Source organism: Aphelocoma coerulescens, chromosome 8 (genome assembly GCF_041296385.1).
Source record: "Aphelocoma coerulescens isolate FSJ_1873_10779 chromosome 8, UR_Acoe_1.0, whole genome shotgun sequence".
Taxonomy (NCBI): domain Eukaryota; kingdom Metazoa; phylum Chordata; class Aves; order Passeriformes; family Corvidae; genus Aphelocoma; species Aphelocoma coerulescens.
In genome coordinates this window covers 29729747-29957300 of record NC_091022.1, presented here as the reverse complement: position 1 = coordinate 29957300, position 227554 = coordinate 29729747, and the positions used below count along the sequence as shown (strand labels likewise).

Genomic DNA, 227554 nt, shown 5'->3' with positions numbered 1-227554 from the left:
GTTTATTGCATCTCTGGGATAACATTCCACAAAAAGCAGTATGGAAGTTCCTAATCTCACCAGGCCCCAGCCAGAGGTTGCTTGTTGTACTGGGAGGCTGGATACAGGGGAAAAAAGGAAAATGTTCTTTATTGTGGAACTGTGTTGCTTTTCACACCTCTTGTGAGAAGAAACACAATAAGCCAAGGAAACAACCTCGACCCCTAAGTGTTTATAAATCTGCATTTACTGAGTGAGCAGCACAAAACAAATGGATTGAAAGAGACCCAGCAAGGAAAACCAGCCTGTACCATTATGTGGTTACCTTCTGATGCAGCTCCTGGCAGTACTGTGGTGGAAGTGTTACCATCCACTGTTGCATCCCGAACCTTCTAGTGAAGGTGCTTCTGGAATTCTTACCTGGAGAAGTCCTGCAGTCACCCTGGCAGGGAGGAGAACATGGCGTGGGATGAAAAGCAGACCTAGAGAGGGGCAGGCTGGACCCTTCAAATATCACTCAGATTTGAACTGCAGGATTTTAACTTGCCTCTAAAATTTCAAATCAGATTCCAGTGTAGAAAGCAGCTGGATTTTTCCCCAGGTATTGCCAAATCCAAACAGTTCACACTGGCTCTGCCCTTTCTTAAGGCTGGAATCTGAGCTGGCACAGAGAGTGCCAGGCAGTGGCACTGATGTAAAGATGAGGCTGAAGACACAGGCAGAGCCTCTTCCTGACAGGGTGTAGGATAATACCAAAGCACATCCTTCCTTTCCTGTCACATCCTGGGAGGGAGCTTAAAGAACTGGGGAGTCTCTTTCAATCTACAGACCAAACTAAGCCCTGCAGAGGGTAAAACAAATTTTTAACCCAACACCACAGCATTAATGAAGAGGAATAATCACTCAGTCCTACAGTTCCTGCCCACACCAGGGTGAGGCTCAAGGCCTCATTTCAAAGCATTTACAGCCTACACTCAAAGCCAGATTCTGAAGCCAGGCACACACCAGCGCAGCCATTAAGGCCCAGTTCCCAGAAGGATTCCATATCAAGCAGAATACTTTCTCTTCCAAGGGCTGGGGCAGCAGGGATCCCTTTTAGAAGGGTTCCTCTGGATACTGTACCATGATTGAACAGCGTAGGGGCATTTGGACAGCACAGAAAGGTTCTGCATTCAAGAGATTTCGATTTAAAAGTGCTTAAGAAACACATGGAACTGAAATGCACCAGAATACAAAATAACCAATCTCATGTGAACATTCAGTCTGCAGATTACCTGTATGAAAGGCTGTCATTCCTGCTCCTTGCCTTGTGAGGACTCTTCACCTGGATGGGTCTCAGGGATTTTTTTTTCCTTAGAGTTGCTCTTTGTTTCTTTGGAACCATCATATTTCTGTCTTCTCCATGTGAGTGAACTGGGCCTCTCTGCAGGACTCTTGGAGCAGCTGATAACACAGAGGTTGCTTCCCTTCTTTTAATGTGCATGATAAAAATCTGTCAGCAGATTGCACCTGAAGGGGTGAGGATGGCAAGGTCTGCAGCTCAGGGGCCTGACTGACCCTGGGGCCCTTGGCCAAACTTCCTCAAGCCACAATTGAGGCTTCTCTTGCACTGGGGCAGTGTGATGGGCTTGTCCCTGTGCTGCTGCCATGGGCTGAAGGACTCAGCAGTGCTTGGCATGGCCAAGGAGCTTGATGTGGAGCCCTCAGAGGGCAGTTTGAGGAGAATGCCTCATGCCACATCAGAGTTTAACATTACAGTGCCCACCGACCTGCAGCTGAAGAGCATTAGAACTCTTGAGCTTTAACATTTTACTTCTTGGCTCAATTTGAATTAGATTTTAATTTGAGGACTTGGCAAACTGAACAATTTGCTAAGTCTTGTATAACACAAGGATGGTCAGACAGTCTCACTGCAAAATCCTGCAGCAGTGTTTGTGTTATCACAGCTGATTGATTACTCAGCCACTGGGATACAGAGTTCTGACAGCTCTGGTTTTAAAATGGATAATATGAAACTGGCAGTAACACTGGCTTGGAACAAAAATGCAACTATAAAGTACAAGTGTGACAAGGGGAGAAAGGCACTAAAAGGCCATGCAGGAAATGTGAGCAAATCTCTGTAACTGTGTTGTGCAAGCCCATGCAAGGTACAGAGAGGCCTTGAACTCTGTGCATCTCCATTTTACACCAAGTCAGTGTGATTGCTTGCTCCCTTTCCAGACTCCCTACACCCTTTGTGCTAAGTCTTGGTACCAGTTCAGCCAGAGAAATCAAGGCCAGTTTGAGAATAATGATATAAATAGCAGGAAGTTTATGGAAACTTTGCTGAAGTTGTTTGTGTTGAGCTGCAAAGAGGTAAAAGTGTTGGTACAGTGCCAGCCAACCCTGCACATCTGTCCCTGTATAACCTGTACCTTTGGTATCCATTTGGAGTCTGTGGATTTCATTTTTACACACTACTTGCATATTAAAATAGACATATTAAAATTCATGAATATTTATTGGTTACAACACATTGGTCTCCAGTTGCTTTTTCCCACTCTGTCTTTTCAGCTGACAGATTTTATCTGCCCCTGAGTTGGGAGCTCTGACACCCCACTATGTCAGAGTCATTTTCTTGCTTGTTTCACTCTTTTTGTTATGATGTTTCTTCATTTTATTCCCATCAACTTTCATTGTTTTTAATTATGTCCCTGAACTTGTAAAGCTGTTTCTCCTAACAATGGGTACTTTGGAAATGGCAACAATTGCTTTTCCATGAACTACAAGGCAGGAAGTGCATTGTTTCTTTAAAAAAACTACCAGATGTTTTTCAGGGCTGACTACTAACATTAAAAAAAAGTCAGAAACTATTATTTTCTAAATAACCCAAGTCTAATTTTGTTATTGTGTGACTCCTGTTCGCATTTAACTGGGAATTGCAGCCTATGCCAATACTAAAGAAGGAATTTCTCTCAAGTTAAGTGTGCAAAGTCCATCTATGTGAACACTGCCTACATGAACTCAAGTCCATCTGAGTGTATCATGTTATTCCTTGTGCTGTTCTTGCCAGTCCAAGTGCTGGCACTGGGGTACCTGCAACTGCTTATCTTGTGTTCTCCAACTGGAACAAATGAATATTCCTTGTCCCTTCGTGCAGGGATTATTGACAGAAAATACGCAGCACTTCACAGCAAAGTGACTGCAATTTATTTCTCATTAAAAATTAAAATGTATACTTTAAATGATAAAAGTACATTTTTAACATAGACGGTACAGTAAGAAGAAATTACCCACATCACACATGCCTGGAAATTTGTTACCCGTGCTGTTCCCAGATCCCATGCCTCTGGATCACAAGCTGTTCATGATGGAGCGATACTCTCTCTGGTGTTCCACAAGCTTCAAAAATACTTCATATTTCTTGTCATAAAATCTGTGTAAGAAAGTTAATGTCAACAAAGCCTGAGATTTGAAGATTTAAATCCCCTGCAATATATATGTTTCCTTGTTTCTCTTAGCATTGAAGACACTTTGACTCTTTCCTAAGTACAGCTGCTGCCAGGATCAGAGCCCTCCCTGGGCACTTCTGGAGCAGTTCCCACCCAAACGAGTGATTCCCAGTTGCAATTCCATCTTTCATTTCCCTACAGCCAGCTTGGGTTCTCAGTTTCCCCCAGAGCTCTCTGCTGTGAAAATGAGGAGCCACTGGAGCTTCACAGAATTCATTCAGGTGGGAAAAGTCCTCCAAAACCAGAGTCCCACTGTTTCCCCAGCACTGCCAGGGCTGCCACTAACCCATGTCCCCAAGTGCCACATCCACACGGCTTTTAAATCCCTCCAGGGATGGGGATTCCACCCCTACAGCTGTGCCAGGGCTGGACAGGCCTTTCCATGAAGAAATTTCCCCAGTACCCACCCTGAGCCTCCCCTGGCCCAGCCTGAGGCCGTTCCCTCTCCTCCTGTCCCTGTTCCCTGGGAGCAGAGCCCGACCCCCCCGGCTGCCCCCTCCTGTCAGGGACTTGTGCAGAGCCACAAGGTCCCCCCTGAGCCTCCTTTGCTCCAGCCTGAGCCCCTTTCCAGCTCCCTCAGCCGCTCCCGGTGCTCCAGCCCCTCAGTGTGTGTCCGGGGCCTAGAACGGGACACGGGGCCTAGAACGGGACACGGGCCTAGGACGGGACACGGGGCCTAGAACGGGACATGGGGCCTAGGATGAGACACGGGCCTAGGACGGGACACGGGGCCTAGAACGGGACACGGGGCCTAGAACGGGACACGGGCCTAAGACGGGACACGGGCCTAGGACGGGACACGGGCCCTAGAACGGGACACGGGCCTAGAACGGGACACGGGCCTAGGACGGGACACGGGCCCTAGAACAGGACACGGGCCTAGAACGGGACACGGGCCTAGGACGGGACACGGGGCCTAGAACGGGACACGGGCCTAGGACGGGACACGGGGCCTAGGACGGGACACGGGCCTAGAACGGGACACGGGCCTAGGACGGGACACGGGCCTAGAACGGGACACCGGCCCCGTCGCGTCCCCTCAGCCCGAGCCCGGGAACCGGAGCCGCCCCCGCCGCCGCCAGGGGGCGCCCGCGCGCCGCCGCCCATGGAACGCGGAACCCGTGAAGCCGTAAGGTAAATGACCCTAAAATAGAATGTAACACGGTATAATCCCTAAAAACTGACACAAACAGCGCTTTGAAATGTAGTATTGGAAAGAATTAAAATATAAAATAGGTAATTAAGCCTTAAAAGGTAATAAAAATAATCCTCAGTAATACAGTAAGAACAATTCTTAAAAATTTAATATACTATGACTCTTAAGAGTATCTGTATGCTGAACACTACTGCACTCGAGGAGGGATGTAAAGAGGCCCACCCCAACCTCGTCTCCAGACCCCAACTTCATCTCCCTTGAACTGTCCCAGTGGAACACACCAAGGCCAGCATTACCTTTTATGCTCGTGGTTGGGCTGCACAACTCTCCCAATTTTCCCCATTTTCGCCATGGCCTCCTAGGAAAAGACAAACAGCAACTGAAAAAGCCTGTTTTGATTTAAAATACTTTTTGACAAGAACAAGATGTTTCAAAACCAATCGGAACATTAGTGATGTATTTTGTTTCGGCTGAACAGGCCAGATGGCAGCAAATATGTTCAATCCCATTATAAAGTAGTCAAGAGAACAAAGCACTGCAGACCCTCAGTAACCAAAATCTGGGAGTCCCAGGCGGAACAGATTTATCTTTTATTATTTACTCTAACCAAAGGAAATGTTAAACACTGCGTCCCCGGAGGGGAGGGTTCTCAAATAAAATGATAACTGTACTTGAGATCCCATAATCAGATTCTGAAAGTACCGGTTCGCTGTAGCAAGGGAGGGCTTGAGGGTGCTCCACAAGCTAAATGTAACCTGGGAAGGTCTGTTCTGGAGGTCACAGCTGCCCTCACATTCCAGCACAAAGGTGTAAGAGGCAAACTCTGATCCTGCTCTGCTTTTGGCCAAAATAAAGTCAGAGTTCACAGAATCCCCTGAAGAAGGAGTCTCTGGGACATTCATGTGTGGAGGGGAGAAGGACGAGTAGTTTGGTTCTTTTCCTGATCTCTGTGAGATTCTGATTTTCCGTGGATTTTCCCAAGCAATCCCCCTGGAATGAGAACCACTGAAGTTAAGAGAGGGCTGAGCTCTCAGGATACAGTGGGGGCAGCAGACACTCAGTGTTTCACAAAGAGAATCAAAGCAACAGCTTTTAGATGGGAGAATGTTAAAAACATTCTCAAGAATCAGTGTGTGACTAAATCAGGGTTCAGAGTTTCTAAGCAGGACCCTGAACTTGTTTTAATGCAGTGCCTAAGAATGAGGATAACCCTGGAGAACAGGCAGCCTGTGCTGCTGCTCTGGAACCTTCCAGCCAGCTGCTACAGCTGGATTTTTAAAAGGTTTGGATGATTTTACAGGCTGGAATACCTGCTCTAGTGAAATCTGTGCTTTCCACTAATCCAGCACTTGACAGCTGAGGATCTCACAGAACTTCACTGTGTGGATGAGCAATGTCAGTGCAGTGTCACCAGCCCAGGGCAGGCTCTATCAAAGGGAAAAGCATTGCCAGGTGTGCAGTCAGGACTTGACTCTGCTAAGGGTACTGATAAACCAGCAGGGAACATTTCTGTGCTCTCATATGCCCATTCTCCTTCATATGGGCAGAGGTTGATTGTACTTCGATTCCCCAAGAAACACCCTTGAAATAACACTTCCAGAGAGATAGTGTGTTCTTTTCCCTGGGACATGTGAGCCTGCTGGCACTGAGACTCTGCACACCAGCCAGATTAAAATACTGCCATGGAAAGGCTGATATCCTTCCCAGTAAGAGAATTGGGCATTTTCTTCCCTGTCCTTTAACAGGTGATACTGACAATGCCCAAGCATTGTCCCTGTTTACAATAGTCAGTCTCTTACAACTCCCTTGCATGGCCAGCTGGATTTACAGACTATCCAAAAAATGAATGAACATTCAGAAAAAAAAAAAACTAACAAACCTCAAAGTAAAAGCCAATTCCCTCTGGTACAATGGCTACTGCTTTTCCGTTGTGCCTTAGGGAAAACAAAGCCCCCTGAAGCACTCTCTCTCTAATGGAAGAATCACCTTCCTTTCTGCTCCCTGCTTTACACCTCCTTTTGAATTGCCCTGGAGACACTGCACAAAAATAAACCTACAAACCCAAAGTCTCTAAACAGGCAAATCCATTTTTTATCACAGGTGCAACAAAAATGAAAGGGAGGGCCAGACTTTGGATTCCCCTCCCCATGCACCCTCAGGACCAGGACACAGACAGCACCACTCCCAGGGTATGTTCTGCCTCTGACATGAGTGCTCCACACACTTGTGTTGTGCTTTACTCTTACAGCTTCCAGAGCAGAACACGTCTTGTTGCTCTTTGGGAAGTCAGCCAGCTTTGAGATAAACCTGTCTCCAGACAGGTTTTATTTTTATGCTGTTACTCAGGAACTCCAGGTCGCCTGGGCTGGTCCAAGAACAGCCCCCAGATCCCCCAGTGCCCCCTGTGCCCCCCATGCCTCCAGCTGGGCCCAGCTCTCACAGCTGGCACTCGGGAGCTGCCCTTCAAGGGCTCAAGCCAAGGCTGCCCAGAGCCTCCCACTCTCCCTGTGAGGTCTCCCCAACCTGAAAGCACCAGCACAGAGTCCCCATCAGGCAGCCAGAGAGGTGTCACCACTCCCATGGCGGTGGGAGCACGATGGGCTGGAGAGGTCCCAAAAGGAAAACTGGTCACTTAGGATCCGGTCTCAACTAGGAATCAGGGCCTGGCAGCTGCTTCTCTTCTGCTGGTCCTCCCATCATCCACCCTGAGCTAAGGAGGAAGATTCTCAAGTTTACCAGTCTTTCAGTTTATCAGCTAAAATACTTTGGTGTTTTTAAATCTACTGAAAATATGCAGACCTTTGAGAATCCACAGCATTAAAGTCTCACAGCAACTACCATGGGTCTGGGGAATAACATGGCAAAAAAATACACAGCCAGCAATTTTCAACAACTCACCCATTCTATGCTGCTCAAAATACACTAAATTAATTCCCTCTCTCAATTCACATTTTAGTTGTGTGTTCTTCTGTGTTTTAAAGTCAGTTTGGTCATTGTTAGCTTGAACAAAAAACTTTACTCCCAGAGGAGAGTCTTTTCAACAATTTTCTGGGGACAAAGAGGAACAGAACATTGAAAATATGAATTTATAATGAAATGGGGAAACAAAGGAACATTAGAATTGCATTACTGAATCGGATCAACCTTGTGGACTGCTCTGTCTCCAACAAAGCCTTAAATATAGCAAAGTGATAATACTGCTGTTCAGAAATAGTTTGTTTGAGGGTTGACATCCAAATCCATAATTCCAGTCACCAAGGATTTCACAATCTTAATTTGAATGACGCTCTATCTTCTTTGTTTGCCAGTCTAGACAGTACAATGAATACAGTGATTTAAAACACAATGAATTCTCTCTTAAAACAAAATATTTTGTAAAATTGCTTTTTAATCATTTCTTTTCTCTCTTTCCATAAAGGCTATGCTATAAATAAACCCTGAAAGTTCGCATTTGATCATCATTTCTAAAGGCTGGGCAAGAGGCAAGTGAAGGGTTTACACAGAAAAAAAAGAGAGGCACTGTGGAGAAGAAATAAAGGGATGCATTCATGATTTCTAACCTTTTGTTGGAGTGTCAACGCTGAGACAGATACAAGCCAGTAAACACTCTGCTCTCCATGGAGAGACCCAGTCCAGCAGGGTTATCCCTGCCCGGGAAGGGAGCAGGGAACCAAATTCCCCAAGGCCCACCAAGACCTCAGGACAAGGTGCCGTTTTGCTGCAGGGAAGGTCAGGAGCCACTCAAATCCACTTGGTCCTGGTGGCTGAATTCCAGTCTCCAGCATCATCTGGGGCATAGGATCCAACACTTGTCCAGTTGAGGAACCCAGGGCAGCCTCAGCAGGCAGTGGATGTCCAAGGGAAACCCTACTGGAACCCAGGCAAAATCCTACCTCCTAGGGAAGCACGACTTTGATACAGCATCTAGAAGCTGGAACTTTCCACTGCTGTCCCTTCAATAATGGGAAGGAAAAGGTTTTTAACCCTGTGTGGGAGGAGGCCCCAGGAGAAGCCCATCAGCCTGGCACAGGAGGTGCACACAGGGAATAGCTTCAGGCTGGGAGACCCATCTTCCCTGATTCCCTGCCCTTGGGATCCTCCAAGCGCGGCCTCACAAAACCCAGCATGATCCTGCTCATCCCACAAGGGGAGCTCATGTCCCTTGGGACTGCAGAGGGAGGTCAGTGAAGCCCACTTGTGAACAGAATCACAGAATCACAGAATCAACTGGGTTGGAAGAGACCTTGGAGATCATCAAGCCCAACCCAGAACAGCCCTCAAGTCTGATTTTCAGCAGTGACTCAAGGACTGATGAGGTTGAGTATTACTGAAAATTAATGGGATGTGAGCCCTTAAAGTACACAGCAGATGAGAAATCAGATTTAGGGACATCAGCCTTAGCTTAAAAAGTCAAGTAACAGAATCCCAATTGGGCTTTTTCTTTATTTTGAGACTTAAAAAATTATATCCAAAGTTAAATGGATACAGCATTTGAGCACAAATGCAATTTCCCAGCTCTGTTCTCCCCACTTAGTCATTTTGGTAATCCCAAGAAATGCTTGGACTTTTACCTAAGGTAGTTACTAACAATGAAACAATCACAGATCATTTGAAGTTTTCCTGTCCAATTTCAGTGGCTGAAAATTGGAACAGCAAAGCACCAAACTAGGGGGATCTGATGCTCACACTCAGGCCAGCCTCACCTCTCCAGTGTTTCTGTCCAGTTTTCCTGTCGCAGATCCAGCAGCAGGAGGAAAATAACATAAAAGTTGCCCCATTCTCAACAGGCTGAAATGTAGGAACATTCTTCCCACCAGATCTGTCCTGACTGCAGGACTCAGCAGGTGTTAAGAACCTTCAAACTATCAGAGAGACTTTCCTTACACTTCTAGTCCTCACAACAAATAAAGTAAATAATGGTCTATGTAATAATTTTAACTGTTCTGCATCAGTGAAGAACCTCTCACCCATTTTTACTCCACACATACAAGCTCAGCTAACAGATGTCTTTAGCATCATTTTAAGAAGTCCAGTCACAGATATATTTGGATTTGAGGGACATAAATAGATTTCTTGAAATGCTGATGTTGAATAAATACTTTTAAACTTTTATAAGAATTTTAAGCAAAGCTGCTATTTCCTTTTAGGCTTTTATTTAGGGATTGCTTGTTCCACAGCCCAGAGATGAAAAATTCATCTTATCCGTGTTTAGAGGAGTTACATATTTCTGTAACACAGGCCTAGCAGAACATTACTTTTTAGTGGTACATGACTGCATGAAGAAAGCATGTGATGGACCATATACAGTATTTTTCTAGTGGTTCCCCCCCCACCAAAATTTGTTTGAGTTATAGGGGCAGATCTTGGCAGCATGCACAAAGCCCAGAATCTGTAACTCAATTCTCTGTGGGTTTCTGGATGGAGCGAGCCAAGTTTTAAAACACATTATGGATAAGTATTAGAGCTGAGCAAAAATTTCACACCTAAGACCAAAGTGTGAAAATTTGGCTTTGATTCATTTCGTGAAAAGGTGGAAAATTTCACACAAGCTTGTATTTTCCTTTTGCTCTGATCCAACATCGATTTCTGTGTCTGCATCAAACCTCAGAGTTTTTGTCTGTCTGTGTGTGCACAGGCAGAGGAGGAGGGAGAACAGGATGGAAGGATGGAGGGCAGGCAAGCAGGACACCAGCTCAGGACCTGAACCCCAGTCTGTCTTCCAGGGAAAGTCACTGGCCTTTGGAATCTCTCTGTCCACAGGCTCAGAAACAGCACTGGCCCTCCTTGGAGGAGTATTTCATACATTTGTTTGTTACACTGAGGCAGCTCAGAAGCAGCCCAACGTTATTGTACCCTTCAGCCATCCAACTTGAGCTGACAGAGGCCAACTGGATGGATCCTGAGCACTGAGACAAGGTGGAATTCTGGTTCCAGCACTGAATCAGATTCCAGAAAGTTTCAAGAGATTCCTGGAGTTATCAGGGACATGTAATTTACTCTTTTATTTTTCAGTTAAAATTCTCTCTCTGCAATGGGCTGTGCCATTTCTCCAGTTCGGTTTGGCTGGGGCACAGCGTTTGCACACTCGAGGTGTGTCCCCAGTTTTGCACTTTGGGTGCCACATGGAACTCCCAGCCCTCCTGCACCTTCCATATCCCACTGAAGGATGGATCACCCAACCTGTCCTGCACCACCAGAGCAGCTTTTCACTCCTTAGAACCAGAACAAATTGAGAAGAGGTCTCACAGCAGCAGAGACAAGCACAGGTAAGGCCACGGGAGCACTTCTGCCTCCAGAGCACCAACTCTGCCTCTGCCTCTGTGGCTCCAGAGTGCCAGCCAGGCTATGGTCACCCAGTTTGGTGTCCCAGAGCCCAGCCAGGCTGGCCAGCCACAGGCACAGCCCTAAGAGGAGCAGCAGTGGCAGGGCAGCTGCTGGAAGGGTGCCTTGCCATGCCAGCCATGATATTAATTACTTATTCCACAGCCCAAATTTAGAATGGGATGAGGGTCAGCTCTGATTGTCACATCATCTATCAGCTGGAAACTATGTTAGGGTCTAAGCTCCAGCCACTCTGCTACTAAATATAGGTTGGTTAGCTGTTGATTTGAGTCTGCACTCCCCCAAGCTGCCTTTGACTATCAAAGAATTAAGCAGTTTGCTTTGTGAGGGCTCTGTTGTTGGCACCTCTTCGTGCCCAAAGCTGCTTGGACACAAACCTGACAGCTTAGCAGAGGTTTCAGCTTCCCTGGGCAATGGAAAGAGCCCAAGTGCTCACCTCCTGTTTCAGCTTCCCAGACTGCTGGCACTGGGTGCCATGAATCAATGGCACCATCCAAGCAGTCTGGGGCAGGGTTTAGCTGCTCTTCCCCTGACATGAGCCCGTGCAGCTTCTCTGGGAAGGGACTGTTCCCTTCAGTGGCTGCGTGTGAAGGTCCCAGCCCAGGCCATGGTGGTGATGCCACAGCTGGAACAGGTTCCTGACTCCAGCACCAACTGGCACTGGCAGCACATCTCCCTCACACCCTTCTGAGGTAGAATAACCACACACAGCATCGCTGTTATAATGGACTAAGAAGGTTTGTCCATAGAAGCCACATGAAAATATATTGATTTTGACAGTTTTTAGGCTTGGAAATGTCAAGCTGACAGGCAGCTGTGTTTAACAGAACACAAGCTCACCTGGGAGTCAGGACAGCAGATTCCTCCACCAGCTCCTGATGCAGGGCACTGCCCAATCAGCCCTCTCCCTACTCATCCCTCCTGGGGATGGGGCAAACTAATCCAGGGAATGCTCCTCTGCATAACTTACAACACATTCCTTTGCTTCTCCGGCTCCCTCCTCACCCTCTGCTTGCAGCATCTGTCCCAATGATTTTACCCTCAATTTTTGGTGGCAAGGCCTTTGGGGCATGCAGGGCAGGTGTGTGATTTCCACATGGACACTCACACCAAAAACCCAGCTGGGCACACAGAAATCCCTCCCTGCAAAGGTGGGAAAGCCCTGGCACAGGTTGCCCAGAGAAGCTGGGGCTGCCCCTGGATCCATGGAAGTGTCCAAAGCCAGGCTGGACACAGCCTGGAGCAGCCTGGGACAGTGGAAGGTGTCCTTGCCCAAACCATTCCACGATTCTGTGATTTGGACTGGGGAGGGTAAAACAGAGACACTGAAGACCCAGCACAGGAGATCCTGACACTCATCTGGGCACTTCATGCAATATTTAGCTGAACTGCACCATCTCCTCCAAGGTGCAAAATTCAGATTTATTCAGCTGATTTCTTTCCATGTCCATGCTGAACATTCAGCTTTCCTCACATTTAGTCACCCAGTTCAAACTTTTATTTGCCATCTGGCAACAGACTGGGCTTTACTGGGGGGAGGGGATAAGAAAGGGGCTTTTTTTTCCTTTTTTTTTTTTTTTTTGCATCTGTATTTGCTTTATGAGCTATGGCTAAGGCATCATTTACACATGGGGAACTGGATCAGGTTCTCTCAATTCATTCCATATGTTCACTTACGTTGTCAAAACATTTCTTCGATCTAATTAATCTGCACACATCTCTCTGTTCATTTCCCCACTTCGGGCAGTTTCAGCATTTTTGGGGTACCTAGCTGGGATTTTGTCATCAAACCAACTTCTGCCTATACTTTGTTTTAGGGTTACTCCATCAAGAAAGCAAAACTATTTGCAATATTTTACTCTTCATCTATTTATTCTTTCCCTGTATCCAGCACTGGCTGAGGAGACATTCCTTTCCTTTCCCCCTCATCTTTCAAATATATTCTTTGCCATGCTCCACTGTCTACCTGAGGTTAATGAGGAAAATCCCTGCTGTGAGTTTTGATTTGGGATTATTTTTATTGTGTTAATCTGATGTGTGGTTTACTATTAAAAAACCCCCAAAACTATACCTCAGAAATATGCTTACATTTTACCCAATCTGGACTGGATTTGGGAAATTACCCTGGACAGGGGCTCATAAAAAACAAGAGATCTTTAGAAACAGTCTTTCACTACTGTAAACCAGTAGAAGGTTGAGATGTTAAAACAGAGAGTAAACTGCATTAAAATATAGAGCCTTTTAGAAACCTTACAGATATGCCATGTCCAACAAGAAAAAAAAATATTTAAGAGATACAGAGATATCCAATGAGTGGTGAACAGAGAACAAATCCTAGAAGAAATGAGGAATCTGTTGAGAGTTTATCCTGGACTGCACAGCCCTTTCTCCCTGGGAAGCACAGCACAGAGAAGGCAGCTGTCCATGGCACAAGGCGTTTGGTTTCCATGCTACAAACAAGGGGTCAACAACCTTTTCCAGCACACTGCTCCAGAAAGTATTTTTCTTTCCTAAATTAAAGGCTACCCGTGACTGAACTGAGTGAAGCTGAAGCAAAGGACACTCATCATTGCAAGGGGGTGGACTAGATGACCTTTAAAGGTCTCTTCCAACCCAAATTATTCTATGATTCTGTGATTAGCTGATGATACTGTCCTGTCCTAAAAACTGAGCATCCTTTCTTCTCCAGATCTGAAAATCAGCCAGGGATGAGAAGCGACTGCTCTCATTTGTCTTCTGCCACTAGAACTGCCCTCCAAGAGTGCTCTTTCTAAAAAAGGCACTTTAAATGCTGGATACATATTGCTGAACAATTTTATTTTGGGAAGGATTCCTTAAAAACCTGGGAAGCCTGGTCTTATGGATGGGATTGCCAGTCAGTTGCCAAATATGCTCTAATAGCAGCAAGGGAGAATCTCAGCCTGAGCTGTGGAACTCCCATGGACAGAGAATTCAGAGAGTTTTATATGAGGAAACTGCAATAGTCACATCAGAATAGGTGTTCTGCTCCCTTTGCTACTGAAAACTTTGGCTTGTATCTCTTTTGGAGACCACTGAGAAATGGTAAATACAGTTCCCTTTAGCACTAAAACTTCTCTGTCAGCAGGAACCTCTTTATGTGCACAATATCTGTGTACTGCAATCACATTTATTGCACAGAAAACCTGTAGGCACCAACTTGAACAAATTAATTTGGAAGAAACTATCCTTGTTGGCAAATGTCAGATTACCCTTATCACCACTCTGGCTGACATTTTTCTATACAAAACCAAACCCAAGGGCTACTTATTCCCACCTGTCCCAGAGCCATAAAGAGCCTCTGATTACAGTAATATCCCATAACCTCTGTTACTGAGCAAATCCAAACCTGTCACCCAGCACTGCCAGCAGGAGTTTTTAAAGGTATCTCAGGCATCTTTTTCCTGAGCAGATGTTCTCAGGAAGCATTTGTATTCATTTGGCAAATAGAAAAAGAGCACATTTTCTAATTGCCCGTGCCCAAAACAAAGGCTGGTTCTGTCTGCAAACATCCCAGTTGGAATTAGAAGTGCATTTGCTGTAGGAGCAAGGCACCAGTGGCACCAGAGCTGGGCTGGTCACAGCCTGAGGTCCAACACAGCATCATCCTGCCCAGGGCTCCTCTGAATGCTGAGCTCCTGAGAGAGTCTCCACCTTCCCACCTCCAAGTTTTGGCCAGGTGGGAAGCTTGGGGAGCTTGTTTATAAGCTGTCCTTTTTATCTTCAGGAAAGGCAAACAACACCAAATCATTCCAGAGGGATGTTCTCACCTTCCAACACCCAGCCAGTCACCATTCCTCCTTTTACTTTGCTATCCCATCCTATTTTCCCAGCTTTTTAAGAAGCCCTCAGTGAGCTGCACCTTGTGGCTCCTGCTTCCAAGCAAACCTTGCCCCTTCAATCACTTCAGTGAGAAATTCCTAAGCCACAGCTCCTGAAGTGCTTATGAGGAAAAGCTCTTCCCAGCACACCTTCCATAACTATTCACTGGATTCATTGGCTCTGGAATTTTAACCCTGGACAAGTCACACAAGCCCTGAGATCAGCTCAGCTGGTCAGAACATGGTGCTGATAATCCCAAGGGTGTGGGTTTGATTCCCATATGAGCCCTTCACTTAAGAGAGGGACTTGATCATCCTTGTGGGTCCATCCAACTCGGAATATTCTGTGATCCTGTGGAGCTTCTGCACCTCAGTTCCTCATGTATTCCACGAGAATCACTAACACCACTAGATTAATACCAAATACTCAAGAGGAAAATCTGGCCAGTGTGGGACACAACTGAAGAAAAACCACTTTGTGCTTCATGATTCAGCTGATCCTAAGAACTGAGCCAATTCCTGCTGCCGAGGATCTGTCCTTTTATTTAAAGACAGCAAGCTGGGAAAAGAGATGAATAGCAGAGGCCCAAATGGCTCATGCAGCTTTTCACTTGTAGGTCACTGAGCAGAACCTCAGCGAGGTCAGTGAGTGTTGAGAGCTATGGTGGGATGCCAGCTTTTTATTGTGCCCTCTGCAAAGGGGATTTACTGGTTTCAAATTAATTTCTATCGTATGCAGCTTTCCCAACACGAAATGCTCCACTGTCACAGCTCAGTCACTGATAACACTTTGCAAAAGCTCACAGGAGAAACTGCTGCCACCACCTGAACACTTCCTTTTAAAATCACACTTGGAGAAGTGTCCTGACTGTGAACTGAGGCTGGAGGAGCTCAAAGAGCCTTCCCCAGCCTGGGTGGGGGCACAGCCCTGTGAGGAGAGTGGCAATGCAGCTGCACATTCTGTTCCTCACTGGAGCAGAGCTGGGGAAAGGCAGAGCCCAGCTCTGGGGTTGTCCTTTGCTCCCCACAGCAGCTGCTCCACAAGGGAGGTGAGTGTGTGCTGGCAGCACCACAGACCTGTTCTTTGCAGAAAGTACTTTCTGAAAGGGAAAAAAAAACAGAACAGAAGAAGCAAAAATGAACAACTCTATCATTATCTGATGTGCTGAGATCTCGGCAGAGATCAGCTCAAAGATCCATATTGTTTACAGCAGCTGATGAGTCTCACAAGTGCTGAAGCTGTGCTCTCGCTTAAAGTGCTAACATATTTACAGTTTTCAGTCCTGTCCTTAGCACTTATCTGTCATTTCAAGATGAATGCTCCTTTTGTACAGCCTAATCACTTGCACGAACACTCCACTAGCTCAAAATCCCAGATTTGTTTAGCTTTTCCATTAGCAGCAATTCTGTACTTTGGAAATTGCTTAATGCAGCAAATCTGAAAAAAACCAACTAGTTTTTGTTCAAAGGAATTTCTTTGGCCGTGACAAGTCTAGAATGGAGGGAAAGATATTAAATTTCTTTTATCTGATCTAAGTCTGACTTTTACTGCACACCTTTCTAAACACACTTATCCATTGTTCTGCTCTGGCTTGGTTATTGACATTGGAATAATTAGTTAAAATCTATATAAGATCAGACTGAATCAGCAACATATCTAACTAAACCCCTCGTAAGAAGCCATTTTCTCATGCTCAACAATCTTTTCTCTATTTATAATATTTAAAACATTTGGTAGGATCCCATCCTGCCCCCTCCTCTCCCAACAAACAGTAGGAGCATGTGCAATGAAAAGCCGTCAGTCATTTCGTTTTTACAGGAATAAAGGAATGTGGATCATTCTACAATGCAGTAACTTAATTTAAAAAAATGCAACCCAGGCATGCAAGAAAAAGGATACAGTTCTAAGGAGGAGGTCTTACCCTGCTGGATGTTTTACATTACACTCATTGGGTTACTGGCCTGCCACAAATCAGTTTCAGATGCACCTCAGAAAATGCTCAGCAATGCAAGATGCATCTGTTGTTTCTGCTAATCCTGGTCCCACTGCAGTTAAAAAAGGACAACATCTGATTTTCAGAAGTCTCCAGAAATGTCTACAACTGCAGTTTAGAAGGCTCCATACTTGAGCAAAAAGAGCACCTCAGTTATGTGTTGGGCACAGCACTGGTTATCTAAAGCTTCAGGCTGGGAATGAAAATGTCAATCTGGAATAAGCCTTTGCTGTTCCTAAGGAATTGCCAATCCAAACCCTGAGTGAATTTGTGCTTTAAAGGATGTGGTCTCCCATTCTGGCCCAAATATTCTTTAAAAACAAGAATTCTGCATATGAAATGCATTTTTGTGCAGATGAACAACACAATCTTTAAATGTCCTGAATGCTGTAAATACTAAAAACCAATATAAACATCAGAACTGTAACCATGCCATGGTGTACAGGCCATCTTCCATATCATAGCAATGAAAATTTACACAATAATAAACTGCAGTTCTAAGATAAGATTCAGAAGTCAAAAGATGTTCCAATTATGTGTAACTGCATTGTTAATCTACAACCTTTCCATTCTGACTTATTTTAATCCACCAGAGAAACACCTTTAGCATCATCATAGATTTTCTTTGCATCTTTTGTTCTGTCACTTTAATACAACCATGAACCCCTCCTCTGAGGTTTGTAAACATCACCAGATCTGCTTCACAAATCAGGAGGATGAAGAACAAAGTTACACAACTTGGCCGAAGTCACAGACAAAGTCAGTAGCTGAGGTGGGAATAAAGTCTATGGACTCTGCCTCTCAAGTTAGGTAACACAGATTGTTCTCTCATTGCAAAATTCTGCTTTTATTTATACTCAGAAGAACTTGATGCTGCAGTAGCTCGTGTCAATTTGAACTAGCACAGAGTATGTCCCATTGCCAGGCTGTTAGTAAGAACTCCTTTGGCACACACAGATTTTGTCCTGTGTCCCTAGGAAATACTACACTACATTTTACATGGTATGTGTTTGATCTGCGAAGCCAGGCAACTCACTCCTTATCTCCAGACATGAAACAAGCCTGGGATTTGAGGTGTCCAGCAGTTCTGGACATCCATATCTGGTCAGACTTAAGGAATTACAAGAAGAGCAGGGGTGCTGATAAACCAAGAAAAACCCTTTTTCCTTAACCCTTCCTGGTAACACTGCAGAAAAATTGTGCATGGGTGGAATATGAGCAAAAACTTCTCCAGCCCTAAACCCTCCTGCTGGGTTTTATCTATCCACGGGAGAGTTCCCAGCTTTCTGAAGGCACAATCCAAAGAAGGGCAAATGCCATCATTTGGAGGAACTGAGACAGTTACAAAACATTTTTAAAAAACTGTGGATGGGAGGAAAATTGGGCAGGGAAGCAGGAAGGCAATGGAATGACACTCTGGTGTGAGAGATGCTGTGTAATTAGCCACTAGAGGGAACAAGAGTCATGCTCTTAATTAAGGTGCAGCTTCTTTTAGCAGGGGGGCCTGAGGGTTATCCTTGCCCAGGGAAGCTGGATGCCGGGTTGAACCCTTTCTCTGTAAACTCTTTTCTGTGTTTCATTCTCCCCTTTCAAGTCTCTATAGGCCTTGGCACAAGCAGGGAACAAGACTTGAATTCATACACCTTTCACATCTCCTACCTGCAATTAACTATTTTTTGCACCTGGTAAAAATGTTTAAACAAAAACCTGGGATCAGAAGGGATGAGACAAAGGAGGGAATGAAAAAATAAGAAAAATTGTAAAGGAGACAAAGCTATATTTTGCAGACAGGGTACACTTTGGTGTTGGCTCTTTTGAAGGAGAAGGGAAGAAAAATCACATTCAGCTCATTGCAAATGGTGTGAAAAATGTGGAGTGATGCTCTGCTGGCATCAACAGACTGAGACAGTGCTTGGGAGGGACCTGCATCCTCCTCCTGCCTGACTGAAGGTGCATGAGAAAAATGAATGAGGCAAAAAGCAAAAGCCCCTCTTTTCCTCTGCTGCTGCTGAAGGACACAGACCTATTCAACAGCACGGCAAGGACTGAATCACAGACAAACAATCTTTTTATTACCATAAAATGACAAATAAGTAACAGTTACAGCCTGTAAACACAAGACTCAAATTAAATAGAGTTCTAAGTGGTACAGTGTAAGTGGAAGCAGGATCCCACTCCTATTAGAGCCGGCTCAGCCTAAAGAGTATCAGATGTTACCCAGGCCTTAGAAGGCCTGGGACATAAACTATGTGTGTAAGAGAAAAAGAAGTCAAATGACTCATGACAGAGTTTGTTTTAATATAAATGACTTCTTCTGACTCTCTGCTTTTAAAGCCTTGCCACGTTCAGATCCTGAACAGCTAACCTGGGCAGCTGGCTCCCTCAGCCCTGTCCTTCAGTTTGTGTATAAAATGCTGGCATTTACAAACTCCTATTCCTCTGGCTGAGGGAGGGCAGTTTATTTTAGCACTGTGATCAGTGCCATAATAAATCTCCCCTCTTCCAGTCCAAGAACACTGGCACAGCCCAGTCAGTGCTCTGTGCATATGCTGTGCCCATAAAACAGAGGACATGCCACAAGGCTTTACTGATGTCCTACAAGCCTCGAGAGGGGACCAGAGGTGAGGGATCAGCACTGAATGAGCCACAGTCCATCCCTTACTCTTTGCTTTTCATTATCTGAGAACATGGGTAAGGAACTGAGATGTGGAAGAGAGAGACAGAACGAGGAGAGGAGAGGAGAGGAGAGGAGAGGAGAGGAGAGGAGAGCAGAGCAGAGCAGAGCAGAGCAGAGCAGAGCAGAGCAGAGGAGAAGCACAAATGACAGGCAAAAGTACAAGAGAAAAAAATAAACAACATCAGAGGGGAGATGGTGGCTTTTGGGGATTTAGTGCTGAAAGAGAAAAGCCCCATTCTCTGCCACACCTATCTTTATTCTCTTTCCATGCCTGGTTTCCCTCTGGGATGAGTGTCCATGTCCAGAAAGCCACAGGTTTGACATTTTGTGTCTTATGGCAAACATGCTGAATATCTACAGGGCAAAGTTACACAAAGCAAACAAAAAAGTGAATCTTGCTTAGTCTCCCTTTCGTGCAATGCAAGAATCATCCCTTAGATGGGACTATTGCAAAATTAAACAACCTTGCAACCACAACCAGTAAATAATGAGTAATGTGCTTGTATGTTCAAAGCTTTTATGCCAACCAATCCAGGAACGTGAGGAGAGCTCATCACAAAAAGGCCCCATTTATCAGAAGGGCTTCACACAGCTTAGCATCTTTAGGGCCATTACTCACCTCCCACACCTAAGCTAAGTGCCAGGTCCCAACCTAGAGCCTAACACACATCCCATTTATCTGCTGGAAGACACATGAGCTGCTTCCCTCGGTCTTGTCTAAAGATACAGCATTCAATACCTAAACAACTTAAAGTTCACAGAAATGAGTGATTTCACAGCAACATAGAGAAAGCCACCAATCTGGGAAAATCAGGCAAAAAGCAAGTCTTACCAGACACTTTGAAAGCAAAGGGAGTCTGAAGGCTACAAAACTCAGCAGTATTTTGCTGAATATATCCAAGGTGTTTGTGCTACAGGGCTGGGCAATGAAGGCACCTTCCACATGTGATGTGTTATCATCATCCACCCCAGAGTTTTGGGAAGGAGAGGGTGGGCTGGATGATGGTACAGCACTCCTATATATGCCTCTCATGCAGACACTCTTCAAAGGAAAAAATATTGATTAGAAGTTGGTTTATTTTCCAGAGTGTTCTCCCTTGAGGGTCCCTGTGCTTCCCAAACTCCCAAAGAAGTGACAGGGTTAGATCTGAACATCCCTCATTACAGAGGGCTCCACTGCCACATCACTTTACTCTGCTCCTTGCCCAAAAATTGTGCTCCCCCCAGAGCTCCCACACCCACACTCTTCCCTAAAACCTCTACCTGGCAAAGGACTCTCTGGAAGCTGCGTGGCAAACAGCAGGTGCTCACACAAACAGGCCCTGCATGGGTCAGGAGGTATTTCTGTACTGAGGGTCAGTGATGCTCAGGGGAATGCAGCTCCCAGGAATGCTACACATTGAGTACATGCCCCATAAATCATTCCTAAGACAACAACCCCACTTGCTTTTGCTGTGCACTTATAAGGCACAGCAAGAGATGGACACAGCAGTTCTCCCCGTTTGTGCTCTCCCAATGTTTTTCAAGCCTCATCTGGAGGAATATCTTTGTGCAAAAATCTGCAAGTCAGGCTTTTCCATGCCCACTTGGTGGTCAGGCTTTCTGCCTCTATTTCCCTCAAGAGTGACAATTATGGTCTTGCTACTCATTATGTGGACACTTGTCCCAATAAAAACAAAACAGAGCCATGAAGAAATTTCATGTGGATTCTCTATATCTCACTGCCCAACTTCAAACTGTGCCTCAGAAATTTTAAGCACAGGACACGTGAAAAGTTGCTTCAAAACAAGAAGGAAAGGGTTGGGAACGGTTGTTATATGTCTGTATCTAAGAAACCAAGGAAACAAGAACATATGATTGAACAAAAAAAAGAGAATGAAAATAGGATTCCAATTCTGAGGAAAGACAGTAAGTGTAAAAAGCAGCTGCTGTCTAATAAATGTTAGGGGATCTCTCCTTCACCATTTCAGATCCATGATTATATGAAAGGGAATAAAGAAAAATGTCTTTACTGTTAACCACAATAAAATGTACTGGGCACTCTGAGATAGTAAACAGTCCTGTTAAACAATACCGAGAGAGAAAATGTTAAGAAACAAACCCCCCTAGACATCTTTAGGATCAAGGATAACACAGTATATGTAACTTTTTCAAATATAGGGTAGCAAAAGTATGTCCTAGTGGTCTGAACTAGTTGCACCAAATCCCACAACTAAGTGATCATAATGTCCTTCAAAAACTTTAGTGTGAAAAACATTCAAGCATTTCAGACAGTGCTGTGACTCCACATGCTCGTGCTTTGCCACGGAACAGCCTGATCCCTGTGCTGACATAGCAAGAGTGCAAATCCCAGATGGAAAATTAATCTCACAATGTAGCCAGATTGAGTTTCCAATTCTCCAGTGCATAACTTGAAGGTTTTTCTCCTCAGCTACTGAAGAGGTGAGGGCAGAGAGACTTTAACTTGTTTGACATCCCAAACATCATTTAAGCAAGACACACTCTGAAAAGGACCTTCTTGGCTACTGACAGTTGCAAAAGATCCATGGTACCCTCCTTTGTCCTCATCCTTCCTATAAAATATTGCTATCACACTTTTCCCTGCTTAAATGGCCTGGACAGAAGGGGAGTCCAAGGTCCAAATGACTTCAGCTGTGTGTCTGAGCACATGGGTAAAACTGGCCCTTAAAATAGAAAGGAGAAGGATCAGAGTACACTTTTAAGAAAGTATCTATCTACTATAAAGACACATTTATGGTTTCCTCATATTTATGGTTTTCCTCAAGAAAAGACAGGGTCAGCAAGCTGGAAAAACTGTAAGGCTGTGATATTATTAAACTTCTACAAGCTGATCTTAATCTTACTCTTCTTGAAAAGAAAAAAAAAAAATCAACTAATTGTACATCTCCTTAGAAAAACTCCACTGTGGTCATTTCATGGTTTGTTACAAAAATACGCAGCAGCAGAAGCTGAACTATTCCAGGCAGCATTTTTTCTCCTGCTTGCCAGGTCCAGGGCTTACTGACAGATGAGAAAAATACCACTGGTTTAATAAGAGTCTCAACTTGTGCAGACTAACAAAACACTACATCTTATTCTTTGCCAGCATCAGCTGATGTGAGTTTTTAAAAAGATGAAAGACATGACAATGTAAGTGTTAATCCTACAGACAGAGGAGGTTATATTCACATACATGTGGTTGTTTCTAACACAGTAATTCAGGGTGTGAAAGACCCAGAACTTGAGAGAAGTCAGTGGAGCTGTGCCACTGTGCAAAGCCAGCTACACTTTCAGCATAAAGACAGATTAAATAGATTTCTTGTGTCGTGTTTCCCTCCAAGAGGTCTTCATTACCTTTTCAGTCCATCCTTGTAAATGTGAAAAATAGGTAATAAAATCTTTATCACCAGTCTCAGCCAGGATTAATAAACAGGGAAGTCACACTGATATCCCAACACACAGTGCCCCATATCCTTCCACCAATGCCCAAATGAAAGGCCATGTTTTATTTCATTAGTGTGGTATTTCATGCTCATTTCTGCTTTCAGAGCAATAACAAGGCCACATCCCTAAGTACTGGACTGCTGAGGTTGTTAGAAGAGCTGTGCCAAACACTCAGCTCCTGTAAATGGGCAGTTCTGTTATAGCTGATATATCACACGGACTCACTGCAGCTGCCTTTCCCTGTCATTAAAGAGTTACTGAGAAATTCCAAATCTGAGCATTTGTGTACTGTGTGACATTTCAAATGCAGCATGCTGAGCTTCCACAAAAAGGACAGCACTTAACAAAAGACACAGCCTTTGTATGCCATTACCTGTGGCATCCACAGCTTGTTCCTGAAGGGGTAATAACACAAACCAACTGCTCAAATCACTTTTATCATCTCAAGATGTGTCATCTCCCAGTGAACTGTGTCAGATTCCTGTTTGGGCCCTGATCCAGTAGGGTACTTCAGCACATGGGCAGTCCAGTTTGTCTTCAGCTGAACTTCTTGCCTACTTAAAAGTCAGGTGATGCACCCCAGTTCTTGACTGGATTGGGGTACTGGAGTAAACTGGTGTCACTGCTCCGAAATCCTGGAGCACCACTGATTTACACTGACTGGGAATGCTGCATTAGGATTGTGGACTAAGATCGTCTGTCATTGCAGCAGCTACATGACCTGCTATGACAAACTTTAATATTCACTTAGACAAGTTTTTACCTGTAATAATTTCAAGTGATATAAACCAACCACAAATCATCTGCTGTGACAATGAACTAAACACTACTGCACAGCATGTACTGATCTGATAATACATCAAATGCATGACAACATATAGCACTAGACATTGCACTCCCCCAAATACATTTCACAGCAACAGAATTATTTCTCTCCACTGCAGTATAAAAGGCAGCCAGCAGGATGATATCAAATGATGGCAGCTCTGCTTCTCATAAAAGGACCTTGGGGACTGAAGGAGATTTGTGTATCTGCACTTCAGCAGCACAGCAATGTGGAAATGTTAAAGTTAGTAAAGCAAACAGACCTCAAATGAGAAGGGCAACAGATGTCAACCAGTATCACATGTCAGTAAACAGCAACAAGGCAGAGGGTACTTTTCTAAGCACTTTTGTGAAAGCATCGTGTGAGCAGCTACAGCCACATCTCAGCTGTGTGATCTCTACAGGGTGGTGTTTGTGTGTGTGATTTAACTCCCAGCAAGAGAGGAACTCCAGCCACATGGAAATGCTGTCCACTGGAGTCAGCTGAAAGAAAGTAGAAAGGTTTCTATATATTTATTGTGGTTTGGAAAGTGAAAAAAGTCACACTCTCAAACTGATTGAAAGCTCATTCTGTGCTTGGCAGAGACAAACCAACATTTCTATTTCTCAGCTTTAATACAGAAGGATCATCCTTAGGGCAAAAGAGTAGTAGTGATTCATCTGCTTTTTACCCTCACTGCAAAGACTTCTGACAGTAAGGCCAAAATATGCTAACTAAAAAGGCACTCTTTGTACCATAAACACTAGGCCACAAGGAACTGGACAGTGGCCATCAAATCATTGCCTTTTCATTTCTCTCTCTCATCTATATTTCTCTCAAGATTTCTGGTAAGGAGGCAGCTGACTCTATACAAAAGCCAGAGGCATTGCCAGTATCTTGGTGGTTTCATGCATGCCATATTGAATCTAACTTTATTACACAAGGAAAAAAAAACACTCTCAGCTAGGGAAAGCCATATTTCAGTGTCAAAACACCAAGGAAAGAGGTAAAGGGATTCAGTTCTACTGCCAAGTCACTGCCCTGAGCCAGGCCTGGTTAGATGTAAATATTCTCCACAGCCATTGAACATCTTACATGACAAAGTTTGGTTCTCAAAGTCACTTAGAAGAAGAGGCCACACCAGCCAACGCCTACCCAGGAAAGCAAAAGCTTTTTATTTTTTGCTCGAGGATGGTCTCCACTAAACCTTGGGCTCAAACTCTATGTGCCCAGATTTGGAGCTCTTGAAGGAAAGGAAGGCAAGGTCACAGCACCTTAACACACTCCTTGTGTACATCGTGGTGCCTAAGAAAAACCATCTCCTTCCTCTGCCTTTCCAAAATCCTCTGATTATGGGAATGGGAGAAAAAAAACCAAAATGGCAGGAAGGCCTTTGCTAAAAGGTGCATTAATTAGGTAAGGCAAGCCAACAAAATGATTAATTTGCTGTTCTCCTTCAATATTATGTTTACACAAGTTGATTATAGCACTTAATTACTAATTCACCCTGCTCAAAAACAAGAGTGCTTTAAATTTTTAATGAGATGAGGGAAGGCAACATTCCCGAACCCAACAGGGAGAAGTCATTTTATTTCCTCTTTTGATTTCCCAAGTTATTACCATTTCTAAGGAAAAACTTATCCCTTCCCTGATCTTCCACTCAGTCCTTGCTTTTGAAAATATGGAAATCACGAGACGCTTGTATGAATTTCAATCCATGGCCTGACAGGTAATGCTTTGGAAGAGGAATAGAGGATCAGATCATCAACTGCAGTGCATCCACTGAAATAAGTGGAACAAAATTACACCAGAAATGGCCTGATCCAGAAATGGAAATGGCCTAACCCCCTCCAGTTCTGTCAGCACAAAAGCTGAATATGTCCCAGTACTATTTATGGCTGTTCTTATGAAATGCTGTCTCTTCCCCATTGCCAGTTGGTCCATCACCAAGGTTGTTGACTAATTGTACTCAGGAACTTCTTTACATTCACGACTGTCTGTAACACTTTAATTGTTACAAGGCAAACACACCATGTATCATATGTTCTTCCTGGCTGATCTTCAGAAAACTTGTGCTATCTGTGGGGTTTGTTATTTGATTTTTCCCTCTGTGCTCTACCACCCAACATCATCCTGAGACAACTGAAAGAAGATACCTGTTAAATGAAGCAAAACCCAGCAGTGCACAAACAAAACTCCTCCAGGCTCCTTTAGTACAGAGTTGTGAGTGAATTATTTCCCTGCACCACCTTAACTTCAACTCCCACCTGCAACACAGTCCACAGACTCCAAGCCAGGGGACCACGATCCTGACGGCTCCTGGGGCTGCTTCCAGGGGTGCAGGCTGGACCCAGGAGTCCTTCGCCTGCTCAACTGCTACTGCTGCTAAAGAGTCCAGCTAATCCACATGAAATAATTACCTAACACCTCTTCCTATAGAATCCAGCTCATTTTACACACCTCTTTTGTAGAAACAATGAAATAATGAAAAAGCTTTTCCCTATCTTTTTGCAGGATATACCAACAACTTGCATAACAACCCACACCAACAAAGGAAAGAATAAACCTCCCTTAAAAGTCAATTTGATACCCGAAAAATCTTGTAGTCATGTAGATTCTAAATTCCACCTCAGTGTTTCACAGCAAAAATGTTCATAGAAAGCTGGTTACAGAGTGCCCAACAAAATGCATTCCAGAAAATCAGAGTTTCTTCTCTCCCTTGCTGGCCAGTAACAATGTCCCACATGAATGCAGCATATCCAAAATAAATCTGGTAATCTGGTTCCATACAGGTAATTTTATTAATTGCTTTAATACGCAATTAAGGAATAGTCAGTGGGCTGCAGGGTTTTATAAGGCAATAATCCTGTTCCCTGGTGTACAGCTTTGTCCCAAAGAGTGGGCTATCCAACAAAAAAAATTAGCTGGATGACTGCCAAATCAAACAGCACCTTCTTCCCATTTTCAATTACGTACGAGTGGGGCAGAGTAATGAGGATATACTGGAAACTTTGACATTTATTTATTGAACATTTTTACTGAGAAGGAATTGCTGGCTGGCTAAACCGGAAACTATAATTTTACTATAGAAACAATCCCATAGAAAAGCAGGATCCTGCTGCTCAGCATGAAAGGAATGGCTAGAACCAATAAATTGACCCATCTAAGCTAGCAATGTTAAGGTTATTTCATTCAATGCAGCACGTATTTCAAAAATCCAACCCCCAAAAATACAGTCTATATTTCAAAAATCTTTATGCCACACTGTTTTACACAGCACTGTCTGCTGGGGCCCAGCCAGGCTGTGTTAGAGCTCCCACAAAACCACTCAGAGAAAAAGTGTGCAGCATTTGTAGGGGCAAATTAAAAGATAAACCAAGAAGGAATTCAGAGGATTTTCTCCCCTTTCTGGAGTTTCTAGAGACTAAATAACCAAGAGATGAAATGGGGAAGAACTCACCACACTGAATGTTTTTTTTTCTTTTTGGATAGACCAATTGTTTTACCACAGCAGAGAAAAATGCAGGGAGAGTAAATGAAGAGGAAAATAGGGAAGTCAACATTCTTTGAAGCAACAACATATGGTGACCAGGCCTGAGAGATGGAGGTTATAAATCTTCCCTTGATAGAATTACCTAAAGATGAAATTGCAGCTTCAAGGGGCTTGAACTTTTCAATCCACACTAGGAGCTTGCAAATTAACCTGTCTGGTCACAGCTTTTGTGTTAACCTTCATTACCAAGGCTTCTCCATAAAGGCTCAGCACACTGAGAATTTTGGTGCTAATACATATGTATTCAGCAGAAAGCATGGGAAAACTTGCACCAATCACTTGAAATATGAAGAAAAATACGTGAAAGTTGAGGATTAGAGCAAAATGCTGAATTGTTCAAAGAGCTGTAGTATGGGAAGGGAGAAGAGACAGGAGGCATGTTGCTGCTTGTTTCTTTGAGAATAAACTTGAGAGAATAAAGGACAAGCTCTTTAGTGTTCCAGCCACTATGACCCACTGCCCAAGACAGGTCAGGGTGAGGCTCCTGCTGTCCCATGTGTGCTTCTGGCTGGAAGCATCACCAGCCACGTGTGGTGAGTGACTGCCTGTCCTTGGAAAAACCATCCTCTGAAGCAGGTGCTTCCCCATCTGCAAGCCCCAACGATGGGACACCACAGGACTAAGCACCAGGACTGTGCAGGAGGATGAGAGTACAGCAACCACCACAGCCACAGCCCTACCCCAGGAAATACCACCCAGTTCCAAGGCATTTCTTACCTGTTAAGTTAAATAAAGCCTAACTCTGATTACTCCATAAGGTTACCATAGAGTTGGCTCTTCCCTAGATGACCCATCTTGTCTTTCCTCTGCTGAACAGGATGTCCTGGTAGAGTTTGAGGATCTTGCCTTTGCGTCCAGATTCTGAGCAAGGCAGCTGCTCTGACCTGGCTGCCCCATGCCCCAAATCCCTACAGGATGCACATTCCCTCAGATTCAGCATCCCTGGGTGGGTTTCACTGTCTGGCAGCAGCCAATGCTCCTGTCAGCAGAGCATGGTAAAGCTGGACTAAGAGTGGCAAAAGTGATTTTGAAGGATCCAGATTTGGGTGCTACTTCCAAGCTGTCCTAAAACTGCTTGAGTTTTAGAAAGTGGAGAACAGCCAACCCATAAAAACCAGGGAGCTTTTAAACATTCTGATTCTGACACTGAGTGGAAATGTCCAAAAATTGTTCTGAGAAATGTGACCAGCGACTGGGAAAAATACAGTAAAAAATCCCCTCAAAAACCCATAGACATAAGGAGAGAGGTTGTAAAAAACCCACAGTTTTCTCCTTTACTATTACACTGAGCAAACAAAGAGCTTTGGAAAGCACTGTAATTAAGCACAAACCATCTATTAGAGGAGAGGTAATAACCTGTATTTGCAAAGTCTACAAAGATGCTGAATGTTTGCAGCATCACCTCTAAGAAAAGGTTGTTTTGGAAGATGTGCTACAAAAATAAATGTCAGGGAGGTTATTGAACTGCAATGGTAGATACACATTTACACTTCCCTGTCCCTAAAATAAATGTATTCAGTCTCTCCTTTGTGATCTCATGTAGCTAAATTATTTTTAAAATATTCATATCTGTTCTGAAATTACTGGATATTCCTCTGAAATATTTTTATATAACAGGGCAGGGTTAAAAACTAAAGGTAAGTGAATACACAAAAATTGAATAAAATGCAACACAGAAAACTTCACAGCATTAGCTTTTTCTAATGTTGATAAAAACAGACTTAATAAAATCAGTTTTGAGACCTTCAGTTACTGTACAGCAGTGGAAAACATCCTAGACTTGGAATGAAATATGTGTTTGAAGGCAGAAGATTAACAGAAGAGTAAGAATTAAATATGAAGTCCTGTCACCGAAAGCTGCTACTGAAATTCCACTTATCAGAGCAAGGTCTCCTTACAAGCACTGGAACTACTACACACAGACATACATGTTGCAGTCTGTATTTGCTGCAATGGGATTCATTTTAATGGAAACATTCTTATGAAAGGAAACTGCTCTTCCTGCTAACCTACATAGCACTGTAGAATATTCCCATTTGGAGAAGTGCCAAGCACAGCCCAGCTCCTCGGCTTATGTTGAGCTGTTTATTGATTCCAGTGGAACTGCACCAATTTAATCAGGTCAGGGAGCTGACCTCCCTATTCACAAAGTATGTTCAGATCAGCTTTTGTGCAAAAATTCATCTACAAAAATCTGTGCTCGATGTTATAAAGAAAAATGAAACAAATGTATTAGGGACCATCCTGATAAATCATTCTGTCCAACTGCATTGTGCTCTTCAGTGTCCTTGTGCAGCATGAGGAGAGGACATGGCTTATGGGATTGCCAGGTGGGAAAACAGGCAAGATTTGGGACAATCAGACCCTTCTTTGGGTTTCTGATGCCACTGTTGTTTGTATAAATGCAGCTAAGTCATGCTTTGACTGATCCACTGAAAAGAAAAGCCTCACTGCTACTTTTGCAGCTGTTAATGGACTGAAATAACATGAATGAACATGAAATTCCATCCTCATTATTAACTCTGCATTCACTGGAAGCAAGACAAGAGCTAAGAAGTGTTATTTTTTACTGCATAAATAATGCTATGGTGCTTCTTATGTTTAACATTCCTCAATATGAAGGAAGGAAAGTAGGACAAATGTAACTGAGATGAAAGTGTGACCCTCATGCAGGATCAGAGCCTTGCCAAATTCCCTGTTCTGTCTGTAAAATTACTGGGCTAACTTCATACACAGCAGCTTCTACACATGTCCCCATAGTCCAAAGACAAATTAATCCTCAGTGCACCTAAGTAACATCTGGAGTTACACAGAGGGTGGAGAGAAAGCAATGCTGGCTCTTGTCTGGCTCTGCAGAAGGGACAAACTTTTCCACTTGGATTAAGGTCTGTGCGTGGTGCCAAAAGTCAAGGTGTAAAACACATTAAAACTGAACAAAAAACATTAAAATTGAACAAAAAATGACATAAAATCAGGTACTGCATACCTGGATAGATGCAAAATCCCCAGAAGCACAAGCTCCAAGAATAGCAGCACCCACCAAAACAGACTCCACTTCTTTGGACAGCACAACAGGCTTGCCTGCAAAGGTAAGAGCCAGGCCTCTGTTAGGGAACACAGCAGCTCCATAAATAATTAAAACCAAAAAAGACAAACAAAAAAGGAATCAAAAAGGGCTTGAAAACCATTCCTCAAAACCCCATTCAGAGCTACATCCTGCTGTAGATTAATGTAAATCTCTCTGCTCTGTGGTTCCAGGCTCCAAGAAAAATGCAGCATTTAAATAAAATCATTTTAGCAAAATATTAATGCAGAACATAAAGCACACAAAAAACCCCAACCCCCCAGATCTTTGACACTGGCTTTTTATCTCACTCAAAGGGCTTGGTATAAACCTGTTACCCACACCCTCCAAACCCACGTGCCTATTAAAAGTTGACCTGGAGGGGAAAACAAGGCGGTCTCCTTTTTATTTCTTTTGCAACAAACAAAAAAAGATTGTTTGTGTTTGGTTTTAAACATACAGCCAACAAAGCCAGCCTGGTTTTGCTGGAAGACATGAAAATATGAGTAGTAAACTTTCTCAAGCTATGTATGAAATAATAAGAGAAATCTTGTCTTCCAAATTGTGCAAGATACTCGAAAACCAAATTAAAACACTGGAAGAACAAGCAAACAATATATATTCTGAAGTAGAATTAAAAATTAGCGTTTCATCACCCAGGGGTACTATAGTGAACATACTTTCCCTTGGTTTATGCAGAATTTTCTAAGACCTGTTTCACTACTGTAAAGAAAGGCAGGAAAAGGCTAAAAAAAACTAATAAAAATCAGCCTGCTTTCTTAATTCTCCTGAAAAATCTAAACCAACAGCATAAATAAATACTTTTCTAGCTGCACTTCAGATGCTTATCCTCACTAAGCTGAAAAATTAAATATTCCTGCAGTATTGGGCATGTGTCTCCATTTCCAGCACTGAGATAATGTCATTCAGTGAACGATGATGCAAACACAGGGGTGGGAGCACACATTCCTGCTCAGAACAGTCTCCAGGATATTATGCCCCAAAAAATGCTGCTCCTGAGAGCCAGCTGTAAGATTAGGAGGAGCTGAAATTTGGGTGAAGACCTAAAGTGAGCCATAAACAACTCCTATAGAGGAAAAAGGCAAATGCACACTTTGCAAAATGAGAAATGAAATTATTAATATAAAAAGTAATTACTGACACAAAGCCAATTCCCCTCACACCAGGCATCCAGTTACATGATGCAAAGTTTGCTCTGTCACCTGAGCATTCCTCCAGTTCAGCTGAAGCACAGTTCAGGACTTGGGTCAGCTTGGAACAGCAAATCTTAAGCTGAAGCTCAAAGCTCCATGGCTCTTTGCCAGGCGTCAGTGAGCAATTTTCAGTGTGCTCTAAAATTTACTGCCCATTTCCCGCATCGTCAGAATGAATACGGAATTCTTACCAGGCAAACAAAAAGATCAAGATACTTTTTAAGTGGCCTGTGGAATTATCTATTGGATGTCTGCATGGCTGAGTCATGGGCATTTGTAGCTAACAATAATATATTCAGATTTTTTTCTTTTCAGGAAAGAATGGGGGATTGATCCTGGAATGTTAGTTATTTTATCTGATAGGCTCTAATGAGTTCAACACAACCAAGAGCATTTCAGTCAGATGAACTCTGACATCCCTTGTCAGTCACTGATTTTACAAATGGGGGAGAACTCCAGACTGCAAAAAGGCCTTTTTGTACTGAATTATACTTGGCCATTAGTTACAGTCAAAGAACTTGTGATTACATTTTAATCAGAATACCTTTTCACAGATCTTTTCTTTTACACATCACAACCCAGCAGCCCAACTCTACATGTAGCTGAAATTCACCTAAAACATTTTGAGTTCTTGAAGGAAAGGCCAGGACTTAACATCATTTTTCACAAAGCATCACTTTGACTACAATATATTTAGTGAATTTTAAGGTCAACAGGCATTATACTTTTTGCTTGTCCATCTCTGTTTTCTTCTCAGAGAAGTACATAAAGCACATTTTCATGTTCCTTCCTGCATCAGGGTTATAAAGTGTGGTTTGATGTCAGAGCAAGTCAGATCTCCAGACCTAACACCCCAAATGTAGGCCTTAAACTTCATTCATGACAGCTTAACTGATCTTAATTTGAAATACACCCAAAACACACATCATTCAATGCTTCTCTGAAGGCCTTTACACTAAATTTTGTTGTTTTTTCCACATTCTTTGAAGTATATTCAACTGACTTGCAGGTGTGCTGAGATGTCCAACACACACAAGCTGAAGGGAGACCAAAAATACCATGGGGGCCTGAGAGCTCCTCTTGTAGTGCAACACACACCCAGGGCCTTCCACCCACCAGGAGCTGTACAAAACCAAGTGCAACACCTGGCAGGAGCAAGGATGCAGATGACGTCCCCTGAACCACATCAGTGACACAGACATGGAAGCAATTCAGGAAAGAATTGTTCTATAGAATGGATACAATGCCCAGCAGGAGCAGGAAGTGTCACAAGTCAAATAGGATGAAGCCAATAGAATATTTTATTGCACACTTTTTTGGCCATGCAGCAAAATACAGCTCTATATAAAGGAAGTCTTTATTCTTCCAAAGACAAAGGACTTAGACACTTAAAATAAAAGTATTTAGCCTCCTTTCCCTGCACTTCCCCAAGCTTACCAGTAATGTCAGCGTGCATCTGCACAAAGAGAGGGTTCTTGCTCAGCCCACCACACAGGAACAGCGTGGTGATGTCATGTCCTGCAGCCTGCATCACCTCCAAAATATGTCTTGTTCCTAACTTCAAAAAGAAGGGAAGAAACAGAACCAGATGAGCACAGGAGAGCAGCCACAGGAGCAGAACTACACCTGCATGGCAAAGACATCCCCACCAAAACCTTCTCTTTGCTTTGTGCAACAGCATCTGAAAATCCATCTCAGTAAAGAGGTTTCAGTTCTGAAGCCAAATAGCAAAACAGAACAAAAAGAGAACAGCAAATAAAAAACTGTGTTTTCTGTCTTTTCAGCAAAAAGGAAAACCTGAAGAATTTTGTATTGGCTTAACTATTTCTCTTGGCCTTTGCCCTATGCAAAAAAAAAAGTTCCACTTCATGGCTGGGTTAATTGAAATATCTTGAATGCAGGCATATTTTAAACTTTTCGTTTACAGTCTCCATTCTGAGAAACTCACATCAGAATGACAGAAGTAAATGCTTTGCCATTTCCAAAAAAAATCTTTTCTCTTTTTATTTGCTTTGCTTCCCTCCTCACTGAAGTCAACCTTCTCCCTATTTCCCTTTTGCAAGAATATTTTCTGTTTCTTTGACAAACTGTTTGACCAAAAATAATTCCTAGCTCTTTATGATACCTTGGAAGTTTGAAGCTCAGACTTGACAAAATGTCATATTCAAGGCAAAACGTTGCCCAGGCTGACTCTTTGTAGGCAGATTCCCCACAAAACTCAATCTGGTCAGAGTTTTCATGAACTGTTATTTAAGTTTTCTTTAGGCCATGCTCCAGTTCATTAAGAGGGCTGCAGCTGCAACAAACCCCTCTTCAAATAAAAGCTACCGAAAAATGGACTTGCACGATTCCACCAGGCTGAAGACATCCACAGTGAATGCCCAGCACTATTCTGGACATGCCTTCCAATGTATTTTGGTTTTTAGACAAGCAGTTCAGAGGAACCTGAGCAGCCCCAGCCCCAGCTGACTGAATCCATCGCTTCCCTATTGACACAGAGGGCTGATTTCCACATCGCACAGCCCCGATTTTCATTATGGAAAAATAAAGTGCTCCAAAAGGAGTCTGTCTGCTCAGAACAGGCTGGACAGCCACAATTACATCTCTGATCATGTTCTCATCCATCCAACTGTTGCACTGCATTTTGCAGTGAATAGTTAAAGGGAGATTCTCTTTCACTGCTTCTGAAATTCAAATTTATTAACAACTTCTCTCACAACATACACACGTCAAAGACCCTGAGAAAGAACATGCTGTGAAAATTATTTTGTGTTTACCTGCCTGGAAAATTGTATTCACACAGCAATTTAAATTAAAGCCAGACTTATTTCACTGTGGGTGGGGGGGAACTAATTTAATCCTGGATTGGAGAAAATGCAAATTGAGGGGCTTCAAATGCAAATTTTATATAAAAAGGAAAAAGCATCTCCTGCTGAAAAGAAAACTAGAGATTAACATTCTGTGGGCAGGCCTACACTTTGTACAAGATTTTTACATAGGTTTAAAGTTTATCTTGCACCCATTGAAGACAGCTAATGGTACAGGATTACTACAACTGTTTCCTTCAATAAAAGTGAAGCTAAAATTGGGAGTGAAAATTTAATTTCCTAGGTACCCCATTAGCTATTAGTAAATATATCTAGTCAAAACCAATGTTCTCTGTCTACTTTTTAGTTACTGTTTCAATAATGCTTTGGGGGAAAAAATAATTTCCCTTAATTTACAGTGAAAAGAAAACTACAATATGGCCTTTTTACATCAAATCAGCCCAATCAGCTCTCCAAAAGATATGCAGCTGCTGAATTTACTGTTCAAGACAGTATTTGTGTTTTACAATAAAGTTGGAGCTGTATCATATAATGAGATAATAGGTGACTTTCCCAGGATTTCCAGCAGAGAAGGTTTCCACTTCGTTAGCATGAGATAATCACAGGGCACCTGTTCCAGACTGGGAAGTTCCTTTCAGGGGCAGGATCAGTCCCTGGCATTGTTTAACCTCTCCTCCACATTCTTCTTTCAATGGTGGGATTATACTGAAGCATCAGGTATAACCCAGCTACATTCATCTGCAAAAGGCTCCAAACTCACAACAATGAATCCCAGGCTGGGGTTAAATTCTCGTTATTTGCTGAAGAGGGAGGGTTAACACATAAGATGTACAATTCCCAGTAAATTTACAGCAGCCGCCCACCCTCTCCATCCCAGATGGCTGACCCAGCCTAGAAAAGTTGTTGTTTAACCAGGAGAGGAGTTTGGAAGTTTTCCAGCTGAGCAGAGTTTTGTCAGGAAAACTCCCCAATTCATCAGACTGTTCATGTTTTGCAAAAACACCTCAAGTTCAACAAACTTAAAAAAAAATAAAAATAAAAAATTGACAGAAAGGATGCTAAAGAGATGAGGATTTTGGTCACGAGAGGGCTGGGGACAGCACGTCCCACTGGAAACACCCTGAGCCAGGCTTTCCAAACCACTCCTATGAGCCAGGGTTTCACCTCAAAACTTCTCAAGAACTGGAAATCCTGGGTTCGAGACAGGGCAGGAAGAAAGGCATTCCGATAAAATTCCCCATCTCCACGTGCTGGCAAACGGGAGGGACATTCCCAGCCTCCCTGCCCTGCCTGCTTATCCAACCAGGGCCACGGGCTGGGACTGCTCCCTTGGGGCAGGGACACGAGGGGGGAAGATCTGCCCTGGTGGGTCTGAACCACAGCCCCTCCCCTGCTCAGCCTGGCACAGAGCTCTGCCTCACCCACTGGGCAGGCAGGGCAAATCCATGGATATGGGAACAATCTGAAGCTGAGGCTTTTCAGGGCAGCGCAGGGTACCCTTTGTACAATTGCCACAGCTTTTCTCCCCCTCTCTCAGCCTCTCTCTAGACAGCTGGGATGTTAACACTGCTCCTTGTACTGTCAGCCTCCTCCCTCACATCTGCACCAGAGGCAAAAGCTCTGCTTACAGAATTGCCATAAGGACAAGATTTTTTAGGGGAACATCTTCCCCACAGTCTGTGGATTACCCACCAGTTGGGAGTGGTCACCAATGTGGGCAAACAGTATCTTGCACCTTTAAGAAGCTCATTAAGTGAACTCATGTATTATTAGAAATCTGGTTAGCAGAAGGGAACGATCAGTCTGCCACAGAACACGAGACAATTAATTTCTTCTTTTATGCACTAAAAATGTCTTACAGCAATGGCTTGGATCGTGGCCAAGTAGATAAGGGCAAGTTCATCCAGACCCCGAGACAATGTTAGTCCAACAACCTGTGCAAAGATCAAAAAGAAGATGTAAAAACCCAGTCAAAGTAAAACTCCATTATTTTCTATGGCTTCTTGTTGTAACAAGTTCTAAGTGCTAACTCCAAGCCTTACTCCTGTGAGCTGTACACATAATGTTATGTTAAACATGTTATTCCTGGTCTGGGGAAGAACCACATAAATTATCCTTGCCCCTTGTGAAGAAATAAAGAACAAACAGCATATTGTATGGGATTAGAGATAGATTAACTCTGACAGTTTTATGTTATGACTCAGATATTGCTCGTGAATGTATTTAATGTAATAATATGAAGATGCTATTACATAAAAATAACTTTTTAAAAGCATTTCTCCCCCTCCCTCTCAAGCACCCTAGCACTGAAACACAATTAATAATTAAATACTGTATCTTAACCTCCTTTGCTGTGACATAAATCAATACTGCACTGTAGTTACTCTGGATTAATATCAGGCAAGACCTGAACGCAGACATAATTGTGACAGAAAAAATGGGTTGCTATTACCAGTATTTGCATACAGCCATCATACCAAGGAAATTCTGATTCTGCTGCAGCATATAATTCTTTCATAAAATAATGGAGGTTTTATTAGGATCTAAAAATATATAGGTACTTTTTATGTTTCCCTCATTTGTGGCTTAAAACATGCTGCAGTGCTTATGCCTTTCTTGTCTCAGCCTTAAATACAGCAGATTTTGGTGCTGGTGAGTAGCTTGAGAGGCTCACTTGAAGGACAATTTGCCATTTTGAAGGAGATTTTTACATTAATCACCAGGTATTTTGGTATCACCAAATTATACCCTTACGATACCCTTCTGTTACAGTTCTGCACAGCCCTGGCTTGTGAGTGAGCTGATCTACCACTGTAAATTCCATGAAGAGGAACACCCAAACTCTGAAAGATGGGCTGAAAAGCTGTCTAAATCAACCACCTACCATCAGAGTAATTAATTCCTTTCCCAGACAGGTCTACCCAAATTTGTGTTGAAACTCATCGCAACAAATACGCAGAATTTGGTACACAGGTGAGATAACAACAGCAAGGGCTGTGAAATGTGATTCCTAGGAAAGGTACTGGGACACACACAGCATTCCTCGTGTTTTTAGAAAATTAATGGGGCTGTAGTAATATCTCAAGTACAGTGATCTCTGGTTTTCTACTGAAACATCAGCAATGCAGCAAGGAACCCAAATCCTTTGGGATAGTGTAAATAGCTAAGGAGGAGTACGCTCAAAATTGAAGAAAAGCTCCTTCCAAACTGCCTTTTTTTTTTTTTTTTACCCTGTATTGACCTTTTTGCAAAGACAGGCTGTTTCTTACCATGCCCTTTAGTGTCAGATCTGTTAAGGGAGATCTGTTACCATGGAAATCTGGCCAAACATGTAAATCAACAGTGAGGAAACCCACAGGCAAAGATTTCTTAATCAGATCCAGGTGACTGTTCAAGTATGTATATATACTGTGAGCACTGCAAGAAAAACAAGTTGGGAAAAGAGGGGGGAGGTTATTCATCAAACATAAAACATTTGTACTACCATCAAATGCAGGAACCCCATCAAAGCACAGCAAAATCCCACTGCCTGCCAAGGCCATGGCACTGCAGGGATGTCTCTGTGCCCGTGTGCTCAACAGGCCATCAGAATTCCTGAATTTCCCGGGATGAGGGGAGATAATGTGACCTTGAGTTTGTCCACTGACTCCTAAGGGTCCCCAGAGCTGTTTGAGATTTGGGGGCTGCTGCTGCTCCTCTCCCACAGCTGAGAGGGAGGAGTAGGAGGATTCCAGACAGAAATGAAAACCAAATTCCTGTGCAAATGTTTAAAAATTTCTCTGATTAATCAATAGTGCTGGATGTACAGCTTTCCTTTTTTAAGCCATAATTATTTCAATGTGTGTTATGATTAAAATGCAGCACTAAGGGTGGAGGAGAGAAAGTGAGTGGCTGCTATTTTAGGGAGGAGCTCAACATGGGCCTAAATATGACTGTATCTAAGTTCAGATGCTACACCCAACTCCACAATATCCAACAGACTTTTTTCCTGGACTTAGGACTAATGGTGAATTCTTCAGTGCCTTGGCTTGCAATGACTCTAGTGACATTCCATTTTAAAAATGTTGCAATTACACTCCGAATATTTTTTTTCAAACTCTCATCCTATCACAAACAAACCCATATATATTTTCCAACTCCTTGGAAATCTCCAAGTGGGGCATTTAATTCTAGACATGTGGGTCAATAATAGCATCTAACCCTAATTACAATTGATTAGTCATTGTCTCATCCACTGCAGACCCAAACACTGATATTCATTTAGCCTCTACATGTATATTCAATCATGCACTAATGAGATCCCTAAGGGAATTTGGCATATGCTTTACTAGTTTGACTTCTGACCCACTAGCAGCTGTATATTTATACTTTGCATTCAACCATTCAGCTGCATGTTTTTTCAATTATACCTTACCATGTGTACACTATCAGAGGGTATCATTCAAAATGAAGTACACTTGGAAGACATTAAAATAACTAATTTACATCCTTATTCACGTCCTTTAAAATGTACTTTATGTGTCTTCCTGGACCTGAATTATGATAATTTGGAGGTCACCATCACTTTCTTCCCGTTGTTGTAAAAGTGGCCCTGTTTTCTCCATCCCTAAAGACTCTACTACAGGCAGTACATGCTAAGGATAAAGTCATTTTAATTCCAGTCTCAGTCATGGCTTGACTGTTGGGAAGGATAAAAAAGGAAAGCTTCACTCAACCACAGACCCACCAGACATCCCAGCTTCTTTCTCATCTCTATCCTGGTTGATAGCTCTCACAAGGATTAGCCATTTGTGCAGCTCTGTCAGAACACAAGCACTGAACAAAAGGAGGCTGAAGTTGAGCCAAATACGCTTAAAATCCACATAACCTTGGAATTACACTTTTTTCCACACCTTTTCACCTTTTTTTTCCTAATATAGATAAAGGTTCAAGGCACTACATTTGGACTGAGTGACCAGCATAATCCTTCAAACACTTGCCAGTTCCTGGTTTACCACCTTTGGGTTTAACACAGTATTAACACCACCAGCTCCTGGAGCTTTTTGTCTTCAGTTCTATGAGAAGGTATCAGTGGCAGCTGCCTCTGACCTGCAGAGCTGAGCAGGAGCTGTTGCCATGAAAAAGGAACTGTGCTGAAAGCAGAGAATAAGAAATCAATGCAAGTCTGCTCAGAGTTATGTTCATACTTGGGACACGACTTCAGAAAGCAACCAGAGGATGGTGTTTAATCTGTTCAGGAATCATGGAAGATGCCATCAGATATCTTTCAGGGAAAAAAATCTAAAAATTCTAGATTTCTAAATTGAAAAAAAAAGGTTCTAAACCATCTAGAGTTACAGAAAACTGCCAAATATGATTATTATGTTCTGCTAGAAAGATCCCAGAATTGCTGATAGATCCCGTGTGTGTTAACTTCAATGCTTTCTTTTCAGGAGACCTCTCTTTAGATGGGGAAATGATATTGACATCTATAGGAAAGGGAATTCTGCCCTGAAACATCACTTCACCAAGTGCCAAAGGACATAGAAACTTTGCTGTCAGTTAGGCGCTTTTCTTCTCCAGAGATTAGAAATGGTCACTCTAGAAAACAGAATTATTTAAACTTAAAAGCAAAAATTATCATATTCTTTAATTTTTAAAAATTTTCTACTCTAATCTACCTGTACAGAATTTAACAGAGCAGTGATGACTAAATGTCAGATGTACACAAGGTGTAGGATGAAGAGCAAAAGTGATATATCACAGCAATTTCTGCTACTCACTGAATTGCCTGAAAAACCCCAAGTTTTGGTGCTCACAGATTTTGCCCATCAGATTGACCAAATGCTAAATTTAAATTGTCCAGAAAAATCCTCCTGTAATCCAACCCTCTCCACTTCCAGTAAAAGAAGGGTGAAAAAAGAACCCAGGAATAGGACTGGGAGGGTTGCACAAGCCTGGCCTTCAGCAGCAGTGGTCAGAGCTGGTTGTCTGAGCCTCTCATGCCCTAACGAGTCACCACAAATCTCTGCACCAGTGCTAAACACAGCTGCAAATCTGCTCTGGTGTGGGCAAAGGAGAGTTTGCACAGGGAAACTCCTGAGATCAGCTGCTCAGCAGGGACCTGCAGCTCCAAACCTGCTTCTTAGCAGCATCAGCAGAAAGGGAGGACAGGTTTGGGGAAGCAGAAGGAGTTGATAAGCAGCAGCAAGCAAGAGGCACGGATTTGTGACCTCTGATGTTCTTTTTTTAATGAGCTACACATGCATGTGCTTAACTCTTCACTGCACTGCACCTAGTATGGGAAGCAAAGGCAGCATGGAATTGCACACCAAAGTATGGAACTCTCATTTGGTTTCCTTTCTATGGCTATTTGGAATGGCTGAACAGGATTCAAATTCCTACACCCACACAGAGAATAATAAACCAAATTCTCTGAACTATTCTGCTGAGAATTCCAGTGAAATAATTTATCATCACCAATAGCCCTCCAAAACAAGATACCATGTTTGAAGGGAACCTACAAGAAAGATGGAGAGAGACAACTACAAGGGCCTGGAGACATAGGGAATGGCTTCAAACTGCCAGAGGGCAGGGCTAGATGGGATACTGGGAAGTAATTCCTCCCTGTGAGGGTGGGGAGGCCCTGGCACAGGGTGCCCAGAGAAGCTGTGGCTGCCCCTGGATCCCTGGAAGTGTCCAAAGCCAGGTTGGAGCAACCTGGGACAGTGGAAGGTGTCCCTGCCCATGGCAGGGGGTGGGACTGGATGGGCTCTCAGGTCCCTTCCAACCCAAACCAGTCTGGGATTCTGTGTATTAATTATATGACTTAATGGAAGTAAAACATTATCCAGAGTTTGGACCAATAGCAGCTGCTACTTGCACCTCTGATGAGGCTGAAGTTTGTGAACCATGTAAAAATAGGAAAAAATAAGGAGGAAAAATAAGTTCAAATTTCAAAGTTCTTGATTTTTGGTTGTTCAAATTAAATTCTTCAAATTTAACAAATATTTGAGAAGGACGGGGAGAAAGAGGATGAGAGAATTGATATGAGATTTGTTTCGTAAATTTATAGCTATACCAATGTTTCATTAGGAAAGTGATATCTGGAAAGCATTACAAAAATACCATTGAGCAAATTAACTTCATAAAATATTACCACTCTTTTTATAAAACATTACAACTCTTACTATCAGTGCTATTCTCCATTTTACTAACTGCAGGAGACTCAAATCCAAAGTTATGACACCATACCCTTGGATAATATGGAGTTCTACTCCCAATATTCTGTGTTTAGTGTCCTGTTCACATCACAGTCTCAGTTTTTGCACTGTGGCATTAGCTGTGGTCAGTCAGCTCAGCATCAGACCCAGAAGACACAAGTAGGCTACTCAAGAGGCATTTTTCCAGCACAAAAAAAAATGGTTTATCCTGGCATTACAGACTAAACTGTTTGTCTTATGTTTGTGCTTCAAATAGGGGCACTGGAAAAATGGCCTGAAAGCCAGAATTTTGAAAAGGACCCAGTTCAATCTTTATTCCAAACATACACAGATGCATTTATTTCCTGATTTCCTTTTGCAGAGAACAACAAAGAGAATTCTAGGAAGCATGAATCTGTTTCATATTGAATGAAGTCCAATACATTTCTGGGAATCCTGGTCAAGTTCTTAACAAACAAGCAAGGCAGTGGGCCCTGCAAGGCAAGGAAGGGTCATCCAGAGAAACCAGGTAGGGCTTTATCTCCCCGGGGAGGACTGAAACTAACTCTGTAACTACACGTGCTTAATCCATCTATCAAGACTGACCCTGCTCTCAGACCAAAGGGAGAAACTGAAGGGAAAATGCCAAGTTTGCTGTTTTTTTTCTTTAATCTAAGGAGGAAAAAGACATTAAAAGAGAATCACATTTTCATCCAACGTGCCCAGCTGTTCAGCTGAGACCTCTCTGGGAGTGATGTGAACCCTCTTAGCATGAATCCAAGCCAAAAAAGCTTGAGAAAGTCCAGGCCTGACAGAAGTGTCTGAACTGTCTTCATCCACTTCTAAAGCAGAACAAGCTCAAATTCCACATCACACACAGCCTCTGGTTCAAGGAATCCTGGAGTTACCTCCAAGTCACCCCTCCATTTTACATTTTGTCTGAAAATCCATCCTGGGTTTCTCTGTTCTATTTGTGCTGCCATGCAGGAGTTTCTCATACAGTGGCTATACTTCCTTTAGATGACTGTTTCAAAAATACTGAGTAATATATTCCTAATTAAGCCATATCTCCTCCTTAGACCTTAATTGTTTCACCTACAAATTAAGACACATTGTTAGCCCAAGGCATGGAGATCTGCTGAACAGGGCTGGTGCTATGGAATCAAGAAATACCCTGGCCTGGATAGAAAAGCTGAAAAGCAAAAAGTTAATATCATTACTTAGATATGCCAAAGGTATCTGAGGGGAGTTTAAACCTTTTTCTTTTTGAGCAATCACCTGGAAAGTCTTCATAAATACTTCCAGCCCACTACCAGACTGTTAATTCCCCTGATTCAGAATGAGGACACTACTGGGAATACAGTGTGCATCAGTTTGTAAGGCAGGGATGTGATAAAGGAAGAAAACAGTGACCTGGCTGCAGCTTTTGCCTCTAATTCCGGAAAGGCGACATGGCCTTGCACCACATGATCGATCTGAAAAAGAGAAAACCAACATTTTGGGGATGATTACATCTTAAAAATTCAGTCCTGGAAAAGGGAAAGGCAGTATCATAGCTCTAAAAGAGACAAAAGAGCTTCTAAATTACACATGAAGTGTTAAATCCTAGACGTAGAGAAGCCAATGGCAAAACTCCCACTGACATTCAGGATTTGGCATATGAACAGTAAGAAAAACAACCAACTTTGCACCAAACCCAGGCCAAAATCTAAGCATGCAGCTCCTCAGTCAGGAGAGCAAGGTGTAAGGATGACTTTTTTCCTGTCCACCACTCCCTGAGAGCATGTCCTCTTGTCTCTCCCATTCTGCATGGATATCCTCATTGGAATTCCACCAGAAGCATCTTCTTGGCCCAAATCCCTACATCTTTCTCTATCACACTGTTATGATAAAACACGAGGTGTGTTGTCATCCTGATAGATGCTTCATACATTCATTGCAGGAAACAAAATGTATACCCTGAGAAACAATTACTGCTATAAAAGAAGATCAATATAAGCTCTGCCTTATACTGAATTTATAAATCAGCTTGTCCTTCCACTCCAGAGTGGTTACCATTACTCACAAAACAAAGTATCAGATAGAATAATATGGGCTTTTAAGACAATAATTCAGCAGGTTTTGTGGCCTCTTGGTAATATCCCATCAGAGATGACAGTAAAAGCTAAGGAGGCAAAACTAGAGCTACTCAAGAGCACTGAGTGTATTTGGCAATACTTATTGGCAGCAAATCACATTAGTATTTAATCTTTAACAGCATGAACCATAGTCCTGAACCATAATGAAACATACACACATGGGAACATAGCAAAGAAAATAATTCCTGAGATTGGCATCGAAGACAGAGTTCAAACCAGAATGCACCAGAAACACAGCTCAGGCCTGAACTCTGCAATCCTGCATCATCTCTTCAGAACACAAGGGCAGCTCCTAAATTCAGAATTAAATCTGTAAATGAGTATCACATATAGGTGTGTGCTATGAAAACACTGTTACACAAAACTGCTACAGGAGTTATGAAGTTTGATACTTAAATGCCCTTAATTCAAGCCATGGCCACATGAGGGATGCATCTAGAAACCCTTTTCTGCTATTTTTTATTTCACAGTTTGTAATGATGTCATGCCATCCTTTGTCTCTGTTGTGCAGTATCTTTCTTTTTATAAATTTTGAAAATACAGTGTAAAACCCCATTGAATATACAGCTAAACAAGAATTTTCAGAATGAGGGACTTCTTAATTCTTCATTTGCACTCTATCTAAAACAGTTTTCAAAATCCAACTGATTTCTTTTGCAGCTGTATCAAAAAAAAAAAATAGAGCTTTTTAAAGGGAACTGTATCAGTTTTACTTTTAAGATGTTTGATCAGACTTCAAATTTTATGGAAAAAATTCACCTTGGGGCATTGATCAAGCAATGGAAACAATCCCTAAATGTGTCTTTATTTTTTGTTTGTTTTCAGAAAACTTTAGGTGTGAGGAAGCAGGAGCTTTGAAATGACAGAGATAATAAATGCAATGTACCCTGCACAGTGCACATGGCACTGTCTCCTCCCATGGCTCCCTGTGTGTTTTCTGTTCATAACACCTCAAGAAAATCACAAGGGATATTCCAGGAGTGCTTTAATAAGACACTTTCCCTGATATTCCTAACAGTACTTCAAACTGACTTTTGCTATGGGTCCTAACAAGACCATTCATTTTTTCCAGTGATTTCTTTAATGATTCAGAAATGTCTTGTTCTCTGGTACAAGAAAGGAAAGGATTTTAAAAATCATCTTTTTGAAAAGCCCTAACTCTCATTGTACATTTTAAGTGTGGAAGCACTGTGAACCAGCCAAGAAAAACTACTGACTGGCTGTATCCTGTCTGGAGCTTAGGTAAGTGTATTTACCTGCTTGGGATTCAGCACACAGAACCTTCCCTCTCAAAAGTGTTCTTGCAAAGCAACACACAAGATTTGCCATTTTGCTTGGAAAATAGTGGTGTTATGAGCATATGTTTATTATTTTATATAGATATTGTTTCATTTTATGTCTGGTTGTAGCAGTTATTTGTAAAATGGGACACTTTTTGGTTCTAGCCCAGTCTCAACTTGAAAAATTTAAAGCATACACATCCCATCTGCTGCAAAAGCAGTTTTTAGCCACAAGGCTAAGGATGGGCTGGAGGTGGGGTGGAAAGACAGGCTGCAGGAGGAGGAATGACTGTGCCACTGAAGCTGTGACACAGAGGAATGTCAGGTTGACGTGGCCAAGGAGGGAGCACAGAAGGGATCCCCATTCACAGCTCAGTTTGGGGTGTGTCCAGGCTTTCCCATCCAGGAGGATTTTGTGCCTCTCATTCAGTGACTGTTCCATATGGAATGTATAAATGCAGTGATGCCCCAATGCATTTCCTGGCCATGTACTCCCATCTCCAGGCTTTTAAAGAGGTGGGTGGTGCTGAGTCAGGGAGCGATTACAGCTGCAATTGGTGACAGACCAAACCCACCTGCACTTGGGACTTTCCAAGAGGACACCCACAGGCCTGGGCCTGTCTCCTGCAGCCTCTCCAGAGTCCCTGCAGTTCAGCCCTGAGAGCAGCCAGTGTTTCCACAGGTTGGGCCAGATGCCACAGGGAGCCCCAGAAGCTCCAGGGTTAAGCGGTTACTAAACTCTTGCTGACACCTTTGGACTCGAGCCTAAATACTGTTGTGTACCTGTAGCCTTTCTTTACATTTGATATCAGTGTTTTAGTTCTGACTGCCTTGCTGTAAACAAGAAAATTAATTCTTTAATGAACTTGGCTTTAATTTTTGTTGGCAAATTAGATTAACCTAGTAGTGTTAGACTCTTTGCAGGGAGGAGAGAACTGAGGTGATGGAATAATATGCTGCTGTATTACTATTCTGTCCATACATCTTTCATTTATGGTCATAAATGAACACAACTGATCTATATAATACAATATCTATTTCTTCATATTTCTTCATATATTTTTCTTCATCTCAAAGTCTGTTTCAGCCTCCTGCTAAAGTAAAGAATGAAGCCTATTTGCCTGTAAGATAATTACAATAACCATCACCACCACCACCATAAAAGGAAGACGTGCCCTGTATGTAATCCCCTATCTATATGCAAATTAACATTATGTAAGAGATGTAACACTCATCTAATTGTTAATTGCTTTCAGCAGCCTAGTACAACCCATGATCTTACAGAGGTGTTTCAGGTCTGAATTGCCAGTGATGGTATCCCAAGACCTGTTCCATGGCTCCAAACACTCACCAGTTTTCCTGTAGCACTTTGGCCTCCCTCATTCAACCACAATCCAGGTACCATTGCAGAGAAATATGGTCCCCAAACACCAGGCACAAAAATGGGGGTTTCACTGACCTGGAAAAGCAACAGAAAGCTCTGGTGAATCAAAGTGCTTGTCAAAGTAGGAACTTCGCAATTAAAGCTTGGAAGCTATCAGAGTCCAGTACTGAGACAATTCCTGCTCCTCCTCTGGAGTTACCAATGGAAGTGGAGATGTACAGGTAGAGATTTACTCTAAAAAAATGTGGAGAAATGTGTTCCCCCATTTACATGATTTTTTGCTGACAAGACATATCTGCCCCCACTCATCCCCACTGACAGAACAGCTGGACCTGGCCAAACAGAAAGTACAAAATTTCAGGAATAGGAGCTGTATTTTACAGGGAGAGGGAAACTGCCTCATTTCTCCAGAAAAAGGCCTTATTTAGAGTGACCAGTGGGATACAACACTCTGCTTGATTGTCAGCAGCAAACACAGCCAATGCAATTGCCAATAAGTTTCCAGAGCACCCATCCTGTACATTTGGAGAGTTCAGAATCAGGAGGGAATCCTGCTGACAGAGGACAGTGATGTCCCCTGAGGTCTGCCATCAGCTCCCAAGGCTGGGAGTGGAACCTCAAGTTCCAGTGCCCTCACAGCACTGCCAGGAGAGTTGGGTGCCTCGGGTAGAAGCTGCAAACCTGGGCTGGGATCTGCTTGGGTTCAACAGGAAACGTGCCTGGGCAAACACCAGATTCTGCCCCTTACTTAGGCTTAGCTTTCCACAAACCACTCCTTGCTTCACTCTTGTGAGGGCAGATCAGGCAGGTACCTGAGACTGGCTCCCAGGCACGGAGCAGGGCCGTGCTCTGCCACTTGCACACAAACAGCCCTGGCACAGTGACGGCCTGGCCCCTGCACTCCCTGCTTCAGTGGTTAGACCACTCAGGATGTGGGAGACACTGGTTCATTTCCTTTCTCTGCTTCAGAAGATGCAAATTACCAGTTTATAAGGGTGGAGGGCATTTTCCTTCCTCTTACAAAGTGGTTCCACTTTCAATAGACCAGACAGACTTTCTAGACTTCTTTCTGGTTCAGCAGAAAGTAACACTCTCCAGTCTAGCAAGTAAGGCCCAGCACACAGCAGAAACTGAGATGTGGAACTTGGGTCCCAGCGCTTGCTCCAAAGACTAATTGTGAATTCCCCACTGGTTGAACATGGAATTCTTGCAGCAGGGGCTGGAGGAGACAGGCCATCCATGCCCTGCCAGGCTACCTGCTTCTCTTGGAAGCAGGATCCATGTTTCCTCCTCTTCCAGGACCACCTATATATACCCAAGTTAGACACAGCCATGATTTCACTGGGAAAAGAGAACAGCAGTGCAGTCCTACACCATCCCATGATTTATGCTGCACTTCCCACTGATGATGGCTAAATCTGCAACTGTGTGTTCTAGAAAGTGGGAACTACTAGCAGAGAAGGATACAAGAGAATTAATTGCCTAACAAAATCAGTCTGTGTGTTTCCAATGCTGAAGAGCAAAACCAGAGGTCTTAGTCAATGGGACAATGGGGTTTTTTTGTATTTAGACCTCGCTCCTCAATAGCAAAATTCTAGACCCATTGAAGGATGCTCAAGGTTTGCTGTTGAATTCAATAAAGCCTGGACTTCACATCAAAATAGTTTTGAGAATAATTAAAAATTCAGGCCTGTTCCTGTTAAACTTGATGCACATTCTCTCTATATTTAAACAGGCTGAACTTTAAAGGCAGTTTTTACTAGCAACTAGGGAATATGCTCCAAGATGCAGTTTACTGGCATTTGTGCATCACACATGTTTAGTAAATACAGCAGCAGGGAGGTTGCTGCACAAACAATAGTCTGCTCAAGCCATAAACTTACAGTACAGCTGATTCTTGTCGGGAACTTAAGTAGGAAAACAAAACAACAAAAATTTGTTTTTCAAAATCCATCACCACAGTGTCAAGAAATGCTGGTTTCTCTCAGGAACATATCTAACAAATCTGGGAATCCTGCTTGGTTCTCCCGTGTCAGCTCTAATGCCCTGACTTACTCTCCCTACAGATGCATGTGCACACGTGTGTCTGTGTGTCTGTGCAAGATTTTGGCTGACTAAACCCATTAGAGCAAGAATAGCTGCACTGAATTTACAAAGGCATTTATGACTCCAAGTGGACGAAGCTACGTCAAAAACATTGCAAGGACATTTGGTTTTGTTTTGTTTTCTCTTAAAACTACAAATTAATACAGCTTTGAGTTTTCATCACCTCGATGGGGCAAGCCTTCTTTTACGATTTCAATAACAAAATGAAGTGCAACAAAAAGCAAATCCTAAAACAAGCTGATTTTTAGACCAATTCCACTTCACTGACCTTACTGAGAATGCAGCATGTGGTCAAAGTTACCAGTCAGTATCTGCTCTGAACTAGTGATGGAAGCATGGGGAGAACCCGAACATCCCAACTCATTCCCATCCTATAGCTATGGACACAGCACAGTGTCCCAGTAGGTGACAAAGAACAGGTAGGGCAGAAGGGGCCTGGGGTTTTGAAGTCTTATCTCAAAATATTTGTGATGCAGCAAACCTTGCAGTGTTCTGCAGCCTGCCAAAGGAAAAATCTGGTTATGCCAAAGGGATCAAGCTGAAAATCTGCTGTGTCTGAAAAAACCAAGTAGCCAAAAGACATTAAAGGCATCAAAACACTTTATGAAATCAGGGGAAAGTCTAAACATCGAGAAGGACAATAGAGTTTATAAAATAAAAAACAAAACCCACACCTTTTCTCTGCCATTAGTACACAATTTACCAAATTGTTCTGTAAGTCTGACAACACCAAAATGTTTAGATTAATTAAAAGACCAAATTCTCCCTGCAGCCAGTACTTCTGACCTAGTGTTTTGGACAGTCACAGGAATTTCGGACAGGATATTTCCATGCTGGCTCTTCTCACATTACACTGAGACCTTCCTATCCCCTTACTACTGAAGTACCATTTGTACACATTCCAGCAAACTTTCAACACATGAGCACAGCAAACGAGGGCGTTGGGAATTGCCACACTGATGAATAAAGCCAGCGGGGCACTTGGTTATCAGTTTTGTTGCTGTGGGAACTTTTAACTGGAATAAAGAACAAGGGCTGTCATGTTGGGCTTTCCTGATGATAGGGCATCATCAGATTTCCCATTTCCCCCTTTCACTTAAGGAGATTAATTCACATTTTGCAGAGTCTGGGCTTTGATGCACATGGAAAGGAGGAAACTGGGAATAACAAACTCCCCAAAAAAGACATACAATCTTTGAGAAGCAACAGGGTGAGCATCCTCCTGTAGCTATATGCATCAGAAACAGCAAATGGTTTCCATTTCCCCTCCTTGAAATATTTGGACGGTGATTAAATCTTTCAAGCCACGCAGCTGGCATTTGTATTTTCATAATAAAAAGTCCTAATTCTGTTTGAGTATACATCCCACCCAATCCCACTAAAACACACGACTAGACAGAGGCATAAGGTTGGAGAAACAGTGCAAAGTTTGCTGCAGAACCCAGAAGAAAAGAAAAGCACAATTTGCCAGATTCAGGGCTATTTTGGTTACACTAACACCACGTCTCTTTTACAGCTTTCAATTGCCTTCAGACATTCTTATGGCGGTATAGGAGGATCAATGTCATTATTTTTTTTTCCTTTAATGAGCTTAAGAAAATCCTTAATCTTTTTAGTAGAAAAACAACATGTGTTTCAGATTAATGGGCAATTGATTTTTGTTTTTAAAGCAAATAAGAGATGTCATCCTTCTCTGGAAGTTAAAATACAAATTCAAAGGGAGCCCGAGATTTTCTGCCTTCCATTTAACTGAAATTCTTCCTGTGACACACTCCCACTGTGAGACATAGTAACAGTTATTATCTTCTATATAGAGTGAAACTGAAACACAGAGAGGATATCCTCTGCTAGAGGTGAGAGTGATCTCTGCACAATTAATGCAGCAGGAATTTGAAGACAGAAGATGAGAGGAATCTGAACCTGTTCAGACTTTGAGTCATAAGCTGCATCTATAAATATTTCAGCTGAACGTGTTCACACAGAGACTGTTGCCCTCATGGGGGATGATGCCAACTTAGACAAGGATTACACCCAGACATGCAGTTCCACTTCACAGTTACTCTGTCTGGGCATGGGGGGGAATCCTTTAGTGCATGGAAATGTCACCTTTCCCTGTCTCCCCAACACACACATTCCTACTTGCTCAGCCCCATCATTTTGGGTGAAATGAGCACTCAGCAGTTCCAAGAGTCCTGCTCATTTGAAGGGGAAAAAAGAGTTCCACACCTTCTGAAAGGAAGAAGAAGGGAAATAAAGTTCTCTCTGGGTGGGTTTAACCTCAGCATGTGCCTTATAAAAGACCATACTAATATGTAAGATATGTAAACATTATAGAGCAATCAGAAACAAATGAAAGGATGAATTCAGTTTAACAATATTCAGCTGTGGTGCAACTGCCAGAAGGCACTTTTTGTTATGAATAGATCATTTGGATGAGTTACAGGCCAGACTTGAACCCTGGCGTGTGCTGGGAAAATCAATGTCAAACTACCTAAGATCACAAGGTATCAGCAGCACATCTGGCAGCCCACAGAAATGAGAAATGTTTTTAAAATATAAAAGGCTATATAGAACTAAGGTAAGGTAAGAAAGGACCTGCTTAAATGGCACTAATACGAGATCTGTAATGTATTTAATTTAGATTAGTCCTTCCCACTTGCCTCTCCCTTTAAAACGAAGGCAGGCAAAAAAATCCCCTTCTGTTAGAAAAGTCTACCTGGAAAAAAGCAGGAGAGGCCAATTCACAGCTCGTGTGAGTGAATCAGGGCAGCCAGAGCCTTTAACCCAAGTTCAGCTTTCAGGACTGTCCCCGAATCCAAGGAGAGGACAGAACACAGACCTTCACAGACAAGCATCACCTGGGCATCCAGCCACGCCATCAAATGAGCAAGTGGCACTGTGACATTTGTTTTACTTAGCTTTGTTTTCCTGGACCAGCCATAATGATCAGGCACATGCTTGTGTTTCCTCCTCAGCTTTATGTAAATGTTAGGGCAATCAGAGACAAGATAAAATAAAACACGCCATGCTGGAGAGAGCAGTTTTGTGGAAGCATGAATTTCAGCAGAATTTTCTTCCCTAGTTAACACCATCTGTTGCTGGTGTAGGCTTACTCAAACTCCTTCAGTAACACTGACAGAGAAATTGGAGAATTTGGCTATTACCTGGAAAGCAAGTCTTTATGTTAGAAAGATATACTGCTACACCCATCTTCTGCCATTTTAATTTCTGCTTCCTAATATCGAGCTTCTGATATGTGGCAGCATTCTGGTATCACTATCAGATTCTCTATTTACTTGCAATATGCCACAGACACAGGAAATCACATTTCTGTGGGACTGTTCTTGACTTACACTCACTCCCATGAAAGCAACTTTAATCCTTTATTCTACTTTTAGAGTCGAGTCACATTAGAGTCAAAACTTTTTAAGGTAATTATTTGTTAAGGAGAATCTAGGTCAGAAAATTTGTTTGAAAATCACCTCACTTATCAGCTTCTATAGCCAGAAATTCAGAATAACAGCTGCTTTTGTTAGGCTAAGACAGGTATGAAGAAAAGATCTAAGATATTAATGGAGAGAGCAGAGAAAGAAACAAGGAAAAGCACCGTATCAGTCACCAACTAATAAATGCTCTTTACAGTTCTGGACTTTGATCATTGACAAGTCAAATACTTTCATTAACTTTTCTGCTGACTTTTAACTTTCAAAGTTTCTGACTGACTGTGGATTGAGAATACTGACAGTCATTCAATTCAGAGGCTTTACACCAATGCATAAAATCCTGTATTAAGAAAACTCTTATCATTTTGCTTCTGCTGACAGATGGGTCTTAGAGAGCTACTCGACCCCAACTCTCTGACAAAGAATGAAAGAGATTCATAAAAAAAAAGGAAAGAACTCAAAGGGAAACCCAAGAATGTTTCATTTCTAGGTTTCTGGTTCAAACTTAGGTCATAGTAATAGCTACTGAATGTGTGATTTAATAACAGCACTTGCTGGTGGCATAATAGATATATATACATATATATAAACTGGGCAGAGCTGGGGCATGAAATTGTGTTTTCAGTGAACTGATGCCTACTCTAAAATTGCCATCCTGGCATTATTTCTCAAGCACTAAATGGGTTTAAAACTAAATCTTCCCCATAACTCTGGAGGCAATTTACTAAGTTAAATGTATGGTGCACCAAGTCAACTTCTTAAAATATATCTATTAGTAGTAGTAATTACATATTAAACACAAAACAGTATTCTACCTTTAGCCTGGTGTAAGATATATTTAAGAAAACAAGGTCTTGGAACATAAGAAATGCACTTCAGGACACAAAGGAAATTAAAATGTATTAATATTCCAATTCCTACAGGTCATATACTGCCAGAAATTTATTTGCTTATATTTTAAGCTCAGGTCCCCTGGCCATCACGGGTTTGCTATGCAGCTGCATAGCTTGTGGTGGGCAAGTCACCAGCTCTGCTCCACGTGACAGGCTGGCATCCCCTGAGCCATCCTCAGTGACAGATTTATTCTGCAATGATATTAAGACCAGACCACAAAAATCTTTGCACAGAGCTCACTTTATCCCACTGGAAGGATGGAAGTTACACAAGTGACAACAACAACAGAGAGGGAATGAGGACTTTGGGGTTCTGCCTGAGCACAGCCATTCATGGATTATTTTGTGACCTGTTTACAGGGAGCTGAAGAATTCTGGCTTAGGGGATACAAAACACTTCCATAAATGCCTCCCTGAGTACGCACCTCATCACTTATTGCCAAGGCTGTGCCACAGAGACCTGGGAAGTTCAATCCCCTTTGTAATTATTTCCCAGACAAAACTCTCAGTAAAACTAGGAGACACGAATTCCTAGAGACCACTGTTACCTCTTACTCCAAGTAGTAACCTGTGTGGGAAGGGCAGCAAAATGTGAATGACACACATGCAGAACTATTTCTAATTTTCTGAATTCTCCATAAAACATTAACTGGTCTACAAACTAGAGACCAAACCAGGTATGTGATTAATGTGCAGTAAAGAAACCACACTCCCATGGCAACTTGATTGCTACATCTCTGAAAATATTTCAGGTGAGTTATATATTGGGACTATATACTGCACAACCCAGCTTTATATCTAACAAGAACTAATAATTTCAGTAAAACTTCACTGAGTTTATTAAACATTTGCACAGTTAGATTTTTTTCAAGGCTAAATAAGGAAAGGTATTTGAAAAAAAATTAAAACTTACTATTTTTAATAAAAGAATAGGTGGACTCAGAATAATATTAGTCAACTTGTACTGAGCTTATATTTATTGGTATAAAGAGGAATTCATCTAGACCAGCAGAAGGGAAGGAGAAAGAAAAAGAGAAGAAGGAGGAGGAACAGAAGCAGGAGAAGAGGAAGAAGGTATTGGTTCTTAAAACAGTTAGAACACATCAATTAAAATGTTGTTTAAAACTGACTACAACAAAAAAAAATCACATTTAGCAAAAACCAAAACCACTTATGTTTTACTCAGCAGTATTTTAAAAATGCAACAGATCAGGCAGGGAATAAAGAGGTCACAGGCTGCGCTTGTATGAGCAGCTTTTCTGGAGATCTGCCACTAAAACCAGTTTGAAGCTACATTTCTGAGAAAAACTTCTGACAGTGGATGCTCTGGGGCTGAACCAACTCACTGCTGTCCTCAACAGAGCCCAGACCCCCTGCACCTCCTGAGGCTCATTTTCAGGCAGCAGCCAGGTCTAGCCTCTTCCTCTGGGCTGGCTGTGGGTATTTTTTCCAATAGGCTGCATCAATTTTCAGCCCAAGGTATGTTTGGTATTAGAATGTCTTAGGGTACAGCCACATGAATAAATTATTATGGGCAAAACTTGGAGGTCAGTTGCCCAGCAAAACCACCTCTACTCATCATCTCTCTGTGGTGTATGGTGTGACAGATCCCAGGGACCTGGCACATTCCACAGGAAACCAGGGCCAGGAGTGCTGCTGGGGAGTTGCTGACATGCTACAAATACTCACTATAGATTACTCAGTCCATTTCTTCAGCTGCCCCTACTCTTATTTCACAATCGCACAAAAGGATTTTAAAAACTTATTTTTGCCTTTTTTTTTAATACCAGTCTTATGAAAGAAGCTGGCAATGATATCAGCTTCAAACATCAACCAGTCAAGTTGGACAATTGATATCTGTTTTAAATAGAACAATACTTCTCACATTATTAAATCCTGCCATTTTCCCAAGGGGACAACAGAGTGCAAGACTGGTACCCACCTCTCCTACTGTAAACTTTTGACTTTCTCTCTTTGTACTCAAACCTCTAAATTCAAAAGCAGAATATAAAACCAGGAAAAAAATTAAAATTACACTGGAAGCAAAAAACACTCTTCATTTTGTTTGCATTACTAAGTAAAAATGGTGAGATGTTAATAAAACAGAAGCTGAGAGAGCCATGTCTGAATGTGTTCCTCAAGTCCTGTTCCAGTTCTTTGCTGAATTTCACCTGCTGTTTCCAGAAGACGGGAGCTGTAATGGGACATTAGCATTTGGAAGTTGGCTACTTAAAGCACAAGCTAGAAGAGGAGCATGGCTTAATGGTACCTGTATCAGGAGCATTAATTAACCACCCTACCAGGCCACCTGTAGCCCCTTTGAGAGAAACAACCAGAGAGGGGAAATACAGAAATCAATACTGTGGAATAGACACAAAGTTCTCAACCTTCTATGAGATCTTCTGCCAACGATCTCCCGACCATGACTTTCCTGAACCACTGTGAGCAGCAGCCTCTCAGGTTTCCATTCATGTGGGTGCAATTCACCCATGAAGCATCAAAAACCCCTGAATCATATCTGTGAATCAGGGTCACAAACCCCACACGTGATGGAAGAGAACAGCAGCTTGGGGTTAGGGAGCTCTGCCACCTTGGAAAGCTGAGACTCCTGTCAGAAAGAGGCAAGTCCTGGATCAGCTCGGGATCTAACAGATGATCTTCTAAAAAGTGTCATAACCTAAAAAGGGTCAGAGGTGTAGATGTGTGTGTTTCCTTTCTAGAGTAATGGTGCTGTTTGCTTTGTAGAACGAAAGGTGTCATGAGGCACTGTCAGATGGCTGAGAGACTGGACTCAAGAACAGGGAATCATTCCCAGAGAGGGGCTGGAGCAGGGGGATCAAGCAAGTTCTGTATCAGCACAAGGAGAGCCCAGGAGGGTCTAGGGAGCAGTGTCAGATTATCAGGTCACTCAGAGTCATTGACGAGAGGGGTCTCCAGGAGCACAGAAAAGTCTAAGCACAGCATCTGCCTCTGGAACTGTCCCTGGGTTTGCTGTCCCTGGACACAGGAAAAAACAACCCTGGTGTCCTCCACAGTAAGTCTGCACCCCTGTGAAGCTTTTCTTCCTTGTGTGTGAGGTTAACCTCCTGTGTTTATTCCAGGAAACAAACCTGGAATTAAGCCTGGGACAACTTGAGAGTTTCAGCTCTGGAAGAAGTTAAATGGGATTGAATTCAGGGGTAATCAGTCCAGACTCAGTCAACATCCACCATTTCCTTCTGCCTCAATCAGAGATGCAAGAACTTCAAAAGTCTTGTCAAGGACCCTGACTGAATGCTCAGCTTTGCAACAAACCCTTTAAATTAGATGAATTTTGACTGTTCCAAGCTTAAATGTTCACATCCATTTACTTCTGCTTTTTATCAGTATCCATTAACACTAAGCTTATTTATGTTTCAGCCTGGGAAAGTACACAATGGACACACAGTAGCCTATGATCCTTTTCTTTGTATTCCCAAAGGTCAAGGTTTCTTTCAGAAATTGGTAAAAAAAGACCTTTAATCTGTTAAATTTTGTTTTCAAAATCCAAAACAGAAAAAAAGCGCCCACATTTGTGATGGATTCAGATGCTTTTTGCTAAGCACTTAAGCACTAACAGTTCTGCATTGATTTATTTTATTGTTTTATTTAGTGAAATGTCTGGATACAGATATACACATTAACCTTTTTTTTTTTTTTCTTTTTTGCTCATATTTACTGTGTCGCCTTCCTTGAAATGGGAACTACAAGTGCTTTGATAAATGGACTGAAAGGTTGTCTGGTTACCCCATGGCTTCTCCTTGTGTCCTTGCTGAAATGCTATTCTGGACCCTTCTGCAGCAGTGCTGCTCCATGACTCACAGCAGTTACTTCTGTGCCTCTCAAAACAATAGTTCACTGGGGATCCAGGGCCTCAAATGAGCTACAACCATTTATTCCACCCATTTATTTTTACTTCTCCTCCAATGATAGATATTCACTGTCACGGAATGCCAGTTTGTGTGAAGATCATAAATCTTCCAGCACAGACAACTAATTGCAGGCCATTTTAACTATGCACTTGATAACACTACAATTTGCTGCTGTGGTAAGTTAAATCCCTTAAAGCTCATCACAGTATGAACTAACTTTTCTCGTGTTTAAAAAAAACAAAATCAAACCCCAAAAGCCACATAGTGCCTTCTAACCTGTTGTTAACAGTGGGCAGTAACAGGTGGCTTAGTGAAGATCACAGGAACACCGTGAACATACAATAATAACTCACACAAAAATGTCCTCCCAGCCTCCAGTGAGATGAAGTTCAAGCAAATTTCTGTTCTTACTTTCAACCAACACAAGAAACCAAGTCTTCAGAAGTGACTGGTACTGCAAACAAACCCCACTTCTCAGTTTTCACGAACAAAAGCTCCATTTGTGCACTAGAAAATAAATTTACTATAATGACAACTTAGAGACCAGTGCATGTCTTTTACAAGAACACTGGACTTTTTTAAGTGTCTCAGAATTATTCCTTTAGCTCAAAGCCCTTTAAACTTCAGTTCTGGTTCCTAAACAAACATCTTTTAGATACTTCTTGCAGAAGGATCTTATTTTAGGAGACTACCAAGACCTCATCCCAACCTTTCAGGTTGGGAACTGTGCACATGGAACAGCTGTGTCACAAATACCAAAACAAACTCTACCCCTAAATGGTACCTGAGAAAAGCCCTCCAGGACTCCCAGCCAAACTGAGGATTTCCAGGCAGGCCCAGTCCTTGTCACCATGGCTGGATGCCCTTCCCACATACCTTAAGGACTTTCTTACTTATTTATTGCATAATACAGTTCATTTTAGAGATTTTTCTTTTTCCCCATTATCTAAGTGTTCCTTCTACATCAGTGAAGGCCACTACCAACAACAGTACCATACCTACAGCTCAATAAATCCTCTGCAATACCCCTGGAGTTGGAAGCAGATTTACATTATATGGGATATGCATTCACACACTATTTAAAACATACTTTTAAACATTTGAATAACTAAATGGGTAAATCCTGAGGACCTTACCCAGTGTTTATTCAGCCCTTACTTACTGAGACAAATTCCCAAGGACAGAGTAAACAGTGAGAGAGGACCTCAGGCCTTTACCCACAGCTATAAACAATGAACTCAGCATAAACTGTGATTCCCAGCTGACACTGGGAGAAAAGCAGCAGTTAATGCTTCTCCCCAGTTTGCTTCCAGAGTGATTATATGAGAAGAGATTTACTTTCTCCCTAAAGAACTTGCCCCATCCAAGATATTGCCCCATCCACAGCTGGGATGAAGAACTACTGATTCATGAGACAATGAATAGAATTGGAAATGGAGGGGAAAACCCTTAGTAAGAGGCCTGATGCCCAAAGACTGATGGAATTTGTCTGTGTGGGGAAACTTTTGCTGTTAAGAGGAATAAACAGCACAGCATCTATACCCCCTTGACCATGGAGCCCTTAATACTCAGCACTCTGGTATCACACCTTGCATTGGAAAGATGTTTGTCTGCACAGCTTTGTGCTCATAGTGCAAGTAGAGGAACTAAAGAAAAGCAATCATCTGACAGAATCATAGAGCAAACCAACTCACTAAACAAAATATGGGATTTTGACCCCAGTTTTCACAACCCTCGTTGCAAATAAGGCAAATTCCAAAATTTTAAAACTAACAGAAAACTCTTAAGTCGCTTTTCATACAATTATTGTATTCCCTCGAAAATTCCATTTCGTTGTTCCAGGGCCCAGAAACAACCTAGGAGATGACCAAGAATATCCCTTCTCATATCTCATTTAATTTATATTTTAGTTGTTCTTTTACAGTTATTGTAAGAAAAGGAGCACAAAATTAAGTCCTTTTTGTTCTCCCTGAGATCCAGACACGCAGAGCAAGCAGCCTGTTCAGTAAACTCATGCCTACTGACAGAAACGAGAGACAAGGGATCTGGAAAGGTCATTCATTATACATACTTATGCTTGTGATCTGAGAAAAATCCCCTATCCAGCTCTCCTTGGAGCAGAACACTCCAGGAAGACACCTGGGGTTGCTCAAGACTTTGGGCTTCAGGCTAATCCATCCTTCTGGGTCTAGAGAGGAGTGATCAGATTTGGTTACTCTGCAGCCTTGATGGGGGTGTTGCACCTGTCAGATCTGATAGCGTCACTCTGAAGAATACAGGAAAGGAAAACCGAAAATCTTCTTACAGTGATAGGCTGCTGCTGCTGATGATGGACTTTTGTGAACAAAAATTAGAATATTGATACTTAAACAACAAACCAAAAGTAAGTTGCTTTGTCCTGTCCCCTACAATGGAGTGATGCTGTCATGTGAACATCAGTGAAGAACAACAAATTTATAACTTTCCCAGAATCACATAATCCAGAATACAACCTCCTTCCTACAACAAAAGCAGCAAAATGCCCCACATCCTATTAAAATATACAGCTGTTACAGTTAAGAAACAAGGGAGCAAGGTGGCTTGAGGGCTTGATCTAATAACAGGTAACCTTCAATCCCACACTGCTTTAAGCAGAGAGGCCCAAATTAGGCAGCCCAATATTCCCAGCAGCCAGACCAGCTAAATCTTTGTAGTGTCAGCATAGGAATGGAAGAAGCTCAGTCTCTCTTGCTCACTCTTTCTAAGGCAAAACATGGGGAAAGGAGTCAAGAACAGGAGAGGAGCCCTGCTAGCAGTCAGACCTGAAAAGCCCAACAGCAGACACTGCAGGAAGAACTGTGGAATCACAGAATGGTTTGGGTTGGAAGGGACCTTAAAGATCATCCAGTTCCACCTCCTGCCATTGGCAGGGACACCTTCCACTATCCCAGGTTGCTCCAAGCAACCCTGTCCAACCTGGTCTTGGACACTTCCAGGGATGGGGCAGCCAAAGCTTCTCTGGGCAAGTATTCCAAAGGCTCAGTACCCTAAAGCCAACACCCTGCTCCTCTGTGTCACACAGGGCAGTTTGCACTTAACCACAGCATGGAAAGCACCGAGTGTGTTGGAATTTTCAAAGTTTCCACTAATGCCAGTGAGTCGCCTCTTGAGTATCAGCCTTCATGGTTCTCCAAGCAGAGCATTTTTCAAAGCCTTCTCCCTGTCCACATCTGCTCTTTGAGTCTTTGAACTCAACTGATCTGTTCACCAAAGGCAAGGAGAGCTGAGTGTACAGTTTTGTGGGAATGTTACTAAGCATTATCTAGTTTATGTACAATAGAGATTAAATTGTTTTCAGAGACATTCCCCTGCACAGGTTGATTACCAGCAAAGCACTGGGGTACAAAACTTTGATGTCTCTGGACAGGTATATGCTAAATAGGAATGTCCCATTCTCCCCGTCACCAAGGCATAACTGAGCTTTGAATTATGCCAGGCCAGGAACAAAGGAATCTTGCTCATAACAAAAACTTTTAATAACTCACTGAGAAAGCCTCTCTTTCATCTCTGCCAAGCTTTAGGAAAGGCTGGGAGGCAAGCAGAAATAAACATTGTACAGACTCACCACTGCTGGCTCTAAAGTAAACTCTCCAACTTCCTATTTACATTTCAAGATCTTAAGCTTTGTGGTTTACTAGTTCTGCAAGTAAGTGCTTTGGGTTTTGGAGGCTGCCTGCACATGATCTCCCACCACTACTGAAGTCTTCCTAGCTTTTATTAATATAATAGGGAGGTCAGAAAAGCAACAATCTTTTATATGCCCTGCTAGCAGAAATATTTTACTTCTTGCTTTTCAAAAACAAAACAAAGCAAGCAAAGCATACAATGGCAAATTAATGCCAGCAAAGGGGATATTACAGTTGTGTTTGTTTCTTTTTGAAACCGAGGATGCTAGAACATGGAACGAGAGAGTTTCATTAAAAAGGGTGTGGAGGAGTTCTTTGAGGGACAAGTAAAAGAAGGTGGCAATTTTATGGATTTATAACCCTTCTAAGGCCATTGGCTGAAAAGGCACCTAAATAGGCTCTGTGACCTTTTCTACATAAGCCTAAATCTGTGTACACTAAGGACGGGCAACCTGCAACAACAGTTGTGAAGTAAATGTGGTTTTCATTTTATGCAGCCTTCCCTAAATGTAAAACATCTTCATTAGCTGGGAAGTCAGCACCGTGACTGCTGCCAAATGCAATATAGGAGGCAGCAGAACTGTGCCGAATGAGGACAGGGAGAGCGAGAGGCTCCTGTGACACTCAGTTCTTTCTCCCACTCCAAAGACTCTGGCTCTGTGGCTCATGTGCAGAACAGGCTTTACAGGAGAGAGGAATATTTAAAAAGCAAGAGGGCAAGCGCTTATCAATTTCATAAAGCTCACAAAGATAATTTCCCAAACTTGCCCAGGCTGCCCCAGCCTCACTAGGTCTGCTTTTGGTTTTATTTTTTCCCTCCTGCATTTCTGCCCCTTCTCCCGCTCGCCTGACCCTCCCAAACGCAGCGCCTTTCCCCTGGTCAGGAGAAGGACAAATTGCTGCCTTTGCTAAAGGCTGGGTCGCAGCCAGCTGGCAGGGGCTGTGCTGCCCTGGGCTCCTGCCCTGTCCCCCCGGGGACTGCACGTTCCGAGCCAGGGATGCCCGGGCGGCGGGGGCAGCGTGCGAGGCTCGCCCGCGGTGCCGTCCCACCGCACTGCCCGCAGCTGGCACAGCAGGCACCGCTCCCTGCGAGCTCTCCCCTCTTCACACATCGCTTCGAGCAGCTGAGGAGTCCCTGTGTGTGCAGTGATTACTCCAAAGGCTGCTGCTTTAACAACGTGGCATGTTCTGAAGAGGAGACTCTCGTATCAGAGCCAAAATATACTGAATCCACTTGCTGGTCTGGCTCCCACTGAGATTAGAGATCAGGCTCTGAGAACACTTTGAGCCAGCATGTCTCTGCTGTCTCCTCTCCAGGATGTACTGCAAAGGACACGTACTGTGCATGCTCTGGGGGTGGAAACGTGCTTTACACTCTATTTGTGTGAACAAAGCTGGCAGCTCGGGCGGATATTGTGGAGCAAAGAAGCTCTATTGTGTTTGCCAGTCATCACGAGAATCAAATGAACAAATTTAGAAAAAGCAAATTGGGCTGCAGTTCCTTTAGCAGAAAACACTCAAAGGCTGGTCAGGCTTAGTGAAAGAGAGAATGGGATATTTTTCCTGAAATAATCCATAGTAAACATTGGGACAGCAAAAAGATCTGCGCATTTTGCTGTTCATGTAGTTGCTCTTTTAGTTCATGTATTAAATCTGAAAAGGTAGGAGATAAATTACTTGTGCCTCTCCAATTTAAAAAATAAAAAAGTGACTAAATTATACAGTTCGAACCACATCCACATTATCACCCAGGGAAAAAAGAATTGTGCAGCAAGCCAGGTGAGTCCGTTCCTAATGCCAAGAGTCACAGAAGTAACAAAAACAGATGCAAAAGAAGATATTACATCTAAACTTGAAGAAACTCCTTGACAACCCCCAAAACGAGGTGTTGAGTACAGAGAACTGATAAAGAAGGAATGACTGAAGAAGAACACAGACCACATCACCAAATGAAGACAGAAAAAAAAATATCAGAGACTCTGGACATGAAGGAACAAAACCTTGTGCATCTGGGACTCAAAATGCCAGCCAATTCAGACTCCCCCCATCAATAAGCTGAAATTAGGCCAGAGAATGTTCCCATTGGAATCTGCTCTGGCTACTTTCTTCAGCTGGGAATCAAAAAAGGTGCTGGAGCAAGAACAACAAATATTTTCATGATGGTACAACTTTGCCCTGCAAAAGCATGCTTGTGTCCAAGACTGGGACATGGCAATACAGAAATCTCTGCCTGAAATCTTCCCGATCACATAAAGGTTTCAGAAGAAAAATAATTTTTGAAACCTTTAAAATACCCCATTAAAACCCTAAGACACTGGCAGGAAGACAGGCTTTTAGGGAAGCCAATTACCTTATTCCCAGAAGTTGGGGCATGTCTGTTAGACCCATGCAAACTGCAAGTTAGGAATAACAGGCAAGCTCCTGTTGTAGTGGCTCAAACCTGCTGTGATTTTGCTGGGAAAAACTACTCACACGTTTTGTGTAGCCACCATGGCTACACAGGGAAAGGCTCCTAAAAATTCGGAAGCCACGTGTGGGTGCTGGAGCTCAGAGCCTCTGCCTGCAAAGCACGATGGCAGTGGCAACCCACCAGGAAAGTCAGGGAACAGCCTTGGGCACAAGAGATCAAACCTGCAGGGATGAATCCCAGCCCCAAACAAAGGGACAATCCTTCACAAGTGAAAGAAGAGCTTATTTGCCATTCCAAATGCAAATTCTACCCATGACTTTTGCTAGGGCAAAGGAGGCAGCAAAGAATCATGTAAAATGCATAACTGTCCAAAAATATTCAGAAAACCATCTTTTCTTTTCTTTTTCCTCATGGATAATGGATGAGCCCTGAGGTGGCAGTGACTTTCAGCAACCAACAGCTCAGACCTGGGCTGGGGTCAATAACCTAACTACAACAGGCATTTTGCTGCTTTCATGAGCTATTCAACAGAAACACGAAAGTCTCTCTGTGTGTCTGATTACCCCAAACTGTCAGTGGTTAATTCCAAAAGTGTATCCTCACTTAAAAATGGTAGCTCCACCACAAATTATACTCTTATAGCCATGAGTAAAATTAGGTTCCACATTTGTACTTTCTAAAATATCAAAGGCATGATTAGCAAAGTCTTTTGTTTAAGATCTCTAGAGTCCTGGAGGTAATGAAAACTGGGTCGAGGAGCAGTTTCTCTGGAAGTTTAAAGTAAATGCTGTGTTCAAGCATTACCTGCTCCTGTGACTCATGGAGTACTTGGACTAGAGAATGGAACTACTGTACCAACACACATATACCAAGAGCTGTCCCTCTGCCCTGACCAGAGGAGGAGGAAGGGGTGGAAAAGAAAGGCAAAGATGATTTTGAACAGTTTCCTGTTACGGCCCCTTGAAAGAAACCCAGCCGTCCTTTCCCCCTGCTTTCTGTTTGCTGAATTTCTCCTGACAGTTGGCTCCTTCGTTTGCCAGAACCACAACAAAGGACGGCCTTGAGTTTCCACACAGGCCATTTTCTCCCTCTCTCGTCTCTGATCATCTCACAAAGGTATTATTGTTGCTGGCTCACTGGGGCTCAGTGCACCTGAGGCACATCAAAGGCACTTTTTAATGCCCGCCTGACCACACAGGTCTCTCTCCCACTGCATTAAATTAAACTCGATGATTAATCTCTGTAGCCCTCGGGGTCCCTCGGTGCACACAGAGAGAGAAAATATATATTTCTATCAAAACACAAGTATAATATACTTTCATTTTATAGCCCTAATTAAAAAAAGGAACAGCTAATTTCGGCCAAATGCAGCTGCATATAGGTCTCATTAAAACACAAATACAACTGCTCTGTGTGCTCCATGTTCACTTCATGCAGCCTGTGCAGGTAATAGATAAAAGAACAGAAAACTAAAATCCTTTCACAGATTAGATCCAGAGGAGTTTAGAATTTGCTCATTGTCTGCTGGCTAGAGATTGTTATACCCCTCCCTGTGCAGATGAGTGAAGGCAGGCAGTTAAGGAAATGATTATAAAATGCTGAGTAGGTAGATTTAAGCAGAAATCTACTTACATCTAGCAAAATCTGCACAAGCACCTATTCCTGAATTTGCACTGAAGTGATTAAAAGCCTTAAAAGGTTCTGCCTTGTGCAGTCTGCATCAGACTTTGGGGTTGCTTTGACGACAGAACATCAACATGGACTTTATCACATCCCGTTTGCCACATTAGCATATTTAATGGAGCCACGACTCTCATGGTTGTGGAGTGTGCACACAAAACGTGTTAATATTGATGTGCTGTGCTCTAGTTGGGAAGTCAAACAATCTACAGTTGTGAACTGAGCCTACGTTAGAACTTACCAATGTACAAATATTAAAAATTAATAAATAACCACACACATGTCCTCCTCCAGAGCTGGTTGTACTAAAGGAATGAGCCAGAGCCAGCTGGCCCACTGCCAGCTACCCAACATTGCCCTTAGACCTTTGGGGGAAGCTGCCTATGAGCTCTTCAGCTCACTGCAGTCCAGTACCATGTCTCTATTAACTCATTTTAACAATTTAAACTAACTCAGCTAAATGAAACAGGTTAGGAAGAGTTCACTCAAACAGCTTCTACTGAAAGGGCAGAAACCTCCATCAAAAAACCTGGAAATAACGAAAGCAGTGGCAGAGCTTGAAGGGTGACTTCTTCCCCCAGGGTGCCCCACCTGCCCTATCACAGACAGACAGGTACCAGGGGAATTTTTCAAAGACAGAGCAAGCCAAGAGTGATGGAGTTTGAAGCTTGAAACTTTTGTTTAGGAAGGAACCAAAATATATTCCAATTGGTCTACAGGATTTAAGCTCAATGTTGTGCCTCACAATAGTGGGATTATTCACGTCTTTAAATTCAATCATGTGCTAAAATGCTTTGCTGAACAACAATCCATGTGACAAGATCACCATTTGCATGTTCAAGATCACCATGGATTCATGCTGTTACTACAGAGACAACTTAACTTATTGTTAAGCCTGATGTTTTATTATCAGCCTCCTTTCTTTTTCTCTCCTGGAGCTTTCTCCATGAAGCATGTCAGTCCTCCAACACCTCTAGCACTCCCAGTGCCATTTGCACCTTTTGGAAAAATCCAAGTTCTAATCAGTCTAAATTTAAGACCAAAATGAGTTTTAAATAAAAAATGTGGCAGAAAAGGGTACTTATCTAAATGGAATGCTCTCAGACTCATGCATTTTAAAACAGTATAAATTTCAAAAGCAGACACTAAATTTTAATTGCAATCTCAGAAAAAGCTTTTGTATTAATTCACTGAGAAAAATTAGCAAAGTGAAAACTGCTTATGGGGGGGTTTTCTTTCTTTTTAGTCATGATATGTCTCATAATTCTATACACCATGGCAATTTGCAGAGGGAGAAGGATTTATATTGATTAAGGGAAGAGGTGGGGGAGCAGGGCTGTGCCTGAAAACGTGCCCTCCTTCTCCAAAGACGCTCTTCTGTAACACATTAGTGACAGGCTTGTCACAGATAACTCAGGCTCAGGCTTTGGCTCAGATTTCAGGCTGCTCTTTAAGCCACTCTGGCATCATGGATTTTACTTTCCATGTCATTTTTCAGTATTGATTTCTACTACTATTAAAGTTCTTGCTTAATAGCAAATGCACGGTAATTTATAATTAATATCCAAAGGTAAAGATAGAGTTACCAGAAAAAAATTCAAGGGAAAAAAGAACCGGGTGAGAAGGACAAAGGTCAATTTTCCCTTCAAAAACATAAGTTAGTAAATTCTGCACAAATTAGGATGACACATACAACCTACCCCCATGTGGCATGAAGATGTTCCACAGATCATAGCGACTCGGGATGTAATTGGCTGGTTCTCACATGGAAGGTTATGTCCTTTCACATCTGCTCCAATTACTCCTATTAAAGTAAAATTAAAATTCTCTCTTAAAGAAGAACAAGCCACCCCTCACCAAACAGACCTTTCCTGCACTCAAATAATTGCTGAGTATCTCACACCACTGCCACTAATCAAGAAAGTCTACTTAGCCAATAAAGAAAATAATTTTATCCATCAGATTAAAATATTTATTCCAGATATAAGAACCCAAGATGATTTCTTCTACGTTCATGTCTATCATCATAATTTTTAAGTGTTATTTTGCCTAGAACCTGACATTTATTCTCTTAGGTAGCTCACTGACATGCAGAATAAAAGTGCTCTGCTGTAGTGGCAGGCTGCAGATGTGTTTATTTGTTCACAGTTTATCATGAACATCCTGGATGATGTGCTTTGTCAGGGGATGAGTTGGAGAAAGGGGTAACTTGGCAGGAGACTGGAAGGCTGCCAGCTTTGTTGTCTTCACTGCTGTTGCTGTTGTGTCCATGTCAGGACCATCTAAAGGCAGATTATCCCTCCTCTTTGAGGAACTGAGCTTGGCTCTGTGTGCAGGATAGCACAGGATGCAGCACAAAGTCAGCAACACCCAGCCTGCAGCAGAAAATACACCCAGGAAGTGCCAGGGAAAGCCTCAGAACACATCCCATCCTGCTTGATTCACTTCAGGAGAGGCTACAGAGGGAATCCACCCCTCTCCTCCTCCTCTCCCAGGCTGCATCCTGGCATCACATTGTGCTGCACCCAGCAAAATGCAGCAGCCAACTAGTAACATTTTTATATTGGTCTTTTGTTTTCTTAAACATGGCTTTTCAGCTGGCAAACTGGTGACCAGACTGTGCATTTGCATCTGCAAAGCTCAATCTGGAGACCAGCTTGTCAATCCTGCTAAAAAACCCCCCTTTCTCCTCCCTGTAGAAGGATCAGGAAAACATTTGCTGGACATAGTGAAAGATGCCAAGTATTAGGGCTGGTTCATATCCTACATTTCATTAACACCCTCTTGTTTAGGCCACCACTGCAACATTCTGTTATCCAATCAGTCTGCTGGGGTTTGTCTTACTGGGATCATCGTGGTTATCCTGGTGTTACCACAGTTGGGAGTCATCTAAATAATCAGAAAATTAAGGGCTAAAATTTTAAACTCTTAAAAAATCCATCCTCATGTCCCTTTAACCAAACTGACTTGTAACTGTGAAGTAGCACAGCTGCCATAAAGAGAGTCAGGAACAACAAAAAGCTAAAAGTAAGGCTTCAACTCATGCTTTAGTTTTCACTGCTCCAACATGATGAGTGCATATTAAGAATTTTGGATAGGGCTGTCTACAAGGCAAATTCCTGTACTAAGCAACACTGTATTAGAATTTCTTGAGTTAAAAATACTGTTCACACTTGAGAGGGAAGAAATCTATTAAACTAAATAGTCAGCATATGTTGCAAATGCATTTTCATAAACAATATAAAACTGAAAAGATCTTTCTAATTGCTAAGAAAATATGCATTTTGCATAACAGGAATTATGGCCCTTTTTGGAATTTTAGTCAGTGGTTTCACCAGTGTTTAGAATTGTTAGAGTCTTTCTCTGTGACTAATTAAAGTCAGACAACAAAAAAGTCTGGCATATCAGCTAGAAGTTATATAATTGTTGTTATAAGTAACTTCCACCTTTAGCTTAGGTGGAATTTTTCATTGTCTGAGGCAGACTCAAAATCAGAGACTGGGAACAAGAAGTCTGTGCACCACACAGAATAGAGGAGAGATTTTTAGGAATGCAGGCAGTGCTTAGCAATGTGTACTTCTGGATCTCTTCCACAGTGCCACGGTATTTTAAACACTGCACCATAAATCATCTACTTTTGTTGAAACAATGCTGATGCCTTTTGAAAAGGTGCAATGTAAACAGTATTTTTATGAGGCCAGTCCCACAAGCCTGGCCTCCCATACTCAGAGTTTTATCTGTACACTCTTTGAAATTGGTACAGTAGGTCAAAATGTAAGACATCTTGGCTCTTAGATCTTCACTTTTCCATAAGAGGAATCAGATGGAGTGATCCAGGAGTCACACACGACCTCCTCAAACATACACATTAAATAATTCTTTATCTCTGCCTTATTGTACTCAAAACTTTGAAGCCTTCATAAACTTCAGGAACCTGCCCAGCCAAACCCACTTCACATCCAGCCAAAAGCAGATCTGAACTGCATCAAAAGTTACTAACACTGAAAACAAGATGTCCACCATGTCATTCTTGTTTAGCCTGCAGGATATTTTCTTTACGTATATTTGCACTTTTCAACTCTCCTTTTGCTCCTGCTATCACTTTTACTATCAAAATCTTTTCATTTTCACTGTCCTTTCTACTAAGTTTCCACATCATTTCCACACATTTATTACCCTTCCCAGATTCAAGAAGGATGAGTTTCACTGTAAATCCTCCTCTTGTCCCAGACTGCACTGAGCTACGGTGTGATTACCATGCAGGTTCTCCCACTGCCTTCCTGACTGCCCTCTGTAATTCCCCCTTCTCTCTAACGACAACCTGAATGTTGTTTTTCTCCTCCTGGCAATCATTTCAGGAGTCTGCTGGTGTTTGTGGTGCCATCTGGGAAAACATATACAGATTAGCCCACCTCTGAGGGATGCCAGTAGTTGAGTATTTCTAATGTCAGAGCTTCTTTACAGAAGCCTGTATCAAGGAACAGACAGTTACTCTCTATTCTTCTTGAAATTCACCTGATTGATTTTAGCACATGAAACTTAATGGACAAATTTTTTGTGCTCTGGATCCAGTATCACATAATGATGCCAGTTAAACAAGGACCCTCCACTGCCACTTTCACATGCACTGTGACAACCCAGTTTTGCAGCAAGTTCATTTTTTTGGGTCAGATTATTACTATATACTTTTCCAAGAACACAGAATTGCCAGGGCACACAGTTTTAAGCACAATTTTATGCAATCAGGATACTAACTGACACATATTTTTAAGTCAGTCACAACACACCTACAAATATGACACTGAAGCTCAGTCTTCCTTTTTGCAGACAGATCTACATCTAATCCTTCCCAGGTAGCAAGAAAAGCAATTTCCATGATTACTTAACCTTATCAGAAGCAAAGTAAAGGCATTTAAACATTTAAAAAGTTCCAGGCCACAGTTTCTAGAAGGACAAATGCAATTTAAAAAAGCACAAAACATTTGAAACTAAACTGGTCGTTTAGCAGCTCATCATATTTCAGTTAGATCTAGAAAAAAATCCTCTGATGAGCAATAGCTTTCCATTAAAGAGTACTGTTTCAATAACACAGAAACTTCCTGAGGTAAGACTGTTTTCTAAACCAGCAAACTAAAAAACCCTCAATTTCCTGCTGAAAAAGTTACACTGAATCTTTGTTATTGACTGTATTTAGATAAGGCCAAACAGCATAGTAAGAAAATGAACTTGCTGAGCCTCATCAAATGTATTTTGAAAAAGATGAACCAGGGCTGAACATCAGAATATTGTGCTGGAAAAGAGAAAAAGTCAAAGCACCAGGCCTTAAAGCTTTGAATCATGAATCACTTCTAAAATGAATACGAAGCCTAAATATGAACAAGCCTCAAACATGAGACCTCTCCCCCAGAATGTTGGTTTTTTTAAATTTTTCTTGTCTATCCCAGAAGTTTTGAGCAACAGAAGATGCAAACTCTCAGCATGTTGGCATTCCAACAGCATGGTGTTTCGGGCAAAAGTGGAACTAGCAGAAATTAACAAACAATTTGCAAATCCAGCTGAAAATACATGTAACAGTGATATATCCCCTTTCTAGAAACAGATTTGGAGTATTAGCAGTTATTGTGATGATTTTGGGGGGTTTTTTAAGAAAAGCATCAGAGCAAATGGCTGGATAAAAACCAACTCTGAGAAAAATGACTTTTTAAAATTAATTCAACAACTCCTGTCTCCAAGAATGGTAAATCCATGAGTGAGTACCTAGTCCTCCAGCATGGGCATCAATGAGAGCTGCTGCCACTGCAATCCCTTCGGGGAGACCGAGATCTTTCGCAGCTTCTGGCGTTAGACCTTTCCCAACAGCCTCTCCAGGAGACAAGACGTGGTTTCCTGGGCAGACACAAGCCAAACCAAACAGCTGTCAAATTTACTAAACAGAAAAACAAACGTGTGTGTTATTGCAGGAGCTCCCTTCCTCTCCCTCCAGTTAAGCCTGGTATCTATATAACAAAGAAGTGCATCAAAGAACTCTGTGTGATGAAGTATCTTTCATTATCTGTCTGCAGATTAAACACAACCGTGCCAAATCAGGCTGTCCCATGGCAATTTAGAAGTTCAAAAGCATTCAATGTCCTATCTAGCCACAGAGAAAGATTTCACCACAAGCAATTAAATTCTGCTTGGCATCCTTCCAGGGAATATGAAACACAGAAATCCCAGGTTCTCGTGGAAGGTGCTGCCTGCAGGCATTCTCTGGGCATGGAAGGAGATTCAGCTCAGTCCGTGCTCACAAATGAACACTGCACCTGTTGCACAAGGAATGAACAAGGAACTGGCCAGGTTTTTTTCCATTTCCATCCTTTCCAGCAGTTCTACTTGGAATAAAGTGGCTATAGCAACAGAAACTCTGAAAAAGAAACTGGCTTAAACAGAAAATTCCTCCTGTTGCAGTTGTATTTTCTCACAGACTTAAAGAATCCCTTTCTGAGCCTTCTCTGGCCTTGTGCAGCATGAAGAAGACAAGAACACAACCCTTCCCTCCCTGCCCCGTCACAGGGAGCCCAGGGGCAGATCCTGCCATAACACACACCCAGTTTTGTGTAAGCTTAGAAGAACAAATCTAGATTCTTTCAAGTACCAGAATTCAGGGACACCCCTGAGAGCCTCCTCTCAGCCTCTCACAGCTGAAGCAGTGAGACCAACAGCTCCTGGGACAGCACACACTTCCACATTTATCCAAAGGTTTGGGGGTGAGAGGCAGTGAAAGCTCAGTGGGAGCTCCCACAGACCTCCCTGCCAATGGCAGGGCTTTTAGTACCTACCTGGAGTGTTTACTAAATTCAGTACATCTGGGCAGAGTTGGCAAAACTCCTTTTTAAAATAAAACAAGAGTATTTTCACAGTCAATTTTATTGAGAATGTTACACCTAAAGCATGTTCTGACGTTTTGAAAGCACATAAAACATCCTCCACAATAGACATTAATTAAGAGGAATAGCATATCATAAAAATCAGGAATACACTAATGCCCATGAGCATAAACTTCTAAAAATGCAGTCATACAACTTTACTGTTTGATGAAACAAAGGCTATGATATTAAATTCACAGGTCTTCAATTTAGATATCACATCTTTGCTGCTAATTATGTTGGTTCTTCATTTTTAGAAGTTACAGTCTCCTTCTGCCCACTTTCTGATGGATGCAGTGCATGGAGCATTTTGGGATCAGCACACAGAACATCCCAGTGTTCATTTCTCCAAGAGCTTTTGTTCTATTGACAGCCACACATCACTGCCCCTGAAATTCCAGGCTGAACCTCACACTGGAAATTTAAAACAAGTCTGGGTAGCCAAAACTTCTGCACTTGACACTGGGTTTGTCTTCAATATTGGGGGCAGAGTAACCAAACCTCACCATTAAGCTTTATACAGAAGGATGTGATGACATTAAATCACCTCCTCACAGGAAAAAAAAATAATCTGTATTTTATTTTTTCTGTATTTTATTAGTGACTTATTGTAAAGTCAAAACATTGTGCTGGCTTTTTCAAGAGATGTATCTTTTGCATTTTTCCCCCATAAGCTGGAGTGCAAGATGTTTCTCTTTAAGAGATTTTTGCATTACATTTCTGGGTTTTGAAGACATTGCAGAAAAACACCCAAGCTGTCTGCTTCTCCTGACACTCAAAAACCCTGCAGGTGGAAGGAAGTTCAAAAGAGTCCATGCAGCTAAACCCACATCTTTTTCTTCAGAATCAATTGCCTGACCTGAAAGCACAAACACGGTGCATATACAGCATGAGATGAAATTAATCTGAAATAAAACCTTTTTCCAGGCATGCCATTCCATGGCTGGCTAGTTTACATCTGTCATACCAGTCAAACACTTTAGTGTGCAATTATTATGTAGTTATACTCCATTTTAGAGATCAGGGCTACTATCAGACAACATCTTTTCCTACCAGCTTCTCAATTACTGTATTTCTAGTTAACAAGCACTAAGGGAGCAATTCCAAAGATAAAGATAATCCCCTCCTCTACAGCAGCACAAAGAAATGGCCCTGTAATTCCTTTGGTACTGGTTATTTATCAGAATGACCAGCAGCACTGCCACCCCCACAGGCAGAAAGTGTGTGAGGACGTGCAGGGATGGGCCTCTTGTCATTTGGAGAAGCAGCATAATCATCCTGTATTTTAAACAAAATAATTAACAGTAGTCTGCCCCATATGTTTTAGAAGTCAAAACACGCCTGAACAAATATTCCTTGACAGAAAGCACTTCCCAACAACTGGGAAGGGGGAGCAGTCAGAAGTCACCCATGGCAGGGATTGCAGAGGGGAGTTCCTGGTCACCCAGCAGCCAGGGGGTGCAGGACAGAGGACCTGAGTGCACAAGGAGAGAATTCTTACTCTGCTCCTCTCCTTCACCCTCCCAGCTCTACAGATCCAGGAAAGCTCTGCCAGGCCCATAGGAAATGTTCCCAAGGAGCTCTGTGAAAGGGAAGGAGCAGGCCCTGCATGGGCACTCTCATTCTGTCATCATCCTCACCTACACAGGTGTAAGTCAGTGTGGAATGGACAGAGCCTTCCCTGAACCACACGGGCACAGACCTGGGGAGGGAATTATCATTCTCATTATCATTTCATCTTCATCAAAAAACTAGAAAACTCAGCTAAGCATCAGCATGCTTAGAATCTCTTAAGTGTAAATCTATTAAATGATAAAATAAAAAACACGAAAAGCAACCAGTAAGGAGACACAAACAGAGGTGAAGTGTTTGAACCAGATTGTATTCCAGGACTAGACTGGGAGGGAGCCGATTCTTACTTGAGCAAAACACAGCAGCTTTAGAAATCCAGGGGCAGCTACTCTAAACATAAAGGTGTTCTACAGCTACACATGAGCAATTCAGCAGCAGGTGCTGCCACCCTTAAATCCGACCTGTCAGGGGGAAAGAAGCTGTCAGAGGGGAGGGAGGGAAGGGAGAGCTGCCTGCACACAGGCGGGCAGTGAGAGCAGGACAGGCGCTGCATAAAGGAGGCAGTGAAAGGCCCGAGACTCCTCGAGGCTCCTGCCAAAGTAAATGTATCAAGCCTTTTGTTTACAGTAGTCTCCTGTGCAAGTCATTTACCTTTGCTATAATGACTTCCAAAATTAGACCTAACCAAACAAACCCATAATGGCTGAAGCTGGAGGACTTTCTGTTTCACATCGGTGCAGCTGTTTCACTAATGCAGTACCTTAATCCACAACCTTTCATTTGGGACGAGACAGGCTATTTCCAGCTATTTTTTCCCCTATAAAGTAGCAAGTTTACAAAAGGAAAAAGCTGTCTGAATCTCTTCCTCCTCTTTTATCCTTCTTCGAAGACTGATGTTAAGAGTTTGCTGTGACCAAGCTTTGTTTAAAGAATTTATGTGCTACCAAAGACCCTCTATCTTTTTAGGTGCTTCCCACAGGAACCAGCTATTTACCAGACACAACACACGAGGCAGACAATGCACCTTCAGTCAACTTTAGTGATCCAAATTCACTGTATTGGCTCACTAATATTTAAAAGAATGAGGTAGTTTAGGATGTAGTCCCTTTTCAAACAACAAAGCTGAGAGCAGCCGGGGCCCAGCTGACTCCAGCACAGCTTTCATCTATCATGCAGAACAGGGCTGCACTTTGTATATTTGGCTGTACAGGTGCATAAAAATATGAAAGGAAGAAAATCCAAAGGAGATGTCCCTTCACTGAGACCCAAACAATCTTGAATTTGGATATAACAATCCCTTGCTGAAATCCCAGCAGTCCAGAAACACAACCCAAGGGTACGTTCTGTCCCCATTTCATAGCCCCACCCACACTGAACAATTAAACTGCTTTCTGATTTAAAAGACAACATGGAAAACAGATATCCTGTTAAATAAGTGATGGAGAACACGCACTGAAGTTATCTCATTAAACAAAACAGTGCTGAATAGGCATCAAAGGAAACAGGACCTTAGTAAAAAAAAAAAGCACTGTCCATCTAAATGTAACAAGAAATATAAGGGGTTTTCCCCCTCCATGTTCATTACAAAGCATGCACACAATCTCCACTTTTGGTGTTTTATAATAATTCTCACAATGCCAAAAGACTGGGATATGCAAGGAATCTCAATAAATAATATACATTGTCCCAACCCCATCTCACACACAATACAATATCCCTCTCAATTACAGACAATACTCACATTTAACTGAGATATGTATGGCTGATTTTTCTACACTTTTTACCCCAGCTGAGTAGCCAAAATGGCACTAAGATCAGGAGGAAGCAGAATAATGATGCTGACTGTAAAATTAGAATACTAATATTTTTCTCAGGACTGAATGCACAGTGCTTAAAAGAAGTTAGAAACAGTGAGATTTGGGGCTTTTTCTGACCTCCAAATAACCTGCCTGGTCAGCAGTTAAAGACTTCAGAATTTTCATTGAGGAAAACCAAAACAAATTGTGATATTATACACCAGCTTATTTAAAAGTGAGGAAAATGGTTAAACAAAATCACTTTGGCTTTCTTCAGTTCAAAATTCATCTCTGTCTACACAAGCTGCCACAGTAGCTTGAGGCAAATCTAATTTGGGGCCTTTTCCATCCCACTCTCCCATAGAGCCTTTGGCTGAACTACATCTCAACTACCTAATGTGTAAATACTCCAGGCAGACATATTAGGCTGCTAAATACTGGCAAAATCAAATCAGGCAGATCCTGGTTCATTAAGCTGAGCAGCAAATTGCTCAGCAAACCATAGGTGCCTACTTCTACAAAGACTGCTTGGCCTGCTTGTCCCAAGGAATGAGAGCTACTCCATGTATAAATTATAAGCTTTCCTGGTGAAAGGTCAAAAGGAAAAAGAAATTCTGCATCATTGGATCAACAGGCACGTTATGATGGGCCTGACTGAGTTTTCTTTGCTAGACTGCAGTGAAACAGTGCAGAATGAACATGTCCTGCCATGTGTGATTCACTACTCTGAACTGCATCTGGGTACAAAACACATATAGTTGATGTTTTACTAAAGGTATAGAATGCAGTATCTTGATGCCTTACTAAGTAATTAGAGGGAATGCATTTACATCCAAACTCAAGATACCTGAGCTCAAATTTTCACTTGCAAACAATAATTTCACTATGCTGATAATTGACATTTCTGGCACTTTACAGCCCAATATTCCTCAAAGTCTCTCTCAATACAAAAATCAGTGCAGATGGCAGGACTATTGCTCTGCTTTCAGAGTTGCTCTGCTTTGGTTCAGTACATTGCTAAGACTGTAAAGGCAATTTAGCCTGTATTAATCATGGATTATTACTTAACAGATTTTTTTTTACAGGGTGTTTTTTAACAACTCACATGATAACAACTCCTCTTCGAAGAAATTTTCAGAACTGGAATAAGTGACAGCCCAAAACTAATCTCATCAGTTACTGAAAGGATGCTTTTAAATCTTTCAGCCAAGCTTATTCCCCACCATGTTCACACAGTATTCAGGTCTAATATCCATACTGAGAAGATACTGATGCTGTAAACAGTTCAGAAATGAGCCAGGAAACAATTACAAGGGTTCAGAAGTAGGACAGCTCACCCAAGAGTTTTGGGAGAAAACCTCAAGCAGCTCAGTGTCTTCCTTGATCATAGGAAATTTCAGTCTGTGCAGTTCAAGCGTGTCCCTACGGTCTGGCAGGCCAATAGGAAGTTAAATCAGATGAAAAATCAAGTGTGTTCTTTAATTAATTCATTAATTTTGAGACATGACAGCAACTAACAGTCAACAACCTTTAAGTCTGAAGTGGGGTCTCCATCACAGGAAATTATAAAATCAAGATTGGTTCTACGATACACTTTAAACTACTTAAACATTAATTTTAAGGAGTCCAACAGCCTCTGACTTGGAGGAAGCCAGCAAACTGTTTGAAATAGTCCTACTGATTTTGTGAATCCTGACTCATAAAGCAGACAGCATTCTTTTAAAAGTTATCTCAGCAGGAGGCTGAAGCCAAAAAAAAGAAGATGAATAACAAATTGAGACCAGTGAGAGAAAGAGTCAGGTAAAAAGAAGGAATGACGCAGAACAATTCTGAGAAACCTCTCTTTTTTCTTGTCTTTTTTTAGTACAGTATGAAAAACAAGAAAGGAGGATAATATCTCAGAAATTTAAATATTGAACAATCACAACGGGCCCAAATCTACTCAAAGTTTCTATGAAATTTAAAACCAGAAATTCAAAGAAAAAGCTCTTAGTTTTCATACTAGAAATTTCACAGGTCCCCAGTGTTGGCAGAGTAGAAGCAAATATGATCCCTCAGGCAGGCAGAGTCTAAGATCAGAACTGCATGAGGGGACAGTGGAATATTTCTTTATTACTATTTTTTAAGAGATCTGAACTTTTACAAGAGTTGTCTACGCTATGAGGGGTGGAGGGACAGCACACAGCACTCCTTGCAGCAGAGAGGAGGAGAAGTGGAAAGGAACCACCTGCCAGCAGGACTCAAGCTGATGATAAGCAGGGTGAATGATGGCTCCTTTCCTGGTGGAAGAGGAATGGAAAATGTCACCCAGGAAACATCCTGGAGAAACCTGAGCCACCCGAGTTCAGCTCAGCCTGTGGAAGAACAGTTACTGGAAAGAGGAAGAATATCTCAGACTAGACAGCAAGGAGAAGGCTTGGAGGTGGTGGGAGCAGATTTTATCCATGTGTTTATCAGTATGTGATGGGAGGGAGGGAGTAAAGATGAGAGAGCAAGACCCTTCTCACAGTGACACTACAAGAGGTGACAAGCACAAACTGAAATGCAGGAAATTATATTTAAACCAAATTAATGGTGTTTTTATTGGAGAAAAGTGGTCAAGACACTGGAACAGGCGGCCCAGGCAGATTTTGGAATCTCCACCTTTGGAAATACCTAAAACTCAACTGGACACAGCCCTGAACAACCTTCTGTAGGTGACCCTGCTCTGGTCATTTCAAGATGGCACTTCTAATCCCAATGATTTGTGTGATTCAGTGATCTCAAGATGGAAAAAGTATAAAATAAAACAGAAATCACAGAAGTGTGGAGCTTTTCTGAGGAAAAGCCCAACTTCTTCCTACTGAATCATGTATTCTGAAATAATGCCTTGAGCTCTCAGGAAGGAGACACCCAAAAACCTCTTTGCACTGTGCCAGGTTCAGCTCCTTTGCAGTTACTACAGCTCTTGGACAGACTGAAATGACAGGAAGCCAGAAAAATGTTAGCATATTTGGAACACTATTCACTTGTAAATTCCATGGATTTTGACAGCATGTAAGTGTAAATATCCTCTGATTCATCCTTTTAAATTCGTTTCAAATTGCAATGTGTTATAATTTATTGGGGATAGCAAAAGACCAGGGAAAGACAGATAAAGGCATCCCATACTTCAGAGAATCCCTTTACTTATTATCCTCTACCACTTGCAAAGTACAGTGTTTAAAGCTTGTTGCTGCAATCCAGCTTTACCAAGAACTGGCAGCTACAAGCTGACCTGAAAAAAAAAATGAAAATCATCATCCCTTTCTCTCAGCCTTCAAGGAAATCCCTCACATGCTCCAGAGCATCTGGCATCAAAGGCCTTGGAAGAGACAGGGAAAACTGGCAGAATGAATGGATTGACCATTCCCTTCACAGCTGCTGTAGCATTAAGTTAAAATTGACCATATTCTCCCACCTGAATCTCCCATTTTCAGCCTAAATATAAATAAAGAGAACATCCAAGTATTAGAGCTAACTACTGACGAAATAGAGAACCAAAGGAGACTCTATTTAAAGTGTAAAAAGGGAGATATTCAATGCCTTTATTAGCTTTGTATATGGAAGGATTCAGTGGCACATGCAAGAATGTAATTATTCATATGAATAACATGTTTTCTGTATTATCAATTTATTTATAAATATTTAAATGAAAGAGCAGTAGAAAAGAACATCCAGTCTTCCAATTATACAGATCCATCTTTTCAGGACATTCCAAAATGGCATATGCAAGTGCCCAGGTCCAGGAAAACATCAAGCCTGCAGTCCCCAAAGTCGTGGAATTAAGGAGAGAGTTAAAAATGGGGTTGCAAAGTGCTGGGGCTGTACACTGAAGCACAGGCAGAGTGTTGGAACAGAGAGGGTGGCACTGGCGAAATGATGAGGGGAGTAAAGACTGCTAAGCAGAAATGCACGTTAGAGTCAAATGAAACCCTTCATAACTCAAAACACAGTACCAACATTTAAAAAGAAAAAAATTAAAATTAAGAAGAAATTTTACTGGAGGAGGATAGGGGCAATCTGTGGAAAATGGGAAGCATTCTTTTAGAAGGTGGCTAAGAAGAATGAGTGGGGAAAGGTCCAAGAATGGGATTTAAGTAAAGAGATGTACAAGGAGCAAAGGCTGTTCTTCCTTAAGCCACCATCACCCCCAAAACCAAAATCACACAGGAAAGAATTCTGCCAGTCATACACTAAAGCAAATTAAGCAAAACTACAGCTACTACATTAATAGCAGTTTGCTGCTCCAGCACAGATGAAAGAAGGTGAAAAACTGCCCTTTACAAAAGCTACAAAACCTGTAAGATCAGTAGAACCTATTCTGAAATACCCACACTGCTCTCTCACACAAAGCCACCATCTTCAACCCAAAAAAGACCTGGTATGAAATATTACCATTCAATAAAAAAATCATTATTTGGTCCCTTAAGTAGGCCCTGAAGTAGAAAGTTGTGGTGGAAATTTATCAGGCGTTTTCCTCCAAATGGAATATACACTCCAATACCCTACGAGGTCCATAGTACATGAAATTTTAACGGAATTGTTAATGTCTTTGTAGGTTTTATCATACCACAAAGAGATGTGCTTTTACCACAGCAGATAAATGCTAATGCCTGTAGCACACAATACTTTCCCAGTGGTTTGAATAGGAGTCATCTTCCACTCTCTTGGTGAGCAAATTAATGGATCAATAAATTTTTCAGTATCTCCAGATAAGACTCTTTACCTTCACAAGCCTGATCAGTAAATTCACGATGTACAGAAGGGACCACAGACAACTTGTTATGTGGATTCCCTGAAAGGTTGGTCTGCTCTGAGAAACAGAAAATGTCAAAGGCCTGGGAGTTTTCAGATGTGAACCCACAGCCTGATGTGGGAAAGGTTTGTGGAAGATCCTAAAGGTCAGATGTGAGGGTCTCCCTTATCAACAAGGTCATATGTTAAGTTAAACTGAAACCAAGAGGAGTGTACTCCCTGGAACCACAGCACTCTGATTACAGTAAATGTATTTTTAAAGGGCAAGAAGTTTTAAAAGTGATGTCTAAAAGCGTATTTACCAGAATAAAGAAATATGTACATTAAAGAAGTTGTTCTCAGGTAATTTCCATAAGTATTTCCAGTGGCATGAAAGTTAAAACTACTTCCAAACAAACAAGCAATCAAATCTATTTGTAACTATTCCTTTATGGTTCCCTCTGATTGGAAACAATAATGATTTCGGTAGAGATTGACAAAAAAAAGTAAAACAAAACAAACATAACTTTTCTGCATATGTTGAACTGGTAAACTTTGTATTTACTTTTGTTACAGTAAGAAAATTTTGCTAATTTTATCTTGTGCCATTTTGCTTTGGTTAAAAGAAATGATGATTCAGAGCTAATCTTTTAGGAGAGATACATGAGAAAGAGGCCATTATTTCTCTTTACAAGGGGAACGTGCCAGTACTTAAATACATCCTTGTCTTTGAGCTAAACAAACCTTGAGCAGCCAGACATGGACTTAGAGAAGCTTGAGAACAGAAGAGGAAATTCCACCAGAATTACTTCAGCCCTGTCAGGTTTTTGGTTTTGTTTTCATTTCAGGAGGAGGTTTTGAGCATGTACAACCTCCCTTCAACCTCCTCCTACCTGGGTTATCTGACAAGTTCGAGCTCCTTAATCTGCAGGGCATCTCAGTGCCCTGCTTCCCATCCTTCCCTGTCAGCGGTGGCAGGCTCTGATGCTCCTCCTGGAAGCACACACTGTCCAGGGAGGTCCTTCCCTTGGGATAACAGGATCAGGATGCACTTCCAGCAGCTGAGGCTCTTCCCCTGTGGGCAGCACCCTGAAGCAATGTTGTAAATACAGCTTGAGCTGAGTTGGTGCAAGGTGTGATCCTATGGTATTTTTGGGCTCCTGGCAGGGATTGTGCCTTGCCACTGATGCTGACACCATGAGATGTGTAGGAAGGAATCTCCCACTAACCAAGACCACTCCAGCTGCAGTTTGCTTAGTGGCTGAATATCACCTTCCTGGTAGGTGGATCTACACTATCCTGATTAATTTGAGGAAAGCTGAGCTGATTCAGAGTGCTCCTCCTGAGTCCAGCAACACTGAACGCTCATTAAAACAAGCAAATCCCCCAACTCTCATTGGAACATTTTTCCCATTCCCATTTCCCCATGTTCAGGGACACTGGTAAGATTCAGGGTGGCAGAAAGCAAAGCACTTCCCCGGGACACAACACCACGGGGCAGTTCCTGGGCAGGGTGAAGAGCTTTGTTTTGTCTCCTTCTGAAGCTACGCCCTTCCAAGAGACTCCAAGAGGTGCAGAGCAGGAGAGAAACTCAAAGGAATGGAGTGGGGGCTATCTGGGTTCCACATTGGTGCAGTGAGCTCCTCACTCCCTCTGCACAGACAGAGGAATGAAGGACAGTCTCCTGCTTTTTGTGATGTTATCACACTGCTAAATATAACAAAAGCAACACCTTCCTTTTTAAAAAAGGCAAGGTTAGACAAGTGGTCAGGGAAATAAGCTCATATTCTCCCTGCGGCCAGGTTTCAGCATTATTATGCAAATAGAAATTGTCTTATGCTTTGGATTCACCTGAGGGAATCAGCCCCAGAGTCTAAATCCAAAGGATTTCTCAAGGTGAGCACAAGTTACAAGTTCTGGCCTACAGTTTGGTGCAGTTTTGGAGGTCAGACTGTGCTTGTCCAACTCCAGCCAAGACCTACCCAGGGATTCTATGGTTCATTTCTTTAAAAAAAAACAAACCAAAAAAACCCCCACAGTTTTCCATGGACTAGACACTTTCACCAGTAACTCACAGAAACACTTTTGCCTTGCAAGAAACATATCAGCAGAAGATAACTTACTGATTTATTTTGTAAATGTTGTGTTTTAACAAACATGGAAGCCTGATACTGGGAATTGATGATCTCTCTCTTAATGAATGTTAAACCATATATAGGCCAGTGTTATGAGGCTCCCATCACAACAAAAGGCCCCTTTTATTAATGGCTACTTTATCATTTAAAACATGCATGTTGTTACTTAAAATGGCAAATTGCTTTGCACTGTCCTTGAAGTGCATTGCATAAATATTGTATTCAAGCCTTAGCTTACACTTCATAAATAATTTATTTTTAAAATACCCTTCCACGAGACCACCAGCTGGCAAGATGTTCAATTTTCTGGTAAAAACATGTATTTATTGCAAGTCTTATTTTAACTTGTTGAAGATTTGCTAAAAGCCACATGTGACAGATGTTGTAAGAACTGTATTCAACCCAAAACCTCAGGAAGCTGAAAGCCTCATTCTCCTGGTAGGTTTTGTACCTCTGCATAAGCAGTTTCATTTGCAGGGGAAAAGCTGAAGTCTATTCAAGGAAGCTTTCAAGTACTATTTTCTGATAACCCAAAAATGACTGATAGCAGATTATGTGATGATCAAAAAAGTTTATAGATTTCATTACATTTCTTTTCACTACAATTCTTCCCCCATTTCCATTTCATGTTGCTGCATTTAAACTGCTGTACAAACTTGTTCAAAGTGCTTGACATTTAAAAAAAAAAAAATCAAAGGAAATTTCAGATAATTAACTTTGATGAATGAGCATATTTTAATTCATGTCTGGTAATATTCTCGTTAATGACATGTCTGCTTAGGACATCCATTAAAAGTCCATTAACTTAACAGGGAAAGTCTAATAAAGTTATCCTGGAAATTTTCTGGTATATTAATGTTATGGACTTTTAATGAATATCTGCTGTAGGAACTGCTATTAGAAAGGCTACTATTCTAATTAAACTTGGGCTCTGAAAGTGAAAAAAAATGTATAAGAGAACAACAAGCAGAAGTAGCACTTTTTTTGAAAATGACTGTAAGGGAGATTGGTACAGGTCACAAATCATGCTATCAGTAACAGCTATAAATTACTATATTGTAGCTTTTTTTTGTAGCCTGCCATCCAATATACCCATATTGAGTGTGTCCTTCATGTCATCAGTTGCTGGGGCTCCTTTTTACTCCCTTCTTGTTGAGACTGAGCAGTACAGAAAGGCCTTCCAGGCCTTTCTGAAGGGCAGGAGATGAAAAATTTAAACACAGTTTCTCACTAATGCAGAGTAAAGGAAGTCTGTTCCCTATGGGCATCCAGCCATCTCAGCAACCTATTTGAAGCTGCTGACATTCACAATAATACAGCAAAATATCTTTATATATGTATGTATCTTTTATTCATAGAATCAGAGAATGGGTTGGGTTGGGAGGGACCTTAAAACTCATCTCATTCCAACCCCCTGGCATGGGCAGGGACACCTTTCACTAGACCAGGATGCTCCAAGCCCCATTTCTCTCTATATATATATTTATATCTTTTATATATACACATAAAGCTTTTTACTAATATGAATATATTAAAAACCACCCTGATATACCTATTTTTTCATACTTATCCTTCACCAAATCTTCCAAACCAATCATTTTCCAGAAACTGTCATCCCAACCTCTATCTGACGTGTATGTCCACTTGCACACTACTGTACAGAGGGACCTAGAAAAGAGACAATATAGGCACAGAGTCAGGCAAATGAACACATTTGGGTTTAAACCTGTGACTAGAAACAAGCAAAAGGATCTCCTCTCCACTGGTCAAAAACTCCAGCAGAATGCTCACATTAAAAAAAATCTGGTTACTGTTTGGAGTGCACGTCTTGAGGACCTTAAAAGGACCTTGTGTTTAAGATTCTTCTCTGCTGAAACAACTCCTGGTCTGGCCACTTCACTGCATAAATCAGTCAAATAACAGGCTGTGCATGTGCCTGGGGGAGAGGAGGGCAGGAACACAACAGCTCTCTAGCAGGCAGCTCAGAGTGCTGCCTTTCCAGGCTAAATGGCTGCTTTGCACACAGTTTGTCCTTAGGAAAACGTTGTATTATTACTTCTGTTACAACTGAATTACAGTTTCCAGGAGGTCTGGATGATGGGGTCACATGCACAAATCTCATTCCAGAGAAGCTGATGTTAAACTCTGCTGTGCCAGGACAGCACCACAGGGCACAGGCAGGAGCAGAACATACACAGAGGACAAGAGCACTTGCAGGAAAGTCTGTCCTAACACACACAATGGTTTTTATCAACATCCCCAACCTCATTCCTCCCCAAAATATGAACTGTGTTCCTGATGATTTAGTATTACATAGACTGCTTTCTGTCTGAACACTAAGAATCATCTCAGAAGATCAGTATTAAACTGTGCTGGAAAAGTCAGTCAACTACAAGGCATTAAGAATGCTAAATACCACTGCAAACTGCAGCTCTGCATAGTCCTGGGAACACCACAGTGCCAGCAAGTGCAAGACAGCTCAGATGCATCTCAGGGAAACACAACATCCTAACTGTTCTCAAAGAGAAACCCTGCTCAGAGGTGGATTTTCTTTGATGTTTTACAAGACAGCTTATTTGTGACTCATGTTTAGCCAAGGTGAGCTTACACAGACATATTCTCTTTATTAGGATGGTACAATTTGAATGTGTATCTTCAAAGCCAACTCAATTTTACTGAAGCATTTGACTTTTTCTTGCAGTTTTGCATAAGTAAAACCCAAATAAAATTTCTCTCTGCAAAAATTATTTTTTGGAGTAAAAGGAAATCTTCCCTTTCCTCCAAGTCAACTACCCAGGGACTGAAATATGAATCACAGAATGGGTTGGGCTGGAAGGGGCCTTAAAGCTCATCTTGTTCCAACCCCCTACCCCATGGGCAGGGACACCTTCCATTAGCCCAGGTTGCTCCAAGCCCCATCAAACCTGGCTTGGAAAAGAAAAAGAAAAGCTATTTTTATTTCCTATCTGCCAAATCAAAGTTAGAGTTTATAGACACTGATACTGCAAACAGAGTAAAGGCAAACAAGAACATGAAGAGCCTTTCCACAGACCTGGAAAACTATCTGGGATTCATATTCCATGTTTTGGGGGTTTATAACAAGAAGCAACATTCTCTTATGTGACACTGAGCAGAAGATGGGATGATTACATGGACTCTCTGAACTTCCACTTTCTCATCTGGGACAGAAATGTGTATTTTAAATGCTTTACATTTCCTTCCATCCTGTTCTACTGGAGTGACCACATTTTTACAGCCAGAGGACAGGTGATGGTCAGTCACATCCCACTGGCTGTAAAGGTGTGTTGGTTGCTCTTTGCTACAAGAGAATAATTAACATTGCATATTTTGGGGAAAAACAAGACATTAGTTAACTATTTATATCCCTCTAAATAAAAACAGTAAATAAATTACGAGATTGTTTCAGGACTACTCTTAAAACAGTTCTGACATCCCCATCCCCTTTTTTTTTTCCTCTTAATAGTTTAAGAATAGATCACACAATCACAACTCAGTGTCTGGTTTGAAAACAGAAAGAGCACATGACCTGTAACTACAGCAAGGACAATGTTGATAGAATAAATTCCAATTTCCAAGGATTTAAAAGCCAGACACAGAAATCTAATTAGGACCTTTGACAAAAACTGGGTGAATAAATAAATTCTAGGCTGAAGAAAATACTGGGAAAAAATAAACATTTTCCCTAAATCAGTTCAAAACTCTAATTAAAAGGAAAAATAAAGACAGGGTATTTGAAATAAAAAGCATTTCATCACTTTAGGAAAAATTTAGACATAAAGAGAGAAACAATAATGCATCAAGTTTTCCCAAATATGGGAAACACCAAATCATAACAAATTATCATCAGAACCAAATATGTCTTTTTCTAATTAGACTGAAGCTCAGAACTAATGCCACACCCTGAAAAATGCTCCAAAGAGCATGTTTGAAACAGCAGCCTGTTGTCCCACACACCAGAGCACACACACAGGCCCAGGGAATCGCTGTGGATGGGGACACACCCACCCCTGCCATCCACAGAATTCCAGCAGATCGGAGCTCTCTGGCAGGATCTGGGTGGACTGAACAGACCCTGTAGGTTTATAAACGCAAAGTGCTTACAGAACAAGGATAAACAGAGGAGTTTTGGTTGAATTTTTAACACAGTATGGAAAAGGAGCTGGGAAGGACAACTCTTCCCAAATGAATTGACTGGCAGATCTTCTAAGGGGAAGGTTCTGGTATGAAAACCAACCTTAGATCTGAGCTAAAACACTAAATCATCATGTTGGCAGGTTTTGATTTTCATGGGCACAGCAAGAAACTCAAAAGGCTTCTTTTAAACATAGTCTGAGCATATACACTTCTCTGGGATTCAATCTCCTCCTTCCATGCTTGCTGCCTCTCAAAAAGTAGGTGTTTAATGAACAATATGGCTTTATACAACTCCTTAATACCAAAGAAAAAGTGTTACACTGCAGAAAGGCATTCTGCTCTCCTAGATAACAGTTCAAGAGGAAAGGATTTCTTTGTGATGGCCATGATGGATTAGCATCACCACATGCTTCAAAAGCACCTGGATGGGTTGAACTCAGACCCCTGCCCCTTACCTGATGAGGTGCTCACTTTGTATGTCCTAGGGAGCTCTATGCACACGTAGAGAGAGTTCATTCATGGCTTGTCACTGCTGAAGCCAATGGTATCGATGTATATTACATATATTATGGTTTTTTGGGGTTTTTTAAATATATACTAAATTATAGGAAATCACTCAGAAATTCTCCTCCAGAGAATTGCCATGAAAAAGGGATAGCACAACTTTTAACTTAGGAAAACTCTATCCAGAAAGACACTATGCTGAAGAACCACCTGAGGAACCAAATCTTTATACCTATGAAGAAAGCCTCAACTATGAGAAAATTTTATATTTCACAGAACTCCTAAGTTTGAGGAGATGAAGGGCAGACATTAAACAGAAACAGTACTGGTATCTGCTGTGGTATATTTCATTCTCCCTGTTTGGCAGCATCGCCTCAATTATTTGGCCATAAACACCAGACTTGTGCTAGCTGAAGCTGGATGAACTGGAAGGGTTGAAGCAAATGTTCCTCTTACTTTACTCCCAGGATCAGCTGGGTTCAAAGGTGCAGAGAACAGGCAATCCCAGAGGCAACAGTCCTCTCCCAGCTGCCTAACCCAACACAGGATTTGAGGAGCCACAGCATGGAACCCCTCAGCAGCATGAGCCCTGTTTAGCCAGGCTGAAACGCCATGAGTTTGGAGACTCTTTTCCTCAAGCATATTCCCAGCACAATGAAATGAAAGATTTCCTTTCTCTGTTCAGAACAACACGTTATGCTCAGAATATTCCTACTGAAAAAAAACCCCAACCGTCATGCATGGAAAATCTTTATTTTATTTAAACCAGATTTTCAACAGGAAAATTATTATGTTTAGAGTTCTTACAAGTTTCTTGCTAAAGACTGACTCGATGTGCTGAAGTCCTTCATGACCAGAATCTCAGTCTTAAAAACACAGAGAACCTGTGAACATGCACTTGTAATTCCCAAAATGCCATCTGGAAGCAACTAACCTGCAAAAGGATCTGGGGCAACTGGACTTGTGATCACTCAGGTGATCAAAGTTTGCTTCTCCATGGCTCTTCCCACATTATCCACCCATTCTGAGTATATTCTCTCACTCTGTTGTACTTCTTGGAGAGAAGTAAATCAGATACATTCACTGAAAATGGGAATTACTGCACGCTCTAAGTTATCTGCAGAAAAATGTAGCTAAAATATAGAAGTCCCAAAAAACTTCTCCACAACTATTTAAGAATCACCAGAGCTTCACACTTTGGCCCTTTCTTTGTTGGCACATCTCCCACGCTCCAAAAGGGATAAAGCAAGCATGGGCATGATTCCCAGTTCTGCAGAGATCCTGCCCTGCCTGGGAGAGCACCTGCTATGAAAATACTCCTGGGGTTACTCCTTAACTGCAGCTGTCTTGTGGAAGTCATCCCTATTTTGAGTATAGGTTGATAGGTAAGTCCTATCAGCTAAAAGTTACTAAAAGAAACATTTTTTCCCGAAAAGTGACCTCATAAGGCATTTCTACATGGCCTTCCATTCCAGAGGGTTGGTACAAGATTAGTTAGCCTGGAGAATGAGTCAGTCATCAGCCTGAAAGGCAGAGAACCACTGGCTGGGGCATCCTGAGGTGAATGGCAGCTTTGTTCTCAATTCCAAAGCAAAAGGATCTGCTTCATTCATCCCAACTGCTCAGAAATTAACCTAAACTCATGAACTTAATTAATTTTGTAGTCATCATTAACAGTGTAGCAGTTCAATCACTGGATCACTGAACTGAAGCCAGGTGCACCTGCTGAGGGCTGTGCCAAAGCTAAATCCTACAGAAGCAAGGAAAGGGTACAGTTAGATCCCAAAAGGAATAGCGTGCAGTAGGATAAAGTAACTCTCTGTGGTCTGTTGGGCAGATTTATTTAAAGCTACAAAGAATCAAAAGCTAAGAAAGTTTTATGACGTTGTGAACGCAAGAAGGAGACCTGAAACAATGGAGTGTGACTGTCCCAACATCAAATGCTTTTTCTTTTGTTGTGCAAACTTTAAATTTAAAACAGATTTTGAATTCAAATTGTAAATGGGGGCGTAGTTTCTGCTCAAGTGAATGTCTCCACACTCCACATATTGACATCTGCACCAGGCTGCCAATGTCCTCCCAAATTATGCACCCCACAGTCTCAAGGCTTTTCACAAAACTGAGCAATTTACAGCTCTAACACAGTCACAGATCTGGCTGCGGTTTGTGCAAAAATGTTCCAGGCAAAAAAAAATTTAATACCCAGCACACATACTCCCAGCATCCAAGAACAGAACTGGGCATGGGTGCTGCAAGAGCCTAAAATACAGTGGAGGTGATCACAGAGCAATAGGAAACATGTAATTATTCTCTGCTCTGTTATGGTAATGCCATATCCATTAATCCATGGCCTTTGAAACAGAACCAGATTATTGGATCCACATCCACCACTGGCATTTAGGAAAAATACCTCTGCCTGCTTGGTGTATTTGGCTGCTGGGGGGAAATAGGGAAAATTTGTCCTAAGGGAATACTTCTCAAGAAAGAGGAGAAGAAAAGTGACATCTGACCATTCAGTCTTGAAATATATGAAGTGTATGAGATGCTGCCCCTGTTGAGCATTTGCTGAAAGGAACCAGGGCAGTGGGTTGGGCTCAGGGTGGTGTAGGAAGAGCTGCCCCTGCTGTCCCTCAGCCCATCTCTGGGGCAGGTTGGTTGGAAAGTTCAGGGTGAGAGTGCCTGGGTGTGCCTCAGTTCACACCAGCTGCCTGCACTCCCCTCCTTTCACCTCTTCAACAGCTCCTTAATTGCAGGTACACACAGCAAAACCTGTCAGGGGCTGTTCCAGCCACCCAGCCATGCAAATCCCAAGTTCCTAACATTTACAACACATTATTGTGATTATTGCCTTTGACCCAAAGCCTATGAAATTCCTGCCTGCCCAAACCCATTGTCTCATCGAGCCCTGCAATTTGACTCTTGCCTGAAAAGGGTTTTCTTCTTCCAACAAAACATTCAACAGGCCAAACAAAGAAGACAGGTGGGGAAGCCTGTTTGGGACAAGTAGCAGACACATTCCAGTTGCACTCATGGGCCTCCACTTTCAGTCTTTGCATGTCTGAGGACTTAAACCTATTCAATAAAGGTAGCAAGGAAATGACTGTAATCAGCTGGTAGACCTGTTAGCAGGTCTACCAGCTTCAGTCTTCCTATGCTCTGGATAACACTTCAATTCATCATAAATAATTATAAGTAGTCTGGCTGCCATTTAGATTTTTTGAAGGAAGTTAAAAATCACAGCAGAAGCAAAGCTTTCCCCCCACTTTGAAATCTTCACTAAAGCTGCAGAGAAAAAAATATTAATACAAATAAGGATGATCCAATATCATGCTGAAAGGCCAGTATTTGTTCACACTAAGGTTAGTGGCAATTTTGTCATATTTCACAGGGGAAATAGGATTAAACTCCACATCTCAAACTTTAAAAGTTAATGTTCAAAAAATCACTTGGATTTTTTTCTTTTTCCTCACCATGAGGAAAACTGAGCATGAGAAAATTCCTCTTCAGTTTTAAACAAAACGGATTTAGTAGAAAAGATTCCTCTTTCCCATAAGTGTGCACGTTTGGTTGAAGACACCAATTCACAAAGCCACCAACCCAAAAGGCAGTGAACAGCCCATGACCTACAAGCTGCATACTTGAAGCTAACGATGATACTGATATTTGGCTATATAATACCTTTCCAAACCCTTTCGAGTTTGGGGGTTTTTTTTGTTGCTACAAAATAAATCATATCAAAGTACTACATATGGTGTGAAGATTTCACAGCTTTTCTTTCAAAGCTGTGGTTAAAACATAGGTTTAATGATATACTATCCCCCCCATTTTTTCCTGAACACTGCTGACTCAAGGAACTTGCAGAGTCCTACCAAACTCCTTCCCAACGAACAAGACTAAATTTGGGGTTAAAAATCTGTGAACTTGTAGTCAGCAGCTCTGCTGGCCTCACATGTGGAAAGTCAGAATTCTCACTGGATTGGTGGCACAGCTTTTATTTAAAAATATAAGCCAGGTCTCCCTCCCCCTGCCATAAATCTCCCTGCCACAGCAGAGCCCATGAAAGAGCAACACTCTCTTTTAGGTGAGAGAGAGGCCCTTAGGGAATGGCAGCTACATCAAGAGCCCCTGGGGGACTGGGATCCATCAAAACTCTCACCAACAGGCGTAGGCATTACACCAAGATTTCCAAACTCATCCAGACAGGACTTTTAGGTCTTTTGTTGGGATACAGGGTGTAGGAGCTGTGATTCCCCTGAGCTCACACCACCCTGTATGTGTGTGGAAGTCACTCAGCCCCCAGCAACAAGCAGTGAGCAGGAAACCAAGTCTTTCAATCAGCAAATCAAAAAGTTAAAACTCTTTCTGTAAAGGGAAGAAAGTATTAATTAACTCAAACCTTGCTCTAGTATTTGGTGTTCATGCTATAACAGAGGGTTTTGGCTGGCTTTTTAAATCACAGGATTTTCTAAGCAAGTCTTGCTTACTTAAAGGGACAGATTTTATTGTATGAAAAATACAATTCACATTTGCAATTTTCTACACCCACATCTATAATAATCTCCTCTGAATACAGCCACTCCCTGACGAGATTCCATGTTATATTTAAACTCTGGGTGCCACTTTGAAAGGAAAAAAATAAGAACAATAGGATCATTTTCAAAGCCTACATAGCAGCACAAGGTTTCAAAGCAATGAAGTGCTTTAAACTCTGGCATCAACCTTCTGACCACCCAACCAGAGCGAAGAGTGACCTCCAATTACCACCACAATAAGCACAGAAGTCTCTTGAGAAATGCAGAGTGTAGATGTTTCTTGTATTCCAAAGGAGGTGTGAGTCTGACGTTATATTACACAGATAAATCTCAAACTTAGTGAGAGATTATTGGGAAAACCCCTTTTGTGACACTCAGACTCTAAGGATTAATTCACTTAAAGAAAATACTTGTTGGATGAGGTTCCTTAAAATTTAATTTTTGCACATCTTGTTAGAGACATGGAAGTGTGCATTTGATACATAAGTATGGTAAGGAAACTGGCTTGTTTTATTTTTTCATAACTACACACACATGTTTGTATGTGTGTACACATGGAGATATTTACCTTGGATTGGGAGAATGTGCCTGTTTGTGTCTGCTGTAATCTATTTAAACCTGTCCTTTAAAAATACAAATAAATGCATCAAACACTGCAAATGTCAAAAAAGTCATCCAACAGAAGGTGAATCACACTGACCACAATGAGATTATTTTTCTTCTACTATTTGTAACAGAGTCCAGTTCTTTTTAGAAATGTGTTTCTATTTAGAAACAGGCTATCAAAAAATGGGAAGACTTAAAAGTCTTGAATTCAGTTTTCCTAGAATTTATGTCACCAAACCTGGAGGGAACCACCCACCTGAAGTGCAATTTATCAAGTCATTAATCCCTTGTGTGCATCTCATAATTTCAGTGGATGCACTTAAGTTAAACACGTTGAGTTGGACCAGAAAGTATAAAATAAGACCATTTTATCCACCCACATATGCCTCACCATGTCATGAGGCAAGGGGAGGCCAAGAGTCAGCAGATTGCTGAGTTTTTTATTAATTTCATTCTGTATTATGTTACAGACACCCAACCAAGATTCAAGCCCATTGTCTTCAGCATTGTTGAAAAACTCATAATGAGACACAGTCCTAGACAAAAAAATGTATTGTCTAGACAAATCAGACATAGCATGTGGGGCTGGAAATCTTAATCCATTCCCTTAAAAGATGGCAAACAGAGGCAAACAAAATTGAGGGATTTGGCTGAGGGTCAAAGAGTAAACTTCATTCAGACCCCTGAACTGAATCCTGAACTCCAGAGGCTTAGTCTAGAGACTGAGACCCAAACAGAAAGACACCATTAGACACTGATGCTGAACGTGTTAAAAATCTTTCTATGGACAACTATAGCATAAATCTTTAAATATGAGAGGAACAAAAAGTGTGCATATATAAAATTGAATCACTGTTTTAAGCAACCACTGTTTTAAATTTTATAAGCTTAATAAATGGAGGAGAGGTTATAAAAAAAAACATTATTCAAAAATGGCAAAGGAAATGAAAAGCAAAACTGGAAGTAGAGCCCACGTCTCCAGCCACTGCAGTCCAGCAGCCTTGGGACATTCCTCCTGCCTTCTGCAACATCAGCAATGTTTCAGTTCAATTTAATCACAAAAATATATTCTTTCAAGCTCAGTATTTCAAGCAAACCACTCTGCAATAGGAAGTCAAATCTTTATTTCAATTAAGAGCTTGTATTTAAAAAACACATTTTCTCCTGTTACCTTCTGGCAGTTAAAAATATGACACAATTAAAACTGGAAGTATTGGTACACAGAGCCAGTGAACAGCTTTCTCTGGAAGTCTGAGCTTGAGCAAATTTACCACAGCTCAAAGCTTCACCAAACACTCAAGGAAGCTGGTGAAGAAATTAAGCAAAGGCTACAAGTCACAGAGAAAAAGGAAGTTGGGTCTCAGCTCCCTCCCCTCTGCGTGGCTTTGGATGGAGTGAGATTATTCCTGTCAGCAGCATCAGCTTCTCCCAGTACAACAATGGCTGCACATCCACATGTGCATCACCCAGCACATCTGCCAGCCCCAGTCACTGCCCCTGCCACGGACACACGGCCACTGCACTATTCCAGACTTCCTTATTCCACAGGGAATAACATGGGCAGGCTACAGGAAGATTGCAGTTATTGCTTCATGACCCTGTATCATCCCTCTGGGTGAAAAGCAAACACAGGACATGCACATGGGAGCAGAAGGACCTGGGGAGTCTTTGGCTCTTCCAGCAGTTTGGGAAGGGTGGCAGATGCTGAGGGTGCTGCCTGGCCAGCACCATGTGCACACTGACACTCCAGACACCGACCAGGAACACAAATCTCCACAGGATCAGGGCTACACTTCATTATGTGGTTTCTGCTGTCTTCATATAATTGAGTAGAATTAGAGTGGTGTGAAAAAACCCCACCCTGACAGCCCTACCCGTGGCATTTTGAGAGAGAGAACTGTTAAGTCAGGAAATCTCTTCACACGTTCGCTATGAAGACACATTTTACTAATTCATGAGTAAATAATGTATATATTCCTAACATCAAACTGTTGATAGTCTAATTTAGCACAGTACTTGAACACATGTGTGAGTATAAAGTCCTGAAGAGCTGTCAGTGGGGTTAATGGGAGTTTTTACCAGCTTAGTCAGACTGTGCTGAACTGGAACCTCGGCTGTCATGCACTTGTGGCCAGACAAAGCCTAAGTGAAACCAGAACAGAAGCAGGGAAATTGCCAAGAGTACTGCAATAAAAGAAAGTCTTAATAACTGCATTTTGATGGAGGCTGATCCCCTTTCACATGCTAAACTCGAATATTGAACCCTCCTTTATTCAGGAAAACCACCTTCAAGTCTTAACTCTGGACGACAGGATACAGCTGCCACAGGCACCTGAATCAAAGATGCACACTACAGATTCCTACTCAGGCAATGAGCTGTGTTGGTACCTCCCACCACAAAAATCAGGTCAGTCAGCGTAAACTCTTAAAATCATAAAGTTATTCCTAAATACTTTAAATATTCAGTCAAAGTTTAGTCATTAGTATCAATTTTTGAAAACATGTTTTGTTAGATTTTAAGGTGATTTAAATCAAAGGAAAAGCAAGATGGCTCATTTCACATACATCATATATGTACAGTATGCTTGTATTTTAATATTTTAAATGACAGCAGCAGTGCATCTATTTCTAGAGCATCTTTAATTAATAATAATAATGGTTTGCATTTACAGCCCTTTGTAATTGTATTTATCTAAAAAAGAGGGTAATTTTTTAAGCAAATCTCAAAAAGCCAAGGCATCAACAGTAGTATTTGGACAGCTGCGGGATTTCAACAACCAGCCAAAGAAAACCCCACCAAGGAGTTCTGAAACAGGTAACAGAAGTGAGTAAATGAACACATAAATTTCCATAAAATAAGAATGAAAAAACCATTTCAGCTTCTTTACATCAGCAGGGAGAGGAATGGAGATCAATGCAGAAAATAAGGAATGCTACAGAGTAGATAAATCAGGTGTCATTATTCCTCAGAATGCAGCAATAAAGACATTCAAAGAAAAAAGGTACTGCTGGGACCAAGAGAAAATAAAAGAAAAACAAAAAAAGAGGCTACATTACATGGATACCTAGACTGTTTCCAGGCACAATAACAGAGAGAAATAACATAAAGGAATACAAGCTCATTAACTGAGCATGGTTTCAAAGCACTGTCCCCAGAAGGATGCTAACATGTTGTCAGTTCTAGGATTCCTCTCTCCCTTTGTTTCCTCTGAAAGCATCTCTGCTGCCACTGCCAAAGAGAAGGGACTGCACTAAATAAACTTCATTTGACCTGTTCTAACAACCAACCCATGGGCTCGTGGGAGAGTGGCTAAAAGAAAGCTGTTAATCTTTATTTTCAGATAAAATAAAGCTCCTCTAAATTTCAAATGCTTTAGCCTGTTACACAAGGAAGGTGAACATGATTGGTTTTTATATTCATTTAAATCTTAAAAACAACTTCACCTGGGAATGCACATCCCCAGCGCTCTCAGAGCCAGAGCTCAGCCTCCCAGGTACTGCCTGAGCTTGTCTCACACTGAGCACTGGGAAAGGTGAGGCTGAACCAGCAGGGTGGAGTTTACCACTGCTCTAAACTCTAATGAACCCTTTCATGCGGCCCTAACAACACTAAAATATTTGTCTTTCCCTTTCTTGGAACTTGAATTACACTGCACTGCTTGCAGAAAATACACTCACAAATGCTGCAAGTACAGAGAAGAATGGACTAAAAGTCAATTCAAAATCTCTGTGTTAGATGCCTTAAAAAAGGAATGCTTTATTCCCTCTTTAATGGTTTATATGTTTCTAATGAAACAAAAACCAAAAAGAATTTCCACATTTGCGTTTTACCAAATTAAATGATGGAATTAAAAAGATCACTGTTCACAGAGAGCCTCTGCATTTTTATTTGAGAGAAATAAAGAATTAAATTTCTAAAGGCCATTTTGTAAACTATTTATTTATGAGCTTGGTCCTAAAGAGACGTGGGTGTGAGTAACTTGACCTGAACAAAAAGTGTCTCTGACGTCAGCTGGGGCATTTCTGTAAGTCACGTGTCTGCATAAGCAACTGCAGGATTGTGCTTGGCTTATCCCATATGGATTTTCCTTGCTACCTCCACACTTAGGTCAGCAATATCAGGCTGCACATTCTGCCATTTTCATTGCTGCAAAGCAGTTTGCACCCTCACAAAGAAAAGCACAAAGAAAATCAACTCCCTGGTGTCCAAAAATGGCCCTAGAGGTGAAAGGCCAGCTTTCACTGCTGCAAGACCCAGAGAGAATTCCCAAGGTCTGAATTTAACTCAGTTCTCCTGTCCTGACTTGCCATGGATGGTGTGGGAATGATGAGGAGCGACAGCACAAGACTTGCTGGCCTGCAGAAATCAAAGATAGGCAACTCTGGACTGCAGCAGTGAAAACCAGAAAGAAATAAATAAACAAATCTGCATACAGATCAAAAAATAACAAGTGCCACCTAAAAGACAGCAGTTACTTAAGGAGAATTTTCTGGATACCGAATCCATAGTACTTGAACAGTCTGAAGATGCTTTTGTCGTATGACAAATGCTGCCAGCAAAACATTAGATGAAAACTCCTCTGGTTGGACTGACCTTGATTTTTCCAAATACACTGTTTCTTCATAATCAGTGCCAATTAATCAATAACCTGCTAGAGGTTTTCAAATGGTTTTCAAACACCATTTTCAAACCGTTCTCTGTGTCATACTGAAAGGACAAATTAAATCTTCTGGGCCATAGGTGGCCAAAAGGTTCAGAGAAGGAAAATGAGCAGTGTAAGAAGAACAGTTCCTCAAACATTCCTACAACCAACAGCCTGTTCATACCAACATGCTTGGACAGCAAATAAAGGACCCAGACCAGCAGAGCACTTAAGCACAGGCTTTAACTTTAAGCACGTGCCTAAGTGCTTTGCTGGAAAAGGGCCCAAAGACAAGAATGAGCACAGTTAACTGAAAAGCCCTTCAGAGCTGGCCTGACTGCTTTGTTTGTCCATTCCAGTTGCTAGTAAACACACCCACCTCACAAGAATAGTGAGCTGGTACAACCAATCTCTGCACTCAGGGAAGTTCCAGGAACTGGAAAGGCACTGCAAGACACACTTGGGATTTAGGCTACTTAAAAGGCACAAGTAGAAGTAGCATCTCCACATCTTGCAGGAAAATCCACAGGAGGGCCCAAACCATTGAATGCTCTTTTACCACACAAGCCTGGCTTGTCCTGACTCATCCACCAGCTTCACAGAACATATTTTGGAGATCTCATAAAGAGGGCACAAAATGCTGCCATAGGACCGGTGGCTCTTCTTCCTGTCTCCCACTTGTGAAGGAAATCCAAACCTGAGCAGATAATTTCTGACTCAGGGCCTTGGGAATGTGGCAGCCTTTTTTACTACCTCCACCTTGGTCCATTAATAACATTTTTATATGTATCAAATTTATCCCCAAAATTAAAATGAAAACAAAGTTCCCTAGAATATCTTCAGCAATGTGCCTAAGTTAAAAAAAGAACCGGAGTCCAAAAATGGAAAGATGATTAGGGAGGTAGGTGAAGTTTGAATGAAACAATAATAAAAAGCCCTAAGAACACATCATATATTCATAGTTCTTGAATCATTAAGGCTCTGCATGACAGCTCTCACAAGCACCAGTATGGCAAATTCACTGACTTTTAAGCAGGAGTGAAAGTGGTTAAGCCCTAGGACAAATAATTTGAAAATCTCAGCACAAGTCTGATCTCAGAGAGTTTAAAGGAATGCAGACTGCCCAAAAACACAGCAGCTGTTTGTTTTTTCTGCCACCTTTCCAAGGTTCATGTCTGGAGTGAGGATAAACAGTTCTGAAAAAAAGTTATGTGGAGTTCAGACTTTAAGAAAATAAAACATCAGACTAGTATTTCTTGCAGAAAGAATAAAAAAAAAAAATCCCAAACCTTAAATTATTCAGCCCTGAAAGTTTTCAGGTAGAGCTCTGAGGAGCAGAGGTAGATGGCTCGAGGCTTCAATATATTAAAATGCATTCTCTAAACCAGTCTGCATTTTCAAAACCTTGGCCTGATGTGGTTTTCTTGAGCAATATTCCTCCAAGCAGAGTTTCACATTTAATGAGGTAAAACTGTAGTCCCTATTTTATGCACATACACACAAATAGAGGCCCTTTCAGATAAACCAACAAGCAAATGAGATAGTGGATGAAGCCTGAATCAGCCCGAAGTGATTTCCATCAGCACAGCAGGTAACACAGTCACAAGGTTAATTTGTGCTAGTTTTGACATCATTCTTTATATTCTACCTCCTCCTTTCTCTGTTTGTGCCAAAGCAAATGAGCACCTACTTTAATTAATTAATACGTCTCTTGATAGGCTGGGCAATCAGAAATCTCTTAACATTTTAGTAGGTATAAGTTTCCTTTGATCCACATTTAAAGAGAGAACCTGAAAAAGAAAGAGCAGGAAATGTACTTGGGTAGATTACCAGTGGAGCTAACTGGGGTGAGTAAGGATTGTCTGTGTGGTTCCAGGCAGGTCAGAAATAGCAGGAAATAGCAGGCACCATGTTGAGATTCAACATCTGTTTATGAACTGTCCTTATACACAGAATGAAGAGCTGCTACAGGACAAAATATACAAACCCAGAAAGTCTTAAACAAACTGGAACCCTTCTGCAGAGCCTCCCTGTTAAGATTTACACCTGGTGCTACTGGGGCAACAGCATGAGGGATGGTGAGCACTGAAGAACTCGTCTTTGTGATACATACTCAAATTTTATATATCTATTTATATATCTATATTTATCTCATGGGCAGCATGCCCCAAGATGGCACATGAAAGAAGCCATTCGTGAAGGAGACTAAATCCAGACTGCACACGTGCCCACAGAGCTTGGGGGTGGAACAGAGGGCAAGAATGGCACGGGATGGGATGGATATGAAGAACAGGTGCCAACAGTGTATCATGCTCTTACACAGTCCCTGTTTTCCCTTCTTCATAGGGAGATGAAAGCATTATGGGTACTAACATCATGGACAGATGCTGTGTAAAAGGAATTCAGGACAACACCACACCTAGTTTTTCCATGAAGCCAGGAAGAACACTCAATTTCTTTCCTGAAAGTAAAATTACATCACAGTGATTCTTTTTCTCCAAGGAGTCTGTTTGAGGTATTTTATATACAATGACAAACCAGCATCAGAAACTCCCAAACAGTTTCATGGAGGGAAGCTCAGAAGATGGAAACCACAGGAAAAGAGTTTTCTTTGTATTTTGTGGCATGTTCTCCCCCTCTTTCAGTTTTAATTAAATATGAGAACACCTTATTGTGCAGATCCAGCTTCATTCCTCAGAAGAACAAGCTCACCTTGGAAAATGAGATTGGAAGGAGAGGAGAGTATCTAAATAGTTTCAAAACTGTTTCAAACTACAGTGAGTGAAAGTTGAAGTTATTTCCCTCATCCTAACTCCATGTACTATGTATGGATAAATGCAAGTGGGCTTTTGGGGTGGGGAGAGTTTTGGATATAACAGGCAAACCTCTCTGCACATCCTCAAACTCTTCCCAGCCACCTACAGCATGAAGAGTTTGTCTACTTTCTCTCCCACTTTGACAAAAATTCTTTGTGCATGGATACTAAAGGCAATAGCTGGGTCACCTCCCATTAATTCTCATCTACTCCAACACTGGCATATGGATTCTGGGAGTGACTCTGGGACAGCCCCAGCCTACCAGGGAACACAACGATGGGCTCTCTGAGGAATGCCTGTGCTTTCTAATCCACTCTCGAAAGAGTCCCAGGATACATCCACAATGCAGAACAGCAGCAAGCTCAGAACTCAGGCTGACAAGTCTGAGACAGAGCACTGGAAATAAAACAAAGTGGACAAACACGGGTTTTAACTGAGATTCCCAGCTCCAGTTTAAAGCTGAGTGTCAGCAAGCTGAACCAAATAGATATATAACCCAAATATTATCTGAAGTTACATAATAGTAAAATATAAAACATATAACTTCCAGAACTTCCCCTTCACTTTCAAATTAAACTAACAGCCATGGTGAAATCTGAAATTCCAACTCTCCTGTCCACAGGAGAATTAAGTTTCCTATGCATGCAGTGTCCAACAACCAAGAAGCCTAACTCCAGTATCCCTGCTGGATCACACTGCAAGCATTATTGTTTCATCTGTTTCTCTGAAGGCAGAAAGTCAGAATCCTACCATTGACATTTAATTAAAGAAGGTAGTGAGAAAATAAACAACCTTTCTTGGAATGTCTTTGATTCCATAAGTACATATACATTTCATCTACTGAAGACTGAATTACAACCTTTCATCTAATGAACAGCTTAATGGAATGGCACTGGAATAAAGAATGGGGGAAGGCAAAAACAAACCCTTGGTGATTTCATATAACACATTATATATTTATATAATATCGGGCTGGCTATCTGGCAGCATCAATTTGCAAGCTGCAGTGAAAGTGTTCATCACCTCAGTGCAAGCAAAAGGCAGAGCCAGGCACTTACACCGAATCAATAACCAGATCCTACTGAGAGTTAAGCAGCAGATGGTCTATCACAATGAAGAAATGACAGAACACATACATAGAAGTGTCTGCTTTCTTCAGACACATTCTTGAAAGCACTGTATCATTGATCTAAGATTATTTTTATAGGCAGATGACAGGTCAAGCATAAAAGTGCTCTGTTTTAAAGGTTACGGAGTTGGCAAGCTTGGTATCACTGCCATGGACAAAGACTCATTTTCTTTTGAAGTCTTCCTTGTCAGGTTATTTACACTTCACAGTTAAAAGGCTCCTCTCTGGAGAACATGAATTCTAAAACAAATAAGAGAAAAAGTCCTAGACGAGCTAATGCTACTTTAAAAAGATAATGTAAATCTACCCTGACACCATCAGTGTCATCCTAAAGCACGCCGAGAATTCCCAGTGAAAGTTACTAACATTAAGCAGATTTAGAGAGCCAGCCAAAAAAAATAAAGCAAACCTGTAGGTAAACTGCCCTCCAGGCCAAGACTGTTGTTACAGCCATGTATTACAGTGAGAGGGAGAGGAGGAACACTCCAGTGGTGAAAAGCATTTGTTTGGGAAGTCTGGAGGAAGAATTGGTCCAGAATAAATAATTTATAGTGTGATCTGTGAAAATGCCTATGGAATACGACATCTAATTCTCACTGCAAGTTAGACAGAAAGCTGGATGCCCAGCTTAACACTTAAAGAACGTTACCCTTCAAATTATATGGCTCTTTTCCCAGCTATAAAATAACAATGCCACTTTCTTGCTTAAGAGCACATTTAAGGGCTGAATTTATTAAGGTTCTTTCATATGCAAGGTATTACAGAGGAGTAAAGGTCTGGAGGTTTTTTTAAAAAGAAAAAAAAGAAGGAAAGACAAAAGAGCCCCTTATGGGATAATAAATTTCTGTGAGTTTTAATACTTCTGAGCACTGTATGTACACACACAATGCACAGACTTCATGCTACATAGCTTTCTTTCCCTTCCCTGGATGAGAATGCCCCTGGAATGTTATTGTTTTCAGGGGGGTGGTTTTTAAGAATTTACTGTGAATACATGCATTATATTTGTGCACACCAAAACACTGCTGGGGCTGTAAATGACCCAGGAGTCCATAAACATGGCTATTTTCTTATCTGGTTCAAATTTATGCAAGGAAGCAATTGTTACACAGCTCTGGCTGAACAGAGACCCAATCTCACAAGGGACAAGGGGGCTTTCCATGGGGTTTCACATAAGGAAGAGTTCAAAGGAGATGACAGATTGTTTATTACATCCCTTGTACCATGAGGGTCTGATCCCTCATGGTGTTCACAGGAGCTAATGCAAAAGAAACACCCTGAACACCCAGCCTGGATCTGAAGAGAACTGAAATGATTGTACAAAAAATGAGATCAAGAGAACTGAAAGACAACAAACTCCTCTGTGGTTTCTGTCTCATTTTTCCTCAGAATTTAAGGCTGTAATACCACAACTTCCTTCAACACTCCCCCCCCCAGCCCCAGTGAAGCACAGTTATCCAGTCCCACCGTTAGTGAGGATGTCAGCAAGAGGAATCTCAGACTCCCAGCCATCTCTTTATGAACTTTATTAAGGGGAGATTGTCATCTCAACCTCACAGAAGTTAATAATTACAGTGTTCTGCAGAAGTTAGTATCTACATTGCTTCTGCACAGGACCAACAATGAAATGGTTGTTTAAACACAGCTTCTTTGCTTCGATGGAAAACTGTGTGTGCACCACTCCTCAGCTCAAGTAAATGTTAATGACTATAATGGAAAAATAAAAGACATTTTCTGATACACACAGTACAGTTCTTTAGGAATCTTCTTAGGATGTCAGATAGGATTATCCTTCAGATAATCGTTTAACTGCATTTTGAGACTGAAGAAATAAGACCTTTAACAACAATGAATATATGAACTCTGATTTTTTTTTATTATGTTTTTTAAGTGCTGGAGAACGTTTTAACCATCACACACATACTCACATACACACACACACACTCTCAAACTACCACACTAGGCAAGATCAGAGCTTAACAGCCAACAAAACACACATTCAATCCCTGAGATCATTTTCCTGAAATAGAAAACTACATATGTTTCTCAAATTTCACATCAAGCCACTGCACAGCCCAAGCTGCAGGGGAGAAGGGAGCCAAGCCTGCCTTTGGGCTTGGGGGAGGAAGGACCTGAAACCAAGATGATTCCTTCCATATCACCACATTTCTTGTCCACAATCTCCACTTAACAAACACCCCCGTTTCACAGCATTTCTAGCTGGGCTTGCTTATCAAGCAGCCTTTGCTTTGTCAAATTAAGACACATTGCCTTGGATTAGTGAGACTCCCTGAGTTCACGATGACTTCATGGTTGGCTCAGTTCAGTGTCTCCGTGGCAAACTGCCAGGAATACATCCACTGCCCCCAATCCTTTCTATACTGACCTAGCTGGCTTTTGTTTTTTTGGTTTTGTTTTTTTTTTGTAGCAGCAAATGAACATAATAGAAAATGAAGGGCTAGATATTGTCACAGCTAATTAACAATCCTAACAACTTCAAAAAATAAAGCAGTAAATATTTGAAGATCTGAATGCAAGCCTCTGCAGTGCAGACCTCTCAATGTATGTCCGAAGTTGTTGGAAGGGGACAGTGCAGTTTTTCTTCGCTGGGCAGATACAGTGTGACACTCTGAAGGGCTCCTGTTCTTGTGGAAAACACATTAAGCTTCTTTTGCTAATATTTTGTAAAGGGCACTTGTACAATAACAATAGCTAAAGCTTCCTGTTTGCCTGTGTGCTTCCTGGCTAACATTAACGAGACCTGCTGACAATTTTCTCCTTTAGCACACAGAACTCTTTCAGATTGCTTGGTAGACTCAAGGACATATCGTTTTTAAGTTTTTAAAAAAATATCTAACAGTAATGGTCCACATTGCACCTGCCCTTCACAGTCCTGATAACTTTTCCAGCTACACATTTCCTATTTTCTGGATCAGTCTGTGTGTCACCAGTCTCCAAAGAACATGTTTTGAATTTATTAAAAGCCTGATAGCAGTAGAATTCTCTCATTTGGCAAACATACCATCACAGGGACACTTGCTTTTGGCTCTACAACAAGAAATTCGTGGTACTTTGTCCAATCCACAAAAACACCATCCCTCCCCTCCCAACCAGCCTTTCAAGATAATTCTCCCTTCTCCAGAGACTTCTCTAAACAAGTCTGCAAGTCTGAAGTCTTGGGTTTCATGTCATAAACAGGACACAACACCCGGGTGCAATTCAGGATACTGTCACTGCCCCATGGGCTCAGCACTAATCACAACAGCTTTCTGCAGTATTCCCTAGGCCCCTTCTTTCCAGAGACAGGCCTGATTTTTAGACTGGGCATCTTTTGAAGTAGGCACAAAATATCAACAAGAATCTAAATGCCAGATCCCAGCCAAAGGGTATCCATTAGTCACGGCAGGGCTAGGAAGGAAGGGAAGGGCAGCTGGCCCCAAAAAGTGGTGTCTGTGCTGCTGCAGTTACCACATCTCTCTGAAAGGATTGCCCAATCCTTCAAAAAGACACAGACATCCTTCAGATAATCGTTTAACTCGCACCAGTTTGTTTTTTCAAGAGTGCCTCTAAACATAAGCTCCTCTTCCAAACTCCCTCTCCCTTCTCAGAGTTTCCAGCCTGTTCTGGGTAAAATGCTTGGTGAGGGCTCCACTGACACAGCCCTGAGAGACCTCACAGCAGTAAAAGTAAGCAACCTCCTAAGAGTGTGTGGATGCATCAGTTTAACAGATGAAGAACAAACACAGGGATGAACAAACATCAAATCCTCAAATGTATTCAGCTGCCCCTACGCCTCCAAAGACACAGATTTAATTCACTTCTCCAAATCACACAAGGAACATCACAGGGTAGAGATCTGAATCCAGATTCTTGGATTCTAGAGCACCTCCCTGGCTTTATTATTCTACTACAAGCTTCCCTCACTACAATTCAACAAGGGACCAGACTCTACTCCTGTTCATCCCAGTGGACTCTGCATCAACTCTGACAACATCCAGGGAGTTCTCTGCAAGTCCAGCAGTTCAAGGGAGCCATCTCAAGCCCTAATTACAAGCAACTCAAAACAAGTTACAAATAAACTTTAAGGAATCAGTCACTGCTTAACATAAAGAGCCAGCTACTTAAATGTGCACAGGCCAAGGAACTCATAAATGAAAGAAAACAGTTTGTCAAGTATCTTCTTCTTGAAAATAAGACTGAATACTGAAGAGAGATCCCCCTCTCTCACAGAGATACAGACAAATATTACTTGTGTGCTTCCCAGAAATGCTTTTTATCAACTACAAGCATTTGCTTTTCTCTTTGCAGTCCATCACTACCATAAACAGTATGATTTTCTTTCTTATAAAACTGAGAAACTCATGATCCTGAGATCTGTTGGAAGGAGATCATTTAGAAAAGTGAAGTATATGAAACAGCTGTTCCACCCTTTCTTTCCCATGTCATGATGGCAAGCAGCTGAAGACTGACTGGACAAGTATTTTCACAAGAAAATTGTTTGGGTCAAATTCATAGCTGAGATGAAGTCTCTACTAGATAGCACATTACCTTCCCCAGATATTAACATATCTAGAGTATAAGATGAAAAAAATATCCTGCACAAATATTCAATTTGTTCCAACTTTTTTGGTAATTTTGAGAGGTGGCTTGTAGCACAGTGCTGGACACCCTCTATCTCAATAATGTCAGCCTGACATTATTCCTTATGTTTCCAAATCCTCTTTCACAGGTCTAATCTCTCTTTTGTTAGAATTCATCTTAAATTCCAGTACAGACTAGCTCATTTTGCAGTGATTGAGTTGCCTATGATTGGAAGTGGCCCTGAAGCAGCATTTAGGGTCTAAATACATATGACCTTGGAGAAATTTGTGTGTGGATTCCATCCAGTTCAACAGCTCAGCCCTATTTGTATCTGCAATGTAATCCTTCACAAGACTCCAGAAACACACTAAGATTACAGATGTGCATCTCTGGTAAGAATTCCCCATCCATAACACAGTAGCCTATAACTAAACCAGAGAGGAGTTTAGATTTTATTAAGACAGCTGTACCCAAAGTACCATATAAAGGAAAGGTTACCAGAAGTTGTGGATGGAGGAGGGAGAGCAGTGAGTCACACTCACCACGAGCAGAAGTGCTGAGCCTCTGAAAAGCACTGCTAAGAGTCTGTCACAGAACAGCTCCTCCTCTCCACCACTGCACTTCTGGGAGAAGACAACTGAGTATTCAAGTGGCAAAACCAACACTCATTGTTGCAGCATTGGGGAGCAAAGCTGAGAAGTTCCAGGTTTAAATTTTTTAACTGAAGAGCTGTCAGTAACTTTTTTTTTAATGCAGAATAGTCAGCATGACCATGCCTGGATCGCTCAGGACGAGTCAATGGTCAATCACCAGCCCAAAGCAGAAATAATAAAACATAACTGTATTAAATATGGAGCATTACAGGCAACAGCTTTCCAAGAACAATGGGAATCAACAATTTGGAACTCATCCTTTGCAACTGATGAGTGGATGTTGTTCAGTGAGATACAGAGCAATTTCAAAGCCAGGAGGTAAAAAATCCTAGAAGATGTTTGAGCCTCCACCCTGGAGGTAAGAAACATTTATTGTTTATTATAGGTCCACTGGAAAAAATACTTGGCAACAAGACAGTTCAAGCCAGCAGAATTAAAGGTGAAAGACAAAGGATTTCATACTTAGAAACACACATCAAGAACTGCTTTTTCAAACACGTCAAACTCTGATCTCACACACTACTCAACTTTGTGCACAGCAACCTCACTGAAGGCAAAAAGACTTTACATAATTTCTAAATGTCAAATACATACAAAATGTTTTAGAGAGCCCCTTAAAAATTTAATGAAGCAAGGTCTTTTCTATAAAAGTGCCTTCGGAATTGCATTTATTTTGGTAAAATCCTCCTCACCAAAACAATTTTTTTTTAAAAATAAATCCTTCTTTTATCAGGGCCAAGTTCTGTATGATTCACAGTGACTAACACTGTGTTTTGCCCTGTGAATAGACTCCTTTGTGCTCAAAGGGAGAAAGGGTGGTAAGAGGTAAGAATCTCATACTTGATAAATTCACACTTCCCTTGTGTTATGAGCATATGCAGGACAAATTACTTGACTTCACCAACCTACAAGAAAATTCTCAGAAAATGGGTGTGCATGGAGTAAAGCAGAGAAAGGGAAAAAAATTAGGTTTGATTCCAGCAAAATGCTTCTTGTCCCTCTTTTCCTGTCTTTTTCTTTCTCCTTTGTTACCCTACAAGACAATCCACTAGAATCAAAACAATAGGCCTAATTTTGGGGAGCACATTAAAGACAGCAATGAACAAGGAGCTATTTTATTCAAAATAGAAGACTCTCAGCCAAAGTGTGAGGGAAGACTTTATCCAGAGAGTCTTTTCCCAACATTCCTTTCTCCCTTACAACCTTCATCAATACAATTAAAAGATTTTGAATAATCACATTGTCATTGCTAAGGAAATTAACTTGCCTGTCTAAATTCAGGCATCTCAGCTTTTGAATATAATCCTCTGCAACTCTATTTTTTTAAGAGAGATTTTTTGCTTCACCCCCAGGACGTTGCAGCCAAGAACACGAAGCCAAAGCCAGGCAGGACCATGGAGCTGTCAGGATCACTGTGCCCTCCCTTTTCAGAGCCTCCTCCACCTCATGCCCTGACCAAAGGGTGCTAATGCTAAATCAAAGTCCTGAGTCCTTTCACAACATGCAGACCTTGGAATATCATCTGGGAGCCTGGGATTTATCCTCTTGAAGGTAGAGTTGGGTCAGGTGACAGGACTGTTTAGATTGCAAGATCTGTGGGGTGCAAGTTGTTCTTCTGTTTCATAACTCAGAGTTAGACAGCAAAATCTGACTGAAAGTCCAAAGGAGGAAGATTTAAGATACCATTTATCAATTATCATCTGGCAAGTCCTTGCACAACCCCTCTTCTTGACTTTTTAAAGTCAATCATAGCACTTCCCTGCTGTATAATGCAAGGAATATAGAATAGATAATGCTCTAACAATAGCTGTCAATCAGGAAGGCTAACTAGGGAGAAATAGAGCACTCAAATAAAAAGAACTGTATCTTATGGGAAGATATGTCATTTCCATAGAGACTAAAACTATCCTGTGGCCAGCTTTCATCTGAGACTACATTTTGCACAGATTCCACTCCACAAACTGCTATGGAAATAACTGTGAGCTGCACTGAACTGGGCATGATTTGAAATAAATAATACTGTCCCTCACTTCTCACAAGGATCTGCAAATGCTCTTCACCTGTGTTGGTCACTTTAATCCAGGTTTTTAAGGGGTTGTCTCAGAGGGTTTTGTTCAACTGCTCAGCAAGGATTCCAGGGTGCTTTTGGGGAGCAGCACAGCTGCCATGTTTTACAGTGAAGTGACCATTTTGAATTAAGATTTTTACCAGATCCCTCCCACATGGTAAAGAAGTGCACACTTCCAATTCTCAAAAAAGTCAGCAAATTTGTCAACAAAAACAGATTTCAAAGGCTTATTGGAAGTGTATTTAACAGAAACTCCAGCAATCATATTCATGCTCCAAAATGACATTTTGCAGCAACATACTGTATCTGTGAATTCCACTGCTCCCAGGAACAACTGTGTTCAGGAATGCACGATGGAGGCAGGAGATAGGTTCAAGATGTTTTGGGGCTGGCTGAATTACAGACAGATGTACATAACAGCAGGTCCAGTCAGAATGAATTAAAGCAGAAATGTACATAAGAAAAGAGACAAAAGCATACTGTTATAATTAACATACCTTGCAGTGACACCTGTGGCTTTCCAAGATAAGAAATCCGGAAGATCAAAGAAGTAGCCAACCTTCTCCCACGATTCTGGCAAGTTCTAATAAAAATATGTTTAGAAAGGCAGGTATTAGAGGTCAGGCTTGGTCATGTCCTTATTCTAATGTAATTAAAACCCTGATAGTTAGGTAAAAAGGACAATTTTTTAAACCCAGTGTTCTGATCATCCAGACAGCTCTACTCTCTGATTTACTGCCTGGAGAACTGAGCCTTTCCCCCACGACAGCCTGATCATAAGCAAAGTTCCCCATGAGGAGTCCACGGAGGCACAAGTTTCAGATCAATAACCTAGGGTGTCTCTGTTCCCCATCAGCTGCTCCGTGTCAGAGCAGTTTCAAAGTCAACAACTTTATCAAAAAACATTTGCCTGAAAAATGTTCTATTTTCTAAAATAAACCGTTTGAAAATATTTAAAATTTAAGATTTAAAATTTAATATTTGTTAATTATATGCATAGGAAGAAAACAAGGATCTCTGTGAGCACACAGACAAAGCCTGCAGATCACGTGGCTTTCCAAAAAGCTACACAACATTTCCAAACTCCTAAAAAAAATCTCTTCTACCAAAAAAAATCATTTACAAAAAGTTTCTACCACTGTTCTCTGCAGAGAGGTGATGGTCCAGAAAGCAAGAAGACAACACAGAAGGCTGATCTTACCACCTGGGCCAGGCTCTAGTCCTTGTTTTCATCTCCAAAGCTCAATCTAATTTTAGCTTATGTTAGCAATGCATATTCTCAAAACTACTTTTCCACAAACAATCTCCACACCATCCAGCTATCAGGCCATGATGAACGGGAAGAAAGTTTTCCCTGGAGTAAGGCTGTACTCCAGTGTGACAGACAGTGAGCATCACTGTCCTGCAAAGCAATCCCAACGGTCACCTCTCACCTCAGTAGATTAAAATAAGAATATCAAAACTAAATAAAAGCCCACAAGGGTCACAAATCAAACTTCCATGGGAAGACTGCTTGAAAAACCTCCACCAGCATTTTAAATAATTGAAAAGTGCAAATTTTTCTCACTTAAGATCAGCTCCTGCCTTAGAAACACAAGTCCTTGCTGGGGTTTTTCTGGAGCAAAAATTAATTCCATGCAGTGTCAAGAATGTACAGGCTGAACTAAAAGAGAACACGAGTCCATTTTAAGAAATATTTGGCTGTTGAAATTCCTCCCTGTGAGGGTGCTGAGGCCCTGGCACAGAGTGCCCAGAGAAGCTGTGGCTGCTCCATCCCTGGAAGTGTCCAAGGCCAGTTTGGATGGGGCTTGGAGCAACCTGGAAGAGTGGCAGGGGTTGGAATGAGATGGGCTTTGAGGTCCCTTCCAGCCTCATTCATTCTGTGATTCTATGATTCTGTAAATTCAGATTCTCTGATATCAACCCAAAATCTTACAAGTCCAGAAAGCTGCTGAAACGGAATCTATGATTTCGAGAAACTACAGTGCAACTGGGTAAGTACAAAAAAAGCAAAATTTTGGGTCATGCAAAGAATCTGTCTTAAAACTTGGAGTTTAGACCTTGAAAAGCTTCTAAAACTTACTGGGTTTCTATTGAGTTCTAAAAAGAAATGCTCTGATTACAATTTTTTAATATAGAACACACAACTTTTGGATGTCTGTTCCTGACCACTCAGGTTTAGGTCACCTCCCAGACACATGTGGTTGCTACTCACATAAATTTAACTTCCTAAGTGAACGCCAAGGTGCTCCACAGTTTAGCCCAAAGATCATTCAGCCAGATTATTTTGATAATAAAAGCCATTACATATTGTTAACACACCTGACAGCCTTCAAGAAGGAACAGGAGTAATCTGGCTGTTACTTTAATCAGGAAAGAAACTGGATTAAGAATAACTGTCTTCTTCAAACAAATCTGTTTCATCAAAGATACTCCTTGGATCCTTATTCTATTACTTCAAGAATTCCCAAAAGCCACATGTTAGTGACACTCAAAATACTTTGTTTCATGAACATCCAAATGATTCATTTTTTTGCCATCTTGATGCTGTGTCATCACTAATTAGTACAGACAAAAAAAAAAAAAATGTAGCACACTCTGATGCTTTTTCCAAACAAATTTAAAGTCTCCATGTTTTCGACACTCACTGAAGTTAATTCAGATTTATTTTCACCCAGTCAGGAGTCTGTGACCACATTAAAAGGATTGTGGAAAAGATCCAGGAACGTTCCCAATGCTGTGTTCACATCCTGCGACTCACCCTCCGAACTCACTTGCAAAGGAACTCACACAATCTTTCTGCTTTCCAGAGTTACTTATGGGGTACCCTTTCTTCATCTCTCTCTCTGATTGCTTTGGGTTATTTTAACAGCTACACCTCCACAGAGTGATTTTTTGAGATTTTTATAGATAATCCCAAACACCTGGGAACAAGAGTTTAAGAATTATGTAGAGCAATGTATTTTAATCTTCCCAGGCAAGAAGGGAAAATGAGGGATTTCTTAATTGGACTGAAAATACACACATAGGGTGTCTTTTTTCTAAATCACAGAAAACAAATGCACATTGTGTGAAAGGAAGAAAGGGAACAATGGAATACTTAATACACACACTCACAGGGATCTAAAAACTCATGTCCCATACCCTGCTCCAACTCAAAGCAAGGATTTACAGCTTGGATCTCCCACACTTCAGACTGGATGCCAAGCCATGTGATAGAGCTATTCCCACACACCCAAGATAGGCCATGAGCACAAATTCCATCCTTGCCAGAGCCATGGCTGCAAACTGATCAATTTTGACACAACTTGCACTCTAATTGGTAAAAGATTAACTGACTGAATTATCAGAGTCAGGAACTGGGGCAGGGGGGAGAGAAGGGGTTGGAAAGTAAGTTCTTGGAGTAAGGCTGCTGCTGAAGGGGGAGAAAACCGCCTGCACCACCGAGACACTGGTGCAAGTATCCTTAAATCCCTGAGGCATCCCAGGCATGGCACCACAGGCAGGCAAGCACCAGGGCCCAGGCCGGAAAGGGCTGCAGAGGCAGAGAGCAGGCACATGGAATCAGAGCTGGAGAAGCTGGAACAAGGCAGGAGGACAGTGTGTGCCTGCTGGGAGCCTTGTCCCACTGCAGAGGAGAGGAGAGACACGGAGGGCAGACAGACCAAGCAGGACCTGCTCAGAGGTGCAGGTGCTTCAAATCTCCCAGCTGTGAATGCTGTTTCTAAATGGCACTTCTGCCTGATTAGCAACTACAGTTAAAAGCCAAATCCAGGCTGAAGTACAACTTATGCATGTGTGTCTGTACTGTGTATAGATTGTGATAACACAGAGTGTTGAAACATTTATAAACAATTCTAAACAAGAGTTCAGTTCCAAACTCAACAGCCTGGAGTCATTCTCATTTAACACAGAATTTATTATTCATTTTAATGGAAAAATATTCAGTCACATTCAACAAGACAAAAAGCCAGCTGCAAGGGCAGCAAGCAGTGAAGAAGACATGCACCAGCAAAGGAGCTGCTGCCAAGCTAACATCACTGCATCCACTATCCTTCCCCCCACTGCCAGGGGAAGAGGTTTTAATTGTTTCTGCAAATGATCCCACTGGTAGCTGCAAGTCACAGGTGTACAGAAGGAAGAAGGATGATGGATCAAACAGCAGCTCTAACTGAGGATGTGAACTGTAACATACAGGAAGATCACTGACTGCCAGAAAAAAACAACTTCTCACAGACTATTGATTTTAGTTATTAATGGCAGAGGAACGATATGCTAAACAGTCACTACATGGTTTGGGTTTTTTTCCTGAAGGGAGGCTCTTCTTTGCTCTTAAACGTGACATTAAGAGCAGAGTTGTGAAAACTGAGTATAGAAGACTGCACTTCATTTGGAGGCAGTTACCAAGAAAATACTTACCCCAATCCAACATCCCCCACCCACTTAGAATAAACAAAAAACTTCAGCATCTCTGATTTAATAGGACTAGTATTTTTTAGAAATAGCTGGTTCGTAATGTCATTAGTATGAGGAAAACATAACATGCATCCTTTGGTTTTGGCACAAGCTACAATAACATTTTCAGCCAGAAATTAGTAAACAACGTTTTTTTCTTCTGCTATCTCTAGGAAAAAAAAAAATAACAGGCTACTTCTAGAGCTGGACACCCGTTCTCTGCAGTTTTTGCACTGCTGTGTTCGAGCTGTGTTCACACTGCTCAAACACTGCTTTGCCACCTCAGAGATATCTGTACAGTTGTGTTGTACTGACAAACACCTGCAGCAAAATAATTCCCATGGGAAGGAGTTCTGTAGCCCCACTTTCAAGTCACATGCAGGCATCTACCTCCCAGAACTACCTATGCATGCAGGCAATGAACACCCAATTTTTTCAGCCGAAGTCACCAAAAGTACAGAACCTGCTTATTAAACTGCACAAAAATTTACCTGCAACTACAGAAGTAAAAAACTATTGCAATAATGTTTTGTAAGAAAATTGTAAATTAAGAAATCTAAGGAAATAACAGCAAAACGAGTGAATTTAATTGGCTATTTTAAAAGAACCAGTAACGAGGAATTACTTTCCTTTTTAGTGAAGGTTATATTCAAACTTACCTTACTGGCTTCAGGAAGACTTTGTCAGAACAATCTTTCAGCTAGTTTCTAAATATTTGTCAAAGGATTCTTTATTTCACCTTCATTTACAGGTTATGTTCTTAATTCAGCTGACCACATTCAAAAATCAAATGTGGCTGTACCTACAGAAGTGAGCTTTATAAGAAATCATGTATTTGTTTTGTTTTGCATTTAACACTGGACTGTTTTGCATTTAACACTGGACTCTATCACCACACATGATCCACACAGGAAGAAAAATACAATGCTGCTCCTAAGTGAGCCACAGATGTGCACACTTTAACCAGACTGCCCCACAGGCCTCACAGTAGCTGCATTCAGCTGATCATTTACTGCCAACAGCTGTCCCCAACACACAAACTCCACCTGCAGGGATGGCTTTGCACCATAGGAACACCTATCTGCAATCACAAGCATCAAGAGCAAACAATTAACTTCATGGATGCTAACTAAGAGGTGCCAGAGGGTAAAATGATCCAGCTCAAATCAAACTGAACTGAATATAAGCAAATACAAATCAAACAGATCTCAAAAAGCCTATTATGGCCTTAAAAAATTTAGTTTTTCAATTCAAACTCGAAATGGAATAGAGATGAAGAGCTGGAAGAATACATGCTGAAGCCTCCAGTCTAGTTAAATCTCTATGCTGTGCAGGGAGATGAAATGTTAAAGAGAAAGCATTACATGGAAAATAAAGTTTAAAAGAAGCAGGTGACAATAACCTGTGATTTTGAAGAAAACCCGCAGCATCCCTCCGCAAATAAATACAAGGGGAGATGAAGAAGAAAGCCATAAGAAATAAAAACCAGTATCTACTTCTTGTACATTGGCGTCAGCTCATTCCTCACACTGACTGAGGTCATCTGCAGCTTCAATTCTAGGAACAAGGTGATGGAAATGGAAAAGCACAGTTAGGTCATTATTGAATCACAGACTGGTTTGGGTTGGAAGGGATCTTAAAGGCCATCCAGTCCCACCCCCTGCCATGGGCAGGGACACCTTCCACTATCCCAGGGTGCTTCAAGCCCCTCCTAGCCTTGGACACTTTCAGGGATGGGGCAGTCATAGCTTCTCTGGACAGCCTGTGCCAGGGCCTCCCCACCCTCACAGGGAAGAATTCCTTCCCAATATCCCATGTAACGCTGCCCTCTGACAGAGTCACTCCAGGCCCTTGTCCGAAGTCCTGCTCCAACTTTCTTCTAGGTCACCTTAGTCCTTCCTCCTTCTCCTTCCTCTTCATTACTTCCAACCAAGTCAGGGTAAATTTGCAAAGTCATATTTTAGCAATACTTTTAACTGCTTAGATGAAAACTCCTCAAGCCACAGAAATTCCACTGCTCTTTTGAGAGACACCCGAATCACTCACAATCTACCAGCACTGCTGATTTGACCCATGTCAGACCCTTCCTCACAGAAGTCAGGTTTGCAAATACTGTTGTTAGGAGAACGCAGGGCAAAACATGAGACAAGAGCATCTTGTCATCACACATGTCCTAACGTGGCCTTCCAGACTCAGGTGAGCACCACGGAAAGAGAGAGGGAGGCTTTAGTGACACTGTACACACAATTAACCTCCTGGTGTAACAGCAGACCACCAATCATTTAGTATCAGTACTTTAAATAACTTCCTTCCAAAAATGCATCTAGTTAAACTCATAAGTTTATCTTTTATTTAATCATTATTATTTAACTTCTATTTTATTATTTCACTTCAGACATAAAGCAGTACTTTTCCCCACTGCACCCTCTCTGCAAAACCCATACGAATGCAAGCAGCTGTGGAATGTGCACAGCACCAATCCCAGGCAAAGATGTACAGAGGGAAAACAGCAAAAATATTTAATAGCAGAAACATTAAATTCCTGGGGAGTTCAAAATAAGGTCCAGGGAATTCAAAGCAAAAGTCAACAGTGATTCTTCATATATTAGGGTGTACATGCTGACCTGGAGCATGATTGTGCAAAGTGTCTGGCTGCGGGTTTTGTTCTGCTTTGTTTTCTTTACAAACATCCCTGTGTTGAACGTGTTGCAGCCATGTCAAGCCTTCTGATGAAAAACTTTCCAGAAACATGATGCCAACCAAAGGGACAAAGGCTCAGAATAGCTTCTGGATACACCTTGGTTTAGCCAGTTTTGATTATGGTCAGACATACGAGAATGTGCCCAATCCACTGTTTTTGTCTTAACTTCGTGGGATACTGTCAGGTATATGACAACATTAGGGAGGAATATTGAGAAAGGAATAAGGAAGGAAAGGAAAAAAACAACCCATCTCACTACACTCAGTAGTCAGGAAAGCTGGAGACACCAAAGCCATGAGCACCAAAGCCAGGCACAGTGTGGGCAGACACTGTGCAAAACTTTCCCAGGCAGTAACCCAGGTCAAACCAGGTACAGTGCAGTCATTTACTGAATATGAGTTATCATAATTAAGTAGAAGCATGATGGGAATTTCAGTTTCAACTTTGCAAAGCTCTCAGATAGTCTCAGTTGAAAAGGATAGAATAAAATTAAAATGTGTCTTTCTACCTGCTAATCTTGCAATTCTCCCACGGGATTTGAAAACTAAGCTTCCTTTTTGTCAGCTTGTGCATTACCACTATCTGAAGAAATAATCCTGCAGTCAGAATAAATGACTGTATTTTTTCCCTGTGGTGTGTGAGCTAGATCAAAATCTCACCCTGCCATACATGGAAAATACACTTAACACAGAAAATAAAGATGATACAACTCAAAAAACAGGAAGGACACCATTAAATACCATTCTACAGGTAGTTTTCCTGACCATACCTTTAATACCTGTGTCACAGTTTATTGATTTATAAAATATTGATAACAAAGAATCTGAAGAGACTTAAGTAATTTATATTCGTAGCCCAGTTCAAGGCAGTCCACTGAGAAACAACAAATGTGCAAACTGCTCTTGTAGGTCTCATTTGACCAACCTGACATTCAAAGTTATTACAAGATTTGCCTTCTGGGGCAAAAGATGAGGACACTTGCATCACATGAGGCTGAGTTTGAGCTGTCAGAGCCCAACATGATCCTTCACTGACAGCCCTGATGTCAGGTAAGCCATGGATGCATTACTGTGCCTGGCACTGAAAATAAACCATCGCTCTTCATTTAATTCCTTTCCCCCTCCTACTTTGCCAGGAGTACAGAAGCAATAAAACCACTCAATCCTGCACCTCTCCAGAGCTAAAAGGTTTAACCAAATCTCAGCTGATTACAGCCCACTCCAGGATAACTGTTCCAGCTCCTCAGCAGCTGAGGTGTTGCTGTAGGTGTTGAGGTGCCCGAGCTAAGCAGGGCAAGCTTAAGCAGTTTAATAGTGAGTCATGCCCAGACCACTTAGGACGCAGGGAGTGTCGAGTGGGCAGCTCAGCAGGCAGACACTGAGGTAAAAAACCCTCTCTTAAGGACAATAATCTCCTTAGCTGGTATGTCAGCAGCTGAAAAGGGACATATGAACAAGCCCTGCTCTGTAGCACCCTTCTGCCAGGAAATCCCTGCTGCTGGCTGGCACCTGGGGTCAGGAGGATCCTGTGTCCCACCCACTGGCTTGTGGAAGGAACAAGCCCTGCAATGCGCTCCCCTTTACACCACAGGGCTTTGAGGTCACAGCAGACTCACACCTCCACGTGACCACATGTGGACACCCTATAATCTGGATTTCCTGAGCAGTCAGGTACTGATACCCCTTGCAATATAAAAATGTTTTAAATGCAAACGATTCATTTCATGTTTTTACGGCTTACATTTTATTATTTAAAAAATGACTGATGTATGATACTCATAGCTCGAGAAGGGAAGAACTAGTAGATAGATAATCATATTTCATGATCAACATTCATTACCCTCTAATGTCATTAATCTGTCAGTACCTGCTTCTGTGAATTAATTCCTTTGACTTTCCCCAATCCACACCTTGTTACAATATAATGTCTCATGTCTGCAAGGACAGGAGAATCTGGCTGCTTGAAACTGGCAGCAAGCAATTTATATTTGGGCTTTGTTAAAATGACAGTGAGCATCATTGAGGCCAAATGCAAAAAGCCAGGCTGGAGGAGGTTATAAAAATTTCAAGTGGCAAGTGTCTCTCTTTTTATCTGGCAGTAGTTATTAAGAGGCCATATGTCATTGTAACACACGAAATTTAAACACAGGAGACAGAGGCAGAGCTCCACATTACACACAGGACACCTTCCCTCTACACATGGTTTACTTCCTGCTGATGGGACAGAACTAAACTGAAGCTGGAAGTGGAGAGTTCCTCCACCAGCAGCCAAAGCCATCACACCCTGCACTGCTGGATGCCTCAAAAGCACTTCCTCTGGCACTCCAGGCTCCAGGAGCTGGAGCAGGAAATACACCTCTGTAACTAAATCCTAGGATACTTTGAGGACTCATTTATTACCTGCACCTCAATTTGTATGTATACCTAATCCTAGATAAGAAAGGCATTTGGAATGTTTCTATCAGGGAACACTCCACTTCAATAAAATCAAACATATTTATACAAAATTGAGAGGAAAAAACAACCTCAAAAGGTTTAAATCACAGCTTTAGCCTGGCCTTACTCTGCGCACCCTGGGGTTCAACACTAAGGCTGAAGACTTTTGTTTTAGAAATCTCATTCTCAGGAATTAAAAAGGGGCACTAATCACTAGTAAAAAATGCACCATGGTGTTAAATGTACTCACTTCCTTTATCCAGAGCAATTTAGGTGGCTGCATTTCCACAGACATGGCTCCCCCTACATAGTTCAGAACCCTGTGCTGGGTTGCATTGATGCGCTCGACTTGACTCGCTGCACGATGGTCCATCCACATGATCACATTCCTATGGTTCTGTCCTTGGGGGAAAACAGAAAAAAGAGATTATTTTAGCTCTGGTTTAGCCCCAGCTCAGTACTGCAAGTTACTAGGCTCTAAACTGCTTCACAGTTTCACTTCTGCACTGAAAACTCAAATTCTATTTGTGTTAATAATTCAGAGTGGATATCTAAAACCAAAATTTTAGCCCTCTGAGCCAACTTTAGGACATGCTGAGCACTGAGAATGCTGACTGAAACCAATCCGGCTTGTGAGCATCCAAGAGCTGTGAAACACCATGTTCTCTTGTATTTCATTCATTCTCTACAAAGTTCATGTATTTAGTTAAAAATAAAAAGGAACATTTTGGTGACCAAAAACTAAAAATGTGACAAAATCTGAACAATCATGTTGTGAACTGAAATTAACTCAATTGGCTACAGGGATTCTCTTTCCTCTTCTATGGTTATGAGAAGAACTACCCTAATTCCTTTCCGAAATACTGTTTCAAGGGGGATAATTCGCTGAGATGCTTTTATTTTGGATGTGCAAGGAGAAAGCATTTGGCAAGTCTGCATCAGACACGAATGAGAACAAGAAGCAAAGAACATTTTATCCAAATTAACCTCCAGAGGACCTGCCAGACAGAGGGAACAGTAATCCAGGTGACACTGCAGATTCCTCTCTGGCTAAGCACACTGCATTCTCCATGGCACAGCCACTCAAGCATCATCTCGAAAACACACTCTAAAACAAGGCAGAAGTATGAGGCACATCAGTATTTCTAAAATGGACTGAAATACAACTTAGAACTGTGAAACTCCCTGAAACCCCACCACTGCAAGACTCTTCACAGCATTACAGTATTGAGTGAATTCTTGTCTTGTTTAGCACCACCACTGTGTAAACTCAAAAGTTATTGGGGATATCAGAGCACATAAAATGAGAACTGAATTTGACTTGCTAGACCCAAAATAGCCCCAGATATCATTAGGCATTGAACAGATTGTAAGAGACTTTCAAACTGAAAAATAAATAATCTGATCTAAATTTAGAGAAGGACGTTTTGGGCGCAAAGCTGGTTTTTTGAGAAGGACAGGAGGAGATGAAAACACATCTGAGAATAGAAAGGGAACGTACACAGGATTACGATCACGTCTCTGTAACTACTGCTATAGCACACACCTAATCTTAAGCAGGATTCACTGGGGGGAAAGTGCAGCACAGATTTTTTGTGAATCGTCTGAATCATCTACCCAAAAACTAATAAACCCCCCCCCCCAGATTTTTAGGAAAAGGTCACAGACTGTTTCTGAAATTTAGCACTATCCTAGACAAAGACAGAACACCAGTGTAAGAAAATACACAAACTGAACCTCTTGCCTGCAGCTCCATGACAGAGCAAGCATTTAGACTACACTAACACTAACATTTTTAACATTCCTTTAACCAGTGTGGATGGGCATTTATACACACTATAAAAACCATGATCAGTACAGTCTGAAGAAGAAAATATGCAGAAAAGAAAAATGAGCATAGATTTCCCTAAGAAGCAATTTCTCAGAGTCAAGATGAATGAATGTGATCTTAGGATGCCAAATATTTAACCAAACAGTAAGTAATTCTCATCTCAAATTTAATTTTGCAGTAAAATTAAAACAGTAAACCCAGGGGAAAAAATCCCCTTGTAAAAAAAGTTTGTGTCATCTCCATCTCCAAGAGTCAGCCCCACCACTTGGGATCTGGATGACATGGAAAGTTCCCTCCCATCAGCAGTAAAACACACAGTAATGCCATGTTTTGTGTGGAGCCCTACCTTGACAGTTGACTGCCAAGGGCTGGAACTGTTTATCCACCACAACAAGGGAACAGGTAGCATCAAACCCCAGCCCTCGGATCTGGCTGGCATCCACTCCACAGACAACTTCCTGAAAATACACAAAACACACCAGAATACAAATATATCCATACATGTGCAAGTATCATGTGAATAGTGAGTACAGAAAATGAGTTACAAGTTAGCTCAAACTCTGAAATTTCCTAAATTCAGTATTCTTTAAAGCTTTGAAACATAAATACATCAAATTACCAGAAATTCTCTGGGTTTCAAATCTGATTCAGAGGTCTTTATCCACAGTCCTGGATAAAAGCAGGAAGCAGAAAAGTATCAATAAATCAAGGTAGCAGAAAACCTGTAATGTTGATTTTCTCTCTTTTCTAAGGTTGGAGCTGAGCTGCATGTGAAACATGGACACAGGACTAGGACCAAAGTGTTTCCATCAGTTACTTCACTGACTTCCTGCCCGTGGAAGCAACAACCTTCCAGAATTGCTTTGGTAATATTGTATTTGCCTCACAATACTGAAGGGTTCCAAAAATAAAGTCTGTCAAAATCTGTAGCCATGATAACACCTCTGCAATGCACACCTTTGCTCAGCTACCAAGAGTTTCAATAGCACACTTTTTGGAAGGTTTTCAAAAAAAAAAAAACCAAGCCAAACCATTGCCCCAAAATGCCTGAACTTCATGGCTCCCAGCAGCACTGGAAAAAAAAACAACACCCACAAGGATTAAGTGCCAAATGAGGTTGCAAGACACCTAAAATGTAGCACAGTAATAAATTGCCACTTCTCGGCAACAATAAAAATATCGTTATTTTAATTAGTACTATAAGGCAAGACTTTAAGTAGACTTGCACAGTGCCAGTCTCTTACTGGCTCTGTAAAACTGCAGTTTCTGAGACCATTTTATTGCTTAAATATAAGAGATTGCATTTAAAGAGGTCCAGAGCAAGAACAAAGCCACTCAGAGAAAAATCAAATAAACAGAGGAAGATTTGCTCTGCCTTAACATCAAGCTGTTCTTCCCTATCACTCCTGTCACTCCCTTCTTTTCCTTGCATCCCACTCACCTTCTCCATCTCAGGGCATTTCTGCAGAGCCAAGCTCATTAATGTTTGAAAAGGCTGATCAATAACAAGACAATGGGTGAACAGTCCATCTGCAAATTACCAAGTGTATCATGAATATTTAAAAAGCCAACCTTAGAACATGGAGCAGGCGGGGGCTTTAGTAAGGAAGATGAAATGGTCTCTGTGTGCACTGCAAGCAAGGTCTCTAATTTACCTTTATCTCCAGCATGTACAGGATCCCCTGGATCAGAGGATACAAATTTTCCCCTATAGTAAAGTCTGTTTCAATCTGGTTTTATGCTTGATACTATCAACAGACATTTATTATTTATTTTGGTCTTATAATACTGGATCCTCTTATAATGAGGATCACAAGCGTTACTTTAGGGGCCATCCACAAACCAGATTACAATTCCTCTACAATAAATTCTCCTTTGTGACTCCAGAACAGCCCAATGCACCTCTCTAGATATATGCACTGCCAGGTTCTGAACAACCTTGACTCCTCCAAGAACTGTCTCGTGGGTAGAGCGTACAGCTAAACAAAGCTCACAGATGTGACACCTGAAGGCAGTGAGTAAATCCTCCCCAGCAATAAGAGCACAAAGAAAGGCCTTTCATTCTACTTGCAGTTGTAGCATGAGTTTTTTTCACTCTGGCCTTCAGCTCCTCACCAATAAAACAGACATTGTGAGGCTGCATCAGCCTCAAGGTGCCTTTAATGCACAAGGGTGGTTACAAGTTACACAGCATGAACAGACCCGAGTGGAAGTGACAGGCACAGCGACTGCAGGACCGTGAACATTCCCACCTTGCAGAGCCACCTGCAACACAAATCCTTCATTTTGTCCTTGCCCACCTTTGTGACAGAGCAGCAGGCAGCCCAGATGTCTGCAGAGGATTGCTCATAGTGGTCTGGCCGGGGCTCCCAAACCTGGATGGGCTGCTCTGCGTGTGCCACCACCGTCCCAAACCCGTCCACCAGAGCCGCGCGAACGCTGGCTGAGCCCACATCAACTCCAACGTAGTATTTCACTGCAGTCTGCTTCTCCCTGGGCATTTTTAATAAAACCTGTTGAAGGAAAAGAAAAAAAAAAGGGGGGGGGGGGCTAAAAGCAGATAAAATGACTTGATGGAAAAGGTGCCAAGAGCTGCTGCCTCCAATCATGCCAAACATCCCACCTGTGGTGTGATGCTGGTAATTATAAAGTAACCACGTGACAATCAGGTACACGTTACCCAGAGGAAAAAAGGAATAAATAAAGTTAAGTTTCCAAGAGCTCTCCACCATCACTTCACACCACTTTAAAGACTCAGGCAATAATTTTCTGAAAATGTGTTGAGCCATGAGAGCATGGTGTGAAATATCTGCCTTTTCTTTGACATCCTACAAGAACAAAGTGAGGTTAAGTTAATTGATTTAATTATTCACAATGAGTTGCTTATTTCACTATATTAACTATTTGACATTTAATACAGTGACAAATTCACTGTTCTTAATTTCTCACAGTTTGTTCTTAATTAATAGTTAACATTTACATTTTAATCAAGCTGTGAGAATGCTAAGAAAGAGCTGATAGAAGTATTTGAAACGTCAGACAAGTGTTTAGCGCTTGCTTGAACCTATTACTTCTCTGAAACACATGAAACTCAGCTGACACACAGCTTCTGATACTCAGAAAATGAATGGATCAATTGGCATTTAATGAATACATGGTATTTACAGAGCATCAAAATGGCTCTACTTAAAAACAGCCCACTTCTCCCAAAGAAGTGACCTGGATAATTTCTGGATTTGGCAGATGGAGTGGTTAGAGGGAGGAGTATAGGCGAAGGGGGAAAAGATTTGAAAAGTCCTGATTATCAGAATATGATTATTCACATTTCAAATTATTTTTTTTTCCTTTTTTTTAATAGTAACATTGTGTACAGGTTAGGATCTATTGGCACAATGTAGGTGGCTGTTCACATCTATGGCTGGCTTGTAACCAGTGCTGCTGATGGATATCACAAATCTACAGTCACTGAGGGCTAGAGGCAGCAGGTGAACCAGAAAAGGAAAAAAAAGAGCCTCTTATTTCAGAAAACTGCAAGTATGATTCTGGATAATAATTTATTAGGACTAAGTTTCATTTGCACTGAAAATGGCGTAAAAACACCTTGGCTGAAGAAACCAACTGAGGCTTTCCCTCCTCCCACCCCTTAAACAGCTCATGGAAATGTGGTCAGTCTGTGGAGATCTGTAATCACACAATCATTTTTTCCTGCTTCAATCTGGCCCTTCATGCCCAGACCCCACTGCTGGGTCCAGGACCCATGTTTTTGTTCTGTGCTTGGCCAGCACGAGGGAGTTCTGTCCCTGCTACAGACCAAAGCAGCGACCGCACCACACTCTGCTCACACCGTGCAGGGTCACCAGAGTAGTTGTACAGATCAACAGCTTCTAATAATGTCACAAAGTAGAAAAAACTCCAAGCTATAGAGCATATTGTGGTCCTGCTGGAAATCCTGGCTCCTGCCTCCCAGCATGCTGGTTCTGCCCAGCAGATTAGGTGCAACACACACTAATCTCGTTAAGCAAGGTCATGTGTCCAAGCGATGAGCAATCAGCTAAAAATAATGGTGTGCCATGAGTCTAACACCTAGGAATATTGGCAAGAAAGCGTGCTTTATTTCTTGGCCCTGGCTCTGTGACCTGGTCAGAGGAACAAAAGCCAATTCCTCTGCCAGAGAGGACACCTCTGCTGCTATGGGTGATTAATACTGCATCTGTCACCCGGAGGGGGGACAGCACTCAGCTTCTCCCTCTCAGCCCTTGGCTGGAAAAGCAGTTTTAAGACATTCTTTTCAACGCAGGTTTTACTTCTTAATTTTGCACTCCATCTCCCCAAACCTCCAAAGGCTGGCTGCAGGTGCTGCAAGCTCCTTGTGAGAAATTTTACGACAAAGACGTTGCATAATACTGCTCCTGATACTATCTCACGAATTTCCCTATTTTTCCCCTATTTCAGCTCTGCCTTTAGCTGCTGACTCATAAAAAGTTGAGACTAAACCACAAGCTGCAAACCAGATCCTTTTTTTTTAAACATAGGCAAATCCTTCTTACTTGCTTTTCACAAAATACAAATAGCAAAAGGAGTATTTTATATCCTGCCTCCTGCTCACACACACAATATTACTCCAAATTTCTCTTCCTTGTATGGCAGCCTTGATTTTAGCTCATTAATGTGTTTTTGCTACTTAGAGAACAAGCTTAACAGATGTTAGAGAATTAAGCTCACAGCACCTCCTACTCAGCACTTAAAATTATGGCTTTGCATTGGATTCTTCCCACAAACATTTGAAACCTGGAACCCAATCTGCCCATGTAATGTTTACTTTCCTTTTTTTTCCTTACTAAGCAACCAGGATGTGCCTGTGTGAGTGACTGGGCAGGAAGCAGAGTTTGTTTATGTGCTTGAGCAGTGCATATCAGCCTTTGCACAACCACCAGTTTACTGCTGTCAATCAGAGGGAATAGGAAAGAGTTAAGTGACAGTACAAAACCAAGAACCCCAAACTTACTTTAACAGGTCTCTTTCTGAATAAAGCTCACCTAGACCCACAAAGGAGTGCTCAATATCTCATGAAAAAAACAGAAAGGCTAAAAGTAAATATTAATCCTTTTTCGAGCACAGCAAGCACTAAGTTACAGAGCCTGTTCAAAGTAAAGTGTCTCTGCAACAGGATCTGATCTGCTTGCAAAAACATAATTTGATGCCAAGGATTTTTTTGGAATACCAAACACTTGGTATGCCACCTACTTATCAACCCCATCCACAAAAAGCACTGTCATCTCTAGGTCATAAATGTCAGCAATTATGGACTCTGCCCAAGGGTATTTCTTGAGAACCTAAGAACTCTGCAGAGAAGTTGGTGGAAAATATTTAGCCAAAGTACAGTGATAAGAATTTTAAAGAGGAATGTTGTCATTCTGTTTTGTTTCCAGAAGATTCCTTTGGTACAAGAGGAAGCTCCAAATCAGAGATGAAGGAACTCTTTAATGGAATTCAGAGGTAGCAGAAGGTCCCAGCACAAGCTTCTTGCTTTGCAATTTGGACACCAGCATTCATTGCCATGTGAAAAGAAAACTGTTGTGCAAATAAAACGTTGGGTTTGAATTTTTTATCAGCTGGATTCCTAGCTTCTGCAGGCAGCACAATCATGAGGAAAACTGTGAACCAGAAAAATTACTGAAATAAAATGTCCTAAAAGTCCAGTCAGGTCAGTTCATCAAGCACAATATTCCAAACATGACACCAAAATATTTTATGCATGGATGATGCATGTTTATGGACCTCCAAGGCGTGCAAGGCAGTGGAGATAGTACCCTCTAAATCCCTGATATATCTAGCACAGGAAGCCTGGCTCCTTGAAGCCAAGAAAAAAGGCCTCCAGAACTTCAATACAGCCTTGTCTGTCCACTGCAGAATTAGGGCCTCACATTTTCAACTTATTATTTGAATTTGCAAACAGAATGAAAGGGGCAGAGAAAAAAACCAGAATTAAAAGACATGTCCAGCTTGACCATGTTAATCCATGACTGTAACTGCTAAGTCAGGACAAGAAGCCAAAACTCCCTCCAAGCACTAAACCAGCAATGGCCTCTTTCTCTGCAAATCACAGCAGGGACAGAATGGCTTTTCAAACAAGCATTTATGATCAAAAGGCCACAGCATATTATAAATATTTATATGGCCCATTAAATAATAGTCTGTATAAATATTATTCAAAATGTGCATGCTGGAAACCACAGACTTCCCAGTTTATCCTTATACAAATGTGTTAGTTTTCCCACATAGGCAATGAAGAAAGAAAAAGGAGGGGTGAAACTCAGTTGCAAAAATATTTCTTTAAAAAAAAAAAAAAAAGAAAATCCTTAACATTATTTACTTTAATTTAGAAGGAATGAATAAGTAACCAGAAGACTTTTTCATGAGCACTGTTAGACTCGTCTGTCCTACTTTACTTCACGGTTATCGAGCTGCCAGGACGTACCTTTCTGTGAAAGCCACGGTGCAGGAGGGCTGCACTCTCACATCAACACAGGCCCAAGCTCAGCACAAGCTTTCAGCAGCAGCAATTTAGGCTTTGTGCTGCTGTGTGCTTAAACACAAGGAATTAGGAAGGACTGGCATGTCTGTTTTAAACTTTGATCTTTGGAACACTGCGGGCTGCCCAGACCTGGCGATCGTGGATAAACAGTGTGTTTTCAGCAGTGCAGCTGTGCTTTTCCAGGGGTTACCAAGAAAAAGATTAACAGGCTCAAATTAGGCTTCATAAGTTTCATGTGAAAAGATCTAAATATGCTAAAGAAAAGCTGCTTTTTCAATTGTAGAAAGGAGATAAACCAAAACAAGCACTTTTGACATTATACTGGAAATTCAGCACTTTGTTGGCTTTCTAGAGTTAAGTAACCCATACAAGGGGTGGTGGTAGAGTGGCAATCTCTCCTTGAAGACAGTGAACTCCCTTTCCTCTTCCAGCTTCTGTAATTCCTACTTGAATGTGGAAAGAGAAAGAAGGCACATGTCTGTGTGGGAGAGCAGGAGCAGATGGGGAATTCTAACGCTATGCTGAAGGGCAGTACTAATATAGAGAATATCCTTAAATGCCCAAGGGACTGTGCTATAACTATCAACAAGCATTTATTTTTCAGCTACCCCACAGCAAACAAAACAAAAACAAGGAACAAAAGCACAGCTCAGCTCCCCTTTTCCCTTCCCCAAACAGAAACAGGTACATGCAGGATCTCTGCCTTAGGAATGGGAGGACTGTGTTAACAATAACAAAACTGGAATAAATAAAAATGGAGCTGGGGAAAACATGCTTCTTCACTGCAAACCAAACACTTCTAGATTCTTTCATCAATTCTCCAGTACATTCTGTGAAGGTGTCTTACATCTTACAAGGAAAAACAGCTTCAAATAGTGGAAGATTTCAGTAGTAGGATCTGACCCTGACTCCAGTCCCATAATATCTAGATTGTTCTATTAAAACCTTCCTAACTGTCCCCTTACCATTTAAATATTGTGTCAATTAATCCCAGCATAGGCAGGACTGAAAATATTCTACTATTTTCTAGTATCTCCTTTTCTCTCTATAAATAATTCACTATGTACTAATTTGCTGTAATGTCTCTCCAGATCTTTTTTCTTCCCCTTGCTTTCAGTGTCCAAGACAAAGTCATTACTTCATTGCTGCCCTCTGCCCTCTAATTCTATCTTTTGGGTTTTAAATACTTTCAGCCCAAACTACTTCCACCTGCTCTGACATAAAGCAAGGCATATTCGGGTTTATCCTGGTGTAACCAATAAGTGGAGAAGTGAAAATGACTAAATTATTCTAAGAAAGTAGGTCCAAAATTTATTTATTTTCAGCTTCCCCTGCCTACATAGATATCTCACTCAGGAACAGCAGAAGGATGTCAGCATGACCAGTGTCAGTAAATACCAAGCTCTTAAGTGTACAACAGAGTTGGTTTTCTCTATATTCTGCTCAAGAAGAGATTTGTACTAAACAGAAGAATTATCAGCTCTTCTTCCAGCTCCTGTCTTCAGCTCACACAGGCAGACACAGCCTGTGGTACTGATGATCAAACAGGAGCAATGGCATTCTGGCCCCTGATTAAAGAGCAGAGTATGGCTGTGCTGGGTCAGATGAAAGGTCTGATTAGCCCAGGATCCTCCACAAACAGCAGAAGCCGTAAGAAAAGCATATGCCTGCCCTTTTCATCCAGCAGCACTTCCCCAGGACACCTTTCCTCCTGCTATCTATAGTAGAGGCACTTCTTGAGCCAGAAATTTTATCTTTAGGATTAGCAGACCTTGAAGGCTTTTTCCTCTCTAAATTTGTTTGTGCTCTTTCTGAATCTAGGGAATCTTTCCTAACTGCAAACTACAGTGGTAACAAGTTATAAAGTTCTGTGTAAACAATGCAAGAAAAAGCCCTTTGGTTTGTTCTGAGCGTGCCACCTGCTAGCTTTGTTTGATGTGTCTGAGTTCCTGAGCTAGAGGAGACATTAAGCAATTGCTCTGTATTTACTTTCTCCATGCAGTTACGATTCCATCGCGTTCTACATCACCCCCAAAGGCCTCACTGCAGTTATCCACAGACCATGGGTGTTGAGCTGAACTCTCTACATGGTCAGGTAAGTCAAAAAGCATTTTCCTCCTCTCTGACTGCTCATGGATGTGGCAGTAACACAAGTACCATAACACACTGCAGTAGTCTGTACTAATAAACAGCAAGGAATGATACCAAGGCCACTTTGGGCAAGTGGAGATACTGCTCAGAGATGCTACAGTAGGAAAACAACATGCTGGAGTGTCGAAACTGATCGTGATGAGGGTGTGGGTTCGGTCGGGCCCGGCCGGAGATGGACGGCGACGAGAGATCTCTATAAGCAGGTCTTTGGAGCATGCAGTTTATTGCAGAGGGCGTGGGTACAGAGGCACTGCTTAGAGCTGCCAGCTGCAGCTCCAAGCAGGCCCAAGGTGTAAGAGAGGGAGAGAGAGTGAGCGAGAGAGCTAAGAGCTAAGAGAGTTACTAAGAGAGGTAAACTGAGAGAGAGAGAGAACTAAGAGGTAAGAGAGACGAATTAAGAGGAGAGCTGAATTAAGAGGAGCCGCGAGGTCCTTGTTACAATACAATAAATCATCTTCTGTAGTGAATATTCTAATTCTCACTAGCCAATCTAATACAAGGTACAAATCCTATAGCATTTACATACAGCCTATAAGAGTTCTTACATTACCACAGAGTGTTACATTTTAACTTCTAAAAACTACTCTTTGGACCCCTTCTGCTGAGCTAGTAGGGTCTGCTCTGACCCTTGGACCTGTCTGCAAGCAGAGGGTATTGTTCAATCAAGAGGGGATTACCTTCAGCCGGCTATACCATTGTTTTCTAGTTGTTCAGTAACTAAGACTCTATATCTCAAAGATGGCCTTCATTTCGATGTCGCTCACAGTTTTCATATTCCCAAAATCTTTTGTTAGGCAATCATATTTATAAGGCTTTCCTGTTTCATCTTCCCCAACACTGGAGTCAGCTGAGACGTGCTGCTTTGGAGCACAGCGGTGGCCAGGGATTTCCATCTTCAGGCAAGTCCCAAAACACTGGCCTCACAACAGAGGGATCCAGGAGCTCCTTCCAATGACATGTTGGAGAAGGCTTGGGGCTACTGCTCACGCTGGTTTTCCCTGGCCCTGCTGAGGTTGCCGCACGCCCCAATGGGCTCTGCATGGCAGCAGCACGAGGCCCACGCCGAGCACGCCCGGCTGCCCCCAGTGCTCCTCGCCTGTAACTCTGCCACACACAGGAAACAAGTGCAGCTCTCCCTGCTCCAGAGCTCGCTGAACCCCGGGAACAGCAGGAAACAGCTGCAGAGAAGAGCTCTCAGGAAAAAGGAAGGCTGAGAAAAGGGCGACGAGAACACACAACATCAGATGAGAAGGCACAGCCTACTGGGGCAAACCAACAGCTCCAGTTCCCTCCGGAGCTCTCTGGGCCCTGCTGGGACTGGGCCATCACTTCAAAAGCAAGGTCTGATCCTGCACCCATTAGTGGCAACCTCCCAGACATTATCAGGAGTTCAGGATTAAACCCCTGACGCTCATGAACACCACAGGTGCACTCACACAGCGGCAGGATTTTGAACACTTGCCATAACCTCCGAGTTGTTAAGCAGAGGAAATGCTGATCAGTTAATGCCAGGACACAATTCCCAGGCAGGAAAACCTAAGGAATAAGGGGGGTATATAACAGCACCCTTTCTTCTCCTCAGCCTGGCAACAGCAGTGGATACAACCCATGCACACCACGCTCCTGAGATCCATTCTCCCTGCGCTGATTCTGCAGCTGCACGCATCCCCAAAGGCTGTGCTAATGACCTGGCAGGCAGACGTGTCCCAAATGACACTGCAGAATGCCTGAAGCCCTGAAAGAAGACACTATCTTGTTTACATTGACTGAGGGGGAAAAAATGCCATCTAACTATTACATAAATTCTGGCTGTAGCAGCTTCATGACTAGTTGAAAAGAGGTAACAGGCTCCAAAATGACTGATAGACCCAAGTGTTTGGATCCACCGGCTTATCAGTCTAATGCTAAGGAAGATCTTTCATATCCCTGTGTCTCTATCACTTTAAGCTACCCATGACAGACAGAAAGAATAATCTCTGCTCTTTGCCTGTAAAACTGATTCATGTACTGTGACTTTTTTTTTTCATTCTATGCTATGATGAAAATGGAGAAACAAATAAAAAACCCCGAAAAACCAACAAACACATGCCAGAAAAAAGCAGCATGCAGTAAACACAGCCTAGCACAACAACGTGAATTTGCAAAATATCTGTTGAAGTTATAAAATGTAATTTGGAGGAGAATGCAATTCAAAAGGCACAATTACAGTTCACACAACAGTTTTAAAATGCATTCCTGCAGCAAACCAGTCTTGGCACCAGGAGCTTCTGTGCAGGCAGGAAAACCTCTGTGCAGGATACATGGGTAAATACAGCCATTATGCCACTGTGGATACCAAACTAGCCAACCTAGGGTAATGCTGATATTCTAACTTTAATCCCATCGTTAGATTCCGGTGCTACATCACGGCTGGATCTGGCACTAGCCCTGTGATTACATATCAGCAGATCAGTAGGAAAATAATTTGTTCTGAGTTCACAGTTTTATGAAATGATAAAACATCAAAATTAGCATTCTGGCTAAAATCCACTGCATTTCCCATCAAGGCTTACACATTTAAGCAACATCTGAACCAACTGCCTATAATTACTCCTGGCAGATACTGGAGCACTTAGGCCAGCAGTAGATGCAACAGTGAAATAAATTTTTAAAGACATGCTGCAAACCACTTCTTTCAAGATGCTCGGCCCAGAAGCAAACGTGTCCATAAGCCGAATCCACAGTTTATTATACAGGATTTGTTCACTCTTGCATAGTAAAAGCCTGAGAAGAATGGCAGCCCCAAGTAATCTGTCAGTTTAAAATTAAACATTTATTTGGGTTGCAATTCCAAAAACACTTGCCTGAAGTTCCTGTCACAACTACTTAAGAGGAAGTGGGATTGCATATTAGCTTAGGTTAAAAGAAACACTAATCCTGCAGAAGACCAGTTATTTATTTATTCAACAGAACCAACATTTTAAAATGATAATTGAACTGAGAAACACAGAATGGAGTAACAGGAGTGGCTAAGAATACATATAAAAACTTCCTGGCATAGAACTAGTTTATTTAGTCTCTCCTGACACTATAAATTTATTTCTGCCATGATTCTTATAGCTGGGAACAGCTGTCCCTTAAAGCAACCAATTCTCTCTGCATTTATCTTCCTATCCCACACACCCTTCCCAGGAAAAAAGAAATACCTCATTTTTTTTCCCTTATGCTCATACACATTCCTGAAGGAAAGGGACCATTAACATTACAGAGCCTTTAAAATGTCATTGTTTTTGCACTTAAGTACATTTAGAAAAAAGTTAACCTCAACTACTTAAGCAAATGGTCTTCCAGGATAAGAAAATACATGAGGATGAAAAACGAGACCACCTTCCCAACAACGTGTCTGCTTATTACTTTCTAAAAACCTCAGAGATGACCGAGCCCTCTCCTCTACTTCCCTGGAATTTGTTTCGTAAGTGTTCTCCAGAGAAGAGCACTGGCGCTAAGTTTATTAAACTTCCTAACAAATCCCAGGCACCTCAGCAGAGAAGGAATCTGCCAAGTCACCAGTTCCTCACCGGTGCAGAGCATGGCACCGGCGAGGAACACGGCCGTGTTGGAAGGTCTGGAGCCAAGCACGAGTAAATTCCAGCAGGTTCCTGGGATGTGCTCCGTGCCAGCCCAGGAGCCGTCAGGATCACAGGGGCATGACAAGGAGACAGGGCTGCAAAGCTGCCAGAAAGTGGAGCTGCAAGAGGACAAGGGAGGCAGAGGTGGAACCAAGACACCAGTGCCAGCAGCACCTGTGCCAGAGAGACGACACTGGAGACTACATTTATGGAAATCTCCCGGGGATATGGAGGATTAGGCCAGGGTGCAAGTGATGTGCATGCCCCACATGCCCAGGTCAGGTCACCTGAGCACTGCCCTTTCACAGAATCACAGAATAAGCTGAGTTGGGAAAGGATCCTCAAGGATCATCGAGTCCAACTCCTGGACCTGCACAGAACCCCAAGAGTCACACCATGTGCATGAGAGCATTTTCCAAATGCCCCTTTGAGCTCCAGCAGTTTTGGTTCTGTGACCCTTCCAGGGGAGCCTGTTCCAGCACCCAACCACCCTCTGGGGGAAAAACCCTTTTTCAGTATTCAACCTCAACCTCCCCTGACACAAGTTCAGACCATTCCCTCAGGTCCTGTCACTGGGTACCACGAAGAAACCAGTTTCTGTCCCTCCTCTTCCCCTCACCAGGAAGCTGTATGTGAAGCACACGGGAAGGCGGCTGGGATAAGGGTGATCCAATACCACAGGAGGCACTGGGAGGATCCGTGTGCCCACCCCAGCCCTGCGCAGCCTCAAGTGCCTCCCCTGGCACTGGGCACCCCCGGGCCGCCTGGTGCGTGTGAAGGGCAGTCCCTCTCCCAGCGAATGTAGGAGCTACATAGGGCCGTGCTGTAGAGAAATGTCAGGAGGAGACAACTTGGGACAGGCAGAAGGATATAAATCCCATCAGCTACGCGAAAAGCAGGCACAGAACTGATTTGGAGCGATGCGACCGCTCAGCCCACGCACAGCCGGGGCGCGCCGCACGGGGCCCGCGGCTGCGGCGAGGGGCTCCCTGGGGAAGGAGGCGGCGCTGGTGATTAAATAACAACACGAACGCGAGACCTCTTGTCAGTAGCAGGATCCGAGCCCTAACGGAGGAGGACGGATTCCTCCGGACGTCACGGCGGAGAAGGGGCAGGGACAGGGACAAGGGCCGGGGCGGGGGCAGCCGGCGCCGCCGCGCTGAGGCAGCGCGCGCTCCCCTCGCGGGCGGCCGCGCTGAGGGGCCGGGGGCCGCCGTGCCCTGGCGAGCGCCATCGCTTACTCGTGCACCCGTCACTTACTTGTGCCCCCGGCACTGCCCGGGCCGAGCACACCCCGGCGGGGACGTCCCTGAACCCGCCGCTGCCGGGAAACACGCCGGGCTCCCCCTTCCCGGGCGGGCCGCGCCTGCGCCGGGAAGGGGCGGGCAGGGAGGCGGCAGCGGCCGCGCCGAGGGCTGAGGGGCAGCGGCGGCTCGGGGGGGAATCGCCTTTCGCCGGGGTTTGAACCGGGAACAAGGCGGGGGCTTGCCGCGGTTTGGGAAACGGCTGGTAACTCCTGTTTCCCAGCGCCGCTGCCGAGCGCAAGACTGTAAAGTATCGGGGGATGCAGAAGCATTGGAGCGGTGCGAGAAGCCACGTGGAAAGCCCCGGGAAGAATGTACACAATATAGAGGAATAAATGCATAGAAATACGTAGGCAAGTAAATATAGTGAAGAATAAATAAGCAGGAATGAATGTCAGGGCTAAGGACATCCCCCACGCTGACCTGTAAATGTGTAACTGCTCCTTGAATAAGTAAAACAAGGCTGCAACCCATGAGTTTGTTTTCTGCGTTGGGTCGCTCTGAGCGCTTTACCTGAAAAGCTGGAGAATTGCTGATGTGAGAAAAAACCCCTATGTTTAGTTAAGGTTTGCTTAACAGAGAGGGAGCATGGGGCAGTGGGATGCTCTAAAATGCATGTCTGGAACAGAGAAATTACAGAAACACAGAATCAGTTTGGTTGGAAAAGACCTCTCAGATCATCACATCCAACCCATGGGACAGCCATGGCTGAGCGCTCCACGGTTTGGGACCGGATTCCACCACATCCCTCTGTGACCCTCCTCAGCCCACGCAGGGAGGAGCCGATGGCAGCCCTCACATCCCCATCATGTCCAAACACTTCTGGCCCCAGGGAGCCACCAGGGATTTTTCCCGTTACCCCCCCAAATACTCTACAACAGGAAATCTTGCAGCAAAAAAGCTCTCTTGCAACATTTCCAGAGTATTCCCACTCCGGCCCAGGCAGAAATGCTGCAGGAACAACCTTGCTCAGGGAAAGATGAGTGTTGTCTCGTGGTTAGAGCACAGGGCTCGTGGTCAGGAGCTGTGGGTTCTCATTCCAGCCTTGCCACTGAATCATTTCGAGAGCTTTGCTAGTCACTTTGTACTAGAACCAGTTAGTAATTTTCCGTTGGGATGCTTTTCTGATGGAAAACACTGCTTGTACCAAACTGAAATCTGGGTTAAAATCCATTTTTCTGGTGGGAATACCTTCTGTCTGGGCAGGGTCAGAAAGGATATTAGGCCCAAACTGAAATGTTGGGAGGTTTCTTGCATTAGTCCAAATGTTTTGCTTTGAATAGATAGGTTAAAAAATAAAATACCCTTTCCTGACTGTAATTGCAAGTCATATTATGGCATGGTGTGAGTGTGTGCTCTTAAGCTCTGCTTTGCTCCCCAGGAGGTCTGCAGTGTAGTGGGATTCAAATTTCTCTTTTCTGAGACGTGTACATCCCGATCTGAGTCAGACCTGGCCCGTGGGGACAAATTCTACCGTAGAGCCACCACTCTGACCAGGGAAGTGCTCTATGGAGAGAAAGTGTAGAGTTCAGAGACACAAACAAGCTGTTTCACATTAGCTTAGTGGCCTAAAACAAAGCACCGTGACTGGGGAGATACCCAAATGTTCTGTTTGACTGAAAAGCAGTAAAATGAAGCCCAGAGAAATCCACCTGATTCTCTTCCAGAATCCTATCCCTCTGTTCATTAAAAACAAATTTATTTCTGTCCTCCATACACTGACACTTTCTTTTAGTATAACACTTGTTCTTCTCCCACAATGTATTTGTAGACACCATTGAAGTCCCTTATTTGTTTTGCCAAGTTAAATATTAATCGTTTATTTTTTTTAATACCAGCAAGTTGTGGATTATCTAATGGTTTTCCCTGCACTTCTGCCAGTCAGAATTCATCTTTTCTGAGCATGAGTGATCAGAGCCTGACATATTGTGTAATGTTTAAAATGATGGCTTGCTAGAGACTTGTACAGTGGCAATAATAATTCCCCTTGCACTCTTTTAGTTACAGACAGGGATCAAATTTGCCTTTTTTATACCTTTATCACATTAGCACCTTGATTCACCCAGGTCTTTTTGCTCCAATAAATAACAAAAATAAGTACAGACAAATTTATTAACTTTTGCTAAATACATTTTTTCCATTTCATCTCACTTCTCTAGTACTCACATGGTTTCTTTCCAAGTGGGTGACAAATGAAGATATTTTCAAGAACAATTGTAAGATCGTCAGCTTCCAAAATTGAAGTCCTGAAAATGCTTTTTTTTTTTAATTAAAGAATCCAAGTTTAGATTATCACATATTCCCAAGCCCACATGAGGCTTAATTCATTGCTGCTCTGAAATATTTTGAAAGCTGAGGGTTAAGAGGTGTTATATTAGTGCAGAATAATGATGATTAATTTGTGCTTCATATCAAATGCAGGAGGAGCAGATACATGTGCAGTGAATCCTCTATAATTCCAAAATCTTTCTATAAAGTTGAGACTATTCTGTGGATGTATGTGCCTTAAATGGAACACAAGACCAATTTTTCCTGTTTAGCGTGTGGCTGTTGTAGTTTTCTTTCAAATAACCCCCCCTCCCCTTTTTCCAAGATTCTGGACAGATTCACTTAAAATACACCCGTTTGCCTTTTCATTACAGAGTAACTTATGAAAATTCCATTTTAAATGTGCTTTCTGGGAGACAGGGATGTTCTTTTTTTCGTGATTAACCAAAGGCTATATTTCAAGCAGCAGGGATACAGCTCCAGGTAGTGTAAATCAGCATTGCCCGAGATGGCCCTCAGTCCTCTCAACCCCACAGAACAATTTAGTGGGTTTAGATGACAGCTGGCATCTTTGAAATACTCTCTTTTGCAGAACTAGACTAGATGCGACACTTGCTGGAGAAGAAATCTTGCATAAATCTGTCGAAAAAGACTCAATCATATTACTTCACTAGCCATGGTAACCTTTGGAGGCCAAAGTCCAGACAGGTTGAGAAATGGAGCATGAGTCCATAAAGGTGACAATTCCATTAACTGCAATCAGAGAGAGAGGTGAATGGTGAGATAAAGACAAATGACTTCTTCTGTAAAGAAAAGAAAATATGTGTGTGGAGGGGAAAGAGGCAGAATGAACATTTTCCAGCCTCGTCGAGGAAATAAAGACCCAGCCTTGCTCTGTTGAGATCAACACAAAAATGTCTCTTGAGCTCAGTGGATGCAACTTTTGTCCCAACATCCCAACTTCCTGGTGAATGCCAAGCAGCAATGGACCTCTGAACACCCAAAAATTCCATTTAGATGTTTATTAGCATAACAATAAAAGGGAAAAAATATTTATAAAAGTTCCTGCTCACGTGTGCGCTTAGGCAGTTCATACAAGCACCTGAGGGTGGGTTGTAATCTCATTTGAAGAAGTATAGCACTTCTTCAAGTGTTGTAGGAAGGAGAAGCTGGGGAATACTCTGGATAAAATGCTTACTGGGCCATTAGACCAGGACTATTCATTCAAACAGGGAAATGGGGAAGTGAAACCAACTGAATTCTCTGCAACAAGAAGGGATTTTTGAGTGTACAATAGGAAAGAAAGGAAATTTCCTTAGGGGGAATTTTTCTGGTTTTAACAGAAATATTAGGTTACTCTTGGATACTAGAGCAGCCAAGAAGGGAAATCCCTGTTTTAAGGTCCTCTAAATATAGCTTATTTAGAGATATAAATAAGCTCTAAATATTCAGATTTTATCAATTTGTGACCCATTTCCTCACATTTTGGGCAGCTCACCTTTTGATACCAAAGTCAGAAACTGATACAAACAAGCATACAATATTTCAGGCTCCACCAAAATTCCAGTGTCTTACCCAGGGCCTGTTCCTGCTTGCCCACTTGGCTGGACACCAATATCCTTTATTCTCAGGGGAGTCAGCCTTCCAAAAAACCTCCTGGCACTCGAGTCAGGGCTGCTCTGTTTTCCTAACGTTCACAGCAGGCAGGATGTTTTCCGACTCTGGTACCCAACAGTTGAGCATTCCAGACAGCAAGGGGATTTTTCTTTTGAAACCACAGTAAGAATAAGTGAGGTTCTGTGACACCATGTGATCCTGTTGGGCAAATAGGATGACTTTGCTGTCACACAGCGATACACAAAGGGAAAAATGCACATGGCTCTTGCCACCTTTGTGAACTCTCCTTCTGTGGTGTGAATGCTGAAAAAATCCTGGCTTAAAGTCCTGTTTTCCTCAACTGGTTCCTCTCTGGGAAGATTGCCAGAAGGAGAAGACCCCCTCCCAAAATGCCTGGCCAGAAAAGCAGCCCACTGGTGCAGTGTGGCAGAGGGGTGCTCAGTAGTCTGTGCACACAGTGTTTTCAGCAAGTGAAAATGTTGTTTGCTCCCCAGAACACACAGTACAGATACCCCTGCTGCAACTTTTTTTGCCTATCCCTTTACACTCCTTAAATTTTACAAACATGACTTTATCATTAATATTTATATTCAAGTGATTCCTGAGCTCACTGATGTCAGGGCCAGCTCCAGCTGTGCAGCCTTGCCCTTGTGGAAGAGACACTGCACAGGGCAGGGCAGGCAGGTGACAGCTCAGCCAGGACTGGACTCTTCACTGACCAGGAGCAAACAGACTGTCCTGGGAGGCAGATTGCCAGAGACATCTCCCACCACAGCCCTGTGCCAAAATCCAGATGTGCAAAATCATGAAATCACAATCTGTCAAGCTGGAAATGAATTTCACAAGCCAAGCTGTGAAAATCTCCTTACATTTCACAATACCTTATATTTCCAGAGAAACAGCAAACAGAGGTTAGGCATTTTTTTCTGCAACACCCTTCCAAGACTTTTTCCATAGGATATGACCAGCTTGCAGGAAGTACTTTGTTAGGCTGGTGATATATCACACAGTGGTGCCAAACCCAGTCGGTGTGGGGAGGATTGAAAAGGCTCAGCCACCCTCCAGGCAGCGTGTCCTGATGCCATTCCTGGCACCTTCTACAAAAGGCAGATCCTATTTTGCCCTTTGAATTCCAGAACTGGTGAACACAGTCATGGGAGGCAATCAGTCAGGATCTGTTAATTTGTAAAAAATATAACTGTCTGTTCTCCAAGGGTAAGATTAACTGGGATCTGTACTTCCCAGATTATAAACAACACACAGCCTTTCTCCCTTAACTCATTGCAAAATGTACAAATGTTCCAACGCCAGCTCTGTAATCTTTTAAAATCTTAAACGGAACAGGGGCTCATTCCATTACATGAAAAGAAGTTTGTAGGATCATGTAGCTACCTGCACATCACACACAGATAAACCAAACAGCACGAAAAACGGGGATAAATTCACCTTTTATGTAGCTGTGAGATTGTCATGCTCTGTATACAACCCAAAACAAATTGTCTGTTTAGAATTAAAATATGATACTGTTTCCAAAAGTCTTGCCTCCAGGGAGATAATTTTATACCACAGGGCAGATTCAGCCCTGGTGTAGGATTTCTGATTTTCATGGAATTGCACCATAAAGGAATTTGGCCCAACATCTTGCCCACACTGATGCAATTCAACTTTTAAGGGACAGCTATGGGGTTTCCTCCTAAGCCAGGCCAAGTTTCTGGAACAAGGGAAGTCTGTAAAAGAAACCGTTGGAGGGATGTTTTAGTCTGGCATTTAGGAACATTCCCATGTTAGAAAACGTCACAGGATTTATTTTGATATCTTGCACGTTAGAATTTTGTGCTTTTTCTTTTTTCCTTACAGAGACATTGTCAGTAGGTGGTCACAGCAAAACTGGATAAACCCCAAAGAAATGTAATGAAATGATTATAGACAGAGTGAGTAGAAAGATGTTTGTGGATCCAGTTCATTCTGCCTCATCTTTGTTATATAAGCCTATTTTCCATACTTAATGTAGTGCCTGAGCTTGTAATATATGATTAACAGAACATCTGCACCACTCAGGACTCTGGAGAAAAATGTAAGATGTTAATTCTCCAACATTTTAGGTAACTTCAAATATTTTGGGCGTGACTGATCTCACGGAGTGCTCTGGATTTATTCTTTACATGACAGATGGAAATCTGAATACACACACTGATGCCCTCACTGATGTTGAAAACTTCTGTGCAGGAACAAAGAGCTGTAACACTTCCCTGCTCCTGGAGCTAACCTGGTATTTCCTAAAATCATGCAGCTCCACAGGTCATGGCCCAGCAAACAGGAGTTTCCCCAGCTCTTCCTGCCAGCGCTGCATGTACCGGGCACCGTGACAGGGTGGAAATGTGATGCTGTCAAGGGTCTGGGGGAGATTATTCCCTTCCCTCTGCAGTTGTTTGAGCTGCCCAGACAGCATGAAGCAGATGCTCAGGTTCTTAAGTCTTCCTGGGAAAATCAACACTGTTTCAAAACCGTACCAGAACCAAAACTATGGAAAGATTAATCGAGCTTGGGTCAAGAGGGAAGAAGGATGAAATAGCTTTTGACAGCAGTGAGCTGGTAAATGATGTGCCCAGTTCTGAGCTCTCTTACAAGTCAGAATATTCAGTGCCTCACATCAAAAACTCCTTTGGACTATTGACATAATATTTGAAAGAACATGGAGAAAGATAGGACAATCAAAGGTACATTTTAACTTTCCTACTTGCATTCTTACACTAATCTGACAAGCATAAAGCCTTAGTATAAATCAAATGGAGCAAATGCTCTCAGTAAATTAAAATATAGAGAGAAATATGTGTAGAATATGTTTTTATGTGTATACAAGAGTTACAAAAAACTTTGACACAGCTGCAGTTTGCACAAGCAGCAGAATGAACCTGCTTTGGGGCATTCTTCAAAATCCCATTCTGCTTTGCTACCCTTTGGATTTTACAGCTTGTTTTTCCAAAGCCATGAGAAAACCATCATAGCTTTAATCAACTTTTTGAATCATTGGCAGTCAGAAAAGCTGAAAGTGAAATAAAAAGCAAGACATGACAAAAATCAGAAATACTGGCCATATCTGCCATTTCTGTCAGTCACAGGTAGGAATGTTGTGATAAAGCAAGGTAAGAAATTAAGGAAGGAAGGAAGTGGTAACTGCATTCTTATTTTAGAGTATTTTATGTCTGATTGTTCCAAAATGAGGAGGAATATGTGACTGGGTACGTAACTCCACCTTCTCCAAGAATTGCTGGGATCATTGTTTGTGGGTGTATCCAAACATCAGAACAGTTTTCCTTACCTACAGTCTGTTGCAGTGATGGAAATGCCATGGGACACCTCGTCCCCGTGGTCACAGCATACACTGGGAAGTTGTCATCTTGGGACATATGGGACTGGAAAATTAGAATGGCAGATAATTATCCATATTTCCTTCCATGGAATCCTGGCCACCGAGGGTCAGCAGTTAAGGAGCAAATCCATGTGCAGGGCACAACTCCACTGTGGTGGGCACAGGACCTGATGTGTGGTTGCTGAGAGCACAACCTCATCCTTTTTGATCACCTATCACAGTCACCTTGAGTGCCAAGTGCCCTGCTTCAAGTTTACTCTGCTTATTTTTCCTCCTTACTTTATTGCTTTTAAATGAACTGGCAGCTCAAAGTTTCATCTAAAGCTGTTTCAAATGCTTTTCTGCTTTAAAAAAAGCCCATCTGAGGATTATATACTCAACATGAAGCTTTAGGAAATCACATTGATCTGGAATAAAAAAAAATCTGTTTGAGTTGTTTTGTTTTAATGTTAGTGAAGGAGACAAAATCCCAAATAGAGCTGTGGATGTGACTGTTTGCCATCCTTTGAGAAAATAAATGTTCTAAGGCAGCTCAGTGGTACTTGTGCAACTGAGTTTCTAATGTTGAAAATTGGCACCAATACCATGACCTGAATAACGTAAAATTTTGAACCAAGAGTCATGTCCCCCTGTAAAAGAAAGACCTCCCAAATTAAAACTCCAACTGCTCCATCTTGAGCTATAAAACTATTTTTCCAAGCTGCTGCCTGTATTGGGTTTCAAACCAAAACTGAGTGACTGCAGAGGAGGAAGCCTGATGTACAGCAGTTAAAATATATGGAGGCTTTTGGTCCATCAAACCCTTCAAAGTACAACATATTTGCAGTTTGGTGTTGCAGGCATTTCCCTTCCCACTGGAAGGTTAATCTGTCATGGAGGAATACATGGAGGAATATGTTGCTCTCAGACCATATCAAAGGCTGGTCATGTCCTTGCTACATTAACTTATTCTCAAGCAGAAGAAAATTAGTGTCACCTGTGGTGGGGGTGTCTTGGTTAGCTTGTTCTCTTTCATTTTACATGCTCCTGTTGAAGGGAACCAATTCAGAGGTTCAGAGTGGTATTTTTGGCCTTTTAAGCATGGCCTGTTCAAGGTAATCCATATTTTGGCAATGGCCCACATTGTTATCTTCATTTGTTACCTATTGCCAGATTTATTCCATAGAATTTTGCACAGATCCCAGGACCAGGGAGGCTTCTGACTGCAATTCCTCCTAGCCCAGCTCCCAGCAGCCCATCCCAGCCCTCTGCGGTGTCTTTAGCCTGCAAAACCCCATGTTGGGACTCTGGGTTGAGTAGCAATATTTGGGATGTCCTCAATGTCCTTAATATGGGGTGACAGGAAAGCAGGGGATGGAACAAGCCACTGCTTTTGGTTTGCAGGGTCCTGAAGCCCTGAGCTCTGGTTCTAGTGGATCTCTGCTCTTTGACAACACTTCCCACCATGTGTTCCAGCCAGGAAGATGGATGTACCTTAGCTAAAGTGAGTCATTCACTGAACCTGGGCCAAACTTTGAAGCAAATCTGGGCCAGTTTATTGCCTCAGGAGGAAACCTGGTTTTTGCATGAATTAGATGTGAAAATAAGCAGAGCCTGACTGACATCTCCTCCAAATTCCAACTGTAAGGGTAAAACCCAGAGGGCATGAGCCTCAGGCATGACAAAAATGAGGAGGGGAAAATGAGGCTTCCCGTCTCCCCTGCAAGAGCCAGAGAGACACATGTTACTCAGGATCTAAGGTAAATTGTTAATGATTTATACACTAATTAACTAATGTTTATAGAATGGCTTACATATGTAAATGGCTATAAAGATGCTTACGTTTTTCCTACACTCTCCAATTAAACCAACTTTCATTACAGAGCCAAACAATTCCATCCCAACTTGTTACACCAGTTCTTTAGCCAGGCAGCTGTGCAGCCACTGCTCCCATCTCAAACTGGGCTATTGTGTTTCTCTGAGGAAACTTCTGTGCTGGTTTGTAGTTGTTTCAATTCCATCACAGATCACATTCTGTTTAATGATAATTTGATTTTGCATTGCAAGACCCAGATGTACATTAGGAGGTCACAACCTTTCCATTTATCTCGTAAAGTAACTATTTTTTCCTGAGTTCCATCAGGTTAAAACAGTTAGCAATTTTTCTCCTTGAAGTGTCCCTTCAGCTTGGCCAAGATATATAATAGATCAGTGTAGCTACAAATGCATTACAACATTAGTCATCAATTAGTTTTAAACCATCGCTGTAATATATCATTTATCCAGCTTGCTGTAGCACTATTGTGAACATTTAATTTTTTAAAGGCATCTTGATTTTTTAACCTGACGGCTGCATCCCCCTTTTGTCTCCTGTACAGACATCTCCTTAAGGAACAATAAAAATTAGATTTGTTTGACCTGCACTCAGGGTTCGTTTAAGCGAGATGGATTTTAATTGCTCTGCCCAGTCTACCAGACAGCTTTTATGTAATATTCCAGACATTTACGCACTGTCTTTCCCCTTGCTGTAAGCAGGTGTGTGTGCTCACAAATGCCTGTAAAGCAGCTCTTACAATTCATTTCACATCTCTGACAATCCTCTGGGAAATTGCTTTCTCTGAGATACCTCTGGCATCAAATTAAGGGCTCCAGTCATTGCCACTTCTTCCCTCCTAATACCATTTCCTTCTTTCTTTAAGATTCACCTTTTTGTGTGGCTAATTCTAAAAGGACCTTGCTGAGAATTGTCTTCCTTGGGCTTGTGTTGTCATTATATGGCACAGGTGACTCACCCCTGCATCTCCCAGTAGTGAGACTGGCTACAGGGCCTTACCTGTCCCTCCCAAAATCCATGTTGTTCTTGCAATAAGATCTACAATTTGAAGATGTTTGGAGTGTAAGACAGCTCAGACTGGGAGCAGCAGGTCTGTGCCACAGTCACTCAGTATGTTTTAGGATCTCTAACTTCAAATAGGAAGTCACGCGAGGAAGTTCTCACAGCACTGACTCAGAGCCCAGAACACCCCAGCTGCTCTGCCAGCTCAGAGTGGAGGCACAATGAGCTCACATTTGCCCACGATGAACCTTATTTGCTCCAGCTGCTCCATCAGGGAGAGGAGAACCTCATGTGGAGAGCTCTCTCCCTGCTATCTCTCCCCTTCCACGGGTGATACAATCTGAAGATGAGGTCCTCTGTTTTTCCTCTTCTCCCCATTCCTAAAAAGGAAGATTTGGCTGTCCTGTGAGTTACCAAATCAGCACAGAAAAATGGGCCTCCTAAGCAGTTCTTTGTGCCTACAGCTGGTTCTGGTCTCCTCTCTGTTGGACACACACATGTACTTAATTCCCAGTTGTGCTGGATGCCTATTAAAAGAACAAATCTGCAAGTGAGAAGGGTCTCTTCTGCCGTGTCAATGGAAGTGAAATACGTCAATCTCCTGCACACTGAGGCAAATGAATGCTCTAAGTGCTTGGGAGAACAGCTGGGAAAGAGAATAAGCAGTTTTTATTCTGCTGCAAAGTGTCACTGATGCAACTCACTAAGCTGATCCTCATGTGGCACATTGTGCCTGCTCCATGATTCTGCCTACTGCTTCCAGAGGGGGTAATTCAAAGTGCTCAGCACTTCAGTCAGCACAGAAAAGGGGACAGACCTGCTTCTCCCACAGTGGAACAGCCAGCATGGTGCACAGCAGCAAGGGAGCACTGGAGGGGAAAGGACAATTCCAGTCAGGGGCCCTGTGAGGGAGTGGAGGTGGAGATCATGGTGAAAGCAGTGGAGGAGCAGGGGGATCTGCCTGTCTTGCCAGCCTGGGAAGCCAGAAGAGGGTTCAGAATAATCTTCCTCCGTGCCACTGCGTTTCTCCCTTTTTATCTGCCAGTGGTAAATCCCAATTGCTCAGGAGACATCCTGGAGTGAGACTGGTACATGATGATGGGTGAATCACAAAACATTTAGAGAAAATGAAGGGTTCTGTAGGAGACTGTGGAAGGAAATCCCATTTCCTTTCCCTGAAACTGAGCAGAATTGCACACTTGGCAAAACAACTGCACAGCTCAAGGAATTCACCTTCACCTGCTCTGCCTGGGCCAGCACCCCAGTCCCACCATAAACACATGGATGGCTTCCCTCTGGACAAGAGAGAGGAGCAGCAGAACATGTCCAATGTCAATTGTGACATCAGTGGAAGAAATTTAGATGAGGCATTCACTGAGAGAAGCCTTGGAAGACACTTACTTGATGCAGAATTTGTGAACACAGCAGTGACGTCAGGAAAGGGATGGGAGGTCCAGCACACTTACTTTGCATGTGGACACATAATTCTTAATTTCATATTCTGTGGGGTTTTTTTCCCTGGGGCTGTTACATCCATCCATAAGCCACACCAGTATTTTTTTACTTCCCTGACAGAAGCACTGAAAATCAGAACCCATTTATTTAGTACCGAACAAATGCAGAAATAAGAGCAGGCTGTAGCACTAAAATACACATTTGTAACCCTCTGAGGACCAGATGCAGCAGAGCTGGAGCACTCAGCAGCTGTAATGTGCACTGAGAAGTCACATTTGTTCAAGAAAAGCCACATTACTTATATTAATTGGATGTGTCCAGCTCATCCTGAGTCCACTTAAGCCTTGGCAAACCTCTAGCTCTGAGCACAACAAAGGTATTAATACTGATATTCCTTTATAGTATCCCATTTACATAACGACTCCCACCTTTGCAGCCTAATACTTATTCTTTGGAACACAGAGAACTATTGACTCATATCTGGACTAGGTTGCCAAAACCTCCTAAATTTAGAGATGTTTGGAACAAGAAAGGGAGTTTGGTTCAGGCCCATCCACAACAGCAAATTAAACACAAGTCATCATCTGTGCGTGCGACATTTTCGGTATGTCCAGAGCCTGACGGGAGCTGACATTCCTTCTCCCAGAAAGATTTGCAGAATCTGTGCATTGAAAAGCATTGAGGTAAACCTGGTCTGAGGGCCAAGTGCATAAATTAGACCTGTCCCCTCCCTTCAGTAAATTACAGATGTACACGCCGTAGGTTGGCTCGCTGTGCTCTTGGCAACTCCAACAACTCTGTGAGTGTGTGTTCACAGAAAGGGAGTTTGTGTCATACTCACACATTTACATTTTATTTCCTGAGATCTTGGTGCAAGGAATATGTTGTACATCATTTCTTCCCTCCATTCACATCAGATACTGGGTTAAACAGACTGAGAAAAAAGAGTAATATTAAAATGTTGGCACGCACTGCACTTTCTCAGCAGAAACTGTGTCGCTTGCACATCACTTTGGTTTAAATGATGTAGGTCAATGTTAGGTCAGCAAGAAGTGCTGGATTAGCATCTGCAGAGACTGAGGTCCTCTCCTCATTCACAGAACAAGTCCAGATCAAGAAATGGCATTAAAGCTTCATGCACAAAGCTGCCTTGGAAGACAGTGATATTTCCTCAGGCCAACCAAGGGCTCACCTGTTCCTCAAGCCCTTGGTTTATATGGAAACCAAACTGGCCATTTGGCAGAGTGACAGGGGTCTGACACTACCAAACTGCTTCTTCAAACACTGTCAAGGATTTTATGAGCTGCATATTTGCAGAAGTCCATGTACCTGTGAAATAACTGAATCACTGTCTTCCATGTGTCAAAATGATGCCATTTCTGGGCTGTTCCATCTTCCTCCCACAGACCTACCACGTTTTAGGTGGAATGCATGGCCTGAAAACCCAAATACGTGTGGCAGCTCAGACTGGCTCTAGAGGAGAAACACAGTGAATGGCACTGGGAACCCCACACAACATCCCAAAGGGATGCAGTTCACGCCAGGCTTTCAGCCTCCCAAACTGGATTATCTGTGTGGAGGTTTCCTCTATGACCTGAAGAACCAGTAGAATTTCATTGAAGGCTGAAAGCCTCATGTAATCAGACAACATGAGAATTCAGGTTTCTAAAAAAATAAACCCAGTATTCTGAGCATACTGCAGGAACTGCTGCTACAAAGTTATGCAAATTCCAGATCTTCTGTTTCTGTAAATAAAAATTTTCCAGGGGAGAACATACAGAGGAGACAGTCATATGCTCTAGCCTGAACAGGGATCAGGAAATTCAGGCTCTAGTCCAGCTCCACTGAGACACTTCGGCTCACTGGTTTCCACTTGCCATGGTAAGACCAAAACAATGGTAATAAAAATCACAATGAAAGCAATTGAAAAATATTTGCATAATTATTTAGCATGTGTTTGCATGCTTTGCATGTTAAATAAAGGATTGTTCCTCATCCCCCGCTCTCAGGACAGATAGGGAAGTAGAAAGTGTGGAGCCGAGTGGGAACAAAACCTGACGTTGTAGAAATAAATTCAGTTCTGTAGGAAAACAAGCTGAAATATGTATTCAAGAGAGACTAAATATTAAAAGATTCAGAGCCTGGTGGAAAAAATCAGGGAGTTTACCCAGGGAACAAAGGCTGAGACACAGAAGGAAGGATGGAAATAATTGTGGAAGAAGCTGACGAATGGGTGGGCCAGGCTGGAAATACAGGTAGAGCTGAAGGTGGTATTGTGACAGGTGAACAAAGGATGATGATGATGATGGTGATGATGATGGTGATGATGATGATGATGATGATGATGATGATGAAGAAAAAGAAGAATCCCTTTTCAGTTTGCACAGTGATGGAACACTAGTCCTGCTGACTCAGGGTGAAACCCAGATGGTGACTGGGAGATTCTGCTGCTGCAGGGCAAGGGCCACCTTGGAAACCTCAGTTACCTTGGATCTCAGCCACTTCCAAAGCACTGCTGAAGCCAAGCACCTGCCTGGGGAAGATATTGCTCCACAACCATTTGATATGGCACATTTACCAGCAGGTTCAACCAGTAATTCATTGAACAAAGCATTCAAGGCAGTGGGACAAACCCATGTGGGAATAAGCCTGAGTCACATCGTGCAGGAGTGGCATCCCTGAGCCGAGCCCATCCCAGAGCTGTTCCCTCTTCATCCACTCAGGCTCTGCCACAGATTGAGTTCTCTAACTGAAAAACCAAGCTCTGCCTCATCTGGGACAAATTTACTGCCTTGATCTTCAGACCCTACTTTATGTGGACATGCCAGATGAGGTTTCCTGAACACTCACCCAGGGAGATGGAAATATCAACAGGAATTAACACAGAGAGATGTCACCTTGGCACATTTAACTTACTGTATCCCCTCGGTGCTTTGCCAACTTTCAGCTGAGGCTGGTTGGATGATTTGTTGAACTAGATTAGGGAAAGGCTGATTTGAGAAGAGAAAAATGGAGCTGAAGAGGAGCTGGGGCTTCCATACTCAGGAAGTACAATGATAATCCCCTATCAAAAGACAAATACATGATACTCTGGCAGTAAAATTCATAAGAGCATCATGAGCTATAAATTTTAAAAAAAGGACAAAGATGTAAAGAAGAACAGAGTAATCCAACCATGGGAGAACAGCAAGAAAAGCAGCTGGTTCAGATATTCATATTGACAAAACTCTGGCTGGATATCAAATATATCCCTTCCCACCCCAAAATCCTGTGGGCTTCAAGGGAGCACAAACATCCCTTATCATTCTACATCATTAATTGCCAGTCCTATTCTGTCCAACTGTCAGAACATTGACCTCTGAATTCAGACATGAAGTGGTCCTTATCACCCTTTCCCCCACAGTACAGTCCTCTGGGTTCATCTGGGGAGAAGCATGACTTGCCATATGGAACATATCAGTCAAAGTAAAGTATTTTTATCTTATGTAGAGGGCCATTCACAGTCTCCCACTGGTGTTTGCCATAAAACCAAGACAAAGTGAGGTTGTTTCAGCACTGTCTGGTCTCAGGGACTGTGGATGGATGTCCATCCAGTTTTACTGCAGTCTGGAATAGAATTTCTTCATGCAAGGAGCACATTTAGCTGTCCGCAAATTCCAGAGATGTTTTTAGTAGAAGTGGAAGGTTGTGCTACCAAAGGAGAACATGAGCCAAAGATGTTCTATTATCCATATCCTACTAAAGGTCAGCCAGAGCTCTTACCTCAGTGCTATAATGTGACCAGAAACTTAATTGAAAATATACGAAAAGGTTATTAATGAAGAGATGAACCCGTAGTAAATTTAATATAGCCCACAGAAGGACTCTTGCTAGAAAGAGAAGGTTACATAGATAGATAGATAGGCCTTTAATTAAGGTGTATTGCTGGGTTAAGTGTAAATTTTCCAAGCAAAAATGAAGATAGAAAACTGGTAATTGCTTCCAATTTATATTATAAAAATCGGTCATATTCATTTTACTTCCTATGACAGCCTTACTTAATTCTAAGCTTCATTCACTTAATTGGAAGGGAGAATTCTTTGAGTAAAAACATAAGGAATTGAGGAAAGAGGCAGATTGCAAGAATTGAATGAACAGCACTTTAAATGAAATCATTAAAACCCCTCATCCAAGATTCTCAGTAGATTCATGTTTGCTGTCCTCAAGGGATATTTATTATCAAAGCTGAGTAGGAAAAGATTGGGAATTATATCAGAAAAAAAAGTCTTTAAGGGTTTCTTGAAAATTGAATCTGAAGAACTCCCTGTTTCTATTACTGTCATAATTTCTCCGTGTCTCAAAGTTAGTGTAGAGTAGAAACTCAGATATTTCTCTCGCTGACACCTCTTGCAGCTCTGGTGTCACATGTAACACAAAGGTTCACGTGCACAGGAGCTACATTTACCTCAACCAAATTCTCACTTTGTTCGCAACAGAGTTACAGGGGGGGTACGTTCAAGGAGGGCTTTGTTGTGAGTATTCACACAACTCTCTTTGCATAAACCAGCTTCAGAAAAGAAAAAAAAAAAGCCTTCCTGAAGCGGTGATTCTTTGTGGGTTTGGGAGTTAACTGATAGTGATAAGGAAACAATGCGTGGTGGCCGAGGTGGCAGATAAGAAGCAGGGATGTGAAGAGCTGACATTTAAAAGTAATAGTCCTGGAGAATACCAGTGATTCACAAGAGCAGATCTCAGAATCACTTGATGACTACTGTTGAATAATAAATCTACATCTCTTTCGCAGATAAAAAAGTCGTTTAACGAAGTCGTCTTAACGACGATTGAGTTCTGAGGGAGGTTTAGTTCTTCAGGGTGAACATTCACAGAGCTTCATGATCTGTAACTGCCCGCTCTCCTTCCCGTGACAAAGCCCAACACAGGACGGCTTTTCCACATTTATTATTCCTGGACAGGAGATAGAATTCTGTAATTAGAATCAACCAAGGTGCACGGAATTTTAGTCCCTCCATGCATAAATGAAAACCAGTGCATCACGAATGATTCCTGGCACGGGCAGTGGGTTCTGCCACAGGGAAATGCATCAGCAGCACCATTCCCAAGGCTGTCTGGGATCCATTTAAGCAACCATTTGAAAAGGATCCACAGCAGAAAGTGGGGAAAGCTGGGACAAGGAAGACACTAAATCTCTCCCTGTCAGAAGTCAAATGATGTTAGAGACATCACTCAATGGATGGTTTTGGTCTGCATCTCTGGTTTCTGGAGGGAAGTGACAAGGGACAGTGCTCCATCAGTGGATGTAAGAGAAGGTTAAAACATCCAGATGCCAATTGTTCAGAAATATAAAATAATCATGTTGCAAAAGTAATTAATACTTTCAGTTTTCAAAGGGCTGAGGAAGCTTTAACTAATTAAACAGCAAGGTTAGAGTAATTAAAACGCAGATGTTAGGTTGCTAAGGGGAACAGAATAATAGACTGAATTAATTATCTTAAAGAATTCAAGCCTAAAACACCAAAACATTCCTATGTTTACGTGAAAGGAATGAGATCTCAGTATGTCAAGAACATTGAAGGTAGCAACAATAAATTTTTATCTGTCAGCAGGAAGGGAAGATAGAGCTCCAGAAAGCCCAGGGAGGATTAGGGAGAACAGTAGACAATTGACAGTGAAACACAGACAAAGCTGGGAACATAACTATAAAGTGCTTGAGGAAATCCCTAAATCCGCTGGTATTAAAGCATTTACAGTGACTTTTCAATTTCATGGCAGCCTCACTATCAGAGAGTTCTGTCATTTCTGACAGTGGAAGCAGGCTCAGGTCTTCAAGTCAAAAAAACTTTTAGTGAGGTTTGAAGTTATTTCATGAAACAATTTTGGATGATTTCCCAAGATACAGCCATTAGCTACCAGCAAGCCTTAGCTGGGGATACAGAACCAAGTTTGAAAAAGGTAAGATACAGGGTGAAACTGAAGTATTTCAGCTGCTGGGCAGGGAGCACACACTGTGAGGGTTCAGTGATACCTTATCACAACAGCAAGGCTTTCCCCATCCTTTGCTTCTGCCTCTGAGCTACTTTTGCCACAATGTTTAATGACACTGAAATAATCAACGTTTTTTTTAAAAATGCAAATAAAAACCAGGGGGTTTGGCTGTTTTCTTTATCTCAGATTATGTCCATGATGTAATTTAAAGTACAGCTCCACACACAGCTGGACTGGCAACAAGAGGAGCCAGGAACCTGCAGCACGAGGGCAGAGATGAACTTCCAGGAGTAGAAGAATTTTATTATAATGGATTTAATGCTTTGCTTTTGTTTTCAGTAGACATAAAATAATCTGCCTTCAGGAAAAGAGAAGTGAGCTAACTTCCATTTTCCAAGGGGAAAATGAGCATCCAGGCAGTCACCACAAACCTGCTGAAATGTTGGGTGTTCACAGCCCACCTTCCCCTTCTCACTGACAGGCACAGAGCAAGCACATTACTTTGGCACTAGATGTCAGTTCTGATAAACATTTGTTAAGAAATAAGCCTTTAAAAGAACTTCTCAGATATGTGAATAGAGTAAGACGTGAAAACCCAGCAAAAACTGAAGAAATATAATGGAAACTCCCTTTGCTGTCAGTAAGAACAGGGTCTAGATAAGCATAAGAAGAAGGGAAAGGGGTTATTTTAGGGGAAAAATATCCCTGGTTCCTGCCTAGAGGGGCAGACCCAGCCATTCTTAACTGGAAGTACCTCCTGTCCCACTCTGTACCAGTTCCTCCAGCAAACTCAGAGTGGTTACACCACAGCTCTATCGTGCAGTGGTTCTGGCAGGACACAGCACGTGCAGGGAAATGAGGCTGTTCAGATGAACTCCTCACTGCCTTTCCTGCACGTGAGACCTCTCTTACTTGATCCTTTTGCCTGTTTGTTCTGACACAGCCATGAAGCTCTGGATCCCAATACTCAGCCAGGCCCAGGGGTTACTGCCCACCCAGCTGCTCCAGGCACCATTTCTCAGCATCCCTCACTTGTCCCCTCTCCTGCCACCTCTGCATCTTTGTGCCTTTTCATCTGGACCTTTCTCTTTCATTTTTAAACCTCTATTTCTTCCCATGTGCAGAGTCTTTACCAGCATGGTGGCACCTTCTCTGTCATGTTATAATAAGCTGGTAGGCAGAAATGATTTTTATTATCACCCTGTGCTCAGAGATGTACCATGTAAGTGGTCTGAGCTCTCATGGACAGCACACAGAGCAGGAGAGCAGAAGCCCGAGCTCATCCTGCCCCTGACAGCCAGCTCAACCTCAGTTCCACAGCCTAATCCCAGCCCTGCTGCAGTCGTCACAAAGGGATGTTGGATGTAACAGCACAGGATGAGCTCCTGCATCTCTCCTCTGCTGTTGTTTCAAGGTGTCTCTAGGGTGAAAGCGTGTGAAGTGTTTTCAGAGATTTAAAGTACTACAGTTGTCATCCCACAATTCTTATTCATCCCTGATAATTTCTGCCTGTGGGAGTAGGCCCATTGGCTCCATAGTCGTCATTATTTGTAACATTTCTTGTATTATTCACAACACATCTCCTTCTCTGACATAGTTTTATTAATTTTAGCAGTGGAACATTTTTAGCAGCAAGCTTTACATATTCAACAGATGCATGATATAATTAACCAAGAAATGTCGTAAGAAACACAAAGAAAACATTTTCATTATATTCAATACTTAATTGCTCACAGTTATTCTCAAGTCAAACCTTCTGCTGCTCAGAGAGAGTTGACACAGATCACTTACATTTCATGGGGGTTTTTTTAGTGAGCTTAAGAGCTCATTTTCTTAGTTTTAGACTTTTAATCTACCAAAATGAAAAAGCAAAATCACACCCTAGGTAAGGCTGTAGCATTAGTACTTTACCCTCAATTTTGCAAACACCCTGTAGGGATTTTTTTTTTTACTCCATCAAACAAAGGTTTGCAAGTCTTGTCCTGTATTGAATCTACCTGATGGAAATTTCAGCAGCCCCCTAATGATGCCAGGGTTTGTAGATCCTTCTCTCCATCCTTAAAGAGCAGTAAAGTGGGTGTAAAACACAAATACCATTTTAGTTCAAATTGCCAAAGTTTAATTTTATGACTGAGTGGCCCAATTTTTTCCCCTTCATTATCCTAAAAGTTGGAATTGCTCATTCTCTCTTCTTCTATCCATTCTGTGCTGTTGTTGTTACAGAATGAAGCAAATATCTTTTTCCTCTAGGAAAGAGACTTATAGGACAGAGATTCCCAAGGTGGTCTGTAGAGTAGTTGTCTCCCCTTTTTCTACCCCAAAAGGAATGGTAATGAGCCAAAAATCTGCTACAAATGCCACCTATAAAGGGGAAAAAAGTTGCCAAGACACTCTTAGTACATGGGCAGACTGGAACAAGGTTAGGTGAACCATTGCTGGCATCCATGGAGTCATGGAATCTATGATCCTATGGGCCTGTGGTCCCTGGCACATGGCAGTGGATCAATGTTAGCTTTATCTTACATATAACTTCAGCTGTCTAACATCAATAATCTGCCCCCTCCAGATTCTCTACATGTTTTGCTGAGTATTAGGAAGTGGTATTAGGAAGCAACTTCAAAGGACAACTCATTTCAGCCCAGCAGAACAAAGTGAGGGGGATGAGTCACCTCTGGTGCTTGTCCCCTCTGCCAACAGCTCAGGACTTGGGTGGCTTGTTTAGGCTGAATGCTTAACTTCAGATGGCTTGAGCTGGGTGAAGTGAACCACACTCAGATTTGTATTCAACATCAAATCCTGCTGCTTCCCACAACCTAAATTATTTTAGTCATCAGGTGCCTTACTCACTGCCTTTTGCTGTTTTGTTCAAGGAGCATTTATGGAGTAAAAAGCCTTTCCTAGAAATGAAAAGGAGAATGCTCCTTGCATTTTTAACTGTTTCTGGTAGCCCGGTGCTCCCTGCAGGAGGGGGAGGTGTGGGTGTGGTGGGCTCTGTGTGTTTAAGAGATGCCAGTGATGCTGCAGCCAGGGAGGAGGAGATATTTCCAAGAGCTTCCTGGCAAGCAGTTGGTCACCCAGGCATCAGGAGAACAGAAACACGGGATGATTTGGTAGCCAGAGCTGTGCTGGTTAGTGCACCAGAAATCAGCTCTTTCTACAATGGAAGCAGATATCCTGGTATCTCAGCAGCTGCTGGGGGTGTCTGCCTTACAGACCACTGAAAATCTCCATGCTGGATTTTAAAGAAGCAGCTAATGGATATCCCGGTGACTCAACATGAGTCAGTCCAATTAAGAACTGAATCAGGCTCTCCAAATATTCCCATGAAGCTCTTCCTCTGAAGATTTCAAAGTGAATTACAGAGATTCAAAGTGCTAACAAGGAGGATAATCCAATGATGATATCAGTTCTGGCATGACACAGTGCCCATGTGACCAGGGCCAAGTCCATTTAGAGACACACTTATTGCACATATTTAGAAGCCACACAGAGATTTGGACTGGAATATAATAAAGATTGCATCTTGACAATCTTCTCTGTGGAATTCTATAAACTGGTTGTAAAATTTTATAGATAGAGCATTCCACGAACTATGGCACTCTAGGGGCTTTCCTACAATAAATACCTGTCCTGCTCTATTTTGGAACATAAACTGAGCTTTACTGCTCAGCCAGATCTGTTGTCTGAACCATGAAGCCCCTGCTCCCAGCTTTCACAGAGGTTCTATCTATACTGCAAATCCAGAAGGAGAAGGGCACAGTTTTGACCCCTGATCTCCCAGGCTGTGTCACTGGTAGAACCCTCCCTGACATGGCACTGGCCTGTCCCAGCTACTGCTCTCCCAGACGATGCCTTGGAATACATCAAAGTCCAAGGATTGTTCCCTGCAGACTGTCTGGATGAGGCCACCTGCTTGGGCTGCAGGAATGGGGGGAAAGAGTTGAATCGTGTGGATGTGAGTCATGATACACGACTTTATGTTTGGGGTATTTTCTATAGCCATATTATTAGCTATAGCCAGAGAGACCAGGGAATGAATGGTCACTCTTCCTGAGGCACTGAACTACTCTTCCTGAAAAAGCTGCTCCCTGAGAAAAGCCCTTTGGTGAGTGTGCACAGAGAAAGCTGCTGGCTTGGGATGGGGTTTGTCCCTTGCCGTGGCTGAGCTGGGGACGGCCGTCTCCTGGGCTGCCATCCAGCTGGATTCGGCACCAACTCATTCACTGCAGAAAGCAGAAAAAGAAACAGGAAAAAACGATATGAGGTTTCCATGGCTACGGGACTGTTTACTTTCTTCTGACTGTTATCACAAATTTTGCCTTCCAAACAAGCAACAGATGTTGGAAATAACGTTTGGGTTTGGTGAGCGTTCATTTCAGATACGCCACAGGGACAGGTACTGACCTGGAGCCCAAGGAAGTGGCACAAATTCATCAGAGGGCAGAACATAAAGTACAGACATCCACACTTCTAAACACTGGGCTTGGAGCTCTTCCTCAGTAATGTTTCCCAATTTCATTGAATTTCTAGATTTCATGTTCTTTTGTGATGGTTGTTGAAACTAAAAGGTCAAGAGTAACCCCACATCAGGTTTTCTGGAGAAATAGCAAAAACTTCGATTTTAATATTCTAGAACAATGAAGAGAGAGCAGAAATCAAAGCCATGTAATCAGTTCCTGTTATCAATGATGCTGGAGTGCAGAACAGGCTATCCTGTATTCATTTATGATGTATTCCAGAGCAACAGGTGGAAGTACAAGTCGTGCTTCTTCTGTGTGTCTGGTCAGCTTATCATTATTATTCAGATAACAAAATGCAGCTTAAGTCGAAAAAATCTCAACAATTTTCATTAACCACTAACCAACCCTCTCCTTGCTTTCCTATGATTCTAGTTCATCCTATTTCCATAGTTCACCCTCCCCACTCTGGTGCAACACTTTTTGGAGCAACACCTGGATCCTGCCTTTGCTACAGAGCCTTTTTCCTTCACTCCCCTCTTTCAGATGAGTTCATTTCTTTAACATACCAGCAGCATTTATTGAAAGGTTCTATAGAGAATTTCATAGCTCTGCCCAAATTTCCAGCACGTCGTCTAAGGACCTTGCTAAACCACAATCTCAGTGCTGTTGATTTAGTTTTCTTGTAAATTAGACTTTTTTTCACAGTATAATAGATCAAAACCCCCAGCGAGTTTCCATAGATGTCTTTGCTGGCTAAGCAGGCTGCACAAACCACGAGCTACTCAACAGTTAATAATAAGCAGCTTCTCCCCCCAGCACTTGGTTTGAAAGGACTACAAGCTCTGAGTCATTGCACAGTTGATTTGAGCTTAACCCTAATAGCTCTGTTATGTCCTGGCTTATTCCTAAATCTTCTTGGAAGCAGGAGAGTGTCAACAATAAACTTGTAAGGTTTAACACTCTTAACACCAGGTAAACTGCTTTATCTCAATTAAAAATATCAGTAGTGTCCTACATCACGGAGTTTTAAAGTAACGCTGGAGCAAAAGCATGTGCCTGCTGGTATATGCCTGAAGAGGTTCTGGGAATTAATTCTGCTTTGCAGAACTATTCCAGTTATTCATGTGACTCAGCGGCGGAGACCGGGATCTTCCTGCACTCCAGGGTGACGTGCTGATTCAGGCTGGTTCAGCAGCCCGGCAGAGGAGACACCTTATCAAAAGAAAAGCCCTCTTTGGGGACAGGCTCTCCCAGCAGCTGGGAAGGAAATTTCCGCTGTGCTCCCCGCGCTGCTCCGGTGGGGTGAGATTAGCGAGTTATTATTAGAGCTGGGTGATTTTTCTTTATTGTGGGTGAAAAGGGAATCGTTCTTTTCAACCAATAAATTAGTTCTGTACACAGAAAGCTGCTGCTGCTGTGGTGTGTGTCCAGGTGTGATCCCAGGACTAAGGGCAGTGTCACAGGAAGACAGTGCTCTGCACCTCTGCTTTCAGTCATATCTGAGGGGATTTCAGCCACACTCGGTATTCAAGTTTTATTTATGTTTAGAAAGGATTAATACCTGGCTGACTCTTGTTACACACACCTGGCAGAGGGAACAGTAAATGGCAAGTCATTTATCACTACCCCCTAGACTTATTCAACTTGGTATGGAAAGACATGATCAAGATTATAATGGTTAATGGATTAACCCTTTATAAACCATTGCAAATAGTCTCTGGACCAACAGGGCACTCATCAGCCCCGTTATCTGATTGAATGAAGGCATCTGGGATGGAAACCTGAGCATCTCAGCCACTCTCTGTGGGCAACACAGTCAAGGGAGTGAGCTGAGTCCTCCCAAAGTAAACATCCAAAGTAGGTTTGTCAAGCAGTACCCAAAATTTTAACTGACCAGCCCAGGATCTCACAAAACAGACTGTGGCAGATCAAGACAACTCACATTTCCTAATTTCTGAGTTCTCAGTCCACCAGACCACAGCTGCCCTATAATCACATCATGATAGCTCTGCAGCTCTGCAGAGAAGCTGTGAATGCATTTAATCAAGGGTCCTAAATCTGCCAGCTCCAGAAAAACAGACTTCCTTCAATATTGTCCACAATCCAGTGTTTTTATAGGAGCAGCCAGTGTAGCCAAGCCAGCAACCATCCAAACATTACGGTACCCAGAAGTACCTGATGAGGAGCAGGGGTTACATCCCACACCTGTACTGTGGTTTCACACTTCACCCTGATACAAATAACAATTACAAAGTGTTTTTGAAACGTGTTGTGGCAATTCCAATACCAAAGTATTGCTTCCTGTACTCACTGTTCCTCCACAGCCTCCCTCCCCTGGCCTTAAAAATTGGATTTTCTCTTGCAGGAGACATTCTTTTCTGTCTGCTCTTCCACTCACCTCTCCCACAACAAATGGTACGTGAAAAATATAGGGGAAGCAGTAGATTTAACCCCTCCAATGGATAAAGGAATAAGTACAGCAGAATGTGATACATAAATTAATTTTAAAAATCCATCTGCTGACACAGGCTATAGTGGTATCAGTGGACTGGAGCAGAAGAGATACTCTCAGTAAAACTGAAAACAATGCTGTCCAAAACAGAAAGGAAAGGAAAAAAAATCTAAAACTATCTCAGGATGTTTTTCCTTTTCACCCTGAAGACCTGGAGGGTTTCTTCACGGCTAGCCAGACTACAACTGCTCCTTTAGGTACAGCCTCTCTCAACTGCCTCCAGTTCATAAAGCTGTAAATTCTTTCCAAAAAGAGAACTTCAACATTTTTATCTACATGAGAAACTTAACCAGCAGGTACTCAGAGGCATAAATCCATGTGGAATTTGAAGGTTAAAAAACAGAGGAAATCTGTAGCCTGGGAAAATAAGGGACTTTCCATTCCCGGTGTAATGAAACGACAGATTTAAAGTTCAGAGTGAGAAAAGTCACTGAAAAGAATTAGACTTGAAGTTTCCCGAGACATACAGGCTTTGTTTTTCAAGGCTATTGATAAATCTATCAGTCTCCCGATTGCTGTCCCCCTCACCCCCTGCAAAACCCTCTAAAAGAGGAATTTGCTGCCTTAATTGGAAGGGAAAGAGTTCAGAGAATATCCACTGTAAGGTCCCTCTGAAGAAGGAAAGTCCCCGGAGGCAAAACAATAATTGGTTTTGACCTTCCGCAGTTCAGGAGGCGTCGGTAAAGACGAGACTTAAACACAGCCTGACAACTGCGAGTTCCAATCGAACTCAGAAAGAGACGGAAATTGGATAAGCAAATTCCTTTTTGTTCATGACCCCGGTCCCGCTTTCCTTTCCCCCTGCAGCATGACACATCAGAATGTGTCCTGCGTGCCATAAATCCCTGGCAGGGCAGCCGCAGCCCTTGAATGGCCGTGCTGTGTGCGGCCGCTGCTGCTGCTGCGGGCGGCGTTCGCGGGGCCCGGGCCGGGCTCGGCGGGCCCGGCACAAAGCCTGGCTCGGGAGGAAGGAAGCCGGGTGATTTCATTGCTGTTTTCAGCGCGGTGTCAATTCCCTCGCTCGGCCTTTGGAAGGACTCTCCACAGCAGCACTAGGAGCCGCTTGCCAATTTAAGGAAATTTGGTTTTGAATGCAGAAGCCCACAATCCTCATTCTGTCAGAGGCTGCAGCTGACAAAATGCTTTCCTTTTTGTACATCTGAGCTCATAGAGGACACTCTTTGTCATTCCCTGCCACCGCTCCGGGAAACGTAATGTTTCCTGTGTCACCTTCCGCATGGCAAGTGCATCTTGTCTGGGTGTCCCTGCAAACTCCTGGCAGAGCTGCAGGCACCTCCATGCTTCCCACAGCTTGTCCCTGTCTGTGCCTGTCACCCCTGCTCCGCCTGCCACGCTCCTCATGTTATTTGTTACCTGCAGACCCCACACAGAACTCAAAACTCCTCTTTCTGCTTTAAGGACAACTTCAGTTAACAAAGCCTCCAAGGCCGGCAGAGGAAGGTTTTCCTTACAATGGACCTGAATGCCAACATACAATTAAATGCCTTTAAAAACTAAAAGAGAAATGGCAAAGACTCACCACAGCAAGGCCATGGACCAAATAAAAACCCATGAACTAATGGTGAATTTTTCCACCAGCCACTTCGAGATGGTCACCACTGAAACCCGAGCCATGTAATTTGCAGATATGACTCACAAGAGCTGGAGGTCCAAAAGCAATAAGAGCAAAGATTGCAGAGATATCAAGGCTTTGGAGACAAAAAAATTAGTTATTTTTAGAGTCTGATGAGACAGAGGTGAAAGTGTCAGTGGTCTACAGTAAGGTTAGTGTGATATCCAGGCATTTCCACAAAGTTGAAATAGTTTCAGTTTCTCCTGGAAAGGAGGTGAAAGCTGAAATGGCTTTGTACAGATAGGGTTACACGAGTTACGAGCAGTAGGACTGTCCCAGAGTGCCAGCTCCACGTGCTTTGACCTTTTCTCAAGTTTTGGGAAAAGTTGCTTCTCAGACATGTCTCCTTCAGCTGAACCTAAGCCCTGTTTCCATTAGCCATGGCTCTCCCAGCCTTTTCGGTGTCATGACAGCTGGCTCCTGCTGAGTCCATGGAAAGGGCTCTGTCCCAGCAGGGCTGCCTGGCTCTTTTAGGCCAGGAGTGCCCAAAGATCCAGTGTGACATTCCGAGCCTGACAGCCAAGCGGAATATCCCGACAGCATCCAAAGCCACAGTGCAGCTGCTGCAGTTCAGCAACGCTGGGACTCTGACCTGGCACCTCTCAGTGACCAGGGACTCTGGGTCCCAGCCAAGTCCCACCACCACAAAGCACCACCACCACCACTGGTCTTTGGAAAGGCCAGATTTGGAATACACTTCAGAATTCCAGATCTCTGCTGTCTGCATTCTCCAAGTCTTTGCTACCAAGATGCTTCCCCACCATGAATTCTACCTTGTCTCATTCCTATTTTAAAACTTTTGGTTAATTCACTTTGATATGAGGAATTCTAGCAACAGACAACTGCCCTTCTTGCTCTAAATTTCATTCCACAGACTGAGACTTCTATGATGCCCTGCTCCCAGTTTTTCCCTCCTGCTCTTAGGAAGTATTGCAGACTGTGAGCAGGAGAATGAATCCTTGCCTATAATGTTCAAGCTGTAGGTAGACAAGGGGAATTACTAAAACTGGAACAGGCTCAGCACTGGCACTTTATGTAGGACAATATGTACCTCCTGAGCTGGGAGTCCTTGCTGAAGTGACACCTCTGCAGAGAAAAGCTGACATTCCCAGGGATGTGTTGTGGTAGTGTAGAGGCTCCTGCAAACACCCAGCAGGGCAGGTTAGCTGGGAGCATATAAAAAAGATCTATAAATAACATTTTATAAACAAGGTTCCATAAAAAGACCTAAAAAAACCAAAAGGGCATTTTTTCAGTTGTTGGGGTTTGTAAAGTGATTTTATTTATTTTTGTTCTACTGAATGGGAATGAAGCTTTAGAGCCAGATAAGAAAAGAGAAAAACATTCATAAAGTGACACATGAATAAATTCAAACTGCAAGATGCTGTGTGCCTTTAGCGCCCCAAGAAATCAAACTGTGCTGAGTTCCCATCACAGTGGCACAATCTATCCCAAACCCATGGTCCTAACCCATCATTAAACCTTTACAGTCATCATTTGACACTTGCTCAGTGCTCAGAAGGAATGATCCTCGATTCCAAGAAGTCTTAATTTAAGTAGTAAGGAATACTTGCAACTTTTGTTCCTGCGTTTTGCTTTTCATTTTCGTGTTTTAACTTCCTCTGCTTAACATATCCTCCTTAACTTCCTCTGCACTTCATAGTGAACAGTAGGCTTCAGGCATCAATCTCAAAATGGTTCAAAAACACTCCTGCCTCATTTCAGAAGACAAAGCAGGGTAGTAGCACACTGAAGGAATTTACTCAAGCTCCCCAGGCAGGTCAGGAGCAGAAAGACTCCAGTCTCTGCAAAGTCACAGTGACTCCTCCATCTTCTATTTTCAATGCTGTGAGTGGCAAGAAGGAAAGCCCACGATGGCAGGGGTGGCATTAGGGCAGGGAATGAGCCAAAACAAGTGTCCTGAAGTTACTGCCTAACTCAGGAGCAGGGGAGGGTTTTCTATCAGAATCCTTTGGCTCTCCCCACTGAGGCTACAGAGGATTCTGTTAAGAAGAGGCCAGACAAGGACCCAAGACAGACAATTTTCACATTCTGTTCCAGTGCAAGGCTGCAGGAGAGAGCCCAGCAGAGCCTGCTGAAGGAGCCTCCTGTCTCAGACCTCAGTTATCCATACTCAGCTGTTGTGGAAGACACAGGATCCTGCTGGGCTGCGGCGCGTCCACAGAGTCACGCTGGAGACGCGGCCGCTCTCCTGACTTGGGGGGCACTTTGCCCCACAGACCATTTTGGGTCACCACATTTGTTTTCAAGGTCTGTTGAACCCCTCAAATGTACATTTTAAGGATCACCAAGGTAGAGGTTGCCATGCTTTCAGTGGCATCTCTGTCGAATCAGGCTCTCCTCAGAGAGGGGGCACCCAGCACTCCCAGACATCCGTGCTATGGGAATGACACACCAGTCACACTGTTCACACCAACTGTGGCAGTAAACTTGAGTTCAACTTTGACATTTAGTTCCTGCACAGTGACTCATGGCTGCCCATGGTGCTCCGTTTAGGGATGCAAGACTCCAAAGCCAATGCAGGAAAAAATCAGCAAGCTACAGAAATTGGAAAGAGGCATTTGCTGAAATGAGGTGCCTCATGATTTTTATATATTGCAGGGAAGAGATAATAGATGAGGGCAAGTCCCAGTTGCTGTCTCTTTTTGCAGTGAGATCTGGCCATTTATATTTAAAGTACTTTTCACTAAGTGTACTTTTACCTGGTCTATTTTTAATAAACATTTACCAGCCAATGGTGTCATTAAAACTGTTCAGTTTAATAAAACCATCATCTCTTCTGATTTCCAGAGTTTTAGAAAAAAATGGGATCACAAAGTTTGGAGTGAACTGAATAACACTGTGAACAACACTGCATGCATTGCTTATTATGTTCAAGTGTTTATAATCCTTGACTGACTTACAGCTCCTGAGAGTCACTGAGTGACCATTTGTGTCCCTTCTGGCCTGGTCTGAGGTCTCCCAGGGCAGGTGGAAGGTGAGAGCAACGAGCACATTCTGTTTCTGAAGGAACACTGAAGAATGTGGGAGCAGGGCTCCACTGTCATCCCAAGGAACCCACCATGGTGAAGCCAGGACATCAACCACAGCTGACCCAGACACAACCAAGTCTCCTCTGCCTGTCCCTTCTAATTTTACTAGCAATGTTCTGGAGCTATTTATGCAGCTGGTGCAGCGAGAGCACTAGGAAAAATAGTCATTTTAAAATACTAAATAACTGTATATATGGGTGTCTGGAATTACTTCACAAATACTAATTAGGACAAACATGGTTGTATGTAAATTAACAACTAGAGGTTGTTTTCCTAGGCTGAGTGAAGATATTCTGAAGACAAAGTAACACAATTCAGCATTTCCTTAAAATCTGCACTGTGTACAAACACATCTTACAAGATGTGCCCTCACTTTTTCAGGGGCTGAAAAGGTGCTCATTTGAAATGTTTCATTTCCCAAGGTGCAATTTTCTTGTACCTCCAACATCTCTATGAAACCCTGAACCCCACCTTAGAGATGGAGCTGAGCTGTGAGGTCTGTGATGACTTCATGAGCTGAAGCACAGCCCAGAGTGCCCAAATTTTCCTCACATTTCCACCTATAAGATGCATTACCAAACTCCTGTAGCAGAAAATCTGTAAACAGCTAAATGAAGGCATATGCACATCTGCTGCCTGGAAAATGTCCAAGGGAACGTGCTCAGAAACCCAGCTCCTTTCCCTCACCTACATCACAGAATCATTTATTTGCCTACAGCACTTTGAGGCAAGTAGTACATTCAAAGGTTGGTTTAAGACTTATTGACAGTGGTGGGGGGAGGAAAATTGCAGTGGAGGTCAATATGAGCATTTTTGGACTCGAGCAGTGCTCAGATTTAGGAACAGGGATGCTATTTCAAGGTTATGTTTGCTAATATTAGTAAGCAGTCAGACATACCAGAGTGCTGCTTTTATTTTTGTGTTTCTATTTTTCCTTAAAGTCAAAGTTTTGATTTAAGACAAAATACAGCCATGGCTGCAGGAGTGGCAGAAGGGATAACACATCACCATTCATCCAAGTCATTTGGATTAGTGGGTTTTGGAACAAAGAGGTTTCAGTATATTTAATTTACTTGTCTTAGATTTCTTAAGTTTGTTTCAAACCACTCAACCCTTAAAATCTCTCATGGGTCAATGTTTCTGACCCAAGACTTGCAGGAGATATTCTAAATGCACCTAAGTGGTTTAGGATCCTGTTAGGCTAGGGATGAATTTATACTCCCTGAAAGGTGCAAAATAAATAAGGAACTATTCTGCAGGACCTGAGTGCTTGTCAATGGGTATAGATAATCATTCACTGGTTCCAGACTCCCAGACTGGTTTGGGTGGGAAAGGACCTCAGAACTCATCACATTCCATGGGCAGGAGCACCTTCCACTACCCCAGGTTGCTCCAAGCCCTGTCCAACCTGGCCCTGGACAACTGCCAGGGATGGAGCAGCCACAGCTTCTCTGGGCACCCTTTGTGTGCTGTCTGCAGTCAGGGGTGACCTGCTGGTGACCAGAACACTCAGTTAACTCACACTGCTCCTCACACAGATTACATCACACAATCTGCTTGTTGCTCATTTGCTACCCAGCACTGGTCATTAAATAAACATTAATGTGACGGGCAGGCATCTTAACCAGGCACGCAAAAATAACACCAGCTGTAAAGAAACAACTTATTATACACACACAAGTAGGTAACACAGTCCAGGAAGGCACCAGGTAATACAGTCCAGGTGCCCTTTGGTAATCCCTTAAAAATAACCTCTTACATCTTTCACATAAGAACCTTTCCCCACTTAATTCCGTCTTATTACATTTTATAGAAAACTCAAATGATGAACCTTCAGTTTCTTCAACAACGCATTAGTGTGGTACAGATGCTCTGATTTGGGGTCAATTTCAGTTCTTAAAAAACAAATTACTCATAGTATGTGGGAGTGAGAAGTATTACTGTTTACCTACCTAACTGCTCTGAAACCAGCAGACTCCCCTCACTGCTGTACTACCTTTTTGCCATCATGATTCCAAGAAGATAACTGGCAAGTAACAGCCTCTGAGCAACTCTGCCAAGAGGTAAAATTCACAGTTAAATATTCCAGTGGCATTTATGTATGGATGGATGCATGACAAGGCATGGGGATGTATGCAAGGCTAAGCCCTGAATTTGGAATTCTAAACCTGGACTGGTTTATGTGAAATTCTCACTTTACTGACCTTAAATTCACTTTTTCTCCTTGGAGAGTGAGAAGCTATCACAAACAGAGTCTTCAAGGTGCTCAGCAGAGGACCCAAGTCATCTCTTTAACACTGGGAGATTCACCATCCAGAATCCCCATGGGTATTCTGGAGGATGAGCCCTTCAAGATTGTGCAGGAGTTTTGCTGTTAATGGCATTAAACCCCAAAAATGTTGTCCCCATTTTAGATCCCAAAATTTAACTCAAATGTAACATTTTCCTCTAACCTACTGCCATTATTTCCAACTTTCCATGAACGCCTCTGTGGTGAACACCTCTGGCAGCACCCAGAGAGGCTCTGTAGGGCAGGAGGAGCCTGTCCTGCTGTGGGTGCTGCAGATCCTGCTCCAGGTCTGGCTTTCAGAGCAGGAGCAGCAGCGTTTCCCACTTGGTGTTTGATGCCATTCCCCTTCCCACGCGCACACAGGGAATGTGTGGCCGTGGCAGGAGGTGAACACTGATCCCAGGGCAGCATCTCACATTTCACTGCCTTTTAGAGCCCAGACCAACACTGTGCTGTCACTGTTCTGCCTTTAAACAAGCCTTTCATTTTAGTGCCCTGTGCAGGGCTTTTTGTTTTGCCTTTGGGTTAAAATCCTTTTAACTTGGGATTCTTTTGTGAGAGTTTTCATCCCCCTTCTGGATGTCCCACCCACTCAGCATCACTTGAAATGAAAAGATTGGATGCCAACTGGTCTCCAAGTACAGAATGAAAGAGAACAACAAATTCTACCAAGGATCTCTCTCAGACTGCAAAAATAAAAGATGAGTTTGTATTGGCAAAGGCCTCTCTTGATCTGTTAATATCAAGGAAGACAAAATTATCTGTGTTCTTTGTGAAGCAGCAGTTGTTTTAGTGGGGAAGGAAGCCAAGACAGCTGTTAGATAGTTCAGTACAAAATACTGACAGCGACACACCAACAACAACACCAGCAGTGAGGGACTCGGCCAAACCGCCAAAACACCAAATATTATTGATGTTTCTGCTTTTCAAAGGTTTGACAAACTGATAATTGAGAATTTTCAGAGTGAAAGATGACTTCTGAGTTCATCTTGGCCTATTCTGCTTAAAGGATGCTGTGGAAAAAGCAGCAAAATCTCTCAGCTACAAAAGACCCCATTGAGACGAGGGAGGCAGGTCTTGGTCAGCACTCAAGATTCAGTGGGGAAGGAGCCATCCCTGTTTAGTTTGGATGCAGGACTTTACTCCTTTGAGGAATGAGAGGCCGTGAGATTTCAACAGCTTTTGAGGAGTCCTCAGGTCAAGCTACTTGAACAAATGGCTTTGTCCACATGACCTGCAGCATGCCCAACCCCATGAGAAAGGATTATGAAATCATTTCTTCCACTTCCCTCAGGCAGGATGAAATACGGGGTGCACTGAGGCCGGGAGCAGACCGGAGCTTCCTGGCTGGGACCTTGCTCTCACCCTGTCATCTCACTCGGGTGGCTTGACCTCTCCTGCACATCATTTCCTCCATTTCTAACTTCCCAGGAAGGGTTTATTTGCAGATCTCCAAGACTTTCAGATAGATCTAATATCTAAATACCAGGAATTTAACTCTGCTTTTGGTTGTCCCCTCATACACCCCACGAGGTCACACCTATACAGCTACAAAGTTAGATATTAAGCTCAGCAAGAGAGATAGGAGTTAGGGAACAAAATTTGGCCCATCAGCAGGAGCTCCAGCCACCAGTGCAATACAGGCTGCTAAAGACTGCAATAAATGTGCCCTCTGGCCTTTTCTGGAAGGTTTCACATCCAATTTCTCCCCTTCCAGGCCCCTGTGTCCTCTGGAAAAGCTTTCTTTTACTTAGCTACACCCTTCCAGAGGGCACTCTTCTTCCCTCTCCAGCTGTACCTTCTAAGCTTTACTAACTCAAATTACTGTCTAAATTGTACTTATGGGGGAAAAAAAGTCATTTTTTATGAGTGTAGAATTACACATTGGCTGTTTCCTTATAAATTTGGATCATAAAAGAACTTAGAGAAAAAAAAAACATATAAACTTACAGCCAGCTTGGCTGTAACAGCCTTTGTCCTGCATCAGTGGATGCAGTAGAGAACAGAATGTGATACATTTTTATAATAAGAAACAAGAAAGACCCCACAGCTCTGATGGAAATTGAAGTCCACCTCACCAACACAAAACTTCCACTGATGAACCTGTTCCAAAATGGAGCTCAGCCCTAGATCTCCCCACACACACTTACTGTGAAATTATAATGAACACCCTTTTCACAGCACCAGTGACTCCTGCAACCTTTTCCCCCTTCTCCCTTTTTATAAGGGATGCATCACATCCTAAATTCCATAACAGATGTTCTTTACAAGGCTAGAATCATTTACAATGAGTGTTGTGGGGGTAGGGAGCTCAGACTTTTCAAAATCCCTGGGTTTGCAGTGGACACATCTTGCCCGTAGCACGCACGGTCAAACTCAGTGAAAATTCCTGAGATCCTCTAACCTACATGTGGGAACTTTCCCAAACAGAAGTGGATTTGATAAGCCAGCAAGTAGAGGGAGAGAATTCTTAGAATTCAAAAGTCAGTAGAAATATTTAAATCTCCACAGCAAAATTCACTTTTGGTGTCTGTTATTTCCTATCTCGGTTTTCTGCTGTGGCTCAGCACGGTTTTCACTCAGGGAGCAGATCCTTTTGACTCACCAGACAGAAGATAACCTTGCCAAAAGGGAACTTTCAAGAAGCTGCCCACTGAATTCACAGGGGATGAAAGGAAAGTTGCACTTCTAACAGCAACATCACCTGACAAAGTCTTTGGCATTTTATACCTAAAAAAAAAAAAAATCTTTTCTGCAACTTCTCTTAGTGTTTTCAACAGCTGGATGTTTTACTGTATTCATAGGCAGGTCCAAATATAAATAGTAGTTTCTCTACTGACCCACATACTTGGCCTATATTCAGAGTCTTTTAAGATGTTTCCATTAGCTGCGGAACAGTGTCAGGTCTTTCTCCAGTGCAATTTTATTTATGAGGTCTTGTTTCCCAGCACAAAACAGGACTAGATCAGCTGGAGTTGGGCTCCTTGCTCGCAGCTGGAAGCCTGTTTTCCTCCTACCCTCCATGGACATATACCTTCATCTTCAGTATCTTTCATGGCTGCATTTTTAGATGTAATTTCCAGTGCTACATGAAGAAAGGAGACTGAAAGAGAGGATAAGCTATAGCTAGGGGGAAAACTGAGAAAATAGAAATCAAAGAAGGAGGCTAGTGAAAGCTGAGACACATGGCTTCACAATTACTATTTTTTAAATATTTTATAACTACATTTATACTCTTAACTCATCTGGCCTGTGAAGTCTCCACTCCAGAGAATCCAGAGTAACTGAATTAATCTAACTACAAAACCCATGGCTCAAATCCTCTGGCCTTTGTCTGGGGAAGTCTTTCATTGGAGCTTTCAGCTGGAAAGAGACTGCAGGAATTTGTGGCTGTGGAGCATGCAGTTACAAAAAATATATAATTCATCATGGAGAGGTTTGTTAAAACCGTTAGGAATAAAATAAATGTTCTTCTTTCCTATTGAAAAGAGATGTCAGTTTTTCTCTTATGATTACTAAAAGGGCCAGCCAGGGAGAATAAAGGCTTATTACAAGGGAAAGCATATAGAGCCCTTTTATGAACTCTGGCTGCAGCCCTTCTCTTTGCAAGACTCTTTGTTTCAGTTTGTTTTTCAGCAGCTGTATCTGATCTGTATCTCGCACACTTTCATCCTGTGGCAAAACACAGCTGCAAAGTGACTACAAGTTTCTCATCTGTCCATCTCTGTGCATTCTCACAGATGGGACAGGTATAAGAAGCACCAAACCCGGCTTTGGGGTGTTAAATCTGATTAATAATGGTACAGAGAGTCACGAGGGCTGGCTATCTCTTGGTTCATCTTTCTTGGAAGGATCAGTGATAGCACTGTATCACCAAAGACACTGAAGTTCACCAGTATGAAGTGAAGGCAATTACTGGCATAACAGAGTGCCTGGGGTTGCCATCCCTTAAACAGGGTTTTTAAGGACAGAAATATTTTGTTTTCAAATGCAGGATAAGAAAACTAATCACCACATGTTTAGTCTAAGCCTTCCACTCTGAAAAATCCTCGACACTCAAACACTAGTGCACAAGCACAACCAATGCACAACAGCCTCAAGCATCTCCCTGCCTGATTTTTGATGACTTAGTTAAAAATATTACAGGGTCCCATTGTACAAAATGTGCATGTTAATGCTTCGTTTAGACAAAGCTGCCTCGAGAGAAAAATATTGATTTTACCAGGAGGGTTGCAGTGAACTCAGTGCATCTTGGACACCAAAGAAGAGCCATGGATATCCTATAACTTCTAGACTTGCCATCTCCCCCTAAGTATTCCCTCTCCTGAAGTTTCCTGGTTTCTCAAAGCATATGCTCTGGAATGAGCTGCTCACCACAGATGGGTTACCCTATTCCAACCCTGCAAAAAGACCACTAGGAACACCCACTTCCCAAACACTCCCATGGAGCCCTGTCCTTCCTGCCCCATGTGCTGCTGAAGAAACCCACAGCTGCCAATTGTGATTTACAGAGAGGGGTAAGACACACTAATGACTGCGACTCTTACCAGTAATTACCACCTGTTCAGGCACTAATGGACTTCATTGGCCAATGCAAGTCAATGTAAAAGCCTTTGTAATTTGAAAAGAACGGCTTTAAGTTATTAAACATTGTGGGTCTCAGGCACTGGTAATGGTTCACATGCCCACATTTCTCTCCACAGTTAGAAAAAGGAATGTACAGCACCAGCACCTGCACTGCCTGAGTGGCCACGTTTGACCTGGGCTGCACTTACAGCTTTTACTGCTCTCCTTACTTCGAGTTTAAATGCAATCAACAAAAAGAGTAGACTGGCAAACAGAATCAGAAAGCCTCCAAAATCATCAAGGGACACCTTGATGGAAGGTGGACTTCCTCTCCAACCTGGCCTTGGACACTTCCAGGGATGGGGCAGCCACAGCTTCTCTGGGCACCCTGTATCAGGGCCTCAGCACCCTCACAGGGAAGAATTTCTTCCCAATATCCCATCTAACCCTGCTCTCTGTCAGTGGGAAGCCGTTCCCTGTGTCCTGTCACTACAAGCCCTTGTAAATATACTGTCTCCATCTTTCTTGTAGACTTTTCTTGTAACCAGAGAGAAAACCAAAATATCAAATATTCTGCAGGATGGAAACTCTGAGTTATTTTTAGTGAAAGGATCAAAATTAGTTCATTAAGAACTTCTGTCTGATAATGTCAGACCATTCATATCTATAATTAATCTTTATTATCACTGTAATTTTTAGAAGCTGAAAAGAGCTGAACTCTGAAACACGGAGTCAAAATGAAAGTTGCTTTTTCAATCTCAAGTAGTATCAGTGTTTCCATTGAAAACTTCATCAAGATCAACTTCCCCCAAAATTCTGATTTTGGTGCCAAAACAGCGTTTTCAAGAAGAAATTTATTCTGCTAGAATTAAAAATAAATTTTAACACCCCAACAAAACAAACCAAACAAAAACCCCAAAACACAAAACCTGGCTGCCTGGCAGCCTCCACCTCTCTAAAAATAACTGAGCCAAGTCAAATCCACCCACCTTTCCTCTCCATCACAAAGGCAACCTCTCACAGTTTGATTACAAACCTCAGGGCACGCTGTGGTTTCGCTTCCAGCTGTAGGTCCCGGAGTCGGGCTGATTACAGGAACACCCCATGACTTCCCACATGAGAAGGGATTTTCTCAGAAAGAATTGGCCCAGACAGCAATGCCAGTAGATCTGTCTTGGCAAACAGAACATTGGCTGTGATGAACATTGTAGTGCAGAATAAGCTCGTTCCCCACATGGGCAGGTCCAAGGTGGAAGCCCAATCCCATCACACATCTGGCAGCCCAGATGCTGCTCGGAGGGATGACCTTCCCACTCTCTGGATGGAGGCAGCTGTGCCAGTAGAGCTTTCCAGTGAACATCATCACACCCATTCAAGTGAGCAAAGGCTTCTCTCGCTTTCAGGACTGAATTTTAAACCTTAGCTAAGAATATTTTCAGATCTGAGCTCTGGATTTTTCATTTGTGGGGCTGAGAGATGTTTATTAAGAAACTGAATGAACTCAAATTTTAAAAAGAGCACCATTTCCAGAAACTGGTTTAAATACTCTTTTAGAAATCGTTAATTATGTATTGAAGTTTAACTTTTTACTTACTGAACACTTCTTTCCATTCCTACACACAAATCCCACTATTCTTCACATTTGGACAAACTGGTCTTGTGGAAGGTGCCCCTGCCCATGGCTTGGGGTTGGAACTGGATGAGTTTTAAGGTCCCTTCCAACCCAAACCAATCAGGGATTCCATGATTTAGAGTTGTGCAAAACCTTCAAAATTCTTTTGATTTGGTAGCTGTTACTTCCATTTTGCACACGCTTTCCATGGGTGTGATCGACTTTAGAACGAGGGAAAGCAGGGAGGAAAGGGAAATCCATGATCCACAGCAGGACAGGGAAGACAAGAAGAGCACACCCGTGTTTCTCAGCTGCTGTGCATTTACAGGCAGGAGGTCTAAGGAAGGAGAGAAATCAGGTACCCACTCTGGTGAAAACAAAGGTGTTTCCGGGTCACTAAAAATTCCAGAATTATTCCACATTTTCTCCAGTCTTCTTTTCCACTGCAAAGACCAAAACCTGCCCCGTCAGATGCCAACCAAGCTGTTACTTGTTTTGTTTTGCAGGTTGCTAAGGAACAGGGCTGTTTTTGCTTACTTGCCTCCCTTGGGCTATTTCACAACACTTTGTAATATACACTGCTCTTTTTTGCTGCACATCTGGTTTTGATTTTAGGTTTCAGAACCCCCTCTGAAAACTGAGATATTAGTTTTTCATATCTATCATCTAGACAAAGTGCATCAGCCTGTCAAACTGAGTGCACCGGTGAGACACATTTAACCCTCTCAAGTTACCCTCTCAAAAGCTATTTTCATTTGTTGTCGAGTTCAGACGGTGGAAGTAGCTCAAGTATTTTGTCTAATTTGCTGTGTGAAATTAGCTGCAACCACCATTAAATTTTAGGTATGAAATAAAAACTACCCATTCCTTCAAAACATGCCATTGGGTAGGAAACCCTTCTGCCTCACAAATACTAAAGGGCCGTGCCGTGGATTCATTGCTCTCCACCCCATCAGATGCTTGACAACTTCTCCCAGAGCTCCTAATCTTTCATTTTCCTTGGAAGCAGCTACTCCCAGAAAGCAGCTAACCAGCACGGAGAGGGGCTCTCCTGTGTCTTTGGAAAATGGTGTTGTGGGATGGCAGAACTGCCCAGTTTGTCCTTTGGGGCAGCAGCAAACACATCCTTCACCCCAGCACTGGAGCTGGCCACAGGATCACAGAGTCGCTGAGGTTGGGAAAGCCCTCTAAGATCATCGAGTCCAACCATCAACCCAGCACCACTAAACCATATCCTCAAGTGCCACATCCCCGTGTCTTCTGAACATTCCCAGGGATGGTGATTCCACCACCACCCTGGGCAGCCTGTTCCAATGCCTGACCATGCTTTCAGTGAAGAAACTTTTCCTAATATCCAATCTAAACCTTCTCTGATGCAACTTGAGGCCGTTTTCTCAACCATACAAACAAAGTGATGGGGATAACATGTATTCCTGCTCTGCTGCAACCCCTAAACCAAATGGCCCGGACCTAAGGCCTCTCCCAAAGCCTTTCTTCATACTCTGCAAGCAAAGCTCTGACAGAGAGGGGCTGGGCAGAGCTAACAGTGTTCCTTTAGTCTTCACCCATCTGGTCCCAGCGTCATTTAAAGTTGCAATTAAAATTTATATCAGTAGGCTAAGGTCACTGGGAAAACTTTTGCCAAGAACTACATATATTTGACACCCTGCAGAGAAAAGAAACTGCCTCTGCTTTATCCTGATAGTTTGCTTTTCCCAACACCGTGAGGGATTTGTCTCCATGCTCTTCTCAAGCCACTCTGATGACTATCTGATCCTATAAAATTGTATATGCCAGGGAATCCTCCTCTCTCTGCAGGACACGGGGTCCAGCAGGTTTCAGAGCCCTGGAGCAGGGCCAGGGTGATTCACTCTCTGGCCCCACAGGCTCTGGCCCCTGGGCCTGCCCAGCAGTGCCAGGGAAGTCCTGTAGCACAGCAGGTTTGAATGACACAAGTTTTTCTAAGAGTCACCATAACTATCTGGGATTATTTATTAAAAAATACCAGCCAGGAAAGGCAGGTCTGGCACCTGCACTTTGTGTTGGGTGAGGTGCAGGCTGCTGGGGCTACCAGGGCAGGATTCCCAGGTGGGAAGAGTGAAGTCTTCCACAGGGCATCCACCTTCTTCAGCAATACCAGACCAACCCTAAATCTGCAACTTTCATCTTCAAAACCTTAAGTGAATATAAAATTTGAAGGCTGATTTTCACCCTTCTCTTGAGACCTATCCCAGCAGTGTTAAACATTCCCTTTGAAAAAGTAATTGATGCCGTAGAGTTCATACTAGTAAAAAATAAACTCGGAGACTCCCAAATTTTTGTCTCACAGACAGACTACCCTTCCTAAACAGGAGGATGATACCAGATGACCACTCCACCATGGAGGGGATGTAGGTTTATAAGACTGCACAGATGCCAAATCTTGTGAATTTGAGACCTGCTGAGCTCTGGACACGATGCCAGTGGCTGCACCTCAAGGTGCTGTCCCAGTGCTACCCAGCTTCCTTCCTTACAGGGCACTGAATGCAGCTCAGCAGCCAAAGGGAGATGCTTGAAGGACAACTGGGCAGTGTGACACTAGATTTTCCTTACACCACCTTCTCCTGGACACAGCAGAAGTCAGCCAAGCATGGAGCTCTGTGTGGCAAACCCAGAGCCTGGCAGCCAGTCCCCCTCCTGTTTGGGACTCTCAGGAATGGGCCAGGGCTAATTGTTACAGGGTCTCTGTGATCCACACAACCACAGACACTGTGGTCCTGCAGTGCAGCAGAGCTTGAGAGCATATGGGACAAAAAGCCCTTGGAAAAATCTCAGGATAAAGCACAGTCGATGTCGTCATTACCCCGTCACAGCTTCTTAGCTGCTCTGGGGGCAAAAATTGAAACAAAGGTATTAAATGTGCTAAACCACATCTTTCCATCTCTTTGCATCAAATCTAAACCAACCCAACACTTGGAGCCCTCGTATCCAATTTCCCCCCCCACCCCTCTTCCCTTTGGTGTGGTCAGGCTTTCCCCTCCCACCAGGCCAGCCCTGGAACACTCAGGCAGCTCCCTCCACCCAGTGAGGGTCCTGCCCAAAAGCCGTCCTGTGGCGTGAGCTCACCGTGACCTTTCAGCAGAGCACAGCCCTGTGTCCCTCCCCTGTTTGGAGAGGCTGGTGGGGCCTCATCTGCAGCCCGGGTGCTTCACTCTTAACCAATTAATCTCTCTTCCCACGAGGCAAAGGCTGGGCTCTGTGCTGGCTTCAGGCAAGTGGTTCACCCTGATGGATGGGTGACAGGGCAGGAGAGGGTTAAGAATATCATGGAGCAGTGGGGGCATAGGAGAGCTTAATCTGGAAGCAGTTTAAGTAACCTAAGGAGAATCTGATACAGACCAAAGACACACAAGTACAGATGCATTTAATAGAAGCCTCTCTCTGCTCAAGATCTACAGCTGAGACTCCTGCAGCAAAATGTGCTGTTTGGAACATCCTGTGCTCCAACCACCATGGCTATGGGAGGAATTGGAGCCAGTATTATGTGCTGGTGCTCTGAAGGACTGAATGTTCACTTCAGACACACGTTTGGGGGATGTATATTTATGCATAGATTTTGGGATGCAGCACATCCCACTGTGAACTTGGACAGCAGCTCGCTCTTCCATCTAAGAACTCCTCTCTTAAGAAATCCCAGTGTTGTGTAAATAAGGGCACAGCCTGAGCTGTTCCAGCAGCAGCTGAGCCAGGTTAAGACATTTTCACCTCCAGCCTGCCCACAGCTGTGTATCCACTGCCCCCCATTAGGGGTTACCACCCTTTTCCATGAGCCTCATAACCACATCTGCGGACACTCCCAAATCTGGCTCTGTCAGAGTGATCCAGTTTAGCTTAAGTACTTTTTAGTAGGTTTATTGTGTGGGCTTTTTTTTTTTGCCTTTTTTTTTTTTTTGCCTTTTTTTTTTTTTTGAGCTAGCTCATCTTGAGATTGATAGTTTCTTGACTCAGTTCAGCTGCAACTGGAACAGCATCTCTGACCACACTCCAATAAAATGCTTGTAAAATTGCATCTGTCAGCTTCTTCAGTCAAAGCCTGTAAGAGTATTCTAAAGATAATACATTTAATATTAATCCCCTAAATATTCTTTTGTTGGCTATTTCAGTGTTTCCTAGGTATTACTGGAGATTTAAATACCTCACGCTGGACTGATCACTTTTGCATGCAGCAGTCGTTATTCTCCAGCACCTTATTTAAGGAGATCGAAAATTATCAACATTCTGAAGAAACCATCACAAAAAAAGCAAACCCAAAATCTCCAGTGCCTCCCTCTTCCAGAGAATTTATGTTTTTCCTTAGGTGCAAGAATCCAGTAAGTCACAGGGGAACGTGATCAGAGACTGTTGATGCATTTACACTCTTTGTATTATTACTCTATTTCATTTTCAGTTCTTGGCATATGGGACTGAGGAGAGTTGTGCAGCCAGGGCCTCTCCTGGCTGTGCCAGGAGGCAGGAAAGGTAGTTTGGGGAGACGCAAATATTTGCTTCGCTGACCTCTGTGTTTGGCTCCTAAGTAGGTTTGATTTGTATTCTGGGCCGTGCTTGTGCTCTCAGGGAACACACATAACTCAGGCCAATTCTATGAGATGGGAGTACAAAGAGGAGCCCAGCTCAGGCTCTGACATTTAACAAGCCAAGAGGTTTGAAAATGGAGCCAAGTCCATTGGCTGGCTTGGCTGTTCGAACCAAAACACAAGCCTCGCCACTGGAATTGATTATAGACACATGAAAAGAAAATACATAAAATGATACATAAGGTTCTTGTAACCTCCAGGAGCTGATGCCAGAATACTCTCGTTGGCTTGGTCCTGCCCTGGCTCGACACCACAAGTGAGTGCAGAGCTCAGCTGAGGCCGTGCTCAAGTTTTCATCAGATTAACTCTTCAGCCCAGGTCAAAGCAGCGCTTCTCGCCTGCTCCCAGATCTGAGCCTTCCTCCAGCCCCTGGGGAAAGGAGCTGAGTGTGTGAGTGCAGGATTTACAGCCCTTCAGCTGGTGCAAAAGGTGCTATAGCTGCCCACAGGAGGAAAGGAAATTGAATTAAAGGAGATTAGGAATCTATACAACAGAGTAGCCAGAAGGCTCTTTATGCTAAATGTAAAATACTCTGTGAGCCAGCCCTACATAAAGTGTATTCTTCCTCTGCTGCAGATCCCAGTTATCCCTCAACACAAACTGGGGGGCTTTGGCTGGCATTTCTTAGCTTAATTACAGCTCATAATTTAGTTAGCAAGCTTAACCCGTACAGACCACTGCACTGATTTAAACAACAAAACCCAGCAGGCACTGAAATGGTACGTTTCTTGGGAGAGTGTGAGTTATTAACAGTATTCTTTCAAATGCAAAGATTTGTGCCTTTCTGTAGAGTCTCACCATTCTCCAGAAAGACAGTTTTTTCTCAGTTTGAAGTATTTGATATGATAGCTTGAGATGATTAATGTGACACTTTCGGGAAGGGCTCGAAAGCAGACATTATAATTTTACTGCAATACCAGTGAGACTCAACATTTCCCTGGAAATGGGCAGAACGAAGATGATGTTAAGCATTTTCCAGTAACCCTTGTGCAAGGTGTTGGGATCTTTCTGAACTGACCACTGAAGGGATTGTCTGAAAAATTATTTAAGCCTTTATCCAAAAACCTCGAAATCTGAGTTACCACAAATAATTTGCTTGTGGACAAGCACCTTTCCCTTCTGAAACACCAAACCCAAGGGCTTGAAGCAAATAAAATATTCCTGGAAAAGGGCAATGAGATGATCTTTAAGGTCCCTTCCAAGCAAATCATGCTGTGATTCTATGAATACTGGAGTCCAATATTCAGGAATACCATATCTCCTAAGGAATGAGTAATTTACTACTGCTGCAGTTACTCCTACAGCAATTCCCCTTCAGATTTCAGAAACTCCTGTGTTCTGCTAACAGAAGGCAGGAGTTCAATAGTGCACTCAAACTCTCCCAATTTAACTTGAGGTTTAGTCTTTTCTAATTCAAAGACATTTCATTTGAAAGTGTTTTTGCTTTATAATAAACAGATAATAAACAGATTCTTGGTTTCCTACAATAAAAAGAGAAAAAGACTGTAAACTTCAAACTTTTAAAAGGGCACATGGGACTATTCTCTAATTTTACTCTTTGGCTGTGGAATCTATACTCATTAAGAGTGAAAAGTTGAGCTCTGATTACTATTTGTGCTTTAAAAGCTTGCATTTCTACCCCAAGTGAAAGGCAAAATGGGCTGATGTGCTTTCACTTTTTGGTTTTAGACTTTTTATTTTCCCTCCCTGTTGCAATATGGCACCAAAATGCAAAGTTTGGATTTCTTAGAGTGCACAGAAACAAACAACTAATGTAACACTCTTTTAAAAAATCTTTCTAAAAGAAAATATGTGTATTTAAAGGTCTAATATATTGAAAACATTTTACAGACTGAATTTTAGCTACTAAGTGATAGAAAGGGTCATGAAATGGCCCAACTCTTTCCTTGCTATGAATCATCCTGATGTGCTGATGATCCAAATATGTAATTCTTCCCTGTTTTGCTATATTTTTCTAAAGAAGCATAATAGATAAATACTAAAAATAATATAATTGAGTAGCAGACATAAATGGAGATTGGATTCCTGACAGCTAGCAGGAGATAAGACAATAATCTAACCTGATGGGAGAGAGCAAGGAACAAGAAAATGTTTCCATCTCCTCATTTTACTATTGGAAATGGAAATATGACATCACATAAAGTTCATATTTTGGAAGATGCTGAGCTTCTGTACATTCCGTTGTTGTACTATAGTAACAAGCTTTCTGAAAGCCTGGAAAATGGGATTTTATTTGAGGCTAGGGAAGGGGTGGCAGAGCCAGGACCCACATCCCAGGCTCATCCTGCTGTGGATGTGCAGCATCTCCCTGATGCAGCTGTGGCCCTGCCCAGGCCAGGCACACCCTGCTCCCCACGGGCTTTGCCAAATCCTGAATGTCGAGCTGGCTGCTCTCAGCAGAGCCCAACCAAGCCTTGTGCAAATCAACAGCACATGGAGGAGTTTTCCCCATGTTCCCCGTGGCTTTCCTTCAGTTTGGCTGGAGAGCTCGGAACATCCTGCACTTTAAAGGGTGTTTGGGAACCCTGCTTTCTCCTACAGCTTGGGAAAAAAACCTTAATTATTATTTCATTAAAACTGTTATTTCAAAACTTGTTTTCATTCCTAGATCAGAGCCGTAATGATCCAGCCAACACTCTCAATGCAAACATACTTAAAACAAAATGGTTTTTAGAACAAACCATTAATTTCAAGACTTCCTGGTAATATATATTGCTGTTAAAGCAAATATTTTTCCATCGGTTTTGAGTCTGTTATCAGGGTTGCAATAAATTCTGCTATTCCCACATAAAGTCATTAAAAATAGAAAGGAATTATGTGTCAACTAGATTATTTCCATTGGATCAAATGAATTAATCTCATCCTTATTTTCCAACCTTAATTCTAAACATTTCTTGAAGGAACTGAAAAATATGTAAATAGGAACAATCACTTGAAATAAAAATATGCAGGGCACGTTCTGAAAATATTGACATGAAGTGATTGACATTATCAGAGGATCTCTTTGCCTCGAGAGCTCTTGATAAAATTAAATTGTTTCTGACAAGTTCCCGAAGAAATGTTTCATTCAAATGAAACCATATTTTCAAAGAAAAACATTCTGGAGACAAATTTTGTTTCCCCCCTTTAGTGCAGAGTCCCTCACAACTCAGGAATAGAGGGGAACTGTTTGCCCTGATGGGACTTTGAGTCTGAATTTGCCTATTTTTAGTGCCCTGTGTCAGAACGCAGCAGCAACCTGGGGATTTTGCTTGCTTTTTTTGTTTGTTTTTTCTCACTATGAGTAAATTTGTGCTGTAGATTGATGTTGCTGCTGTTTGTAAACAGTGGGTTATGAGCTGTTCCTAAAAGCTAGAACGGGTTTTACCAGAAGGGAGCTCAGCCTTTCCTTTAGTTTTTCTTTCTCCTGTTCCCTGTGTGTTCAGCTACACACTCAATTCCACATATTCTTGTAAATGCAAGAGCAGAATAAATGTGGGAACCACAACACTTTCAGCTGCCCCACCTCATTCTCACCCCAGAGGTTTCTAAACTGCTCCTCACAGCCAACTTCTGCAGATATGCACGAGCAGCAAACCACGGCTGCCTCCGAGGCATGTCTTGTCTCCAGACTCATTTGCAGCATTTTTCTTGGGACAAGTCCCATGGGATGGATTGGGAGGCTGTTATTTATTTTTGCAACATGGCTGTACTGAAATGGGGAAAATTCAAAATAGGGCATGAGCAATAGAAACAGAAATGAAAAGACCAATGAGTTTCACACACAAACACTTTTTGGGTTGGGGTGTCCAACCCTCTCAGCCTGAGGGTTGGGGGTAGTTTTGGGAGCCCTTGTGGGTCCTGTGGATTAAGTTGTCCATGTGAATAAACCATCTGGCTGAATGTAGCTGGATTTCAACTTACAGACTTTTTAAGCTCTACTTTAAATATTCCCCCTCTTCTCCAAGACAAAATGTTGGTAAAATGATGGGAGAGGCCTTGTAATACTTCCAGAAGATCAGCTGTGCTGCGTGCTGAGGCTCTCTCGTGCTGTTTCAGCAGTTCAGGCTAGAAACTGGAAGCAAAAAGGCATCTTGCTGGAAGAACCCAGAATCAAGAAGTGTGGAGCCAGGTTGCAAAACCAGGAAAACAATCAGAGGGAAGTAGGTGACCAAAAAGGAGGAAGAAAATGTTTCTAAATGATGCCTGTACTTGTCTAGCTGGGCAGCAGAGTTACCAACTGACCAATGCAATAAAGGGAAATCTGCATTTTAATCCTGTTTCTTATGGCAATGTATGGAAACATTTCCTGCTGGAGTCATTGCTCACTTCTTGTCTCCCCAAAGGTATCCCTAAGAATGCTGTGGATTTCAGCTGGTGAATTTTTCGCAAATAAAGGAGAGAGCTGAAGAAATGCAACATTATTTTATAACAGTTTCTCAATAACAAGGTTTTTGATCTTCCTAACATTATCCAGAAATAAAACAGATATTTTCTGCTCAGCTGAACCCAGCTGGCTGTGTGGAAAACATTTCAAAATCTGCCACAAATCTTTGGGGTTTTTTCCTGATGTCTGTTAATTTAGTTAAAACAAATCAATTAAATGTCCTAATTACAACTGAAATATATAATTACATTGTGCACTCAGTTCAGTGCATGCTAATGAAGCAATCACCACCTTCTTATTAGTCACTCTGGAAAACTAAACCCAAGTGGGAGCTGAGAAATGTTTCTCTGTATCTTCATATGAGGCACTTAGTCCATTCTTTGCTTGTTTCTAAACTTGAAACATGGGCAAAACAGGCAGAAAAAGATACAGAATCACTATATTCTTTTTCTTTCCTTATAGCAAAAATTCAAGAGGAATTATCACTCCCTAATGTGGAACAGCTCAGAAATTAGAGCCTATTTTTAACACATATGTTAATATCTCGTCAAAAAGTTTTAGCAAATGAGTATAAATTTTAAAAGACAGTACACAGCTCTTTAAAAATTACTTTTCCATAATGCCTAACTCTGAATAAGCTTCTGAACAGGTAGGGCTTGATGTTAAAATGTTGGGAACACAATCTGCTGCTGCGTATTGACATCTGTTGGAGGTGGGAGTGCTCAAACTGCTGATCCCTGTCAATGCTGTTTCCTATCAAGAACAAGCAGCTCTGAACTCTTTACACCTTGGGTACATCCTCTGTTTTCCTTCATCCCAAATCTAATTCAGATAAGAAGTATTTTGGTGAATGTGCTTTGCCTGCCTAAACAGAAATATTAGAGCAGCTACTTAAATGGTAATTGATAAATGCATAAAATTACGACCATTCAAACTGCAAATCAGTTAGCAAAATTCAATGAAGGTTTAAACATTTCATTGCATTAATGATATAAATGCATAAATTTACAGAGTGCAACATCCAGCCACTTGGCAGCCTTCCACTGTATTTACTTAAAGGTGATAATGCATTTAAAAAGCACTTGAAGCAGAATATGTATTAAGCACTACTAAACTTGCAGAGATTTATTAGCACAAGCTTTTAGACTGTCTCTGCCCTGAAGCAAACTCATTTTTATTTCTGAAAATTAAAGAAATAGAGCAATACATCATTTTAAGAAACATCAGCGAGGTCGGTATGGGAGTTATCTTAAAATCCAGTATTTCTCCATGACAAGTGCAGGTCTGTAGCCTTTAGCTCATATGGGACTGACTGATAAGGCTGCCCCAGAAATGCTGATAATATCCACAGGATGTTCATTTACACATTAGTGAAAGAATGGAAGTTTGGAAAATTCTCTAGGATCTCCAGAGATTAATGATCTGGCACTTCCAGCACCTTAGAGTGCTCTGATTTTTCAGGCAGCACTGAAATCCTGTCCTGTCCAGAAAAAAATCAGGCACTGCCAATTCTTTGGAGAACTTCAGGTGATGAACACTATTAATTCTCACAGCAGATGTGAGCAAAGAGAGCAGGAAAATATTTGCAGGTTTTTAAAGGTATTTGCAAAAGTGTTCTATGAGCATTTTTAGGGTAGAGTGGATGCAAAAGGAAATATCCTAAATATTAAATACAGATCTCAGGATAAACCAGCTTGATACATGCCTGCACCACTCTCTTCAGTGAGCAGAGATCCACAGAGCTTGGAAAGTAAGTGGGAAGCAGGGCTTGGGACTTTGAGTTGGAATAAGACAACGTGATTGAGGTGGTTGGTCAAACAAATCTGGGCATTGTGTGTGTTGTGTGTCATGGATGGATCCCATCACTTCATTTCAGCAAACACTATTTGTGGCTGAAGAATCAAATCAGAGTAACTCACCCACTATGAAGAGTTCACCTGCTCCATTCTCACATGTTAAGGCTCCCAAATGCACCTGGACCTTAAACACAAAGGGCAGCACCTTCACTTCCATGTGGAGGACACGGAGGACATGGATGAAGGGTGGCATTTCTTGTCACCCAGCAGTAGCACATATCCCAAAAACTGTGTCAGGGCTCTTCTCTGAAGTCCACCACACCATCCTAATTAGTGCTTTTAGGAAGAAACAACATAAATTAGTGAAGATTTGCAGCAGGAACCTTCCCACTTCCCACCAAGGTCAGAGGTGCTGGAGGCATCTTGAAGCCAGCACCACTCCTGCAGACTGCCATGGTAAAATTCTGACTGTCTCACGCCTGGTATCATCAAGAACATGGACTGCATGTGTAAATACAGCCTGTCTGATCTGCTACACAGAGACACATCCTGCCCTTGGGTTTTTGAGTCTATACTGACAGGGCAGGCACCCTCCTCCTGGCTGGGGCATGTTCTGAATGGCTGAGCTGCAATGAGCAGATGACAGAGATTTCTCTCAATTTTAATGCTTTTCTGGCCAAAAATCCTCTCTAGAATTTAACTCAGCAAGATCTTTAAATACAACTGAGAGCAGAATTTGGCTCAGGGAATGTTTCCCCATTTTATTCCCTACAGCTTTTCATTGCCACCTTCTAAATCTGTAACGAAACCAGGAGTGTTTTTACGGTGCTCTGTATGAGAGAGTTGCTAATAAGTAGCTCCATTAAAAATAGTAAACATAAATCATTTATTCATTTTATGCATTTCTAAGTCCACTTGAGAATATTTTTGGCTGAGCCAAGGCACAAGTAAGGGTGTTAATTGTTATCTCACTAGAGCAATCAGTTAATAAGGCAGTTAGGAGAGATGTTTGTTAGGAGGTTCTGGGGTGCCCGGAGGCTACTGAAGTCATTGTCTGGGAGAGAACACGACCGCTGGAGCTCGCAGGAGTCTGGTGGCACCAACCCAAAGCCCTCGAGGCCTCTGTCTGCAAATTAGCTGAGAGGAGAGAGCAGACACCAGGTCTGAGCAGGGAGCTGTAAACAAGAGGTAGGAACTCCTGGCGCAGGCTCTCGGAGCAGAGCAGTGTCAGGGGCCCCCGCGAGGAGGCCAGAAGGGCTCAGTCAATGGGGTGGGGATGGGGAGGGAATTGGGTTCAGTTTCCTTCTCCCCCCAAACAGCAGCAGCCTTTTCTGGGCTCTGCTGTCTCCTCAGGCCAAGGAACAGGGCTCTGCACCACTTAAAAAGCTGAGCACCTCAGAGCAGCTGTGCTCTCCCTGCTGGCCTGTTCATCCCATGTGAGGACCCCAAATTTGCACTTTCAGTCTCCTCCAGGAGAGAAGAGCTCCTTTATTTACTGTCCTGGCCCACCAGAACTGGATGGACATCCAGCCCAGTGTGTACTGACCAAACCCATCAACTGAGCATGGCCAGATGGCCTTTGCTCCCACTGTACTTCCAGAGAGGTTGATCCCACTAAACCCACTCTGGTATGTGGGGCATCAATCCAGAGCCAAGGACAGAGTGAGTTTTCAGATTAAATGCTAAAGGTTCAAGGAGAGCAGCACATTGGGGCATCCTGCTCTTCTTCTGTCTGATCTCTCCCTGTTCACTGCTCTGTAACTTCTGTTCTCCAGTCACCGATGTGGCAGCGGGTGCCAGGAGCCAAACATCTCCATTAGTGACTTGCAGGAGGGAGGTTATCCCAGTCTCCTGAAACCGAAGGAAAACCACAGCTGTCTGCCCTCAGCCTAGGGTGTGTCAAGGAACCTGTCCACAAGGGAAGTGTTTCTGGTTAGGAATTATATGCTACAACATCCCCGTGACTCTATTAGGGATGCACTCCGAGGTGCTCCAGGGGAAGCCTGTTCTAGGAGCTAAATTCTGCCTGTGGGATGGAGGAAATATTAGAGGAATTGCCGGAGAAGGGAGGGGAAGAAGCCACTTTCTGATGTACTTCAAAGCCAAATAATCTGGCTCCTTCTGTCTGACATCTACGGGGGATGATCTTATGCAACTTCAAAACATTTAAACTGATTTGCAGCACAGAAATAATTCTAAAATGCTGCTCCTTTTACTTGTCCTCCCTAATCCAGTTAGCCCTCAAGATATGGCTGTAGGAGAGAGATCCCATTTCACTTACACATGGGAGACCCTCTTTACTTGAGACAAAACAACAAGTCCAAGAACATATCCCAGATCTATCCTACAGTTTGGGATAGTACCTAGGCAGAGGCCTGTTCCTTGTCAGTGAGGGAAATACTGTCATTCCCATTTTGCAGATGGGAAATTGAGAAAGAACGGGTTGAATAGCTAATCCAAGGACACAGGAAAATCCATAATCATGCTGAAAAGTGACCCAAGATCTCCTGACTTCATCCAGTGGGATTGCTGTTGGGCAGATTCTTTTTTCTTTCAGGAGATTCAGTAAAGCTTCCAACAAATCTAGCATGAACAGCCCAGAGCTGACACTGTCCCTGGGAGATCCCCCTCCAATGGGAGAATGTAGATGAAGAATAAATATTAGATACATTTAATTCATTATTTAATAATCTATTGGGGTTTTTTTGCTGGAATGGCTGGCTCAGGAGTACAACCTTGGCCAACCACTGCCCTGACAGAGCTCCAGCATCTCTCTGCCAGAGAAACCCCTCCTTCCCACAGACAGGGAGATATTTCAGAACCATCATTCTGTAGAGCTCAATTGACACTTCAGAAGACGACTTTGCTTTTAAAGAGATTAAGTTGATTCCTTCCCATAAATTCAGTAGCTAGCCCAACTATGCCTCATTGAGAAAACTTATTCTGACAAGAGTCATGAATTATAACCAGGATAAAATGTTTCATTAAAATACAGATAAGGGAACCTAGGAAGCAAGGGTTTTGTACGGGTAATACCAATTTTGCTGCAAAAGCAAATCCGCAGCCATTTTTCAGGTCAGTAAGTTGAAGTCTGGGTGTTATAAATCCATCATCAATGTTTTCTTACAGCTATAGTAGCTGACACATCTGAATCCCTGGGAGCTAAAAGCATGCCAGGAGAAATGAGCACCATCAAAACACATCAGAAGGAGACATACAGCAATGGCTGTAATGTACCTGACTGCTGACGGGACAATATTGGCTTCCCTTCCCCGAGAGTGCCCCTGAGTAACAGTTCATCATCAACCACTGCCTGTCCATGAAGGAATTGATTTAAAGGTATCAATTAAAAATTAGCCCCAGTATCACTAGAGGGATGGGTTTACGTATAATTAATGCAAAAAGCTTAACAGCATTCTTTTTGAGGTTCATTTGAGTACCCCTGATGATGGTGCATGTGCAGCATTCCCACTTCCAGGGGAGTGTAAATGACTGCCTCCTGCACTGATCCATTGAAGTAGTTGTAAAATCTTGATTATATCCATGTCAGATGGGGTTTGGTTCAGAATAGAACTGCCTAGAAAATTATTTCTCCCTCCCCCACAAAACATTACCAATTCATTAAAAAAATATGTTAATAATTAAGCAAACAATTGTGGATAAAATCATCTCCAAGTTTTTGTTTTTCTGGTGAAAAATGCGTGTGAAAAAAAAGCTTCTTCCTCACAGTGTTCAAAGGTCATGTTTATGTCTAGATTCAAGTAAACAACAAATTTGTCAGTAACATTTTGATCAAGAGCATAACATTTGATCAAAAGCATTGCCCTAGGTGATAATTCAAGTTAATTTACAAGCAAAATGGGGTCATAACTTTAATCTGTGAAGAAAGAAAGTCCTAGGGATTACTGCTGTGCCATCATTCAGTGTCGGGCACTTCTGCAAAAATCTGTGTCAGAGACAAGAGTTTCCAATGCATCTCGTCAGCTGAAATACCCTAAAATGGAGGTACCAAGGGTTTGAAACTGGGTTTGTCTCACACCCCCACAGTGCTGAGTGATTTTGTCCCTTTCTGCTCTGTCCCAGCACGCTGCCATCCACAGCGTGTGTGACTCAGGACAGGGAAGGGGAGAGCTTGGGGTCAGCTGTGGGGCACAACAATGATCCATCAGGATAACTCCCTGCCCAAGCCAAAGAAACTCCTAAGACAAAGCACAGCAAAACTGGGGGTGAGGAGGATCACTCTGGAATGTGGTATTTCAGGTATCTCTTACCTCTGTCCTGAAGAACCCCTTCTCCTCATTTTTTCCAGAATTTTATGAGCTGGCATGTAAATAATGAAGTCAGAAGAAGTTGTCTCAGTGACTTCTGTAAAAAAGACTCAAATTCAGTATTCTTTTTTTTTTTATCTAATCTGGACAAAACTGTAGGAACTTGGTGCTTTGAAATCTAAATTTTGCAAATGCTTTTGGAAGCCTTTGTATTTTAGAAGGCTATGTATAATATATTCTATTACGAGGACATTCCGCCACTCTCAATGCATTCATATTTTAGGTATGCAACACTACCACAGTTTCAAAAATAAACATCTGAGGAAAACTCTGGGGTTTTAAAAATAAGACATTTGTGGCTTAATGTTGTTTGAAGAAATCTGGAATGGTATTAATCATTTCAGTTACTCATTGATTTTAATACAAATGTACTGAGAGATGAATACGCATCTCCTGGTCATGTTAACCTGCCTTCACCAAAAAATAGTATTTCATGTAATACAACAAAATGCTACAAAAATGAATCATTACCTTCTAAATCTAAGATAAGACCTTTAAAAATTGAAATTATGGGTGATTTTTGAAAGTAATTTTTCCATATTTTTGCAATAATTTTGTCTCTATTTTTAATGCTTGATTTATCTATGCATTCAGAAATCTTTTTCTACAACCATTCAAAATAATACTGAAAAGTCAGTGCCTGGTTACTGAGTACTTCATGACCTGGGAGCTCAAAGGTCTGTGCAATGTCAGGGACTCTCACAGCATGAAGTAGGAGGGTGAATTTGCAGTGCTTTTGCTCAGTACCCTGGAACTAAACTCCTTTCAGGGACAGAGGATGAGGTGTGGGGCTGAGTTCCTCATTTCCACCTGGATCAGGAGCACCAGGAGGGATACAAAGGCATCCCCATGCTTTCAATATCTCCCTTGGTTGCTGCATCAGTTTGAAGAGCTGTGTTTTTAGGAGGAATAGGAAGCACCAATCTGCTTTGCAGCCACAGCTCCTACTTCTCATGTTCCACCCAATGCCATTATTTGGAGATTGACTTGTGCAATTCTCTATTTATTACTGGTTTGGTTTTCCTTTTATTGCAAGAATGGAGCTGACAGCTAAACACGTGTACCTACATTATGAAATCTTGCTTAACAAGGAAGAGCTAATTAAGCTGTTACACTGTTGGCCCATGCTCTGAACGCTGCCAGCAACGCCCCACGACTTCACTGCCCTGGGAGGGACAGGGATGTGACGCAGCACTCGGGGACTTGGGAATGGGAACATGCCAAGAGACACAAGTACCTTTCCAGCCATACATTGCAAGAGTCATCTTGGCATGGCCAGAAGAGAGGAGCCACCACTTCCTCTCTTCCCAAAATCAGTGTGCACACGATAGGGAGCACAGGAACTTCTCCCACAGTTTTTAAACAAAGCAACCCTGAGGGCACAGGGACAGAAATTCTGTGTGAAACTGCTTAAATCCAGCTGCTCACAGGGAAACCTTCCTTTGGAATTCTAGGCCTCAAAGTTTATGGTTTGATAGCCCAAGTCAATCTCCTCCACACCCTGGCTGGGATGACCACAGTCAGCAGCACTGAGCAGTGCCTTTTGCACGTTGCCAGCACTTCCCAGGAAGGTGTCTCAGCTGAAGGACTCAGAACGCACCACATTATTCCAAGAGGATTACATTATTCCTGATGTAGTAGGAATAAAAAACATTCTGTATTGTAAAACAAACACAGTGTAGCCTTTCTGCACAACAAAAGCCTCCAGCCACAACACCAGCAAGAATTAAAACCACACTTCCAAGATGTCCAGCTACAGTATGTATTTTACCATTATTCTGCAGACATATGTTCTGTGTGACTTGGTTCATTTATTTCCTTTTTGTTTTCAAAAGCTAACACATGGCCCTGAACAAAAATTACACTTAATTTTTTATTTGTTCAACTCAGTTAAAATCACAGCACTTGCTTTGTAGAGTTTTACATAACAATGTGCTGCTTTGTATGCCTTTTATGTAATTTAATTTCAGTAAACTAGCCTGAAATAATTTAGACAGTCTACAGAGAGTTTGTGTATTCAGTGTTAGGGACTTGCATTTTACACATTTATTCATGTCAGACTTAAAATTCGATTTGAGTGTGGGAGTTAGCAGCTTCCCTATCCCTACACAGAGATAAAATCCACAACAGGTGACAGGATTAATTCTTCCATTCTATCCGGGACTACAATGGAGGGCTGCTAAATTCTGGTGCTCATCTATTCAAATGGAGGACCACTGGAAAAAACCAAAAAAGATGATTCAGGAAAACCATTTTACAAGTTTAAAGAGCTGGGAACTGTCTTGTGGAAGGCTGGGATTGCCTGATAATGATGGCTGCCCGATGGACAGACTGGATGAAGGGGATAGTTGACAAATGAGATGATGACAGTCCCTCACTGAGCTGTCTGGAAAAAGAACAAAATGTCAGCAGGAATACAACAGACTGTATAAATCAGGGGAGAAGCCATGAACTGGAGGAAACCTGGACATCTCAAAGCTGCTGACCAAGACACACAATACACTGTGGAGCAGCCAGGAAATCGATGCAGGTTTCCTCAGTTATTGTTTTGTCCGGGTCTGTTGTTAATAGTTTAGACAGACCTAAAGGATCCCTTTGGAAGAGCTGCCCTCCTGCTGGACGAGGCTGGACTTCTGCGAGTGTGGCTGAACAGGGGGAAATGAAGGGATTAACAGCCTCTGAGGGTGAGATCCTGGTTTTGTGGAAGGGGAGCAGTCTGGCTGAACCAGCAGTTCCTAGTTCCTGAAAACCAGGGAAAATATCAGTGTGACCATAGTGGAGGGAGGCTGAGAGGGAGATGACCCTGAGCAATGGGGCCAAACACATACGGTCACGTTGGGGTTGAACTGAGGGAGCTTTTCCTGGCTCTGCTGTAGCAGGGAATCAGAAATGAGACAGGAGTGACTCACAAAGGATGAAAACATTCAGCACAGGCACCCAAGGTGTCAGGAGGAGAACCCCACCGTGGGTCTGACTGCAGCAGGACGTGCCCACATGGCATTAAGCAGTCGGTGCCAGATCACTTTTGAGAACAGCAGCTGATTCTTTCTGAAATTGCTTCCCCAGCACTGACTGTTTCTTCTGAGGAAGCCCATGGAAACCAAACGAGCCGTCAGACTTGTAACACCCGAGTCTGCATTTCTTGTCCTTCGTTTGCTTTCCTTCCTCTTTTCGTGCCTCTTCTGCTTTCGTCGGGACGGCGTGAGGAGCAGCGGGGCTCTGACATCAGAGCTGGGGGCGGCTGCGACACAGCGAAGGCCGACGAGCAGAGGAGGAGGAAGGAGGGCAGGAGAGAGGAGGAAGGAGGGCAGGAGAGAGGAGGAAGGAGGGCAGGAGAGGAGGAGGAAGGAGGGCAGGAGAGGAGGAGGAAGGAGGGCAGAAGAGGAGGAAGGAGGGCAGCAGAGGAGGAGGAAAGAGGGCAGCAGGGGAGGAGGAAGGACGGCAGAAGGGAGGAGGAAGGGCAGAGGAGGAGGAAGGAGGGCAGCAGAGGAGGAGGAAGGAGGGCAGGAGAGGAGGAGGAAGGAGAGCAGCAGGGAAGGAGAAGGAAGGAGGGCAGCAGTAGAGGAGGAGGAAGGAGGGCAGGAGAGGAGGAGGAAGGAGGGCAGCAGTAGAGGAGGAGGAAGGAGGGCAGGAGAGGAGGAGGAAGGAGGGCAGGAGAGGAGGAGGAAGGAGGGCAGCAGGGGAGGAGAAGGAAGGGCAGAGGAGGAGGAAGGAGGGCAGGAGAGGAGGAGGAAAGAGGGAAGAAGGGAGGAGGAAGGAGGGCAGCAGGGGAGGAGGAGGAAGGAGGGCAGCAGCAGACGTGAGCAGCTGTCATGTCCCCGGCCCTGCTGTCAGCTGGGACTGCGCACTGCGCTCCTCATCCCGTCACAGCTCCCACCAAGGACTGGGCTCCCTCCTTCTCCCTTCAGCTGGGGCGACGCTGCAGTTCCAAAGGCTCCAAAACGCTCCGCACGCATGCTTTAAATTACAGATAATTCATTTTGATACGCCTTTTCCTTGGATCCGTAGACGAAATCAAAGGCAGGTTTCCCTGGGAGATACACATCAAGCTCTGCCTGCAGCTCTGGAGTGTTGCAACGCAGCTCGTAGCAACCAGGGAGAAATCAGTTCTCCTTTCTACGGCAAGGGGTTGAAGAACAAAATAATTTCATTTTATCTTAGGAAAACCAGCTTTAGCAGATTGGTGAAGACCACTTCCTCTGTATTTTTGAGGCCTGACCAACATCAGGACCACAACTCCAGCACAGTCAAGATTAAGCCCATTGTCTAAAGAGATCATTATTACACTTAGATTCCTATGAAGGTTTCATGGTGCCAAGAGGGGGGGGTTGGGAGGCAAGTAATGAAATTACAGGCCTTTATTGTACAAAGGCAACTGGAGACTTTTTTTAGGATGCTATCTATCAGCCTGTCTGGCAAATGTCTGCCTAGTAATAATGTATCCGTCTGCTGAAACAAGCCTAAATAATGCATCATTATATCAATAATTAATAGGCACATGGGTCAACAAGTTCAAGATTGTTACAGGCAAAGGAGATGTGAAGGAAATGGCTCATTCCAGGCCCTGCCAGGCCTGACATGGCAAGCACAGCTCTGCAGGAAAAGTGGTGGAAGGAGTGTTGGCAGCCAAGTGCCAGAGCAGAATGTGCAGGGGACATGGCTTGTGTCTGCTCAGGCCCCACTTATTCACCCAAAACAGGAACCCACCAGGATAGAACTTCCCACAGAACAGAGGAAGAGAGGCAGGGAGAGTATCCCATGCTCTTGATTTGGGAACCCAACTTCTCTAACCACATTCAACAGCCCAGATGAAATGTGAGACAAGGAGGTATTGCTGATTTTAGTACAAGCTGAAGAGAGCAACAGCTGAGGTCACCTACTGACCAAAAAATCTGTGCCTGAAGTAACTTGAGGTATTTTAAAATGGAAAGAGAAAAGAATCAAAGTTACCATATGAAAATTAAATCAAAATCAGAGAGGAAGTCAACATAGAAATACAGAGGATATACTAATAATAACATCTTTTTTCCCAAGAAGAGTGCTGAAAATCAGAGTATTTTGGTAATTTTAGTTCCTCACTCTCAAACCAGGAGGGTGGGCTCCCATCCAAGAGAGAAGCCTCCTGATATTATTTGGGATCCAGCGACAGAAATGCAAAATTGAGGTTGCTATTTTTAAAACAAACAAAGAAAGGTGACAAACAACAATCGTGAAAACTTCATCCCCTGCAGGTTTGGTCAAGTATCCACATTTCACGTGTTCAAGCTGATCTGTGCACACACTCCCCGCACACAATGGGACCCCTTAACAATGAAAATGGTATTAAAAATCTCAACTTAGATGTGAATACAGTATCTTGGGGAAGCAATCATAGTGCCTATGTTAAACTTGTTTTAATAGTAGTAACTTAAATACTTGGGGAAAAGAACTAAGATTTTGGCTAGGTTGGGTTTTATGGTGGTCATTTGGTTTTTGGGGTTTTTGGGTTTGGTTTCTTGTTGGGTTTTTTGTTTGGGTTTGTTTTGTTGGGGTTTTTTTTTAACACAGGTCTTGTATAAGAAAACACAGCAAACATCACAGTTCCATTTTCAGAAAACCACAGCCTACTTACAACCAAGGCAGTACAGAAGGAAACTGAAAGTAGAAAAGAGAGTAACAAGTTGCAAAGGCAGTTCTAGTAACAAGTCATTTTAAAAAGCAGATGACCAAAATAGAAAAATCCCAAATTAATAGTTACAGTAAACTGTGCTTTCAAAGTTGTGTGATAAGTTAGTTACTGAAGATTCTGTCAAAGGGATTTTCTTCAGAATGAAGTCGGAGAGTCTATGGAGGCTGGTTTGTCCTCTGGCCCGTTTCTAACCAGCAAACTCTGATTCTGCTCACTCCAGGAATTCCACCAAGCTCAGAGGAGGGACACCAGCAGCGAGTGAGGACAATACATGATCTGTTCCTGAACTCAGGGGAATTAATAACAGAAACCTGTGTAGTCCCACGGTTCATACAGTCAAGGCTCTCAAGAATGCATTATGAAGCCAGAGCCCATGGCTTTGGGGTTCAAGTGTGCAAAAGCACCAGAAGACTTGTGCATCACCTCATACTCAAGAGACCCAAGCACTTGGGAGTAGATTCTAAAGAAATTAGAATGCTGAAGCTACTTTTTCTCTCTAACTTTTTCCCAGATAATGCTGTGCTGCTTTCTTGGGAGTTTCTGACCCACCAAGGAATCCACCCATGGAGGTGGCTGTGTGGGGCTGTATTCAGTCAGCACACCCCCACTGGGTTATGGAAATCTGCATTTAACCCTAGAACTGTAAACTTTGCCAGTAAATTCCAATGCCATTTATTTCCATACCTTGCCTCAGGACAGAGGTTCTCATTCCCTAAGGAGGACAGGCCTGGGAAGTGCAAGGGGCTCTGCATCGCTGGGCAGTGACACAGGAGCAGGAACACAACACCCTGCTTCTGGTAAGGGCAATGTCTCTGTCCCCTCCTCATCCCCTCCCACCTTCTATGGAAGGAAAACCAGCTGCTTCTGAGCCCCATCTATACATCTGAAATCCTATGGACAGGGCTAAAAAGTGGAATGTACCTCTAAGGGCATCTGTAAATGATTCCAAAATGCAAGACACTGAATAGGAAAAGGAAGTATGGCACCAAGACTTAGGTGGAGTGTAAATTTTCCAAATTAAAGACACTACAGTTCTACAGAAGAGATCAGATGAGAGGATGCCTGGCAAGAGGTGTGGAACATCATTTTATAAAGAGCCTTAGGGATTTAGATACCCAATACTCTTTCATTCCTAGTGGCTGATTCCCTTCTCCTTTGAACATCCATGTGGGCTGGTGTTAGGTTCCCTGCTTCTCTCCTAAGGATAAAACAATGAAGGCTTTTTTTTCCAACATATAGAATTGAATTTCCAAGGTTCACTTCTGGAGTAAGAGCAACCACTTCACATTCCAAAAGTACTTTATTGTAAAGACACAATTTCCTCAACTTAGTAGACCTGAAATCAGAAGGTACCTTTTATCAATACACATGGTCCTCACCATCTTCTGACTCTTGAGCTGTTGTTTCTCTAGCCTCTCTTTACACCAGCTCCATTTCTATTGTGCAAAGTTCCTCTGTTCTATTATGCAAAACACTTTTCATCCATTTAGACAAAAGAGCTGGACTTCAAGAGATCCTGTGTTCCCATAGCAGAAGTTTGGTAGTCAGCAAATTCATATGGTTCATTTTATATGTCCAGTTACTTGATCCCAACTCCTTTCTCACCCACATGATACGAAGGATTATTCTTCTATTCATGCCTCACAGTCTTTTAATGGATTTAGGGCACAGCTCTTAAAAATGTATAAGAGAGACAGGCATCACATGATTTTGCTATGGATATTTTATGAGCAAGTCTGGGTGCATGCTGTGTGCTTGAAACAAAAGACTGCACAATGTGCTACCAGGGCAGGAGCTGTGTCATTATGTCTTGCATTCAAGGCTTCTGGGAATCTTGGGCAAGAAAAACAACAAAACAAAGGCATGGGAGAGACACCAGGATCGAGTAAATGGGTCAAGACAGCACCGATACAATTTGTTGCTATTAAGACCTGTAATTCAGTCATCTGTCAGAGAACAAATCCGATTTAGGAAGCAGCAGCCGGGCCCCTCCTTTTTTATTGGCTGCTATTTAGGGGTTGCATTTGTTAGTTAATTAACTTAAACTACTACCTTGAAAAGACAATACTGGTTCCTACGTGCTTCTTGCTTCTGCACCTGTAACAGCCACCGTGAGATGTTTTGGTACCAAGAACCACTTCAGCCATTATTTATCACTGGAGTGATTAATTGACATCTGGAGCATAAACTTCCACTGCTACTGGCCTGATTAAAGGTGTTGGCTGACATTTTTCAGAGCATTCAACCACCAAAGAAGACATCAGTGATGTTCAGGCACTCGAATCTCTCAGATGTGTTTTCAAAGAATGTTCTTGCAATGCTTGATCTATTCCTTGAAAAAGATGGACACAGGATGGAAGTAGGGATACAGTTCACTATCCACTGCTCACCAACCTTTCCAAATCTACTTCTTTTACCACCACTGCAAACACCAAAAAAATGCTATTTCTATTTTCTTTATTCTCTTTGTATCATTTTCACTATTAGATAACTACAGACCAGCACACTCATGTGGTGCTTTACAACTGCAGAGCTGGAGGAAACTGTCCAGCTCAGTACCAGTAACAAATACCCAAATTCTAACTGCAAGCACATGCATATAAGGGCATCTACAGCTACAAATGTGGGTGTTTTTCTTGCAATCTTACTCAGAAATGAACTTTTAAAGAATCAGCTTTGCCAGAGATATTAGCTTCAGTCTTCAGTTTCACTGCAGCTTCCTCACCAGGGAGGGCATGAAGGAATTTTTATGCATTACTTTTACGTGTCACTCTTTTTCCTATTGGGAAATTTGAGTCTCCTAACAATATATTCCATGGATCCACAGCAACCCCATAATAAGACTTAGAACATACACTGTCTTTTGTAAATATTACCTTATTATACTAAATGTAACAACTTCAGTTTGCTATTTATGGGAATGCTCTTCCTCAAGATGCTTCATAGTAGAGAAATGTAAATACCTCTGAAGTGGTAGTTTCTATAGAGACTTATTTTTCCACTGAATTGTAGAATAAACAGCCCAATTTTCTACAAATCTGGAGCATCTCTCTAAAGTGGCAGATAATGATACTTTACCACTCTGTAACCATTTATGTCTTTGAAGCTTGCTGTAAATATGAACCACTTATGCCTTTGGGAGTATCCTTAGGTATTATCATTAGCCTCACTAAGAAAGGGAGGTAAAAAGAGCAGGTAAAAGACTTTACACAGAGTAGGGTGGCACTGCTCAGCAGCTTCATGTGCATCACACGTTTACTGCTGGCTCTGTGACAGTTCACCTTATCCCAGCCTCAGAAATGATCAGTTTCACTCCCAGCAAGATCAGGTCTCTCTCAGCAGTAGCTCTGGATTGAGGGCTGAACATGACCCCAAAACAGGCAGCAGGATTTTTTGGAAGCTCAGTCAGTTTTAGCCAATGGATGTGTGAGGAGTTAGCAAGTTCATCTCAGGTTTGGCAGTGAGGCTGCTTGGAACAGCCCTGGTCTGGGGCTGGTTTGTCTACAAGACTTGCAGCTTGCAAAAAAACTAGTACTGGGAATCCATTTTTCCTGGTGTCAACACAGCCTGAAGAAGCCTCCGTGACAGCAGCCATGAGGAATTTCTCTCCTCCCCTCAGCTCCTTAGGGAATGCTGTGCCCATCCTGTAAGTTGAGGGAAGAAGCTGAAACTCTCCTGGGCAGAACAACCACTCCTGGGTTTTTTGTTGCCCTTTTTTACAGGGAACAAACACAACAGCACTTAAAACACAGTGAGAGTGCAAAGCCCCGCTTGCCCATGTGTGTCCCCTGACCCCTTCCCTGTGCACTGGGGCTGTTCCTGCCCCCTCGGCTGCTGTGGAAAGGGGCCTGGGCACCATCATTCATCCCCCAAGGTGTTCAGCTGCCAGATCTCCCTGTGGCTGATTGTGCTGCACATCCCTGTCCCTGCCACCCCAGCCCCGCGCAGATGCCGCGCGTTAGTGCTGAGATCAGTGTGGGAGTCGTCCCTCCTCCACACACCAGATGGTTCTGCGTTTGTTTTTAGTGCTTACCTATCTGCTCCTCGACTCCTGAGAGTCATGTGAATCTGGGAAGGGAAAAAAAGAAAAGACTTCCCCAGCAGCTCACAGAAAAAATAATTATCAAGAAGTTTCCTTTTCACGTGTTATCTGAAAACAAAGAGAATGTACTCAAGAAACATTCAGAACTTTCTCAGAAAGGAGGGAAATCAAGAGAGGGGCAGATATGGAAAGTTCCTCGGTATCCAAACAGTGTGGACAGCTCAGGCAGTGTTCCCTCTGCTCCAGGGACAGATGAGACACCCTTCAGACCAGACTAGATTGGATTAGATTGTCCAGCAATCAGTGCTGGACTAGATTGTCCAACACTTTGGCTGCTTTCCAGTTGCACTGCATAATGAAGAGCAGGTATTTTCCACTTTAACCTTGTCCTTCCTAAACCAGCAGCATTCAAAAGATGGTGAATCTGCCTAAAATAACAACAACAATCCATCTGATTTCACTCTTTCACTTTTAAGAATGAATATGTTTTGATTTTATCGAAACAAAACAGGTCATACTTCTGCACTACCTGTGCAGTAAATGAACCTGTAAATATATAAATAAATAGAAACTAGTGCAAGTGAGGCGTTTCGTGTGTGATATTTCTTCTCTGGACTTTTCAACCCAGTACAGTCCTACTAACTGTTGTGATTTATTCTGAAAGTTGAACAAGATCCAGTTCCTGAGGGTATATAATTATGTCTAAAAATTTTTTCTCCAACTTGATTGCATGAAGAAGCCTTAAAGTGCGACCGACCCATCTGCGTTCTCAAGACTTAAAAACAGGAAGGGAAATGGGGAGATCTCCAAATGAATTTGTAAAAAAGCATCTGAGGAACACCTTGTAAAAGCCTGTCTAAGGTTTGCGGATACCTGACACAGACAAGTGTGGTAATGCTGACATGCTAAGATAGAAGTTAGGTCATTTTATCCCTGGAGCCTTGGATCCTGTCAGGATTGATGCTCCTTCCCTAGTAACCCTCACTTAGCATGATAAGCAGGCCAGGAGCAAATCCAAAACATGATGAGGTCAAAATTGCATCTTTTATGATCACATTGTTGTGAAGGGAAGCAATAGGAGGCAGCAGCTCAGCTCACAGCAAAGGAGACAATGGCAAAGTATAAAACCTAAAAATAGGGACCTCTGCAACAAAAACACCCTCACCCAACTACGCAAGCAGAGCCACTCTTCCCTGATCCTTCCTTTCCTTTTGTAGATCTCTCCCACCTCCTGCTTGGGCTTCTCAGCTTTACAATCAGAGCAATCACAGAGCACACAGAGGGGTGAAGTGTGCCAGGCACCAGAACTGGCTCCTGCTTCCTGCGGGGAACTGAAAGGGTGTCCAGCTACTCCTGGAGGTGATGGCACTGCTAAAACCACTGCTGGGGCCTGCATGGATTCAGCCAGAAGTGCAGCATCTCTTCCAGTGAGGGAGAACAGTTTTGGAAAGACAAGGGTCACCTCAAATCATCAGGCTGGGTATCCTCATGGAAAAAAACCAAGTTTTAGGTTCTTTTCCATCACTGTATTATCCTTCATTTTCTTCCCATGGCTAGGGCTTGATGAACACCCATTTTCCTTTCCCCACTGCCAGTGTCTGGTGCTCTTACATCCTGTCCCACTTCATCCATATCCCCCCATGCTGCAGAGCCCACTTCTCCCCAAAAGTGGTTTCATTTCCTCCCCCACTTCTCCCACCACCAGAAGCCCTCTTTCCTCCTATTCCCAGCAGAGAGTCCTTTGCTTCCCAGCTGATTTGAATTCCTCCCTCCTTCTGTGGGCGAAGAATCATTCAGAGCAGTGGCATTTCAAACTCTGCAGAGAAGGTAGGTAGACTCAATCCCAAGTGGGAGTGCATATCAAGTACAGTGGTAGTGGGTGCACCCAGCCCCAAGACCAGCAGTTCCCAAACTTTCCCGGTGTATAAACAGTGCCTAAGGGCTGGATGCTTCCTCCTGGACATTTGTGCTGATGGCAACTACCACAGCTAAAACCAGTGCCACGCTATATATATATATATAAATAAATATGTAACATTTAATCTGTAATCTTTGTACTGTGTATCATTATTATACCATATCATTACATTATACCATTATCATCGATCACAGAAGATTCAGAAAGAAGTTAGAAATATTATCTAGAAGAAAACACTGTTAAAAAAATGGGGAAAAGGTTTGCATTCCATTTTAACACCTGGGAGGACAGACTTCTTACCATTCAATGCTTCTATTTCATCAGTGGTGTCCTTTCTATGAAGAACCACTGAATGCAACATTTTTAAACTTGTGGCTTATCAACCAACTACTGTCTTTTCTGCTGAAAGTGGAGTTTAATTCTTGCCTTACCTCTGCAGAGGTGGTCTTGGTTCCTGCATCACCAACAGAGCCCCTTCTAGTTACAGGGTGATTGGAACCAGCAACCACAGAGTCTCACCACAGCACATCTCAGTGGTATTTTCATTCTGAGTCACCATTTGATTCAAGGCAAGAAATAAAATTGCCACTGGTGGAAGTTCTGCATAATTCTTTATCACCTGAGCACATGGAACAGAAAAGCAATAGAATGAATTAGTCTAGAACTTGGTGTGCTTAACAAATGTTGTTTAATGACTCTGTTCAGAACACCTACATGTTTTGTTCCTGTTACTTGTACAGCTCTTACATGTGACAAAGAGACTAATTTTTTAACAGAGGAGGGAGGAGAGAGAACAGCTATGGACTCTTTTTTTACTGAGTATAATAATAGTAATATGGGGCTCTATACCATCTATGTCTCAGTGACTTCTTTTAAACATGCTTAGCCTATAATTGAAGGATAATTTTTCTTATTGCCAACTCCATCAGCTCACACTGACATCAGAAAACCCAACAGTGTTCTGGCTAATGTTTCATCACCAATAAAGAATTTTGAAAACTGAATTTTCCTCTGTGTGCACGAGGACAATCCTTAAAATTATGGCTTTGGTTGTACCCAGCAAAGAGGCTGCAGCACATACGTGCCCCATCAGTGCCTTTATGCACTGGTGCATCCTGGACATGAATCCCAGAATCCCAGAAAGGTTTTGGTTGGAAGGGAACTTAAAGTTCATCTTGTTCCAGCCCCCTGCCATGGGCAGGGACACCTTCCACTATCCCAGGTTGCTCCAAGCCCCATCCAACCTGGCCATGGACACTGCCAGGGGACAGGGCAGCCACAGCTTCTCTGGGCTGCAAAAGAACCTTTGCAAACAGATGTCATGTTGCTTTTTCAGGAGAGCCACCTCTTAGATTGAAAAATCTACTTAAAACCAATAAAACTTTTGTTTTCCTTTGGTCATGCTTTTTCTGTGTCTGATCCTGCCACAGTTCAGATTCCCGTGGTGTAATTAAAGAGACCACAAGTGACAGAGAAAACAAAATATGTGCAAGTGTTACATATAAAAGTATTGAGGACAAAGGTTCTTTTAAAATCTCGGTTTGGAGCAAACTGACGTTGCAGTTTTTCTCACTTGGATTTCAGACAGAGGCTAGCAAAATTTACAGTAACAAACCCTTTAATTCTTACTCCATTCAGAGAATGACTCAGCACTGCAAGGAAAAGCAGCCTAAATGTTGTGAAGTTTTGACAAACCAGCCGAGGAATGAGCAAGCAGGAGTCCAATGTGGAAGCAGTCACAGAGTTTATATCTGAGGAAAACTTTGCTGATTACATTTTGGAGGTGGTTTGTCACAGGACGGCCTCACTGCAAAGTGAAATCCCACGTGTGCATTGAATCCAGTGCCAAAGAATTCCCTTCTGGGTATAAAACTGGTCAAAGAATTCCAGGAAGCCCTTCCTTACAGAGGAAGCTAATTCAAAGTCCCCAAATGCATACCAAAAAAATAACTTTCCTTCCACATTTCTCAATCTCAGGCACCTCTTTCTGCCTTCAGGGTGCCTCCACCACTATTTTCAGAGTTCTCTTCTTTCCCCCATCTCCACAGACAGCTCGTCCTGAGGAACTCACTGGCCCAGCCCCCACTTGTCTCCAGCTTGGGATGACTCGTGCTGCTCCCAGATACGTTTCTTGAGAGCAACCCTTTGATAAGCTGCACACTGAGATAACCCCGGGTTCCCTTCCTGCATCTCCTGACAGACCTGTCAATTTGCCCAGCTTCTGGAGGAGACACAGTGAGACCAGGAATGGAGGGGTCAGATGAGGGGTATCAGAGATAAGGAAGATGCCAGGATCTGGGGGAGGGCAGGGGGAAAGGGAAGAGGTTATGCAGGACCAGAGGCTGGAGCTGATCACTGTGGAAGATGCTCTGGGGTGAATTTGTAATGTGGCTGCAAACCTCTGTGACAGCACAGCTGGGAAATCTCAGTGCGAATCCCTTCAGTTTCTACACTTCACATACAAAAAGAGCATAAATATTTTTCTTCCTCTGGCTAATTCTTATGCAAATAGAGGGAAGTTACAAGTTTTAAGAAGTTGCTGCTCCACTGTCCAGGTTCACATCAAGTCTTTGCTTCACAGATACGAAAACATGAACACATCACGTCTGGGAAGAAAAGCTTCATTCCAGATCCAGGCTGGATCACAGACAAAAGCTGGCATAACCTCAAATCTCCAGGAGAAGCCATCAGGGGACACTAAGACTGATCTCTTCCTGTGCCTGTTGCAACACATCTGCTCGGGCTGGGATTCCGGGCCATCCCCTTTCTGACGAACATCAGCAAGCAGCGTGTGCTCCTGAAGGCTTTTACATCTGCGTCCGACTCACGCTCACTCCAGGGGTTCCTGTTTCATATCCGGCTCTGATGGCTCTGTGTGTATTGTGTACATTCATTTCAAGTACACACAGGGGGCACAAACAATTGTAGAAGGATTATAAAGTCTGAGAATTTGTTAGGGGCCAGCTTGGTGTTAAAACCACACTCCCAGTACACAAATGCACATGGACACTCTGCACCACAGCTTGTATTTGAGAGGAAAGCTAAAGCACAAAAATAAGAAATTTGGTTCCCAGCAACCTTCTAATGTGCACCTTCAGAGAATTCCTAATTTTCAGAATTGTTACCAATGTGACAAACTGGCTGCTGGAGCCAGCAGCTCTTCCCCATCCCAGTAAAGTGCATTGCTGTAAGTCCTTCAGAGGCAGTGATCTCTGTGAGAGGGGATCAGAGCAGTAACAGACACAAGTGTTGGCTCCAATGAATCTGAAGAGAAACATTTCTCTCAAACAGTTGAAGTGTGTTGCAGAACCTTGAAAATCTTGTGGTTTTCACTTTTCCTTTGGGAAAGAAATATTTTGGTTTCTAACAAACAGATCTTTGCATCTGAGGCCTGCATGGACACTGCTCTGACAGGGAACACGGCCCTTTTTGCCATCAGAGAGCTCCTGTGCTGCCTATTCCTGCAATTCCAGACAGCAGAGATGGGATTCCAGGCTGCTGTGGGGCATCCTCAGCTCACACCCACAGAGACTGAACACGCAATTCTCTGCCGACATGATTTTTCCTACATCTACCCCTGTGCTGGGCACTAATCCAGGGAAGTTAAAAACCCTCCCCCATGACACCCACTCAGCACTCCAGTATCTGTTTCCCAATCCTCCTGATAAGTGTGCCTGTTATTCTGTTCTAATCTTCTCCCAAACACACCAACATGCCCTGAAATGAAACAGCAAAGGAGAACTCAAACTAAGCGTTTACCTGCAAGCAATTTTCCAATAAAAAGCAGAAAAATATGTCCCAGTCCAAACCCAACACAGCATCACATCTCCTGTCTGTGCTCCTCAACAGCAGGGACCATGCCAGGATATTCATTGAGTGCTACACTCAGCAGTCAGACATGAAATATTTCATGCAGTAAAACACCAAGGGCAGGTTGTTTGGTTCTGCTTTTCATTCTGCAGGTTACAAATGTTTTGACAAATTTATCTGACTTGCAATCAGTAAATAAACAAGGCCTAAGACACTTGATGAAGAAACTGTATTTCCCTGATAGAAATACTTTCCCATATCATCCCCAAAGGGAATGTAAGTCTTCAGTGAGTAATACACCAGTCCTACTCCCATAGCCTACTCAGTTAGACCCAGATTACCTACATCCCCTGAGCAAGAACTGCAACACAGTTACTGCTGCTTTTCAGTAAAATCTCGGCACAGATCAGACTCTCTGAGTTACGTGGTTAATGCTGTCAGTCACTGTGCTACAGATGTGCTCCTGTGAGCAATGCTTACACCTCCTGTCAGCTCTAAAGGTATAAGAGTAGAGTATATCCATGGGAAAGACTCATTACAGATTCCTATTTCAATTTAATCTTCATTGACAAACAGCATTTTGGGCTTTAGGACTCACATGCATTCCCTCTCTGAGACAACAGGAAGATCTTCTTTCTTCCAGCTCCCACTATCAGATGCGCCCTAAAAAAATCTCCTGAATTGTTTCAATACCAACACAAGGATTCTTCAGACTGAGGAAGAGAAAGAGAGGGCTGTATACCACATGAGAAAAAGGACTGCTCCTGCATCACTGGTTCTCCTTAGAAACTTAGAGGAGGATGCTTTGTGTACAGAACTCAGCACTCTGGGAGCATGAAACCCCTCTCAGTTCACTACAGGCACAGCAGATCCAAATGGATCATGGAGATGGTTATTTGTGTGTATTTAGAGCACCTCACAACTCAGAACAGGTTGAAGACTGAACATCCAAATAAATGCATCTGAGGAATCAGAGAGTACAGTTTTCTCAGTCACCAAAACTGCTCTGCAATTTTTCATCTCCATTTACATCTGCTTTTCTGTCTCCTAAAAGTGCTTGTATATATTTAACTGTTTCTAATGGACTATAAAGAACTGTGAAGAGTTTACACTTCCCTGAACATGACCTGAAGGCTTCAGATGTATTCAGACAGAAATCACATACTTTATTAAAGATAAATTATGGCACTACAGAATCAGATATAATTAATATAATGTGTCCTCATTCTCCAGGGAGGGGAAAAAGAGAGTGATTATCACTGTGAAATATCAGCCGTGGATTAGACAGAGTAAGAAAGAAAAGGATTAAAATCTGGATTGTGGCTCTTGGTCAGATATACATCTTTAGCGGAGCAAATTTCACCTAATAAGTCATTTTTCCTCCATCCACCAACCACTAATCTCTGGTAAGTATGTTCCAGGTTACAGACTAGAGTGGAAATCCATGGAAAATGCAGGCAGGGTGCAGATCCTGGATACCTGTATTTGTGGTGCTGTTGACACAGCAGCGGCTCGGGGTGCTCCTGCTCCAGCCACGTTTCCTGTTTCTATAAACATGCTCTGTTTGAAAAGGGGCTACTCTGGGCACACATGTGCACTTTATGGCCACTCCTGTGCCAACATAAATCAGCCCCAAATGCCATCTCGGTGACATAATGTAGGACTTATGCTTAAGGGAGTCCACATCCATAAGCGAGTGGTTTCCAAAGTAATTAATTTGAGGAGTCCACTTACATTTCAATCTCCCAGCCAGACAGGCTGCCCCGTGGTTCCCTTGGCTTTTTTGCCTCAGACTCCCCAAATTTCACTCTTCCATTTCCTCCACTTCCTCACCTTTCAGGGTCAGAGTTTAACACCGCAAAGGGAAATGAAACAGAGAAAAACAAAACAAAACAAGCTGTGAAGCAGATTAAAGCCACATTTGACATCCAGAGGTACATGGTTCCTTTTTCAGCTGCAGATATGAAGTAGTAACAATTTTGTGTCCGCAACTCAAACAGTGTAAGCTTGTGTTTTGAAAACAAAGGAGGTTTTCTAAGTGCATCTTTGCTCAAAAAAAAAAAAGTCATGGCTTTTAAAATCTATTCTATTTAACGGTCAAGTCAGCTGAATTCTTAATTGCTCTTTTCTAATTGCTTAGAAATGGCCTGGAAAGTAGAGAGAAACCCTCTTACAGTTCCCTCCACTCTTGGTGCTCTAAATGCACCATCTCTGAGGGGAAGGTGCTTGCAGAGCAAGCCACAGAAATGTGTGCTTCTGCTTCTTAGAGAGGATGGGTCTGCCAAGGGCCTTCTCCTGAGCAGCACCAAGAGAATTGCCATCAGCCCATGGCTCTTGCAGAGCTCCTGCTCTGACTGCACTGTTCAGCAACATCCATCTGCTCAGAGAGACTCACTCGCTGAGGACAGAGTTCAACTCCTTTCCCAGAAAATTAACTCCTACTACCTTCTGTGGAGGCTGGATCAAATGCAAATGAGAAGACATGCAATTAGTCATGGGATAAAATGGCCCATAGGATTCAAGAGGAGAGATGCTTTACAGGAGGTAATTAGCTTCTGCTTACCCAATTTATACACAGTGCCCTGAGTCAGTAGGCGTGAGGCCATTTCATGGCATCAACCCTAAGCCAAGGATTCCATGTTTCCCCAGCAGAGAAAGATGGAACTGTTTCCCACAGCCAACACAAAGGTTCTTAGCTTGGTCCCACATTTCTTCCTATAAGGCCCCCTCAGCTCATGAGGAGGTCACAGGGCTTACAGCCCATTTTTGCAGATCCCAATCGATTCTGAAACTGCAGTGTTCCCACATTTGTTTGTGCAATACTAGTGCAGAACCTGTTTCTATCAGACAACCTGATTCAATCTTCACGCTTTTTGAAGAAGAGGACAGTGATGATGTGGACATTTCCAATGCAGAGATCTCCTCTGGTTCATTTTAAATATTCAACCTCACCTTCAGAAGGGATTCCAGCTTTGTTTCTGGCTTAGTCTGATGAGTGTGTAGCCCATGCCAGGGCAGACTGAATACTTGAAGCACAGATTTCTTTCTGTAGAGGTCATAATTCCAGCATGATCGATACAGAATGGAGGAATGAGAAGCCAATAAGAGAGGTCAGACTTCATGGACCTGGTGAGAAAGGCCCAGAAAAAGAGCATAAAACCCTGTAGCAGGGTATGAGATGGCATGGCAGGGACTAACCTTTCTCAGTGAATAAATATTTAAACTTTTACTAAACTACTAACAAGGAAGAACTGAAAGACCCTCACTTCCAAGTGGATTATTGCAGTTCTTCTTTCTCATCTGGGACCCAGAAAATCAAATTTCAAAATCCACTGCCATGCTTTTGAAAATCTAATATAATTTGCTGAACACCAGTGGCTTTTTCTACAACAGTTTAAATAAACGTGCAACACTTAGCCATGATTATGGAGATCTGAGGGAGGAACAAGATTTTTCTTTTTTACACTTGGAGTTATTCCTCTGTACTTGCCTTATGTCTGAAGAGATTTAAACAGAGGGGGAAAACGTGGAGGGAGTTATTCAAGGGAGTTATTCAACAAAATAAAAAAGTGCATGTGTACACTCACAGAAGCAAAAAAAACATGCAGAAAGTTAAGTTCTTTATAAAAATCTCCTTTATTTTAGGGGAGAAAATGTGATGATTGCATGATTTTTATGTTTATGTAAAGATAAATGAACAAGTAGAATAATTGAACAAAGCCATTAATCAAGACCAAACTTCCCAGGTACAATTCAACTTAATTTATGGTCATATTGGACCCTCTTGCTCATGTTCAGAGTTTTAAAGGGTGGTTCTGGAGCTCAAAGGTGAAGCAAAAGTAGCTTTTCAACACATCATCCCAAATTCAGAACTGAATTCTGCTGCCACAAGGCAAATGGATGATTCTTCCAACCTGGAGATGGAAGAGCCCTGAATGAGAACACACTGCAGGGATCAGCCCCAGCTAACACAGGAACAAGTGAGATGAGAGTGGAGGAGATAAAATGAATGTGCAAGTAGGAAGGAGACACAGCACAGACTGGGAGCTTGTCTAGATTTTTTGAGCTTTTAGGAAAATAAATGTCTTCCATCACATCCTGTCTCTTGCTTTAGTGATCATTTTGCAACTTGCAAATTTTTATCAGCCAAAAAGAGAACAACACTGTACTTTGCACGTGATGGTAGAACATGCTAAACTGATTGGATGATACCCTGTGCCAGATTAGGGATCTCTCTGGTCCTTCTTGTATCTATGGTTGCAACCACGCACAAAAATGTAACAAAAAAGTAAAAGGAAGTTTGCAAGAGGCAGCTCTGGGCAAATCTGCCCACAAGAAGTTCCTTTCTTCTCCCTAAAAGTCAAAGCCTCATTTGCACTCTGAAGTAATTCCTGTGCCTTACACAATCCTTAATTATTTCCAATCCTTGCTTTAGTCACTGTAAGTGTCCTCATAAACCAGATAAATGCACCTTTTGGAGGGTTCACTTCTTCCTGGAGATTCTGTGGCAATTAATTTATTTTAAGATCCAGATAGCTTCCAAGATGCCTTAATCAACAGCACATCCTGTCCTCACCACGAAGCTCCTGAAATTTGTATGTGTCGAGGCCAGACTCCAAGAATGTGGACAGGTGCCCACAGGAGGGGGCAAAAATGCCAGAATTTCCCAAGCTATGGTAAACACGGGGCCGAGTTCCCTGCCCAGCAGCTCCTGCCACACATTTGGGAAGAGGAGGTTTGAATCCAGCCAGTTACTCTTCCTTATCCTGCTCCAGGGAGCTGCACCACCAGACACCCACCTGGGAGAGGTGCTGTGGATGCCCATCTTCCAGCTGCCCCTGGAACAGGATTCTGGCTGCTGGGAAGTCCTTCAGGAAAGACTAAGGGATGAAGAAAGTGGAAACAGAACAGCTGCAGGGATACTCCCTGCCTCTGCTACTCCCAGAAGTTGTAGTCTTGGGGAGAAGGGGCAAGGAGCTTGAATTGATGGGTTTAGGTCAGGGGAAGAGGTGGAAGAGTATGTGGGAGGACCTGGGAAATAAAACCAGAGAATTGCTGCAGAGAACCAGAGATCCTTTGGTCAGCACGGGATCATGCAATAAGCCAGGAATGAAATCATGGCTTGAGCAATGACTTTGTGCCATCAATACAATCCTGTGGGGAGTAGACATGGAAAGGGTGGACTCAGCCTGGAGTTTTCACACTTAGGAGCACAGGCAGGGAGCCCAGCTAAAGAGCTGAGGGGGAATGATTTATGAGGACAGAGCTAAATGGTTAAACAACAAGTAAGGGCAGACATAACAGTCTACAAATACCCACAGAAGTAAATGTCAAGGAGTGTGAGGAATTTTTGGAACAGCAAGATAAACTTCCCAAGACTAAGATGCAGTGGCTTGTAACACACTTGCCCAAATAGCTGAAGTTTTGGTCATGACCGGCTTGAGCAAAGGATGAGCAAAGGGAAAGGCAAGGAACAAACCTGTGCTGTTCAACAGGTGAAAGGGATTATTCAACTCTGTCCCAGGTAAGCTCCAGGTCTCTATCACCAGAGAAGCTACTGGCAATGTTCAGCAAGGTACAGGAGTTGGAGACAGGACTTTGGAGCCCTCCTGCAGCCGCTTTTCCCCTTGGGATTTTTGTGGTAGCAGCAATTACAACTGTGATTTAATCGAGACAGTTTCAGGTTGATTGTACAGATGAAGTCACACAGCTGCTATTGCACAACATCACTCAGAGCTAGAAAGACTACCCACCACAGCAGTGTCACTACAATTAACATCCAATTTGCCCTGGATAAAGGCTGAGTGTTAAAATTGCACCTTATCTCATGCCCACTTCAGCCCCTGAAATAGCTCTTAACTAGACACGAAGTTTGTTCTGTGATGAGCACCTGCATGAGGGGTGAGATCCAGCCCAAGGTCATGTCCCAGGGAGGGAAAGATTCCCAAGGAGGCCTGGGGGATGTGCCTGATGCTTCACATGAGGAAAAAGAGCTGCTAGGGCTACACTGAGCAGCCATACAAGGGAAAGGGAAGGAATGCAAAGCAAAACTCAAACAAACAAAAAGGACCTTGGAGTTTTTGTTCACAGTGTGGCATTGCAGCTGTGGCAGGGTCAGGAAAAGAGACAGCAAGGTAGAAACAGAGAATGGGATTGGCTCTGAATCCCTCAGACTGCAAAATTATTGCCTCATTAAAGGAAATAAATTAAAGGTAAAGGGGAGAAAAGAGCTCATACATAGTCTTGAATTGTGGTAAGGGGGAGAGGAAAGGGATAAAACAAACCAAAGGCACAGCCACAGGAAACAAATGCAGCTCTAAGATACCCTCTATCTCCTCTTTTCTGACAGATGTCCCATTCCCAGTCCCCGGGGATTGGTTTGTGCACTCAGGAGGATAAAGCAGTTTCCTTACTTCTTCCTGCCTTGATTGAGACACTGGATCACTAACATGGAGTGTTGCTTAACTCAGGGCAGGAACCTACTTCTCACTTAGCCCTGACTTCTGAAAAACAATCTCAGTGCTGGAGCTCAGTAAAGAGGAGCTACACAACTCCCATGGTGAGGAGGGGACTGAGAGAAACCCAGGGAAGCTGCAGGGGATTTATTTTGGCTGAGCATCTTTAGGTGGTATGGGGATGGTTGCGAGGTTTCAATACATGCACAGAATGAAACCCATTGCTAAAGTGTCCTAAAGAGAAAAGATGGATTTCAGAACTATTACAAACAAACTGCACTTTATCTCCCATTTTAAGGCTTGGAAAGAGATGACCATCCTAGGGGAAATGCCACTCAATGTCACAACAACATCTCAAAGCATTTTGGAGATTTAGGTGTTGATTAATGAGACATTCAGGTTCACAAGCCAAAGAAGCTGGGGCATTCTTTTTGCCAAAGGTTTACAAATGGCAGGCAAAAAATTACTGAGGAAGAAAGGCCTTGTAATTAAATGCTTAACTTGAGATTCAGGTTCTTCTTCTCACCTTAATGCCTAAAACACAACAAGAGGTGCCTTCCATACTTGTAAACACTGCATTCCTTAAAGGGACAGGATACAGAGTACAGCTCCCAGTCCTCAGCAAGCTGTCAGGAGCCTACAGTGGGAAGAGCTGCCTGACTATGCAGAGGTGTCATTCCTGTGGTAAATATTTCTAAGAAAATTCAGGTACCCTGGGTGTGGTACCCAGAATTGTGCCAGGGAGAGATTTTGAGTCTATTGTGTTTGTTTCCTTGCTGAGGAAGAAAAGTGTTTTTCACCTCCCAGACTTCTCTGGGGCTTTTTCTCTTCAAGGTTTTTTAGAAAACTCCTGAGCAGGAAGCTAAAACAATTACCTGAACAGAGCCAAACAGTCTGTAAGCTTTGACTCTCCCAAAGAGGCACTTTTTGATGTACAGCAGCTTCCAATGCAGGAGACACCTTCTGCCCTTTAGTTTAGTGGTGTGTTACAACACCTCACACTGAAAACTGAGGCAGAACACAAAAAAAAGAAAACAATCCTTACAGTGAATCTTTACTTTTGTTGGAATCCTTTTCTGGATGTTTATGGCAACCCATAAAGTTGCTGAAACACGCCTGCTGTATTTTTAATTGTCATTTTAAATGCCAAAACCCAGAAGTCCTGCTTGTATTGTATGTGAACACAGTGTCTGCTTATGTTCAAACCCTCAGGCGCTTTAAATAACTCCACTGTACACAGAGAACGTTGTTCATTTTGCTTTTACAATTTTTGCTGGTGTAGAAGGAGCTCTAACGTGCTGAGAACATAAAGGTATGTTCATAAGCAAGGAGCGAGATCACAGCTGGAACCTCCCTGAGCCTTGGATCGCGTTTCGGCAGCGGCACGGGCCGAAAAAGCCGCTTCTTTCTCAGTTTCATTTACAAGAGCCACAAGTGGAACAGCACATAGCAGACTTACTGACGTAAGGCACAGGTGAGTGCACGTTACAGGTCCAGCTCTGTGCCTGATCCACAGGGAATATCAGGCTGTTTCAGCCAGACTTTAGAGCCATTACCGCCGTAGCCCTGGAGGAACCTGGGCTGAACCCTGGTGTGTTAGTAAAGGTGGCAGCTGCCATAACAGACTTCTGTGTAGGTTACAAATTTGGGGCATAAAATGAGGGTCTTTTTATTGATTCCAGTGAGTTTCGTACCAAGCCTCCATTGTTCTGCCCTAAAGAATAAACCATTAGAGAATTTATAAGCTAATTTGTTGGGTTTTTTTCTTTCAAGGATTAAACAGGAGCAGATTGTAATTTCCTTTAAATGCATCTATTATTCATGAGTATTCAGTTTTATTATGGACTTAAAAACAACAGCATATATATCTTTATATTCAATTCCAATCTCCTACATGGGCTGTGAAACTCACATTTTATGTTTAGTTGTGATTGACCATGAAAGTCAGAGGGTAATACGTGTTCCCTGAGTAAAGACACAGACAGGTATCTGGCCAATGTTCATTTTTCACATTAGTTTTCTGTAAATAATCTTACATGCAATTTTGCCACTTCCTCTCTGCAGGAATCTCTGGGAGTAGGTTAGCACACTGTGGCTTGCAGAAGGCTGACACACAGTATTTATGAACAGAGAGGAAGTAAATTAATTCCAGCATTTGATTCAACATTGGAGAAAAGCTTTTTGCAGTATTTAATCACCCACAGTAACAAGAGGAGGTACAGTCCCTCCTCTAGCCTGGACCTATTACCAGGAAAGGAAAATTGTGCTGAGTTAGGACTAAAAACAAGGGGTCAAAGAAAGAGACACTTCATTTCTCAGTGTCCATCCCATAATGCCAGTCCTGTAACAGCTGCCACTATTTGTAAAACGTGCAGAAGAGGGATAGGTGGAGAAATGAAGCCAACGCACACAAGGTAACACCCTTTTTAAGCAACCACCACTTTCTGCAGTGACCTGTACAAGGGTCATTGGGGGTTTTCCTTCCCTTGGACTCTGGGTTTCCTGAGAGGAAGGAGAGTTGAAATACAGGAACCAGTGGCTGCACACCATTTCCAGCAGCACAGGAGACCTTCCTCACTGACAGTGGTTTAGGAACCACATCTGAATCTCCAAACTTCCTGGTGTTCTCCCTTTGAAAGGAGGGAAGACGGGGGAGGAGATGGGTGGAAAGGGTGAAGAGGTGGTTCTCTTCTTTGAAAGGCCCTGCAAACACGGCAAAACTGCTCCCAAACCCTCAAATCTATGAGGAGAAAAGGTTGTGATACAAGTGGGAAATACAAGAAGTTTTAGCTAATAAAACATGCTGGACTAGCACCACACTTCTGCTTAAAAAGCTGTTTATCATAAACAACAATTACCTACAGTATCATTGTGAGATCGTTAGAGGACTCAGACACTGAAGAGCATCTGGTTCATCTGGGTGAGGCCTGGAAAACAGTGTCCCGTATCAGCAAACACCAGCAATCGATGGATTTTTTTGTGAGGGCTGTTGGAACAGGAGGAAACGCTCAAACTCACACTGCTGGGCCACTCTGTGATCTAATCCTGGCCAGGAAAAAGAAAATCTGCCCCTCGCTACATCTGATAAGAGAAAAACTTCAATTCCCTAGATACGAACATCAGTTTGGCAGGGCTGTGTTGCAGATAATTTTTCCTCCTTTCAAAGGGTTAATGGGACCCCAGAGATAATAAATGGATTAAGCAGCTGTGTAGGTGCTCAGGAGATGAATATAGGTTGATTTTTCACAAACTTAACCTATGCAGAGTGAGTCATAATTTGCACCTTGCGTCATACAATAAATGGGTCTTTTAAAAGTCAACCCACTGTGAATGGGCTGTGAGCTCTCCAAAAGCAAGAATCCTGTTCTCCTGCCCACAGGAGGATCAAAACAGCTCTTCTCCCTAGGTTACAGTGTGATGGCAATAATAGGGACCAAACAAACAACTCCATGTTGTGAGTTTGCCACGTCGCTCTTAAAAGGTCAAAAGGTCAAAAGGTTTTGACTGAAACAACAGTTTTTGTTCATGAAAGATGAATTCTTAATCATAAATGTGTATTAATCTCATTGCTGCTCCTGCTGTGCCTTGCAACGCTGCTTCTTTTTTCAATTATGCCTCGCATCAACTTTTTAATTAATACCTATGTTAGGAAAACCTTGAAAGTTTTGATAAATAACATCTGCTTTTGTGCATTTCAACCGTACACTTCTGTGAGAAGGAAATGTTTCTATTTTGTAGTCAGCCAGGAGAAAGAAAAGCAAGTAGAGAGGAGGTCTACATGTTCACAGGGATCTCAGCACTGAGCAGACAGAATAATCATCTTTTGTTGAATACGAACATAACGAAAAACAAATCCAACAATACCCTTTTGTTCTGAGCAAGAAAGGCAGGGCTTTAATAGTCTTTAAACGAGATAGAAAATTTCCATCCAAATGGAACCATGGAGTAGGTAGACACATTACAGTGTTTTGGAGTTCAGTGATTAAATTTAATACTGTGCCAGGCAGTGATTAGTTGATGAAGGGTGTTCAAAACTAGAATAGAAACAAGGGAAGTGTGGCTCCAGTTTAGCTCTGGGCCTCCCCAGCAGTTTCGTGTTCAGCTTTCTACTTTAATAGCAGTGTCAAACAAAAAAAATTTGGTTTGATTTATTTCCCTAAGGAAACTCAGTGCAACTGTAAACACATAAAACTTCAGCATTCAGTGTCAGATCCCAGAAAGGACCTGAGGTACCAACCAAAGCAGAGACACATATCCTTTTCTTCAGTACTTTTCCAGCTTGCTACCTCAATCCCTGCACTCAGAGCCCAGGTACATGTGAATCCTATTAATAAGCACTGAATTTTCCCAAATCACTGTGCAGGAGACCCCTAATTAAGGCTTCTGAATCCCAGCCTCAGAGCTGGGTGCCTGTGTCCCTTACAGATGTTTGCCTTAGTGCATTAACCCCCCTGGTGAGCCCAGTATGACGCATTGTCCTTAACACTGTACAAAGATGACAAATCCCCCTGGAGAACAGGAGAATAAATCCCTTTTAACTTGGCTGTGACCTCTCCTGAGCCAGCCCAAGCCAGCTTTCTGAGAAGTCACAGCACAACCTGAGCCCGATGGGTACAGGTAGATCAAATCAACTTCACCAGCAGACTTCACCAGCTGTGCAGGGGATGTGAAAGTTCATCTCCTGGGTTTCTCAAATGGAGAATTACCCCCTAAATTCTGACCAGAGACCTTTGAAGGAATTAAAATTTTCACTTTTTTTTTTTTTTTTTCAGTTCTTTTCTTCTTCCTTTCCTGTCATCACCTATTCCTACAGTCCAAGCAAAGGCCATCATCATTCTATTTGAAGCAAGTCCTCTTACATTAATATCTATTTTGGCCCAGACCTGCTCTTTGCTGCATTAGTATAAATCTTTTGTCTTTTCATGGACTTTCTCCAACTATATTCTGGTCTAAGCAAGATTAGAATCTTATTTTGGTGATAATTTGTAGGGTTATGCTAAAGGTCAGCATTGTGCAGGCCACAGATCTTGGTGAAATCTCATCTATTCCAGGGGGAGAGAATTTACAGTTACAATTTACTATAATAGTAACATGATTTTTTAAAAAAAATGATAACTTGTAGATAATGCTTCAAGCTTCTCCTTGAAATTTTAAAATCCATCCATCAAGTAACAATAATTAATCACCAAACATGTTAAGTATTCAAAAAAAGTGTGGATATGACACTTGAGGACATGGTTTAGTGGTGAACGGGGTGGTGGTGCTGGGTTGACAGTTGGATTTGATGATCTCAGAGGTCTTTTCCAACCTTAACAACTCCATGATTCTGTGTTATGTGTGTGAAGTTAGTTGCAGCTTTCACTACAAGGAAGTAAAACAAAAAAGTGTAGGAAAAACTGTGTTGGAGTCTATTTAACACTTCAAATGAATGCTTGTGTAAAGCTCCTCTCAGATTCCTCCATCACAGGCAACTTCCCTGACTGCCAGAAGGCCTGGGAGCTTTTCCCATCAATGTGAGAAGCAAGAGATTTGCACCTTAACAAAAATTTCCAACATACTCTTCACGTATTATTTGTGCTCCAGGTGGTGGTAAGACATAAATCCTGGAAGCTCTCTCCACAATGGTCGAATGCCAAGAAATGGAGCAGTTTACTGGAACAGCAGCAGTTTCTGATGTCTTTGCAATGCCAGTTTCAACTAGAAAGGTACAATATTTTATATTCTGAGAAGCTGAGCTAGACCATTTTGGCAAAGAGTCTGTCTGCCTACCAAGGGTGGGGTAGGTATTTACTATCTCTATAATGACTTCCTACTGCAAGTGGGTCAGGTAATTCAAATAACTCGCCAGAACTGCCCTTGGTGGAGTCTGGTGAAGTCTCGCCTGTAAGTAAATAGTCCCTGAGCTGCAGAGGGCACATCCTCTGTCATGTGATGTCTCAGCCATTTCCTGGCACTGCCCCTCCAACAAATCCTTCACTTTATCTCCCTCCCATTGTAACAGCTTCACCACTGCTGCTGCTGCTGCTGCTCTTTCTGCCATCAGTGGCCTGCTGTGAACTGGAAAAATACCTGCTGAAAAGACCAGTCAAGTACTTAAATGATACCAGAGGCTCCTCCTTCCTCTGCCTCCATTATGGGCAACCATCCAGTCTCTCAGTTGTGCTTGCCCAGCTCCAAACCAAATGTTTCAGCATCTGGCCTGCACAAGTCATCAGGTTTAAACAAAAACTGCAGCAGAAGATTAGTCTGTTGCCTGTGATCAGTGCAGTGCTTGGCTTTCCCTCACGCTGAACCTCGATGCCTGATGTTCAAACATGTGGATCATGTTCATTCTGGCATTTGGAGTGGGGTAAAAGGCACTGTCTGTGTCTGTGGTGAGGTCGGAAATCCCAAATTCGGCAAGCTTGCAGAGGTGCTGCCTTGCACAGTGGTTGAAATGTTAAAAGAGAGGTATGAAGTAGCTCAAATAATAAGAAATAACTACCAGCTCCTACGTGGCTCCTTGAGGCACTGTGGATGGAGAAGGATGTGGCAAATTAGGCAAATTAGGGCCAGGAGTTGGACTTTGATGATACTTGTGGGTCCCTTCTAACTCAGGATACTGTATGATCCTATGAAATCTCCCTTTGCACAAACAGCCTCTCCTGAGAGCTGCTGGGGAAGGACACATGGGTCATTGAAAGAACCTGCAAGCATTCATTATATGCTTGTTTGCCAAAAACACAGTGGCATGGCTTGGTTCACCATAAACATTTTGGGCAATGCTCTTCATATTGTACCAATAACTAAAACAATCAGCAAAAAAAAAAAAAAAAAGATGTTCAAAGACTCATGAGCTCTGGGTTAGATGGATGCATTTTGGGGAACAGCTTCATGGATTTTGGCACTTTAGGGTAGCTTTTTAAAACAAAATTTCCGAAAATGAACAAGTTATTTCATAGATGAACTGTGTTGTCATAAGAAGTTTTGCTTGTCTATCTTTCCAAACAAGCACACTCCTGTAAAGAACAAATGAATGTCAATATTATTCCAAAATGTGTTAGGAAATTAATCCTGTGCCTGTGTGTCACTTCAGGGTACTCTGTTTTGATCTTGCCAAGGTTATCCTTTGGCTTTACCCCACAGAACAAGCCACAAACACGGCAGTGAATGAGTCAGGACACAGAGCTGACCCTAAGAGCAGGAGCAATGCCTCTGGAGAGCATGGCCAGCGGCAGGCATGGAGCAGAGCTAAGGGTGCAGTGTGCAGTAACAGCTGAATGAACAATGACTGGCAGAAAGAGAGAACACTTTGCTGTAAAACTTTTATTTCAAGCTCCTCCACTTCCCATCAATGCAAAAGGCTCTCTCAGGGTCAGGAACACCCGATCTGATGGACCCAAGTCTGCACTGGGAAGACGTGAGCCACACGATGCACGCCCGGAGCGGGAAGGTGGCCCACAGGCCCCGGCACTTCTGAGCAGGGCTTTGAAAAGAGTTTCCAAGGGCCCTACACAAAAAGTCCTTTCAATAGTGCTCCATAAAACACACCTGAAGAAAGCCCGTTAGCTCCGTGCTCTCTGTTTAGCTCAAGTGTTGTTTTTTCACACACAGAAACACGTGTACAGACTTAGTGCACCATACAATGCCCCACTAAAGGCATCAAGTGCTGGTTATAACTCCATCCAAGATCAACAAGGTCTTTTTCCACAAGCAACCCTTTGTGTTTGGGAAGCCTTTGCCCTGAATTTTACTGTCTCCAAGTCAACTAACAGGTGCTCTGCAGTCAAACGTGAGCTATTTAAGTGCAACCTGCATAACAACTTGCCAGGCTGGCAGGCAACCTTAAATAGTAGTTAGGGACTGGAATGGGTAAGTTTTATGCAGACAAACAGAAACACTCCCAACAGGAAAAGAAGGGAGGGGGGGAGGAGGAAAGGAAAATGATATCTTTCTTGGTTTCCATTTAGTTTTCTCTTTAATATGTTGGCATAATATAACCCTCAAAGAAGAGAGCGAGGCTCCCAAAACCAGACACCATGATAATCTGACATTACACAGTGGTTGTTCTTAAAATTTTCCAGTTTTGCTTTGGACAACAACATAATGTGCTGATTGTATATGGGATATTCTCTCCACTCGCACGGGGCACCGATAGCCTTTACTGCTAATACTGGAAGTGTGTTATTTCAGGCAATTTGACTTATATTTTTTTTTCCCCTGGAGAAAGCACTTTGGGGTAGGAAAAAGAAAAAGTGAAAAAGCTCTCTTAGCTAGATGCCAGATGTGTCATTTTGCATTGTAAAGCCACACCACAATTTATAAACCACACAACTGCTCATTTGTGTACCATTCCCAGATCAGATTTTTTAAGTCTGTTTCTGGGATCACTGCATTGTAAAGCATGAAATGTGATGTTTATCAAACAAAAGTCATACCCATTTGGGATGCTATACAATTACTCAAAGGTCAAATACACCTCTGCCTAAGTGTTAAGTTTCCAGGCAGTGAGGGAATTGTATCATTCAGGAGATTGTAACATTCCTGTAAGTGCCATCATTTCTGCTACTGGAATGTTTCAGTCTGCATAAAAACAAATGCTTACCTCTTCTCTCTCCTCTTCTTCCCCTACACAGCTACTGGCACTGTGTCTTTTTACATTTAATCATAACTATTGATATTTGTGGGGCATGGGCAGGACAGACACAGAAGAGAGATGTTCCTGGGCACTGCTGGTTGTGAAACAGGAGACACAGGGAGCAAGTCAAACCCATAAACAGCACCTATGGTGTTATAATAACAACAAATAGATTTACTTTTATTGTGTGGTCTTAACACACATTATACCAGGCCTGGGAACACACAGACACAGGAACAGCCACTCCAGTGAGAGTCAGGAGAGCTTCAACTACTGCCTAAAAACCCACAAAGCATCATGGATGTAGCTGGAAGACAGACAGCACCTTCCCATGGGCAGTGGGACGTTTACTGGGATATACAGATCTCTGCATGTGAACTGGCCCTGCTTGCAGCAAAAAAAAGGCATCTCTTGTGCACAACTGGCTGGAACTCGATGGCACAGGGAGGGCAGATGAGATCACTTCACCTGCCAGACAGCCCCAGCTCAGCTGGTGCAGTTTTGCTCTTTGAAGACTTGCTCAGTATCAGTTGTGGAACAGTTTATCAGCGTGGGCTTCTTCCCTAGATACAGTCATGACCCCTAAGAGTAGAAAAACTTGTTTTGTTGTAGTGGAGGGATTTTCCTGAACTAGGTTAAATAATATTTATTGAACTAAAGTCCACAGTTGCTGGAGCTGCTCTGGATTGACATGAGCATGGCTGAGATCTTTCATCTTTTCTTTCATCTGCTACAATACAGAAAATCACTGTCTGTTCATTTTTGTATTCCTTCAGACCAGAAACTCAGAACTGGCTTTCTGGATCCCTTGATCCATCAGACAGAGAAATCTGACAATTCCTCAAACCACAGGAAACTTAAAAATAGCACTTGTTCCAGCACAGCTAGACAGTGTTGTTCTTGAAATCTGGGTTAGAAAATACTTACAGGGTCTCTGAAAGAGAGAAGCCTGAAGCAGAATGTCTCTATTACTGCATTCCTTTATTTAAACAATTAACCCTGTGAACAGAAGAGCTACTGAAGCTGGATTTGCTATTGACTTTTTTCCTTTAGACTAATTCCTACATGGATTCCCCAGTGTCTAGTAAGTGTTTTTTCTCTACTCCAATAGAGGGGGGAGAGGGGGAAGCACAAGAAAGGGAGACACAGCTTGAGCCTCTGCACTGTATTCAACTTTTTATTTTCACTAAACACCTGGGACTTTATTTTCAAGACCTCTACCCTTAATTGGAAGAACAGGTTGAAAAGTTACTGGAGGAGAGATCCAGACATTTCTTTATCCTCTCTGCCCTGCAAGTTTTATCATCTAGGGAAGCAGGTACTGGTGACAGTTGTGCAGGAACTCACCAGAGTATTCTACAAAGAACTTGTTAGGATTTCTTTTGGGAAAGCAGGACACAGGCCTCACCTGGCACTAATCAATAGCCTCCACTGAATCCAGCAATTCTGTATTTATTTACCCTTCACCCTCACACTTCAGAGGGGCAACCATGCTGTTTCCCCTGGAGGAGACAACTCTCAGACTGATCTAAACTCAATTAACAGCTCCAGATTTGAACTCAGATGGATGTGACTACGAAGTGCTCCTCCCTGCTAAACATGCCCACTGAAGGGTTTTATTAGCCCACACAGCAACTCCTTCCTCCCTACTGGAGCACACGTGGATTTAGGGATCTCCCTGGCCAGCAAAAAAACCACTCCCTGTTGGTACAGTCTAACAAAACAATGAAAGTAGAGCAATAGTTGTGTCACCTTAATCCAGTGCAGGGACCTACAATTACTTAATATGCATTTGCCTATTTTAAGCAGTCCCTCAGTATGATACACTTCTTCTCTTGCCCCTTTTTACACATCAGTTGCAATATTTGAATGACTTCCACTGCATTTTCAGTTACAATCTGCTTGTGAAAGCCTACAGTGTCTTGTTCATCCTTTTTAAGTACAGACTATCAACAAGGTCTGTAAGTGTCCAGACAGGAGCTACCCAGAGTGAAGAGGTTATGATTTGCCAATGATATTTCTTTTCCAGGTGGATCAGTATGTGTTTGGGAAAAAGTCTGCTATCTTTTGGGAATGTTTCCAGTTAACTCCACACTAACCACATTTGACTTGCTTGGTTCTGCTTCAAGAACTGAAAGTAGCTTGGCTCCAGCATTAAATAACCAAGCAGGAAATAGCAGAAGGTTTACCATATACAGGCTGGCCAGGGGTGGAGCAACAGATTGAACTAAAAATACAGCAAATATTGGTTTAGGGAGATTCAGATTGGTTCCAATTCAATTAGGAGATATACAAGCTCCCAGTGCTGGTGATTAAGTTATCTTCATTGAAAACACATTGACATATTCAAATGTCACCATGCTTCAAAAAGGGAAGTGTTGAGACATAAAAGCTTAATGTCCTAAAATGAGGATCTGGTCAAAAAATGCTTTCTGCACTTTGTCAGCCTGTCCCCAGGCCCTGCAGCAGGCAGGGTGCTTCCTCTGCCCCATCCCACACACAAGTGAAAGCATTAGAGGAAACTTTTAGCTGCAGCAGAAAATTCACTAATAGTGCTAATCTTGTAAGTTTAATCATGGGTGGGGATGGTGTTGATTTTGAAACCACGGGAAAGATAGGAATAGCTTCAACACTCAGATGAAAATGGGCAAGCAAACTACAATGCTGCAAATTCAATATAAATATACAATATAATACAAATATAAATTTTGAGGAAAATTTTGGCAAGGCAGTAGTTGTAAAGTCCCAAGTCTTTAGAAGCAGAGACTTTAGTACCAAAATATCCTTATAATCAATATTTAAAATCCTTCTTTTAGGAAAGTCCAATCTTTTAATTAACTTGCTAGAAAGGTGAAATAAAAGAGCTTATGCCCTCATTTACCTCTGATGAACACTGAGGTAGCATCAGTGCAATTAATGAACCAAGGTAAAACCAGCAGAAATGAAACCCAGTTTCACACTTGGGTAGCAAACTCTAGGTTTGTCCCGATATTATTCTTTCAACACCAAGTATTTTACTGTCTCCCAATCACATTCCGGACAAATGAATCCTACTCCAGATCTTAACTGGACTGCAAAAATAAAACCTCGACAGCTCATTTATTGATACAGTGAAATATCCAAACAAGTAATTTTATTGCTATGAAGGAAAATATAACAGCTGGAAAAATAAACCTCCAGCTGTCATTGAGAGTTTGGCTACACAGACAAAAAAACGTGAAATGGCTGAAACAAATAGAAAAAGCCCTTCCCAAGGAATGCTGAGAATCAGAGCCCCAGTTGCTCTGATTCCTGGCAGATCCATGTGGCTGTTGGGTTTGATGGATGAAGAGATACGAAGTCAGGTGGGAAAGTGCCCCCCTGAAAGTAAATCCACATTGTATCTAATCCACTAGGGAGGAAAACTGTGGGGAAAAAAATATTGTTGGCAGAGTCTGAGGTAGGAAAGCTGCCACACTGTTCTGCTGTACCTTGGAGGAAAACAGGAGCCCAGATGTTAACACAGGGTCTCCCTGGCCTGGAAAAAGACAAGGCAAAGAATACCTATCCAAGAAAGTTACTCCTACCATTATCAGTCTTCCCAGTTCTATTTAAAGAAAGCAAAAGGGCCAAGAGAAGAAGCTGTTTTGCAGCTCTGCACAAACACCCGCAGATAAGGGTGGTACCAGGTGTCAGCTTGCCCTGCAAAGTCACTGAAATGTCAAGGATTGTTTTTCCTCTACTCCCTTTCTCTTTCCTCCGACTGGGAACTGCCAATGTTTATTTAAAAGATATCCCTCGTATTTGGCAAGAATGCCAGCGGGGCAGACGTTAATGGATTATTCTTTGGGGCTGGCAGCCTGCCAAGGTGATAAGGATAGCCTGCCTGCCCCAAGGCCCAGAGCCGTGCCATTAACAGGGGAGGCAGCAACGCGATCGCCCGGCCAGATGCTCTGCTCTACTGAGAGCAGCAGGCTTTAAAAGCTGCCTCCAACTTACATTTGATCTGACCTATAAAAATAATTAAATAAGTAAAGAGGCAGACACGGGCTATAGAGGGGCACTAATCCATCAGCAAGGCCCAGGTCTGGTGCTGCTCTTTGGCAGCGGCGTGGAGAATTTGCTCAAAGCACCGTGAAGTCCCTGCGAGTGTTTCTGTTCCCTCCTCTGCCCTTGAACTAGATCTCAACCTGGGAGCCCTGAACTTGCCTGCTAAAAGCAGCACAAGGGAGGGACCTCATTGTACTGCTGCAGCTCAGCAGTGGAATGACAACAAAAGCAGACCTCGCTTGAGCTCCGCTCGGGAGAGGAGGAGCCTGGCTTTGTGCAGCGATCCCCACAGTAACACGCTTAATGCCAGTACCCCCTGAGAAGGCGAGCCTGAAGGAATGGGATATTCTGTGTCTTGAGATATATTTAGATTAACATTGTTTACTATTAATCTTCTCTGCAAAGCCCTTTCTTTCCCAACAGACAAAAAAAGCCCAGGATCGCTCCACCCCTGTTATCATGTGTTTTTTGGAAGACAACCTTTTCCGTGGCCCATCAGACAGCACAGACTATAATTAAGGTGCTTATAATACAATTTAGTAAAAGCAAGAGCTGGGGCACAGTAGCATTTACTGCTGTGATTGAAAGCCTTAAAGGTTATGTGGAATTGACCAAGTAGTAATTTTATCTGTTTGGAGCTGGCAAAAAAAAAGAAACTTTGTGCTCGTTTGAGAAACTGGGCTGCCACTAATGAAGTCAGAGCAAATAGAGCTGCTTTCCTGCTTCTCATGAATGCAAACAATGAAGGATTACCCCAGACAGGTGTTCCCTCCAAAAAAGAAAGTATGCATAAAAATTTAGCTACATTTTTTTTCCTCTGGATTTCTTTTTTTCTCACTTTAAACGGGAAAAAAGAAATCCCCAGGGTCACACACTGTTACCTCAGGAAGGTACCACAGCCCACCTTTGCTGGTGACCTCTCCTGGTTCCAATGTGGCCCACATTAAAATAAGGTTCAGGACATGGTAACAGCCTCATGAAGAGCTGTAAGTCATTCCATTCCAAGAGTGATGGCTGATACTTCCAAAAGAAATTCAGTGTGGAAATAAAAATAAGTTTCTTTACTTCTGACATTTCATTGTGCCTTTGCACAGCCACTCCTGAGGTTTTTAAACAGGATTGTTCTTTGAAACAGGATTCCAGCAGCAGCACAAAATTCAGACATCTGGAGCTTTAGAGCCACCTCAGTCTCAAGGCCATCATAAGAGGAGTCAAGAGAGAACTACACAAGTCCAGAAAGAACTAATCCAACAGCAACCTGAGGTCTGGAAGTTGGTCTGACTTTTCTGTTCTTTCCTTACTCTGATAGTAAGGCAGAAATTTCAGTTCTTGCCCTGAAACTTTATTGGGTTGCCAACAGTGAAAGTTATTGAATTCTTGGATGTAGCTTTGTATTAGCATCAATTCTCGTGGTGGTTATTTAATGTGGAGGTTGTTTGGTATCGAAGTGCCTTGGACTCACAGCCACGAATTGCTGGAGCTTAAGAAAGGCAAGTCACCCATGGATGTAGTGAAAGGCAAGTCACCCATGGATGCAGTGCACAGAGTCTCCAGGTTGTGATGGCACAGGCAAAGCAGTCTGGAGAAAAAAGGAGCACTTCTGCAAAGTGGGATACACAACTCGGGCCTGTAAACACCAGTTATTATTGTTTCTTTATCTCTCACCAGGAGACAAAGGTTCTCAGCAGCAGTTTTACCACAACAAATAGCAATCTGATTCCATGGTATGACAGCTTATTCCTAGCACTAGGAGTGGGTGCACCAAGGCAGGACAGATGGAGGCTGTGCCACAATCAACATTCAGTGGGGTGTCTGTCCTCACCCACTCATCTGCCTGCTCATTCCTCCGACAGCTCTGGGACTGCTCTGACCCCACCCGTGAGCTGTTTCTTTCCTGCTGCCTCCTAAGTTGTTTTCCAAGAGCTTTCTCGCTGCCCACATGTGTCCCCTCCTCCTCTTGGACACTGCATTTTCTACAGAAGCAACAGATTGCAGAGATGTTGTCCTTTTGATCTAATGAGAGAGAAACTCCTACAGCAATGATGTGCATGTGTTTCTTTCCTCATTATTTAGCAAGAGGACTTGGATATACACATCTCTCCCAGGATCCTACTTCTTCTGTGGGTCCTACCTTTACTGCCCCTGCTCTCTCAGCTTAACAAGCTTTTCTCTCCCCAGCTCTACATCTGCATAATTTCTGCTGCTTCTTGCCGTGCAGCCCTGAGAGCCCCTGCACTTTCCCTGCCCTCCCTGTCTCCTGCTGCTGCTGTTCTCCAAGGGAAAACCTTTTACACACAGCGAGGGCAGCAACGATCTCAGTCTCACTCCACAGATGCTTACTAAATCCTTAATCATCGTGTGTTTGTCCACGGCTGGAGTACAACACAGGGTTTCTGATTTCAGACACAAAAGCCTGGCTTTCAGTCAGGCAGGATGGACTCCAGGGTCACTGCTGAAACACCACCAGCACTGCTCCATTTTCTCTGCTATCCCAGCTCTGATGAGCTCTTTGTGGCTGAGCTTTATTTTACAGGGATATCAGGTTTCTTTCTCATTTTTGCTCACAATCATTTTATTTCTGAATCATGGATTCCAGGATGGATTTTAAAACTGGCAATGATCATTGTACTGATACTGTTCTAAGATCTCAAAAACTATAATCTCACACAAACAAATGTAGCCTTTAAAATCATCTGGGGAAGAGAAGAAATGGTTATACTCATATTACTACAGGCAGTGAGGCTCTCACAAACCTGTGTGTTGGTGGTAAAGAGAACCCAGCTCCAAAACGTGCTCCCCAAATCATTTTCTAAATCCCCCGGAGCACCAGCTAACAAATCCATGTTTCTGTGCTCTGGTTAATCTCAGAAGAAAACAGCACTGCTTAGCACAAAGCCAAACTCTCACTGACTGAAGGAAGTATAAAAGTGCATTTTCTTAGTAATTAGAGTTGTACCTATTAAAGGGCACTTACTGCAAAGGACAACTCTTTGCTTCTCATTCCCTTCAAAACCATAACAAGCCTCAGGATTATCAGTTTCTTTTTAGACAATTTTCCTTTACATGCCTCACCTTCTTTCTAAGCACTTTACTGGATTGCTTATATTTCTCTGTAAATTCCACCTGCCTCCCAAAGCCTCCTGCCTGCCCCTGCCACAGCACTGGTGGGCTCCCCCTGCCACTGGTACTGACTGGCACAAACTGCTCCAGCTCCCAGGGCTGCAGTTTGAACCCCATAAAACAGCTCCTTCCCTTCTGGAGCCTTGAAGGTCTGTGGAGGTAATTTAGAGACCAACCAGCAGCTGCTGCTGATATGGGGGAGGAGGTTGCCCAGACTGAGGATCGTGGCTTTAAGGGAGCACCACACGTGGGATTCTTATCTGAGGAGAAAGTGTCTCTCCATCACTGCCAAATCTCTCCGAGGATGTGGACACACTACACAGACCTGTGCATGTACACACCTGTATTCTGCTCAAACTCCAGAGTGCCCATGTTTTTTTCTGGTGTTAAAGTGTCTTTGGTCAGAGCAAGGCAGGACTGTGAACACCCCTTCTGAACATCCTCCCTGGGAGCCCAACCATGCCCCAAAACTGCTCCCTTGCTCTCCATTAAAAAGGAAAGAAAAAAGAGCACAGCTCCTGCAGCTCAGTTAGGTCAAATACGAGGTTTCATTTGCCCGTTTGCCTCATTTTGCTGTCATCCTGAAGGGAAAAATAGGGGGTGGGAAGGCACCAGGAGAGAAAAGCATCATAAATCATTCACTGTGTTAGCAGGAGGCTGGGTCGGCAAGCCTTGCTCATTAAGCTACCTTAAATTTCATCCAACCTGCTTATCCCCCAGCTGCAGGAATAACAGACCACTTGAAAGGTAATATTTTTGCTATTAGTGAAGAAAGGAAAAAATGTGATCTTTGCTGTAGCATGGGAATAATTTTTCCAGAGCTACACAGAATGAGCCTGAGTGAATATTGCTATTTTTGGCAATAGCCCTCCTGTTTAGCTCACATCAATAATTTTAATGCTTTATTTGTGGTTTGGGCTGTAAGAAATGGTGAAAGCCTGTGGAGAAAAAAAAAAAAAGAAAAGTGTCAAAATTAGCTAAATAATTTTGAGTTCATGACATTCATAAAAATACATGAATGTTTTCAGAATTCTTAGAGTCCATACATGCTCATAAAGCTGAGCTATGAAAGCATTTTATTTTACATATGCAAACATCACCGAATTACTCTTTATGAGGTTTTAATTGGACCTCTAAGGTTTCGGTGGTTACAATGACAGACTGTCAAACACATTCTTAGATTCCTGTGTCTTGCAACATCAGGAACCCAGAGAATCTCATGTTTTGTCCCAGTAGCATTTTTCACAGCATTTTTCACTTTTTATATCACAGCAGCACTGAGTCAGAGGCTCTGGTGTTTGAGGTGCTGCCTAAACAAAGAACTAAACCAGACTTTCAAGGTCTCAAAGCTCTTTACATTTGATGGGGAGATATTTCACTCCAATAATTACAGCTGATGTTGCATCATCCTCCTCGCACTCCCACAGCAGTTGTGACCCCTCTGTAGGTGGCCAGAGACCCCAGTGCTCCCTCTGAACATCACTTTTCCTCCTAGGTGCCACTGCTTGCTTCTTCTGTTCCAAAATCTGCTTTGGCAGAGAGAGCAGGACTCCTGGACTGTGTGTGGGAAAAGATGTACCATAGGTGGGAACATGTTCAGCCAACAAATCTGTTGTCTCCCAGAGCTCGCTGCAGACTGGTCACAGGGTTCAAAACACTTTCTTTCAGAAGAAAAAGCTTGATTCTTAGCTTGCCCCTGAAAAGTGTTCCCTTCCTCTTTTACAGAGAAAATTACAAAAATTTTTAAATTTTTGTTGAAAATTTACAGATTATCAAAGTCCTGATAATTTGTAAAAAATACAAGCCAAAAATTATGCAGTTGACCACCCTTACAAAAAAACACATTAAAGCATGAACCAGCCCAGCCAAATATTCACAGTATCTTAAATACAAGAGGAATCACACCCTAATTAGTCATATTGCTCAACTACTGTTGTAGTTGGGCATGTGCTTCATTACTCAAGTGGATTAATCAAGGAAAGGTATTAGCTGGGACAAATTTTGCCTCCAACAAAATCAAGAAATGAAGATACTACTGGCATTCATGAAAAATAAAGATTTTTTCATGTTTTTACAGGCAAACAGCTACACAGAAACATCCATTCAGGCTCAGCAGAACTAGCTTAGGACTGTTGCTAAGTGAGTAACTTGGACTAGAGGAGGAAAAATCATTTTTACTACTGCATAGCAACTCTGTTTTTTTCTAAAAATTACATGTTTAAGTTCTGCAAATTCTGCAGCCGTCATTAAATTCAAAATGATCACAATTACAGATGAAAAAGTAAAAGTGCAAGAAGGGAAACTCTCGTGCCTCTCCCCAGTCAACAAATGCCCTTTAATGATGTCAGGCTGAGCCTTACATATAGAGATTTAAGTGACCAGTAAATTTTATTTTATTTTTTTTTTCCATTTGAAGCTAACAGGGTAGCAAGGCCATCTGCATGGTGTTTACACCATGTACTGGCTGCAATTAGAAGCTGTGAATTTGGTCATTAGTTGACTGGTTTAAACACAACTGCGTTGGCTGAAATACGGTCGTGCCGGGTTTAAGAGCAGCTGTTGTGGACTGTGTCATTGTAGTTAAGACCATTCCTGAAAGCTGGAGATAGAGGTTCAAGGCCCTCTGGAGAAAATTCAGCTTTCCTACAGCTTGGGTAGGAATTCTCTTCACTAGACTTGAGTTTTTAAATTCTATTTATTCTAAATTTAATGATGAGTATTTGATAAAACAGCAATGCATTAACAACAAAGAAAATATTATGGATATCAGATAAACGAAAGATAAAACTAACTAGGAATGGTGATAAGTGTATTTTCTAGCAAAATTACAAAAATGAGCTATCATGATAAAAGATGAATGCACAGCCACCTTGATTCATTGAGTGTACAGAAGATAGTTTTCACCATGTCTCTCAAAGATGATGGGTTCTCTTCCATTGTATTCCAACATGTTCAAATTATATCATCCATCCTCAGCCCAAGACCTCCTCCCTTTTCACGCATCTTTTAAAAACCAAAATTACTGTTTTAAAGCAGCTTTGCTGCATAACCTCCTACCTCAAGCCACTGCCTGAGGCACAGCTACTGTGAATCATTATGTAGAAAAATACCCCCCTGAATAAGGCAGTGAAAGAGCATTAGAAAGAATATCAGGATCTCCAGACCTGGCACAGAGAATCCCTGCAGTACAAGTTGATGAGAACAAGCAGATTTCCAACAGCATAAAGCTTGAATAACAGTGGTTGAAAGGAACTAAATAGGAATCAGCCCCACACTGATTAGGGGCTGTAAGGGAACATGTGGCCTCAATCATGACAACGCTGGGTTTGAGAACAAAAGCTGCTTCTCCCTTTCCTGGGGACACTTCTTGAATTACATATTCCTTTACACAGGAGACATGCTGGGCCATGATACACAGATAACCACTAGCCCAGGCACAAGGCTTCCTTCTGCTCTACACCACTGTAATTATCTTAAGCAGGGTTTACAAATAAAAGCACTACTCCCCAGCCCCTCAATTCAGTATATTCCACCTGTCACGATACATCCCAGGGACCACAAACCAAACATGGCCTCTGACTTTAGTTCAAACAACACATGGCCCAGGGTTTCCAAGTTATTATTTGATAATACTGGAAGGTATTGCAGTGTGTGGTCCATCAAAGGCATCTGAGCTGCTCACTCACCCCACAGCAAAGGAAGCTTTCCCATGCTGGCATCTTTAAGCTGGCCTGTAATTTGAAAAGGATGATTTTTAGAGCTGGTTACAATTTAAACCTTCCAACATTGAGCAGGTTTTGGATTATAATGTCAACGTTCATTAGGGAGGGAAATATGAGAAAAATTCGATTAAAATTTAGAAAATTTTAGGCAACTACTTGTTATATTTCACATTCAGAGTGCTCCAGCATCCTTGTACACACAGTAATACACAAAGTAAATGCAGCATAAGGAACTCCAGTTCATAGAAACACAGAATGGTTTGGGTTGGAAGGGACCCTAAAGATCATCTCATTCCACCCCCTGCCATGGGCAGGGACACCTTCCACTAAACCAGATTGCTCAGAGCTCCATCCAACCTGGCCTTCTGGTTCAGAAGGGGAGCTCAGTTTTATAGAGTTGAATTCATTGTGATGTCTCCTCACACATCAGAAAAGTACATTTCAGCCTAATGTGCAAAAGCATTATGTAAATGTCCTTCCCCCTTTCCAGCCTTAATAGCTTTTGAACCAACTAGAAGATTTCAAAGATATTTAACAGCACAGAAGAGATTTGTAAGATATGAAACTTCTACGAACTGTGTGAAAATAGGTATGTGGGTAGACAAGAAAAAGGTGATTAGTGCTTCCAGCAAGGGAAAGGTTGCAAAATGGGCTTGTCCTTAATGAGCCATCATCGGCTATTTTCCATGCTGGAAATGAGAAATATGATGCTTTTCCCAGTGGTGAGATATTTAATTACAGTTTTGACCTTATATTCACTAAAAAAACCCAACACAGAATACCAGAGTCAATGTATTTTACTTATCCTTCTTTGGATTAAACTCTTTGTTTGGAAAACAGGGTAACAAGAGAACTTTCTGGTTAAAATAGTTAAAATGTGATGGTTGATCTGGAGGTGAAAGAAATGGGCAAAGAGAAGATGAGCAGCATTTTAATTAAAAAAAAAAAAAAGTTAAAAAAAAAGAGCACCTGCTAACTTTGATCAGATTTCCTGCACTGCCCCCAGCCTGCAAACACAAACAGATGGGGTGCCTCAGGTAAAAGATATCTGGCAGCATGGAAAGATCTCTTCCCACTGGTAATGAGGAGA

The 227554-nt window shown here is 42.6% G+C and overlaps 1 protein-coding gene and 1 long non-coding RNA gene across 5 annotated transcripts; both read right to left on the bottom strand.

The window, feature by feature from the left end:
* Window positions 1-3145: 3145 nt before the first annotated feature.
* Window positions 3146-132372, bottom strand: FGGY (FGGY carbohydrate kinase domain containing). Of its 4 annotated transcripts, none has more exons than XM_069023541.1 (16): window positions 132283-132372; window positions 121029-121241; window positions 119075-119186; window positions 117148-117299; window positions 107804-107889; window positions 83172-83287; window positions 70214-70342; window positions 66157-66260; window positions 46337-46444; window positions 42981-43042; window positions 37656-37803; window positions 36246-36320; window positions 32996-33116; window positions 30267-30361; window positions 4923-4984; window positions 3146-3394 (listed from the first exon to the last, which is right to left on the bottom strand). In XM_069023541.1, exons 2-16 carry the CDS (start codon window positions 121227-121229, stop codon window positions 3313-3315), a joined length of 1653 nt encoding a protein of 550 aa, XP_068879642.1. In that variant the 5' UTR covers window positions 121230-121241; window positions 132283-132372; the 3' UTR covers window positions 3146-3312. The 4 variants fall into 4 exon arrangements, with proteins under 4 accessions (XP_068879642.1, XP_068879640.1, XP_068879641.1 ...); XM_069023539.1 differs by lacking the exon at window positions 132283-132372 and adding an exon at window positions 125207-125335; XM_069023540.1 differs by lacking the exons at window positions 70214-70342; window positions 132283-132372 and adding an exon at window positions 125207-125333.
* A 2059-nt stretch (window positions 132373-134431) lies between these two features.
* On the bottom strand, window positions 134432-142592 carry LOC138113966 (uncharacterized). The gene is made up of 4 exons (XR_011152418.1): window positions 142394-142592; window positions 139531-139624; window positions 136170-136409; window positions 134432-135347 (listed from the first exon to the last, which is right to left on the bottom strand). It is a non-coding gene; the product is annotated as an uncharacterized lncRNA (long non-coding RNA).
* Between the last annotated feature and the right edge of the window lie 84962 nt (window positions 142593-227554).

Excerpts from the sequence above, each read along its gene's own strand:
- FGGY (XM_069023541.1), bottom strand. The coding sequence starts at position 121,229 with ATGCCCAGGGAGAAGCAGACTGCAGTGAAATACTACGTTGGAGTTGAT. Across the intron at positions 46,445-66,156 it reads CATCTTCATGCCACATGGGG|GTCAGTGAAACCCCCATTTT; the intron begins GTAGGTTGTATG and ends TTGCTTTTCCAG. Across the intron at positions 30,362-32,995 it reads GATGCACGCTGACATTACTG|GCAAGCCTGTTGTGCTGTCC; the intron begins GTAAGCTTGGGG and ends TTACCTTTGCAG.